At 42.2% G+C, this 288,358-nt stretch overlaps 1 protein-coding gene across 1 annotated transcript; it reads left to right on the top strand.

Moving 5' to 3' along the window:
• The first annotated feature begins 1,847 nt into the window (after positions 1 to 1,847).
• Positions 1,848 to 223,816, top strand: elmo1 (engulfment and cell motility 1 (ced-12 homolog, C. elegans)). The gene is made up of 23 exons (XM_059945420.1): positions 1,848 to 1,911; positions 16,326 to 16,561; positions 51,513 to 51,664; positions 55,014 to 55,054; positions 56,539 to 56,611; positions 59,938 to 59,988; positions 63,404 to 63,573; positions 69,881 to 69,916; positions 79,088 to 79,187; positions 81,962 to 82,113; positions 85,106 to 85,184; positions 96,674 to 96,724; positions 105,213 to 105,335; positions 106,790 to 106,918; positions 114,519 to 114,623; positions 126,759 to 126,867; positions 145,312 to 145,448; positions 189,520 to 189,683; positions 193,356 to 193,468; positions 195,652 to 195,759; positions 200,081 to 200,163; positions 206,325 to 206,402; positions 222,195 to 223,816. Exons 3-23 carry the CDS (start codon positions 51,587 to 51,589, stop codon positions 222,393 to 222,395), a joined length of 2,181 nt encoding a protein of 726 aa, XP_059801403.1. The 5' UTR covers positions 1,848 to 1,911; positions 16,326 to 16,561; positions 51,513 to 51,586; the 3' UTR covers positions 222,396 to 223,816.
• The last annotated feature ends 64,542 nt before the right edge of the window (positions 223,817 to 288,358 follow it).

Genomic DNA, 288,358 nt, shown 5'->3' on the forward strand with positions numbered 1-288,358 from the left:
TTTGCCAAAGCCATTCTCTAATCACCCACAGCTGGGTCTGTGGAAACAGCCAGGGTTTGAATTCTGATTTTCATTTCCTCTGGCATCCTCTTTGGAAGCATCTGGGATTCGGTACAGTGATGTGGCTAAGGCAGGAAGCTCAGTTAGTGGGAGGATTTTCTTGGACAAGCTTCCTCCCATTTATTTTCCTTGCACCATGTTTCTCTGCAAAAGACTTGATTTTTCTTCTGTGCCAATAGTTCAATTATGGATGAGTTCAATGTCAATCAAAACAAACCTTGCTACAAATAGTCCATGTGACCTTTTAGTCCAGAGAAATACATAACCAAGTCAAGGCAGGTGAGCCAAATAGATATATTTGAGTTATTATCATCAATGAAACTGCAGCATTTTTGAGTGAAACAGTGGAGTCAATTGAATCTACGCAGGTATTCAGAAGGATATTTCACATTTATAGAGCATCTTTTATACCTTTGAATACTCTGACTTGCCGTTCAAATTCATATGAAGTGCATTTACTGCTGAGCTTTAGGAAATGTGACAGCCAATTTGCACAGAAAAAGATCCCATAAACAATTATGATAAAGACCAGACAATCTGCTTTTGGGCAGTTGAGTGATAATTGTTCAGAACTCTCCTCCATTCTTCAAATTCTCATCACCTACTGATAAGAATGATATTGATGAGCTTGAAAGAGTGCAGAGAAAATTTAGGTGGATGTTGTAAATGAAGGATGTGAGTTACAGGGATAGGCTGAATTGGTTAGGATTTTATCCCCTGGAGCACAGGAGAATGAGGGGTGATCTCATAGATCTTATGTGGGGTATAGATAGGGAGAACGTGTGCAGGCTTCTCCCCACTCCCCAGGTTCAGTGAGTCAAGAACTAGAAGTCATAGGTTTACATCAAAAGGTAAAATATCTCAGACAGCGTTGCCCAACCTGTGGTCTATGGACCCCTCGGTTAATAGTAACACTCCATGGCATGGGAAAGGCTGGGAACTCCAGATTTAGGGGAACTACTTCACTCAGAGGATGGTGCGATGTGGAATGAGCTGCCAGCGGAAGTGGTAGATGGAGGTTCAGTGTAACGTTTAAAAGAAGTTTAAATAGGTAACTGGGTAACAGAGGTATGGAGGGCTATGGTCTGAGTGCAGGTAGATGAGACTAGGCAGAAAACCGGGTCAGCAGGAACTAGATGGGCCGAAAGATCCACTTCTGTGTTTATGACTGTATAAAATAGTGCAACAGTACACAAAAGCAGAATACTACAGATATTATGGATATTAGATGAAATGGTCAACAGATTAGAGAGTTTCTGTACAGAGAGATGAAGAGTTGATATTTCAGTTTGTGACTTTCATTGGTGTTACAGGATCTTTTACATCAGTCTCAAGGAACAGGCAGAGCTTTACTTAAACACCTCCTCACATGGAATGCTGGAGGACCTCAGCAGGCCAGGCAGCATCTATGGAAAAGAGTGCAGTCGACGTTTTGGGCCGAAACCCTTCACCAGGACTGATTAAGATTGAGACTTTCAAATGAGCAGCATCCCTTCAGTGGTACTGTGGGACATTGCTCACACACCTGCTGCAGGATTTCTGGGCCAAATCTGAATCTGAACCCTTCTGACTCAGATAAGACAGTCTGAAGGAGAAGAGTCAGCAGTCAGTGATAAGAAACCCTTTCCATCACATAAAACTATTGCCACATTAATCGATACAAATGTGTGGTTCAGACTCATTTTGTTGTTTATTTTCAGCTTTGAACGTTGTAGTGGAAGTCAATGACTAGTGAGGTTTTGATTCCTAGTTGGAGGGAGTGACCAGCAGGAGGCGTATACAGATGACAGCGGTAGCGAGCGCACGGCCACACTGGGGTTGAGATGGTGGAGAAGGCAGCTGCAATAGGCGGTAGGTCATTGCTTCTTTTAGACCTCTTCAGAGTAAAGCTTTTTAAATTAAAGTCAGCGCCCTCGCTGTGTTTGCGCGGTGAGACAGAACGTCGTTTTTAGTGATGATGGCAAACCAAGAGCGGCGGTGACTAATTTGTAAGCATGTGTGTGTGTTTTTAAATATCTGTTTGAATGGTGCTTTGTGCATTGTCCCCTCGGTGCCCCGGCGGATTCTATCACTAGTTACAGTTGGCAACTGGGCCTCGCGCTTTCTGCCCGCAGCATTTTCCTTTCCTATTCACCAGTTGCGGACAGCCCAAGAGCGACCTTGCAGTCCCTTTCCCGACTCTGATTGTGGTCTCTTGCGGGTGTGCACGGCGGTCACAGGAATCTGAAGGACGGTACATGTAGTGGGAGTGATTGGGCTTTCAGCAGCCAGGCTCTCACAATTGGACTGACTGGAATTGCTACATCTCCACCAAAAGGAATTGGCACAGAGTATCCCTTTATCTGAAACTAAAGTGTACCAGTAAAATGGTGCTGGTGCGGAGGCCCCCTGGCTCGAACCGAGGGGTTCCCCCGAAGTGCGGGTGGGGGTGACTCGGCCTGACCGCATGCCGGTCTGCCGGCGTCGCCGTCCCACCCCAACTTCGGACAGGAGTCCTAGATCGCATCGTTGGAGCGAGCGCCCAGTGGGTGGAGTGGAAAGCATGAGCAGTGTTTGGCCTCGGTTCTGACTTTTAATTTGAGCGGAACTGGCAAAACAGTTCAGAAAGTCCTTTCTTATTTCGGTGTAGCCGGGTCCTTTTGGCTGCCACGCAAATTGCCTTCCAGCTGGGTTACAGGGGATGGAAAGTATGACAGGCCCAGTACTGAAGAATCGGCTTTGTGCTGGAAGGATGTTTTTTTTTTCCCCCTCTTAACTTCAAAGTAATTAATTTGAAGCACATTTCTTTAAGAACTAGAAAGCCAAGCATCTTGCAACCAGACAAAACGTAGACACGAGAGTGTTACCGGTGCATGCATCACCAAGTTACCGCTTACCGATTTGTTTTGATGTCCTAAGCACAGAAAGACTGGTCAGTTTTAAGTGGGCTCGTCATTTATCTCATTCCTTGGGCCGTGATGAAATCTGTTTTATTTTAAGTGAGCCTTTGAAGTGCATTTAGTTTGAAGGGCATTCTACTGATTGGAACAGGGAGGAGTTGAAGTGCAGCCCGTCAGTTTTTGCGGTTGTGCACTCTGGCCTCTTGTGATGTAGTGTAGGCCAAAACAGTTTTGGAAGGGGCTACTACTGTTTGGAAGGGGTTCCCAACCATTTTTATGCCACAGACCGCTACCATTAACTGAGGGTCCTGTGGACCCCAGCATGGCAACTCCCTAGTATGTGACTCTCCATTGAGGGTGGGATTATTTTGAGCGATATTATCACAGTAGTGAGGAAACTGTAAAGCAGAACACCTGTTTCAACATTGATGCACCATCAATAACTCACACTGAGACGTAAGGCGAGATATCGGCTTTTATTGACTGGAAGAAGGAACCAGGAGTGAGTGTCTATCATACAATGTCCTGGAGACTGTCAGGCCTCAGATCTCCTTTATACAGGGGCCTGTGGGAGGAGCCACAGGAGCAGTCAGCAGGGGGCGTGTCCAGACAGGCACAGAGTTCACCACAAACATCACTAGATTAACTTGGACATACTGATGGGGAAAATTAATTAAACATTGCTTCAGTGTTCATTTATTCATACCCACCGCTCATGAAGTTAGAAAAGTTTCCCAAGGGATTTCCCACAGTAATGTGCTCTCTGTTGGCCTTGGAGAGTTGGGACAGCATGTTATCATTCTTCAGCTGGTACTCCTTCAACATCAAGTCTAGACAGTATTCCAGTTGACAATGAAATCAAAATGGCATTCGCCCTGAAAGATGGGCTGATTGCCTGGCACTGTTGGAATGCTGATAATCTGGTCCATGTTTAAAAGCATGGAAGCAGAAGGCTTGTTATTTCATTGGGTATATACACATCGGCGGCACTGGCTTCTGCAAAGGACTGTGGGATGGTATTCCCAGGAAGATTAGAGGTGATTAACTAATCTGGACAGGTCACTTTGTTTGCATGTTTGTCTCAAGGCTCCCAAAGCAGACACCTTATCCTGAGCTGTGTTGTAGCTGAGGTCTCTAGGTGGACAGAGGGAAAGATCCGTGGACGCTCTCTAAAAGACTCCTTTGAGAAATACAACATTCCCACTTAGTCCTGGAAGCGTCTGGCCCGTGACCACCCAAAGCAGAGGAGGACTACTTGGGACTGGCCATGCACTCTGAGTACCGTACACACAAGCCCTGCATCGGTCCTGATAAAGTGGCAGATACGTTGCCCCAGTAGGCATCCATGCGAGAGTCAGCGGTTAATGCATTGGTCTCATTAGCCATCTGAGAACCCACCAAACTGGTGTGGAAGCAAATTATTCATACTACTGCATAAAAAGAGTGCTCATAAAAAGATTGACCAAAGTCACACAAGAAGATAATTGCTCATTTAGGAGGTAATATAGACTGGAATGACTGAGATTAAGGAAGGAAATATGATGGATGGTTGTAGTTGGGAGTTGAATGTCCAAGGTTACACATTGTATCAGAGAGATAGGAAGTTAGGAAGAGGGGGTGGCGTGGTTTTGCTGGTAAAGAAAGATGTGACATAGGATTGGAAGATGTTGAATCCTTGTGGGTTGAGTTAAGATCCTGCGAAGGTAAAAGGACCCTGATGACAGTTATATACAGGCATCCCAACAGTAGCTGAGATGTGGACCACAGATTACAACAGGAAATAGAAAAAGTGTGTCAAAAAGGCAATGTTATGATAGTCATGGGAGATTTCAACATTCAGGTTGATTGGGAAAATCAGGTTGGTAATGGATCTCAAGAGAGTGAGTTTGTTGAATGCCTACGAGATGGCTTTTTAAAGTAGTTTGTTACTGAGCCTACTAGGGGATCAGCAATACTGGATTGGGTGTTATGTAATGAACCAGAGGTGATTGGGGAGCTCAAGGTAAAAAGCCAGTAGGAGGTAATGATCACAATATGATTAAGTTCAGCTTGAAATTTGACAGGGAGAAAGTAAAGTCTGACTTTCAGTGGAGTAAAGGAAATGACAATAGCATGAGAGAGGAGTCGGCCAAAGTAAATTGGAAGGAGATGGTGGCAGGGATGACAGCAGAGTGGCAATGGTGTGAGTTTCTGGGGAAAAATGAGGAAGGTGCAGGATAGATGAATTCCAAAAATGGAGAAGGTACTCAAAAAGCTGAAAGACCTAAGGGTACATAAGTCACCTGGCCCAGATGAACTATACCCGAGGGTTCTGAAAGAGGTAGCAGTAGAGATTGTGGAGGTGTTAGTAATGATCTTTCAAAAATCATTGTCAAGTCAAGTTTATTGTCATTTCAACTATAAACTGCTGGTATAGTTACACAATAAAAACGAATCAACTTTGGACTCTGGCATAGTGCAAATTGCAAATGTCACTCCACTATTTAAGAAAAGAGGAAGGCAGCAGAAAGGAAATTATAGACCAGCTAGCCTGACCTCAGTGATTGGAAAGATGTTGGAGTCAATTGTTAAGGATGAGGTTATGGAGTACTTGGTGACACAGGACAAAATAGGATAAAGTCAGTATCGTTTTCTTAAGTGAAAATCTCACCTGAAAAACCTGTTGGAATTCTTTGAGGAGATTATAAGTAGGATAGGTAAAGGGGATGCAGTGGATGTTGTATATTTGGAGTTCAGGAGGCCTTTGACAAGGTGCCACTCGTGGCTGCTTACCACGTTAAGAGCAATTGGTATCACAGGAAAGTTACTGGCATGGTTAGAGCATTAGCTGATTGGTAGGGGGCAGCAACTGGGAATAAAAGGATCCTTTTCTGGTAGGCTACCAGTGACTTGTGGTGTTCTGCAAGGGTTGGTATTGTGACCACTTTTTATGCTGTAGATCACGGATTTAGATGATGGAATAGATGGCATTGCTGCCAAGTTTGCAGACGATAGGATAATTGGTGGAGTGGCAGGTAGTGTTGAGGAAATGGGTAGGATGCAGAAGGACTTAGATGAGGAGAATTGTCAAGAAAGTGGCAAATGAAATAGTGTTGGAAGTTGCATAGTCATGCAATTTGGGAGTAGAAATAAATGTGCAGACTATTCGGGGAGAAAATCTAAAAATCTGAGGTGCAAAGGGACTTGGGGTCCTTGTGCAGAGCACCTAAAGGTTAACTTGCAGGTCGATTCAGTGGTAAGGAAGGCAAATGCAATGTTAACATTCACTTCAAGAAGTCTTGAATACAAGAGCAGGGATGTGCTACTGAAGCTTTATAAGGCACTGGTGAGGCCTCACCTTGAATATTGTGAACAGTTTTGGCCTCTGGATCTAAGAAAAGATGTGCTGGCATTGGAGAGGGTTCAGAAGAGTTTCACAAGGATGATTCAGAGAATGAAAGGGTTATCCCATGAGGAACATTTGATAGCTCTGGGTCTGTACTCGCTGGAATTCAGAAGGATGAGGGAAGATCTCATTGAAACCTTTTGAAAGCCGTAAACCGAATAGATGTGGAAAGGATGTTTCCCATGGTGGGGGAGTCCAGAACGAGGGGGCACAGCCTCAGGATAGAGGGACGTCAATTTAAAACTGAAATGTAGAGAAATTTCTTTAGCCAGAAGGTGGTGAATTTGTGGAATTTATTACCACAGGCAGCTGTGAAGACCAAGTTGTTGGATGTACTTAAGGTGAAGATTGAATGGTTTTTGATTGGGTATGGCATCAAAAGCTTACAGGGAGGAGCCCGTGGAGTGGGGCTGAGGAAGGAAAAAAAATCAGACATGATTGAATGGTGGAGCATGATCGATGGGCCAGATATCCTAATTCTGCTCCTGTGTCTTGTGGTCTTATAAATATGGACTTTAAGGGTTTAACAGTGCATGAGTGAAATAAATCAGGACTATCCAAGGCCACCTTAGGAGGGGCACAGAGACAAGTGCACTGAGAGGTTTGAGTTTATTAACAAGAATTTTGAAATTGAGAAATCTCTTCACATCTGCTAATCCTTTTTTTTTCAGGTCACTTCAGTTAATTTGTAATTTTAAGAAATGTGTTTTTCTTTCACTTAGCTTTTCTCCCTGAAGCCATTCCTGAGGTCTGTGAGCCAAGATGTGTACTTCGGTGGTGCTTAGTATCGTGGGCCAAATTTGCTTGTAGATGTCAGCATGTTTGCTTGAATACAGAAGTCTGTGTTGGCTAGCTCTCATCAAGGATTTCCTGGCTGCCCTCCGATGTTACGTTCTCCCTCGAAGTCTGGTGCAAAGCACAAGCTTGCTGTATTCAGCAATATGTAGGGTGGGAAATCTGCACGGTGGGCTTCAACCAGGCTATATTTCTGTTGATTTAAATAGAGGAGACTTGTTCTAAGGATTAAGTTTCAGGTAACTTTTTAACTGCGACAGCTTAATTATCTAACTTAATTTTCAGATTCTTTTGACTTTAATCTAGTTTTTAATAGATTTTGGTTGTTCCTGATGGTCAAAGAGATTTAAAGTTCAAGACTCTTGACAGCTGGCAAAACTGTGGATGATTGTGTAAGCTTTTACAACTTCTTTATGAGCTGGTCTGGTTCTGTGATGCTCTTGTCAAGTGGAGTGTCGCTGTTTTGAATCCTAATTTTGTCAGTTACACGTTACTGGATCTGCTGAAGTTAAAGCTGAATTTTTGTGTGGGTGCTGGCGGTGAGCAGTTATGGGCCAGTAGTTAGTTACTTCTCAGTGCCTTCATATCGTGAAATTGAGAAGTTTAATTAAGTCCCTGTGTACTCTTGCAAGATTCCAGTCACTATTTCAAAGATCAGGAGGTTCAATACCTCACCAGAGCATTATAATAGTTTCTGGTGGTGATGGTAATGGAACCTTGCTCTGTTCACATTGATTTTCACTGTTGCCACAGTTCTAGGATGTCTTAGAGGCAAAAGCACTTGGGTTAGCTAAGGTCCTTAAAAGCAGTCCACTAATGAAAATAAAGCACAATCCTAAATAGTAAGAGATTAGAATTTTCTTTGTTTTGTGCAAGGGCCTTCTGACCAATCATGAGGAGCAGATCTGTAGCTAACAGTTGTGGCAGCCCCACCTTCTTTGTTTATGCCATTACTCATTTGAATATGACCTGTGATGCGGAGACCTTGCCCCAGCAGTACTCCGTGACAACGCATCAGAATCAGGTTTAATCTCACCAGCATACGTCGTGAAACTTTATGGTAGCAGTACAATGAAATACATAATAAATATAGAGGAGAAAAACTGAATTACAGTAAGTATATTTGTCTATTAAATAGTTAAGTTAAAATAAGTACTGCAAAAAATAGATATAAAAATGTAGTGAGGTAGTCCTGATGTCCTGGTTAAGGGTCTCGGCCCGAAACATCAACTCTTTTCCATAGATGCTGCCTGGCCTGCTGAGTTCCTCCAGCATTTTGTGTGTGTTGCTTGGTTTCCAGCACCTGCAGATTTTCTCCCATTAGTGAGGCAGTGTTCAGGGGTTCAATGTCCATTTAGAAATTGGATGGCAGAGGGGAAGAAGCTGTTCCTAAATCAGTGAGTGGGTGCATTCAGGCAGTGAGAAGAGGGCACATCCAGGATGACTGGAGTCCTTAATGATGGATGCCTCCTTCCTAAGACACTCCTCCTTGAAGACGTCTTGGATACTACAGACGCTGGCACCCATGATGGAGTTGACTAATCTTACAAGTTTCTGCAACTTCGATCTTGCACAGTAGCGCCGTCATAGTGATGCAGCCAGTCAGAATGCTCTCCGAGGTCAAATTTGAAGAAGTTTTTGATATTTTACTAACATCGCCATGATGGGGCTTTCATTCCTATGTCAAAATTTTAATTACATTTTAAAGCAATTTAAAATAAATACCATCTCTATGGTGTGAAAAGAAGCTGGTACCAGTAAATTGACCTCTTCTAAAGGTCAGCTGGCTTCCCCTAGGGATAGAAATGTGTCCGTATTGCATAATCCACGTTAAATTTGTTTCGGGTCCTATTCTAACATACTGAGTCTCACTTCCTGTCTGCATTGCACATGCCAGCTATTCAGTAGTATCAAGCTACAAGTCTACTCTCCCGAGCTCAAAGGATGGTCATTAAATATAATCCTCTGTTCTGTGAATAAATAAAAGTAATTAGATGTTACTGAGCGGTGGAAGGTTCCTCTGAGTCTGTTCTGAATGTGCACAGGAGGTTTACAGTAACAGGTGCAGGAGTATGTGTCAGTACTTGTCCCCATATAGAGCCACTTGCCTAAGTTAAAACCTGCAGTTTTATTCAAGTGCATGCACCTGCAATAGGCAAGCAGCCATAAACTTGATTTTGCATGAAGGTTTCTCGGTATTGTAAAAGAAGAGATTGGTATGTTTGTTTCACTGAGTTTTCGCACTCAGTTCTGAGTTACTCAACAATAGAATTAGGGCTAAGGAAATGAACAGCAATTTTTTTGGGGGTGGGGTCTTTTTTGTGAATTTCTTTCACTAGCCTCTCAGGTTAGAACCACTTCTGGTCTACAGTATGCCTGCTGCACTGTTCACACTTCTGATTGGTGTAGGAAATAGTGTGGGAGGGTGTGTTGCTCTATTTTGGAAGCAAAGCCAGGAGTTACTGGCTTTAACTATTTGTGTACTGAATTGAATTTGCACTGAATGCTTTCTGAGGAATAAATGGCAGTGCCGTTTGGTGATGGGAACAATTAGAGAGAGAACCTATTGTTTGCTTCTGTGAACAGAGATCTGGTATGAGTAGGCCTCTTTAGATTCTGGCATTGCTTGCTGTCATTCCATTCAGTTTGTGGATGGAGAACGGTGATAGCCAAGCTGAACTACAAAGGCATCATTAGAAAGGCCATGCTGACTGCAGGACAGGTTAGTGTTATTGAAGTACCCCAATAGTCTTTCCCATCAGGTAGACCAATAGTCTACCCAGGTGTTGCTCCTTCAACCTGAGTGTGACCTCATCACAGGAGTAGAGGAGGCCATGGACTGACATATCGGAATGGGAAGTAGAATTAAAATGGGTGGCCACTGGGCAATCCCGTGTTTTCTGGTGACGGAGCAGGTGCTCGGCGAAGTGGTCGCCCAATCTGCACCGGGTCTCACGGGCATACAAGTGGTTACACCGGGAGTACCAGATACAGTAGATGACCCCCAATAGACTTACAGGTGACGTGTTGCCTCACCTGGAAGGACTGTTTGGGGCCCTGAATGGTAGTGAAGGGGGAGGTGTAGGGGCAAGTGTAGCACTTGTTCTGCTTGCAAGGATAAGTGTCAGGAGGGATGAATGGACAAGGGAGTCACGTAGGGAGCGATCCCTGCGGAAAACAGAAAGTGGGGTGGGGTTGTTGGAAGAATGTGCTTGATAGTGGGACCCTGTTGGGGATGGCGGAAGTCACAGAGAATTATGTACTGGATGCGGAGGTTGGTTTGGTGGTCGGTGAGGACAAGAGGAACCCTATCCCTGGTAGGGTGGCAGGAGGATGAGGTGAGAGCAGATGTGTGTGAAATGGAAAAGATGCGACTGAGGACATAGTTGATGGTGGAGGCAGGGAAGCCCCCTTCTTTGAAAAAGGAGGACATCTCCTTCATTCTGGGATGAAAAGTCTCATCCTGAGAGCAGATATGGCGGAGATGGAGGAATTGCGAGGAGGGGATAGCATTTTTACAAGTAACATGGTGAGAATAGGTATAATTGAGGTAGCAGTGAGAGACCATTGGTTTATAATAAGAGATCAGTAGATATGCTATCTTTAGCGATAGACAGGGAGATCGCAAAAAGGGAGGGAGGTGTCCTTCTTTCATTGTGGTGACATTTATGTAGCACTTTCTTACCTTTTTTGACTCTAAGCAATGTTCCAACTGAGGTGGATCAAAACAAATTTGTTAGCAAAGTACATATATGTTACCATATACAACCCTGAGATTGATTTTCTTGCAGGCAATCGCAATAAATACAAGAAACACAATAGATTAATTGAAAGAACAATATGGACAAACAACCAATGTGCTAAATACATCAAACTATGCAAATACAAAAAGGAAGAAAATACAGTAAATAATAAATATCAGGAGCACAAGGTGAAGTAGTCTTGAAAGCGAGTCCTCAAGTTGTGGGATCAGTTTAGTGATGGAGTGGGTGAAGTTATTCCCTTTGGTTCAAGAGCTTGATGGTTGAGGGGTAGTAACTGTCCTTGAACCTGGTGGTGAGACTGGTTACTGACTCCTCCACACTTGATCCACCAATGAGATCTGGCTCATGGACCTCCAGTTTCCTCTTCCTGAAGACAATAATCTGCACCTTGAGCTTACTGACGTTGAGTGGGAGGTTGTTGTTGTGGCACCACTCAACAAGATTTCCCTCCTGCATACCGATTATTTATGTATTTATTGAGATACGGTGTGGAGTAGGCCCTTCTGGCCCTTTGAACCGCACTGCCGAGCAAAAACAAGTTAACCCTACCCTAATCATGGGACAATTTACCATGACCAATTAACCTACCAACTGCTACTCTTTGGACTGTGGGAGCACTTGGAGGAAACCCACGCAGTCATGCGGAGAGCATGCGAACTCCTTGCACGCGGCGGCGGCAAATGGGTTTCTGGTACCGTAAAGCATTGTGCTAACCACTACTGTTCCAACTCCCCCCCTGTGATTCACCTTTGATTTGGTGGACAGCTAAGTAACTAATGGACTCGGGCTAAAGCAGTGATGGTGCTGAATTTGAAAAGGCATATTCCTCAATTTTTATTTCATCCATTTGAAAAATTGTTGGCCTTGTGTTGGCTATCTACGGCTGGATTTTTATTTTAATCAACAAACTTTTAAAGAGGATAAACTTTCCTAAAAATTGAGGAGTGGGAGTGGTGGTCAGTGAATGAAAAATTGTTAGTGAAATCAAGTTACTATGGTGTAGTATCAAATATTGTATCAACACTGTCTCATTCCTAATACAGATAGCATGAATTGGTATTGGTTTATAATTGTCGCGTGTATCCAGATACAATGAAAAGTTTGTCTTGTATATTGTTTATACAGAACAAACCATTGCTCAATGCATTGAGCTAAGACAATAACAATGAGGAGGAAAAGAGTGTAAAAGCTACTCCGTGCAAGATCACCGTGATGATGATGCTCAAGAGTGTGATAACAGTGGGATAGAAGCTGTCCTTGAGCCTGGTGGTGGGTGCTTTCAGACTGCTGTATCTTCTGCCTGATGAGAGAGGGGAGAAGAGAGAATGTGTGGGGAGGGTGAGGTCTTTGATTATGCTGGCTACTGTACTAAGCACTGTGAAGTATAGACAGAGTCCACAGAGGGGAGGCTGGTTCCTGTGACGTGCTGAGCTGTGCCCACAACCCTCTGCAGTTTCTTGCGGACACGTGCAGACAGGTGTCATACCAAACCGTCATGCATCCAGACAGGCAGCTTGTTAGGGTGCATCGATAAAGATTGGTAAGAGTCAATAAGGACATGCCAAATTTCTTTAGCCCCCTGAGGAAGTAGGTGCGTTGGTGAGCTTTTGTGACCATGATATCAATGTGGTTGGACCTGGGCAGGCTATTGGTGATGTTCACTCCTCGGAACTTGAAGCTCTCATCCTCAACAGCATTGATGTGGACGAGAGCAGGTGCACTGTCCTCCTTTCTGACATCAGTGACTAGCTCTTTTGTTGATGTTGAGGGGAATGTTGTCATGACACCATGTCACTAAACTCTCCAGACTGCACACTGTATTCTGACTCATCACTATCTGAGATTAATCCATCTGCAGACTTGTTGGTGGAGTTGGGGCAGAGTCTGGCCACGCAGTGTGAGTGTACACAGAGTAGAACAAGGAGCTGAGAAACCAACCATGTGGAGTGCCAGTGTTGAGAATAATCATAGCAGAGGTGTTGCTGACTGTGGTCTGTTGGTCAGAAAGTCAAGGATTTGACTGCAGAGGGAGGCATGTTCTCACAGTGCTTTACAGGCAGTCCCTGAGTTACGAAGTCTGACTTACGGACAGCTCGTTCTTACGAACCGAGGAAGGAGAACACCGTTTGCCATTTTAAGTCAGATTGCGACGCCTTCTACCATTTTAAGTTGGATCGCGACGCTGTCCGCCATTTTAAGTCGTTGCCGTTGACACTGTGTTGAGTGTTTATCTTTGTATTTGGCTTAAATTTTTCTTAATAAGATTCACCCTGACCCCGCCCCCCTCCATTCCAGTCGGCTGGTGGCGCAGTGAGATCAGCGCTGAGCTGAAGAACGGAGGTTCGTGAGTTCGATCCAGTGTCAGACCGCTCCCGTGCCTGGTTGATTTTGAGCTCGCAACCGACCTCAGCCACCTCCAGTTTAAATTCCCATGTGGAATATTGTGGAGGATCAAATACCCAAACCCAGCACAGCCCCCACTTGTCCCATTTAGCCTGCCTCAGTGCGGTGGTCCTTCGGACCCAGAGGACCTCGGGAGCCAGCGGAGCTTGGGATCCGCCGCCCGCAGTGTTTCTGTTCCACTGATGGGAAGCGATCACGATTGAAATTAAAGTGGAAGTAATAAGGCGTTTGGAAAGAGGTGAAATGCCATCGGTCATTGGAAAAGCGTTAGGCTACAGTCGGTCAACGATCAGAACAGTTATAAAGGATAAAGTGAGAATTATGGAGCATTGGAAAGGCCCTGCCCCGATGAAAGCTACCATTATTACTAAGCAACGCAGTGGTTTAATTATTGGAATACATATGTTTCTTAAGTGTTTCATATGCATAGAAAGGTAAAATATATACTATATACTAAGACAAACGTTTGACTGACACTAAATAATACCGGATGTACTTGTTCCGACTTCTGTACAAATCCGACTTAGACAGTTTCAGGAACGGAACTCGTACGTAACCCGGGGACTACCTGTACTTCATTACTGCGAATTTTCACTAGTCCAAACAGTTGAGGTCGATATTTAGCCCTCACCTTTTATGAAGTCGTAATTATCTTGCACTGCTCGTCATTCCTTGATCTTCCATAACTAGGTAAGTGGAACTGAAAGTGTTTTTTTTAAACCATGTAACTATATAATCCCATTCAAAATAAACATTCTCCTTTTTGTATCACTGCAAATCACTTCCAAATTAAAGGGCAGAGTGGCCACTTGTCTCACCCTATGGACCATTCACACCCATGGCATTCTGGTAAATCCTTGCTGATAAAATAAACTACAATTATTCTCTTTCATTTCATCTCATTTAAATTTCTTATTAAATTTTTAATGACAAATGTTCTGAATTTATTGCCATTTCATTCCCATGCCAGCTGCTAATCTTCAGTAGGGGGAGGCATGAGAGTGTAGTGGTTAGTGTAATGTTATTAATGGTGTCAGCGACCTGGGTTGAAAAGGCTGAAAAGACCTGAACAGATTAGATATGTCAAAGTTATTTCCCATAGTAGGGGAGTCTAGGACAAGTGGGCATGACTTCAGGATTGAAGGACGTCCATTTAGAACAGGGATGTGGAGAAATTACTTCAGTCAGTGGGTGGTAAATCTGTGGAATTTATTGCCATGAGCAGCTGTGGAGGCCAAGTCTTTGGGTGTATTTAAGGCAGAGATAGATAGGGTCTTGACTGGCCAGGGCATCAAAGGGTATGGAGAGAAGGCAGGGGAGTGGGGATGACTGGAAGAATTGGATCAGCCCATGACTGAATGGCGGAGCAGACTTGATGGGCCCAATAGCCTACTTCTGCTCCTTTATCTTGTAGTCGTATGGGTTCATTTCCGCCACTGTCTGTAAGGTAATTTGTATGTTTTCCCCGAGACCACATAGGTTTAGTCCAGTTAACCTCCCACACTCCAAAGATGGATGGGTTGATTAGTTACAAGGGTGCAATTGGGCCATGTGGCCTGGAAAGGCTGTATCTATAAATAAATAAAGAAATATTTTTCTCTATTCCTCCACTCTTCAGTATTGGAAACTGAATTAGTTCAGCAATGACCTCAATAGGAAGAATTTTGAGATCCTTATTAGCTGCGATATGCCTTTTTCCTGTTTGTCGACAACTACGGTATTGGTGGTTCCAGAAAGTGGTCAACTGATATCATAGGACAATCTAGCTAGACTGTGCACAGAGATCATAGCACTTTGGACATATTCTAAAAGAACTTAAATCAAGCCAGACATAAAGCACCTGTTTTGAAGATCTTGTCTGTTGTCTTAAACCATGAATAAGCTGATCTGATGGCTAATGGGTACTTAAGGTCGCTGGCTTGAGAAATCAAGTTCATGTACATCATCAGTATGATTTTTCAGATCATAAATTAGTGAAGAGGAAAACTTGTACATTGTGCTTGTCTAGTTAACTTACAGGTAGCATTGATACCATTTAAGTTGTTCAAAGTGCATCTTGCCCAGCAACATTTAAATTCAGTGTTCCTTTCCTGCAGCTCTTGGGGCTTGGGAAAGGGAGTTGAAGCAAACAGAATTCCATCCTATTCTGAAATGAGCAAAAAAAATGTATTATTCGCAGTGGCTTCTGCCTCTTCCTTCTAGTCCTGATGATGCTCTCGGCCCAAAACATTGACCGTTTATTTCCCTCCATAGATGCTGCCTGACCTGCTGAGTTCCTCCAGCATTTTGTGTGTGTTGCTCAAAATTTTTAGCAACTGCAAAATCTCCCACTTTCTTCTCCCCATGCTGAACTTCCAGATCATGAAGTGGTTGGGTGTTAAATGCATGGGTGGCTTCTTCCTGTTTTGCAGAAGCAAGCTGTCCAACACTGAGGTGATGGCACCATCATTAAGCTTGTCTTAGTTTTCCTCTGCAATTTACAATTTAGCTGGGGGGGTGGGGGAGAGACACGGAAAATCACTAGATGATATCAAAAATCAAAAATTGGGAATGCATTTTTCACATCCCTTCTCTATGAGTGTCAGGGTTAATGGTAATTGTAATCCACAAGCCTAAGCTTTGCATTACCCATTGAACCTTCCTATTGAAAATTGTTTGGGGTGAATTAGATACTTTTTCTCTGAACAGTAACTTGTTCTGTAAGCCTGCAGTGTTATCTCCTTCCTGACAAGTATTTGACCGAAGAGTGCCATCTCTACAAAAGTACATCCAGTTATTTTATAGGGTAGTTGTCAATATCTGATGAACTCTGTGAGTTTATAGCTGTAAAATGAATGGTCTCATTAATTTTGTACAAAGTCAGATTAAGATAAAACATTTGCCTCCAAGACTCAAAGATGACAAGGAGTTGCTTTCAGAATTATGCCAAACCAACAAGGTGTGTAGAATTATTACCAAATTTGCTGAACTGCAAACATTTGATTAATCAGCATTGTAAATTTGTATGGAGCTCTGAAATATTTTGTTTTTTGATTTCAGAAATTCTTGGTTCACCTGCTTGAAACTGGGATTTGTGGTTTTTGCCCCATTGCTGCGGATGCATCACGCCTGTACTCTGTTGAATTGTACAGCTTCCTTTGAAGAGTGCAGTGATGTAAATCCTACTTCCTTTTCAAATTGCTGCAGTCGTTAGCTTCGTGCCGCGGCAGCTTCTTGAATTTCTGTGGTGGAACGAGAAGTTAAGCGGTCTTTTGTTTTTAACTGGACATGAAATCGTAAGTTATTTAAAGGATGATCTGCGCTGTGCAAACTGATGGCCAGTGTGCCTGGGTTGTTGGGATCTGCCTTAAGTTTTCTGCACTTTATTTGGAGTTGTGGAGAATGGGTTTGCTACAGGATTTCCTGGTGTAGTTACTTCATAGACACACTTCATTTCCACCATTAAGACGATGCTGCTCTTGAATGTAAAAGGGTGGGGTTATTCCTTCCACAGAAGCATGTTGTAATTATAACTTAAAATGGTCTCCAAAGATCTACCGAGTGCATTTTGGGAGTATCCAGTGCACAATTAAGTTTGTAATGACTGGGAGAAATGAAAGTATTGAGAAGAACATAAGAATAGTAATTTATTAATTCCCCAAAGCAGCAGTCAGTTTAATCAAGAAAACCAGCTCTGGTTGGCTATTTTCATAAGTGGAATTAATAATTTTATTACTTTTAAATGCTTGGAAAGTTGCATTAAGGTATCGGGCAACAAATATTGCAGTCTTATCAAATCCTGAATTATTAGGCCTCAAATGGTAAGTGTCACATCAAAATGAGATTAAAATGTTACTGCTACACTATGTATAACTAGATAAAATGACTTTTGTTTGAATTTGCTGAATATGTGCCTTGTGTGCATGTAACATGAAGGATCACTGCAATGATGGTTCTTTATTTCAAATTTTGGGGAGTTTCCTCTGTTATCTCCCTCATAAACTGGGCCAATGGCAACCTTCTATGTTGATCTTGTAAATAATGTCAGAATCAGTCATGTGTTGTCACTACATTAATGCATAAATGTTTAGTCAGCTTTCTTTGCTAACAGATTTAGAGGTTCTGTCCTCAAGAGTTTTGGTTCCCTTCAGCATAAATTAAGTAGGAACTAGAAGTTACATCAGTAAAGTTAAAATTATCGCAAGCCGACCTCTAAGTCAGACTTAACTAAACATTCCAAATAGTTTCCTGTCTTCAGATGAGAAGAATTTTTTTAAATTGAGTGATCTATCTGTGACTTTCTTCGGTAACGCTAGGTATTATTGATAGCTTCCTGTCCAAACATTCAGCTTGCAGCACCACAGAGACATGCAACCATAAAACACCAAAACGCGGCAAAACTAGGCTAACGCAGAAAATGCTTAGCAGTTGGTGCGGACAGTTTCTAGTCCTTATCAAGATCAGTAACAGAATCAAAATGTAATTCTTCAAGTTATTTTATAACATAAATGGAGAAGATTGAAAAGGAAATAAAAGGCATTTGTTGAAGCATTACACTGTGCACCCCTCACTGTTGAAAATTTAAAAAATGTACTCATTCACAGGATGTTGACTTCACTTCTGAAGGTTAACTGTTACTGCCCTTCCCATTTAACCTTGAGCATGTGCTGGTGAGCTGCCAACATGGACTCTAAATGACTGTTGCCCTTCCACATCACTACTAAATCGGCTGTTCCAAAATGTTGACCCAGCTACAAGGAATGGTGTGTGTTGTATCTACTCGTGATGGGGGAGTGGGGTAAGATCTTGCATGTTGTGTTATGCCCACGTGCGTGCTGGGTGTTAAAGGCCCAAAAAAAAAGGCTTTGTTAGTTTGCTGCAGTGCAAGTTGAAGATGGTGTGGCCTGCAGGCATTGTTTACCACCCGTGAGGAAGTAACAGTTTAGGCTTGGCAGCTGGACTGCCGATCGAGTCACTACTGATCTGAGGCAGAGCTTCACGACTGCTGTTGGAGCTGCACTTACCTGGGCAAGAGGAGAGTATTCCATCGCGTTTGAGACTTGTGTGGGAGTAGGCTGCGAAAGGCAAGTCGTCCACCGGGGAACTCGCGGCCTGAGACTTGCTTTGGAGAACGTTGTGAAAACATTACCCTGTGAATCAGACAGGAAAAGGGAATCCAGCTCCTCAAACACACCTTCGTTAGAAAAAAATCCTGTAATGGCGCAAAACATGATTTCCTTTTCAGAAATCCATTTTGCTAGTTCCTGATTGCTTTGACTCTTTGTGTCCTATTCCGACATATTAAATAATAGTTTCTAATCCTTTCCTTGTGACAGGTTAAGTAACTGTCTGGTGATGTGCTGGTTTCTGCTTTCCTCAAGTTTTCAATAAAAGATTTGTGCTTGCTATTTTTCAACCTAGTGGAATCTATGCAGACCTGTGGAAGTTCAGGGAATTAAAATAATCATTTGAAAATTGGGAAAATTAAAACAATTATCATCTATCCTGCTAGCCTCCTCTTCAAGATCCTGGGATGAAATCCATCTGGGTTCAGAGATTGGCCCACAGCTCCAACAGTTTGCTCACTACCACTTCCCTGATTATGAATTTCTCACCTTCTCTTTCATCTGAAAAGCTTTACATCTCCTCTTGGATGTATCTTCTGTAGTGAAAGTTGGGTGGCATGCGTGTGCGGCAGGTAGTGCCACTGCCTCCAAGCTCCAGCATTGTCTTTGTGGAGCTTCTATAACATGGGTTTCCCTTGAATTGTATGTGTTCCTCCTTTGGTACTCTTGTTTCCTGTCATATCTCTGAAATATATTGATTAAATGATCTTTTAGTGTAGATGGTTGACAGGAGATTCAGAACGTGCGAGGTGGAATGTGTCAAATGCATTTTCCCAAATATCTCCTGCAGCTATAAACTGGAGCTAAAATGATTAATCTGCAGCTAACCAGTCATGTTTGTGTTGGTTAGGAATGACTGGCCAGCGTACAATTTCCCCCTGATATTCTGGGGAACAGGTTAATGGACCATGGGCTGGAACAGAAGAAAAACATACTTATTAGAAAAGAATAATGGTACTAAGCATCGATACACCTGCGGGGCCTGATATTTTCCACTGCAGGGTTTGAGAGAGCTAGCTGAGGCATTTGCTGCTGTTTTAGTAACAAACTTTCAAGTTATGAAAATCTAAAAAGAACTGTTGATGCTGGAAATCTGAAACAAGAACAAAAGTTGCTGGAAATACTCAACAGATGAACTAAACATTGTTCTTCAAAGATGCTGCCTGACTGCCTAGTGTTTATAGGCTTTTTTTCCCCAGCCATAATGGAATGGCAGAGCAGACTCGATGGGCTGAATGGCCTAATTCTGTGGGGGTGGGTTTGGGGATTGTAGCTCTTACAGATTGGAAAATATCAATTTGATAGCATTGTTTAGTTAAAACAAAGATAAAGCAGGAGATAGAACATCTCTTATGGTTTAGTAACAATTATGAACATTTTATTGGAATTATAATTAAGGATAGGGTAGCAGAGCATATGAGAGGTCTGAATTGATCTGAAATTGATTTTGTAAAGGCTTTGTCTGGTCTGAAATTCTTATTGATATAGGCCTATCTGGAGAAGTATCTTTTTCCCAGGGTTAAAATATCTAATACCAGAGGGCATGCATTGACGGTGAGAGGGGATAGATTCAATGGGGATCTGAGGGGTAATTTTTTTTTTTTAACTCGGAGAGTGGTGGATGCCAGGAATATGATGCCTGACATGGTGGCAGAGGCAAATACATGAGAGACTTTTAAGAGATGTTTAGATAGGCACAGGGATGTGAGGAAAATGGAGGGATGCGGACATGGTGTAGGTAGGAGGGTATAGTGTTTGAATGTTTTTGATTTGCTGGTTCAGCACAACATTGTGGGCCGAATGGCCTGACACTGGGCGGTTCTCCTCTTTGTTCTATGCAGGGTGCACATGGACTGCAAGTGACAATCGGTAAGGTGCTGTGTATGAGACTTCACTAAAGTTAAAGCTCGTAAGACATGGTTGACCTGATGGGAATTGGAAAGGACTGATTAGTGATGTCTTGGTTTGAGTCTCAGCCTCTTTGTTTTGTTAACTGAGTGGCAGAATGGTATTAAGAAAAAAATCTTGCTAAAGATGTATTTTGTCATAGAAAAGTACAGCACAAAAACAACCTACTCCCATCAATCTGCACCAGGTCCGTAGCCCTCCATACCCGTACCATCTGTAACCCTCCATACCCTTACCATCCATGTACCTATCCAAACCTCTAAAATGTTGAAGTCAAGCTCACATGCACCACTTGCGCTGGCAGCTCATACCGCACTCTTACGAACCTCTGAGTGAAGAAGTTTCCCCTCCTGTTCCTCTTACGCTTTTCCCCTTTCATCCTAAACCTCTAGTCGCAGTCCCACCCAATCTCAAACTTTGGTTAAACTGCATCTGGAATAAAAAGCCATAAAACCCCATTAATCCTGCAGAGTCAGGGTTTTGGTGGTTTGACCAGCCAGGTTTTCTGGACCATATAACCATATAACAATTACAGCATGGAAAGAGGCCATCTTGGCCCTTCTAGTCCATGCCGAACGCTTACTCTCACCTAGTCCCACTGACCCGCACTCAGCCCATAACCTTTCATTCCTTTCCTGTTCCATGTACCTATCCAATTTTACTTTAAATGGCGATACCGAACCTGCCTCTACCACTTCTACTGGAAGCTCGTTCTATACAGCTCCCACTCGCTGAGTAAAGAAATTCCCCCTTGTGTTACCCTTAAACTTTTGACCCCTAACTCTCAACTCATGTTCTCTTGTTTGAATCTCCACAGTTGGAGTTTACTCCAGCATACTTTTAATTTTTTTTTTAAAAGATGCTACACGCAGCAGCCCGTGAATTTTCCAGTGATTTTAACAAGAGCATCGGTAAATTTCAAGTGAGCATTGGGATGAGGCACTGCAAGCTTAGTAGTTCAGTGCATGGTACTTTTAGTAAGGAGCAGTGCAAAATTGGAGAAGCTGCAAATTTCATAGATGAGCTGCAATCATTTATCTGCAAAAATGCCACCAATTTCAGGACCTCTGCCATGACTAAATGAGGAAGATGCAGACTTCCTAACGAGTTTGTAATGATGAATGTTTCACTATTCTCTGCTGTTGGACGGTGTATGGAATCTAGTAGAAGAGCATGAATTTACTGGCATTTCTCAGCATTTAAGCTGGGAGATCTGACAGATCGTGTGCTATTGGACTCGTGGTTTCATCACTGGCAGGGAAGAAGATAGGAATGTGGTAACTTAGTGGTAAGTTTGCAGTTATCTTTTTAAATTTGTAGTTTTATTTTCTATTTTAATTGTGAGTTTAAAGTATTAACTTGTTAATACTAATATCAGAGATACTGAGATGGGTAAGATGGGGTTAACGTTCTGCTATCTGTCAAAAACTTTCCTCCATGGGCCTTGTTCTGATCCAGAGGGTTTGTGTGAGGCTTTAGCATCGCACAGAACCTCATTGGTTAGGTTGAGGAGACTTTTTCCCCCACTAAGTTCGTTCGGAGTATGTGTCAAGTAAATGAGGTGCCTTGGCATTAAGTGTGGATGGTGGGCTACTCTTGTCTAAACCTGTGTTATTTAATCTTGTTCTGTGCTCTGTGGTGTAGGTTAAGAAGATTTTTAGGTCTTAATTGTAAAGGTATGCAGGTGGAAACATTTCTGACCAGTGGGGAAGCATGGTGTGGGCAGAAATTAGAGACAGAAATAAAATGTTGGAAATTTTCAGATTGCAGTGCCTTTTGATGTAGGTGTCATGTTTAATGTGAATGACTTTTATAAATTAGGAGATGAGCAAACTCTCTCCAACAAAATACAGTGGCTGCTAACTCGATTAATCTAACTTTGATAGATTTTTTGCTAGTTAGTAATAGCGGGAGAATTGCAACTGGGGTAATCAAGTTGTTGAGCTTTAATATGTTACAACAGGATTAATAGATTGAACAGTATCTCTGCACTCTGTCCTTTTTTAGAATTGGGTACAATATGAATATAAGTATAAAAGGGTGAATGTAGAGCTTGCATTCCTGGCTTCAATATGGTTTGAACTTTTAATGAGGGGTGACTGCGGATAAAGGAAGTAATACCAGCCAGAAGTCAGTGGAGCTTAGTGAAGGGCAGCAGACCCTGATGGCAATAAGAGAAAATGGCGTGGCTCTGAATGCGATGTGGAAGATTGCATCAGCAGAGTGGATGGTGACCAATGCAAATTTTCATTCTACAATGGAACACAAGGTAGACTGTTTACTCCGGCATGAGTAGTGAATAACCTTCTAAATCCTTTGACGCTGGATTAAAAATTCATAATCATTAATGAATGCAATGTACCCCACTTAATCTAATTAGCAGCAGGGTAGACGAGTTCACCCTGTTTCAGCCTATCATTGGAAGTTAAAGATTATAGAGAATTGCAAATGAGCTGATTAAATAGATGAGCTTTGATATGATACAATAGGGTTAATAAACTGAATTGCCTGTTCTCATACCTATATTTTTATTCCTTGTGTGGATCCTAGCTGATATATAGGCATTAAATGCTGGTCCTCCCATTTTAGGGGTAGCGTGGCAGTGTAGTGGTCGACATAATGGTATACAGTGCAGGCGACCCGGATTCAATTTCCACCGCTGTCTGCAAGGAGTTTGTGCGTTCAACCCGTACAAACTCCTCAGACGTACTGGTTGGTAGGCTAATTGGTCATTATAAACTGTCCCGTGGTTAGACTTTGGTTAAATTGGGGGATTGCTGGGTGGCATGGCTGAAAGATCTGGAAGGGCCTATTCTGTGCTGTATCTCAATAAATATGTAACTAAATTTTGTAGCTGGTTCAGTTGTGTGCAGAGGGCAGGAAGGACACATTACATGGGGCAATGATTCATGTCTTGGGGCAGTTTGTAGGCAGTAAACATTTCGCCTCATCTTTGGTGTTTCTGACAATAACTGTCTACTGTGGGAGAGTAACAAGTGGATCACAAGTTTTTTTTCTTATTGGATTAGAGGAAAGATCTAGTGAAGTTCTTTGCCGAACACAGCTGAAAAATGGCATTGCTAGAGGCTTGCGTGGAATGGTCAACCAACAACAATGGTGTGTGTTTACCAGCTTGAAATCAAGGTTTCCACTTGATAATACGAGTTGTACTTCTCAATTTTGTCTCATTATGGTCCCCACTCAGCAAACTGGTAGGGGAGGGGAATAAAATAGGCAATTAATGGGTTACAACATCTTAAAGAGGGAATATGTTGTACAAGATATTACCATTTCTGTATATGGACAATTCAAAGGATCACAAAGGTATACAACTCTTGATTAATATCAAGGGTTAGTGTCTTACTGTTATCTACATTATTAAGATTTCTTGCAAATCTTTGTGATATTTTAAATACTTCACACTGCACAGGATAATGAATTACTAGACTTCAGGAATGCAAGGTCAATAATTAAGTAATATTATTTCTGTTAAACTTAATTTCATTTAAAATGAATACTGGATCAGTCGAACAATCTCAAGAAATACTTAATGTTTTCATTGGCTTATTCTTTGTTATGTATTGATACTGGCCCTCTCGAGATGACCAGAACTGATCAATACCTTCTAAAGTGCCAGTTTTTGGGCACTTCTGATACGGCAGCACCTTCTCCCTTTTCCTGCAGTGTATCCCATCAGTATGTGGACGTGACACTTGCAGGATAATCTGCATTTAAGCAGTGCCCAACTCCAAGCTGCATCCAGTGCCAGAACAATGCTAATATAACAAATTGAAATTAATTTGCTTTATATCACTGGAGAAGATCAATTGATCAGATGTGGGAAATTTTTCATTTACAGAGAATAAACCAACAATATAAAATAATCAAATCAAATGTTATTTTCTGTTACGTTCAGTTACAGTTTCTAATTTTCTTACGGCTTTTTAATCACTTGCGTTTAATATTACTGTATGATCACATTTAACAGAATAGAAGAGAGACTCAACGATGTGAAGAGGCTGAGAAAAATCGTGTTTTGATATTACACACAGTTTGCAGGAGGAGCTCAGCAGGTCGGGCAGCACCTATGGACGGGAGTAAACAGTCGCCATTTTGGATGCTGATGAAGGGTCTGGGCCTGAAATGTTTGTTTATTCCCATCTGCAGATGCTGCCTGACTTGCTGATCTCCACCAGCATCTGCAGCACCTCTTGTATCTAGGTTTTGGTATTTAAACAGGGAGAGGATCTTTCCACGTTTAATATCAGGACATTTAAAGAAGCATGCAACAAAAGAGGACACCTGTGTCGAGGATACGCAGGATCTTTACAGACAGGTGATGGACTGAAAAAGTTTCGTCAAAAAGGCAAGTCTTTAGGACAGTTAGAAAGGACATAAGAGGAAAAAATGACTGAGGTGAAATTTCCAGAGGTTGGGGCCAGGCAGTTGAATGTATAGCCATCAAGGACAGAACAATATTGGGATGAGAGAACACTGCAGGCTCACACCTCCACCTTCCTGAGTAAACTTACTGACACCTGGTGCAGTCTGTGTGAATTTGCATATTCTCGGTGAGATTCTCACGGGCTCCAGTTTCAAAGTTCAAAGCAGATTTATTGTCAAAGTGCATATATGTCATTGTATATATTTTCTTGCAGGCATACTCAATAAATGCATAATAGAATAATCAATATAATAGAATCAATGAAAAATGCACCAACTTGGGCATTCAAGCAGTGTGGAAAAGTTGTTTTGTGTCATATTTACTAGAATAGAGGAGGGGCTCGGCCTTGTGAAGAGGCTGAAAATACTGTATTTGATATTAAACTGAGGATCTTTCTGTGTTTAATATCAAGGCACTTAAAGGAGCATTTCCTCCCAGATTCCAAAAATATGAGAGCTGTTTGATTAATTGGACACTGTAGGTGGTCCCTGGTGTGTAGGTGAGTGGTAGAGTCTTGAAGGGGCAGGGTAATGTGGGGAGTATAAAATAGAATTAGGAAAGGGTTAAAAGAGTTTGCTGTGTGGGGACGAGAATGATGTCACTCGTATATGAAGTGGTTCAACAGGGTGATGCATCAATTAGAGAGTATTAGCTCTAAAGAGGGGTTGGACAAGTCTGGATTGTTTCCTCTGAAGAGGTGGGGGTGTGGGAAGAACCTGTTCGGCGTACCTACATTTCTAAGAGACATAGTTAGGATGGTCATCTTTTTTTCTTCCCCCGCCCAGGGAAAAAAAGGGAAATATTAAAAACCAGAGGCATGGATTTAAGGTGAGAGGGAAGAAGTGTAATGGAGATAATGTGAGATAAGTTTCTTTTCACATGGAGGATTGTAGGTACCTAGAGCATGCTCGGGGAAGGTGGTGAAGTGGATGCAATAGCCGTGTTTTGGGACATTTGGGCAATGAAGGGATATAAATCATGTGCAAGCAGATGGGATTAGTTTAATTTGGTATCATAGTCGGAACACACGTCGTGGGCCAGAGGAACTGTTCCTGTGGTGTCCTGCTCTAATGCTTAATTGTGAACATATTTGGGGAGCTCCCCTTCAAACAGATTACTCGCGATAGGCTGGGCCTCTAACACCCCATCGCTTTCGACGACAGTCAAAGTGGATATTCTCAAAGCATATTTAGCATTGAATAGGATGCCATGCCATTTACTATATACATTAATTTTGCGTTGTTTAACTTCTCTGTATCAGCCCTTTATCTTTCCCACCCAGCCAGGTTCCCATTCTAGTTCTCGTCCTTCCACCCCTCCCCCACCAGCATTTTATTTTGCACCTTCCCCCTTTTCAGTCCTGACGAAGGGTCTCAGCCCAAAACATTGACTATTTTTTTATTTCCGTGGATGCTGCCTGACCCGCTGAGTTCCTCCAGCATTGTGTGTGTGTGTTGGTCAAGATGAACCTTTGCTCTAAGACATTCTCCTCAGATTGATATTTTATCATTTGAACAACTTTTAAGAAGAGTTGACAGAAACTTTGATTTTTAATTCATAGAGAAGCATACATATGTGTTCTAATTGATCTTGATTTAATTATCTTATTCGCTCAATTGCTACACACAGACCAAGACTACAGTACATCTCACCTCACGGTTGTGAAGCTGTGGCGAAGGTACTGGTATTTTGTGTAGAAATTTAGTATCAGAACATCAGAATCAAGTTTAATATCACAGGTATCTGTTACCTTTGTGGCAGCAGTACAGTGCAATTCATAATATAGAAAAAATACTGCGAATTACAGTAAGTGTATATATTTAAATTAGCTACATAGTGCAAAGCTAGAAATAAAAAAAGTAGTGAGGTGGTGTTCCTGGGTTCAATGTCCATTCAGAAATCAGATGGTTTCTTGAAAGTGTCCTGGATATTGCAGAGGCTGGTGCCCAAGCTGACTAAGTTTATAACTCTCTGCAGCTCATTTTGATCCTGTGGAGTATCCCCTCCCCTCATGCCAGATGGTGATGCAGCCAGTCAGAATGCCTTAAATAGTACATCTGTAGAAATGTGCGTGTTTTTGATGCCATACCAAATCTCCCCAAACTCCTAATGAAATATAGCCGTTGTCTTGCCTTCTTTGTAGCTGCATCAACGTGTCAGGCCCAGGGTAGATGCTTGGAGATGTTGACATCCAGCAACTGGAAATTGCTCACTCTTTCCACTTCTGATCCCTCTGAGGACTGGTGTAAGTTCCCATATCTTACCCTTTCTGAAGTGTGCAAGCAATTCTTTGGTCATATTGACGTTGAGTGCAAGGTTGTTGCTGCGACACCGCTCACCCAGCTGTTACGTCTCACATCTGTACGCCCTCTCGTCACCATCTGAAATTCTGCGAAAAACAGTTGTATCGTCAGCAAATTTATAGAAGGCATTTGAGCTGTGCCTAGCCACACAGACATGGGTCTGGAGTGGGCTAAACATACATCCGTGAGGTGTGCCAATGTTAATTGTCAGTGAGGTGGAGATGAAATGAAGATTGGAAATAAAGATAAAGATTGCAGGAGTAATGGAATTAAAAATCCTATTGGGACAGAAGTGAGATTGGAATTTATCACTTAGTCAATAAGAGTTAACTTTACATAGGTTCTAAAATTAATGTTGGATTTATTATGGAGTATGTGTTTAACAAATGATAGAACTTGCTCCATCTTTGTTGTGCAGGAGGAGGAGCAGCTTCCTCTTCACAAAGCCTACACCCACAGAGGTTGCAATTTTATAATGTGGCATCTGTGATCTCCACTGTAACAATATACCAATCTGTTCCTACATTTCAATTGTTGTTAAATGCTTTGTGTATTCAGGATTTAGCTTAAAAAGCACTTCCTTGAGCAGCCTGGTGAGTCTTTGTCAAACTGTGGAAAAAGAAGTAACTGCAGCAGATTAATGTGATCAGAGCCGTCATTCATGGAGACAAAATTATATACTGGAACATATTGCTCCATGAAATTCAGGAACAGTGAAATTATGCAAAGTTCAAAGAGAGGGAGATTTATATGAGCATCAATAAGACAAATGGGGGGGGGGTAAGAATTTTTGAGAAATTGGAAATGGGCAATGAGATTGGGTATTGTGAGGTTTAGTACAGCTCCAATGCCATATTTAAGTTTGCTGATGATAGCACAATTGCTCACTGAATCAAAGGTCATAATGAATTGGCATATAAAAAGGAGACTGAAAATCTGGTTGAGTAGTGCAAGAGCAACAACTTCTCACTCAATGTCAGCAAAACCAAACAGCTGATTATTGCCTACAGGAGAAAGAATTTGGAGGTCCATGCGTCAGCCCTCATTAAATTCCTGGGCGTTATCATATGCAAGGATCTGTCCAAGGAGCAGTATGTAAGTGCTATTACTAAGAAGGCATGGCAGCACCTCTACTTTCTTAGAAGTTTGTACAAATTTGATGTGTCGTCTTAAACTTTGACGAACTTCTGCAGATGTGGAAAGTATCCTGACTGGTTACATCACGACTTGCTATGGAAGCACCAATGCCCAAAAACGGGAAAGCCAACGAAAAGTGCTGAATGTATCCAGCCCATCCTCCTTCATTCTCACCCTGAGTACCGGCATGCCTCAAGGCTGTGTGCTGAGCCCTCTTCTGTACCCCCTTTTCACCTATGACTGCGTTCCTGTACACTGTTCTAACTCCATTATCAAGTTTGCAGATGACACCACGGTGGTTGGCCTGATCAGAGGGGATGACGAGACAGCCTACAGGGATGAGGTCCAGCACCTGGTCACGTGGTGTGCCGATAACAACCTGTCCCTTAACACCCAGAAGGCCAGGGAGATTATCGTGGACTTCAGGCATGCTAGGAGCCACACTCATGTCCCCATCTACATCAATGGAGCTGTAGCAGAGCGTGTATCAAGCTTCAAGTTCCTTGGTGTCTACATTTCCGATGATCTCACCTGGTCCCTGAACTCCTCCATCCTGTTTATTTCATGCGGAGCATCAAGAAAGCTCATCTCTGTCCCAGGATACTGACGGACTTTTACCACTGTACCATTGAGAGCAAATTCACCAACTGCATCTCAGTGTGGTACAGCAATTGTCCTGTATCAGACTGCAAAGCACTCCAGTGGGTGGTGAAAACTGCCCAGTAGATTATCAGCACCCAATTGCCCACCATTGAGAACATCTACCATAAATGCTGCCTGGTCGGGGTGAAATGCATTATCATGGATGCATCTCACCCTAACCATGGACTCTTTACTCTCCTCCCATCCGGTAGGCGCTACAGGAGCCTCCGCTCCCGCACCAGCAGGCACAGGAAGAGCTTCTTCCCTGAGGCTGTGACCCTGTTGAACCTCACATCACAGCGCTAAGCAGTATTGCACCCATATTGTACTGTCTCAGTACTTTTATATTTGTGTGCTGTAGCATTTACTTTTTATTCACAGTTATTTTGTAAATAACACTATTCTTTTGCATTTCTGGTTAGGTGCTAACTGCATTTCATTTGGCTTTGTATCTGTACTTGGCACAATGCCAATGAAGTTGAATGTAATCCAATCTAATCTAAATTTGTCTTTTGCACATCAGTAATTTGTCAGTTACAGAACATACAGCACAGAAAAAGGCAGTTCAGCCTATCTAGTCCACTCTGAACCGTTAATCTGCCTAGTCCCATCGACCTGCATCTAGACCATAGCCCTCTGTACCCTTCCCATCCATATATCTCTGCAAATTTCCATTAAATGTTGAAATCAATCCCACTACTTCCACTGGCTGCTTGTTCCACATGCTCACCACCTCCGAGTGAACCGTGTGTGTGTGTGTATGGGGGGGGGGGGGTTCATTGATTCTATTGTATTCTTTAACAGGTGCAAGAAAATGAACCTCAAGATAGTGTGTAGTGACATATACTTGTTTTGATAATAAATTTATACGTTGAACTTTAAAGGTATTGAGAAGTGATGGAGTGAACAAGTTTAGATAACGGGGAACAAAAGGTGAATTCCCCGCTGACAAAGGCTCCCCTGGACTCAGCCTAGCAGGTCCAGTTGGCTAGGATGACGGATCAGGGAGTAAGTCTGCTTTGTAATGGTGAAGCTACACTTCAAAAAAAAATTTGCCTGTGATAGCCGTCTTGGACGGAAACCTAAGTTGAGAATTGGTGCAATGGGTATGCCTGGCCTTCTATCTGAAACCTGAATTTGAATGCAACCCTGATTGATGGGGTAAAACTGTTGTCTATACATGGAGTAAAGTTATTTTTTTAAAGTTAAAATAGCAGGATGTAACAATAACAAACGGACACTGTATTGTCCATTAATGCAACAGAGTGGAGGTAATGTTTAATTTAGTGGTACCAGTACCTCATGTGACAGAGTTTGGTGCTCCTGTTGATACTGCAATGGAAAAATATTTCATTGCTGAGCAGGAGTAACTGTATGCTGTGAGAACAAAATGCTGAAGAGAAGGTAAAATAGATTTAAGAAAAAAATAAAACCGTGGGTGCGTTGGGTAATTTATCCATCAAACTAAATGAACCTGTCACATCACTGTGTGCTTGCTGCTTGGTAGAATGAGTAGCAGAGAAAGCAATTTCATCCCACAATAAGCCCGTGCTTTATTGCTGATTTCTGTGGAGGTGGTCTCCTCAATTCCATAACTGGTTGTGTTCTGGATGTTCTGTGTTCCAGATCTGCATGATCTGTACCACAGTGGTTTTCCCCATTCCTGCAAACTGAAGTTAACTGTAAATGTGGAAGCAGTTCAGAGTAAAATGTATTATCAGAGTACATACATGTCACCACATACAGCCCAGCGATTCTTATTCTGGTGGGCACACTCAGCAAGTCTATAGAATAGGAACTATAAACAGGATCAATAAAAGATGAAGTAGGGCACAGAACGCAACAAACTGTGTGCAAATATAAATAAAGAACGAGAGCAAGAAATAACACGGCAAAGGGTCCTGGAAGTGAGATCGTTACTTGTGGGAACATCTCAGTAGATGAACGCCATTATCTTTTGTACAAGAGCCTGAAGTTAGCTTTTTGTTCAAGGTCGAGGGGTAGTAACTGTTCTTAAACCTGGTACTGTGCCGTCTGCAGCTCTTATACCTTCCATCTGATCCCAGAGTGAGAAAAGAGCAGAGCCTGGGAGGTGAGGATCTTTGATGAATTGACTTTACTACTTGCATCCTTCATATACACGAGGAGTAAAAATCCTTGTTACGTCTCTGTCTAAAAATGCAATTATAGTAATTTATAATAAAAAGTATGTGCAACAGGACTGTCAATATAACATAGAAATACAGTTGTGTCAGCATGAATTAATCAGCCTGATGGCCTGGTGGAAGAAGCTGTCCCCGGAGCCTGTTGGTCCTGTCTTTTATGCTGCGGTACCATTTCCTGGATGGTAGCAGCTGGAACAGTTTGTGGTTGGGGTGACTCGGGTACCCAATGACTCTTCGGGCCCTTTTTACGCCCCTGTCTTTGTAAACGTCCTGAATAGCAGGAAGTTCACATCCATAGATGCTCTAGGCTGTCCGCACCACTCTCTGCAGAGTCATGTAATTGAGGGGAGTACAGCTCCCATACCAGGCAGTGATGCAGTCAGGATGGTCTCAATTGTGCCCCTGTAGAAAGTTCATAGGATTTTGGGGCCCATACCAAACTTCATCAACCATCTGAGGTGAAGGAGGTGCTGGTGGACCTGGGAGGTGAAGATCTCTGACAATGGACCTGGGTGGTAAGGATCTCTGATGGACAGGTTTCAAGCTTGACCATCTTGTATCACTTAGATGCTCCAAAGAGAGGACATGCAAGTGGCTTACCATAAAGAATTGCTCCATGAGATGTGAATCAAGCCCATTGTGGATGTGTTTTGTATGTTTGTTCCTTGCTGTGCAAGCTACATCTCTTTGCCAAATAAACTAATGTGAAAATCAGCTCCAAACAACTGAACAAAATGGGTTTTGCGAAGTAAAAGAGGTGATACGTTCGTTTCTGGAGGATAATGCTCCTTTGGGAATATTACTTCTACTTTATTTTAGAAGTACATTAAAAAGTTTAGATGTACATTACCTTAGGCAGAACCAGTGAAGGGAGAAACAGAGTTAACCTCTCGGGTCATTCACCTTTCATTAGAACTTGGAGAATAAGCGTGTGTTAGGTTGCCAGAAAGAAGATTGGGTGGAGAGGTCCAAGGGAATCTCTGTTACCAAAGTTGCTGACAAGGAACTTGTCAGGAAAAAGTTTTGGGAAAACTGGCCTCTACTTCACAGAAGTTAAGTACCTGCTGGCACAGTGTCCTCCTCTGAACCATAACACCACTGCTAAACACTGTTCTTCAGGCGATCACTGACCTAATTTCTTCAGGAGAATTTCTCTGTATACTGTCCAGCCTTGTATTCCCCCAAACTTGTATGCTTGTTTCTGCATCCTCCCTTATGAATCACTGCCTTTGTAGATTCTGTGTTTAAGCCTGTTCTTGCCCCACAGAATTCAGTTCTTCTTACCTTGATATTTCCTATTTGCCCTTGTCCATACTCTTCTTGTTTATATCTGTGACAGTGTGGTCACTTCCAAAGCTCACCATGTCTGTTAGATGTTTCACATCTCTGCCCTTACCAAACTGGCCTGAAGAATGATTACTTCTTCCTTGAATAGAGATCTGATTGAACTCTCTCCACCATCCCATTCCTTCACCTGGACAGACCTGGTTCTTGCATTGAATATCTTCTTGTTTAACATGCTCACTTCCATTTGCGTGGGTCAACCCTATGCCTGACTCTTTGTGCAATTGCTAGAACCCTATTTCAGACCTCCTCGAGCCCCCTCTGTCCCTATTTCTCTGCTGCACTGACAGCTCCTTTGATTCCACTTCCTGCGCTCCCGGAGAAACCGGACCTTTGCTGGCAGTCTTACTGTATTTTCACTTCCACGTGATCATCAGACAGAGGTCGACCATGGATGTTACATATGAGCTTTCTGTGTTGTGCGCCAGCTTGGGTAGTAAGGTCTGGTGAGCAAGCTGTTGCCCATGCAGTAGGCTTACCCTGTCCATACAGCTGATGAATCCAAAAGAACGGCAGAGATTGATACAGTTCAGCATCGGCAGTTGCCTATCAGCGTTGAATTGTATGTAAGACTGCATTAGGGTCCCCAGCTCTGGATTTTTCCTTCTGAGTGAGTTTCCAGCCACTGCTGATGGGTCGGTGACGGGTTACTGGCACCTTAAAACCGATCTTTGCCCCTTCTGTCAGTTGAAACAGTTCTACTGGGCCTAGTAGCTAAGCCACACGCGAAGGCCAGGAGCTGGACTTGGTTGTCAGAGGCTATTTGAGATGCATGTCATTGGGAGCACTTAATAGGTGGTGGTATCTCCACTATTCCCCTCCCCATCCCACCCGCAGGCTATAATAACCTTAAGGAATGGTGATCTGTGTGTCTGACTTTACTCGCTGCGGCTAAAGCAATGGATGAGCAATCAAAAGCCATTATAGTCCCACAGATAGCTTAGCCTCACCTTCTCACGTCCTGCTTCCCATAAGTACTCCATTCCTAAAGCATCTACTTTCTTTGTCTCTGTTGTACCCATTCTGATGAAAGTTTTCGCATGAAGCTTCTCGAATATCTTCCTTTTTCCTTGCTGTTAAGTTCCCTTTAATCACTACTGATAGGATCCTCAGTCACGTCTGCTGAAGTTTCCATGCTCCCATCTTGAACTCCCCTTGAAGATAAACAAGGTTTTTCCTTGTCTTCCAGCCTCCACATTCAGTTGGTCATTATCTAAGTTTTAGCAACTTGAATAATGCACAGGCACATGGCACACAGCTCCCACAGTCTTCCCCCCCCCCCCACTACTTAGTGGGGACTGTCCACTTTACAGCTTCCTGGTTCAGTTTGCATTTCCCAGCCAGCTCCTGCGATAACCAGTCCCTTTCTCACGACAACCTCTTGTCAAACTGCAGGAGATGCAATCCCTGCTCTAGCTCTTCCCTTTGTTCATTCACCCATGGGCATCTTCTCGGTCGAGAGTTCCCAACCTGTGTCCACAGTCCCCTTGGTCAATGGAAAAGCGCCGTGGCGTGCAAAGGGTTGGGAGCCCCTGTTCCAGGTGAGGTGGTGATTTACTTGTGCCTCCAATTGTGTGAACGTCGAATGAGTAGACGATGAGGTCACTTGTACGTGGGAGAAGTCAGTATTTCTTTGCAGAATTGTACATTATACACAGGTGACTGAGAGTTCCAGTTATCTGTCTCGTTAATTCTTCTTCCCACACCCAGTCTGCTCTCTGTGTCTTTGGAGTCTTGTACTGTTCCAACGAAGCTTGAGAAATAGGAACTCATCTTCTTTCCAGGCAGCCTTCACATCTCGGTGTTGAATTCAGTGACTGCTGCTACCAGCCATTCCAGTTAATGTCAGAGCTAGCCATTTCTGAGCCATCGTTCTGTCATGCCAACTCCATTTTCTCTCTTCACAGGCACTGCCTGACCAGTAAGGTTCTTCTGGGATTTTCTGTTTTATTCCATGCTTCTAGAATCTACCTTTTTAATTTCTTGTGAATATGGATTCTTCTATGTGTGAAGTAATCAATGTGTAAGAGAAAATATGTTAACCTTTTTCTCCAGTCCTACATCTCTTCAATTTTATGTTGAGCTTTGAGGGTTAGGTTTCAAAGGTGCATTTAATGTCAGAGAAATGTATACAATATACATACTGAAATGCTTTATCTTTGCAAACATCCACGAAAACAGAGGAGTGCCTCAAAGTATGAACAACGGTCAAATGTTAGAATCCCAAAGTCCACCCCTCCAGCTCCCCCCTCCCGCATGTAAGTGGCAGCAAGCAACAATCCCCCCCTCCCCCAACTGGCAAAAAAAAGCATCGGCACCCGCCACCGAGCACTCAAGTGTGCAGCAAGGACACAGACTTGTAGTTCTCCAAAGACCACTCGTTCACCCGGTATTCAACATACCACAGGCTCTCTCTCTCTCTCTCCCCCTAATAAGGGAGAAAGAGGTGTTTCAGGGAGACATAGCAAACAACTCGCTGGTTTATGATGTTAAAAGTCCATTATGTCGCTCTTTTTTTTAGCTCTGTACCCATAGATCATGAGTCTCTGGGCACACAGCTGCAGATATTCTGACTCCCCCGACGATATATGGGTTTCCTGTTGTGACACTGACCTTCGATCCGCCCGTCTCCAGAGCCCCGAGATCTTAGGCTTCCAAATCCGAGCTGAATACTTAGGCTGAGCCCTTGGCGTGTCGAACAACGGCCGGTCATGAAACCCCGAGAGCAGGTCCCATTCCCACAAAGAACCATAGTCAGCGTGTAACTCCAGGTCAGGGTCTTCAAAAGAACCCTGAAAGGGAAAAATAAAGATACTAAAGATGGAAATGGAGCTGTTTCTGAAGACGCAAGCAAAGGAGTCGCCATTTAGCGCCAGTATCACTCCACTCCACCTCCTTCAACTCAATAGGTAGTTACATTATTACAGTTGGTATTGGGTTGAATACAGATTGCAACAGGAGACTACAGCATAGTTAAAATGGGGTCTTAAGGATATCGCAAAAATTGAAATGGCATAGATTTGGAGGAGCTATATTCTGGAAGAAATAGAGAACAAGTAGGTGTAATCTTGAAGTTAGAAAATGGCGATTTGGAAATGAGCACAGGGAGGATGTGTCCCATATACATTAATTATTTGGAGGTACAACATGGGAATGTGCCCAATGAGCCCACAGCACCCAGGTACACCCCTGTGACCAACCAACCTACTAACCAGAACATTTTCAGATTGTGGGGGAAAAGCAGAGCACTCGGAGGGAGCCCGCTCGGTCACAGGTGAGAATGTTGAACTCTTTGCATCATGAGGTTTTACACGAGGATACGTGGAATTTTCAAAATTGAGTTGATAAAGTTTAGTTGATCAGGATTGTCTTCCCTATCTCAGATAAAGCAGGTAGATAAATGGAATTATAGTATTTTTATCAACTTGAGAGGCCAGGGTTAAAGGACAGCATGGCCAAATACTGGCAAATAAACTCTGGAATGAATTTCAATATAACTGTAGCCCATAAATATCTACCTGTATTTGTTTTGTGTAGTGGAAACATTTTCAAGTTTAAGATGGATGAGCAGCCTCAGTCTACCAGCATTATCAGTATAAATAGGAGTTGGCAGTAGGTTTGACAAAAAGGTCTCTGATGTGGATTTCATTTCAATGAATTTAGCAGAAACCCGTTAGGGTGACTGTTAGCTATGGATTTATGTTGCCTGATTACATTATGCCAGTATCCTTCTGAAAATCAACTCTATTAGCTAACTAACAAAACTGATAACATTACAATTATGTTAATATGCAGAAGCTAATTAGACAAGTGCACACCTCCGATTCTGGCTTCTTGCATAATTCTCATTTAATGGATCGTTTTGAAGCTCTTTTGAATTTTATGATGTGATTATCCTCGCACTTCCCAATTTGTCTTGAAGTTGGCGGAATAATTCGTCTTTAAATATCCGAACATTCAAATTTTGCTGCTCGAGGGAGACAAGCTGGGATCTTGCCACACTTGTTTAACTGTTGCTGTTCTGCTGCTTGAATGGTGTGCACTGCTCCAAATTGTCTTCAGTCATTCCCTCGCCGTGAGTTATGAGGAATTTGAATCCCATCAGCATACTTGGAGAAAGAACCCATGGACTTTAATCCCTGAATTAAGAATAGATGGAAATGTGGGATTTTTTTTTTGATATGATACAAAGAAAGACAGCCCAGTCTTTGCTGCTTTCTGGCATTCACTCAAAGAGGAGGTAGTGCCTGTCACAAGAATGTTGACTTTGTCCACTGACTACAGTCATGGGATGCTGGTTGGATTCTGATGAGCCGACCGGCTCTGAAGCTTCTCTACCAGCTGCTAAACCCCATTTTTAGTTTTTAACAATGATCCTTTTCATGATTTGTAAAATATAAGCAAAGTAGTGTAACACAAAAAGAAATCCACCCTTCTGGTGCAGATCTTGAATTTGGCATCTTGCACACAGCTGCTTAAGGAGGGACATCTTGTTTTCATCAACGAGAGCAGAATTGCATTCCAATTAAATTAGCCGCACAACACGGATGTTTTCAGAGAGAAGGAACCAAACCCTTTTTTTGCCCATGATCACGTATAGCATGAGGGAGGGGTTGGGAATTAACGATATATGTATTCCTGCCTAAAATAGTTTATTAATCTGTATGTACTTCACAGCAACATTTTTTACTCCATATACACTTTCTGTAAGTTTTAAGTTTTTCTAAAGCTCCATTGGTTGCGTTCAAGCTCACAAAGTTCCAATTATCCACCAAACCCCCCTTTTTCCTCCAGAATGAACCCTCTTCATTCTCGCCAGTTTCCACTTCTGTCCATTTGTTTACTTCCATTCCATGCACTTGTTGTCCATGTTTTCCATTAGTTTGGCTGTGATCTCTGGAATTCCTGCCCAGAAACAGACGGATATTTAGGCCATCCCTGGTTCTATTTTTACACAACACACACAAAGTGCTGGTGGAACGCAGCAGGCCAGGCAACATCTATAGGAAAAAGTACAGTCAACATTTCGAGTCAAGACCCTTCGTCAGGACTAACTGAAAGAAGAGATAGTAAGAGATTTGGAAGTGGAGGGAGAGGGGAGACCCGAAATGATAGGAGAAGACAGGAGGGGGAGGGATGAAGCTAAGAGCTGGAAAATTGATTGGTAAAAGGGATACAAGGCTGGAGAAGGGGGGAGTATCATAGAACGAAGGCCTTGGAAGAAAGAAAGGGGAAGGGGAGCACCAGAGGAAGATGGAGAGCAGGCAAGGAGTTACTGAGAGAGGGAAAGAGGAAAAAGAGAGAGAATAAAAAGGGGGGATAATAAATAAATAAATAGGGATGGGGTAAGAAGGGGAGGAGGGGCATTAACGGAAGTTAGAGAATTAAATGTTCATGCCATCAGGTTGGAGGCTACGCAGATGGGATATAAGGTGTCGTTCCTCCAACCTGAGTGTGGCTTCACCTTGACAGTAGAGAAGGCCATGGATTAACATATCGGAATGGGATTGGAACGTGGAATTAAAATGTGTGGCCACTGGGAGATCTTGCTTCCTCTGGCATCCTATGATAACTCCCCCTTCTCTAGCCTTGAATTCCTTTTACCGATTAACTCCCCAGCTCTTAGCTTCATCCCTCCTCCTCCTGTCTTCTCCTACCATTTTGGGTTTCCCCCTCCCCCTCCCACTTTCAAATCTCTTACTATCTCTCTTTTTCATTAGTCCTGACGAAGGGTCTCGACCCGAAACGTCGACAGTGCTTCTTCCTATAGATGCTGCCTGGCCTGCTGTGTTCCACCAGCATTTCGTGTGTGTTGCTTGAATTTCCAGCATCTGCAGATTTCCTCGTGTTTCTATTTTTACATATGTCGATAAATAGATTATGTCCACAAGTCAGAAAATTTACAAAATCACTGTAACTGTACTCCAGAGTATTGTAAAGAATGGCATCAAAAGTGCGTAAAGCTGATATCATTAAAAGTGGACAAAGAGATGAAATTAGTTCTGCCATTCATACATATGTAGACAGGACTTCTGAGTTTAATAATCTTAAAGGAGTTTGTTCATATGTACGTGAGACATTTGTAAGCAGAGGGCAGGGCAGCCTCTACCATGAAACCATGAGACTTAGGGATTTTCCATACTGGTGTATCTAAGAACAGGCTGGTGAGATCCCAGGTTATACTTCTGTACCCCTTCCTATGTATTACATAAAACTTGAATCATGTGCGCACGCTTATTTTATAGGTCATTAGTTATTGTGTTGCATAGTAATCAGCTACTTTATTAGTTATTGGTCATCAGTTACTTCATTACTTATTGTGTTGCACAGTAAGCAGTTACTTCTCTTCCTGTATGGTTTTGCATTGACCTGTTCTGATGCACCTCTCTTGGTTGTGTCCTTGGAACTATTTGACCAGAGATCTTTCCATCCAGTCAGATTTATAACCATATAACAATTACAGCATGGAAACAGGCTATCTTGGCCCTTCTAGTCCGTGCCGAACGCTTACTCTCACCTAGTCCCACCGACCTGCACTCAGCTCATAACCCTCCATTCCTTTCCTGTCCATAAACCTATCCAGTTTTTTTAAAATGACAATATCGAACCTGACTCTACCACTTCTACTGGAAGCTCGTTCACACAGCTACCACTCTCTGAGTAAATAAGTTCCCCCTTGTGTTACCCCAAAATTTTTGCCCCTTAACTCTCAACTCATGTCCTCTTGTTTGAATCTCCCCTACTCTCAATGGAAAAAGCCCATCCACGTCAACTCTATCTATCCCCCTCATAATTTTAAATACCTCTATCAAGTCCCCCCTCAACTTTCTTCGCTCCAAAGAATAAAGACCTAACTTGTTCAACCTTTCTCTGTAACTTAGGTGCTGAAACCCAGGTAACATTCTAGTAAATCTCCTCTGTACTCTCTCTATTTTGTTGACATCTTTCCTATAATTTGGTGACCAGAACTGTACACCAGATCTGGCCTCACCAATGCCTTGTACAATTTTAACATTACATCCCAACTCCTATACTCAATGCTCTGATTTATAAAGGCCAACAAACCAAAAGCTTTCTTCACCACCCTATCCACATAAGATTCCACCTTCAGGGAACTATGCATCATTATTTCTAGATCACTCTGTTCTACTGCATTCTTCAATGCCCTACCATTTACCATGTATGTCCTATTTGGATTATTCCTACCAAAATGTAGTACCTCACACTTATCAGCATTAAACTCCATCTGCCATCTTTCAGCCCACTCTTCTAACTGGTCTAAATCTCTCTGCAAGCTTTGAAAATCTACTTCATTATCCGCAACGCCACCTGTCTTAGTATCATCTGCATACTTACTAATCCAATTTATCACCCCATCATCCAGATCATTAATGTATATGACAAACAACACTGGACCCAGTACAGATCCCTGAGACACACCACTAGTCACCGGCCTCCAACCTGACAAACAGTTATCCACCACTACTCTCTGGCATCTCCCATCCAGCCACTGTTGAATCCATTTTACTACTTCAATATTAGTACCTAACAAATGAACCTTCCTAACTAACCTTCCATGTGGAACATAATATCTTAAATTAAGATGGGTTAGAACATTTAGATTGGCTGTATTTTCTAAATTACATGAGAGAATTGTCCAGCAGAGTCTGGTTGACAGCAAAGGATAATTTATTCACCGCTGAGTTCATTATTCTATTTATACACCAAAGGGTATATCCTGAGGTAGCTAAGAGATGGTCTGACTGAGGAAGCATTTAGACTTCGTTGGCGAGTCTGCCATTAAGCAGACGCCATGCATTTAATGTAACTGGCAAAAACTTCAGAGGAGAGAGGAGATTTATTTTACCAAAGCAAGTTGTGGTCTGGAATGAGCTAGCAGGATTCTGCGGTGTACTTAAAAAGGATCATGGATCTATAGTTCAATGAAAAAAATGTGCAGTCTGTGGGTCAAGTGCGCTTGATTGAAATCAGAAGATTGCTCTTTCATAGAGGCAGCTCAGGCTTATTGGGCTCAACACTGGTCTCTGTGTGATGCTTTCATCATTCCAGACATGTGTACTGATAGAGATTGGAGACCTTTCCTCAGAAAGGAAAAAAAAATCACAGACAGAAATAGCTCAACTAACCAAACTTGATTTTAAGAAATGAGTGTAATCCTGAAGTGTGGTCTGTTATCCCAAACTGTCTGTAGTTGAGTAAACTGAGGAAGTGTCTCTGCCTACCATTTACTCTTTTCCATAGATGCTGCCTGACCTGCTGAGTTCCTCCAGCATTTTGTCTGTCTTGCTTTGGATTACGAGCATCTGCAGATTTTCTCATGTTTGTTGTCTCTGTAATTGTTGCTTCCAATTCCTGTTTAAGTCAGTAGGGATTCCATTAATCTTGGATTTCCTGTAGTGACAGATTACTGTCTTCGATATCAACTAAACACATCATCTCTTCCTGTTGTCTTGTATCCACACTGATAACTGTGGGGCTATAATTTCTTATTCTGAGTGAAGGTGCCTCAGCACCAACAATTGGTAGTTCTTACTGCAGGAGACCAGATTTTCAGAAGTTTGTTTCCATTTTAAAGTGGATGAAGGGATTTAATTTAGAATGTAAAAAAAGGAAGACTTTTTATAATTTTAAAATGTGGATTGAATGGTGTTGCAGGGTTCAGTTGATTCTGAGTGGAACTCTGCTTCTCCCCTTTCATCGGACAGATTAAAATGATCTCCCAACTGTTGCAAACTCATTGGGTTTAGTATTGTCAAATGTACCAGGGGGCAGTGAAAAACCTTGTTTTGGACACCATCTGGAGAGATCATTTCATTATACAGTGCATTGAGGAAAATAGTGACATATGTGTGTGTTTCACGGCTGTGTAGCAGTTACAGTGACGCAGTTACAGCGTGGGCCATCAAGGTCAATCCCAGCATTCTCTGTAAGGAGTTTGTACATCCTCCCTGTGGAATGTGCGAGTTTTCTATGAGTGCTGTAGGTTCATGCCATAGTTCAAACACATACCAGTTAGTAGGTTAATTGGTCATTGTGAATTGTCCTGTGATTGGGCTGGGGTTAAATAGGCAATGCAGGCTGAAGGGCCGGAAGGGCCTATTCCATGCTGGGTCTCTGAATTAAAGTAAAAATAATGTTGAATCAAGCATTCCAGTTACACAGAGAGAGTGCAGGTAACCAATTAGGTGCAAAGCCATAACAAGATAGTTCATGATAAATGGTAAATGTGAGATCATCCACTTTGGAAGGAATAATAGAAGAGCAGATTATTATTTAAATGGTGAAAGATTGCAGCATGCGGTGGTTAAGAGGGACTTGGGAGTGCTTGTTCATGGCATTACAAAAAGTTAGCTTACAGGTATGACAGGTTATTAAGAAGGCAAACAGAATGTTGGCCTTCATTGCTAGAGGGATTGAATTCAAGAGCAGGGAGGTTATGCTGCAACTGTACAGGGTACTGGTGAGGCTGCACCTGAAATACTGTGTGCAGTTCTGGTCTCCGTACTTGAGGAAGGATATACTGGCTTTGGAGGCAGTGCAGAGGAGGCTCACCAGGTTGACTCCAGAGATGAAGGGGTTAACCTGTGAGGAGAGATTGAGTCACCTGGGGCTATACCCTCTGGAATTCAGAAGAGTGAGAGGGGATCTTATAGAAATATACAAAATTTTGAATGGGATAGATAAGATAGAAGTAGGAAAGTTGTTTCCATTGGTAGGTGAGACTAGAGTTAGGGGACATTGCCTCAAGATGCAGGGGAGAAGATTTAGGATGGAGATGAAGAGGAACTGTTTTTCCCAGAGAGTGGTGAATCTGTGGAATTCTCTGCCCAGGGAAGCAGTTGAGGCTTCTTCACTAAATATATTTAAGATACAGTTACATGGATTTTTACATAGTAGGGGAATTAAGGGTTGTGGAGAAAAGGCAGGTTAGTGGAGCTGAGTTGTATGGACAGGTCAGCCATGATCTTATTAAATGGCAGGGCAGGCTCCTGCTCCTATTTCTTGTGTTCTTATGAGGTCAAGAGTCTATACTAGGCACCATTCAATAGTCATATAATGACAGAGCCGAAGACATAGTCCATGGAGGGCCCGGCTGGTTTCCATGATATACCGAGCTGGTCCATAATTTTCTGCAGTTTCGGGGAAATCATTTGCTGTATCAAAAACATCCGAGATCCTACAGATGCTAGAAATCCAGAGCAATGTGCACAAAATGCCAGAGGAACTTGGCAGGTCAGACTAGGCCCAAAACGTGGGCTCTTTATTCTTTTCCATAGATTGCTGAGTTCCTCCAGCATTTTGTGTGTGTTATTTTCCATAGACCAAGCTGTTTTCAATCCGGACAGGACATTCTGCAGAGTTCTGACTATTTCTACTTGTGTATTACTACAACTATCACTCTATCATCTATCATGTGTCACTTTATCAACTTCTTAGTTGAAGATATTTACCTAATAAGTGATACAGTGATAATTTCTTTCTGTTTTATTCCACTAGTTACTATCTAATTATTTTTATTTTATTTGTTAACTCTTGGGCATTTCAACCTTTATGCCCTTCTGGGTATAGTGCAATGGCGATATCTGATAATTATTGTTTTAGATTGTGACTTGTTAACTGCTTATGTTAGTGGTTTCAGCCATTTTGGATGAAAGTTGACCACATTTGATTACACTCCTGCACGTCCTGCCGTTCCGCAATGCACTTTACCCACCCTGCGTGTACCTGCTGGTGGGTAAGACCATAAGATATAGGAGCAGAAGGAGGCCATTTGGCCCATCGAGTCTGCTCTGCCATTCAACCATGGGCTGATCCAATTCTTCCAGTCATCCCCACTCCCCTGCCTTCTCTCCATACCCTTTGTTTTTACATTTAAAGAGTCAAGAATTCCCGGGGCTGCTAGCAGCTTTCCCTTTGGGACAACTGACATGATGAGTAAATATTTTAGTTTGCTGAATTTTCTAGCTAAATTACTTCAGTGTTCTCACAGCTCTCGGATTCCAATGGGTTTTGTGCACAGGAGGTTGGAAACCACTGTTATAGGTATTAATGGAATGAGGTTGGACGTTCACTGTACTCCCTCTTCGTGACTGAGACAAAACAGAGTTAAAAGAGGAAAGATTCAAAAAGGAAACAAAGCAATGAAGGTTGAATAACACACAAACTGGTGGAGGATCTCAGCATGTCAGGCAGCATCTAGGAAAAAAGTACAGTTGACGTTTCGGGTCAAAACCATTCAGCACGACTGGTTGAATTGTTGGTTGAAATGAAGTTTGAATTGTTGGCTTCGACAGTTCAATTGATGCCTTTGGTTGAAAATGATGCCTTTTTGAGGCATTGCTTCAAAAACGATGCTGCCATTTTGAGGTGGTGCCTCAGAAAGGCGCCATCTATCACTGAGGTGGCCCCCACCACCCAGGCCATGCCCTCTTCTCATTGCTACCATCAGGAAGGAGGTACAGAAGCTTGAAGGCACACACTCAATGATTCAGGAACAGCTTCTTCCCCTTTGCCATCTGATTTCTAAATGGGTTTTGAACCTGTGAACACTACCTCACTACTTTTTTATATTTTTATTTTTGTGCTACTTATTTAAGTATTTAATATAGACATTAAAGGCAGCCCTCTTGATTGGTACCTTTCCACAAGCATCTAATCCCTCCACCATCGCCAAACAGGTGCAGCAGTGTGTACTGTCTACAAGATGCACTGCAACAACACACCAGAGTTCCTAAGGCAGCACCTTCCAGACACACGTCCACCACCATCGGGAAGGACGAGAACAGCAGATACCTGGGAACACCACCACTTGGAAATCCCCCTCCAGGTCACTCAGCATCCTGACTTGGAAACATATCGCCATTCCGTCATTGGCACTGGGTCAAATCATGGATTTCCCTCCCTAACAGCACTGTGGGCGTACCTACACCGCAGGGACTGCAGCATCTCAAGAACACAGCTCATCACCACCTCCACTGAGGATGGACAATCAACGCGGAATTACCTGGCTATGTCCACGTCCAGTAAATGAATAAATTTAAAAATATATGCACTCTGTAAATCAGTTTTTACTCTATTATTATGTATTGGAACGTACTGCTAAAACAACGGATTTCATGACATATTCCGGTGAGATTAAACCTGATGTGCTTTATGTTTCCTCATTGTGTCTTCTGTTTTTAGCGATGTGCGAGTATGTAGGACCTATTAGGCACAGTTTGGGCGGAACTTTAGTTCTTGGATGCTGTTGTGTTCCTGGTTATCCTTTGCCATTCTTTAATAAAGGGTTTGTTATTGCCACCAACGTCACATTGCACCCTTACTGACCTCTGTGGCTGAGTTGGAAAAGAACAACAAACCCAAGTTTTGCAGCAATCGCAGCCAGAATGCGCTGAGCTCACACTAATAGTCCAGAAACTGATTTGCTGTGTCCCCTGGTACCTTGAGATCAGAGATCTTTCTTTTACAATGGTCCCATTGTTTCCTGATGGGAATGATTAAGAGCAAATGCCTAAATGCAGTAAAGCATGCAATATGTAGTGCTGTTTGATTATATCAGCATAAGAATTTGGACTGATGAGGTCTGAATAACTTCTTCCTCCCAGTCTCCAGCTGATTATTGATGCTGCTTAAACTGCCCTCTGCCCACCACCCTCCTCTCAACCTGTCCAGTATGATTTTTTTTGAGGAGTGACCGAGTCAGGAATGGAAGCTTTTATCTTGTCTATATCAAGAATTTTCTGATTCTGGAATGAAATTCAAACTGCTGGAGCCCTGCACAGATGGATGAGATGCCCAACCCACTGCGATATTTCAACAGTTTGTTTCTTTTGCTGCATATTCCAGCATCTGCCCCTTCTCATCTCTCCATGTTCTGATCCTGAGTTGGTTGGCTGTGACATTGAGAGGCGGATGTTACCCATCCTGTTTTCTGTGTGTTAAGTATCCAAGTGCCTACTCTCTATTGGGGAAAGCATTGCTCAGTGCTGAGGGATGCCAGTGTTCTATTTCAGCTTCCCGACCCCTTCCCAAAACAACAGTTGCAATGGGACAATTTACAACACCATTATCTCCATCAGGAGAGCTAGATGTTTGTGTTGTAAATGGTGGGTTACTGCGTCCATTGTGAAAATAGTAATCAGTGCTCTCCTGCACTGGATTTGGGGATATCACATGAAACTGGGAAGCAAGAGTAGAGGCAGTATGCACAATGTGCTGGAGGAGCTCAGCAGGTCAGGCAGCATCTACGGATGGGAACAAATGGTCAACGTTTCAGGCCAAGACCCTTCAGCCAGTCCTGGTGAAGGGTTTTGGCCCGAAATGTCGACCGATCTAGATTTCCAGAATCTGCAGTAAATACCTCGTGTCTAAGATGGTGACTGGCATTCTGTTTCTATACAAAAAGTGAAATAGGAAGAACGAGAAAAACTGAAAGAAGACTGACTGAATGAAAGTACTGCTGCAGGACTGAGAATCTGCAGTTGAACTATTTTCCTGGCATACCTAGGTTGTGGTTTTTCAGCATCTTGAATCACGTCACCATTGTGTGAACCCTAATACAGTACAGTGGTATCCCTATCTTCATATATGTAGTGCAAATTCCAGTGATTTATTGGAGCCAGAGGGCTTCCGTTTTCCCTCATAGCAGAGATTGTTAGGTAATTTCTGGCATTTCAACAGATTGCTTGTTTTGCTGTGTTGGTTGTTACCACTAATGCACAGATATGCTTCCAATATTCTGTGGGGGAAGATTTATTGTTTTATTTACCATGCTCTCTCCCCCCCCCCCCCCAACCGTGTGTTCTTGCAGTGCATGAGGGTTCAGTGACTTTCATCCAGTTTGTGACAGGCAAGGAGGAGCACAGAAGGAGGGAGCAGAGTCCAAGGCAGGCACTGAACACGTGGCAACCGAATCAGCACGAGACCTTGAATTATGACTATTTACCTTTTTGTTCTGAGGATGGGGGCAGTTAAAGTTCCCTTCAGAAGCTGGCCGCTGTCAGTAAATGATGTTTGTTCATCTCCGGCTTGCCTGAATACTTCTTGATTTGATGAAGGTACTTCAGAGGTACTCCAGGCTGGAATGCATTGAGATGATTGGTTGCCATGTCTCAGGGACATTGATGAATAGTTTTGTAGTGCAGAGCTATTTCAGTTATTTACCATTGATGTGCTTAGAACTGTGGGCTTGTGATTCGCTGTTTGAGCTGTGTGGTCATACAGTAACCATGTACCAGCCACCTTTCTATTAGATGGTGAATTTTCAAATCACATTAAGGCCTTTAGATAGTCACTTGAAGAAAATATTTCTGTTGTTCTAACCTCCTCCTGTGAGCAAATAGTTTTGTCCTAATTTTGTTTGAAATGACTTACTTTCTTTCATAATTGCATTTGGATTTCCCAGACACCCAAAAAGCTTAAAGAATGCTCAGATTTTGTTTAACTGCTTTTGACTTTTTTTCTATGCCAGACGAGAGACGACAGAACCTTGCCAGGAACAATTGGGATTAGGTGCAGGAAAAAAAGCAAAAGAAAGTTATTAGAACGGTCTCAAACAAGAGAGAATTTGCAGATGTCTCAGAACGGCCCGAAACATTGCCTGTACTTTTTTCCACGGATGCTGCCTGGCCTGCTGGTTTCCTCCAGCATTTTGAGTGTGTTGTTCAGATTTCCAGCATCTGCAGATTTTCTCTCGTTTGTGATTTGTTCAGCTCCTTTCACATTCCCAACGCATCCCTCTTCGAAATTGCTCAGTAATCAGCCGTGGCAGGTTGGTAAACACAAAGCAACCTGGTTAGATATATGCCACTAGGGAAATGTCCTTCAATATTTACCATCTCATTTCTTACAAATATTGAAGTTTTGTGTTATGATTAACTTTATCTTTTCTGCTCCTGCCAATTGTTTCATAACTAGAGTGTTTCACAGTGAATCCAGTGACTGGAATAGAATGCTCAGAAGCAGTGAGGTGCAGGAAGGCCTCATGTAGATTTAGTTACCTTGCACTTAAAGCTCCTTCTTGCAAATTCGACTTCCTGTGTGCAGCACCACTAATTCTTGGAAATAAATGGCCTGAATTAAATGATTGAAATTGACACCATCTCATTTCAGTTTGTATGGTTCAGTTTTTTATATATGCATATAATATCTATCATACTTTTGGATTCTGAGCTCAGCAAAAAAGCTAGAACTGAAATTATTGCCCGCACAAGCATGATGAAGAGCACCTCGTTTCAGTCTGGGCATGTTGTAGGCTTGTAGACCTGGAATTCAGCAACCTCAGATAACACGTTTTGGCTGGCTGAATTAGAAGGGTTCTGTTCTAAGGTTACCCATATAATAGGAACTCAGTTATTCCTCTATCGATACATTGCCTGATATACTGACCGTATCCAACATGCTGTTTTGAATTCATTTCTCTCAACCAATCTTTCTTACTGTCGCCAATTTCTCTTTCCCTCCCTCCCTTGATGGCCCTGTCCCTTGTGGCCCTGCCCCTCTCTCTCCCTCCCTCCCACCCTGCGTCCCTGTCCCTCTCGCTCCCTCCCTGCCTGCCACTGTCTGCCTCTCTCTCAATAAGAAGTTTAGCTTCTTTCCTGTATGTTACAGAGTTGATGGTACAAGGTAAAAGGATAATGGAAAAACTAGAGAAATTAAAGATGGCTGCAAAGGAAAATCGGTGTGGTCATGGCAGAACATGAAGGAGCTGGTAAAATAGGATTTTTTTTGGCCCTAGTGTGTGATGTGAAAGGTGTGTGATGTGATGGGTCGGCCTGCACCAGCTCACAGCCCCTGTTCTCCATCAGAAATGCCTGCTGTTTGAAAATATGACAACCTTCAATGTTCCTTGAGTGTTTTTTTTTCTTTTACTGATGCCGTTTTTGGTGATGTCGTTCTATTTCCACATGAAGAAGGGATGTTGTTTGTGGTTATGAGTAGGCTCAGGATCTAAATATACAGCTTGTGTGCAGTCCTTCCTGCACATTACTGCCTTGGTGTGGTATGAACTTCGAGGTGCAGAGTTGTTTTAATGCTGATCTGGGCTGTTTGCTAAAAAATGCAGGGATAGTGTTGCAATGATGAGTTCTAAAACAGCAGAAGTTTAGAATGAGCGGATACGTGAAGAAATGTCTGGTCTTGTAAATAGATTTTTTGACTGGTTAAACCACGAAACATCAGTTTAAAAAAATACATCATAGCTTTGTCAGTGAGAATGAATTGAAGCTTTTTTTAGCATTTATATTATGGAAGTTCAAAGTAAAATTTATTATCCAAGTACAAGTATTTCACCAGCTACAACCCTGAGATTCATTTTCGTGTGAGCACTTACAGTAAATAATAGATACCAATAGAATCCCTGAAAGACCACATCCAACGGGATGGACAAACAATCAATGTGTAAAAGATGACTAACTGTGCAAATAGAAAAAGAAACATGATAATAAATAAATAAGCAGTAAATATCCGTGAACTTGTTTTTAATATGCAGGTACACCTAGTATAAATGAATGCTGTAGATTTTTGATGTTTGCATCTGATGGCAATTTAAAAATTGTTAGAATAATGTTCATCAGTCACTTCAGAGAGATATATATATAGAAACTTATGATGGAAGTGCCCAGTTCATGTTACCCAAGACTGCAAGTCCAGAAACTGAATATCTGAATTTGTCACGAATCACCTCTGTTCCCTCACACCCATATTCCTCCACCTCTGCTTGCCTCACACCTCTGTTCCCTCACACCCATATTCCTCCACCTCTGCTTGCCTCACACCTTTGTTCCCTCACACCCATATTCCTCCACCTCTGCTTGCCTCACACCTCTGTTCCCTCACACCCATATTCCTCCACCTCTGCTTGCCTCACACCTCTGTTCCCTCACACCCATATTCCTCCACCTCTGCTTGCCTCACACCTCTGTTCCCTCACACCCATATTCCTCCACCTCTGCTTGCCTCACACCTCTGTTCCCTCACACCCATATTCCTCCACCTCTGCTTGCCTCACACCTCTGTTCCCTCACACCCATATTCCTCCACCTCTGCTTGCCTCACACCTTTGTTCCCTCACACCCATATTCCTCCACCTCTGCTTGCTTCACACCTCTGTTCCCTCACACCCATATTCCTCCACCTCTGCTTGCCTCACACCTCTGTTCCCTCACACCCATATTCCTCCACCTCTGCTTGCCTCACACCTTTGTTCCCTCACACCCATATTCCTCCACCTCTGCTTGCCTCACACCTCTGTTCCCTCACACCCATATTCCTCCACCTCTGCTTGCCTCACACCTCTGTTCCCTCACACCCATATTCCTCCACCTCTGCTTGCCTCACACCTCTGTTCCCTCACACCCATATTCCTCCACCTCTGCTTGCCTCACACCTTTGTTCCCTCACACCCATATTCCTCCACCTCTGCTTACCTCACACCTCTGTTCCCTCACACCCATATTCCTCCACCTCTGCTTGCCTCACACCTCTGTTCCCTCACACCCATATTCCTCCACCTCTGCTTGCCTCACACCCATATTCCTCCACCTCTGCTTGCCTCACACCTTTGTTCCCTCACACCCATATTCCTCCACCTCTGCTTGCCTCACACCTTTGTTCCCTCACACCCATATTCCTCCACCTCTGAATGCCTCACACCTCTGTTCCCTCAGACCCATATTCCTCCACCTCTGCTTGCCTCACACCTTTGTTCCCTCACACCCATATTCCTCCACCTCTGAATGCCTCACACCTCTGTTCCCTCAGACCCATATTCCTCCACCTCTGCTTGCTCATGGTGAGTTACTTCAGTGCATTTCTTCTTCACATTTTTCCTTCCGATTTAGTTGGAGACCTTTTGGACCTTCAGGTCTGTACTGGCTGTTAAAACAATCCTACTGATCTCCTGCTTATTTCTGTGTAAGCGGTTCTCCTTCACGTACACAGTCGGCTCTGCCTGCGTTTTCACAGTTTTGAATCTCTCCCCAGTACCAACACGAGAAAATCTGTCGATGCTGGAAGTCCAAAGCAGCGTGCGCACACGCTATGCTGGAGGAACTCAGCAGACCAGGAAACTCCCATGGATGCGGGCCAGGCAGAGACGCTGAGTTCCTCCAACATTTCCTCTGTGTTGCTCTGTTACTAGTTTCCAGTTTTTAGTTCCGCTTTCTGAAATGCTTGTTCACCAGTTTGTTAGTCTGGCTCGCACATGCCATTTAGCTGTCTCAGTGCGACTTGGCACCAGTGTGGTTATTCGAATTGGACTGGTGCAGAACCAATTCTTCAAGCATAAAATCTTGTTAATTTGCCACTGTTACAAAGTAGAAGTTTCAAGATGCTTCACAAAATGTAATCGGACTAAACTGTTAGTTAAAGAGATGGTCGTTATAGAGACTTGAAGGAGAGGGAAGTCTCAGAGGTTTAAACTTGACACATGCTGTGTTACAAAGAATGGGCATTAAAGATAATGAATTTTCATTATTGGCAAACAATCTATTAAAATGCAAATCATGGCCCTTTGCAAAGTGTGCCAGCAGCCAGCAGAATTTAGTACTCCCTTAAGGACTTGAATGTACCCACAGTTAGAAACATGGGAGACCAACCTCACTGTTCTGTGCTGGGCAGTTCTAAATAGATTTGGGAAATTGTTGTTTGACTGGCAGTAAGTGCTGGATTTAATACCACATGTGGAGCACAGTCTGAGTGCCTGTGATCTCGCTCATTCCAGCAGAGTTTGTAGAACTGAGGCAGTGTAGAAAGTAAGTTGAATAGTAATTACCTAAGCTAAACCTTTCTTTAAAAATATGCATTGTTTTAAATATTTATGTCAGTTCCAATAGTTTTTAAGTCTCATTGTCAGTGATATTTTAAAACTATTAAAACCCATGCACAAATGTTACAGTTGATAAATTTTGGTAAGGATGTTTTGGCAGCTGTTAGCTTTCGAAGGGTTTGGAAATGGGGCTCCGTTATTCTCTGGGTTTCCTGCTGCTGCCTAGTCAATGGTCCGAACAGGATAATTTCACCTGTGTGCAATAACTCTCCATATTATCACCTGGTTGCTATGGTTATGGGGCCCTGTGAATGCCACTGGGGCTCAGTGAATTAATCTAGGCTACACTTTCATCCCTTTCAAACACTGTTTTCTTCTGTATCCGTTCTAGGATTGGGTGAGACGAGGGCCAGTTGTACTCCAGGGGAACTTCTGTTTTCTTCAGTGAGCGTTTAAGCCATCAACATGCCACCGCCGTCGGACATCGTGAAGGTGGCCATTGAATGGCCGGGTGCTTTCCCCAAATTGATGGAAATTGATCAGGTGAGTGTTCTATGCAACACAAGTGGATGGCTCTCCATGTCCTTCATAACTTCTGCATATCCCAACACATTTCATGACCAATAAACTGCTGATGAAGTGAAATCGTGTGCTAATTAAGCAACGGTGAAGTTGTGACAATTAATTGTTACGGAATAAATATTGGTTAGAACTCCATGTGAATTGGTTTCGCTCCTCAAAATAATCTCGAGGGGCATTTGACATCTCCCTGGAAGGCAATATGGAACTGGGTTTAAACTCTCATCGGAAAGGTAGGACTTCCCACAATGCAGTACTCCCTCTTTGTTCTGCTGGGACCCCAGTCTAAGAGTTGTACTCAAGATGAAGTGTAACTGGAGCTTGGAGTTAAGCAAACTAAAATTTAATATTGAAGAAATGGTGGAACTTTGCAGGCTACCAAAGAACTCTTGATGCTCACAACTCTCTGGTTTTAAACTGTTGCATCAACCGTAACTTTAAATGGAAACCATTAATATTTATGTTTTTGTTGGAAAATAACAAGGGTAGAGCAGTGATGTTAAATGATTTTGGATTGAAAAGAACATTTTTTAGGGAGTAAAGGAATTGGTCCCCCTTTCTCTGATCTGATGCAGGTTGGCTCCTTTGTATGTCCTGTGATGTAGAATTGCAAGTTGCAACTCCTTGTTAATGAACCTGGAATTCATCTTTACATATCGCTGAGGTGTATTCAGAACATTGCTGTATTAGGGCATGTTAGACAACTGCTTTTCAAAGTGGTTCTGTGGTACCTGTATAAATTGGGAGCCAGCATACTGGATGCAGTGATTCACAGTAAAGCTCTGCTTTACAGATGTCATTTGACTAAGAAGCATTTCAGTATTTTAATTAAACTCCATTCTGAAAAAAACAGCCAGAAATTGGAATAGATTTAACTAGTATTATGAGTTATATATTCAAAACTAGTTTTCCAACTCTAAAGAGTTGTGGTACAAGGTCCTTGAAAGATATGAAGTTGTAAGGTCCTTCATTTTATGTTCATTAAAAAAAATCATGGGTGAGTATATCTAGATGGAACTCATCATTCTCTGAAGATTTCCACTTGATCTCGTCAGTATTTTATAGAAGAGGAAAGGAAAAACGACATGTCTTGTTGATTTTACCCTTGTGTAGGATGACTGGAATTATTGTTCCCACTGGTTTTGAGATTTGAGCAACCAGAGTATTCATGACTTTGACCAGGTTAGCTTGACAATCTAAAGAAAGACATTTCATAAGCTGCCTGTCAGTAAAGGGCATCAGAGACATTTGTATTTGATCTGGAAAATGGTGTAGATGCATCTGTACCACGTGGCTGTTTGACATGTGTGAGTATTTATATTATCTCGTGACAGAGAAAGTAGTCATTTAACCCACAGAGTCTATGCTGCCTCTCAGAGCAATCCAATTTCCTACCTGCTCTCTTTAAGATTTCCATGGATTCTCCAAGGATTCTCCTGACAACCACATTCATTTGGGAGGAATTTATCTCAATGTGTCTGCCAGCTTATCTTTAGGATGGTGGAGAAAACTGAATACATTAGGGAGACCCTTCCTTTACAGGGAGAACCTGGAAACTACACACAAACACATACCCATACCCATTTGGGGTTGAATGTGGTGGTTGGAGCTATGAGGTAGTAGTCTTATTGTCAACACAAAGCACACTGCAGATGCTGTGGTCAAAGCAACACGTACAACAAGCTGGAGGAACTCAGCAGGTCGGGCAGCGTCCATGGAAATGAACAGTCAACATTTCAGAATGAGACCCTTTGTCGGGACTTATTGTCACTTCTGGAATTATCCTGCTAAACTTAACATTTGACCACAGTGGAGCTTTGGATTGTTCGACTTCCTAGACCCTACATAATTCATTAATTTGATAATTTTGATTGGTATATCTGTGTTGAGCCAGCAAGAGCAGAGAATATTGTGCCTTTTTTTAAAATTGCTGCCAACCTTGAGTTAAGTCTCATTCAGTACAAGCATTTGACATTGAAAAGCAGTTGAATTATATCTAGACCAATTGTATAACTTCCTGTCTCACCCCACAATCACATACCTCCTCGATTTTTAAAAAAAAACAAGTTCTGAAGCATTGAAGGGGGAAAACTGATTTCCTTGGACATCTCCTTCTGATCCCTTCAGGCAATTGGAACCTGTTCAGGTGGTCAGTTGGACTCTCACACTTGCTGTTGGCTTTGAGGAGGAATCATAAAAAGCTACTGACTTTAGGCTCTAATAGAAACAACTTGGTTATCAAGGTGATGCGGGGGTGGTGCAGATTAAGCTAGCTGAATTTATTATGTGGCTGGCAGTGATTTAAAGCATCAAGTGTCTTTTGTGTATCTTGTATTCATTAAATAATTTGCACAGATATTGCAGGGAATAAAAGCAACACTAGCTTCAACATGACTGTGTGGCATTTCCAAGTTACTGGAGCTAAGTTCCTCTCCTCTGTCGGACTAGGCCCATGGGAGAAGCTTACGGATATGCCTGGAAGCTCCACTGGGATTCCAGCATCACGCTGGGAGATTGCCACCTCAATTCCGCTATTTTGTTTGTATTCTGGGTGTGAGGATTGTTTGCTGGCATTTGTTAATGTTTGAGTATGTAGATTCAGCTGTGGCCTGAAATTAAGAATTGTCAACAGTTTACCCCAATGAATCCTATATGAGGTGGCTTACGTAAATAGACTTAAATGGAACCAGATTTGGTGTCTGTATTAATGTAGAGCAGGAAGCGAATTTTGCACTAAAAATAACCTGTTGTGGAGAGTCTTGATGTAGAGTCCTGAGCACTTTTTCCCTTCACGGATGCTGCTTGACCCATTGAGCTTTCACTCCAGATTCCAGCATCTTCAATCCCTTGTGTCTTTAATTTCACCCTATCCAGAACTTTGCAACGGTCAAATTGTAAGCCCTCGATCTTGGACAGATAGATGGAATTTATTATGTGCCTGTGACTAGAGTGCCGGGGAGCTTTCCAAGTACTTGTCTGTGACTTTGTCGGTGGAATAGTGCAAGCAAGCAATTGACGGCATCCTCAGTGGATCAGTGTCACTACCTGATGTGTTTGATGGTTCTCTTTGTTCTCCCTTATCCCTCAGTACCAGGCTGTCTGACTGAAATGGGAATAGTTTGTGCTGTATGCCCCCAACTAATCTCTACTCCATTTGGTTAAGTAGCCTCGAGTTTTTGCCAATGCTTGTCAAGATGCCAAAAATAATTTGTCGAAACAAGGCTAGAACGCACAGTAATTGGTGGATCTGGTGTTGGGGGAGCATGCCTTTAAATTAAACATCTGACTTTTTCCACCCCATTTGTTTTTGCAGAAAAAGCCCCTGGCGTCAATCATACGGGAAGTTTGTGATGGGTAAGTGTTTCCACTGTTCAAGTATCAGTATCTATAGATCCTAGTGCAATCCTTGCAGAAAGAAAATATCTTGGTTGTGACAAGTGGGATGGTGTGCTGCTCCTTAAGAGGTCAATTGTTAAGCTTTTAAATAGAGGGATGTGACAAGTTAAAAATTTGGGTTCTATTGAGATGGAAAAATGTAATAGTCACCAATTTTCTTTTAGTAAGATTCACTAATTGAGAAATCAAAGAGTTCAAGACTATTTATTTGTTGATGTAAAAAGAGCTCCTCGTACCTTATTGGCCAAGATCCAGGTAGAGTTAGATAGATAAGTGTGCACTCTGTGTGAAAATGCGTTTGAACTATGATGATGGATTTATGAGAGGCAGGTGCAAGTGTTGAAGTAATTTACTCCCAAGGATTACCTGCATCAAGCCAGCATTGTGCTCAATTCTTGGGCTGCTGTTCTTTAATGTTTCCGTGTTGAAGTTAAAATGTTAAGTATGTTTTCTGGGCTAATATCTGTCTGTGGAGAGTGCATAATGAGATTGAAGATTAAAACTTTTCAGCAAGGTCAGTGAAAGAAATCTTTGAGTTTCTGTGATGCCTTTCTCAACCCTGAAGACGTTTCAATGCTTTTGAGGTGTTGTCATTTTGTAATGTGTCAATTTGCAAATACAAATCCCTCTCCAAAGCCGATGGGAGAATGACCAGGGAAGTTGTACTGAACTCCATAGTCTCAGGAGGCCTGGGATTCACTTGCCAATCTCTACCGAGGTCAATGTTTTTCTCCAGAAGGTCGATTGGGTGGCTGCAGCAAGCCTTGGTGTTTCTGCTTCAGGGAAGAGATGGCAGGGTGGGGTGATGGGAAATGTTAGGAAGTGAGCAATTTAGCTCCAGTTCTTGATTGCAATCTTGATGATTATGGGACTGTATATAGCAAACAGCTGATGCAGCGATAAGGCTTTTGCCTTTGTATAGAAGGCTTCAAATCAACTGCTGTTAAATAGGATTATTTATTACGATACATAGCCCAATCGTGGGACAGTTTACAATGACCAATTGGCCTTCCATCCCGTACATCTTTGGACTGTGGGAGGTAATCAGAGCAGCCGGAGGAAACCCACATGGTAATGGGGAGAATGTGCAAACTCCTTACAGGCAGCGGTGGGAATCGAACCTGGGTCGCCTGTACTGTAAAGCGTCGTGCCGCCCTTAGGTAGCTACTTGATGGCTTTGAAATGGTGGGCTGAGGAACCAGTCTCTGTGCTGTATGTCTCTCTGATGCCCTCATAACTACCTGCTGCCATATTGAAGGATCTGTTGTCCTTTGTACATGTGGAGCACATGATGTTGGGTGTGAATGTTCAGGTTAATGGATGGTGAAAGGAGTGAGGAGACGGGTGTCAATAAATGTCAGAGTGAGAGTGATTGTAACATTCATTTGGTTTTCTGCTGCTGTAGCAGTGCAGGAAATTAACTCTTCTTTTTTTTTGTTCAGCTGGTCTCTGCCATCGCCTGAAAACTATGCTTTGCAGTATGCGGACGGCACAAACTTCTACATCACTGAAAAGGTAAGATTGCACGCTTAAAATGTCCCTTTTGTGTCTGCGTGGATTGGTATAAAAGGATTTTCAGTAGCCATCAGAACTGAACACACAGATGGATGGAGTGAAAGGAAGTTTCTTGTCATTTCTAGTCCGGTTTATTTCATGTCACATTGCAACATGTGCAGAGTGTGTGGAGCCTGAACAAGCAGCACACATAAGAGAGAGAGGGATGGGGGGGAGGAATGAGGACAGACAAAAGTTCTAGTAAGGTTTAACGGAGGAGGAGTTTGAGGGCTGCTCCAGCATTAGTAATGTGCTTTCTATGTAAGGTCAGATTCTGACTCCACTTAGCAACAGCACTGGCAGAATATGACTGTACAATTGATCTGGATATGTCTTCACATTTGTTTCTGGGAACAATGAAGGATTAAGCAGGAATATGAAATGCGCTATTCAGTATTGACAGACACAGTAACGTTGACAGATTGCTCTCCATAAGAACACAATGTTCTCTCAGTACCTTATGATTTGCAGCAGATAATGCATGTTTTGCTCCTCTATTTCATTAAGGTACCCTCGCAGCCTCTAAAGATACTTCGGTATTACTGCTGGACAGGGTCTTGTTCTGACACTTTTATTTCTATTAACATTGCACCTTGTCTCAGGAGCTTCACAGGAATGTTTTCAGGCAGAATTTGGCACCAAGCCAGAAAGGAGATAATGGGAGATTTGTCATGTCATGTCATATCACTTGCAGCTTGCCTCAAAAGAGTGAAGGTGAGAGTGGGTTGAGATAAAATCCCAGAAAGGGAGTGCCAAAGACAAGGTGGCCCAAGTGAAGTGGGAAGGGCAAAGGCATCGAGTTATAGGTCTTGCTGCTACCGAAGTCCATTATGGGATCTGAAAGCATGTAAATTCTAACATCGATGTTATTCGATGGATCAGGAGACAATGTAGATGGGCATGCACTGAGCTGATAGGTGATCTAACTGACCCTTCTTCATGAGTCAGTGAATGAAGCAATATTAATCTTTTTACCTCGGGTCCAAATTTTACATTTCTCACTTTGCAGTCTGCAAAGGAAAAAGATCAAGGTCTGCTTGAGTTCGTGCCAAGTCCAAGCATCATCTGGTTTGGGGGCATTTGGATGATCCATTTTTGAATGCATTCAATATTCACTAGCCTACCGAGTAATAACGTTTCTGGGTCTCTCATCTCGGCTGTGAATTGCCAATCCCTCATACTCCAAACACGCCCTCCATGTGACACAGCATTTCAAATCACAGGTGTGAGGAGCAGGTCAGTTCACATTTCCGAGCGTTCCCAAAATTCTGCTGGTCAGACCAAGTTCTAGCTGCACTCACTATCTCCTTTGGTCTTCTTCCCGTCTGTACCACCCTCATTCTCTACCATTACCCTTGATACCTCTGCTCTGTTGGAGTCCATGTTTGTGTTACTCTGCCCTGCACCCATCGGGGATGTTTCATTCCATCGGGGGTGTCTGATAATGCACTCCGAATCTGATTAGAGTTGACTGACTGTTGTGCTGAACCTCTAACTTAATTGGAACACTCTTGAGGTATCTCCTTGTGACCTTTTGAAAAGCCTCTATGTGCGTTTTTTTATATAGTGAGGTTTAGGCTGATAGAAGGCTGCCCTCATGTGGTAAAGTGGATATTTCAAGAGATGAATGTGCATATTTCGGCTAGTGAAGAAGACTGGTGAAATAACTGGATAAAAATATTATTGTAGAATAATGAAAAATATAAAATTCAAGAGAAAATTCATGTTTCTTCTTTTGATGATTCATTCTTTAGCCTTCATTTACGCTGAGAACATTGTAAATTAGAACATTAGAAATAGGAGCAGGACACTGTTGATATAGAGGACTAGCAGGAGGCCATTCTGTCCTTCGAGCTTGCCTTGCCGTTTAATGTGATTTTGCCCATTTCTCATCTCTTCTGTACCAGTTCGCAAATGCCTTCAATTGCCTGATCTTCATTTACTTCCTTTAAACCTTCAAAACCCTTCCAAAGAGTGTTCACCTTCTTTGAGAATTTCCTACGAATCTCATTTTTAGAAGACTACCTCCTAACCTTGCAGAATGATCAATGCTAGTGTTTGTATTTCAAGCATACAGTTTTCTTTTCTGTTTGTAAATTGTTTAATAGTTCTAAGCCACTTCATCTCAACCAGTCTTGTGTGTAACAATTAAATTTTCAGCCCACTTGTGGATGAACCATTTTCTTTTCTGTCTTCCTAATGGATTTATTTACAATTGCCTTTGAACTGTCAGCTATTTTCTGTTTTTATTCCAGATAAATAATTACTCCTCTGACCTTGCTCATGAAGTTCATAGTGAACTTGTCTGCAATCTCACTTCTCCAATGACAGCAACTTTCATTTTGTAGTTTTAAAATATATTTTCTTATGACAGCGGGAGTGGTTTGGCTCTTTGAACCTATGTTAGGCCTCAAAGCAATTTTTTCATTCCCTTTTTCTCACTTTTTTAATATCAAAGTCCTGTCAGGCCGGTGCTTATGCTGGTTTCTGAGTGACTGAGTGTACGAGACTTCCCCCCGCCCCCCCCCCCCCCCCCCCCCGGATAGGACGCCAGTCTATCGCAAGGTTGACCCTCAGCATTTTTTTTGCCAGTACCCATTTTTCAGCTGGGTAGACTGGAGCATTATGTGGTTAAGTGCCTTGCTCAAGGATACACACACTGCCTCGACTGGGCTCGAACTCACGACTTTCAGGTCGCTAGTCGAACTCCCTAACCACTTGGCCACACGCCACACACTTTTTTAATATATAGGAGCAGAATTGGGCCATTTGGCCCTTCGAGTCTGCTCCACCATTTCATCTCAGATGGTCCAATTTCACTCCCAGCCCCAATCTCCTGCCTTCTCCCCGTATCCCTTCGTGCCCTGACCAATCAAGAATTTATCAACCTCTGCCTTAAATATACATGTGACTTGGCCTCCACAGCTGCCTGTGGCAAAGAATTCCACAGATTCACCATTCTCTGACAAAATAAATTCCTCCTTGTCTCTATGGAAATCATAGTTGAGGGTGGGGGAGGGCGTGGAGCCAGCATTCAAAGTACTGGTCTAGAAGGTGTAATGGTCAGAACAGCTGGGAGAATGAAATGGAGTTTATGTAGAAAGCATGGTGTGAGGAAGTATAGTTAACACAGCAGGAACCTGTGGGTTGCAGTGCACATTGGTTGTTAGCACAATCCTGAAGTGGAATAAATAGGATAGGAAGGGAGGATTGGAGATTGAGGAACTTTCGTGATAATGGCCATGTAGTGTCACTATCTAACCAGTTTGATTTTTATTCTTTTCCAGAACCGCAACGAAATCAAAAATGGTGCAATCCTTCGATTAGCGTCATCACCAGTAAGTAGCTTGTGTGCTGTTCATGTTTCTTTCAGACTAGTTATTTGTTTAAATGCAATTTTTACATTATTTTCTACGCACTTTTTCTGTATTACAATGACTGGACTGACAACCTTCAACAAACCCAGTTGAGCTGGTGCTGAAAGCTGTTTATTCCTTTTGGTTGCGGGACATGGGTGATTCACATTGCAGTCTTTCGAAGGAGTCGAAATGCACTTGTTATCCCACAACATCCTGTTTAATATTTATATTTTGACCATTATTCCTAAAATAGAATGAATTTGGTCATTATCACATTCTAATCTTGCAGAGCATAAAGTGGCTGCTAGGTTACACAAGCAGCAATGAGATAATGACGATTACAAGAGTTGACCGTGGTGCAAGAGCAGTTCTTTGGTTCATAGCTCCCTGGCCAAATAAAGGCTAAAAAAAAAATTCTGTCATTTCAAATTGTGCTATATCTTCTTATAGACAAAGCAGATGGGCTGAAGTTTAAAACAGCGTAACACAGACTTCAAAAAAAATGTTTGAATCCCTAGCCTCTTGAGTGGAAAGAGAAAATGGTTCAGAGTGGGAAGGTCAGTCATTTTCAGCATTGCCCCCTTGAGAATGAATCAGGATCGTGAGAATCCACAGAAGGAGTTGCTTTCAATTGACCCTCAAGGGACAAGCATTTGGGACTTGCAGTATTAAGAAATAAGACTGAACTTTGCAGCACAGTAATGTGATGCCCTATAAACATCAACAATGACTAAGAGAAGGGACTTAAATGATGTTTCAATTCCATACCAGTCTGAAGCTCACTGAAAAGGGCTGATACTGTTCTGGTGGTACACGCCCAAGCCAGAAGCCGTGAATGAATCAGGAGATTGGTAGTGTGCTGAGGGCTGGATCTGTGGCATTCAAGACCAGTGATGCAGAACTATACAAGATGTACAGATATTACGATGGAAGGCTATATTAAGAGTGAGAAAACAAATCTGATTGAGGTTGGAGATGGAATTGGATGCGTGTCAGCTCTGGCAGGATTTGCAGGCCATTACTTCCTATAAGGTGAAACCTAACATCATGAGTAGCTGTGACGCTTCATTCCTAGATGAGCTCCGTGCTTTTTGTGCGCACTTTGAAAGGGAGAGTGTGAATCCCTGCAGCATCTGGTGACCCTGTGATCTCCTTCCTGGAGGCTGATGTCAGAACATGTTTCAAGATAGTGAATCATCACCAGGTGTTAGGCCCTGATGGCTTACCTGGTAAGGCATTGAAAACCTGCCACCAACCAACTGGCACGAGTCTTCAAGGGCATCTTCAATCTGAAGTTAGCGATTCCAGCCTGCTTCAAATGGATCACAGCCATACCAGTGCCCAAGAAGAGCAGGGTGAGCTGCCTCAATGGCTGTCGCCCAGTTCCACTGTGATGAAGTGCTTTGAGAGGTTGGCCACAGCCAGAATCAACTCCTGCCTAAGCACGGACCAGTACCCACTGCAGTTCGCCTGTTGCCACAATATGACAACAGTGGATGGAATCCCACTGGTCCTCCACTCAGCCTTGGGTATAATAGCAATGTGGAGAAGACTCATTGGACCAAATGGCCTAATTCTGCTCCTATATCGTATGGTCTAATACCTACATAATGCTGCTGTTTATTAATTACAGTTCAGCATTCAATACCGTCATCTCAGTACTAATCAATAAGCTTCAAAGCCTGGGTCTCTGTACCTCCCTCTGCAAGTGGACGCTTGTCTTCATCTGGAGACCACAGACGGTGTGAATTGGAAATAATATCTCCTCCTTACTGGCAATCAACACTGTTGCACTTCAAGAATGCATGCACTACTCTCTCTACACCCACGACTGTGTGGCTAGGCACAGCTCTATACATTTGCCGATGACACCACTATTATGCAGATTTCAGATGGTACCAAGGAGGCGTACAGGAGTGAGATACATCAGCTGGGGAGTGATATCACAACAGCAGCCTTACACTCATGTCAGTAAGACCAAGGAATTGATTCTGGACTTCAGGAAGGGGAAGTTGAGACAACACACGCCAGTCCTCATTGAGAGATCAGCAGTGGAAAGAGTTACCAGTTTCAAGTTCCTGGGTGTCAACATCTCTGAAGATCTATCCTGGGCCCAGCATATTGATGCAATTACAATGAAGGCATGACAGTGACTATATTTAATTAGGAGTTTGAGGAGACCTGATATGACACCAAAGACACTCACATATTTCTATAGGTGTACCTTAGAGAACATTCTAACTGGCTGCATCACTGTCAGGTATAGAGCAGCGACTGTACACAATTGGAAAAAGTTGCGAACTGAACTCTATCATGGGCACCAACCTCCCCAGCATTGAGAACGTCTTCAAAAGGCAATGCCTCATAAAGATGGCATCCAAATTTAAAGACCCTCATCACCCAGGACGTATCCTCTTTTCATTGCTACCAATGAAGGTCCAGGAGCCTGAAGGCACACACTCAACTCTGTAGAACCAGCTTCTTTTGCTCCGCCATCAGATGTCTGAATGGATGATGAACCCATGTATACTACCTCAATATTTTTTTGCTCCCTTTTAACATTAGTTATTTAATTTTTAAAAATATATTTCTTATTGTAATTTGATTTTTTTATTACTATGTATTGCAATGTACTACTGCCATAAAACAACAAATTTCATGACGTATGCCAGTGATGTTAAATCTGATTCTGTTGTGGGTAACATCACGTCCAATTTGTACACAATTGGAGAGCTCCCCACCTGTAAGACATAATGCCATGGGGTCCTTTATGTTGACCTGAGAGGCAAGTGAAATGTTTTACTGCACAAAGGAAAGGCAGTACTTGATGGTACAGCATTTCTTCAGTACTGTGCTGGGATATATCATCCTGTAGCAGGAGTCCCCAATCTTTTTTTATGCGATGGACCAATACCATTTAGTAAGGGTCCCGTGGATCCCGCATTGGGAACCTCTGGCCCAGAATTTCTGTTCCGGTCGTAGGTGGGCTTGGAGGACACAATTTAATTGCCCAGTTTGAACTGTCCCCATGTAAATCCTTTTTAAAGGTTGTTTAATCCGCAACACTGCACCATTAGTGACCCTCCCAGCTTCTGACAAGAATATTAGAGTTCCTAATGAGTTCACTTCTTGGTGACAGCTGTATAGAACATGACTGTCTTGTTGAATTCATCTGTATACTCCCTTGAGTGTGAATTAACCCTTTCTATCTAACACTGATTGGGTTGGTTTACGTACTTGGGGGATCCTGTTATCCATGGAACTGTGCTCTATTTTGGATTAAGTTCATTAGAGAGAGAGAGAGAGAGCAAGGGCTAAAAATGTTTTTTTTTTCACCTTCAGTACATTTTCTGCCATGTTTCTTCTTGTTCTTGTCTCCGTGTCACTCGTCTAGACGCAAACTGCGCAGGCTCTCCATGAGAGAATCCAGTCTTCCAGCATGGATGCCAAGTTGGAAGCCCTGAAAGACTTGGCTAGTCACTCTCGTGACATCACCTTTGCCCAGGAGTTTATTAACCTTGATGGCATCTCCCTGCTAACTCAGATGGTGGAAAGCGGATCTGAGTAAGTGTCTGTATATCGCGATGTAGCTCTGAGTTCCAGTTAAAGTGAACCGGTGGATGGGAAGAGAGGGGCCCGGTGGTACAAAGTGTTAAATGTTTTACGAAGCTGACACTAGGGTGGGGGTGGAGGGGAGAGTCAGTTTCAGATGTATTGCAATGTAAAATGTGTAATTAAATCATACACCTGGATTTTAGTTTTAAAAAAACAGTTTTTCACTTACTTCTTGGGATGTGGCTGTCAATGGCAAAGCAAGCGTTTATGACTTGATTCTAATTCCACAGTGCATCTGTTCAGGCATTTCGGAGGGCTGTTTAGAGTCAGGTATAGTGGTGAATCGTCATAAGCCAGACCAGGCTAGAACAGCATGTTTCTTTTCTGTCACAGAACTATTTGAGGTACTAATAACCATCTCAGTATTTGGAACAAATTCAAATTCTCAAACTGCCAGCACTGTAACTGAAATATGCACTCTCTTAATTCTTGCTCCTGAAGCATAACCCGTCTCCTCTGTTGGTTCGGTCTGATGATTTTCCAAGTGTCGACAGACGCTGGACTTGCCACTGAGTTATATCCAGTTCTCCTCAAGTCTCCTAGAGCAGCCTGCCACTAACAGCAGCTCTGTTCCCCTCTGAAAAATCCGCAGTCCAGTGCCTCCTCTGCTTTAAATAATCTCAAGTCAGACTCAAATCGTCTGTAATAAAAAATCAGTGAGCCTGCGGCTAAAGGGAACTGACACCATTCGACCATTCTTTCTGAATTCTGGACCTTTTGAACTTTAGACCACCTGAATCCAGGAATTAATAGGTGACAGGTAATTTGCCACTGTGTTGCCCAACAGGGCTTGGCAAGGAGGTCAGCAGGGTAGTCTGGTGTCCCAAATTAAAGAGGCAGTCAAGAGGGAATAATTGCAGAGAAGGGGGCCGGGACTGGTGGGACTGCTCAGCAAAGAGTCAGAATGGAGGCTTAGGCTGAAAAGCAGCCTCAGCTGCCTCATAAAATAATAGAGTTTACGACCCTGTGATCTTCCAACCCACTTTGCGTAAGTTAGTGCAGACGAGTATATGAATTAACGTGGATTCTGTGTCCAACGTACCCAGCAGTTCTCTGAACTTGAAGTGGGGGGGGGGGGTCACCACGCCCTAACCGTGTCACCGGTACGAGGGTGGCACCTTCCTCCATGTTCTTCCTTCATGCTGCTCCTTGTTATAGAAGGCATTAGAGTAGAACTGCTGGCAAGTTCCTGGTTGATGAGCCCACGGGTTATGGGCATCGCCCACAAACTCTACTGAAGAGAGCCGCACTGTACAACAGCAAAAATCCTCTGTGAGTTGTGTAAATTTTTTTTTTTGCAGAGAGCATAACATTAGTCACTTTGCCTGGAAGTGTCCTCATCTGTGCTGCCAGCTGGCCCCACTCTTCTGCTCGCCTGTTGTTTGTGGAACACTGCAGGCATTTCAGTAACAGGGGTATGCCTTTTGACAGTGATTAAGTGCAGTGGGTCAATCTTTTGTGGAAGGGCGGCCCGCTGCTAGAGTAAGTCAAGGAGTGAATGGTACCAGTTTGTGGGGGGGGGGGGGGAGGGAGGGAGGGAGAGGAGAATTTTCAGGTGCCCCTTTTGCACAGATTTGGACAATTGAATCCTCAAATACTGTCAACATTGGGAGAGAGAATCTTGAATGCTGGGTATGATGTGTACCCGGGGCTGCAAGAGTCCACGTGCCCTAGTCAGCCGAGGAAGTGTGGATCCTTCCTTCCTTGGCATTTCATTTCAAGCTCCTGAATGTTTTGTGTAAGAACTTTTGACATTTGGAGCTAGTTCACTGAAGTAATCAAGCCTCATCTCTGCACCACCTGGAGGCAGTTCTGTTGCCTATGTATTTGAAGTGGTGCGTTGAGGTGAGGAAGTAGAAGTTTGTACGTGCCCACTCTGCATTTGCTTCTCTTTAATTTTACTTAGTTAAACGCATGATGGCTTAGTACCTCTTTTAAAAAATATGATCAGCTATTAATATGTTCTCTAAGCGACATTCCTTTAACTTCTCGGCTTATACACAGTCAATTTCAGGACAGAGTCAGAGTAGTATTGAGGACAAGATCAGTAATTACAAAAAGGGAGGGAGGCAGCATAATCGAGAATCATTTCAACACGTTAACTTTTGGGAATATTTCTAACTGGAGGAGCGAAGTACAACTATTTGACTTACAATTAGATTTGCGTGGCAGGGATAAATTTTCTTTGAACTTGCTGAAACAAAGCTGCTATAGTTTATTTTAAGCTTCATGGGATGTGGGTGAAAAGGAACTACAATTTAGAGAGGCCACAAAGTAACACTCCATCACTGTGGGCTTTGCTGTCACAGAGGATATTAATTTATTGCCTGCCCTTTGTTCAGCTGTACTTCTGTCTCACTCCAATCGCGGTGCTTTCATTTCTAGCCCTGAATGCAGCAGTTGTTTCAAGTTAAAGGATTTTATTCAAGCACAGAGAAAATAAGGCTGCATGATTTGATACGATAACTTCATGATTACACCTGTTAAGAAAGAGAATTAACAGTTCCAATATAGGGTAGTGTAATTTCCTTTTTTTTGCCCGATGAAGTCTGTTTGGCGTGAGTAATAGTTCCTGTAGATGCTTTAATGTGCAAGGGGGAATAAGTATAGACTATTAGCTAATAACTTCTATAGCTGTACAAAGGTTACAGGAATTTAGAGAACTGAAGAGTGCAGAAGTAGGTAAAGTGAGTGAATTAAATTGTTGAGGTCCTGCAGCCGAAGGTCTCACTCTGTTTACATTTCATGGAACACATTTCTGGCTCCATTTTAATACTTGTGTTCTTTTCCAGAGTGCTCTTGGTTCCACATGTGTCAAGTCTTGTGTGATTTGATTGGTTATACCAGCTGGAATGGCATAGAATGTAGCTAGCTCACTTGTAAAGTTGCTAGAGCTCTGAAGTTTGAGGAATGGAAGTAGGGCAGCTACTTTCAGGCAAAGAACTGGTGTGCTAGTCATGTATCGCCTTTATATGCTTCATTATTACAGAACAGAAACTGCCAGGTTAACACGAGTTGTTAAACTTTCAGCCTAAGCTTTGGCATAGAGGTTCCTCACAAAGTTTTCAGAACTCAAGAATGTTCTTATCTAAGATGGAAATTGGGCTTTAAGCTGTACCATTCCTGAGCCTGTCTGGCCCTATAGTGGACACTTGCATGCTATTCAGCGGCTGCAGCCAGACAGTAAACAGGAACAGAAAGCAAGATAGCTTCCTGTTCAACTGGTACGCTGGGCTGAAATCATACCAGATAGAGTTTGGAGTGTACTTCAATTTGAAAAGCATCTATTTTCTGATTAGATGGAAACTATTTGATTGTATATTGCATTGACAACGTAACTTGATTTAAAGCAAGAATAAATCCGTATGTTCTCGACACCCAATCCGATTACTCAGGAAGATGATCAGATGGATAGAGGGGTAATAATGTTTTTTCTAATATTCCTGCCTGTATTTTTTTTGTCTGGTTGTGCTGGCATGGGTGGAACAGTGTACGCTAAAGAGGTTTCACACTGGATATTTGCCAAGTTGTCCCATCTTTTTGAGTCAGTAGAGTCCAACCATGCAAGACCATTAAGGGATTGGTAATTAATAAAATCACAGTGCATCTCTGGTTAATGATAAAGGTGTCATGATTCTCCTTAGTCTACATCTTTGAACTGTTCACTTTTTGAGTAGAGGACATTGTTCCCTTGTGCATGGTGTGCTATTTTATGAAATTATTTTCTCTCTTATCCGATAGAAGTATTGTTTCCTGATACCTATTGCTTACTGATGCTTACCCCATGTGTCCTTCCTCCACGACATTCTGTAGTCAATGAGGATTTATAATTTGGTCAGCCATAAGAGCCACACACATTTTTGCATTTCCAACGTTCTATCCACTGACACTTTTAATCAAGAGGGAAAAAAGGATGCTTGGGTTATTGGGGTCCCTGTGTCCTACAAGATTTATTACACTGTCATCATTCGTAGGGAGTAGCACTCTTTCCTTTGAGTTGGAAGTTTCAAAGCCCAGTTCAGGCCTGTCCCCGCTGACTTAAACACAGCCATCCCGTTCGGTTCACGGCCCAAGATCATGTTGCCACTTTCCAAACGGATGCCTTGCCGAGGCACCCTGCCACTCCAGGGTGGCAAACCTGAGTGGCCGTGCCAACGTTTACGAGCCTCTGTTTCTCTGAAGCTGATTGCCCGGGCCATTCTCACATTTGTGGGGGCTTGCTATGCACAGATTGGCTTCTGCATTCGTTACACTGCAAGTATGGTGATCTGAAAAGGGATGTGAAAGGCACTGAATGAGTGCAAGCCTCGATAAATCTATTATTGATCATGAAATGAATCTAGGGCAAAGTAGTGATGTACTGGAGGGACGACATGGGGACATTTATTCATGGACTCAAGGGAGGAGGACTACACAGATTTTTTTCAGGACTTAATTTGCACAGGAATAATGCATACCTGGACATTCTGGACAAAATATTGATATTAATATATTTTAAATTCTAATTGTGATGTAACTCAGTATTGCTGATAGTACTGCAGCTATGTCGAGATTTTGAGAATGTGGAACTCACTAGCTTGTAGATTGGTTACTGCAAACCACATTAGAGGCAATTAAAAAGGGAGCTGGATAAAATAGCAGGAGAGGAGATTAAGAGGGCATGCTGGCAGGATTAGGTAAAGAAGGTGAGGAGATCTATGTGGAGTGTAAAACACCAAGTAGATAGTAATGGGACCAAATGGTCCATTTCTGTGTGATGAATTTCAGTGTCATTCCATGTGAAGTTAATAGACATTGAGAAGGTCCCACAGTGGGTAGAATCTTCCCCTGATTCCATACAGTGGCAATTTCTCTCATGGGCATTCAGCCATCTCTTGTAAATCAGGAGGCCAGGGGTGTTCAAGATGGAGATGCAATAAATGGAGGAATAGATAGGTTCAGCAGAGCAAAATTAATGTTAAACTTGAGAACGTCTGTAGATGCTGACAGTTCAAAGCAACTCTCACAAAATGCTGGAGGAAGTTGGCAGATCAGGCAGCATCTATGGAACTGAATAAACATCAATGGAAATGACTGAGTCCCCTGACGAAGCGTCTCGGCCTGAAATGTCGACTGTTTATTCATTTCCATAGATGCTGCCTGACCTGTTAATGTTAATTTGAGAACCATAACATACAAATGTAAAAGGCAAAAGCTATCAGTGCACCTTTTTAAAGAGGTGATGAAGTGAATCTTGCTACCTGTAAGAATTAATGCAGGTAAAAATTGCTTTGCCATGAGGGCAAACAGAGGATTGGGGTTTACCCAAAGGGAGCAAGCATAGATTCAACAAATAGCAATTCCTTAACAATTTCTCTGCGTTCCCATGCCACCCACTGGGTGTTGGGGGTGCTGTGAATCGCTCTGCAATGCTGCCAAGCTGAATTCAAGCCTCTGCTGTCACCACAGCTCTTCTGGAAAACTTTCTGCCTGCCACTTTACTTGTGCTTGCAGCAAAAATGGAGTCAAAGGTCAGTTGCTTTTACCTGCTTGGAAAAATCTCCCCAAGGATGGGGGACACAATAGTGCATTGTGTTAGTGGAGTTTAAGAATTTATAGATTATGTAGGGAGAAACACTTTTTCAATTGGGGCCATCAGTCATTCATTTATGCAGCAGAACCCAGAAGGGAAATTAGAATTATATTTTTGCAGTATATTGCAAAGAACCTGAATCTGCAGCCTATAAGACTGGTGGCAGTAGCTTTAGAAACAATAAATATCTCAATAGGTGTAGAATTTAGGGGAAGTAGGACTGACTGGGTAGTTAATAGGAAGAGCCACCACGGGCCATGCAGTTTTCTGTGCTGTATGTTTTGCCTTTACAATTTGGTTCTATTTGGAGAGTATACTGGAAGTTTGTACATAATAATCATAAATATCTTTTATTTTTCCTTATTCAGTCTCTCAACTCCTCCAAGCTGGGGATGGAATGGGGCTTAACAAATGATATTTGCATTTCTTCTGATACATGAACCTGTCATTCACTCAAAGTGTTTTACAGCGAGGTTTGGAAACTCTCAATTCTTCATCAGTGTTTGAATGGGGATACTACCTCTGACTAGGTGTTGAAAGCTATTTTGGGGGTGTATTTTAAAAGTCTCTTCAACGTAATGAACTTTTCTGACAGAGTAGAGGAAAGAAATTCAGGGTGCAAAACTATGTAAGTTATATTTTTGGAGAACTGTGTAATATGTGAAAGTTTTTAAATTTTTGCAGACGGTATCAGAAACTACAGAAGATTATGAAGCCCTGGTAAGAATCCAATTGGACAGTCAATTTGTGTACTCTCACTGCATGGTTGGAAATCAAGCCCTTACACTTTCAAATAATGCTTCCCTCTCTGATCTATCGCCTCTCGCTCTGTGCAGTGCTTTGTGTGTGCATGCAATGGGCACTTCAGCAATTTCTCCTCTCTCCACTAAAAAGCAGTTGTTTGTTTGCACTCCTTTGTTCTGCAGTTTGCTTTCCTAACGCGGAATCCGGAATCAGATTGTATGGGATTCAGAATTACACTGACTAAAAATGTTCAAGGCACTTGCTGGTGCTAAGTGCCAAATCCTTGAGTTGTAAATCCTTACCAGAAGAAACAATTTTTTTCCCTTATACATTTGTGTCCTAGATTACTTAATTGTGGCAAAGAACATCTCCACTTTTAGAGAGATTTAGCTATGCGATTATGGGTAGAAGATTCAAAGCTGAAGAACTTTGTTCCCCTCTCCTCCTCCCAGGCAGACTTCAGTCCTGCCTTTGGGCCTTTTGATGACACTATCTGGTCTAATGAGACAGACCTATAAGCTGCTCTGTTATGTCCCTTGAGTGACTGTTTAACCTGCTGTTACTGAGCCAGTTGATCAATTTGTCTTTCACAAATGCAGCGTAAATGTTTTGTTGTAAAGGTTGTGTAGATTGTTTATTTATACAGTTCTAGCATTAACACCATAGTGTAAAAGTACTATGAATGAAGCATCCCCGTGGTGAAGCTGAGTTACAACGAATATTTAAATTTACTTGGAGGTTCTATAAAAAGGACGAGGAGCTATGAATCCTATGCTTTAGTGAGAGGACACCTGGGGCATGGTTTCTTGGGAGGAAAGAAGTCAATGGCTTCATTCTGCCTCAGAGTCTAAATCATGAACTGATTGAATTGGAGACCACAGAAAAGAGTTACCAGATGAAATAAAAAAAGACAATGTCCATGTAATGTGTTCAAAAGTTTTCTGTCCATTTTGTATTTATTTACATGAAATACTGTAACTGCCAGGATTACTCCCACCCTAAATGTCACCATAACTTTGTGCGACTATCTAAAAAATATTTAAAATCCTCTGGCTATAGAGTCGTAGAGCCATACAGCATGGCCAAAGGCCTTTTGGCCCAACCAATCCATGCTGAACCCAGCACCCATCCTCTTTGGCCTATGTTCCTTTTAAGCCCTGCCTTTCCCGTCCACCTTACCTGTGCTTGTCATAATTTTAAACACTCAAGATCGAAGGAATGAAGTCCAAGCCTAGCCAACCCCTCCTTATAGTTCAGGCCCTCTGGTTCTGACAACATCCTTGTGAATCTTGTTAGTACTGTTCTGAATTTAACCACCTCCTTCCTATAGCAGGGTGACCAAAACTGTACACAATACTCCAAGTGTAGCTTCATCAGCGACTTTCACTGTGTAATATAATGTCCCAGTTCCTCGGTCAGGGATTAAATAGGTCAGTGACTCTCTGTTGCACTACACATTCTGAGGTTAGTGAGAAAGAGCAGAATGTCTTTTGCAAAGAGAAATTCTACTTGTTTAAAATTATTATACTGTCTGAGGGACAGTGTTCAGGGACTGTCTCTTCATTGTCTCCATTTTTCGAAACTGTTTATTGGGGAGCTTGGTTTGAAATGGGTTCCAGAAGCCCACGTTCACTTAAATCCCTTATCCCTCTGTGTGATGAAAATCACTTCATTTGGCTGACTGTAATTAATGATATTGATCATTTTTTTCAATAAATATCTAGGATAGAAACTAGGATGCAGAATATACATCTACTCATCAGAATCTTAACATCTTGCATCTTATCAGATGTAAATCTTACCAGTTCATCGGTGAACCTTGTACTCATTTTGGTTGTATTGAATTCTCAGTTTCTTTTTCTCTCACCGCAGAATTCTGACAAAAAAAATCGTTCTGTATGGCGTGGATTGGTTTGCCTCAGGGTTTGGGGTGGCGGAGGTGGTTTTCTCCTCCATCACCTGCTTCAGTTGCCAAGTGGATTTGAAGCCAGGCATATATGGAGAGTGTTATAAACAGTTGATAAAAAAAATCATGGCATTGGCCAGTAGAGCATATAACTTGACAGGAGAAGCTCCAGTGGACTGTATAATAATACCAGGGAATAAATCCTAGTTCAATGAGAAATGCAATTGGTAGTAGCACTGGGAATGTCTAAAAATTATTTCGAGACTCATTGAGGCTGCAATGCAGGATAAAAATATAAATAGCAAAAGAGAGCATGCAGTTGATAATTTTAAATAATTCCACATCCATTGGGTCAGATCAGAGTTCTGCAGGCCTGCTACATCTAGCGGTGAATGGTGGTGTCTACTGAAAGGTGGAGGAGTGAGTTGGTTCCAAGAATAACCCCATGCTCAGCGGCAGGGCCTAGCGAACAGTTGCTTAAAATAGCCGAGGCACTCGCAGCCAGGTTCAGCAGGAAATATAGCATGGGTGATTGACCTTGACTTCCTTCTGATATCCCCACCTTCACACAAAGAAACAGTTTGGTGTTGCAGTGTTCATCGAGCTCGGCAATTGGCTTGCAGACGTTCCGTCACCAGTTGAGGAGACATGCTCGGTGCAGTTGTTGGTGTTTTTCTATGGGAGAGCTCGTGCTTATAGAGCACCTCCCCCTCCCCCCCCCAATTCGCTTGCCTTGGTCCTGATTGGCTACCCCTCCAGTTGTCCTTTGAATTCTATTGGCTCATGTTTTTTTGGCTCCTAAACAAAAAAAACTGTCTTCAGCCAACTTGATGTACTCGATGTGAATCAGAGATTAAGAGATCAGAGAGAATCCAAGATCAATTGCGACACTGTCGAGCTAGCTGCACTTTTAGGCAGGCTGTTCCAGTATCGTGCCAACACAAGGCACTTATGTACACAATGTACATACATTGTGTTTTACAAAAAGCAGGTTAAATCTAATCCAGTTAGCTACTGCCCAATTAATCTAGTCTCAGTTATCAGCAAAGCTGTCAGGTGCCGCTCATCGATGTTTAGTTTGATCTCAGCATGGCCTTTGCTCTCAAGGTCGTGATGAGGTCTAGAGCCAAAATGATAAATTCCGGAGGTCGGCAGGAGTGGCTGCCCTGGACAGCCAGGCAACATTTGACCGAGCGTGGCATCAAGAAATCTGGTAAAACTGAAATCAGTTGGCTTCAAGAGGTAAACAACAATGTTTGAAGTTGTATCTCATACGAAGATGGTTGTGATTATTGGCAGTCAGCATTGTAAAAGTTCCACTAGGCAATATTTAGGCCCAACCATTTTGAGCTACTTCATAAGTGACCTTCCTTTTGTAATAAGTTTAATAGTGAGATGTTTGTACGCTGTTAATTTCATTCTTAACTCCTCAGGAAATTAAGGATTCCACACATTCATATAGCTGGACATAGACAAAATTGGATCATGGGCCTGGTAAATGGCAAATCACATTAATGTCACATAAATTAAACAAAGACTGTCACTAGCATGAACACCCCTGACATTCAATGGCATTACTGTTATTCCCACTCCATGTTTTTATTATCAGTGACCTAGAAACTTGTGCAAGTTGGCTGGAATTCCACTTGGTGTATAATTAATTGGGGTGTTTGAACTTGTACAAAAAAATTGAGTATGAGTGAAGGAACTGGATAAAATATGGGAATGGTCAAATGTAAAACCTGCACGTAAGGCAAGTGCACAAAATTTGTTTAGAAATTCAAAGAAATTCAGATTTTGAAAGATTTTGGGGCTGGGCTGGGGGAATGGGGTGATTAATTGGTTTTAGTCCTGGTACTCATTATGACCTGCCATCAGAGTAACTAAAACTTTATGTAGTTAATCCTGTTGATCATCAGATGATCACAATGTTGGCTAAACCACAGAGCAAATTTTAAAGAGAGTCCAAGCCAATCCCTGGTGTCAATAATTTAACTTGTGCTGGAACTGGACAGGCATTGGAATTTGAAGCAAAAATTGATGGTTTTGGAAAAAGATATATTTTTTTCCCATATGATTCCAGCATTTTAAGGGGCAAGAGTTTGGGACTGATCAGGCATTGCTTCACAGAGAGCAAGAGAGATGATTGTTTCATGCTTGTGCATTGTAAGCAAGCACCAGGGAGTATTGTGAAGAGTAGTCAACAGGATGTTACTGGATGGATAATGACTTTTCTCATCCATGTTATAGTTTCTTGTATCTTTATAAATTACTGCCCCAACTGAGATCATTTAACTTGGAGTTGGGTGGGGAGGAGTGAAATTGATCTTTTCGTCATGCCTCTCCTCTTTTATAGATGTTTTTAATAGCTCTCTTCCCCTCATTACGATGCCTGTCCAGAAATATTCGGATTGATTTTCTTGATCGATTGACTCTGAAGGGCAGAGAAAGGGGCAGAAGTTTGCCTGGTGTGCCTTGACACCTTTATGCATTGATCTTGAATTGTTAGTACGTCTCTGAAGGAGATGTGACAAAATCAGTACCTGCAGTAAGTGCAAGACCCATTTACAAACAAGATGACATGAGCTGGAATATGAGCTTTGTGCATTTTGGGTCTTTTGCTGCTTTTTCCAGTCAACAAGCACAGTAATTGCCAGTTTAACTTCAAAGTCTGGTGTGTTTGTTTATAAGCATTCTATTTATTGCTGCATCAGTTCTGATGTCAAGTCTTTGATCTGAAATGTTAACCCTCTTTCTCCTGTTACAGATGCTGCCTGATCTGAATATTTCCAGTACATTTTCATGTTTCCAGAATATGTACTTCAATGTTTTTCCATAAACTCCATGCACCCTTTATTTAGTTATATTTTAGATTTTAAAAGCTGAGTGAACGTCCAGCGTGTGAAAGTAAAATGCTGTTCAGACGGCTATTATAAGTCGGACCATTAGCCAGAAACATACATTGTAATTATGTCTACATTAACGTCAGCTTTCCCAGGTATAAAGGGACTGCATCATTGTACCCTCAGAACGATTGCTTCCAGCTCCATGGTTCCCTTGTGCCTTGTGCCTTTGGTTCATATGTTTTCTGTCTTATTAACTGACTTTCTTTGGCACCGTGCTTTTTTTATAGCCCACTTTGGTTTCTGCTTGACCTGGTGCTGCAGGTCAAGTGCAGGAAGATGGGATTAGCTTTGAGAGATCTTTCTTGAGTGGAACTGACATAGTGGGAGGAGTAACAACATCTTTTTCTTTTTCAATGATTCTTATTGTAGGCATTAGCGTTAGAACACCAACATGCCTTGGGGACATATACTGAAGGGTTCATTCCAGTTTTTACTGTTTGTGCAGTCCTCTTCCATGCGTTTATATCTCTCCATGGCTTGGCCTCCAAACTTTTAGAACCTCCTTCAGTTCAACAGCTCTGAGTTATCCATCTAATTCTGGCCTCTCACACTTCCCCATTCATTAGAGTAGGATTTCACCTGCCTAAAAATGTCATCTTCTTCTTTCTCCCTCCAAATCTTTTGCCACCTGTTACCATTTTCCTCCGTTAAGACATTTCTGTAAACCTACATCACGTGGAGGAAGATGAGATTCCTACCACTGCTTGTTAGAAGTTTATGTGCTCTCCCTGTAACTGCTTGGGTTTCCTCTGTGTGCGTTGGTTTCCTCCCACTGTCCACAGACGTATTGGTTGATAGGCTAGTTGGTCATTGTAACTTCCCCCGTGATTAGGCTTGGATTAAATTGGGGGATTGCTAGGCGGTTTGGCTTGAAGGGCCACAAGGTCAAAGCCACACTGCATAATCAATAAATCAATAAGTAGATTAGATTAGGTCAAACACGAGGAAATCTGCAGATGCTGGAAATTCAAACAAGAACATTCACAAAATGCTTGTGGAACACAGCAGGCCCGGCAGCATCTATAGGGAGAAGCGCTGTCGACATTTCGGACCGAGACCCTTCGTCAGGACAGTCAATCTTTTTCGATTGGAACAGACACTATAGGCAGAGCAACCGCAGCATTGATTGGGTTTCGAGTCGCCTGCCCTTATTTCTTTAACATTTGGCTTAGTGTCAGGTTTCTTAAATACTCCTCTGAACTTTGTGTTACAGGTGCAATAGAAAGGCAAAATGCATTTTCCACACTGTCTGGCACCAGTTCTAAGTCACTTGACTCTTCATGCCTGCATTGGAACTAACTTTTGCCACATGAGGCTCAGTTTAGTGGATTATGAACAGTAAGGACTCAAAGCCACCCCTGTTGCTGCAAAGAAAGGCTCTTCATTGAAGTGACAGTTGTAGTTTGATTTGCCAGACAAGATATCCTCTTAAAGAAACTGTGCTGACCTCAGCCTATTTTATCATGTTCCTTCAAGTAAATTGAAACATCTTCCCAATTGCTGAAGTCAGGCTAACTAACCTAAAATTTCCTGTCTTCTGTCTCCTTCCCTTCTTAAAGAGTAAAGTCACATTTTCAATTTTCCAGTCCTCTGGAGATATTCCAGAATCCAGTAATTCTTGAAGTTCACTACTGATGGAGTCATAGAGCACGACAGCACAGAAACAGGCTCTTTGCCGATCTAGTCTGCCTGGATCCATTGACCTTCGCCCAGACTATAGTCCTCCATACCTTTTACGTCCATGCACCCATCCAAATTTTTCTTCAATGTTGAAAGAGAAACTGCATGTACCACTCCCACTGGCAGCTTGTTCCACATTCTCACCACCCTCTTGAGTCAAGAAGCTCCCCCTCATATTCTCCCTTAAACATTTCACCTTTCACACTTAACCTGTGACCTCTCATTCCAGTCTCACCCACCTGAGTGGAAAATGCCTGCTTGCTTTTGCTGTATGTTTACCCCTCATAATTTTGTATACCTCTATCAAATCTTTTATGCTCTAGGGAATAAAGTCTTAACCTATTCAACCTTTCCCTATCCTGGCAACATCCTTGATATTTTTTTTCAATTTTTAGAAATCTTATCGATATTTTTCTTGTAGGTAGGTGACTAGAAGTGCACGCAATGCTCTGAATTAGGCCTCACTAGTGTCTTTTACACTTTCAAGTTAACATCCTAACTTCTCTCTCAGTACTTTGATTTATGAAGGTTATTGTGCCAAAATGCCTCTGCAATCTCTTCAGCTACCTCTTGCAGAACCCTGGGGTCTACATGATTTATTTACCTTCTTGCAAAGCACCTGCTCCTTAGTAATAGCAACGACACTCACCTCTGCCCCCTGACACTCTCAGATTTATGGCGTACTGCTGGTGTCTTCCTCATTGAAGACCAATGCAAATTTCTTATTGATTTTGACAGCCATTTCTTTGTCCCTCATTACTACCTCTGCAGTGTCATTTTCCAGCGGTCTGATATCCACTCTTGGCTCTTTTACTCCTTATATATCTAAGAAACACTCTCGGTATCTGCTTTTATATTATTAGTTAGCTCAACCTCGTATTTTCCCCTTTTACTGCCTTCTGTTTACTTTTAAAAGCTTCTCATTCCTCCAGCTTCCCATTAATTTTTTTTGCTTTCTTTTGCTTTTGACTTCATAAGCTGTGACTGTGTTCAGCCAGCTTGAAACTATACTTGGAAGAATAACTGTTCTGTTTGGGTAGAATTAATAGAATTTCAAACGTGTCTCATTCACGATAATGCAGAATTTTTCAGATATGGTCATTGGAGGGGCCAATGTGTACGGTTAGCTTCCTTGCAGTGCCATCTTAGGAGTCCTATATAATACCACGTTAGACAGCATTTGATTTATTGTGGCTGTGACAGCTTTTTGAAAAAAAATCCATAACAATCTCACTCTTCCCCCATTACTCCACAGCATTTTCCCGTGCCACTCTGCAAATGTTTGAGGAATTGGATAATTGTGGAAGCAGCCATGCTGCAGTCTCCTAATTGAAATTAACCAACCAACTTCCTGGAGTGGTTTGTTTTGGAGGTGCAGCGTATCTGCAAACCCATTTCACAACAAGGGCTGTTTTTTTTTCCTCTTTTGAGCTAAGATGTTCAAATTTGGTAATCAGTGTAACATATTGTCCTTGTGAACTTGTAGAATTGAATCCCATGCCGCTGTTTTGGGTTTGGGTGTTGGTGAATTGTTGCTGATGAAGTTGAATGGTAGGATATTACCACCTGCACATTTCAGCTGGATGCTGAGGATCCCATGGAGCTATTTGAATCTTGACCAAGTTTCCCACCTTGACTCTTCCCTCACTGGCATTTTTATATGAACCAGTTTAACAAGACATTCAAATTTATGCTGTTTATGGAATGCTTGTTGCATTGAAGTTTCCCACTCTGGAATAAAAGTGCAGGCAGTGTTTAGTTGTTGTTTCATCTTTTTATGTCATTATCAGAGTGTGAGAGCACTATTTGGCGATTTATGTGGAGTCAGGAATGCCTTTTTATTCAAGCTCCCTTTACTGGCTAATGCATATAGCCACAAGAAGATCAAAGATATCATCAGTGAATCTCCATCTGACCAGACTCAAGCAAGCTTCATTTTTTTGTTACCTTTTCAACAGCACCAACTATCCTATGAGAAGTTGGGCTGTTTGTGGCCAGGGTTATGCTCATTCTAATCAAATCTGTGTGAAGTGAGAGGATGTGTGATTAATTACAGAAGTGAAGACATAACCAGCCTGGTGCATGCATTCCATTGTCCCAGGAAAGGTAACACAGACCAATGCAAAGCTCTACAAATTGTGACGTGATTTAGCACTTGTTGATGGTGCAGCTCAAAAAAAAGGCTGCATACTGCTCCGTGAGCTAAGTATTAAAAATTTTCAATCTGTACCCTAGCATGCTACTAATAAGGAGGCGAGGCTGCTGTCATTCTTGGCTGTAACTGTCTTTCTGGAAAAAGCTGTGGATGCAATTGATCACTGGCCTAATCTGGGAGCCCCTTTGAAATCCAGCGCATGGGAATTGCATGTTCTTCTGCCTGCTTTATTATTATTATTATTATTACTACTAATAAAACTTCCTTTCAGATTGTGGTGTTGCTGTTTATAACGAATGCATAATTCAGTTTTTTTCTTCCAGCTGCTCTCCGTGCTTTCTGGTGATTGTGCTACCCATAGGGATTGTTGTCATACCAGTTGGCCGCCTTCTGTTTTAATCTCTTACCTTGTTTCCTGCTTCAAAAGTTGTTCTTGGCTTGTTTTTTATTGTCAAAATTGAGAGACCTGGAATTGACTTGGGGATTGTTTGTCTTTTCAGCTTCGGGGACATGCTGTCCTTCACCCTGACTGCATTTGTTGAACTCATGGACCATGGGATTGTCTCCTGGGACACTTTCTCAGTTGCTTTCATCAAAAAGGTAACAAGATGGCTGGGTTGTTGTAGCAAAGTAGGGTGCGATGCTGTGGGAGGGGAGAATTGAACTAACACTGTCTCTGTGCACTGATGCTTCAGTTATCTGCCTTTTCCATAGAGAGATAACAATCTAGTCAACAGGTACAAAACAAAGAAAAGGCTGGACTCAAGGAATGATCTGAAAGTTCTGATTTCTAGTGAATCCAATTTGGGGCACTGTACTGTGTACATTGATCTTGGAAAAGGATTTGTCTAAGATTTGCCATAATGATCCTGGGGTTAAAACGATTGTGCGATGAAGACAGATTGTATTGATGACCTTGTATTCTCCTCAGCATGGGAAATTAAAGGGTGAATGCTTTTTAGATGATCAAAGGAGTTGGTAGTTTCTATTTACCCCGATTCCCTTGGAGTGAAAACGTAGAAACAAAAAACAAAGGCATGACCTTAAAAAATTTGAGCAAGGTTATTACAGGATTATTCAGTAAAGGACCTGTTCTGAGCAAGGTCATTACAGGATTATTCAGTAAAGGACCTGTTCTGAGCAAGGTCATTACAGGATTATTCAGTAAAGGACCTGTTCTGAGCAAGGTCATTACAGGATTAAGGACCTGTTTTGGATGAGGCACTGAACAAGGGTGTTGGAGACCTAGAACCTTTTCTCAAGTTGTTGAGGCTGGCTCAACTGAAGATTTCCAAAGTTTAATAGAATTCGTTGCAGAGCCTCTGTGGGCAAGTGGTGTTAAGATATGGAACTGCCGTGATTTTAATCGAATGGTGGCAGAGGTGTGAGAGCCTGGATTATTGTGCCTTTTCTCTCTTATACACTGCAGGTTAAGTGCTAGTATACCACAGCCTCATTACTCCTGCAACCTGAACTCCCTGGGTTCTGTGCCGATGCGTGAAGTTTGCAGGTTCTTCCTGTGACTGTGTGGCTTTCCCCTTGGCACTTCAGTTGCCTCCCTCGATCTAAACCCACGTGGGTTGGTCACTTCATCACCTGTCTGTAGGCGAATTTTGGAATCGGGAGGGAGTTTGTTGGGAATTGTGGAGGACAAAAAACAGTGGGATTAATGCAGGGTTGAAGGGCGCGGGTGCCTGATGGATAGCAAGGGCTCAGTGGACTAAAGAGCTTGTTTCTGTGGTGTTGGTTATTAGATCACTTGTTTCTGTAGTCCACAACTCTGGTTATTACTACGTTCAAACAGGCAAAAGTAGGAGGTAAATGGTTCTGCCAGTGAGTCGTATCATTTTGAGGGGAGTTTATTGAGGCTCAGCACAGAATCAGGTGGCTGGTGTGTGCAGAGACCGAGTAACCCTGTGAGTGTCCAGGGTTGTGTGTAATCCTGCAGATCGCTTCACCACTTGCACCAGCCTCACCTTCTTAACAGTTTAAAAGTCTCCATTCTCCTCTCCTCTTATTATTTGTACATACCAAATCAGCATGAAGATTGCAAAGTGAACGGGGCAGCGTGTGTGAAATTGAAAGGGCTCGTTTTTCTAAGCATGTCAATCCTGTATTAAATAGATTGCTTTGCCTACAACCTTCGGGCACTATTTCCAGGTACAACAGTGGTCAGTAATTCATATCTGATTTACAATTCCTGGCTGAGTGTTACACAGGGGTACCTTGGCCCTATGACTACCTTCCTGCGGAAAAATATTTTGAATGCTGAACCACAATGTTTCAATAATGCCCACCCCTAAAAGGAATCGGAGGCTATTTAGGAATCTTGGCACAGCAGGATTTGTGGTTTGTGATCTGGGCTGAGCAGGAGCTGTGCGGTGTCAGTACCGCAGGCAGATGGTGCTGATGTGTAGCAAATAAACGTGGAACCAGTTATCCTCTGAAAACCCGGTTGTCCCTTGGGTAATGGATGATGGTCAATCCCGGATGATGTGAGCTTACTTTCATGGCAAAGCACCAAGAGGAACGTTGTTACTTGGATGCAGAAGAAATGCTGAAATCACAGGCAATATTTGTGTAAAGAAACCCTTGTCTGAATTTGTGTAAAAGAAACCCTTGTCTGAATTTGTGGTAATGAAGACAAACGTTGGATGGCCGTTATGACATTTCCCTTTGTCTCACGTTTGTTTCATCATCATGAGATTGAAATTACAGTGCGGCAAACATTTCAACTTTGGGCTTCAGTGTTTAACTGGTTTCATTGACTTCATCATTAAAATTTTTTTTATTATTCTTGAGTGTGGGAATTTCTTTAGAATAAACCTGTCAAATTTGTGGATGGATTAAGAGGGCCAGTTTTAGTACTTCCCCATCTGTCTGTTCTCAATCCCATCCTTTCCCCAGCCAATTAACTCAATATGGTTCACGAAAGTCTGGAGTAAGCTAAAAGGTTGGCCAGCACTGTGGCCGAAGGGACCGCGCTATGCCAGACTGTTCTACGTTCTATGCCCGGTGTTCTAAAATATCAGTTTTGCAGAATGTATTATTGTTACTGAGATACAGCCCTTCAAGCTGTGCCACCCAGCAATCCCCCAGTTTAACCCTTGGCTAATCGTGGGACAATTTACAATGACCAGTTAACCTTGGTCTTTGGATAGTGGGAGGAAACCGGACCACCCAGAGGAATCCCACGTGGTCACGGGGAGAACATACAAACCCCTTGCAGAGCAGCGGTTGGAATTAAGTTGTCTGCACTGTAAGACGTTGGGCTGGCAACTGCGCTGCCGCACTCTAATGGGGACGAATGTTTATTTGTTGAAAATTCAAAGCAAGACTTTAAACATTTTACTTTTATTTTGTGCATTTGCCAGATAGCAAGCTATGTGAACAAGACTGCAACGGATGTGGCGGTGTTACAACGGTCGCTGGCAATCCTGGAGTCCATGGTGTTGAATAGCTATGACCTCTACCAGAAGGTGGCGCAAGAGATCACTATTGGGCAACTGATGCCGCATCTACAAGGGTGAGAGATCTCATCCAGCAGTTCTTGCCTTGAAATACTGTAAAATACTGAATTAGATTAATATATGTTGGATCTGACTTATTACAAAAACAAGTACCATATTTCTGAGCAGAAAGGATCATTGGAAATTGAAAACTGAAATACAAAAATGACATCACAACTGTGAGGACTGTGTAACTAATCTGACACTGCCCTCTCTAGGGGAAAAAAAATAAAAAATAGGGATATCACTGCTGGGATTTGTGAATATAATAAGTTCGTATAAAAATCCTTTAAGAATTCATAGAAATTCACAGAAAACGTTTAGAGTATGAAATCCTCTGACTTAATTGTAATAGTTGAGTCAAAAGATTTGGATGTCTCCGAGGATAAATTAGATGGACGATGGAAGTAAATAATGAAAAGTATGAGCTGGCATTGAATGATCTGGGAGTGAAAGGGTTAACGTATGAGGAGCATCTGATGGCTCTGGGCCTGCACCCATTGAAGTTTGGAAGAATGAGGTGATCTCATTGAAACTTATCGAATATTGAAAGGCGCAGATAGAGTGGATGCGGAGTGGATGTCTACAACCAGGGGACACAGCCTCAGAATAGAGGAACATCCATTTAGAACAGAGTCAAGGGGGAATTCCTTTAACTAGGGGGTAGTGAATCTGAGGAATTCGTTACCACAGGCAACTGTGGAGGCCAAGTGATTGGGTATATTTAAAATAGAGGTTGATAGGGTCTTTACTAGTTAGGGCATCAAAGGTTACAGGGAGAAGCAAGGAAAATGGGCTTGAGAGGGATAATACATCAGCCATCGTGAAATAGCAGAGTCAACTTGATAGGCCAAATGGCCTGTTTCTGCTCCCATGCCTTATGGTCTTATTAGATGAGGGGATGATGGAATGGGCTTGAATCGTAGGATGTGGAAGGGGTAAGTAAAGGGGGGTTCATGTGGAGCTTGGCATCAAAGTAGACCAAAGGAACTCATTGACTAGTGTAGCTAAGTGACCAGTTTTTGTGCTGTAACCCGTTTGTAAGTTGATTCTACATTTGCCAAGAAGTCTCCTGGAATATCTGGGTTTAATTGTGCTTCGTTTTGTAGACACTATAATATAAATCCAGTCAGGACAAGAATGTTTTTGATTTCTCCAAGTCACTTATTTGTTGGGTGAAAGGAAATAGTAGTGTTTCCAGAAGATTCACAATCAATTTGAGCTTAAGGAGAGGTTTCTTGGAGCTGTTCCAAGTCAGAAGGAATTCTGATACAGTAGGTGGGGAGAAACTTTCTGTTGATGACCAGAGGACATGGATGTAAGAAAATTGTCGGCAAGTGAGGGAGGAGACAATGATACTGACTTAGCAGGTTGTGACTCAATGCACAATTATTAACACTGATATCAATGAGTAGATGTACAGGACGTAATTTCAGGAAATGGTGAGGCAGACTGCAGACTTTGGGAAGATATAGACAGGTAAAATGGGCAAATACTAAGCAATTGAATGTTATCGAAGTGGACTCTGAAGTGATGTAGTTTGCAAGTTAATAAAATTCAGGAGGCCTGGGTTGTACACACTTGGTTCTTTGCAAGGGGAAGAGGAAATTGCAAGGAATTTTAAAGCTTACAATATCTTGACTTGCTAAGTGCTAAGATTTTTTATAAATCTATGCTTGGGCGTCAGCTGATGAATTCTGTTAAATTCTGGACATTGCACTGGAGAAAAAGCAGTCAGTCCTTGGAGGTGGTATAGAGAAGATTTGTTAGCATGCTACTAAAAGAGATGTCTTCAGTTACTTGGAGGTGGTTGAGTGAGTGGAACTGCTGTCCATTAGAGCAGTTTAAGAGAAGATTCTTGCTTCGCTATAGAAATGACGTGATTGTGCTGGAGAGGGTGCAGAGCAGATTCACCATGATTAATAATGAAGGGAGACTGGATTGGCCTGGTTTGTTTTTCCTGGTGGAAGAGGCTGAGGGGTAACCTGTGCCGACTGCAAAAAAAATTGAGGGAAATAGAAATGGAAGATAGGCTATTTTCCTGTTGATGGGATGTCTAAGACAAGAGTGCGTAGATTTAAGGTGAGAGGTGAAAGGTTTAGAGGGGGATCTGGGTTGGATTTTTTAAATCCAGAGGTCAGTTGCAATCTGGAACACAGTGCTCGAGAAGAGGAGGCAGGTACTCTTTCAGTATTTAAGATAGACACTTGAATTGCCAGAATATGGAATTGAATTGACTTATTACTTACACCCTTCACAAACATGAGGAGGAGATGTTGTTGCCGATCCGAACTGACTGGGGTCTGCAAGTGAGGAAAACGAGGATCCAATTGCACAAGAAGGGTTTGAGCCCTAGGTTTTTGAAGCTTTTGAGTGGTTGATGGTATTGAATACTGAGCTGCAGTTGACAAAGAACATCCAGATGTATGCATCTTTGCTGTCCAGATGTTCCAGGGCTGAATGAAGAGCCAGTGAAATGGTACCAGCTGCGGACCTGTTCTGCTGACAGGCAGATTGGAACGGATCCAAGTGGCTTCTCAGGCAGGAGTTGATGTGTTGCATCACGAACCCCTCAGGACACTTCATCACAACGGATGTAAGTGCTACTGGGTGATAGTCATTGAGGCAGGTCACCACACTCTCCTTGGGCACCAGTATAACTGAAGCAGCTGGGCACCTCAGACTGCTGAAGTGAAAGGTTAAGAGGGGTGAACATTCCAGCCCGTTGATCAGCACAGGTCTTCTCACATTTAAGTTAAGCAGTGTTTGCCTTGATCAAGTGCGGTGAGAAAATACAGGTTGCCATCAATAGATTTGTGTATGAGAAGTAGATCTTCATCAGAAATAGGCTCTCAACTAGCAATTTGATTTTTGGCACTTGGTGAATGTAAATGATTGCTACAGTATGGTTTTATGGCAGAATTGCTGATGTTGGCCTTGTATAAAATGTAGAAAACAAATGTGTGTTTCCAGGCTAATGTGTTTTTGGTATTATTTTGGTCACAAAAGGGTGGATGCTGACATTCAGACTTACACGATTGCAGTGATAAACGCTCTCTTCCTTAAAGCCCCTGATGACAGAAGACAGGTATGTATATAACTTTCAATTATGCTGCTTTCAATCCGATACCTAATTCATCAGTTGTCAAACTCAATATGGTGGCGATGTTAAACTTGAGTGATGTTATGCTCTTACCACCTCAAAATTAGACATTTCCTTTTCTGGTTACCAACTGCTCTGGATTAAAATGAAAACGGACACCTCGTGAGTTACTTGCTGCATGTTTTAAAAGTGAGGTCGCACCATACATATTGTTACTGGGCTGGAGGTTTTGAGAGAATTCCTCACACTCCACCTTTGTTTTGCAACTCCAGAACCGCTTTGAAATCTTGCAGATATTTTACTTTGATGCCCTTGTTCTACTCGCGGTAAAAACTGACAGAATTGACATTGGCTGCTGCATGTCATGAAGATATTGGGAAGCAAAATACCTAGATGGACTTGGTTGTAATTGGGAATGAGTTCAAGTTTATTGTCATAGGTACACATCCCCAGGGTATAAATAATGAAAATTAGCTTTCTTTGTGTATTACAAGTCTAGATTAACATAATTAAGCATAGCTTCCATGACAAAATGGGTGAAGTAAACATAAATATTGGTGCAAGGAGAGAAAGAAAAGAAATATAGTCTGAAATAGTGTCGGGATTTTTAAGGTTGGTTCAAGATCCTGATGGCGTAGGAGAGAAGATGTGGTTGAACCATAAGGTGTGGGTCTTCAGATTCCTTCCATTTTCTATCAAGAAGAGGTGAGGCCTGGATGCAGATGAGTTGCAGTGGGTCAGGCTGAAGGTCAAGTCTGTACTTTATACTTGCATCGTGCTTGGTTCAGTCCGCTAGGTGATTTAGCATGCTTTCAGTGGTTTAAGTGACGTGCATCCATTTTTATTTCGGGCAGTCTGTCACACAGGAATGGGTTTTTCCGAAAGAATGATTCTGAAGGGAATTCTGAGCTCTAATTGATTCAAGAACATCTCAATTAGGGCTCAGAATTGGCTTAGCTTTGAACTGTGCCAAATATTTATTCATTATCGATGACGTGTGTAACTAGGGATGGTTGAATAAGTTATCTGCTTTATTTTAAACATTACTGTGTTGAGCATTATCATCCCTTACGTTGGACTAACAATCGAGCATACTCAAAATTTGAATCCTGCAAAAGTGTTTTTGAAAACTAAAGCAACACACATGAAATGCTGGAGGAACTCAGCAGGCCAGGCAGCTCCTACGGAAAAGAGTTGAGTCGACATTTCGGGCTGAGACCCTCCAGCAGGACTCAGCCTGAAGCATCGACTGTACCCTTTTTCATGTTTGCTGGCTGGCCTGCTGAGTTCCTCCAGCATTTTGTGCGTGTTGCTTGGATTTTCAGCATCTGCAGATTTTCTCTTGTTTGAAGATTAAAGTTAGTTTACAACCTGGCATATTAAAAAAAATATTTATTAGTAGGAAAGAGTTGGAATGCTTTTTTTTATTAATAAGTTTAGTCCGATCTTCTGAGGAAGGAAACATGCTACCTTATCTTAGTTTGCATTGTCTGTATCTCTAGCCACAAACTATTGCCTCTGAAGTAGGTTTAAAAACCACCCAGTTGAGTCAAACTATTTCTTGTAGTTCATTGAGACTGGTCACCACTGTGTCATTTGCGTAATTGGGGGTGGGCTATAAATTCTGGGCTTCCTAGCAATGCGAATATCTGAATAAAAGAAGTGTTAGGAGATGGAGGTCACCAGGCCTATCTGCTTCTGTCAATCAGCGTTTGCAAACCTGCTTCACTAAAGCTGCCTTTGGGCCACTTTCCAGTGCCAGGTTTGCGAGTCTTTCTCTAAACAGCTTCAGGAAGTTGTGTATTGTAATTGCTATATTTTTCTTACCACTGTCATCCAATGTCTCTTTTTCCATTCACTGCCTGGTGCACGTTGTTAGTTTGGGTGTTTAAAGCTTGGGGAGGTCAGTGTTTACCTTTTAAGCTTTTTGTGAATAAGGGTTGCCAAGGCTATTAAAAAAATCAAGAACAAGTAACTAGAAGAGCAACTTCAGAAACAACTTGAACTCTGTTGAATTTTGTACCCTAAGCAAATTTTTTTTTTTGTATGGACTGTCCCTCACTTAGTTTGATGCACCTGTACACACACATTCTGGGCTTGCTTTCTACCATCATCATGAGCAGATTTCATGTGGTAGCAAGAAGACAAAGGCTCATGGTATAAAAGCATCTGAAAAGGAATCATTAAAACCGAATGAAAATGAAGACGAGGATAAAAGGCGAATACGTGATCTTAGAGGAACAAAGAACCAGATGGTCTTAGTGCTTCTGAGGAGTAGCAAGAACCTAGGGGTTCTGGGGCATGGATGGGAAGGCAGTAACCGGAGCAGACATTTGAAATGAAAGTGGAAAGAGCTACTGGTGTTAAAGCAGGTCTGAACCCTCCAGCAAATGTGTGTGGATTATGAGCTTCCCTTTGTGCAAATACTGTCAAAGTGAGAACTGTACACTAGTTGAAGTCACTTTGCATTTGCAGTGGCCCTTGTACAACGTACATCACAAGAAGTTTCCTGGATGGAGTACACAGATCTATGGCAAAAGCATCCAATTTCATTTCATCATAGATATAGGCTCAGTGAATCCATACTAACAATCAAGCACCCATTTTTATGCTGAGCTGAACCTAGCACAATTTATTCTTTCTACCTCCCCCCCCCCACCCTTTCAAAGTTCAGAAGTCAAAGTAAATTTTATCATCAAAGTGTCACCATATGCAACCCTGAGATTTCATTTTCCTGTAGGTTTACTCAATAAATCCATAGAATTGTAACTATAATAGGATCAATGAAAGATCAACCAGAGTGCAGAAGACGATAAACTGAGCAAATGCAAACATATATATAAATAGCAATAAATAATGAGAACCTGAGATAATGAGGTAAAGGGTCCTTAAAGTGAGCTAATTGGTTGTGGGAACATTTCAATGATGGGGCAAGTGAGTGTAGTTAGCCCCTTTTTACCCCTTTTATTCAAGAGCCTGATGGTTAATGGGTAGCAACTGTTCTTGAACAACTCCTCTCTTCTCCACATTATGGCTGAGTTGCATGGGCCAGTTAAACTACCAACCTGCACGTCTTGGGTTTGCAGGAGGAAACTGGAGAACCCAGGGGAGAGGCATCCTTCCATAGTGAGAACAGGGAAACTCCACACAGACTGCACTGAACCCAGATCACAGGAGCTGTGAGACAGCAGTTCTGCTACTGGTGAAAGTGCTCGTGTTTTACATAGAATCCACTTGTCTGGCACGATGTGAGAGAACCTTATGCCTTAGATATTTTTACTTTCAGGTTTTAAAGTGACACTTGAGTAAGTAAGATCTCTGGTGCTTTAATCCAAATAAGTTTGGAAAATGAAACTTGAGCAGTTGAGATTAGAATGTTTATGTTGGTTTCACTGTCTGTCAGCAGCTGCTGAAATCTATGAAAAGTTTCCTTATGGAAAGGCCGTTTTCCTGACCCAGTTTGTGGTTCACTTAAATGGGAAAGCATCTCAGCTGATTTGATAAGCATTGTTTTTCTTGTTAAAGTTCAGTTCATTTTAAACCTGATAACAAAAGGCTAGTCTTGTTGCTAGCCTTGATCTTTAATTATCTTTTTTTTTTAAACATGTTGACCTGTACAGAATTTCAGGTGCTCTGTTCTGGGACCAGCCATTGCAAAGAAGTTACGGCAACACTTCTGCTTTCTTAGAAGTTTGTGCTAATTTGGCGTTCATTTAAACTTTTGACAAAAGACCTGGTATGGAAGCACCAATGCCCAGGAATGGAAAAACCCACAAAAAAGTAGTGGGTACGGCCCAGTCCACTATCGGAAAAACACTCCTCACCACTGAGCACATCTGCAAGAAACACTGCCATAAGAAAGCAGCCTCCATCATTAAGGATCCCCACCATTCAGGCCAGGCTCTCTTCTCTTTGCTGCCATCGGGAAGGAAGTATAGGAACGTTGGGTCCCATGCTGCCAGGTTCAGGAACAGTTAGTACCCTTCAATCATCAGGCTCCTGAATGAGCATGGCTGGCTTCTCTCAGCTCAACACTGAACTGATTCTACAACTTATGGACTCACTTTCAAGTACTCTACATCTCTTGTTTTCAGTATTATTTGTTTATTTTTATGTTTGCAGTTTGCCTTTTGCCCATTGGCTGTTTGACAGTCTTTGTAGTTTTTCATTGGTTCTATTGTATTAGTTCCACTGCAAGAAAATGAATGTCGGGGTAGTATACGGTGACATATGCATAATTTGATAATAAATTTGCTTTGAACCTTGAATTATGCATGAGAGCTTTATTGGTGGGGCCATGTTGAAAGAGGAGATGCTGCCGCTCAGATTATTTATTCCTGGTGACTCAAGCCTATGCACATCTTCATAAAAAGCAAATGGAATTGAATTTTGCAAATGGGACCAGATGAGCTGCTGTGATACAAGGTAAATAAACTTGGTTCTACAGCTGACTGCTGATGTTCTTCAGGAAGATAAAACATGAAATATGTTTCCATGCAAGGACTCATTAGCAATGCCATTGACACATAAAAATGCGATTCTGCTATGGATTTTTAAAAGTACAAGAGGGATGCTTGATATTAACTCATTAATGTCCAAGCTGGTGCCTGCAGTTACTTATCATTTAATTTATCTTTAATGATGGAATACTGGCATTAAGAACTGTTGGGACCATACTAAACACAGTAAACATTATACCACCTCAAACTTCACCTTTTCATGCTTTTTGATGTTCAGATTTAATCTTCCATTGTACTTAAAATTCAAACTCTGGAAATCTAACCAGTGCAATCTTCTATCAAAATTTTAGCATTGACCTACTTTCTCTAAATCCACGCATCATTGCATTTAATGTGACACCACACATGATGAATATTGTTTAAATTGCCTCAGAACATCTTTCCACTCTTGTTCATTTTTTAATTAATTGTTCACTTTTGAGGCCTGCCTTCGGGCTTCAGAGAAGAAATGGCCCTTTCACTGGCGACTAAGTTCAGACAACCCAAATCCAGCTCAAAAATCATCACGCTTCTCAAAGTGCGACAACTGCAATATTTAACAGGAATTGCTGTTAAGTTGTTAATCCTTCTTGAATAATTGAACAGTTAGTTTCATGGGAAGGAAGCTTTCAGATTGCACTTCGACTGGATCCAGATAGCAATAGACGTATGTGCAATACCGTATCTCAAAGGCACCATTTTAAACTAGTGACCTCCGTGTAACAGCTCTAGAGACGTAGTCCAATGTGTCAAGAGTCAACTTAGCTACATGAATGTACCTTTACCTAAAAGGTGGCCATTTGGCCCATTAATTCTAGGCAAGAGCTTTGAGTAACCTTTCCCTTCTCATGTGGTTGTCAGCTCCTCCCTAATCACCGGTATGAGCTAAGAAGTCTTTAGTTACGGCAAGATGATGTGATGGCTGGACTTACAGTCCCATTCTCACTCGGAACCTGCAAGAATGTAAGCACCAAGAAAAAACTTTCATCTATTGATGCTTCAGAGGGAATAATTGTTAATGTCATCAACATCTTTATGTGCCGCGTTCAATGACGTGGATGATCACGGTCCAGGACCATGATTGTTCTTGGCAAATTTTTCTATAGAAGTGGCTTGTCATTGCCTTCTTCTGGGCAGTGTCTTTGCAAGGCAGGTGACCCCCCAGCCATTATCAATACTCTTCAAAGCTTGTCTGCCTGGCATCAGTGGTGGCATCACCAGGGCTTGTGATGTGTACCAGCTGCTCATACGACCATCCACCACCTGCTTCCATGACTTCATGTGACCCTGATCAAGAGGCAAAGCAGGTGCTACACCTTGCCCAAAGGTGACCTGCTGGCTAACGGAGGGAAGGAGCACCTTACACCTCCTTTGGTCGAGGCGCATCTCCACCCCACCACCCTAACAATGTATAGCTTCTCTAAAGAAAAATTAAAGATGAAATCTGTCAGATGTGCATCAAACATCATTGAAGCATCCAGTGCATACATCGTTTTATGTCAATGACCAACACAACAAGAGACCTTAATGCTTACAGTCTTCTTTAAACTCTGCATTATTCAAAGCTGACAATTTTACAGATTCATTTTAGAAACATTTGAGGATTAGTTATTATAATTGTCTTAAAGCTTATTAAATGCAATATTAATTCACTCTGTGAGACATCTTGCCATCTCAGCAAGCTTCTAATGAATTAATCAAAGATGAAAATGTATTACCCTTTCTATATTCAATATCCTCCCTTAATCTGTTGCCTAGAAGTACAAAGTGAAAAGTATAACCATTATTTTCCAGTAAAAAACAAACTTTTTTTTTAAAAAAAGCTTCTTTTCCAGTTTGGCAAAAAATGGTTCTTAATTATTCTTGGGTGACAGGGACGTGAACCCTCACCCACGTGCAAGACTAAAGTTGGAAGGACCAATGTTAGTGACATTCAGATAGGCTTTAACTCCTCTTTGATAGAACCCAATATTTACTAAAACACAGAGGAGGCCATTTTGGCCAAATGAGTCCATGCAGGCTCCCAGAGGAACAAGGCCATTCATGCCAATGGAAAAGGTCTTGGGCTTTACAAGTATGTCATCAAACAAAATTTTATCTTGGCCAAAGAAGAATAAAATGTACTAGATGGTAATTACTTTGTCAAAATTATTTTAAGGAATTTACTAGAATATGGGAAGTTGCAAAAAGTGTGTGGGGAGTTGTAGAAATCTGGCTGCCAAATATGGAGCAAAGTATGTGGAAGACCAGAAATGGAGTTGTGAAGAGATCTAGTGGGGTTAGAAGAGATGGAATGGAGTGAAGACATTGAGGGCATGAATCTTGGAAGTCTAGTGCTATTGGAGCTTCCTGAAAGGCAGTTGATACAAGTGTGCTAGGTGAAAAGTTTTTTTAAAAATGGAGACAGAGATTTGAATTATCACAGATTTGTGAGAAATGCAAGATGGTTGTCTAGACAGTAGCCATTTAGAATTTATCACTTTGTTTTCCTGACAGAGTTTAGGCTGTCATTATTACTCACATTTGCCTCCCATTGAACTTCTGATTGTGACTATCCTTGAGATTTGCTTCCTGATATTTTAACTCTGAGCTGCATAACAAGAAGGGAGGAAGGGAATGATGTCTTCATAACCAAGAGGAAAATGTGAGAGGAAGAACTATAGCTCTGTTCACAACCTTGGGATCTTGAAGCATCTGACAACAACTAGAGTGCTTTTGAACTGCAGCCAATGTTAAAATGTTAAGTTATTCTGGCTTATTAAAATGGACTTTCTAAAAATAACTGCAGGTGCAACCAGCAGCTAGCAGGAGAGCAAAACTAAATTCTGAAATAAAAACAATAAAATTATTGGAAATGCGCAGCCTCTCTGGAGAGAGAAAACATTCCTATTTCAACTTAATGAGCTTTGATCTGCACTGAGAAAAGATAAAAGGAAGTAGATTAACGCAGAGGAAGTGAAAAGGAAATAAAAACAACTATCGGTGATGTGGAGGACAAAGAATTAAATGACAAAAGGTATGATAGTGAAAGAGATTGATTATAGAGCAGGCAAACAAACAAGTTGTTGGACTATAGTAATTATAATTCAGAGGAACAGAACTGTCATTTGAAAATACCAAATGGTAATACTGTGGATCCTGAAAATCTGAATTTTAAAGATGCTGGATATGTGCATTATCCATAATTGCTGAACTGGTATGTCTGGGAATTTCCCGAGGTTAGTGACTGCCTGTGCTCACTGTTCTCCAGCCACTGCATCCACGCTTGCCATCAATGGATATTCCAGTAGCAGCTGCTCAAGCAAAGCCGGACCGGCCAGATTCTGCATCGTGCAAGCCAACAGCACTTTGCCAGATATTTTCTTCGGACAGGTCAGGAGTGGAATGGAGGGCTTGCCACTTGTCTAGTTAGGGTCAACTCCAGCAGCATTGAAGACGCTTGGTGTCATTCAGGACAAACTTTACCAGCTTCATTCGCACATCCATACCCACACCTGTTCCTTCCAGCATTGTGAGTGTATCTAGAAAATGCACAGTTGCAACTTGCCAAGAGCATTCCAGAATCGCTTTCTGTGCTAGTAAAAAGTACAGTCGGCCCTCCTTATCCTTGGGGATTGGTTCTGGGACCCCCCCCCCCCCCCCGCAGATACCAAAACTCGTGGATGCTCAACTTTAAGACCCACCGGAACCCCGGACTTTATTAAACATCTCTGTGTGGTGGACATTAGGACCTGGTGGCACAGCTCTGAATCCGCAGTGTTTCTGTTCACGAAAATAATCACGATCACAATTGAAGATTAGGTGGAAGTAATAAAGCGATTGGAAAGAGGTGAAACGCCATCGGTCATTGGAAAAGCGTTAGGCTACAGTCAGTCAACGATCGGAACAATTTTAATGGAGCATGTGAAAGGCCCTGCCCCGATGAAAGCTACAATTATTACTAAACAACGTAGTGGTTAAATTATTGAAATACGTATGTTTCTTAAGTGTTTTTTTATGCATAGAAAGGTAAAATATGTACTATATACTAAGAAAAACGTTTGACTAACTGACGCTAAATAATGCCGGATGCTGTAACGACCTCAACTTCGTCTACGTGGAGCCTGCAGGTTGGGCATGCTCCTGTTTCTGTTACTCCAGGTCACTGTGGTTAAGTTAAAAACCACTTAATGGCATCCCAAGCTCAGGAACATTGAATAATCATTCCACTGTAGCAGCCAGGGAGTTTTAAATTCAAGTAATTAAGTGGATCAGTGACTGGTACCTGTAACAATATAACTGCTGGACTAGCATCAAGGTGAAAAAAATACTTAGTTCACTGGTATTCTCCTGGGGAGGAGATTTAGCTTCCTTACCCCAGCTGACCTGTAGATGACTGCAGACCAACCAAGTGATTGACTCTTAACTGCCTCCTCTATTAAGGATGGATAATCTAATCCAGTCTTAACGCTGATGTTCCAACCTGGGACCGGAGAAATATTTCTCCTTGTACTGAGTGGCAGCCCCTCGGCTTGAAGCTTAAGATGCTGAACGTACTGAGTTACTTTCCCAGTGTGAACTGGGAGTTGTGTGTATGCTAAACCAGGTTTGCTCCCTTTCCTTGAGAATTTAGTGAAGTAGTTGGATCTTTTGAAGAAGATTACTCTGGTACCATTCCGTAAGTGACCAGAATTGAAACCATGCTGGGATTTGGAACTGTGATAACAAGGCTGTTAAAGTACAAGGCACTTAAAGGATTATCTCCACTAGCATCATATAGTGGTAGTGCTGTTGTATAGCCTAAGAAGATTATTGCCATGCTTGCCCTCTGCTCAACCCATCCAAACTGACAGTGACGCCCACGTGAACAGGACGAGTATATTTTAAATGTCGTTTCCATTTGCTCTTCATTGGTAATGTTAAAGCTATACAAGACCTTGGTCAGACCCCACTTGGAGTACTGTGTTCAGTTCTGGTCACTACAGAAAGGATGTGGATACTATAGAGAGAGTACAGAGATTTATGAGGATGTTGCCTGGATTGGAGGGCGTACCTTACGAAAATAGGTTGAGTGAACTCGGCCTTTTATCTTTGGAGCAACGGAGGATGAGAGGTGACCTGATAGAGGTGTATAAGATGATGAGAGGCATTGATCTTTTTCCCAGGGCTGAAATGGCTAACATGAGGGGGGCATAGTTTTAAGGTGTTTGGAAATAGGTACTGAGGGAATGTCAGGGGTAAGTTTTTCACACAGAGAGTGCTGGGTGAGTGGAATGTACTGTCGGTGGTGGTGGTAGAAGCGGATACAATAGGGTCTTTTAAGAGCCTTTTAGATAGGTACATGGAGCTTAGAAAAACAGAAGGCTATGTGTTAGAGAAATTCTAGGCAGTTTCTAGAGTAGGTTACATGGTCAGCACAACATTGTGGGCCAAAGGGCCTGTAATGTGGTGTAGATTTCTATGTTCTATGTTCATTCTGTCTCCCCAAAAATATAAAAACTGAAAATACAGGCCTGGTTACTGCCTACGTGTAAAATAGGAGGCATGGTTTCAATGGAGGAACGTTCCAGATCCTGATACCATTCTGACTGTTTTACCAACAGTTGACTGTTTTTCCTTTCATCCCTTCTCATGAAGAAGGGAGTTTCTAAACCTGCAAACAAGGATGTGCTTAAAAGAAGCCAATGCAATGAAACTCTAGTAGAGAACTGGAGCCTCACTGCTGAAAGGCAAGCTCAGTGAGCAGATGGGAGAAGGAGCAGCAAACAAATTTTTTTAAATGGCAGGTAAATGTGAACTGCAGCTTAAGCATTGCAAATGATAAAGTGTGAATATTTTTTTGATTAGATCTCTTTGCAGAGGGCAAGTATGGCATTAATCTTCTGATGCTCTGGCATTGCTCATAACTATGCATGAGTAGGATCTTCTGTGACAGCCATTGCTTATGCGTGGACGTTCATATTGCTAAATGATTGACTGGTGTCAGAGACATTATCCTTTTACATAAAGTGAATGCATCATGTTTATGAGAAGCTCTTGTGTTTAGTTTCCTGTTCCTTGCTGAAGAGTTGTTCTGGCTTTCTTTAGTAAGGAATAGAACTCTTATTGACATTAAAAGTGCTACTGGACATTTGAAGTGAAAACTTGAATTGCTGTAAACTCTTAGCAAGTCAGCAGTACCAGTGATGAGAAACAGAGTTGATGTTATGTTTAAGACTATCAAACACACAAGGCCGGAAGTATTAGCTTTTCTCTCTCTCTCTCTCTCTCTCTCTCTCTCTCTCTCTCTCTCTATGGTATTGATTTCCTGAGTATCTCCAGAATTTCCTTTCTTTTTAATAAGTATCGATTTTAGTTTTGTGAGGTGGCTTTTAAGGTGATTATCACGTGGTCTAGCTCCATATAAAACCAAAAGAGACTGCAGACGCTGGAGTCTGGAGCAGGAAGCTTCTGCAGGAGGAATTCAGTGGGCCAAGTAGCATCTGTGGAGATGAAGGGTTATAACCTGAAACATTGACAGTTCCTTTTCCCCTTGCAGATACAGGCTTGACCAACTGAGTTCCTCCAGCAGGTTGTTGCTAAGCTTATGGTAATGGTGTCTTGTTGAGTCCCCCATAGATGCCCAAAACACTTTGCCAAATGTTGGTGGGGCATCCCCTCTAGGCTGGGTAAAATTCCTTTCTCTTGTCATGATTTGGAAATGTCACTCTGATGCAAGATAATCAATGTCAAAGTTTGTGACCAAAGCAGTTGTTGATGTTTAACATTGAGCTAATGAGAGAATATTTGTTCCACAATACTGGAATAGGATATTTGCTTTACATTTGATGCTTAAATCCAAATCAATGAAATGTAATTAAAGTTGTATAATTTCTTGTGTGGTAACATGCTGATCCCATGATGTTGGCCTTCCAAGTGCATTGAGAACTTTTCTATACAGAATATTAATTTCTTGTTGGATTGTACTTAAATATTTTTTCTTTTTTTCCTACACAGGAAATAGCGAACATCTTGGCCCAGAAACAATTGCGTGCCATTATTTTGTCTGTAAGTTTGGGGGAAAAATATTAGTTAGAAATTACTGTTTGTTCTTTAATTTTAATTGCATAATTTATTGGAAATGTATTTTATTTAAATAGCATTTTTGACAGTGTAAGATGTCTTAAGGTACTTAACAGGAACAAAATTGGGTTTAAAATTGGCATTGAGCCAGAGCAGGTGAAAGGATGGTCAAGAGTTGAATTTAAAATGGTGAGTGAGGTAGAAGTAGAACTTTGGTGTTACTGTCAGTGCTGGAGGTAGCAGTCGGGGTGGGGAATATTGGGATGGAAATTTTATCCTTTGAGAAATAGATTCCAGATTCAAGTACATTTATGATCTAAGAATGTATAAATTATACATCTTGAGATTTGTCTGCTTACAGGCAGCCACAAAGCAAAAAACCCAATTAAAAAAAAGACTAACACCCAATGTGCAGAGAAAGAGGGGAAAAAAACACAAATCGTGCAAGTGGTGGAAGTGAGCACAGCTCTCCAACCAATTTGAGTCCAAACAGATCAAATTGAACAATTCTGCTGGCTCTTGAAAAATTATGAGAAAGAAACATAAAAGGCTTGTTTCTTTTTTAAATGGCCCACACGTTCCCCTGAAGCAGCAGAGTAGGCCAGGAAGGGAACACCAGAGAGAAGAGGCTGACAGCTGAATGGATGATGGTGGTGGAGCTGTGAAGATGGGGATGAGCAATAGGTATAACTGTTGAAGGAAGAACTTTAATAGACTACATTCTCTGTATTCAGGCCGTTGTTCATGTGGTTAACAATGGGCGGTGTGTTGAATGTTCCTCATAATGTTGCCTCAATCTTGTGTATGAGCAAATTAAAGGTGAGAGAAGGCCAGGAGGTTTGTACATTTGTACCATATTCATAATAGTCAGAGAGTTCCAAACCACACAACCAAATAATCTCCCAGGAAAGGCAAGAATTCCAGCATTTTAATGAGCAAAAGATATCTGGAAAATCTGTGACAAGTCAAAACTTGACCAAGGAACAGCATTGTATATGCGTTTCCTTGATTTAAATCTCTTGCCTCTACAATGTAAATGCTAGCATCTTACAAATAAGCACTCGGTGGAGGTTCCTGCCAACGTGTCAGATATGTGATGCTGACCAATAGATTTAAAATTGACAAGAAGAATTTCTAAACTGACTGCTATTTGAATTATGTTTACATTAAACGACTGTATATAAAAAACCTACTGGTTGAAGCCAGTTTGCATTCAAAGTGAATTCAGAGCTATTGTTTTGAATTATGTTCATCATTACTAACCCTCTTTGGATTAAGCTAGCAGAAACACATATTCAGCAAGATCTGGTAGGTTCTTGGGAGAATTCAAATAGAATGAAATGTTAAAATCACATTGAATGGATACAGATCTACTGGGAGCAGTACTAAAAACCAACTGTAGTTACTGCACGAAGAAAGCTGACAGACAAAGGGCATTACATTTACACAGAATGATTCTTAAATCATAGTGATCATTTGGAGAAGCTGTAATTTTCTTGTAATTCATTTTGATATAACCTCCCAGTACCATTCCACAGTGGCTAGTACATTGTGAAAGGAGAAAGCAATGGAGCAGTTTAGGAGGTGACCGGCAAAGCCGAGGGGTTTAATAGTGAAGCTGAGCCGGGGGGGGGGGGGGTGTGGGGGAATAAAAACTTAATAATGCACAAGAGGCTGGAATGATAACATGACTGATGATTAAATTTTCTCAGTACACCTATGTCTCCTGTATATGGCTGAATGTAAAAGCTATTTTTTATAGTGCTTCTATAAAGTGTGCTGGGGTATGACAGCACAATTATATGGAGTGTTTGTGTAGATATACAGTAATGTAACACATTCACATTCATGTTTTACACAATAAATTTTGTGAAACTTGCACCTCTGTCCTTGGCCACTCAGATGTAGAAGGATTCTTCATTGCAGTTTCTATACCAGTTTTCTTTGACCAGTCAGGGCTGTTAACCATGCACTGATCCCCTGAATCTGGAGAATCATTGGACAGTTCTTAAGTCTGGCCTCTAACCTTTGACCTGTTTGGCATGGGTGACCCTACCAAGCATCAAGACCTGACTCCAGCCAGCATAGCTCCCAGGGTCATTGAGGCGCACAAGCCTCTAACCCATGACAAGGTTGTGGTCTTCTTGGAGGATTCTTGTGGAAGTCCAGGACTAAGTCTGTAGAGTTCTACCATTTTTCACAGATAAAGTGTAACTGTTGGACTGGAATAATGAAAACAATTATAGAAGGACTTTTTAGAAATTCATATTATTGGAATAAAGTTCATATTGGAAACTCTTGAGAATAGAGGAATTTGAGGGGATTAAAAATTAAACAAAGGGAATATACTGTATAATGTGTTTCACAGTCTGCCTGCAGTACCTATTGTCACTGGAAACATTTTTCAGCCAATTTGATTCATGCTCATGTCATAACAAAATTGCTAAGAGTCGTGAATGTAGTAAAAGCTGTAAGACCGTGCAACTCTGTAGCAAGCAGTTTTGCTCAATATTCTCTGTGTCTCTAGTCAAACTGATGCAATACAGTTATTGCACCACAATTTACCTGACAATGTGGAAAATTTCAGGGCAAATCCAATGAGATAAATTACTGCATGATAAGGCCAAAAGACATTGGAGCAGAATTGGGCCATTAAGTACATCGAGTCTGCTCCGTCATTCTGTCATGGCTGATTCCGGGTCCCACTCAACCCCATACACCTGCCTTCTCGCCGCATCCTTTGATCCTCTGACTGATCAGAAAACGATCTATTTCTGCATTAAATATACCCACAGACTTGCCTCCACCACAGTCTGTGGCAAAACATTCACAGATTTACTACTCTCTAGCTAAAAAAAATCCTCCTTACCTTTCTTCTAAAGGGTTGCCCCTCAAACATCCTCTCCACACCCACCCGATCTAGTCCTTTCAACATTCGGTAGGTTTCAATGAGATCCCCACTCACTCTTCCTCAGCACGACCCACACCTCCACCTATCTTCGTATCATCTACAAACTTTGCCACAAAGCCATCGATTCCACTATCTAAAGAATTGAAAATACACGTGGACTAAGATGTTAACTGTCCTGTGCTATCATCAGTGGGTTCATCAGTTGATCTGCCACCTGTCTTCAGGAGTTTCGGCCCGCTTATGATCAAGTCTCCCTCGAGGTGGTGGGCCAGCAGTGCTAAAGCACCACTTCCCACTGGTGAGCTTAGCAACTTGGCATCGGCCTTTATCAGAGTTGTTGGTCGCTTCCACCTAACAGATAGTCTACTCTTCAGGTGTCTATGCAGCTGCTGAAGAGTTTACAACAGATGGATACACTGTCCGACTATCTGCCCCTCTGGACGTACTGGGTCCACACCCATGATGATCCTGCCTCTGCTGCCTCAGCTACAGCCCTGCTGGTTGACTTGATCTCTCTTCTAGTGAAGCCAAGGTCACGCAGCCACTTCTGGAAAGTGAGCGCAATAAAGCCACGGCAATCTACTTTGAATGGATAGCGTGAAACCTTCCACCCTCTGTCTCTGCCATCTGATCTTAATTCTGCATACTTGGTTAACTTGTGCTCATGGGCTTCATCAATGTTGTCTTCCCAGGGGACTGAGTTCACCAATAACCACTTCATTACTGGTGTCAGACCAGACGATTATATCTGGACGCAATTTGGTGAGAACTATTTGTTCTGGGACATTACCTTTCCCATCCAGGTCGGCCTTGACACACCAATCATTGGCTGAAGAAAGTATGCTTGATCGTGGGCCTGCGCTGTACACCCTTGACTTGGAGCCTTCTTTCACAAATGATATGCGATGTTCTGTGCAGCATGGGGCATGAGATAAGTTGTGCTGCAGTACTCTCTGCTCAACTGCTTCTGTTACAACTTTGAGAACATTGTTATGTCTCCGAGTGTACATGCCGCTGGAAAGATTGACCCTGCACGCACTCAAAATATGCTGAAGTGTTCCCTTCTCACCATAAGCAGCACACCTGTCTGTCTTATCTTCATACCAGGTGCTGAGGTTGGCAGGTGTTGGGAGCAGGTCATACACTGCTCTGTATAGAAAAGAAATGCGGAGCGGTTCCATCTGCCACAGGACATTCCAAGATAGATGTCATTGTTCAACACTTTCCCACCAGGTCCAATCCCTTTGTTTGGCCAGGCCAGCTGTTTTAGCTAATGTCATCTCCTCTTCCACCTCTCGTATTTCTTGCGTTACAAGCTCACGACGCTCCTTACCTGTAGAAGATGACCACCACTTGTGGGGTTGTCCATCCAAGTCCCTGGCGGCCTAGCTGGGTAGCCCCAACCGTCTCCTTGTGCTTCAATCTAGACTCTGCCTCATCGACTGCTGCCCGGGCTGACCACTTCCTGCCTGATCTCACATCCGGCTGGGTGTTCTTGATGACAGGGTCTTTTGAGTCTCGAAGCATCAAAAATGATCCTACCTTGGCTACCTTGACCTCTTCAACAAGGGATTGCACTGGGATGGTAAGCTTTGTCCAGCTACTGTGGATTGCAATATTAGTGAGGCTGCTCGGTACTCCAAGCCACTTCTTCACATACTTGTTGATCTTCCGTTCTATTGCCTCAACATGGGACATTGCCAGTTCATAGACAGTTAGTGGCCACATTATCCGTGGCATCAGTCCATACTGCAAGCACCACAACTTCAACTTGCCAGGCAAGCCACACTTGTCGACAGACATCAGACCTCTGCTGATCTGTTCTCCTGTCTCTTGAACCCTCTTGGTGTCTCTCAGCTCCTCTGTGTACCATCACCCGAGGCTCTTAACTGGTTGGTCCTGAATGGATGTAATCTCCTCTCCACAAAGGGTGAAATGAAAGTCAACTAGCTTTCCTCTCCTAAGAACAAGGCTCTTTGACTTCTTGGTCTTGAACTTCATTCTTCCCCAATCCATTAGCTCCTCGAGTCTAGATAGTACACTATCCACTGCCTCCGTGCTAGGACCCAAAAGGGTGAGATCGTCCGTGAACGCACGTATTGGTGGCAACTCCCCTCCGCCATCAAGTGCGACACCTGGTCCCACTGATTCTGCAGCCCTCACAATGACCTCCATGGCTAACACAAAAAGGATGGATGAAATCGCACATCCCCTTGGGATACCAATGTCCAAGCTCTGCCACCTAGTTGTAAACTGCTGAGTGGAAAACCTCATCCAGAAATCATTGTAGTACTGCATAACGAAGTTCCTCACCTTAGCAGGATTCCATAGGAATTCCATCGCAAACTCAATCAGGGCATGGGGAATGAAACTATACGCAGTTGCAAGATCAAGCCAAACTACAGCCAGATTTCTTCTTAACCTTTTCAACTCCTGGATGGTATACCATATCATACTAGTATGTTCAAGGCATTCCAAGGAGCCTGGTATTCCTGCCTTCTGCACGGATGTATTTACCAATCCATTCTTATCACAAATGAAGATATTCTTTCTGCGAGAATGCCAAACCAAACATAATCTTCCCCTCTACATTCAGGAGTGAAATTGGTCAGAACTGATTCAATGTAATAGAAATCTCTTCCTTCGGGATGTATACTCCTTCAGCCTCACTCCGTGACAAAGGAACAACACCTTGTCTCTACGCCACCTTTAACAATCTCCACAAGTATTTCCTCAGTTCTTCACACTTCTTGAACACCTTATACAGCACTCCATTAGGTCCTGGCATTGAACCTGACCTTGTCTTTTTGATGAACCGCTCGACTTCTGCCAATTTGGGTTCTGACAGATCGAACTCCACTCCTGGCTCGGTAGGCTTCACAAGCCCAGAAATGTCAGGCAAAGGAGCCTCTCGCTGTTCGTTAGAGTAAGTGCTTACCAGGTGATCCTCAGGTTCTTGTTGAGAAATGTTAAGCTGCCTGCTCTTACTTTGTTCAAACAATCTCTTTGTGAACTGGTAAGGGTTCTCAAAGAATGCCTTTCTTGCCTTCTCTCTCTTCTTTTTCTTTTTACGCTGTGACTCTGCATGACGGAGTGATGCTAACTTTATTCGAAACTGCTCTCGGAGATCAGCAAGCCCTGGCTTGTCACCCTCACTTGCTACCTTCCACCTCTGTCTCGACGATCTAAGCTCTCTCCTCAATCTACTAATCTCCTTCTGGTGCCTGAATGGTTGCTGTGTAGGCTTTGCTTTCTTCAACTCAACTAAACCAAACCAAACCTGTACTTCCCAACATTATAAATCATATTGCCCATCACTTCCAACTTTCTCTTTGATGTTCCCCTGGGAGTGTTCTCCAACATCATACTGATATCCTCATCAAACACATGCCAAGTCTTCTCATCTGCCATTACTGGCCACTTGACTTTTCTCTTCTTCTCTACCACCTCACCACCGCCATCATGCGAAGGATCTACCTGGGTAGTGTGGTCTGCAACCTGACCTGGGTTATCTCTTGTCTGACCTGGAGTATGATAACCCTCTCCAGAACGAATCGCTGTGGCTTGTGTATCAGTGGCTGAAAAGACCACATCTTGTGTGCTTGGTGAAGTAATTTCATCTTCGTCCACTGGGATGGAATCGCACTTCAACTTTGCTTAGTGGACTCGTAACCCTTTAATGCTGGAAAACCCTCTCCCACACCAACACATTGGACACTCAGAGCCTCTTATCCTAGCTCTTGGTCGTAGTCGTTCCTTGTAATTAACTGTATCCGTCCAGTTGGGTCCATCATTCTCCCTCCCTCTCGGAGGATCCCGAGGGTATGTTTCTCCATGTAAACTAGAAGCTTCAAGAAATGGGTGCTCTTCTGAACTGGTGCCCGGACTGCCAATCCCGACACCCCCGGTGCCAGTCTTTCCTGACTGACCGCTGTCTCTCCACGCTGCCACTGGACTACTCCCAGTTGTCTACCAGACTATTCCTGGTAGTCACTGGTGTCCAGAACAAAAGAATTGAAAAGTTGGCCCTTACCCATTGGTGTAGTGAAGGAAGATGTCAACAGTGTCATCAAGCAGTACTTCTGTCACCAGTAGCTTGCTCACTGACGCTATGTTAGGAATCCATTACACACCCTTAACTCTAACCGCCCTCACCGCCAAGGTGACAGAGGAGAGAATTCTAAAGGTGAGAGTGGCTTTCTTCGAGATTGAGTGCGTGATCGAAGAGTCAACAAGTAAAACTGAACTGATGGATATCATGCAAAACAGCCTAACTGGCCAGCTACATTGAGCATACAGAAGAAGATTGTTATGTTTACTGAGAGTCAACTATCTCATCTACATGATATTGTGCAGAATGCTCAAGGCAGTCTGTTGGGTACTGCCATCTTTAGGTTCTTCACCAATGTTGTTGTGATAGCACATTTCACCCTTTCATAAACATTCATCCCAAGTCTACCCACAAGCCTTTTTATTTATAATTCTACTGAGGTAGAGGATAGAATATTGAATATGCAAAGAAGCCTACTCCAGAAAATTAAAATTAACCAAATTCTAATCTTGCTTTCATGGAAGGTTTGAGCCTGAATTGTCTAATTTTATAGGCCATTTATTCAGTAACCGCTAGAGCTGAAAATCGCAAAATACTCATTGCTGCTCTCTTCTTTGGAAATATGAAAAACCTATTCATCTAATTAATATTCTTAGGGAATTAGCCTGTAAAATCATGAAACTTCAAGAGAATATAATTTTAATTTTCTAGTGCAGGTTTCTTCTTTAGTGTTTAACATTCTGTCCTTTTATTTGAAGAGATATTTAAAATGACTTAACATTTAAAAGGAGCTGGTCATTTGGGTAAGCATTCTTGTCATTTGTCTCTTAGGTCCCAATGATTGACAACTTTAGGAGAAATTCAAAAATAGAAATTTCTTTCTGGTGACTTAGTCTGGAGTTATTCCATGGGGCACATGAAAGAGTGAATTTCTGATGAAAGTAAATCAAAATATTCATTAATTATCATTAATTAATTTTATGGCTTCCAGTCACTTTAAAGCAACCTAAAGTTTACTGTGTTCTCTAATAGAGAAAGAGTGGGGTTTTATTCAGTGCCTGACAGAGTAACTCTTGGCTTCAGTGCATATATAGGGAAAGGTCTCTCAGGCTCCCTATTCCAGAGCGCTGCTTAGTGGTCTTTACCAGAAAGCTAGAGAGTTGCTTCTGGGTTCGATTTTGTTGCTCTCTGCATTTCAACAGTTTACCAGTACCCACCATCCGGTTCAAAACGGAAATGTCCACTTGGCTGAAGTACCAAAAGGCAAGTGGAGTGCACTGACCCATTACCACCCCACCCCCGTTCCCTCAGGTAAATGGGAAGGAAATGACTTTACAATGGAGAATATTAAAAACTTGATGGGACAACAAATATTGTTATCTACAAATCGTGCTTCACAAGGGTTTACATGCACTTTCCTACCTAAGCAGTCAGTAAGTGTGTAAATGAGAATGCACTGTGAACAGACTATTAACATTGTCCTGAAAAGTGTTTTTTTTTCTCTGCAACAGCATGTTATTCGTGGAAACCGAAGCATTCAGACTGAAATGGCTCACCAGCTGTATGTCCTCCAAGTGCTGACTTTTAATCTTTTGGAAGACCGAATGATGACAAAGATGGATCCGCAGGACCAAGTGAGTATTTTACTTTGGTTGGACTCTGCTTGGAGCACTATTGGCAATTCTGGTCACCACCGAAGAGGTTCACCAGGAAGTTGCCTGAATTGGAGAGTTTTAACTACAAGAAAAGTTTGGACAAACTTGGATTGATTTTTCAGGGGTGTTAGAAGCTGAATAGCAACCTGACACAAGTTTATAAAATTGTGAGAGGCATAGACAGTCAGTCTTTTTCCTGGGGTGTAAGTGTCAAATACTAGAGGGCAAGGGTTTAAAGTGAGAGGAAAAGTTTAAAAGAGATGCATTTTTTTAATAGTAAGTAGTAGGTTTCCCAGGGGAGAAAATAGAAGCAAATACAATAGCAGCACTTCAGAGGCTTTTAGTAGGTTTCAATAGGTACATTTGATGTTAGAAAAATGTATACAATATACATACTGAAATTCTTTTAGATATGTGATGAACAGAAAGGAGATAGAGCAGGAGTTCCAGCATTTTTTATGCCACAGACCAATACTAATAAGCAAAGGGTCCATGGACCTGGAACAGAGAGCTATGGATCTTGGTAGAGTGGGTTCGATAGATCGGCATTGTAGGTAGATTTGGCACCAACATGATGGGTCTTAAGGCCTGTTCCTGTTCTGTCTTTTAGTACAGTGATCTGAAACACGAGTTTATCCAGCTCTCTTTTTCATTCATTGTCAACCAATGCTTTATTTGGAGCTTTCTTCATCGCACCAGCTGCCAAGACCCCTGTTCTCCAGGCTGCTGCTCCGGGTTTGGAAGTCGTTTCGTTGCTGCAGTTTATGAATGCATTTAATTTTTTCTTGCTCATTTTCAGAACAGGTGCATTGTTGGCATGGGTGATGTTTATCGTTCATTTCCAGCTAGCAGAATGGCTGGGATTTGTCCGTTATCGATTACTAACAGGCTCTCTTTCTCTGGCTGAGAAATCTCAGCCAAAGAGAGCTTCAGCTTTCTCAAGTGGGCATCGTGCTATGACAATAGATTTTCTGAAGAACTTAAAACCAGGAATGGATCATTTGATTCCCTGAACCTTCGCTGTGCTTTGGGGAGATCGTGAAGGATCCCCTGTTCCACCGTAGCTCAGGCTGTCTAAGGGCAGCTAACCTGCGTAACTTTAGGCAGTGCTTAAAGCTGATGTCCAAATGAGAACACCGTCACTTCTAACATAAAACACAATTTAGTTTGCTGAGCAAATCATTTTAAGTGGCTAATAGACAATAATTTGAATGCATCAGGGGTAGTGAAATCAGCTTTTGCTATACTGTTTTGGCCTTGGTCTTCTGATACATTAAAAGAACTAATTTGCAGCATTTGGACAGGACAGTGAAGATAATCTCATAGGAGTTAGATTGTGAAGAAATGCCTTTTGATGAATTGCACAGCTGATCTCACACCCATTACCTTCATCCTGCTCTATTTAATTGTTTCCTTCCTGCTTTGCTTTTCAGGCCCAAAGAGACATCATTTTTGAGCTACGTAGGATTGCATTCGATGCAGAACTGGAACCAAGCAACAGTGGCAGCATTGAGAAACGAAAATCTATGTACACCAGAGATTATAAAAAACTGGGTTTCATTGTAAGTTCACTCAATCACCAAGGAAGCACTGTAAGAGGGAAGTACAGAAGGTTGTTTTAAGAGTTCTTTCCTTCTCAGAATCCTCACTTTTCTAACTCTCACTGTATTGATCAGGATCCTCTCTGAATTGAAACAAGAATAGGGAGCAATTCCTTATGTTCAAAGGCGGGATGATTATGCTGCAAAGCCAGATAATTAATTATATTTATTTATATTCCAAATTCATTTCCCAGTTGTGTTTAGCACAAAATCATTTCCTGTCTTTGTGTCAAGTTGATACTTGTATCATCCATCATGTTAGAACCAGGAAGGTGTTTGTCTTCAAATTAGGGTTGAAGACCAAGCTTTTTGCCCAAGATTGACGTAGTTGGATCACATCTACAAATAGGCAATCATTATTTATGCAGAGCAGAAAGGACCGCATCTTCTGAAATGATTCATTACATCTGTGGTGCTGGATGAAATCGTTGGCTTTTGGCATGGCAGGAATTCACAACAAAGCAAATTAAATTTAAAATAGTTTTACTCAAGTAATAACAATATTCCTGCTTTGTGTCTCCTTGAACTTTTGAATTCTAGGCAATTATCTTTGAATCACAAATTAATTCAGAATCATTTCCATGAATAAATTAGTCTTACTTATCTATAATTATAAGTTGCTTTTTTTCCCTACAGTGTAAAATATTTCTGTTCTGTTGTGGTTTTAAGAACCTATTTTCTGTATTGACAGCTAAATCTTTCTTAATTGTGTTTCATTATTTCCATCAGTTTGCTGATTATTTTAACTACTTTGCATATGTTTTAAATAATCTATAATAAATTACCAGCAACTTCAATTTCAGTATTAAACAATGTTGTTAGTTTTTCATGGTCTGTGACTATATTAACAGATCAAAGCATGTTGGTAATTAATGGATGCAACAGCTATTCTGAGTGAGTTTGTATTAGTAGGAAATTAATTTCTGTGTTAGGTAACTCGAACTCCTGAATTCTGAACAGTCACCACAATTTACATAATGACCATAGCCTCTGGGCTTTATTTCTCAGTAACCACCTTGAGGCAGAAACAAGCAGTGCTTATAGTCACACTGCTCATAACTGCCTGTTTCTTTTTGCACAAAGCTCGTTTGATGGATGGTGTTGCTTCTGTTTCTTCAATCATTCCTGGATTTATTTTGTTTTAAATCCACCTGTTCAAATGTGTGATTGACGAAATACACCTGCAAAGTTGCTATTGTCACTACTCCTGGTGGTAGGAATGGGAAACCAGTTTGTCTTTTTTCTTTTCCCGCCTTTTATTTTCTTGGCAGTGAGGGCTCTTGGCAGGACGCAGTTTCAGAGAGCACCTCTAATGTTTCTCTCAGCAATGATTGCCTTGACTTTGTGACGGTCTCAAGCATCTTTGGATTCATGTATTGAGGCTAAGAAAGGATATTACAAAAAAGGAGATATTCTAAACAGGTTTTTCTCATGTAAAACAGCAAAAATGCAACTTCCTTCTTTCTGTAACTACTTTTTGAGTCATTAACCTACAGAGAGGCTATGAGGTGTGTGGAATAAAGTAATCAATCATTACAGTAAGAAATAAGTCGGCAACAACTATGAGGATTGACTTGAGTTTGCGAGGTCATATGTATTGCTCTCGGAGATAAAAAAAAAGCACTAGCTAATATACATCGTATTGTGTGTTTTTGGATTCTAAACATGGACTTACATTAACCCTGATTAATTTGGTGCAGTTTCATTCTTGTGACTAACTTCTTGCATCCATCATAAGCCTGAGTTTAGTTCAATACTGAATGTCACGCATTTATTTCCCCTAGCCTATAGTGCCTGTCAGATCTAATCCTCCTCTGTGTAATCTTCATGCACTATATTATTAATCTTGAATTCCTCAGCAGTTTCCAGGGGGGAGAAAAAGTTAAAATAAATCATCTCTGTCTGAAGTTGCAGCTTAGTTTAGAATGTAAGCTCTGAGCTCCAATTAGACACTTCCAATGTTAGGAGTGTTACCATTAAATCATATTTGAAGCATATGCTCAGATTCTTGGCTGGCTTTTGATATGAGCTAATGAAGGGGAAGTGTTGGCTGTAAAATGATTTCAAGAGTGACTTACATATCTTTAAATTCTGTGACTTGATCTTTAAAAATTGTGAACAAAGAACCTTGACCCCTCTGTGCAGCTCTGTAAAAGCTTTTGGAGTTAATATTTGAAATTGCATGCTTGACCTTTTCCCTTGGAATGAACAAGAAATTGAAGTATGTATTTGACATTTCAAATTTTTGTTGTTGACATTTTACTGTTTTCAGTAAGAGCGGATGAAAATTGAATCGTTAAAGCTTTCAGAATTAAGCTGGTAATATGACAGGAGCGAGGAAAGAGCCTCAAAACAAACAGATTTGTAAAATAATTTCCAACTTTTAATAGTTGTTACAACTTTTGATTTACTACTTGTTTTTGTCACTTCTATTTCTGCTAATGCATGCTTTTTTTGTGATGGTTTTTAAATAATTCAGAGACTTAGGGCACTTCTGTATGATTAAGAGTCTCATTGGGCTCGGATTTGCTGCCAAAATAACTGTGAACCTAATGGTTCTCTCCATTATTGATAAGTAAATGGCACCACATCGTCAGATAAGAGACAAGCATGCAGTTAAGCCAAACTCTGAAATTCTGGTTAATTTATGGCTGCCTGTAATTAGCTTGGCAAAATGACATCTTGTGATTGAAGTGCATTGAATCATGTGTGGTGAAATAGCATTTGCATTGTTAAACCCAAACTAAACTTGGGACAGCAAGTTAGAGTAATATAGTTAAACTAAAATTACAGTTTGAATGCCCTTTTAATTACTGCCTCTTTGGATCAGGATAGGGTAAGGGTGAAAATCATTTTTGTACTCTAGGTATCAGGTTTAAATAGCTAGTTATTGTAAAGAAAAATTGTATAAAGTACCCCATGCCAGGCTTATTGAGAAAGTAAGGAGGCATGGGATCCAAGGGGACATTGCTTTGTGGATCCAGAACTGGCTTGCCCACAGAAGGCAAGGAGTGGTTGTAGACGGGTCATATTCTGCATGGAGGTCGGTGACCAGTGGAGTGCCTCAGGGATCTGTTCTGGGACCCTTCCTGATTTTTATAAATGATCTGGATAAGGAAGTGGAAGGATGGGTTAGTAAGTTTGCTGATGACACAAAGGTTGGAGGTGGTGTGGATTGTGTGGAGGGCTGTCAGAGGTTACAGCAAGACATTGATAAGATGCAAAACTGGGCTGAGAAATGGCAGATGGAGTTCAACCCAGATGAGTGTGAAGTGGTTCATTTTGGTAGGTCAAATATGATGGCAGAATATAGTATTAATGGTAAGACTCTTGGCAGTATGGAGGATCAGAGGGATCTTGGGGTCCGAGTCCATTGGACGCTCAAAGCAGCTACGCAGATTGACTCTGTGGTTAAGAAGGCATACAGTGTACTGGCCTTCATCAATCGTGAAATTCAACTTAGGAGCTGAGAGGTAATGCTGCAGCTATATAGGACCCTGGTCAGACCCCACTTGGAGTACTATGCTCAGTTCTAGTCATCTTACTACAGGAAGGATGTGGAAACCATAGAAAGGGTGCAGAGGAGATTTAGACAATAGACAATAGGTGCAGAAGTAGACCATTCGGCCCCTCGAGTCTGCACCGCCATTCTGAGATCATGGCTGATCATTCACTATCAATACCCAGTCCCTGCCTTGTCCCCATATCCCTTGATTCCCCCATCCATCAGATATCTATCCAGCTCCTTCTTGAAAGCATCCAGAGAATTGGCCTCCACCATCTTCCGAGGCAGTGCGTTCCACACCTCCACAACTCTCTGGGAGAAGAAGTTCTTCCTCAACTCTGTTTTAAATAACTGACCTCTTATTCTCAATCCATGCCCTCTGGTACTGGACTCTCCCAACATCTGGAACATATTTCCTGCCTCAATCCTATCAAATCTTTTAATTATCTTAAACGTTTCAATCAGATCCCCTCTCAATCTCCTCAATTCCAGTGTGTACAAGCCCAATCTCTCCAATCTCTCTGCGTAAGACAGCCCTGCCATCCCAGGAATCAACCTAGTGAATCTATGCTGCACTTCCTCAATTGCCAGAATGTCCTTCCTCAAATCTGGAGACCAAAACTGTACACAATATTCCAGGTGTGGTCTCACCAGGGCCCTGTACAAATGCAAAAGGACATCCTTGCTCTTGTACTCAATTCCCCTTGTAATAAAGGCCAACATTCCATTTACCCTCTTCACTGCCTGTTGCACTTGCTCATTCACCTTCATTGACTGATGAACTAGGACTCCTAGGTCTCTTTGCATTTCTCCCTTACCTAACTCTACACCGTTTAGCCAATACTCTGCCCTCTTGTTCCTGCTTCCAAAGTGGATAACTTCACATTTATTCACATTGAATGACATCTGCCAAGGATGTTACAAGGATGTTTACAAGGATGTTGCCTGGATTGGGCAGCATGCCTTATGAGATTAGGTTGAGTGAACTTGGCCTTTTCTCCTTGGAGCGAAGGAGGATGAGAGGTGACCTGATAGAGGTGTATAAGATGATGAGAGGCATTGATCGTGTGGATAGTCAGAGGTTTTTTTCCCCAGAGCTGAAATGGCTAGCACGAGAGGTCGCAGTTTTAAGGTGCTTGGAAGTAGGTACAGAGGAGATGTCAGGGGTAAGTTTTTTACTCAGAGAGTGGTGAGTGTGTGGAATGGGCTGTCAGCGACAGAGGCAGATATAGTAGGGTCTTTTAAGAGACTCCTGGATAGGTACATGGAGCTTAGAAAAATAGAGGGCTATGGGTAAACCTAGTAATTTCTGAAGTAGGGACATGTTCAGCACAACTTTGTTCCTGAGGGCCAGAGGGCCTGTATTGTGCTGTAGGTTTTCTATATTTGTGTTTTCTTTTGTATTTCACTTTTCTGTCATTTTTTTCTGCTCCCATTTATGTTTTATTTTTCTCCCTTTCCTCTTACCATACCTGGATTCAAAGGTCTTCTCAAAATGTTAATTTTTCTTTCCTCATCAAGGTCAAAAATGATAAATTTGCCAAACTGTGTCTAGCCTTTTCCTCATAATCTGGTTTCTTTGCTCACCTACGGCACTGAATAATAATCTCTTGAGTGAGGTGGCCGTTGGTTTGGAGTCCAGTCCACCTTCAACAGTGCTATCTTTAGAATAAGTGCAGGGGAGTTCTCCATAGTTTTTGGTCAGTACTTATCCCCCTCACTCTCTCTTTCATTTTTCTCCTTCTCTCCTTTCTTATCCCCAGGGTTAGGGGAGTCCAATGCTATAGGGCATAGACAGGTGGTGGGAAACATCTAAAAGGGACTTGGAGAGCCAATATTTTCACGCAGGGATTGGTGAGTATGTGGAATGAGCTGCTGGAAGAAGTGGTTGAACCAAGTAGAATATATTTTTAAGAAGCATTTGGATAGTTACGTGGAAGGGTTGGGCCAAACGCAGGAAATGGGGGCTAGCTGCATGGGCACTGTGGCTGGCACAGAGAGGAGCCAGATGGTTTGTATACAAGCTCTATTGCCCTGAGACCCCGAGTCAACCCTCATGATCAAAATAGACCACGTGGACATTTCTACCTAGTTTTTGGGGCATTTGCTGCATACAAATTGGCGGTCTCATTTTCCATCTGACTAACTGCATATCAAAAGTACTTCAACTCCTGCCTCAGAGGGGACCAGGATCCACTCCAATTTGCCACACCAGGGCAACAGCAGATGTGATTTCTCCAGCTCTTTACTCCGCTCTGGGGCTCTCTGGGCATCAGGAACTTGGTCATCAGTGTGCTGTTCATTATCGACAAGCTTCAAGACCTGGGCTTCTGTACCTCCATCTGCAGCTGGATGCTTGAATTTCTCATTAACAATCAGTGAGAATTAATAACAACATCTCCTTGCTGACCATCATCACAGGAGCACCACAAGGCTGCATCCTTAGCCCTTTATGTGTGTGTATACAGACACACACACCCCTGTGTGGCCAAGCACAGCATGCAATGCCAGCTTCAAACTCACTGATGGATGAAGCAGGGATTGTGCTGAGTCAGCTTGTCAGTGTGGGGTAAGTCGTGGTTGAGTGACTCCTTTTGCCCAATGTCGACAAATCTAAGGAGCTGATTGTTGACTTTAAGAAGGTAAATGTGGGCCAGTTACAAATTAGTTTCTATCTAGAATCATGTGAATCCTACCATGGGTTTTCCATTGACCCCACCAGGAATTCTGGCCCTTGACAGCATGCTCTGCTTTGCCAAGCATCACCAGGATGTGTGGAGTCAGCAGATCTAGGTTCCTCGGCATTGACTTGTTGGATGACCTGTCCTGGACCCACCACAAAGACGCGTACCAGCATCTTTTCTTTCTTAGGAGATGGAGACTTGTCATCGAGCACTCTTAAGTTTTATAGATGTACCGTTGACTGGTTGCGTGATGGTCTGGTTTGGCAATTTGAAGGCGCAGGCACGTAAGAAGCCGCAAAGAGCTGTGCACTCTGCCAAATACATCACAGACATACCCCTCCCCACGTCCGCAGGAGGCGCTGACTCGTCGAGTAAGAGAGAACAGAAGCCTGAAGTCTCCAGCATGTTACAGAACATTCATTTGATCACTCAGTTCTTGAATCAACCTACAATCACTACATTTGAGAACACTATGACCACTTCACACTAAAACTGATTTTGCTTTTTTTTTGTTCTAGGCATGTTTTCTTGTAAAAAAAAAATTGAGTATGATTTATGTTAATTGTTTTTCCTGTGAATGTTTCTTATTTAATGCTATGTGCCTATGATGCTGTAAGCTTATTCATTACACCTGTGGCATACATGTATTTGTGCATAAAACAATAAACTTGACATTTGATATTTACTTCTCTGTGTAAGAGTCATTTTGGGATGTTTTTAAAATCATGGCCTTTCAGTTTTCTGACTTCTTCCTGACAGATATCCAGAAGGAGTCCAAGTTACGGTTTCCTCAATGGAGATTGGGCTTTTGCAATGCAGAGTACCATGTTAAAAAGAGTAATTATTATGAGCTTCTAGCTGCTGTCATTTCAGCTCTTCATCGCTCTAAACCTACAGTCTGTGGCTTCTTGTGCTATTACAGTGAGGCCCAATGCAACCTTATCTTCCACTTGAACAGCCCTCTGGTCCAAAAATGCTGATGCCACCAAATGTGGGTAGCTCTTGGTGACCAGAAGGAGATCAAAGGTCCAGAAGCCATTTTTAGATAAGAAGACCACTTCAATTTTGAATGATAATAATTCCCGGCCAGTCTCCGGGCTCACTTGAAGGAGATTCAATGCCAATCATCAAAGTGAATTCAATGTTTAGAACTGGCGAGAGATTATTGAACAGCTGTGGGGAAAAGACAAATGAGTAGGATTGGTTACTCTTCCAGAGTCAGTGGAGCAAGGAATCTCCTTCTGTACTTCCGTGATTTCAGAGTAAATACAATCTGCCTGACCAATGTGATTGCTGTTAATTAAAACAGTGAAAATCTGCTTGTTTCTGAAGTTGCTGCTTGCTGTGTAAACTTCCCTTTTCCTTTCTCTAGAATCATGTGAATCCCGCCATGGATTTTACAGAGACCCCGCCAGGAATGCTGGCCCTTGACAACATGCTGTACTTTGCCAAGCATCATCAGGATGCCTACATTAGGGTAAGGCCTGTCATTTAATCTCTTTCGTTGTCAATGCCAGAGTTGTGGATGGTTTTACAACCGAGTGATAATGTCTGAACACTCTTGCAATGCAACGCGGGGAGTCGGAGAGTCGCAGCTTCATTATTCAGAGCTGTCTTTAAAATCCAATTGTACAGAAAATCCTGGGAAATCTCAGCAGGTCAGTCAGCATCCACAGAAAGAAAAAACAGAATGAAGATAAAACACCAGTGTCAGCAATTTCTGTAGACCAAGGTTTTCCGACCCAAAATATCAAGTCTGTTTCTCTTTTTGTTGGTGGTGCCTGGCCTGACCTGCATTTTTCAGCATTTTCTGTCTTCATTTCTGATTCCCAGAGTCAACAGTTCTTGGGTTTCTGTTCCCATTTCCAATTTGGGGCACTCACCTCAGGAATAATTTATTGACCGTGAAGTGATTTCCAGAATAATGGCTTGTATTCCTGTCCATAAAAGCTGTTTTATGATCAGTTTGAAGCATTTCCATGAAAAAAAAAGGATTAAATTGAGTTGATGGAGATAAACTATCCCGACTGCAAGAGAAATCCACGTCGAGGGTCTCTAATCTTAAAATTAGGGCCAGGCCACCAAATGCTGGAAATTGGGAAGCATTTTTCCCCACAGGATCATCTCTGAAGGCCGAGGTTGATATTTGTTGTGTAAAGTTATTAAGCTTGGTGGGTGAATTAAATTCTGATGTAGATAAGTCATGATCTAATTAAGCTGGCTGCAGGGCCTGTATGACCTATTCCTGTTTCTGTTCACACCACAGGCTACATGCTCAGAAGTATGGTATTTGCATAATTTATTCAGTTATCAAAGCTAGTCATTGCTACATCAAGTCACTTAAGTCAGGGTCGTGATTGTAGTTGATGGAGTGACATAGAATTTTATAGCATGGTGACTGGGTATTCAATGCCACAGATTTACACCAGTGTTACTTTCTGTCAGGCAAATACCTAACCCTTTGTTTTCATTCTGCCCCTTTCTCCCTTCTGGAATCTTCATAGATGAGTGTGTGGAGAGGAGCTCCATCTCCTCTCAGCTTGCTGGGTGAAGCTTCTGTCAGGCTTTTTTGTAGCCATTGTATATTTATGACCGTTACCTTTTAGCTTCGCCCACAAGTAGACGAGTCTCTATCAAGCAGCTTCATAATTTGACAAGAATCTTTTGGGCCACCTCCTCCGTGCATTAATTTATGAGTGTTTCTGTGCAAGTGACTCACAGCATTAGCATAAAATGTATTTTGTGTCCATTAGTCTGCCCTTGGCAGCAGTAACAGCTGGGGCCATGTGCCAAATCTGAAAGATCAATCCAATTTTAGGCTTTATAATAACTTCCAAATAAAAGCCAGGAGTTTGATGGCTAAGCTAATTCTGTGACATTTGATGCATAGATAGATGAAGTAGTCTAATTTTTTATAAATTTTATTTCCTGCAAGAGAATACGGGGGAGGGGGAGGGGGAAAACTCCAGTCACATCCTAACTGACCATTTGGAAATCCCAGTAGTTCACCGAGAGATGTTTGCAACTTCCACTCAACCAGTCCCCAGTTCCTCCGCTCTTCTACTCACCGTGTCCTCGGTTTCCTCTTTTCCTTCCCTCTCACCAGGTCCGTCATGCCTGTGTTCCCTGAGCACTTGTAGTGGGGTCAATTCCTGCAGTTTCTGAGCGCTCATCAGGCAGCCTGTGATTATTTTTATTTATCGAGATATTGTGCGGAATAGGCTCTTCCACCCCTTTGAGCTGTGCGAGCCAACAATTTAATCCTAGTTTAATCCCAGGACAATTTACAATGACCAATTAACCTACCAACCAGTACACATTTGGACTGGGGGAAGAAACCCACAGGGTGAACATACAAACTCCATACAGGCAGCGGCGGGAATTGAACCCGGGTCACGGGTACTGTAAAGCGTTGTGCTAACCACGACACTGCCCCGCTTGAGGTCAGACAACTTTACTGCTGCCCATAACAAGTTTACTTGATTAGGCCTGAAATTTTCTGGCCATGGAGATTACGTGAGAGTTCCCTCGGTATCTTCCCTCTTGCAGTGGGAGCACCATCCCAAAGTAAGACTTCCAGCCTTCACAGAGTAGACCCTAGCAGCCTCACAGGCAAGCATGACTGCACTAAGATTATAATCCTCAAGTTTATCCAGGGAAACCCACATTTTTGTAAGTGCCGCACATGTATCTTAAGGAAAATATTTGCATATTAAATACTCCGCTGATTCTGCCTGTGGGTATCAGATGGCATTGGCAAGACAGAACTTTATTACTTTCGACTTGAATTTTTATTCCTGTTATGCTATTGCAATTCTACTGCTTGGCCCCTGGAGTTTCAAGAGTTTAATATTGGAAGGAAATAAAAAATGGAAAACGGACTGCTGTTCAGTTTTTGTTAATATAAAGATGTCTCTGTTCAGTTTGCTCTTGTGGATATGTGAGAACATATAGCTCGCAACACAACTTAGAAGGGTTATTGATTATCCAAGCAAGAAGATAGATTCAAAGTGAGACCTAATATAAATCGGTGAAAAGAGGACATTCTGTAGGATTTATCATGCTTGTAGTTTTCCTGAGGAATATGTTTTATTACATGTTTGTTCCTTATGTAGTTTTTGCCACAGCATCTTATGTTTCTTGCAAATGAGTAAGATTGAGCCATTGGCAGATAATTCCATTTATCAAAATAGAGTGAAGCCAGTCCCGAAAGAGATTCCTGTCTCCACTTCAAATTGGGAGGTGGTGAATATGAAAGTAAGCCGTTGCCAGCAGCAAAAGAACTCACCCTAGTGATTATTCTGGATGAGCGGAGCATTCTTCCAGCTCCGTAAATATTAGATGTAACTTAGGCAAAAGGAAAAGGGCAATGTTTATTCTGTTTACTCAGGCAAATGCAAGTAAAGCAGGGATCACAGTATGTTCCTGCCTCTGGGCTGTGAATAATGCAAGAACAAATATTTGGGTTCTGAAATTTTTCATTGATTTTCTCTCTAATGTCAGCAAACACAAGGACTCCAGATGCATGGTCTGTCTACAGCAACACTGATGGACTGTCCTAGTGTTCCCTTTTTCCAGGATGCTGCTGCAAACAAAGAGTGATTGTACTTTTTTTTGGGGGGATGGAACACTTTTATTTTTCACTTACCAGATCGTAGAATAATCCTGGACAGTCAGTTCGCTGAAACCGTGTCCACATTTTCGTTAATTAGTGCAGGAAAGGGGTTCCTGTGAATTTAAAGTTAATGTGGTGAACATCTCCCATTGACATTTATGAAGAAGGGGACAATGGGTTGTTGAAGTTTTATTGTAACATGCTTAGTTTGGACAGTATGCTGATGCAAGAGTCACTGGCACACCTCAGCTCCAAGGCAGCACACACAACTCAGGCAGCATCTATAGAGGGGAATACTACTGCTATATAGTATTCCATTGCTGTGAAAGTTGGTTTCGTCATGGCAGTAGTGATTTCAGTCTCTCTGCAGCAGAAGGCAGGATCTCCCAGTGGCTTCCCATTCACACACTGATTTGCCTGGTCATGGCTTCCTCTACAGCCAATTTGAGGAGCAACACATCATTTTCTGTCTGGATAGTTTCCAACTGGACAACATAAACATCAATTTATTTAACTTCTGGTAATTACTCTTTATGGCCCCCCCCCCCCCAATCACCCTACTTCCCTTTCTTTCACATCCCATTGTGGTTACCTTCTCACCCCTTCTATTTTCCTCATCTGCCTGTCACCTTCCTCTGCTTTCCTCCTCCTTCTCTGGTCCACTGTCTTTTCCTATTAGAGTCCTCCTTCACCCCTTTACCTTTTCCAGTTATTGACCCCCCCCACCCTAGCTTCTTGTTACATCTCCTCTCCGCCACCCACACACCTTCCCCCTCACCTGTCCTCACCTATCACCTGCCATCTCCCCCCCCTTTACTCTGGCTTTTGCCCTTTCCTTTCCACTCCTGATGAAAGGTTGCATCCCAAAATGTCAACTGTTTATTCCCCTCCATAGATGCTTTCAGACTTGGAGAGCTCCCCCAGCATTTTATGTGTGTTGTTCAAGATTTCGGGTATCTGAAGAATCTCTTGTGTCTACTGTAACTCGGGGATCACACACAAAATGTTGAGGGAACTCAGCAGGCTTTGGAAAAGAGTGCAGTTGGCGTTTTGGGCCAAGACTCAACAGCTCGGGGGCTTTGGTTTGATCCTGAGTTTTGGTGCTGCCTGTGTGGAGTGAAAGTGTTCACTCTGTGACTGCATTGTTCCCTCTGGCTGAGGCAGGTGTCTCCTACATGGCAGAGGTTAACTAGCTGCTGTAAAAAGTTCCTTTGTGTAAAGTAATGGCAGTGCCAATGCTGGCTGCGGGAGAGAGAATGGGTTGCAGGAAAATACGGAGAGGGTGGATTGGACTGAAGCTATTTGCTCCCCGTTATAATTTTAGAACATCAAAGCTCCAATGCAAACAGCCATTTCATTATGGAGGTGCCCGCAACATAAAAGCAGGCCCTTCAATCCACTTTTCAGGATATCAGGGTACGTCCACACTATGCCGGATAAATCCGTAACCGAAGCTTTTTCTCTTCGTTTTTACCCTCCGTCCACACTAAAACAGCATTTTTGTCCCCCGAAACCAGAGCTTTTCAGAAACGCTCTCCAGGGTGTGTAATTTTGAAAACGTCACTTGGGCTGATCAATGTGGACTGAGTAACCGGAGAAATCTGAAAACGCTGTCAGATGACAGCACGCCATTTCATTGTTTTCTTGAAAGCAACCTAACAATTTCAGAACAGAAGGCGACAAGACTGAAGCCAGAAGAGTTAGAAATATACTCACCAAATACTTTGACCCATAACTTACTGAATAAATAAGTATACTCACTTTGTCCTGCTTTCTGTCCTTGCTCGTATGAAGGTGGTTTACCTATTTATGCAAGTACTTCTCCGACAATAGATGTGTAACAGCCTAATGTAACATTGTATGGAAATACAAGATAACACTGATGCAGACATGTTTTATACATTTAACAAGGTGCTTTATTAATGCAACAGAGTTAGTCAGTTTTTCAATGTTTGTCGTCAGCCGGGTCAATCTGTCCATGAACTCCCTGTCGGTTGCCTCCATACGCTCCAGTATTTTTTTTTACTTTTAAGTCCTGTTGCACAAGAGCCAACAACTGCCCGTCGTTTAAGTTTTTCTAGTCCGTAACTGAACAAACAAGCACCATCTTTCACAGCGAGATTTGACGCCAAACATGCTGCTTGTTTTTGGTAGATGTGTCCTGCGCATGCACAGTAGGAGGAGATTCGCTGAAATCTCTGTTTCAATGTGGACAGAGATATTTTTTTCAAATGCCTAGTGTGGACGCCTATCGATTTTACGTGAAACCGGCGTTTTCAAAATTATCTGGTCTAGTGTGGACATAGCCTCAATCATCCATGTTGGTGGAGGATGAGAGAAGTTTGTTATACAGCGACCACATCTTAAGCAATCTTGCACCCATTGTTTAAGAGCCTGATTGTTTGATTCGTATGACTTGGGTTAGGAGGCAGAGGTACAATAAATTACTTTTGAAATAGTCATTTGTAGGCAATACTGCAGCCAATTTATGCACAGCAATTTATCCATAAATTGCAGGAAATTCATTATCGAATATTTCTGTGATGTCAGCTGTATGATAACCAGAGACCTGCCCAGTAATCTGTCTAGGTTTGGGTGGTGGGGTGGAGGAGTTGGGGGCTGTAGTGGGGAGGAGGGAAGGGAAATCTATGAAGTGCACCTGAAAGAACAGGCAAGGCACTGCTTTAACATTCCATTCTGTGAGACCTCCTCCATTGTAGACCCTTGGTACTGCATTGAAGCACTGGCCAGGGTATGAACTTGTGTCTGTGCACGGGGTATAGGCCAAAGTCAGTCAGAACTCGGCAGTTTCTCTTTAATAATTGCTTGCAGATATTTTCTATTTGTATCACTGGTTCAAATTATAAAAGAAAAATTGAAAGATGAACTATTGGTATGTAAAGGCATATGGGCCGGTTGCTTCCATAGTGTTGTTAAATGCATCCTAAAGTCTGAAAGTCAGGATTGCCACAATGCTGAAATAAAAGCACAGATTGCTGAAAATACTAGCTGTTCAAGTAGCATTTATGAAAAAGGAAGGAGAGTTACACACACAGATTGCTGGTGGAACTCAGCAGGTCAGGCAGCATTTATGGAAATGAATAAACAGTTGACATTTCAGACCAAGCCCCTTCTTCATCAGGACTGGACAAGAAGGGGTAGAACGCAAGAATACAAAGTTTGGGGGGAAGGGAAGGAGGATAGCTAGAAGATGATAGATGAAGTCAGGTGGCCGGGGAAAGGTAAAGGACTGGAGAGGAAGGAATCTCACAGGAGAAAGGGAAGAAGGGCCACAGGCGGAGATGATAGGCAGGTGAGGAGAAGAGGCTAGAGGCCAGAGCGGGGATTTGAAGAGGGAAGGGAGAAGGAAATTAAATTTCACTGGAAGAAAATATCAATGTTTATTTTATCAATTTGGAGATTACCTAGACCAGGGGTCAGCAACCTTTACCACTGAAAGAGCCACTTGGACCCGTTTCCCACAGAAAAGAAAACACTGGGAGCCGCAAAACCCGTTTGACATTTAAAATGAAATAACACTGCATACAACGTTTTGTTTTGCCTTTATGCTATGTATAAACAAACTATAATGTGTTGCATTTATGAAATTGATGAACTCCTGCAGAGAAAACGAAATTACATTTCTGCATGCAACAAAAACATTTTGAACTCTGAAAAAAAAGACATTGGGTTGAAGGTTACTTTTAAGTAAAATACTCAACGTCTATTTGAGTCCTTCTTGTATTTATGAAAAACGCCAAACTTAAATTTGCCGCCAGCAGCAAACCAAAAATAACGTCAGCCAGCTGTCAACCTGAAAAATAAAAGGACTATTTCACTGAACAATGAAAACATATGAATATACGTAAAATAATAGGCAATTAAAATATTTATCATACTTGGTCAGGTAGACTCACACCTGACAATGCAGTCGTATTCAGTAGGGATGGATCGATGCTTAGGGGAGTGACCGGGAAGGGTAATGTGTTTTTTTCCTCTCTGAACTCACAGAAGCGTTTCCCAAACGATGTTTGCATTGCGATGATTGCAGAATGTAAATACTCCGAATTTATCATGTCGTGACCTTGTTTGAACTCTCTCAAATTGGGGAAGTGAGACAAAGTGCCTTTCTGTAAATCTCTGGCAAGCACTGTCAACTTGCGCTCAAATGCCAAAACATCCTCCAACATGTGCAGGGCTGTGCGTCCTTTCCCCTGAAGAGCTGTGTTCAGCGTGTTCAGGTGCGCTGTCATGTCTACCATGAAGTGTAGCTTTTCCAGCCACTGTGGCTGTTCCAGCTCAGGAAAGGTGAGCACTTTGCTGCCCAGGAACGTTTTCACTTCTTCCAGACACGCGACAAAGCGTTTCAGCACCTCCCCTCTGGACAGCCAGCGATAAAAACACGTTGTAGCGGTGTGCTACACGCAGTCAGTAAACTGCAGTCAAAGATAGCTTTATTCGAACTAAACAGCCTTGTTTTTAAGCCTCCCTCAACCCGCCCCCCCATGGGCGCGGATGCTCCAAAAGACACGTACTCACAAACCCCCGTAGGCTATCACCCTTAGCCTGAACGCTGGCTAATTGTGAGCCGGTTCGGATGTGTCAGGAAATGGGTCGCCACAACGTCTTATTTAGATTGTACAAGATCACCATAATCTTCAAATTTAGAATTACATTTCAAAAACTAACAAACTAACATAAAATACATTTTAATTAAATACTGACCAATTATTTCCCAAAGCATCAGGGAGCCGCAGCACAGACGTAAAAGAGCCACATGTGGCTCCGGAGCCGCGGGTTGCCGACCCCCGACCTAGACAGAATATGAGGCATTGTTCCTCGACCTTGAGTGTGGCCTCATCATGACAAAAGAAAAGGCCGTAGATCGACATGTCAGAACGGGAGTGGGGGTAGGAATTTAAATGTTTGGCCGCTGGGACATTCTGTTTTTGGCGGATGGCAGCAAAAGTGCTTAACGAATTATGTCAGGTCTCACCAGTGTCGAGGAGGCTTAATCGGGAGCATCAGATACAGTTGGAAAATCCCAAAAAATTTGCAGATGAAGTGTTGCCTCACCTGGGAGGATTGTTTGGAGGTGAGGGAGGAGGTAAATGGGCAGGTGTGTGTCTCAGGTTAGTGGCTTTTTGTCAGAATGCATTGAGTTTTGTTGAAAAAGTTATGGTGAGCTCATCATGATCTCCTGAGGATTTCTAACATTTTCAGTTTTAATTTGCTAGTTTGCATTCTAACAGCCTGAGCAAAGAAACACGGTTGATATAGTGCCTTGAGAAGTGAATGTGTTAACAGGAGTTCACTTCAAATTATTTGTTCCTGCAGTTTTGTAAAGATTCAAACAGATCATTTGGTTGCTAGGCTTCTCTGACCTGTAATGTTTTTTCATTGGGGGTTTGAATATCTAGTGGATATTTCTAAGGGCTTTCACAAACATGATGTGGCTGATTAGATCGTAAATTGCAGTGCCCGAAATGATTATACATTATGCACAATTCACATGCAATGTAGGGAGTGGATGGGAGAAAAGTGTGGCTTTGAGACCTTGGTCAGTTCCAGGCCTTGTCACATGCTGTGGCCTTGTGAAGCCAGGTGAGCTGCAGTGTCTTTCCTTCCCTTGGGAGTGGCCGATGATGAAGGTGGTGGCAGGGTGTGGTCCCTTTGTTCCTTTAAGTGAATGCAAGCTGATATTTCCAGCTGAGTTTAAAGCAAGTCTAAAAGGCAGTCTCTTTATGGTATCCGGTTACATCTCCATCTCATTTGCAACTTGGATAAAATGATTTGATGACGGCCTGTCAAAATATGCACAGATTTATTGCCAGGAACGTGTGTAATTGAGGCAGTTTAATCTTTGTTCAGTTGAAGGGAAGATTGCAATGACATACTACCAAGAGAGAACAATTACACACATTTTGAAATCTTGATTTATCAGTGCGATTCTGGAAAGATATTAAGGACTTATTCGATGTTTTCAATATGGCAGACTGTCTGTGTGTGTCTTTCCCCTTTTTTGTGCCACATGCACAGAGCTTTCTGCTATTGTCTGCAGAACTGTGGGATAAAGGCTTGGTGAGAGTTGTACAGTTCAGGTAACACTAGTTGCTGTGATAATCTGTTCTTTATCTGCACCATTCCGTTGTTAAAGACATCACACCAACACACAGGGGTCTTGATGCACTGCAAAGCTGGCAGTTCTATAGTCACCTGAACTTGCCCTTGCATTGCTCAGAGTATCTGCTTAGATCCCCTGAATCAGGTGCTTGGCCCTGCCGCAGTGCTGAAGCGCCTCAAACCAAAGTATGCAATCACAAGCAAGAGAAAATCTGCAGATGTTGGAAAGCCAAGTAACACACAAAATGCTGGAGGAACTCAGCAAGCCAGGCAGCATCTATGGGAAAGAGTACACAGTCCTGCTGAAGGGTCTCGGCCCAAAACATCGACAGTACGATTTTCTATAGATGCTGCCTGGCCTGCTGAGTTCCTTCGGTATTTTGTGCATGTCACTTATTGATTCCATATTTGATTGTGATCTGTCCATCTCCATCACCTGTTTGCCCACCATCATTCTCCAGAGACCGTACCTGCCCACCTCAGTCCTCGGGTACATTATCTCTCTTTCCTCTGGAGACTCCAGAGGACTTGCACTTGTTCTGTTGAACACCCCTGCCTCTCCCTGCCGTTGCCCAATTACAGATTGATCTTCTGAAAATTAAAAGTCAGTTTTCACATCTGTGCTGACTGCACCCAGCTCACATTTTGGCTTTATCCCTAAATTGCTGGACTGTTTGTCCAAATCTAATTCTGGAGAAACTCACATTTTCTTCAGTGAAATTGGCCATGGTCTTCAATCCTTACTGCAAACTCTTTTTCTCCCATCCTTTTTCCTGGCTCCAAACTGCAAATGAATCAGATGCTTCACAACCTTGGGTGTTGTATTTGGCCTCAGCTGAGCTACAAACTGTGTATCTTTGTGTCACCACTGACTGGCCATTTCCACTTCAGTAACATCACCCAACTGCACTCCATCTCAGCTCATGTACTGTACTTCTGAAGTCCTCATCCAAGCCTTGTTACATTTAGATTTAACAGTTCTAATCTTGTACTATTCAGCATCCCCTATTCTGCTGTCTGTAAATTTGCATCCAAATGAAACTCAGACTAATTCACGTCAGTGATCAGCCCTGTTCATTTTCAGTAAAAACCCTCCCTTGAATTTGAAATTCCCCCTCCTCTTTCTTAATTTGCCTCCTTCCTGATTTCTCCTTTGGCTACCCTTCAAATCCAATCTCTGTGGATTGATGCCAAGTCTAGCCTTGCCGCTGTGAAACTCCTTGGGACATTTCTGTAATTGTCAATGCAGAATCCATCCTACTTAATCATTTTTCAGATGTGGACATCACTGGGAAGGTCAACAATTATTGTCCATTCTAAATTGACCTTGAACTTTAACTGTTCTAAAGCATTTCGGAGTGCAGTTAAGAGTTAACCGTGTTACTGTTGTCTTAGAGTTGTTTCTAGGCCTGACTCTGCAATGGCAACAGAATTCCTCCAAGAACATTGAACCTGATTCCACCACTATGAACTTTCATCTTCATGTTCACTGATACTAATATTTTCATTCCAAGTTTATTTAATACATACCTTAAATTGGGGCACTACCATGACATAGTGGATAGTACAACACCGTTACAGCTCATGATTAGAGTTGGGAGTTCAGTTCCATCCAGCACTCTCTGTCTGTATGTTTCCTCATGACTGTGTGGGTTTCCTCTGGGTGTTCCAGTTTCCTCCCACAGTCCAACGATGTACTGGTTAGTAGGTGAATTGGTCATTGTAAATTGTCCTGTGATTAGGCTAGTGTTTAATTGGTGGGTTGCTGGGTGATACAGCCCTTAGGCCGGGAGGGCCTGTTCCGCACTGTAAGTCTTAAGTACATAAATTTCCAAATTGTTGTGACGGGATTCAAAATTGTTGGGTGAATGAAGCCACCAGAAAGAAGTACTGGTAGATACAAGCAACACCCACACAATGGTGGAGGAACTCAGCAGGCCAGGCAGCATCTATGGGAAAGAATACAGTCAACATTTTGGGTCCAGTTCCTTCAGCAAGACTGAAGAAAAAAAGGTGAATATTTCAGACAGAGATCTTTTGGCAGGATCACTCTCCTCATCTTTTTTTCTTCTGATCCTACAGAAGGGTTTCGGCCCAAAGCATCGACTGTACTTTCCTCACCCTGGTCTGCTGGGTTCCTCCAGCATTTTGACCTGTTGCTTGGATTTCCAGCATCTGCAGATTTTCTCTTGTTTGTGACTGGTAGATACAAGCAGCGTCTTTATTTGACAAAACAAGGTACTGTGGGCGTCATACGGAGGCACTTTTGGTTGAAAGGTCTTACTGGTCCAATGTGAAGCTCCGTATTTTATGTGCTAAACATCAAACAACAATTCCATATTTACCAAGTATGGGCAATGTTTTCTCTGAAAGTACACACCTCCATATTCGCACATACATCACAGACATCCAAGTGAATTTTAATCAGCATTGTCTGGTCTCAGATTCACGGCTTTCAGGAACCCATTGTTCAGAGCTGCACTCCGTTAAATCCTCAATACATATTCAGATGTGAAGACTGGTAGCCAAAGTTGTTTGCAAAATATTAATGTGCTAAACCCAAAGTTTGTTCTAACAAAAGTCATCTTCAAATTAACAATATAGGGCAGTAACCAGATTCTTCTACTGCAGAAATCTGATATGCATCTGCTCAGTTGATGTAATCCAATAGATCTAGAAACTTGAGCTTTAAAATCAAGGGATTATGTATGTAGTACAGACAAGGTTTACCTGCACTTCAGGTGATGTGGCTGCATTGCCAGAGATTCATTGAGTCATCCCAGACCCCTTCCTTTCCTCTCTGTGGTTTGGCATTTTGGAATACAGAAGTTTAATTTTTAGTAATCTGTTTACTATTCATCTGGTTACTGACAGATTGTGCTGGAGAACAGCAGTCGGGAAGATAAACATGAGTGTCCATTTGGTCGGAGCAGTATTGAGCTTACCAGGATGCTGTGTGAAATCCTCAAAGTGGGAGAACTTCGTAAGTTTTCATGCTACCATTCTAAATAAAGCCCTGATGTTTGTTAACCTGCCATGCAAAGAGGGAACCTGTTGATATCAATTCCATATAAGATGGTTTATGTAAAATATGAATGTTATTGCTATTATTACTTTCTGTTAATTTACTGCCTGGACAAGGGTAGGGATTGGAATATGAGACGTTCCTATCTGCATCTTAGATTTCAGAGAAAGGGGCAGCAATAGATTTCACATGGAAGCGGAATGGCAAAGAATCTGTCTTCTAGCTGGTCATTGTTAGAGAGGCAACTGAAAATAAATAGCATTTTCACAGCACTTTTCACATGGCAAGGACTTAGCAAACCACTGTACTTAAAAAGAAAGAAACTTACTTAAGTGTTTGTAGTCACAATAGAAATATAGGCAACTATACCTAGAATCTGCCTGACATCTTTGAAAGTGACATTGCCAAGAATTCTGCCCTGGAAGCTCTGAGGTTGATCATACAGCTCCAGCCTACACTTAAAGGCTTGCCAGCTTATTTCTCTGTTACACGCTATCGGTGGCTTATGGAGTTCCTCGTAATACATTGTAAGATGAAACACAACACTGAGGGAGGTGAAACATCAGGCATGAAACCCCTTTTTAACCAGGCATCTCTAGAGATGTGGCTTGGTAGCCCCTCACTACAGCCATTGAACTCAGCAGTGAGAAAAACACCTTTCTCGAACTCCATATGTCTAGGGTTGGTATGAATCTGGTCCCATCAAAACCCGGAGGTCAGGTTGTCTCAACCACACGGACCCCGACCTGTGTGAATACTTCGTAAAGACTGCCCTGTGCAATTAGCCATCGATAAGAAACAACAGATCATCCACGGCATACAATTGTAAAGTATATTCGCAAATTTCAGCTTTATCAGTTAGTAGGAATAGGAAAAAAGAAAAAAAAAAAGGCCCATTATATTTAACCCTGTCCAAATGTACACATAAATTGGCACTCAGCTTGAAGATGTCTTTAACTCGCGCACTGGAGCCATGGTCTGCTTGAAAATGCACAGCACCTTCCAAATGTTGCTCAAAATCCATCTCAAATGGGAATCTGTGTCCTTCCTCCTTGAAGCCATTCATCTGCACAAAGTACCTTGTGCAACAGGGACGGTATCCTCAGTCATCTTCCCTCCTGTCTTCTCCCGGCTCCCGCCAAAAAAGACCTTGACCCACAACAATGTCCATCACAAAAGCCTCTCTGCCCAGTGTTCTTTAGAAACTTCTCCCAATTCCACCATCCTGAGTGGCTGACACAACATTCCTGAGTTGAACAACGTAGCCCCTTATCTTCAGCTCAAACCCAAATGGGCTTAAAAGAGAACAGACTGCTCTTACAGAACTGCTAAGACAAAATACTGCATAGCAATAAAAATCATAACCAGGGTGTTATAGAAGCATCACAGCTTTTTAAGTACAAAATAAAAGATTATTGCCGTCTCTAATTCCCTACCAATATGCTTTAATCTCACAGTCCACTGAATCTGACTTGGATAATTTATGCTAAATCTTTTATTTTAAAAAAATGAGTAAGTGTGAAATATGGTTCAATCCTATGAGGACTATAAAGGAGTCTAACTCATAATTAGATTTCAGCTTTACCATACTTGCATTTTCAATATATTAAAGTTTCACAGTTGGTGGAGGAACTAAAGTGTCAGACACAACCATCTCCCTCCACCAAAAGAAAGTGTAACCACCTACTATTAACATTCAGAGACATTGTTGTTGTTGTGTCCTTCACTCCCGGCATTCTGAGTAGGTCATCATTCAACTGGCCCTGTGGCTACAACGTAAGAGGCTGGGCACTCTGTGGTAAATGACTCTCCTGTCACCCCAAAGCCTTTCCATCATCCTTGCACAACCCCCTCATGGTTCCAAAACACATCCTCCACACTCAAGAAGGCTCACCAACTTTCCGAGAAGGCTGAAGAGAGATGGACTCTGCACAACCATACTCACAGCATTCTGTTGCGGCTCGGTTGAGGGCATCCCAACATGTTAGGTCACTGTGTGGTTAAGAAGCTGCACTGCAACAGACTGAGTTCCTACGACAAGTACTTAAAACTGTCCAAAGCATCACTGAAACCCGCTATGTAGAGACAGGCGCTGGAAAATGGCCAGCAATGTCGTGAAGGATCCCACCCACCTTGCTCATGGACCGTTTATCCCTCTCCCATCGGGGAAAAGGCTACACAGCATCCACACCAGGACTACCAGACTCAAAACAGTTACTTCCCCAAAGTCAACAGACTGATCAACACCTTCACCCATTAACCCGCCCCACCATGTTCCTTACCACCCCCTGCTTTATCACTTCCTATCAGATGTGTAGATATCCCTGTACCTGCCATCACTTTATATGCATACAATCAGACTATGTATATAACCTAATTTTATCTATTTCTATTTATTGTGTTTTAAAAAATGTTATGTTCTTTATGCTTGTTGTTTTACACTGCATCTGATCTGGAGGAACAATACTTTGGTTCTCCTTTGCACAATAAACAATCTCGAATCTACAAGGCACAGGACTGGGGTATGATAAAATTCACTGCACTTGCCATGGTTCCTACAACTTGTTGCGGTCCAAACAATGCAGCTCTTTTATTTGGCACCTCCATCAATCACCACTGAAGATTTTTTAAAAAACACTCTTTAGTATAGTTTAGTGGCAAGGAGAATTGAAGGGCAGCTGACAGATAGTGAGTTACAGGAGTGAAGGAAAGTAAGGAACAAGTGATGAGAATCAGAGACTGTTCCCCACGAACAGGCACGGGCACACCTTCCGTGTCATTCTAAGTACAAAAAATGTAAACGCGAGTAAAATGATAATCACTAACTTTATGATTTAGGACAGCGCTGCCCGTAGCCCAGTCTGTTACTGAGAGCACTGAAACAAAAGCGCATGATTTCTGAAAGTTGGAGTGGTGCTGTGTTGTACATCGGTATTTCAGTCACGGTGAGTAGGGTGTTATATTGAAGTGATTCAAGGCTGTGGAGAAAGACCAGGGCAGTTGGAATAGCTTTAGACTTTTTACAGGACTGTAGGGAGCAAATGGAAAAATACAGTGGAACTTGTCTAGAATTACACACAGCAACAGAGATTGGATTTTGGGATTAATTTTAGATTCATACAAATTAGGGAGAAAGAAGGAATAGAGGCATTGTTAGGAGTTGGTCAAGGGCTAAAGGAAGGGAGTGAGGTGTTGGGATTATTTTCACCTTGCCTTTCTTTATTGTAAAGTAGTTTTATGTTTCTTTTAATCTCAGAAGGAGCACTAAACTCTTCTAGATTATCCTTTTGAGGCATCAGAATAAGAGATATTTTCAACCTTGGTGCAAATATAGCTTCCTTGTGATCCAGGGAGTTAATTGTTAAGTTGTCATCTTCTATTGTGACTCTTAAACACTTGATAGACGGTGCTTGTATCGTCAAGAATGTTTTCCAAAAAATACTCTATTTAGACTCAATGTGATTGAAACAGTAGAAGAGTAGTTGGTTAGTTCAAGGGCTAAAGGACTAATTTGGAATTTATGTTAAATTGGTATTATGCTTTAGTTAAGTATGTCCATTTATACAGTAAGTTGTACACGTAGCCTGGTGAATTTTGCATATCACTGGATGCAGTGGTTCCGATGTAAAGTGAATAAAATACTTGAGCTATGTTAGGATTTTAATGTCTTAAAAACATTAATGACAATTGCACTGACTTTCAACAGAGAAATTGAACCAAGGTCCTACTGACCTCTTGAAGGGACATAAAGGATCTCATGGCACTTCCTAGAAGAAGAGCACAGTTGATCTCCCTGGTTCCTAGCCAACATTGCCTCCATCAACCAATATCCTAAAGTAGATCATCTTGTCATCTTTTTTTTTCATGTCACCTTGCTATATGCAAGCAGATTCCAGCGTTGTGACTGTTAATATACTTGGGTCCAAGCTAACTGGATTTGCCAAAGGCAGGTTCTTTCATTGCATCTACCTAATGTATCCTCTTTTCAATGACTTTTGTGTTGCTTCCAGAGATTGAACCAAATAGATTGAGACTACACCTGGAGCAGTGCAAGCAGTTTTAATTTCTAGATATACAGCCAAGAAACAGGCCCTCCCAGCCAAACGAGCCCGCACCATCCAATTAGGTGCATGACCAATTGCCTACTAACCATATGTCTTTGGAACGTGGGCGGAAACCAAAGCACCTGGAGGAAACCCACGTGTTCATGGAGAGAAAGAATAAAGTCCTTACAGACAGTGGCGAAATAGTGTTGCACTAAGCACTACACTAGTGATCCTCCATACTTCTAGTTTCCTTAGTTAAGCAAGGTATGAATGCCTCAGAGTACAGTTGACCAGTTTGGAAAATTTAGATGTTATGAGGTAACGCAATAGCTAACATTTAATGAATAATGTAAGTAGTTTGGAAAACCCCCTTTATTGTTTGAATTAATGAAAGCTCCCTGAGGGAATAGACTTCTCAGTGAAATCGATGTGTGCCTTGGGGATCACAGCAGTCAGTCTGAAGACATCAGACACTGTCAAGCAGAGGAAAGAGGCAGTGCTGCATGTTCTCCTCATTACATGAACAAGTCAGTGCAATTGTTAATGTGCATAAAAGCACTGGTTGGCAGATTTGCTATGGGTTCATGGTTTATTTATTTTCCTTTTCAGTCAAAGTCTCTTCAGGTCTTTAAAAAGAGCTTTTACCCTTGTGCTGAAGTTTGAAATAAGTATTTTGAGAAGGTGCTCTCAAGTCCCCATGCATATACAAATGCTGTCTAGGTGCAGAGGCATTGAACAGGAAGCACCATCAGTAATGGACCATAAGGCAACTCTTAAGAAATTGAATTAGGATAAATGTGGTCTCTTGGCATCACCTGCTGCCATAACCAGGGTCTCAGCAAGATTCTGTTGACTATTGCATATGCTGTTTCAAGGGGAATAGAATATAACACCAAGGACATAATGTTGGCACTAATTAGGCCACACTTGGAGTATTGTCAACAGTTTTGGGCCTGTATCTTAGAAAGGATATGTTGTCAATGGGGAGAGTCCAGAGGAGGTTCACGAGGATGATTCTGGGAATGAAGGAGTTGACATATGAGTAGTGTTTGGCAGCTTTGGGCCTGTACTCACTGGAATTTAGAAGAATGCAGGGGGATCTCATTGAAATCCACCAAATGTTGAAAGGACTAGATAAGGTGGATATGGAGAGGATGTTTCCTGTGTTGGGGGTATCCAGAACTAGAGGGTACAGCCTCAAAATTGAGGGGTGACCTTTTAGAACAGAGGTAAAGAGGATTTTTTTTCTCACCAGAGAATAGTAAATCTGTGGAATGCTCTCCCACAGACTGCAGTGGACGTCAAGTCCGTGGGTATATTTAAGGTGGAAGCTGATAGTTTCCTGATCAGGCAGGGCATCAAAGGATATGGTGTATGGAGTTAAGTGGGATCTGGGATTGGCCATGATGGAATGGTGAGGCAGACTCGATGGGCTGAATGGCCTATTTCTGTTCCTATATCCTATGGTCTTATTCTGCCTAGGAAGAGAGCCTGAGGATGTCAGTTTAATTTCCACCCATCCTAGCTGGTGGGATGTGGGAAGAATTTTAAAGTATAATTGTTTTAGATATAGGAGAAAACTTGAGTCACAGGGAGAACGTGCGGACTGCACACAGACAGCACCAGAGGTCAGGATTGAACTCTGGCCACCAGAGCTGTAAGCCAGTGGCTCTATTAGTTGTGTCACTCTGTAGTAGTTGGCCTTTTGGTTCAGAGACTGACCTTTGAACAGAGGGAGCTCTGCGGTGTGGGAGGTGTCATCACAGGGGTTGTAGAAGCTGAATCGTGATCCGCCTACAGTAGACACCTGAAAGCCCTGAAGCAATACCACCTAAGAAACTTTTAGAAAAGATTTTGAGAAGCTCCCAGATAGTCAGGTGCACTAACACCAGCGTACTGGCGGAGGTCAATGGTGAATAGCAAATCCACCATGTTAAAGCAACACCAACTCCAGTGGATGGTCATGTCGTTTGGATGCCGAACTTGTCACTCCACAATCAGATCCTTTACTCCCTGTTGAAGCTGCTGGTGTTCAAAGGAAACACTACAAAGATAACATCAAAATCAGCCGTAAGAAATTCAGCCTTGCATGTTAAAAACTGGGAAAGCTTTGCACTCAATAGATGTTCCTTGAGGGAAATCTGCTCAGGAGGGAGCCATGCTACACGAGAGCAACTTCCGCTGTGCCGCAGAGACCAAGTGGCAGCTGCAAAAGGAGAGACTGAACAACCAAAAGACCCGACCATAGATCCCACTTACTCGTGTCCACACTGCACCAGAATATGTGGATCCTGGATTGGCCTCCAGAGTCACCAGAGGACCCACCCATCGAAGACCTCTTAGAAGAACATATTGCTCGACTTGCGTGATCGCACTAGTGTAAAAGATCTCATGAGAAAAAGATGGAAAATTCTGTCCAATGCCCTGGTCGGTATTTATCCTTAACTAATTTTGCAGTAAAAACAAATGACCTAAATGTTACCGCTTTGATCTTTGTAGGACCTTGCTGTTAGGAAGCTCATTTCCATGCTATAATGGAATATTATCAGTCCATTTATCAGTGCTTCAGATTGTTCAGAGGCCACAAAAGGCCTCGGATTGTTTCAAGGCCTTGTTTTGAAGTCACAATTGCTGCTCCATGGACAAAGATTTTTTTATACCGAGTTTGTTGGGCAGTTAAGACTAAAAACTTTTTTTAGCGTGATTGTGAGCCTAAATAATCTCAGTGACCTCAGCCTTTGATTGTTTTGTGTGTGAGTGTGGTGCAAATGGCTTCCTGACCCAGCACTATCCCTCCATTAATAGTGGCTGGCCTTCTGTCTCAGGTCCACTTCCCTGGATTCCAGAAATCCATCAGACTCAGCTTTGGATGTATTATAGGCCCTTGGGAGTATCAAAGTTGAAAGATCTTCAAATGTCTTCTATTCTAATGCAAAGTGTAAATCAGAGGTCAAGGTCAGACTGAGGCTGAAGTGGCCTCTGGAGTATTAGGCAGGCTGTGGACTCGAGAATCAGGCTCCCTTCCCACTGTAAGTTTGCTATTAGATTGCAAAGCAAGGCTATTGTGTGTTATTGCTGCAGTTACTATGTGTGCAACCTCGAGCAGTGCCAAATGTTTATTCCCATGTACTGAGCCTAGCAGCCCAGGGCCACACCACCTCATTTAAACATTATCTATGAATCACATGTTCTTTAAATATTTGTACAATTTGAGAAACTTACCGTAATTTCCTGGTACAAATATAATGCAACTAGCATCTTCCTTTATAGAGGTTCCTTTATTGTTTCTTCACAAAGTTGAAGGCACAGTTGGCTGCCTTCTGCACTCTGTTCGAAAGCCCTAGTTGGGCAATCTTTCATTGATTCTGTTATGGTTAATCTATTGATTTATTGAGTATGCCCACAAGAAAATGGATCTCAAGATTGTATATGATGACATATATGTACTCAGATAATAAAATTTATTTTGAATATTGAGTACGTTTTTTGAGCCTAAATTACAGAGAATAGGATTATAACGTCTTATTAGCATCAAATGACCTTCGTATGCTGCTTTTCAGCTTAACAGCCAGGGTTTCAGCAAATCCTTTTGACCTGATCAATCTGATTGCAGCTCTAATCTACTACTATTGTTACTGGTTTGAGCGCTGTTAACATGAGAAATAGTCTGTTTCATTTGCTTATCTCAGACATGGCCTGAGCATCCCTTTGCTTGGTGTAGTTTATCTTGTTGAACATTAATGTTTTAATCACTGAAACGTTAGCTGCCTAATGCCTGAAGGTATTGCTGTCAATGTATGGTGTGTACTTAATTCCCACTTCCTACTATTCAAGCTGGCAGACAATACAGTTATTCCTCACCGGCTTGCTATGGCTGTTATTTTCCCTTCTTTTGAGCATTGTGCTTGTGTGTGTGTAGCATTTTTTACAATGTATCTATGACAATATTTTTCTTTATCTCTTTCTGTATTCTTGATCCTTAGCCTGAATCCATTTAATCTACTATTCATAGCTTGCCTTAAAACTGTTTTTAACCAACTACTGTTATTTTGCCAAATTGGGTCAGTACAGGAATGGTAGGTGCAGTGTCAAAAAGATTTTTCCAAAATAGAATTTCTCCCAAAATAGAAATGTTCCCTTGAACTCAAAGGCCATTTTTTATTGTACTACAATCAGATGAGCTTGCATTGAATCCACTTTACAAAGAGCAGCATTGTTGGCTTGGATGCTGATTCACATACACCGATGACAGACTTTGGACCCACGAGGAGGGAGCTGGGGGGGCTGGCGGCATTTTGAAGCCAAGTTGTAAGGACCGGGTGAAGCTCTTGCCAATCAGAAACTTCAGTCCAGGACCCCCTGATCTGGTTTCATAAAAGGAGACATTCTTTGCTAACAGCAATATAATCATGGAGATTACAGCACGAGTGCAGACCCTTTGGCCCAAACAGTCGATGCTGACTGTGGCCCTACTTGAAGGATATTTCTGGAGAAATGCGAAGGGAGCAGAGATTTTCTGAAAACCAGGATCTGAAGACCCACGGGTAAGGACAATTAGAAATCCTTACTGTTTTTGAGTGTATTTGTTGACATGCCAAATCTCTTCAAACTCCTAATAAAGTATAGCCACTATCTTGCCTTCTTTATAACTACATCGATATGTTGGGACCAGGTTAGATCCTCAGAGATCTTCACACAAAGGAACTTGAAGCTGCTCACTCTCTCCACTTCTGATCCCTCTATGAGGATTGGTATGTGTTCCTTCGTCTTACCCTTCCTGAAGTCCACAATCAGCTCTTTTGGCTCACTGACTTTGAGTACCAGATTGTTGCTGCGACACCACTCCACTAGTTGGCATATCACTCCTGTACACCCTCTTGTCACCACCTGAGATTCTACCAACAATGGTTGTATTGTCATCAAATTTATAGATGGTGTTTGAATTATGCCTAGATACACAGTCGTGTATATAGAGAGTGGAGCAGTGGGCTAAGCACACACCCTTGAGGTGCACCCGAGTTGATCGTCAGCAACAGCCACTCACTGGATGTTTCTTTTGTGTCTGTTGTGCATGAAAATCCCAGGAGATCATCAGTCTGGGATACTTAAAACACTCTGGCACCAATAATCTATCCATTGTCAAAATCATTTAGATCATATTTCTTCCCCAGTCTGATGTTCGGTCTGAGCAAAAACTGAATCTCTTGACCATGTCTGCATGCTTTTCTGGATTGAGATGCTGGCACATAATTGGCTGATTAGATATTTGCATTAACGAGCATGTACTTAATAAAGTTGCCATTGAGTGTATGTCAGTGATAGTAAACAATCTGATTCAGATTTTGCTACGTGAAAAGCTGTTGCTTTGTGTGCAATCCAGGGAGATTATGCATCCAGAATTATATCAAGGTAGTAAAAAGAAAACAGAACGTAGTGTTATAGTTATAGAATGCAAACCGTAGTGTTGGTAACAGACAGACATACTTTATTGATCCCGAAGGAAATTGGGTTTCATTACAGCCGCACCAACCAAGAATAGTGAAGAAATATAGCAATATAAAACCATAAATAATTAAATAATTAGTTAATCATGCCAAGTGGAAACCAGTCCAGTACCAGCCTACCGGCTCAGGGTGTCTGACACTCTGAGGGAGGAGTTGTAAAGTTTTACGGCCACAGGTAGGAATGACTTCCTATGACGCTCAGTGTTACATCTCGGTGGAATGAGTCTCTGGCTGAATGTACTCCTGTGCCTAACCAGTACATTATGGAGTGGATGGGAGTCATTGTCCAAGATGGCATGCAACTTGGACAGCATCCTCTTTTCAGACACCACCGTCAGAGAGTCCAGTTCCACCTCCACAACATCACTGACCTTACAAATGAGTTTGTTGATTCTGTTGGTGTCTGCTACCCTCAGCCTGCTGCCCCAGCACACAACAGTAAACATGATAGCACTGGCCACCACAGCCTCGTAGAACATCCTCTGCATCGTCCAGCAGATGTTAAAGGACCTCGGTCTCCTCAGGAAATAGAGATGGCTCTGACCCTTCTTGTAGACAGCCTCAGTGTTCTTTGACCAGTCCAGTTTATTGTCCATTTGTATCCCCAGGTATTTGTAATCCTCCACCATGTCCACACTGACCCCTTGGATGGAAACAGGGGTCACTGGTGCCTTAGCCCTCCTCAGGTCCACCACCAGCTCCTTAGTCTTTTTCACATTAAGCTGTAGATGATTCTGCGCACATCATGTGTCAAAGTTTCCCACCATCGCCCTGTACTCAGCCTCATCTCCCTTGCTGATGCATCCAACTATGGCAGAGTTATCAGAAAACTTCTGAAGATGGCAAGACTCTGTGTTGTAGCTGAAGTCCGAGGTGTAGATGGTGAAGAGAAAGGGAGACAGGACAGTCCTCTATGGAGCCCCAGTGCTGCTGACCATTCTGTCTGACACACAGTGTTGCAAGCGCACGTACTGTGGTCTGCCAGTCAGGTAATCAATAATCCATGACACTGGGGAAGCATCCACCTGCATCACTGTCAGCTTCTCACCCAGCAGAGCAGGGGGGATGGTGTTGAACACACTGGAGGAGTCAAAAAACAGGCTGTTTTGGCCTGGGCCAGAATCAATGATGCAGTCACCCAGCACTGAGATGTGGGGGTCAGGGCTGCACCTTGGCCTGCTGTGGTGAGTGAGAAACATTGCCAAGGATGTGCAATAAAGACATCTCAGGGTTAGGGGAGAGCTGTGCAGCCAAACCGAGCAGTGGGTGGAGATGGCATCTTCCATCACCAGCAAGAGGAGGTAATGAGAGACACGCTGGGATCCATGGAATACCTGCCGCCAGTCACCAGCAGTGGCCCGTGCTGGCTGGATCAGCCCGAGTGACTCCATCTCCACATCATGTGCCAAGTGAGCCAACTCTCGTCCTCAGGCAGACACTGCGCACTGAGCTGTGGGCATTCCATCACCGTGCCACTGCTAGCTGAGGGCAGAGATTCGTGCCAGGTACCCCTGACATCCAGGATGCGCAACACACAGCAGAGCACAACAGGGGAGAGGGTAGAGGCTGGTGCCAGGTCTCTCTCACAGCAGCGCTGAAGGTAACTCATCACAACATACACAGTGCTAACGTGACGTTCTCCAGCACCAGCCTTGTTCCTGCGAACACAGCCTGAGCTCTCAACGTACATCCCTGGTTCATTATGCTATCTGCTGCTTAATGTTCATTTTGGCTCAATAGGCATCTGAACAGCCACACATACTTGGGCTTTATAACATAAGCATGGAGCTCGAGATGTCTGGGAGAATCTTCACAAAACACAGGATAGTTTCAGCAGAAGTACTGTGTCCAGTTCTGGGCAGCGTACACACCATATGCACACAATTCCATGGTTGAGGAACTTCAGTAACATAGACAGACTGGAGAAGTTGGGGTTACTCATGTGATTGAGGTCATAAAAGGTATGGGAGAAACTGTTCCCATTAGTTGGGGATTAAGAACCAGTGGGCATAGAATGATGACAAAAGAACTGAAAGTGAGACACACGAGACTGCAGGTGCTGGAAATTGGAGCTCCTCACCAGTGGCTCAGGCAATAAGTGGACGGTTGACATTTCAGGTTGAGACCTTTCAACTGAACTAAAAGTGAGATGAAGGAAGACTTGTTTTGACAAGTTGTCATTAGTGTCTGGGATTGCCTGCTGGAGGAGCAGGGGAGGCAGATTCAATTGTAGCATTTTTAAGGGATCTCAGTATGTGTCCAAATAAGCAGAATTTGCTGGTGAGAAAATAGGATTCGCTGGATTACTCTTCCATAGCACTGGTATGGGCTTGGTGTACCAAGTGGCTTCCTTGCACGCTGTAACTATTCTATGAAACACAACCCTCTAAGAAATCCTTGATGAATCCTTGATAAATGTGAATTCTAGTCTCCCTCAGTAATTTTATGTAATATTGCCCCCCACCACTACTGGCTGATCTGCTCACTCCAACTACTTTGCCATTTTTCACCATGATGCCACCCCTGCAATCCGCTGGCATCACGCATATACCCAAATTGATGCAAAATAATGACTTGGGAGTTGGCTATAATATCCAGTTGGTAACTTGTATACTTTTTCAAGGTGCTGAATACAAATGTTCACAATGAGAAAATTACATTAGGCAATTTCCAATATTTGTACTGTGTTGACCTCTATCCCAAAAAAACAATTCCAAGTGAAGCGAGAGATGGAATCGGACGAATGTTAGCTCTGGCAGGATTTGCAGGCCGTTATTCCTACAAGGTAAAACTTCACATCATGAATGGCTGTGACGCTTCACTCCCAGATGAACTCAATGCCTTTTATGCACACTTTGAAAGCGAGAATAAAATTAAATCTGTGCATATCCCTGCAGCATCCGGTGATCCTGTTATCTCTGTCTCAGATGCTGATGTCAGAACTTCTTTCAAGCGGCTAAACCCTTGCAAGGCGTCAGACCCTGATGGTGCACCTGGTAGGGCATTGAAAACCTGTGCCAGCTAACTGGCAAGAGTCTTACTGCTACAGTTGGAGGTTTCCAAAGGACAATAATCATTCCAGTGCCCAAGAAGAGCAGGGTGAGCTGCCTCAATGACAATCGTTCAGTGCACTCACATCTGCTGTGATGAAGTGCTTTGACAGGTTGGTCATGGCCAGAATCTGCTCCTGTCTTAAGCAAGGACCTGTACCCACTGCAATTCGCCTCTCTCCACTAAAGGTCTGGAGCGGATGCAACCTCACTGGCTCTTCACTCCGCGTTGGATCACCTGGATAACAGCAATGCCTCCATCAGGGAGCTGTTTGTTTGTTCGTTTGTTTATTTTTCAGTCAGCTGTTTATTGATTACAGCTCAGTGTTCCACACAAGTTCAAATCCACAAGTTACAAATCCTGTAGCTCTGTACCTCCCTCTGCAGCTGGGTCCCTGACTTCCTCAGCAGGTGCCCACATTCTGAGCCAGCACTGGTGCACCAGAAGGATGCATGCTTAGCCTGATGCTTGGCAGTATTTCAGATGGTGACAAGGCGGCGCACAGGAGTGAGACGATCAGCTGGTTGAGTGTTGTCGCAACAACAGCCTTGTGCACTTGACATCTGTAAGATCAAGGAATTGATTGTAGGCTTGAGGAAGGGGGAGTCGAGGGAACACGCAGTCCTCTTCGAGGAATCAGCAGTGGAAAGGATGAGCAGTTTCAAGAACTTGGATGCCAAAATCTCTGAGGATCTATCCTGGCCCCAAGAGATCGATGCAGTTACAAAGAAAACACGACCTTGGCTATATTTCACTAGGAGTTGATGAGACGGTTTGTCACCAAAGAATCTTGGCGATTTCTACAGATAAACCATGGAGAGCATCCTAACTAGTCGCATCACCGTCTGGTGTAGAGGGGCCATTGCACAGGATCGTAAAAAGCTGCAGAAAGTTGTAAACTCGGCCAGCGTGATAATGGGAACCAGCCTCCCAGCATGGAGGACCACTTTCAAACGGCGATGCCTTAAAAAGGTAGCATCCATCATTAAGAACCACCATCATCCATCACTCCCTCTTCTCATTGCTACCATTAAGGAGGAGGTACAAGAACCTGTGGGCACATACTCAACTTTTCAAGGTCAGCTTCTTTGTCCCTGCCATCAGATTTCTGAATGGACAATGAACTCATGAACACTACCTCACCATTTCTTTTTTTTCCTTTGCTCTCTTTTTTCACTAATTTAAATTTTTAAATATATATTTCTTATTGTAATTTATAGTTTTTTTATTACTATGCATTACAATGTACTGCTGCCGCAAAGCAAAAAAAAATTTGCGACATGTACCAGTGATATTAAACTTGATTCTGATTTTGATCCTTTAAATTTGCAAAATCGTTTCCTTTAGTTTTTGGTAGAATTCCTTTCAGTTTGAAAAGAAGGAAGCGAAAGAGTATGTCTTGGTTTTAATTTGGATAATAGTGATTCAGAAACACAAGGGGGTCAGGTACGGCTATTTTCAAAGGCACAGGCCTACCCAGGGCGGTGAAAGACCTGCTCCATTCTTATTCCCAGTGTTGCAAGACATTTTCAAGTTGAGTTAAAAATAGGAATGAAGAAATAAACACCTTGACTGGTATGTTCTTCAATTGGGTAATTTATTGCACAGTGCTAGGGAAATCTGATAATCCTGTAATGAAAGATTTACTGCTTCCACTTATGTTCAAATGGAACAGTAGCCTTATCTCTTGAGGTTTCCAGCAATACTTTGCACATCAGACTTCACTTAATATTCTATTCCATCAGCACCAGAAATTTTTTGATTAGGAGAAATATGATAAGCTCTAGTCTTGGGCCCTTGAGAGATATGGGGCGGGTTAACGGGTCAGTTGAGGACAACATTTGTGAGTGAAGTTGTCTTGTGAGATTTATATTTTGTGTTAAGATTACCATTAAAATTTCAGCTGTGGTAACCCACAGAGTATCAAAATAAAGCCAGCAAAAGCTGGAACGCTTAGGAGGTCAGACAACGTCCATGGAATGAGAAGCACCTTTAAAGTTTAGATTGAAAATCAGAACTGTGGTCCAAAGCTTGCTGTGGCAATGCTGAGTATTTCCAGCAGTTTCTATTTGTATTTCACGCTTACAGCAGCTGCAGTTCTAGATTTCATTCGTCGTAGAATAATCTTTAGTACGTTAGGGAAATGGGGTAAATCCTGTTTTATATCTTTATGGTCAGCAGTGATGTGTTTGATTCATGTGAAAAGAGGTAGCTTGGACCAGTATCAGATGTCCATGATGAGCTAATGATGCTGGAGGTGTGGGCACAGCAATCTCAGTGCTCACGAAGAAGTGTCAGCCTGACTACGTGGCACTATTTCCAGCCCTGACTTAGAAGGTCATGGGTTCAGCCTGTGCTGGAGCACAGCGTCTTGCCTGATGGAGGGGCTGAAATTAGGCTGCACCAGAGGAGGTTTTTAAAATCTTATTTACTTACTTATTGAGAAACAGCCTGGAACAGGCCCTTTGAGCCATGCCTCCCGGCAGTCCCTCGATTTAATCTTAGCCTAATCACAGGGCAATTTGCAATCACCAATGACCCTACCAACCAGTACGTCTTTGGACTGTGGGGGGTGGGTATAGAACCAGAGGAAACGCCGGCAGTCACGGGGAGAATGTACAAACTTCCTACAGACAGCAGCGGGAATTGAACCCTGCTACTGCAAAGTGTTGTGCTGACCACTGCATTACTGTGCCGCTCCATTTGGAAGAGCCGCATTAACAAATTTTGAATAGACATGAGGAATCCTGGATGATCTGACCAGTAAAGACTGATGATTGGAGTGGCTGTTCTGATTGAGGTAGATTGACTGTCTTGGCAATACTGGCAAATTTTGCCATGAATGGCATGTTGGAAATCCTTTTGGATTTGTAGCAGTAGCGACTCCTGGGCCAAGTAGGGAGTAACCAGTTGGTGAATAAAACTTAACCATTTTATCCCCGTCTTTAAGAGGGTTGTTCTAGTTTCCTAAGGGTGTCATAGCTGGGAGAGGTGGTAGGGGCAAGCTCCCACTACCTGTTAAATGCTTCCAGTGGTGTACATCTCAAAGAGCCTCTTACAACCAAGTCCAGCGTGGCCTTCACATGTGGCTTAGCTACTAAGCTCAGTGGAACAGTTTCCACTGACAGGAGAAGGGGTTACTAGCACCTTAAAACTTTGGGCAAACGGGGGTCATCAACCTCTGCTGCCTTGTGGCTACACCCACTCATGGGGAAGGTTTCACGAGTAAACCCCCAGGAAGAATGCAGAGCACGAGTCGCTAAGGGAGTCCAATGTTGAGTTCAACGCTGACTGGCAACTCCTGTGACACCTCTGGTGCCAAACAGTGTTGGGCTGTGCCATTCCTTTGAATTCATCAGCTATATGGAGAAGGAAAGCCTGTTGCCTGGCCAATTGCTTGCTCTCCGTATCCAGCTAAATCTCCTTGGTTGATTACCGCCAACTGAGGGCCTGTACAAGAAGGTTCCATGAAGCAGGGAACTTCCAGCTTAACTATTCAGTACCTTGGTGGCTCTGTGACTGTGGAAGTCTCCTCTGGATGCTCCGGTTTCCTCACACATCCCAAAATACTCGTGGATTGGGAGGTGAGATGGTACTGTCAATGTGTAGCCTAGCAGTCAAATGAGTGAGGAGCTGAGAAAGTGAGGGGAACAAAAATGGGATTTGTGTAGCATTAGTGTAAATGGAGGGGGGGGGAGAGACTGGATGGGCTGAAGGGCCTGGTTTCATGCTGTACCTCTCCTTCACTCTGACTTCTCTGAGGCAATTGAGAGAAAAATAACTTCCACATTTCCTCCTCATCTCCTTCAGATGACCTAAAGTGCTAAACTGTCAGTGGGTCCACTCTGAAGTGTAGTCACAACAAAATTCCACTGGGCAAACTCGAGAGAAAACAGAGGAGACTGGAAGTATGCTGGGATTCTGTGTTCAGAAAGTTCTGGAACACAGTTTTAACCTGGGTCAATGTTTTTATCTCTCCACCAATATCATGATGTCATGACACTGCTCTCTATCTTTGTGATTTTAAAGGTGATTGAGCTCAAAGTGCGTTATTCACTGTTAAAGACTGAGTGATATCTTTTTGATTATGAAAGGAAGAATATGATAAAACATTATTTATTTTATCTACTGAACTAATTAATGCCAGAATTGAAAAGTTTAGGGAGTGTTCCATTGCTGTTTGCTGCTGCATGTGGAATTGCCAATGTGCTGTAATGTGAAAATTGAAGTACTTTTGGCTTTGCTGAGGAGATAGTATGGTTTATACTAACCACTGTGCACAGAGGATTGGAATTAGTTGTTTCTGCTGGCTGTAGGATATTTACTGAATGCTCTTTGGCGGATTCATGGAATGCCAGAGTTATCCCTCGCCTGGATGTCTTCCAAAATCCAAACCACATGTCCGTGGAGATGCTTTCCAAAGCTTTGATTTGTGGTTTACAGGGAAAAATAAATGATTTCCTGAAAAGACACTAAAGGAATCACAGCATTCCACCTGGTAAAATTGGAACATGGCTCACCTAGTCACGGCAGATTACCAGACCAAGATAAAACCATGGGCTAATTTTTAAGTCGTTATTACAACTAATATGAGGAATTAATTTTTTCAAAGAGGCACAGAGTGATGTAACCATCTGATAAATGACCCACACTACCACATCTATTTGTGTTTTGAGGGTGTGGACTTTTGTTGCAACTCTGTGTTTTCACTCAAAATGAGTATGTTGACAATCATTGCCTAATCTTTCAAATTTGTCAATTGTGGGTGTAATATGTTTTATCCTTGCCCTTCAGAGCCTTTCTTGTCTTCATTTCTTCCTGCTCTCCACCTTTCAGTCCTATGCAATATTGGTCTTGTTTCTATCCACAAACTTTAAAATTCCTTTCCACTCTTCCCTACTACCCTTCTAACACATCTCCTTTGTGCCATCTGATGTTTGATGTCTTATTTCAAATCTCTTCCCTCCACTCTTCCATTCTATCTCCCCACATTTATCTTCAGTTCTCTCTCCTTCCTTTCCTTTCCTCCTTTCATCAAGCCCTTTACCCTCAACCCATCACCTTCAATTTTCTTCACTATCCTCCCCATCAATCATGGGTTTGAGTTTAAGAGCCGTGAGGCAATGTTACAGCGATACAAGACCTTAGTTGGACCCCACTTGGAGTACTATGTTCAGTTCTGGTCACTTCCCTATAGGAAGGATGTAGACACTGTTGAGAGAGTGCAGAGGAGATTTACAAGGAGGTTGTCAGGATTGGGGAGCATGCTTTATGAGAATAGGTTGAGTGAACTTGGCCTTTTCTCCTTGGAGTGACAGAGGATGAGAGATAACCTGATAGAGGTATATAAGATGATGAGAGGCATTGATCATGTGGATAGTCAGAGGCTTTTTCCTAGTACTGAAATGGCTATGCAAGGGGGCATAGTTTTAAGGTGCTTGGAAGTAGGTACAGAGGGATGTCAGAAGTAAGTTTTTCACACAGAAAGTGGTGGGTATATGGAATGCACTGCCGGTGACGGTGGTGGAGGCAGATATAATAGGGTCTTTTAAGAGACACTTAAATAGGTACATGGAGCTATGTGGTAGGGAAATTCTAGGCAGTTTCTAGAGTAGGTTACATGGTCGGCACAACGTTGTTGGCTGAAGGGCCTGTAGATTTCTATGTTCTATGTTCCTCTCATACTTGATCAAAATCGTCTCTTTAACTCTCATTGATCTCCTCCCCTCCTCTATTCAGTTCTCTTCAGCTACTTCAGCATCTCCTATTCACTAACCTCCCATTCCTGTCCAACCCCGCAGCTAGTGACACCTGCAATGAATTCCATCCCATGTTTTTCACACATGATCGCTCATTTGAGGAGTTCTTCTGCATCTGCATCCAACTGCTGAATAAGACTTGGAAAGAAATGAGAGCGACATCTGAAGACTTCAATAAGGTCAGTGCTGGAACACATTTAGACTAATCCATATCTTACAGCAAAGTGTGATCTTTATGTTGTGCAACGTCATCAAATTGAAGTCCTTACGTTGTTAAAATATTGTGACTTTTTTTTTGCTTTAAGGAACACAAAAGATCACAGCCTCCTAAATTTGATGAGTGTCTTAAAATATCTGCTATTTGATATGTTGGTGGGGTACTGCTGTGAAGAGTGACTGGTTTGTGGTTGGACAATGGATAAATATCCCATCTTCTTTGCAGAATGTTGTAAGCTTTAAGCTCAACTTATGGTACAATTTTGCAACAATTCACAGAACCCTCAAATTCTTTGTCGCAGTCCGCCCAGCCTTTGTGTCTGTGGAAAGTAGGTCAGGTGTGGACAAGGACGTAAGGACCAGCCAGGATGGTTGTCAGAACAAGTTGAGTGAACTTGGCCTTTTCTCCTTGGAGCAACAGAGGATGAGAGGTGACCTGTTAGAGGTGTATAAGATAATGAGAGGCATTGATCGTGTGGACAGTCAGAGGCTTCTTCCCAGGGTTAAAATGGCTAATACAATGGGGCATAGTTCTAAGTGTTACTGTAATGAAGGGCTAACTAATAGTATACCCAAAAATGGCTTCCTGTACTTGCATGCTACCTTTAAAAGATCCCAGAAGCGTGTTAGGACAGTTGACCAAAATCTTACAGAGAAAGAAATAGATTTCAACCAGTGTGTTTTAAAGAGGAAGGAGAGTCTGAGGGATTTGACCAGAGAAATGCAGACTGAAGTCATGGTCAATATTGCCCAGGCAATGAAAATGGGGACCATTTGTCAAAGTTCCTCCCTGTTTCCCCAGTTGAAACTTCTGTTCTCTGAATCTCAGAGTGAATGGGCTGTCAGTGGAAAGGCGTTAACTTCTCTGCACCTTTCCACAATGGCAGATTTCAAGCAGTGGAATACGAGGCTGAGGCTGACTTTAGAATAAATTATTTTACACTGCCATTGTTGTTTCTGAAAGTCACACAAAGGCTATCTTGAGGAACCTAAAACAAATAAAATATTGTACAACAATGACCGACATCCTCAGTTAAACAAATTAAAGTTCCTTTCTAACTGATAAAGTCTCCAGTGAGGGAAAAGCCAATCGCCCAAAAAATATCAGGAATCTGATCCACAGTAATGTTTTTAATTGCATTTTGAATTAAAATGAACAATACCAGTCATTTCAATTTAGACTGGGTGAAACAAAAGCAATTTCTTCCTGTAACCAAGCGAAAGGGAGAATGCTGAAGTCCTATTAATGAAACAATATGCTATGTGACTTGGACAGGGAGGAACTGATGCACTATGGGCTGTTGTTCAGTTGCAAGCCATGAGCTGAGGGCTACATGCCTGTAACTCCCAGTGGATGAAGTATTGGCATCTTGTCTGAAGAGGAGGATAGACAAGGTTGCACCAAGGGCCTTCTTGGTCTTGGGAAGGAATAGGCTCTAATAAAGGAAATTTGAGGCAATGCCACCTCTAACTGAAACCACACGAGCATGGCATCTAGCCTTTATACGGGGCTAAATGCCTCCAGTGTGATTGGCTGATTTCAAATATCTTTTACTGTACATCTCATGTGTCGATATCCAATCAGGCAACCATTGGCCAGTTCACATCAAATTTACATCAAACCATAATCATCTAACCATGCTCCCGCTCTACCACATGCCCACTCAATGGAAAGGTCACACCATATGTTGTGGAACTAAATAATCATTCACTTAAGTCTGTACTTGGCTGAAGCAGTGAAGTATTTATTGATTGACCCATTACCTACTATATGGGATGGGAATATATATCTATATACTGGATGGGAAACAATAATCTCGCCAAGAGATTTGTTAGTACTGTTTGGGAGGGTGGTGAATGGTACTAGAGTGATGGGGGTGTGAAAGACAGCAGAGTTGATAGAGTGGTAGAGTTGAGAGCATGAAAGAGTTTGAAAGGAAGGACAGCAAAGTGAAAGCTAAGAAATATGGTGGGACTGACGGGCTGAAATGTCTATTTCAATGCTAGGTAAGACTGATGAACTTGGAGCCTGGATCAGTTTGTGGAATTATGATGTTCTTGCCATTACAGAGACTGGGTTGGGTGAGCAATAGGACTGGTAGCTCAACATTCCTGCGCTCCATTATTTTAGTCCTGATAGAGAGGGGAAGAGAGGAGGAGTGGTTTCACTGCTGATAAGGGAGAATATTACAGTAGTGTTTGTGACGCACTGGAGAATTTATCCACAAAAGCAATTTGGGTGGAGCTCCAAAATAAAAGGGGTGTAATTATGATCTTGGTGTTGTACTATAGGCCACTGAGAGGTAAAGAAAGAGACATTTACTCGGATTATGGAAAGATGCAGGAACAGCAGGGTTGGCATAGTGGAAGACTTATCCCTACTATAAATTGGAAATTCCTGAATATGAGAGGTGGGATTTCTTCAGTGTGTTCTTCAGTATGTGGAGAGTCCCACCTAGAGGAGAAAAGTACTGGAGCTGGTTTTGGGAAATGAGCCGGGGCGGGTGACAGACCTGAGAGTGGGTGAACATTTTGTGAATACTGACTACAGATCATTAGATTTTAAGATGGTTACGAATAAAGCTAAAATCCGATCCACTAAAGTGGGAGATGGCAAATTACAACAGGGTAAGGCAGGAGTGACAGGACTTTGATTGTGAGTAGCTGTTGTAGGTCAAGTCCACATCTGACAGGTGGGAATTGTTTAAGGTTCACTGAAGTTGACTATGCAAGTGGGTAAGGTGTTAAAGAAGGCATATGGCATGCTTGCCTTCATGGGCAGGAGTGTTGAGTGAGGAAGTCGTGCTGCAGCTATATAAGACTTCAGTCAGACCACACTTGGAGAATTGTGCGAACTCTGTTCGCTCAAGAGTATCGGAGGCTGAGGAAAGATCTGAGTGAGGTTTTTAAAATTATGAGAGACATGGATCGAGTAGATGGTCAGAATTGCTTCCCCAGGGTAGAAATGTCAAGTGCCAGAGGACATGCTTTTAATATAGAAGGGGTATATTTAACAGCAGCATGGGGAGGAAAATCTTTTACACTGATAGTGGGTAGGTGCCTGGAATAGAATCCCAAGGGTGGTCGTGGAATCCAGCTGTCTGGTGGAGTTTAAGAAGCTTTTAGATGAAAATGTAAATGAACAAAATTTAGGGATGTGGATAACACACCGGAGGAGGGCATTCTCTGTAAAATGGCCTCAAGACTGGTGCAAGAATCCTTCTTGGTACATGCTGATACAAACTTGCTCTGACTTGGCACCACTGTTCTGTCCAGTACTATTCTGTGTGTATTTAAATAAGGTTATTGTCACTGACATGAGTCATAAAATTAGTTTTTGTACTGGTACAAATTACTGTAGGATGGAATAAAAATAAATCAATAGTGCAACGGAGGAATAGCAAGATGGTGTTCATGGGGCCATTCAAAATCCTGATGGTGTTGTGGTTTCTTGAAATAACCAGGAGACGCAGAAGATTCTTCGAGAAATTTAAGCCTTTATTTGCAAACAAAAGCTGAGACAATTAATGAACATGTCACTAATTGCCCGCCAAGCCTAGTTCACAGTATTCTTTATAGTAATTTCTTATCTTAGTTTCATTAACATGTACTTGTTCTAGTGCCTTGACTAGTTCTCATACCATCACACCATCGCACAATCCTGTCTAGTCTACTCCTTGGAACACGTGTCCCCCTTCCCAGCCTTGACTGGTTCCCATACCATCATACCACTCCACGATCCCGTCTACCACTGTTGTCTCCACATGCTTAGTTTCACTGTTAGATACATTCTCAAGGCACTGATGTGTTCAATAGTACAGAGACAATACAGAGATTACATTCTGGCCAATAAATTGGAAACATAGCAAATAGCAAACACAAGGCTGGCCACATAGTTCTGGCCACACAGCAAATGTTGCAACTTTATTCAACTTTATTCTCCAATAATGGCGGGGGGGGGGGGGGGCGAAGAAGCTGTTGCTGGAACTTGAGAGTGGGTCTTCAGGCTCCTGTATCTCTTCCCTGTTGCCCCAGATGGTATTGGTCATTAATGGTGGATGCCACCTTTGGGAAAAAGTTTTCAATGGTGGGGAAACTTATGCCCGTGATGGAGCTACAACCGTCTGAAGCCTCTTACAGTCCTGTGCATTGGCGTCTCCATACCAGGCAGTTATGCAGCCAATCAGAATGCTGTCCACGCTGCATCTGTAAAATTCTGTAGGAGTCTTTGGTGACATGCCAACTCTTCTCAAACCCCTAATGAAGTGTAGCCTTCATCGATATGGTGGGCCCAGGATAGATCCTCCGAGTTGTTGACGCCCAAGAACTTGAATCTGCTTGCTTACTCTTTCCACCACTGACGTCTCAGAAGTGTGTGTACTCCCAATTTCCCCTTCCAGAAATCCACAATTAATTCCTTGATCTTCCTGAGGCTGAGTGCAAGGTCATACAGACATTCAATTATCATTTCTTGACCAACCCAAAACAAGAAGATGCGTGGTCACTTCTCTCTGATGTCACCTTGCATGCACAATCAACACGTGCCTTACAAACCTGGCCTTCATGCTAAGGCCTTGCTTACCATTGTGAAGGCATCCATTGCCTCTGGTCTATGAGTTCTGGTAGGTCATTGGCCTAATCTGGGACTGTGGTTACTATGGAAGCTGCCTTGTGGATGCTCTGGAGTTATCCTCACTGTCATGAAGACCTTCTTGAAGCTGGTTCCTTTACCTTTAAATACTTTACTAGACTGTAGCATTCTCCTGTGTTAGCTTCCTGTGATGATATCTCTGAGTAGTTCTGTACTGCAGGACTTGCTAGCTTAGCTACACAAAACAGGCTTACTTGCTGGAGTAGAAACAAAATGCTATCTTACCATAAGCTTTATATTGTAATAAACAAGTGAAAACTACAGTACATGCCACTTCCCTTTGTATGTTATATCCCACTTCAAAGAGACGTTTTAAACCATTTCATATAAAAGGACTAATGCTTTCTCTCAGATAATAGTCTGAGGAATACCACAACCTATTGCAGTCAGTCATTTTCAGAATCAAAGGCACAATGTGATAAAACAGAAAGCAGAAGTTAAAATAAATTGCAAGCTTTCTTTCCTTCTATTTTTACCGGGATTCTTTTAGCTAATTAACCTCACATTATTCAAAAGTTAACTCATCTGCCTAGCCTTTCTGACACACACCAGTGTCATGGTGTCTGCCACCTTTGCTTACTCCCCAAAATAACTCATTAGTCAGGTTTTAGTATTCTTTGTGTTTTAAAAAAACCTTGGATCTGATTGGTTGAAATAATCAAAATGTTGTAACCCAGTTGCAAATTGCATGGAACCAAATAGCAGGTTAAGAATTTTGTCCAGTTTTATGCTTAAGGGTGAACATTTCTGAACGGCATTAAGCGTGGTTTCAGTTTAGCATGTTTGTTCACTGTGCTTCACTATGGGGAGTATTTGAGTAGATACAGTGTATGATGATAAATCCCTTCAGGCTTGTTAGAAAATGTACATTTACAAGGGTAAGTATCTAAAATAAGAACATAAAATGCTGGAGATACTCAGCAATTCAGGCCTCGTGTGTTGGAAGAGGAAGTAAACCATAACACTCAGGAGCAGAATTAGGCCATTTAGCACATTGAGTCTGCTCTGTCATTCCATCGAGACTGATCCATTTCCCTCTCAACCCCATTCTCTTGCCTTCTCCCTGTAATCTGTCACGCCCTGACTTAACCAGAATCTATCAATCTCTGCCTTATACTCCCAATGACCTGGCCTCCACAGCTGCCTTTGGCAATGAATTCCATAAATTCAGCACCCTGTGGCTAAAGAAGTTCCTTGTCTTCTCCATTCTCAATGGATGTCTCTCTATTCTGAGATTGTGTCCTCTAGTCCTAGACTCCCCCACTACCGGAAGCATCTCTTCCACATTCAGCACATCCTGATAAGAGGCCCAAAACTGCTCACAATACTCTAAGCCGGGCCTCAGCAATGCTTTTAAAGCCTTAGCATTACATCCTTGCTTTTATATTGTAGTTCTCTCAAAATGAATGTCAATGTTCCATTTGCTTTCTTCACTACTGATTCAACCTGCAATTTAACCCTTAGGGAGTCCTGCACATGGACTCCCAGGTCCCACTGCACTTTGGATTTTTGAATTTTCATGACTGTTAATTCCCCCTGTTGGCTGTAGTTTAGGGGTGTTGGTGAAGCAATATAAAAACGAGTCCACACTCAGTGTTATTTGTGGCAGGCACATACTTGCAGTATATTTACAGTATTTACAGAATTGATGCAGTGCAACCAAATCTAAAATCCACAATACAAAAACACTGGTCAGAACACAAAGACTGCATTTGTTAATACAAAAACTAGTGCGATTCTTTACCAGTCAATTCTCCCCACCATCTATCTCTCTCCCTCTTCCAGATGCTGGCTTTTTTTAAATTGTATTCTCCAAATCCGGATTGGAGCAGTCCCGACAAGGGGGCAGGTACAGCAGCGCTCTAAATGGAGATTGGCAGTGGTGTGGTTGCTGAGGCCTGTTCGTCTGGCTTACCAGACTCAGAGACTCGCCTTGGAAATATGGAAGTGTTGAGCTAGGAGCTACATCAGCTGAAGCCCTAGGAAGCCCTAGGAACATGGACAGTTCTAATCAGACCCACACCTTGAGACTGGTCTGACTGCTGCCACTGCTGTTTACGCCCCAGGCTCATGCAGTCAGCGACTAAATGACCTGACCTGTGACAATAAAAATACTTGCACTGTTCCTTAGAACGAGGTGAAGTAGGCGGGAGCTGTTTCTCATCGTGAGCCTTGGTGACACTGACTACCTTTTCACTGCTCTGAGTACACTGTTGTGCGAAAAGCAAAATTCATCAGCTAGTGGCTTGAGACAAGGAATGCATTCCTGTCATTCAGGTACAGACAGTACGTTCAGGTAAACAGTTTTTAAAGTCCTCCAAAATTATCAGCTCCCAAAGAGAAGCAAAATCTGTCACACTATTTTTTCAAAGAGATGGTCCTTCTCCCTTGCAAACTCAATGCAGGTTTGAGTTGTGATTAAATTGAATTGACTTTATTACTTACATCCTTCATATACATGAGGAGTAAAAATCTTTACATTATGTCTACATCTAAATGTGCAATTTATAGAAATTTTTAATAAGTAGCATGTACAACAGGATAGTCAATATAACATAGAAATACAGTTGTATCGGCATGAATTAATCAGTCTGATGGCCTGGTGGAAGAAACTGTCCTGGAGCCTGTTGGTTCTGGCTTTTATTCTGTGGTACAGTTTCCCGGATGGTAGCGGCTGGAACAGTTTGTGGTTGGGGTGACTTGTGTCTCCAGTGATCCTTCAGGCCTTTTTACACACCTGTCTTTCTAAATGTCCTGAATAATGGGAAGTTCACATCTACAGCTGTGCTGGGCTGTCCACACCACACTCTGCAGAGTCTTGTGTTTGAGGGAGGTACAGTTCCCACGCCAGTCAGGATGCCCTCAATTGTGCCCTTGTGGGAAGTTGTTAGGATTAGGGGCCCATACCAAAGTTCTTCAAATGTCTGAGGTGAAAGAGGCGCTGTTGTACCTTTCTCAGTACATAGCCGGTATGTACAGACTACGTGAGATCCTTGGTGGTGTTTATGCCGAGGAACTTAAAGCTGTCGCCCCCTCAACCTCCGATCCATTGATGTCAGTAGGGGTTAGCCAGTCTCCATTCCTCTAGTAATCCATAACCAGCTCCTGATCTTTCTACAGGCCCTAAAGCTTAGGCACCAGCCTATGTGCATGCTGATCAGCAGCTTTAACAGAATTGTAATTGAGGCTGCTGAATGGCAACGGAGCAGAGCTTACCTCCTGCGCTTTTCCTGCAAACTAAGAGAGGCCAGACATCCTCAGGCCATTACGATGACGCTGCTGTGCTCTCAAAAGCACTGAAGTACGAATCCACCTCACTCTCGCGAAAACCTGGCACTAGTTTGAAGTGCTTACCCATATCAAACCCGGTCTCTGGGTTCACTGGGTCAGAGCTCACAGCGGGTGAGGAGGCAGGAGCCGGCCGTGCAGCTGGAGTTCGGCAGGCTTCATTGTCTCAAACTCCAGCTGCCGCAGTTTGATCTCCAGCCTGCGAACCTCCAGTCGCCAGTTTAGCTCTGAGGCAAGCAGCAGTGGTGCCAGGCACACCCTCAAACAAGGATAGCAGATACTGGCAAGCGAGCCTTCACCTTCCGGCACAGTGGGCACATCGGGTGGCAAAGTGACTTTGGCCCCAGTCTCAGCCTCCACCTGCTCTACCTTGTGGCCCTCAGACTTCTCAGCTGTGGGTACCTCTCCCCCATCGTACCTGTGCAAAAAGGACATGCTCCATCAGACTTTTAAACACATTATGCTTAATGACCTCTTTCAGGGCTTGTTTTGCCACTGGAATACTGAAGTGTTTTACCAGGGTCAGCAGGTCATCCTTACAGCACTTGTCTAATTGCTGTAAAACATATGCACACTAAACTGGTCCATATCCACACCGAGAGCCTTTCATCCAGACAGCAGTGAGTTTAAACACAATGATTGACACCAACCAAGCCAGCCAGCGAGGTTGAAGAGCACTCTTCGGTCCCTGTCTACCTAACCAACGAACCCCAACTAAATCCTAGCTGCTCTTCAAGGGTTTGCCAGGCTTGGGGCGCCTTTAAACACTCAACTCAGAGACAAAATGCCTGATAGCGTACCCCCACTGGGGATTAAATCCCCACACAGGATTACCCTCCAAAACAAAAAATAGAAAATACTCAGAGCAAAATAACAAACTAGTGTTCCGAAGGGAGGAGTGAGCACAGTCCAGTTGGAACACACTAACTTAACTGGAGAGCCCTCAATAACACAGTGATCACTCATGAAAGAAAAAAAACACTTCTACTCACCCTTTACAAAGGAAACTGACTCCAACATGAAGTATCCCGGGCGAGTCCCCAGTTTATGTTACAGCTCTAGTCTAGAGGTGTCGGTGAAACAACATTAAAAACAAGTCCATCCCCCAGTGTTGTGAGTTGTTTGTGGTGGGAAAAGGCCAAGGCAGACACAGGCGGTCCCACCTGCAGCACACTTCAGTATCCATGCATACTAACAGAAGTGACTCCAGGGCAACCAGATCCAAGGGAGTAATCCGAAAGCTGAAATCAGCAATAGGAAAGCACAGGTCAGAGCATGAAGTCTACAAGTTTGTTAATACAAAGACTAGTGAGATTCTTTAACGGTTGATTCTCCCCAGTGGCTCTCTCTCTCTCTCCCTCCTTCCGGATGCTCTACAGTACAGAATTCCCCAAATCCTGATTGGAGCTGTGCTGAGAGGCAGGTCCAGCCGTGCTCTGTCTGGAGATCAGCCAGCAGCTTGGCACACCTGAAACAGGGAAGTGAGAGAGAGTGGAAAACAACAACATGGGCATACGGTGCACATGCACAAAACAACGTCCATAAACCTCCCGACACTGTATCCCATCACCATTGCTTTATCCATCCCCTTAATTAGTCTTAAGTCCTTCTGCAGCCTTCCTGCTTCCTCACATTACCTGCCCCTCCACCTATCTTCATATCGTCTGCAAACTTAGCTGCAAACCTATAAAATCAGTCATTCAAATCATTGAAATGCAATGTAAAGTAGTTCCAACACCTACCCCGCCAGAACACCACTAGTCACCGACAGCCAATCAGAGAAGGCTCCCTTTATTCCCACACTTTGCCTCCTGCCAATCAGCCAGCGTCCTGTCCATGCTAGTATTTTTCCTGTAATACCATGGGCTCTTCACCTAGCTCAGTGCGGTACCTTGTAAAATCTGAAAATCCAAGCATATAACATCTACAGGCTCTCCTTGGTCTGTCCTGCTTGTTCTTTCCTAAAAGAATTCCCTGAAGGAAGCCACACAGACTTTAGCCTATTTTATCATGCGCCTCCAAGTACCCCGAAACCTCACCCTTGACATTTAAGTTCAAAGACCCTTTGTCAGATCTTTTGACAAATTGTGCATTAAAAGGTCGTATCCATTGTACAAACCAAAATGCACTTGTATTATGTGGATGACATTTATTATGTCCATGTTACTCAGATATCATTTTCATGTTTATGCAGTAAATGCTTTGGTAATTTCCATATGTAACCACTGAGCAGCCCTATGTTGCATAACAGGTTGAGATTATGCCTTTTATGTGATTTTTTTTATATGAGAGTTAGTATTTTTGCATTTGTACTACATATGTACACATTGTCACTGAATAATTATCAACGTAAGTCCATAAATAGAAGCAAGTGTAGGCAACTTGAATGATTTAGGGTAGGATCAGTGTACCATAAAAGTTAATGAACCCATTTAGCCAAAGGACTTATTTTCATGATGTTACTCTTTCTGACTATGATTTAGCCCCTCTGGCTTTCACCACAAATATTTAGCAGCAACATTTTTTGCACAATCTTCCATATCCCTTTTTTTTGCTTTAATATCTAAGTATCTTTGTCATTCTCTGTTTTGAAAGCACTTAGTCTCCTTGACGCCCTGTGGTAGAGAACTTCAAGGATTGACAACCCTCTGAGAGAAGAGCTGCCTCCTCATTTCTGTCTTAAATGGTCTACCCTTACTTTGCGAGTTTGGCTCTTAGTTTTGGACCTTGTGGCCTTTAGGAACATCCACCCTGTATTTATCTTGTCAAGCCTTCTAAGAAATTTGTATGTTTTAATGCTGGGGAATAGAGATCTAATCTACTTGATCTGACCTTTCAAAGTCCTGCCATCCTAGGAATCCATCCGGTGAATTTTTGCTGCATTCTCTCAATACTAAATATATTCATTAATAGGTAAGAAGCCCAAAATTATACATAATACAGATCTTTCGTTCTTCCACCATCAGCGCTGCCTTCACTTGCATTTCTTCCATTTTGCGCACATCTGCCCTCACCCCATCCACCCGCCACATCACGAGGGATAGGGCATATAATCCATCATAACTTTCCGCTATCTCCAATGGGATCCCACTTTCTGCTTTCCATAGGGATTGCTCCCTACACGACTCCCTTGTTCATTTGTCCCTCCCCACTGATCTCACTCCTGGCAAGTGGAACAAATGCCACACCCACCCCTATAACTCCTCCCTCACTACCATTCAGGGTCCCAAACCATCCATCCAGATGAGTGGACATTTCACCTTTTGAGTCTGTTGGAGTCCATCTACTGTATCTGGTGCTCCCGGTGTGGCCTCCATTGTATCATTGAGACCCAATATAGACTGAGAGACCGCTTAGCCAAGCACCTACGCTCTGTCCAGCAGAAAAAGCGGCATCTCCTAGTGGTCACTCATGTTAATTCTACTTCCCGTTCCCATTCTGACATATCAGCTCACGGTCTCCTCTACTGATGTGATGAGGTCATACTCAGGTTGAAGGAGCAACACCTTGCATTCCATCTGGGTAGCGTCTAACTTGATGACATGAGCATTGATTTCTCAAACTTCTGGTAATACTCTCACCCTCTCCTTCACTACCCCCATTCCCATTTCCCTCTCTCACATCTCCTTACCTGTCCTTCATCTCCTTCTGGTCCTCCTCCTTTTCTTCCATGGCCTTCTGTCCTCTCCTATCAGATTCCCCTTTCTCCAGCCCTGTAGCTCTTTCACCAATTGACTTCCCAGTTCATTACTTCACCTCTTCCCCCTCTCCCAGTTTCACCTATCACCTTGTACTTCTTCCTTTCCCCCACAGTCTCACCCTGACTTCTTATCTCTTTTTTTCCCGTCCCAATGAAGGCTCTCTGCCAGAAAAGTCAACTGTTTACTCATTTCCATAGATGCTAAACACAAAGTACACTGCAGATGCTGTGGTCAAATCAACACGTACAAAAGCTGGATGAACTCAGCAGGTCGGGCAGCATCCGTTGAAATGAGCAGTCCTGACGAAGGGTCTCTGCTTGGAAATGTTGACTGCTCATTTCATCGGATGCTGCCTGACCTGCTGAGTTCATCCAGCTTTTGTACATGTTGATTTTTCCATAGATGCTGCCTAGCCTGTTGTGTTCCTGCAGCATATTATGTGTGGAATACTTTGATTTCCAGCATCTGCAGATTTTCTCTTGACTGTCAGTTCTCTGCTTTGTTCCAGATCTGATCTCTAATCTCCTGAGTTCTGCTCACCCTTACCTTCAGCTCGATTGCCCCAAGCTCTGGAATTTCCACTCTCTCCACTAACTTCTTAACTAAATTCCAAATAAAATTTAATCATCTGTCCTGCTATCTGTTTTTTAAACCCAAAAACATGCAGATACTGAAATTCTGAAGTAAAAACAGAAAATGCTTAAAATGCTCAGCAAGCAGAATCTGTAGGAAGAGAAAGCATGTTAACATTTCGCGTCTGAGTCTCTTACTTGGAAGCAGCAACTCTGTTTCTCAATCCGTGCATACTGCCTAATCTGCTGAATGGGTTCAGCATTTCTTTAAATTTCTACTATCTGCTTGTACTGTAGAATCAATTTCTGCCTTGTATTGCTATTGTAAAGCAAGTTAGGGTATTTTTAAATAGATAATTATACGATGCAATTTTTCTGCAGCAGTTGCAGCAAGCTGTTTGGTGACTATTCTGTGGTTGATCACTAATAATTTAACTGTACATGTTTGGAATGTGGGAGGAAACTGGACCACCAGAAGGAAGCCCACACAGTCATGAGGAGAATGTACAAATATGCAGGCTCTATCACTTGGTGATTAATTTACTTTGTGCTCAGAGTGCTGTGCCTGTCAGTCAGTTTGCTCTAAGTTAGTAGCCTCTGCCTCCAGCCCTTTCCCTCTCAGTCTGAAGCCTGTGCAAGTCATAATGTTTTTATTTAAAAAATGGACTCTCTCTCCTCCCGGTTGATGGTATCACTGTAACCTTCACAAACACATGGAAATTTGCAGATGCTGGGAATCAAAGCAGCACAGACAAAATGCTGGAACGTCTCAGCAGGCTAGGCAACACTGTAACCTTCTCTGGCTGAAATGTTTACTCAGTAATGTTTAACTTTTCCACTGTTCAAACTGTGAGAATTAAGGATTAGCATCGCTTTACCCAAAAGTCGTAGCATAAAGATTTTTACTCCTCACGTATGTGAAGGATGTAAGAAATAAAGTCAATTCAATTCAATTCCTTTTGTGAAACTGCTACTTTGGAGCGAGTGAGCTCCCTCTACGAAGATACTACTTGGCTGAAAGTTATGGCTCTTCCTGTTGATATTTGAAAAATATGCTAATAGTTCTAAAAACAGATTCACCCTTGAGAGGTAGCAGCTCAGAACATGACCCAGTGGGCTGTGTTTGCTGTTGTTCTTTTCGGGACTGATGTTGTAGATATTTATTGCCCATTCTTAATTGCCCTTGAACTGAATGGTTTGCTCTACCTTTACACAAGGCATTAAAGAGTCATTCCCAGTAGCTTGTCTGGAGTCCCATATAGACTCAACTGGGTAAGGATGGTAAATCTTTTCCCCTGAAGGGAAAATTAACAAACCAGGTGAAATTTACTGACAGTCTTCTCATGTTAGTGGTCCTCATTGCTGATTTTGTTTTTAATTACAGATAGTTCATCCGAATTTAAATCCCACAGCTATCATGGTTGGATTTTAATTTGGGTCTCTAGATAGCTAGTGTAAGATCTTACTCATTGTGCCATCCCTGTGTATTGATTTACCAGACTGAATCAAGCTATTTGATCCAGTTCCTTAAGCTTATTGCTAGCAGAAATAACCCTTTAAATTGAATGCCTTAAGTTTATCACTCATGGGAGTAACTAACTTAAACATTTAGAAAGTTGGTTGCATAAAATTCTTGCAAGGTTCCTGGTCAGTTTCCAGAAGCCTCGAACTCTGCTGAAAATTACATTGAGTTTTCTGACAAATATGATTTTGTGAACACTTATCTCTTTCAGCACAGTTGAGCAATATATTTGCTGGCCCTCCAACATTATTTTTGTAAACTAATCAACTAATCGATAATTCAAAAAAATGACTTTGTTTGTGAGCTGAAAGATATGTGAGTTTGTTTCTGCTGAATTTTCTTTTACCTGCTTCTTAGTAATGGCCCACAGCAATGAATATGTGGCCTGAGATATCCTAACAAATCACAATGGAGAAGGACTCCATCATTCAAGAGAAAAGGTGTAACAGTGGGAAAATGAGTGACTGAGAGTGCCCTTATGGTTGCATTGCATTAATCCTAAGTAAGTGCATATTAATCACCTGAACAAAGCTGAAGTCTGATCCTACTTTCTGTTCATAAATTATTTACAACTTTAGTTGATTTCCTGCAACTTAAAATAAACATGAATCCTGATTGTTGGGGCCTTTCAATGGTTTGATTTATAATTGAAAAGTGCGTTTAAATTTAAAGCATCAATCCAATTAAATGTTGATTTGATTTTTGTTGCATCATGTTGACATTAAAGATGGTTTTACTTATTTCTTGTTTCAATCGTGCTGATTATTTGTAGCTATGTAATTCAGCACCCAAAGCACAAGGAATTTTATTTTGCCTCTTCTGCTGTTAAATGGAATTTAAAATTCCTGTTTCTTCCTGCGACATCATAGATTAATGTTTAGTATAAACCAGTGAATTCCTCACAGTAATGCCGGTCAGTAAGCTAGATCCTGTGGAGAGAGATTTCTGATGTTTACCAGGGTCTCGCTACAATCTGCATGTGACATTGCTTCACTCTGATAATGCACAAGGCTTACAAAAGTATAATGGCTGACATGATAGATATTTACAAACCTTCCAAGTAACATAGGAGCAAGACAGCCATCAGTCACTAGGGTGTGTTCCACCGTTCAATCAAATCACAGGTGATCTGCCTTCAATTCCATTTTCCCTGCTTTGCTTCATATTCCCTAATATAATTGCTGTACAAAAACATATTTATTTCTCCTTTGCAGGCACCAATTATATAAGCCTTCTGCTTTTTTTTGGTAACAGGTTCCATATTTCTACCATCAAGAGCGTTTGCTGATTTCACTTCTGAATGCCCTCATTTACAGTAAAATGATATACTTTGTTTTTGTTTCTCATCTGTACTAATTTCTACAGGCCCGCCATGTTTAATTGATCAACTTTGAAACAATCTCTGATATTCAGATATTATATGGTGAATTTATACAACCTCTCCTCATAATTCTGTAGACACCAAGTCCTTTTGAATACTGGAAAATACTGTTCACATATATGCTTTGTACATCTTTTCAGTGACTTCATGTTAGGTGTAGATAATACCCATTGGAACAGGTATAGTGTGTGTAATCCTCCGAGCCTGTTTGCTTTTCAGTAAAATCACAAGTAATCTATGACCCAACTCCATGTACTGGCGTCTTTGGCTACATCACCCATCATTGGCAAACTTGGAAAGGTGATTCACCATTTCATCATCCAAGGTATTTTTACTGACTGTGAAGTAGTTACAGTTCTAATAGGAGCCATATGGGGCATAAGTAATCTGAAACCTCTAAATAGCCCATCTACAATGTCTTCTATTGCTTGGATGATTTCTTATTAAAGTTAATAAATAACATTAACTATATTAGCTTCAACTCTGACTATAAAAATTCTGAGAAATTGTTTAAACTTTAAATAATACTCATTGATTTTCCTCTGAAAGTATCTATTCAGTTATTTAGATTATAACATATGTCCATTGATATTGTTTGTTTAAGTCCAGAATTATGTCATTTAGTGTCTTGCTGTAATCTGCCTCAGTGGGCTTGTGATCTTGACTGAAGCTGGTTTTTATCTTGCTCCTCGAGGAGATTTTTCTCACCAAAATCTTCAGTCAGAACCGATAGCCATTTATCAACCCTTGGATTGGATTGGCCCCAGTGGAACTGGAGTTCAAATTCAGCTTCAGTTCACCTAATCTTTTCTTACTTTTTAAATCTTTTTATTAATTTTAAACAAACATAAATGAAACATGAATATGGAGAGTTTGAAAGTACATAATTAATAGGTTAAATATACATTCATATAGATGATAATCCGTATATAATAACCTCCCAGACTCATAGTAATTATGAAAAAAGGGAGTAAATAAGGAAAAAAAAAACCAAAAAAGAAAAGAAAAAAAAAACCTAACCAACGTGGGCCATTGCATTATGTCAAATATACACAGCAGCGTCAATAACTCCTCACCTCCATCCAAATAATTAAGGATAATAGAAGCAGGGTTTAGGAAAAGTCAGTTTAACTGATATGAAAATGTTGGATAAATGGTCTCCAAGTTTCTTCAAATTGAACTGAAGAATCAAAGACAACATTTCTAATTTTTTCTGAGCTCAAACAAGAGATAGTTTGAGAAAACCACTGAAATACAGTTGGAGGATTAATTTCTTTCCGGTTCAATAGGATAGATCTTCTAGCCATTACTGTAACAAATGCAATCATCCATTGAGCTGAGGGGGATAAACAAATATTATCCACCATTGGTAAACTGAAAATTGCAGTAATAGGATGCGGTTGCAATTTGATATTCAGAACTGTTGAAATAATACCGAAAATATCTTTCCAATAATTTTGCAAACAAGGGCAAGACCAAAACATGTGGGTCAATGAAGCTACTTCAGAATGACATCTGTCACAGGTTGGATTAGCGTGAGAGTAAAATCAAGCAAGTTTGTCCTTGGACGTGTGAACCCTATGTACAACCTTAAATTGTATTAGGCATGTTTAGCGCAAATAGAAGAGGAATTGACTAATTGTAAAATTTTCTTCCACTGCTCAGTGGGTATAAGACAATGAAGTTCTTTTTCCCATTCCTTCTTAATTTTTTCTGATACTTCTGGCTGTATTTTCATGATCATATTATAAATGGTGGCTACTAAACCCTTCTGGCAAGGATTCAGAGCTAAAAAATTTTCCGTAATGTCCATTGGACATAATTTCGGAAAAGACTGTTACATATTATTCAAGCAGTTCACCTAATCATCACCATCCCACTTAGCACCAAGCATCCTCTCCTTTCCAATGCACATCTTTTTGGTTTTTGTACTTCGTATGTAAGATGGGATTGCAAAAGTAAACTCCTTCTACTACGTGTCACTGATCTTCCAGCCTGGTTGTTATGTAGCAGGGGTTCCAGCAGTGTTGTTTCATTTCAGCTGGCAGAAAACAACACCTTTACGCACCCCAGCTTGTCGTGCCAATTGAAGATTCAAAGATCTAATTCCTATTCCAAACTTCAAAGAAAGGGGAAGACCCAAAATCATTTTATGACCATGTTTAATTGATATATAAAAATGATCATAGGAATTTGAAAAAAAAACAATTTATGAGATTTATTTGTTAATTTAATATTCGCTGGTTTGATAACAATTGCATTGGTGCTATAATAATAAACATCGATTGTTCTCAATGCTCAATTCATTGGCCTTTTGAGTGAATGGAACAGTTTTTGCTTTGTTCAGATATAAGTGTGTATTGATTGTGTGGATTTTATTAATGGCACATTAATTAGCTTGTTCTTGGTCAATGAAATATTGATTGGCTTGCAGTTAATCAGTGTAGTTGATAACAGTTAAGTCATTAAATAGTCATAAACTAGATGGATGTCTTTAAGTTCTATAATTTTATTAAAAGCCCACTACAGCAATGCTCGATGTACATTGGTATTTCTGACTTACCTTCAATTCCTGCAGCTGTTAAAAAATGCACCTTTCAGGGAATCTAAATAGTTAATATTTTATAAATGTAAAATTTAGTATATTGTATTATGGACTATAATATCTATTATAGAGATGCATCACTTAATCATTACGTCAATTCCAAATATAAATTGAATATGATCGAGGAGTAAAGATTTATTCTTCTCGGATATAAAGAAACAATCTTCTTAAAGTTCACACACATAGACGATAGATTCACACAGAGCGGGAGGAAACCATTTTAGCAGAACTATAGCAACACTTTGAGAGAGCTCTTTAATTGGTTCTATTTCTCTACCTTTTCCCTGTAGCTCCATCTTGTACCTCACTTTTCCCACCTCTTTACCTCATACTTTAAGTCCATGATCCTATAAGAAGTCATTTATCCCTGTTCGCACTCAAACTTTGATTTTCAGCATTATCTACCTAGATGTTCCCAAATAAAATAATGTATTTTTTTTGTATTTTAAGTGTGCAAGTGACACCAACCCAACTTAAAAATACTGTGAAGTATTGAAATTACTTCAAGAAAGTTAACAACTAGTTCTTTGATCACCATGTTTGATAGTTTCAATGTCCAGGGTATATGTCCATGGTAAACAGTGTGCATTCACCCAAAGAAAATAATCCATTGGAAAACATGGAAGGTTTTGTTTCAGATAGAAGAAATATTCCTGTTTTCAAGTGGCCTGTAGCAAGGCAAGGTTCTGCTGTAAGGCAGCATATACTGCTGGTTGGGCAGGCCCTATTTGAGAGATGAGAAAAGGTAACAAATAATTGCTCTTGATTTCTGCTCTTCGCAGCCTTTTCAATTGTGGAATCATCATACTTGATGCACTGCCATTTGGCAAGTGAGTTAATAGGCCATGAGTCAGAAAAATCTGCATTGCTGAGCAAAGAATAAGCTCTACTCATTGTAGAATGCTAAAAGCAGTCGCTGGTGATTGACTGAATAGTAATTCACAGTGTGAAACGAAACAAAAGAGAATTTGGAGAGATATGATGCTTTTCATAAGTCCAGGATGTCTTGAGCAATAAAGAGCCAACCAAGTGTTCCTGAAGTGCACTATTGTTTCATGCAAAAGGATGGAAGCCAATCAACACAGCCATTACAGGGGAAAAAACCTGAAAAAAATAAGACATCTGATTCTGTTTTGGTAATCTTTGCTTGGAGATAAATTTTGTGTGCAATGTTATAATTACTATGATAAGTGTAATTCTGTTCTTTGTGGGAAAACAAGGCGTGGGTTCCCTTGAGTCGATCTCCAAAGAAATACAGACTACTGCTTAATGTAATTATACCGCAAGATATGATGAGTAGCAGGTCAGACAGCATCTGTGGAGAGAGAAACTGGGTTGATGTTTGAGGTGGATGATCTTTCATAAGCACGGAAATAAGTTTAAAGGGTTTTTTTTAGAAGCAGGGGAGATTAAAAGGAAGCGAACAGCAAAAAAAGGTCATTGGACGGATGTCAAGTGAAGTTATGTGACAAAAGGTGAAGGTGTAAGAAGAAAGAAGGGAAAGCATGTATGGGACCTTGGATGATAGAAAGAAAGGAGATAAAGGGGCAGAAGGTGACGTGGAAGGGGAGTGAGTTTGTGATCATATTGGGTTTGATGACCGTAAAGTTCTAAACTCAAACGAAGATCATAAGTCCTACTGGATATAAATAGCAAGGGTACTCTCGCTGAAGGAATACTGTAACTTTCCTCAAATTTTTCTCAAGACAGCAAAAAATCCCTGCTCTGTAATCTGTATGCGGTCAATAACCTCACTACTTTGATCTTCCCCATTTCTTTCGGCTCCAGGCATAGATGATCTCTCTGATCTTCCAGAGGACCAATTTTGTCCCTTGCAATCCTTTTACTCTTAATATATCTGTAGTTGCCCTTGGTATTCTCCATCATCTTGTTTGCTAGAGTAACCTCATGCCTCCCTTCAACCCTCCTGATTTCCTCCTTGTGTTCTCTCGCATTTCTGTAAAATTGTTGCAACACTGGTGTGTCGTATAAACACTTATTGGCATTCTCAGGCACTTTACTACATGATATTTATTCCAACACATGAAAGAAACCTACTTCCAGCCTTCATCAGTCCTTCAGCATTAATTGACTGAACATTAGCAGCCCCCAAACAATGCTTAATGTTTATGAAAAAGAACAATTGGTGTAGAATAAACTGTGGATAAGTCCAGGGGAACTATGAGGAATTTCCTGAATGCCTTTCTTTTGTTTATGTGAAAAGCTGATGCAGGCATAAAGGGCTGGATGGAGGCCATTTCATGGTGCTTCATGTGAGACAAATTAATACATGGAGGAAGGTTTGGCATTTATACTGTGAAATCCAGGTATTGTGCTTCCTTGATGCAAGGTGGTAGACTTACTGAAAGATATAAAATTGCAGATAATTAGGTTTCAAATCTGCTGCTTGTTTGCTCACTTCCCCGAGGATTTAATTATTGTTTAAAGAGCCGACAGGATTTCTTCTCACTGATTTTTGACAGCTGCTCATACTTAACTATATTGTTCAAGTTTTGCAAACAGTGCCTTGTTTTGTTGAATTGTAAAGGCAGGTGGACCTCGATACAGATTTTTTTGTGTGTGAGACAAGACAAAATTAATTATAACCAAGCAGCTGATCCCTGCTTTATCATCATTTGGGTTGTTAAGCCATAAATTTTAATTTGTTTGTATCAAAAATCCAAAACAGTTGTAGCAGTTATTATTATCCTCAATATCTCTTTCACTGCATCTAACACTAATGGTCTGTTCCCACCATCTTAATTTACCTTATCTTTCATTTATCAGAAAGGAATCATTCAGCTAATCAATAAGCAATATAACGCTTATGAATTAGTTAATAGGCAAGCACTATATTTAACTGTGGAAAAATGGCAAATCATGAGTTGAATTGGCCAAAGAATCCAAATTCAAAGTTATCATTATTGTTGCTGTCTTATACAAAAGAAGACTTTTACATTTCTCTCACTCAGTCACTGAGCTTCTGAGAGGGTCTAGAGGTGGAACTTTAGATTCTAGAAAGCGATAATGGTATGAATTTATAGAGCATCTTGTCTAACTTCAAGAAGTCCCAAAGCACTTTAGCACTATGAAAGTATCTCATTAAGTGTAGTGCTGTCATGATAAATGCAGTAGCCCATTTTCCCACAGCAGTAATCCACAAACAGCGATGAGATGTACGAATAGGAAATCTGTTTTAGGCAGTGAAGAAGAAATAATTATTTATCAGGGCATAGGGCAATTCTCAAATGCCCCTTTACAAACACTACCCTGGAATTATTAGTGTCCACCATCTGTTTACCTTTGGATTGGAAAGATGGCAGTTCTCCACTGTGAAGGTATCAACCAAGAGTTTGGGCCAAAGCCTTTATAATCCTTTTGATGTGTAAAAGATACAGAGAAGTCTAAAGGAGTATTTCTCTGTTAATTTAGTTAATTAAATGATACAACAAATGACGTAGAATTTAATTATTTATGCGTTTAAACATCACCCTCCATGCTGGTTCCCTGTTCTTACCATCATTGGTGGGAAATGATTCCATGGTCCTAGTGTTGGTCAACAGAAAGCAACTGAAACTGCGGCCTCAAATTTACCTGAGCACGGCTTGAGTAATTCCGCCAGTCAGACTGAAGACCACAGAAATCTTTGCTGATTCGCAACAGTTAATTTGGATAAAATTTTAAAGCTTTCAACATTGTGATGCCAGCAGCTGGTCATTGTTATAAAAGCTTCAAAAACCAAAGAAACTTAGTAGATAAGTTGGGAATAAGAATGTTTTCACCCATGAAGTGAAATGATATTATTAGTCTTGAGTATGAGCAATGCAAGTAGCTTCAAGGAACTATTAATTGCCCTTTAAATGGACTAATAAGTATTTTGTGAGGCTTATTTTTAATTTCTGGCTAACAACATATCTTAAATATCTTGAAGTTGAGTGATGCCTGTTTTTGCAACAGTTCAGATGTTCATAAGTAAAATTCAAGTTACGTAGATCTTGAGAGGGGATACGGAATACACTTTTGTTTCCATAATCAAGTCACTGTCTTACATATTGTTTCAATTCCTTGAAGGACAAACAAAGACTGTTAAAATCCTCTTATTTTCACAAGGGGTTGCATAAGATTATGATTTTTGAGAAAAATAAATTGCCTTATTTGAAATTGCAGGCTTTGTGAAATAATCCCTTTTCTATTAAAACTTAAGCAAAGGAGGGGTTTAATAATGCAACAATTTTTTTGAGCTCATAGTGACCCAGCATATTTTATGAACAGTTGAAGAACATTTGCTGTTATTTCAGAGTTTATTGTCACGTGCACAAGTGCATGTGTTCTCGGGTGCAATGAAAAACTTACTTGCAGCAGCACCACAGGCAAATCATATAAGCAGCATTCTCAAGAAAAATATAAATTAATTATTTACATTATACAAGAAAGAATGCAATTAGAACAGAAGAGGGGAAAAAACAAATACATGTTGGAAAAGCAGTTACCAAAAACCACATAAAACACTCATAAACATCCAAAAGATGATAATTATATGATCTGTTGCTTGAGTTATAAATAGCATCTAGATAAAAACTCTGCTGCTCTTCTCTCAGTTGATATTCTGAAATTTGTGCATTCATCTTTAGAGTCCGACCAAGCCTAAATTTAACATCTCATTGGACAGATTGTCACTTCTGCTATACTCTGAGAGAGGAGTTGGTCTTTATTTTGGTGTAAGGATTCATCTGGCTTTCTGAATCCACCACTCAGGAAATTCATCTGTGCTTTCCATAGATAGGGTGACCTGTGGCTGATTCTTGACTACTTCCTAACAGAGTACACCTCTAGCCTATTGTTCAGATACTGGCAGTCAAAGCATTGCTCATGTGTCATCTTAATCACTCTGGGAATAAATTGTAGACACTTGAATAGATTACAGATGACAGATCTTTGCCCATTGCAACTTTCATAGAATAGTTAATAAGTGAACTGTAAATCTCCAAACCACTGTAATTTAAAAGTCAGTTGTTAAATTTATTACCCTGGTGTGGCATTGGATGCTTGAAAAATTCGATACAGAAAAAATGCCATATTTTGTAATGGAGAAAAATCTCAGTTTACTTTATTAAATACGACAATTTTTGAGAACTGAATTAAAGAAACTATTTGTAATATTTGACAAAATTTACGGTTCTTTAGTCTTTTTCTGCTGTGGGGAATGTGAACGGAGGGTAAAAATTATACAGTGTAACAGTCTAGCCAGCAGTTGAAAAGAATTCTGTCAGGCTGTAGGTTAAAATTAAGAGTAAGTATATAAAGATGGGCCGGTACCCCTAACGAAGCTGACAGCAGCTGTTCACAACAGATCTCGACTTGCTGCCGGAGTCTGTTTCCATGGTAATGAGAAATGGTAATTACTGAACCTAGGCTGTCTTTCTCGCTGCACTTCATGAAATATTGGCGATTTTAATAAATTTGATCTCTCTCTCTCTCATTGTCCTGCCCCTATATCTCTTGCCTAACAGTCAGAGATACATGGGATCGGGATGTTCGTACACACATGATGCTTGTAATGCCGAGAGAAGCTGGAGCAGTGGGCAGGACGTCTTCTTGACATCTTTAGCCATCTCTTGCGATTGGACGTTTACACAGAGGCATCGGCCAATCCGCATACTGGCAGGTAGAGGTTACTCTATAAACACAGGCAAAGCTGCACACTCCTCTTCAGATTTGGAGCTTTGCCGCTTCAAATTGATTCCAGCTCATCTCCCTTGGACAGATTAAAGGTGTTTTGTTTAAAAACATTTTGCATCGCAAGAACTCTGTTGAGAGACCATCTGTTAGTAGGGTGTGCTGATAATCCTGAGAAAAGAGTTTCTACTCCTTCAGCCACCCACTTCTCCAAACCCTGCCCCACACCCTCTCTCTTTTGAGCTCCGTAAATAAAGATTTGCAACCTGCCACTATGGACCAGCAGCATCTGTGTGAGTAGCTGTTACCTTCTCTGCACAGAACTGGAGCTGTTTATTGCATGCAGGTTTTTTTTAATTTGCATGTTATGCCTCTGTTTAGTATAACCTGGCAGAAGTAGGACTGTTGCTTTGGGATTTTCATGTTTCTTAGCTTTTCTTTTCTTCTCTCTCTTGGAGTTTCTAATTGTCCCCTTGGATTTATCCCCTTGTTCTTACTAGCTTACAGAAAAACCAAGAGATTTTTTTTGAACTGCATTGGTCGCAATCATCACTTTGTGGTTTTGCTGCTTATGATGCTCAGTTGGGTAGAGCCAGTTGTTAGTTATAATTTATTAAGCTTGCAGTTATATTTTATTAATAATGAGTAATTTTGCCAAATCTGTGATAAGAGACACTTGGATATCAACAGAAATTTAAAGTAATTTTTTTTAACTAGAGATACCACATATAAGATTAAATATTGAGTGTCATTTGCACCAAAAATATTCATTTATGCACTTAGGAATTGGGTCTGAGGTGACTTGAATTGTGAACTCACTGTGGCTAATGAAATAGTATTTTTTTGGACAGCTTTCATTGAATTCTCTGAAATAACTTTGAACTGTTTTTCAGATTCCTGTGGGCTGTCACTGTAGGTATTTTTGAAGAACTCTTGTAACATTGGATGCAAGCTGTGCTTAATATTGATTAGTTCAAGTTGTTCCAATAGTTGCAGCTCAGATGGTATCTGATGTGTTGAAGTAGATGGTGAGGAGGAATAATTAGGCAAAAGGAAGGGGTCTGTTGAACCCGATATTGTGGTCAACATCTAAACCAGGGGTTCCCAGCCTTTTTTATGCCATGGATCAATACCATTAAGCAAGTAGTCCGTGACCCCCAGGTTGGGAATGCCTGATCTAAACTGGCCAGAGCGGGAAAGCGTGGAATAACAAAGGATGGAACGTGGACACCTTGGAAAAGTACTGAGAAGCAGTGAAGTCAGGGGCACCTGTTCCAAGTTGGGTGCTGACCGTTTAAATGATACTGATTAGAACTGACCCCTCCTGCACAGAATAATGTAAAGTTGTGGGAATGGGGGGGGGGAACAAATCAGTTATAGAGGCCTTCACCCCAATTCTTAGGTTATTCATTGGAGAAGCTCTTCAATGCTGTCTTGTTTGTGAAAGGCTGAAAAGCATCTTGTTAGAAGGGAGGAGAGAACTGAATGAGTATTACTTGTGTTTCTCAATTCATTGTTATATCTGTACCAAGTATTGAAAACCATAAATAGCTCCTTTGTGAAGAATATCAGCTCGTTTTTTTTTTTAATCGAAATGACTTCTCCACCGAGCTCCCTTTTCTCATGGGAATTTAATGAGATCAAAAACTTGCCAGCTGGCTGGGTGCACTGTCATACTGTCTTATGCTTAAAAAAACTATTACTTGGTGCTTAGTGTGCCCTCTGTCTTCTGTATATATTATGTAAAGCTAGTTTTAAAGATTTTGTTGAGATTTTTTTGTTTAGGCTGAACCTTCAGAGATCTTTAGGCTTGGGATATTAAATACAGTGCCTCTCTGGTCATAAACTGGGATGAGATCTCATAGCCTCATTCTAGATGCCATTTGTCAGTAAAAGTACACTGAATCTTTGATTGTCGTCAGCTCCCGTTGGTGTAATTGAGCTGTGCATGCTGCATCAAAGAAGGTTGTGAGATGAGAATGTATTTAATATACAAGAGCATTCAAGAAATCGTTTCTGAAATATTGTCCATTTGTATCCATAATTGGGAATGGGCGAAGTTTGAACTGTTTTGAAAATCTCAATTATTTCTGAGATTTATCCAGGTGTTGAGTACTTTGTAATTGAACTGTTTATAAGGAAATCAATCTGTCACAGGAGGGCAGCTCCAACATATGGTATATACCATTTTGAACGTCTTGCTGTTTTCCTTATCAGTAGCTGAGACCACAGTGTTAGTGTTTGTGCATCCTAAAAAGCATCTTTTAAGTTTCTTAGTTCATGCATGTACCTTATGTGAGGGGTCCTTGACCAATGAAATCTGAAATAGAGCTGTATTCCTCCACCGCAAGAAATGTGACCCTAATACAGAATATGTCAATGATTTCTGCTCTGGGCTGGTACAATACTTTGAAGTAAGACTGAAGTATGGCCACTGTCTCTTTCTCTCTCCTCATGAGTTTATTCATCCTGTTGTAACCTTTCTCATTACTTCTCTTCACATCCTGCTTGTAAATTGTAAGAGGGTGCATTCGCTTTTCCTTGCTTTAGAGGCAAGTCTATTCCAGCAAAAAAAATCACATACACACACACACACTTCAGACCCTCAATCAGGAAGGTGGGAACATACAAGACAGAACAACACAGAAACAGCTCCTTTCACACACCATGTCTGAACCAACAATGATGCCGGTCTAAATTAGCCTCACATGCCTGTACAAAGTCCATAACCCTCTATCCACTGCCTGCTTATCTACCTGTTTTTTAAAAATTGCTACTGTATTAGCTCCTACCACTTCTGCTGGCAGTGTGCTCCAGACGCTACTGTTGGTGTGTTTTTTTAAAAAAAACCCTTGCTTCATAAATCTTTAGATTCTTTTCCCTTCCATTTTAAAGCTATGCCTTCTAGTATGTGATATTTCCATCCTGGCAGAGGGACTCTGACCATCTACCCTATATTTGCCTTTCATAGCTTGAAATTCTACAATTAGGTTTCCCTTCAATTTCCAACACTCCAGCATAACCAATTCAAGTTTATCCAAACTCTCCTTGGATCTCGTACTATTCAGTCTATGTAACATCTAAGTGAACCTATTTTATACCCTCCCCAAAAACTTCACATGCTTCCTGCATGCAACAACCAGAAATGCACACAATACAGAGTATTGGCTGAATCAGAGTTCTCTACAACTGCAACATGACTTGCCAACTTTTCTACTTAATGTCTCAGTTGAGGAGGGCACGCTTGCCGTATGCTTTCCTTCCCGCCAAATCTACTTGTCCTTGGCATTTTCAGGAACCAGAAACCTCATTTCTACTACTTCTCAGGGCAGGTTGGGGAGGTTTGTTTGCCCATGCCACACTGCATGATGTTTGGACTATTGAACCTTCTGATTTGGAGACTTGGTGTTGCATATCTTTATCTTGCTCAGTCCTAAAGTGAGAACAGTCTGCATCGAAGTGATAGTAGGGCCATCAGTAAGATCTGCTTCTTTATCCATGGTCAGATCAGCCATGATCTTATTGAATGGCGGAGCAGGCTCGACAGACCAGATGGCCTACTCCGACTCCTATTTCTTGTGTTCTTATGTCTTTCTCCTGCAAAGATTGGCTGCACACTTCAAAGGACGTTACCATTTGATTTTCACAGCGTGACCATTCATGAATTCAATAATATCATTTAAGAAGCACTTGGACGGTCACCTGTCTGAAACCTCAAAGCAGGTGGTCGTGCTAGAACTGGCAGTTCCTTGGGAAGACCAGATTGAGGAGGCATTTGAACGTAAGAAAGCCAAATACCAGGAGCAGGTAGAGGAATACCAGAGACCGGGGGTGGAGTGCACGATGCAAGCCTATTGAAGTGGGGTGTGGAGGTCTTGCTGGCTGCTCACTGTGTGGAACCCACTCTCTCCTGGGCATTGCAGGGGCTGCAAAGAAAAGAGGTTTCAGCACCAACATAGAGGCTGCTGAGTGAGCCTCCAGGTGGTTCTGGATCAAGGGGTGTGACTCATTGATCAATGCTGCTGGGTCACAAGTCAGGACCTGATCAACTCTGGCTGCATTGCCTGGGCGAGAGTGTCTGATACTGAAAGACCTGATGACCCCAGGTTACATGATGTGTCCCAGCGCATCCTAGGATGTGTCTTGACATTGGATAGTACATGAAGGGGTTAGACTTAGAGGTGTATGTGGTCCAAATGCAGAAAATTTGAATTAGCAGGCTGGGCACAATGACTGACACCGTCTTGTTGGACAAAATGGCCGTTTTGTTCTATGACTCTATTTGATGATGACTGTTGTCTGTTTAACCAAATAGTGCTTCATAAATGAGCCAGTCTTCAGCTCCATTTCCAGGTGTCGAGGAATAGCCATAAGTTGAAGTTAATTAAGAATTCTTGTACTGCACAACATTACTGAAAGGGATAGGTTGCACTGTTTTCTTGTGTATTGGACATTTTAATGACATACAGATTCTTGAGATATACTGTATTCTCCTTGTAAAGAAGGAAGAGCATAAGCATTTTGCAATTCTAAAGTGATGCTGAATGACCTTCTGATAGTAGTGAGTCCAGGGTAATCACTGCTGAAGCTTGTGAAGTAGGATCTGGCTAGGATTGGTCACATGGTAACTGGACAAGTGTAAAATAGAGCCACATAACCCGTGAAGTCCACAGGCTCCATTTAGAGTACTTGTGCTAAATTACTGCCAATTGAGAAGAATATGGCATGGTATTGTGGGCTCCTCCGTTCCTTTATGACACCCTGCCTGAGTATGTTTCTATGCGACTGCTAGAAGACTCCAGTGAGCTCATTCCCTGTCCCTTCCATATTTGCCGGATTTGTTGAAGATCCTTGTTTAAGATTAGATCTAAAGTACCTGCAGTGAGAGGTTGCGAGATTTGGAACTACACAGTAGTGCAGCCAGCGGCTCTGCTACTTGCAGCACCAGCAAATCAGTGCATTCGACAATCTGTGTGGAGTTTGCATAATTTCCCTGAAGGCTGATTTATACTTCTATGTCATAGGTACGGCGTAGCTGCGTAACCTACGCTGTACCCCGCACCCTACCCTACGCCATAGCCTGATGCACACCTCTCCAAAAATGTAACTGTGTGTCGCGGTGACGCAGACATCAACAACTGTGATTGGTCCACTTGGTAGCATTGAATTTCATCCTGTCTGTAGGCGTACTGTACGTACACTGATGTGAAATAAACGATCGGAGACAATGAACTAAATTGTCAAATCTACCTGCCGACATTCAAAAATATTTGAAATACATTTCCTCGTCCGTGTCTCTCAGTGGCCGGACAAGCACAGAAAATTTACCGTCTTTCTGCCTCAGTCCGTTCAATGGCCGTACACACCATCTCCTCCAACGTCTTCTCTCTTTTCTGCGTTGCAGTAATTTCAATAAAAATAACCCTTGTTTAACATTTATTAGCTCCAACTCCAACATGATGTGCTCAGTTGCCATTGTTTGAAGTACACAAAGAAACTGCACGGTGGCATTGAAACCACACTGCCAGCTAGCGTTTTGGCAGTGAATTGCAGAGTGACGCGGATGCACCAACGCACATGTATAAATGCTCACAATGGCGCAGGCCACTTACGAAGATGTATAAATCAGCCTTGAGACCATACGGGTGCTTATGATGATGATGATGATGACGACGTCGACTCAGGCCTGTGAGGCCAGTGTCGGGCATTTTCATGCCTTACAAGGCACGGAACGAAAGACTGTGTGGCACGCCACTCCTCACACAGACATTATTTGACGTTGCTTAGTTTTCCCCTAAATACATGTGGATTGGTGGGTTAGTAGTCCACTGTGAATTCTCCCAAAGTATAAGGAAGCAGGATGGGAGGTTGAATCTGGTGCAAGTTGGTGAGAGTGTGAGAAAAGTAAAACTGGATGAGTGGAAATCAATGCATGGTGGTAGACGCAGTCTAGTGGACCGAAGAACCTGTAACACTATGAATTTAGTTCCTCTGATTGTCGCATTAGTTAGCTAATGGGGAGGGAAGAGATCAGAGGAAAAAAAGAAAGTCATAATATATTTACAGAGATAGCAAAATGATTATTTTTGAATGTTTAGTCTTGATCAAGGAATGCCCCACGAGAAGTGACTCTTGAGGTAGTCATTTGCGTATTAACAAAACACATGCTATTCATCAGATAACAAGATGGACTTCGCACTAGCGCCTTCAGTTACAAAGATGTCTGCACTGTTGTATCCAGTAGTTCAAAGTAATCCCACTCTAATGCGACCAGAGCAGTGTAAATATAGATTCATCCACCTTCCAAATTTCAGTGGCTTTGCATTGAATTGATCTGACTGATTATTCTAATGGATTTTGTCATCATCAATTGCAATAAAGAGGAATTTGATGTACATTCCTTAGGTTAAGGTAAGTGCCTCAAAACATGAAGACAATATCTGTACTGAAGAGAGATGGGAAGCATTTGTGCTTTTGCCTTTATTTAATTTGGAAAGCAGATCAGTGAGAGCTCAGGACTGGGCTCCCATAGTTTGGATGAGTTAATAGGCTACCTGCTGCCGATGTCAGGAGTGAACCAAGTTGCATGCCATTGCCGGCGGTCCTAGACGCTGAGTTGCTTTAGAGTCCAGTGACGTGCTGAGCAGATTACAGCTGTAGAATGTAGAAGAGCATTTCTGAGAGAGTGTCCTTACAGTTAGTTACTCTCCTTTCCCTCATCTGGACAGGGTTTCAAGAACAATTGTGTTGCAGATGCAGAATGTAGAAATACCAACAGAGCGTTCCTAGAATTTTGCACAAATAAAGCATTACTAGTTTATTTGTAGTGTAGACAGCTTCTTGCTTAACTATTTTTAGTGATACTACACTTCAAAATGCTTCAATGGCTGCAAAAAATCTGAATTTTTTTTGATCAGCCTTTTAGAACCTCAGTATGTTCCAGTGCATTTTAGAGCAATTAAAGCTTTTAACACTGCACCCAATTTTTGCATAGTAATAACTCTAAAAACAGTAATATTAACCCCAGGGACATATGATCAAGTAATCATTCATTATTTGTGTGCTATCTTAAGCAGTGTCATGCACCTTCTGGATCCATTGAGTGGATTTTAAATGAATACCCCCTCTGAATAATGTCACTGCACACAAATGCACCTCTTTCTCAAACTTTCACTCTTTATCCCCTCGTACTCTGGAGCAGAACCTTGCCATCAGAAAGTGCTATCAGCCTGTTCAAAATGATCCATCTGGTCGATCTATGATTATAGAGTTATTCGTTTAAAAGTAGGTTCTGATAAGGTCCATTTGTTAACTAATGTTAATTTTACAAGACCCTCCAAGTTGATGTTGCTTAAATAAAGCAGATCAGGTAGTTTTTTGTTGAAGGTAAACACCCCCAAAGTGTGAACAATCTGAAATGTTGAGCAGTTCTCTCACTTCTTTTGAGCTGCCTGTCCTGCTGAGTCTTTCCAGCATGTTCTGTTTTCATTCAAGTGTCCAGTAACTGAGTTGATTTTTGTTTTTTGATTGCAGTTTATTTAGTGTTGACCTTTAACCATCGAGCTCATAACTCACCCCTTTCAACAGAAAATCAGAAGTATCAGCACCTTTAGGGGCTTTGACATAACTCAGAAACCCTCCATGTTCGAACTTCCTTTGTACCTGTGGTAGTAAGGATAGTTTGCATGGAGACACCATACAACACTAGTCAGCATTGCTAGCAGACGTGTTTTCAATCAACCTCTGCATGGGCACTTTCCAGGGGTCATCCAAGCTCATTGATCAGAAACAGAAAGGCAGGTTGACATCTTCACCCAACTCCATCTCACCCTTGCTGATCATTTCCCTAAATCTTGCCCTCATTCCCCAGTCCACTTGCCACTACCACTGACTAACAGTGCATGGACCGCATCACCAAGCACACTGCTGCAAGTTGTGTCCACCTTGCTCTATAATGCAGAAGGGTAGTGTCGCCAGGAGTTAGTGATATCCTGGGTTTTGGAGAGATGTGGAAGTCCTGGTGTGTAAGAAGCACCAGGTTTACATAAGACCATCATCACCCAGACTCCTGCCCTTGAGTCCTGTTAATGCTTTGTCATGGCACCTGATTAAGGGGGTCTTGAGGCTGAGGTGCTTTGAGCAGCAGAAGCTTTAAAAGAGCTGTAAAAGAAGTTTTAAATGAGTGTTTAGATGCCAATGTTATAGGGCAAACTGGAAGCAAACTATTTTCCACAGGGAATATTGAGCAACTATCAGTAAATGCAGGCAGGATGGTAGGAAGTGTTCCAGTATCTTCTGCTCACTCATTAAGTTCAGCAAAGTGGAAATTGATGACTTTGAGACCCATGCCCAATGGAGTTATAATGTTGCCAAATGGGAACTTCCAGGCCCAAAATCCAATGCACTCTCCCTCAGAAAATGTCAGCTGCCATTTCAACAATTAACAAAGCTCAACATTCTTCATCCAGCTGATAACTTGTCTTCAAACCTCATGTCCCCCTTGGATCTTCTGAAAGGCAAAATCTGGTGTGCATTCTCTGGTCATCTGTTTTGGAGTATTAGCTGGGGTTTTGTGCTGAGAACTTTGCAACAATTATAGCTGGAACGGATTCCGCATCCAATATTGGCCAGCCGCAGTCCACAGGAGCTAGGATTTATTGTTCACCAGCTGGAGTTTTGTTAGTTAAGGGTATTAAATGATAATGGAATTTACGCAAGCCTTCTGTGTTGTGGAGTTCCAGTCCACTACTGCATGATAAAACAGATCTGTGAAGCTGAATTGCCTGCTCTTATTAATAGGTTTCTCTTGTTAATTCTTTCTTTGCAGTTGCTCTCTTTTCAAAAACATTATTCCTCCTTCCCTTTGCACTGTGCAAAGGTTATGCAGATAGTGAGCATTATTGAAGTTGCAGTAGGTGCATTGAAATCTTATGACTTCAGTTGGTTTGCACTAAACGTAGATGTTGGATTTCCACTTCAGGCCTGTTTACTGTACATGTCACTTCTACCATAATGTCCTCTTTTAAGTGATGGATAATTATGAGCATTGCTCAGTTATTTGGTTGTTTTGTTCCATTTTGTCAGATTTTTGTCCGCACAGCTTGCTGAGGATATTGAAACTGATTTTGTGTGGCACATATATCATTCCGCATCAGAGTTTCTGTGCACGTAGCTTTAAGGCATTTGGTGTTCAAATAATGGTTTCAAATACATGTAGAATTGCACATGACAACTTGTTATTTTTTATTAAGAGGAACTTAACAGAGAATTCTCTCCCTGGCATTATGTTATTTCCTGCTACTTAATTATTGTATGTTCATGTTCTGATTACATTTTTCTGATTCATTAAACTATCTGCAGTTCTGTTGTTCCTTCTCTATCAAAAAGGGTGGTTTAAAAAAAACTGTACTTGCATTTGAGGGAGGGGGGAAGCCCCATAATATCTGTCTGTCCCCAGTTTTGCATACTTCATGGACCAAGTTCTGAATAGTTTCTGCATTTGCTATTAAATCATTTCTCCATAGCGCACAACCACCAAGTATCACACTTACGTGGAAGCCTAAACTTGCTTTCTTTTAACGGACTCGGAGAGGGCATTCATGCATAACTTTAATGACGGTGAAAATAGCTGTCGGGGTCTGTGGAAGAATTAGAAAGTACAGAGAGGGGAAGGAGTGAGAGAGATGGAGAGTGGGAGGACCATGGACACTCCACAAGAACCAGTTCTTCTGCCCAGCATGTCTGCTGAACAGAATGTCAAGTTAACTAAATATTTTACGCCCGCATATGAGTCATATCACTGCATTCCTGCAAATTCCTATGTCTATCTAAAAGCCTCTTAAATGCCCCAATTGGGTTTGCTTCCATTACTGCCCCTAACAGCCCGTTCCAGACACTGACCAATCTATTAAAAAAATCTGGCCCCAGATATCTCCTTTAAATCCCCCCTTACCTAAAATGCATCTCCTCTACTAATTGACATAGTCAGGATGATTTGTTCGCTGATCTTCGCAATTTACTAGCAAATGCTTTGTCACCATGTGAGGAGACATTGGCAGGCACTGTTAGTTGTGGTGTGCCCTTCAAGTTCTTGGCCTTGAGAGCACACCACAATCGACAGCACACTGACGATGTCTCCTTGCATGGCGCCGAGACGTTTGCAAGTACATTGCCAAGATCGAAGGACAATGCAACCCAACCGTCAACCAGCAGAGCTAGACATCTTCCGAATTATTTAATTGACATTTCTACTATTGAAAGTCTCCACAAACGACTCTCATAATCTTATAAATTTCTATCCAGACTCCCTTCAGCCTCCAACACTCTAGAGAAAATGATCAAAGTTTGTCCAATTGCTCAACCAGAATAAAAAACTTGAGAAGGAATCATCATGTTAATAAAATGGATAAAGGAGTTAGAAATGCAAATAAAAGAGAGGTTACAGAGATATCATTATTTCAACAATCCTTAGGGGAACACGTATTGCTTTCATTCTGAGAATTCATGGCTCTGTGATGTTTGAATAAAGGACAAAAAGAAACTTGTATTTTACAGGCATTCCTAGGGCTGTTATTATATTTCCTCTTCGATGTTCATCTGCCAAAGGCCAGGAAGCAATTAACACATCGATGGCCAGGTTTAACATGAAGCACACTGTTGAGAATGTTAGCCTTATTCCAAATCTTTGTTCAGCAGCACGCTAAAATCATCAGCTGCCAACAGCTCGTGGCTGGGGCTGGAGAGATTGAGTGATCAAGTGCTGCTTGCACGGAGCAATTTGTGTATTTCATTGTGCGAACTAATGCTAAGTTTTCAGGAACTTTAGTGCTGTGATTTCTAAGGTTTAGGATCTAGGCAGATGAAAGCATTGTTGCCAGTGATGGAAGATTGGGATCAAGGCTACTCAAGAGGCTGGAATTGAAATTCATTCATCTTGCAGGGGTATAGAGCTGGAGAAGATTTCAGAGATGTAGATGAATGAGTTCATGGGAATACTTGTAAGTGAAAATAGGGATTTCTAAACTGAGACATTACTAATTGGGAATCAGCTGAGGTCAGCATACACAGGATGACGACAGGAGATCAGAACTTGGTGTTATTGTTTGAACCGACCAGATTCTTTTTTAAAAGTGGAACTAAGAAAGCCAACCAGGGGTCCATCGCCGTAGTAAGTCGAGAGGTAGCGAAGGATTTAGAGGATTTCAGTAGCAGATAAGCTTGAAACGGGGTCAGAGTGAGCAGTGTTGTACAACTAGTCGAAATAGGTAAAACGATGAAGTGAACGCAAGTCCTGTTCTCCAGTTGAGCAGTCAGATTCACTTTCTGACCGTTGCCACGGGAGAGATGGAGTTGGTGGCTGTGGAGAGTAGTTTATAATGGAGACTGACAATTGGAGGTTCAACCTTCCCCGACTTTAGTTGAAAACAGTTTCTGCCTATCCAGTGTGAGATCTCAGACAATGTAGAGGGTTAAGAAAGGTGTGGCTAACATAGAGTGGTACTGAGTGGGGTATAGTTTTATACTGATCACCTGGGTTGGGTAATGCTAGTCAGGTTAGAACAGGTGTTGGTCAAACAGCATAGGGTCATTTGTGGGTGTCATATATTAATCTGTCTGGTGCTTGGTAATCTTTGTTAATTATTTCTGTCAAATCAGATTGTAAAGGTTTGCACATGGTATGTTTCATACCCATTGAGAAATGCTTGATATTTTGTTTTGATGATCGTTATTATAGAAGTGCCATCAGTAGTTAAAGGTAACACTAATGCTGGGTGCTAACAATCTGCAACCCATTATTAACAATAAATAGTGTGAAACTAATTAGATTTGTGCTGTTTGTTTATGTTTGGTGTACTTCAAAAAGTGATGGGTCAATTATTAATTCCACTTTATTTTTGATGAGAACAAGAAATATTTTAGTTTGATTTTGCATTCATCGCAAGATTTAAGCATTTAGTAACAGGCTCCTAGGAACCTGTTACATCTACAGCACGTTGCTCCCATTCCCTAGTGTCTAAGCTGGTGGAAACAAGGGACAGCTGGCTAATATGGACTCAGGCTCCTGCTTGAAGGAATATTCCAATTAGCTTTTGCATTGAGGAGTGACAGTAGTTCATCATTGTTGGAAGGGGGAGGGAGCCAAGTTACCATTTCCGAACGAATCCCTCTACAATACTCCCTTACAAAATCAATCTCTCCCCCCTCGCTCTCCACCCCCCCCTCTCCCCTTCCCTTTCACCCTTGTTCTCAGTGAAAAAGAGTGAGAGATTCTCTCATTCTAAATCTCTCTCTCACTAAATCTCTCCCTCTCTCTCACTTTCTCACTAAATCTCTCTCACATGAAATCCCCCTCTCACACAAACCCCCCTCACTCGAAACCCCCCTCTCTCACGCTGAATCTTGCTCCCTCTCTCAATCTCTCACTAAATCTCTCTCAATCCCCCCTCACTAAATCCCCACTCTCTCTCAAAATCCCTCTCTCTCACTAAATCCCCCCTCTCACTAAATCCCCCTCTCACGCTGAATCTTGCTCCCTCTCTCAATCTCTCTCACTAAATCTCTCTCAATCCCCCCTCACTAAATCCCCACTCTCTCTCAAAATCCCTCTCACGCTGAATCTTGCTCCCTCTCTCAATCTCTCACTAAACCTCTTTGAAACTCTCTCACTAAATCTTTCTCTCAATCCCCCCCCTCTCTCTCTCTCTCTCTCTCTCTCTCTCTCAATAAATCTCTATCTCAATCTCTTGCTCTCTCTCTCTCTCTCGCTCTCTCTCTCTCTCTCTCTCTCTCTCTCTCTCTCTCTCTCTCTCTCTCTCTCTCTCTCTCTCTCTCACACTCTAAATCTCTCGCTCTTGCTCTCTCTCACTAAATCTCTCCCGAGCCACCTATGTGCCTCTGACATCCTTCCTTTGGCAATCTGATGCAGACAAAAGGCTGTCTGTAATGTTTCATTTTGCTTAACAATCTTGCCAATCCTATTACTGATGTTCACACATGAAAAGAAAGCTTTTCAATGCCTTAGTAGTGCTTGTATGTAGAAAGCCATCAACAGAACTAAATTAGTTATGCAGGATGTGTTAACATTTGAAAATATAAGCAATGTAAAATTTAAATTATACATTAACAAACATAATGTAGCCCAGATTTTCCCTAACACTCCCTGCCTACAGCACCCATTGTAAATGTGATTTTTCTGTCTCTCTTTACAATAAAAATTCTAATTTTGCTTTCACATTGGATCAAACTCCATTTCTGCAATGTTATTATGTCAATGTTGTCAAGGGACTTGACAGCTTTCACCAACCTGCGCAAATGGCAGAATAGGAAAATGTCAATTGAATCTAAATTCCCTCCCCCACCCCAGTTTGAGGTAGGGGTCAAAGCAGCTGGTGCACTCCAGCTCCAGTGGTAGTGATTGAAGACAGACTCATTTGCATCAGAGCCTTTCACATCACAGCATACTTCAGAGAATTACCTCTGAAATGTAGCCCTGGTTGTCATGTAGGGAGAGCAGCAGAAAATTTGTGCACAGCAAGGGTCCCACAAGCAGCGGGGTTAGTCATGACCAGATAATCTGTATTGATGGGCGAGTAGGTAAAATTAGCTTAGACACCGGCAGTAGCTTCTCTTTCCTTTAAAACTGTGGCATGTGATCTTTAGTTTAACAGCTCATCTGGAAGCTGACATTTCAGATGGTATGGCATTCCCTCCATCCTGCACTGGAGTGTAAATTTTGTGCTCAAGATTCTTGAGCAGAAATTGAAACTGATGTTTTCTGGGCCAGAGGGTGCACTCGGCTGTCAGTTACTTTGGTCGTTGGCATCCTGAATCTATTGAGTTTTCCCCCAAGTACTATTTTTTTTCTTCCAGTGGCCCTCTGCATGGAAACCATCTCAGGATGATAGACAGCATGTGATCAAGCAGGCTAGGCAGCTGCTTAGAATTGCAGAACGATACAGCGCCAGCCAGTGCTCTTCGTGTTGCATCAATTCCATACAGATGACAACTTGGTCAAAGGGGCTTTCTGGTCTCGTGCTCTGGTGTGCAGTTAAAACACAAGAGATTCTTCAGTCACTAGAAATCCAGAGCAGCTCACCCACACACATATCACACGAACACACACACACACCCACACCCACACAAACACATCTCCACACACACACACACACACACGCACACACAATCTATACACACACACACACACGCACACACAATCTATAAACACACACACACACACACACACACACACACACAATGCTGGAGGAACTCGGCAGGTCAGGCAACATCTATGGAAGTGAATAAACAGTGGATGTTTCAGGCAAGACCAATTAATGCTTTTCATTTAGACACTGACATATGCCAAGCAAGTTAGCTGAAACGCCCAGTGTGAATGTCATCTCCTTGAAGTGTAGAGGAACAGGGTTAGTCGGTCACTTGCTGCAATAACCCGCTGCATATGCACCCGTCGCCATTTTTATGGTGGTATTTAATAGAATAGATAATTCTTTTAGTATTGAGATATGGCAAAAAAAAACTTTCTTTTCCATTCTATCCATACAGATCATTTCAACACACAAGTACATCAGAAATATGAAAGCCAGACATTTCATTGACAGGTAGCCCTTTTGTTCTGTCCTTCCTCTTTCCTGTCCAGTCCTGAAGAAGGGTCTCAGCCCAAAACGTTGAATGTTTATTCATTTCCATAGATGCTGCCTGGCTGCTGAGTCCCTCTGGCATTTTGTGTGTGTTGCTCTGGCTTTCCAGCATCTTCAGAATTTCTCATGCTTATAAACTGTTGAAGCCCACGTTTCCTTGGAGTTAAAAAAAAGGATTCAGCAGTGCAAGGGATGCTTCATATGGTGGTACTTTTATAGGTTGGCATGGATGTTGCTACAGACACTTGACAAATGGGAGATACTGACATTGTCATCCAGTATCAGCTCTCATCTTTCAAATATTATTGACGTAAACTCATTCCGAAACCTACTGACTGCATCCCAACCAAAAAGCACCGCTCTCTGATCTTGCCAGTGCTCAGTAATCAGTCTAGCATCGCCTCAATTAAAAAAAAACCTCCCTCGCTCTCTAACAGCCCTACAATCCCCCACGTTCCTGTCCTGCTCCAAGTGTGGGCACCCGTACATTCTGGAGTTTAACTCCATAGTGTTGATGGCCATTCCATTACCTTGCTACCTAGGCCCAAGTCTCTAGAAACCTCTTCCAACAATCCTTTCTCACTTTTAAAAGATACTCCTTGATTTCAGTCATTTAACCAGGCACTTAGTGTCCTCAATCCATCCAGTATTTTTGGCGTTCTGCATGACCCATCCTTCCCCGAGTAAATTTGCCTTTGCATTGCACATTCTTCTACTGCATAGAATGAAGCCTGCTGACTTTCATTTTCCCAGCCAAATAAACTTACTTCAGCTTGGCGTGGCATAATAGTGTAGTGGTTAGCGTAGCACTTTATAGCACCAGCAGTGTGGGTTGAGTTCCATCCTCTGCCTGTAAGAAGTTTGCACGTTCTCCCCGTAACTGTGTGGGTTTCCCAAGGGTGCTCCAGTTTTCTCCCTCATTCTAATGTCATACGGGTTAGTAGGTTAATTGGTCACGTGGGTTCAACTAGTGTAGCATAGGCCTTTGCAAAATCAGGCCAAATGATACCGTATTCATAAGAAGCAGAGAACAAGTTTTGTATACCCAAACCCATAGTTTTTTCATTTAAGGATGCAGAGACCTAAAATCTCAACAACGGTAATAATTTGCAATTATACAAAACCTTAACCACTGACATTGAGCGTTATAGAAGGTGTGAGACTGGGACACACCTGGTGACATTAGAACAGGTAACAAAAATCCTCATCAATGTAGATTTCAAGGGATATCTTTAAAGAAGGGGAAAAGTTTACAAAATAAAAAAACACAGGCTTAAGATGTTAATATCCCTCTTGCCAATGGGTTATGAGCACTGCCTTGATGTTGGGAGTGGCACTGGGTTGACATGCCAGGGTTTTTCAAGTGGGCACCCTCCTTCTTTGATGTTTCATCGATTTGCCCCACTATATCTTCGGAGGGCTCAACGATGACTTCCGGAGTCCCATTGTGTCTTCCCACTCTCTTGATGCTATCTTGGAGCCCAGAAGAGGCACTTACGCTTGATCCAAAGCCAGTGACTGCTTCTTTCTGCCGCCTCTGATGGTTTGCCGTAGAGTCTGACTGTGGATCCCGAGCTCCTGCAGTAATTTGATGGTGGATGTGGCTGTAGATCCCCTACAACCCATTCCCACTGGACAAACTGGTTTTCCAGCCCCATCACTGAGCTTCAGTGATGAGTGGCCTTTTGCACTCATATGCTTCAGCCACTGAATCCTCCCACGGGACTGTGAGTTCCACGATGTAGATGATCTATAATGAATTGGACCAGAGAAACAAGTCTGGCCTAAGGTTGGGGGTAGCAATTTCTGGTGGAAAGGTGAGTTACTTATCGATGTCCACCAGCATGTTCCAGTCACGAGCCATGTTCATCTGTCTTCTTCCTGGCTTAGGAGGAAGATTAGTGGTTCCTTTCTCTCCCTCCTGGATGAATGCTGCTGGTGTCAGAACATCCTAGGGGGCAGGGAGTCCGTTCCTATCCTCTTGGTCTCAACCACCGCTGCCAGACTCTTCAAGACCTGGTTGTGACGCCACGTGTATCTGCCTTGTGCGAGGCTGGTTTTGCAGCTTTCCAGGATATGAGAGTTACATTAGAACTAATAGCACAGGCTGCTGAATATTTTCCTTATTATGAGATTCAATATGGGCCATTGATTGTCTAATGTATAAAATCTATAGATTCATCTTCTGATTTTTGTACCCTCTATCTTCTGTAACCATCTGTAGGTTTGAACAAGAAACATCCTTAATACAATTAGCAAGATGTCAGTTCAACAAAGAAGCTCACAGGTTCTGGGGCACTTAGCCCTCACTGTCTCTCAGTCTCCCTCTAATGCTCTTATAATGAAGATCCACTAGAATCATAGATGTTTCTTGGAACTAATTTGCAGGTTTCTGACTCAAAGGTATAATTTAACAGTGATTCTAAATAAGAAGGGATTGTTTTGATTTTACATGTTTGATCTACATCCTGAAACATTTCGTGTTGTAGTTTGTGGTGATATCGTATTTCTTCATCTGACCACAACTACAGAGGAGATTGAAAGTGATCATAAGGAGACGTGTTTGCAGTATTTACGACTCTGTGCTATCTATGCTATTTTAAATGGATGCTAAGAAGGATTGGAACAAAGAAAATTGCTTATCATGTGCAAAGAGCAATGAGGCCTTTGTTTGCTAATGATTTATGTGTACTGTTACTGCTGGATTGGACAGGAGACTGATGGTTGACCCAGAGAACTCAAATACACATCACATCGCCTCAGGATAGAGATAAGGAAGAAGGCTGTACAGAGGTGCTTTGACTCATGTAGTGATCAGAATCAAATCCCTTGATAACCCAGTGTTATCAATAAGACAGGCATTTCAACTTGATAATGAAACCTGACTGCTTTTTTTCCACTTGAGAAATAATTTTAAATTAAATAACAGTAAATTCCACTTCCTGTGCAGGGATGTGTTCACTAACATGTCTGGTTGCAAAAGATCCTCTCACAGAAGTATTTTCCTGCATAAGTGCTGTTCTCTTTTCTCACTGCTTCTTAAGGTATTTCTGAAATTCTTAATTCTTAAAATTGCATTTTCTGGGCATCTTTTCTCCAGGATTATGGAAAACCTGCTTCTACTACGTATCTGAGATAGCTTTTCAAATCTGTGTAGGATCCACAGACTGATCCAAGGAGATGGCATTCCACTATTTTGTGCTTCAAGCAAACATATTAGAGTTTCTTGGTGGAGACAATGTGAAGTATGAGCTGAGCGAATTCTCATGCATCAACGAGTACATTTGATCTCCATGGTCTGAGAGTGTCAACTTCCTGATTCATTTTCCTTCAAAAACATGTCCTGAGCATTGTATCTTTTAGTTGCTAAGCACCAAAACCTGGAACGTCCCTAGTCAGCCGCAAAATCTCCATAAAGCACACAGCACAGACAGGCAAAAGCAAATGCTGGGAACCAAAGCAGTTAAAAAGAATGTTGTTTTAGCATGCGAGTGTCCCTGTTAGGAGCAGCACACAAGATGCAGAAGGAAGTCAGTGGATCAGACTTCATCTGTGGAGGGAAATGAACTGTTCTGTGTCCATGTTAGCTGCTCCTTCGCCACTTTATGTAATCGTGGGCCAGGGATTCCAGTCAAAGATGCTGTTATATTTTTTCTTGGATGCTTCGAGAAGGTTTTTGGTGCATTTTCTTTTCTTTTGGTAATCTCATATTCTAACAGATTAGAGAAGAATTGTATATTAATCTTGCTTCAGCAAACTTCATAGTGATACACGAGCTGGGTAGAATATCTCATTTCAGCTGAGGACATTTTTGTGGGCTTCTTATGGAAAACTTGAACAAGAGCTGCCTTCTGTACCCCACTTTAATCTGTGATCAATTTCATAAATTAGATTGCAATAGCTGGTCTCCCAACCCAGGAGACAAGAGACTGTGGATGCTGAAATCTAGAGCAACACGCAAGTCAGGCAGCACCTATAGAGAGAAACGATCTGTCCATTTCCCTTCAGCTCCCCCCTCCCCTGCCAGGCAGTATATAGTTTGTAATATTTGTCATGGCGTGTGCTTTATGGAATACATGAGATGCTGCTTAACAACTAAAGATGCTACAATCCTCAGGACTTGTTTTCAAATTAAGATGTTTGAGGAAGTTGATGCTTTCAGACCATGGAGGTCAGAAGTACACCTTCTGCTGCACAAGAGCACCCTCAACTCGGGCTGCACTTTTTTCACTGCACATTGCATTTGCAAAGCCAGCTATCATTTGCAAAGTCTCTTGATGAGTCTGGAGATTTGGAACATGAAGCTTTCAGGGGGCAAGGGTTAAGACTCAAATTGCAAAGTAAGAGGAAATGAATGTGTTCCTTGTTTAGATAATTTGAGGCATTACTTGGGATTGGATAATCCATCACTTTATTTTTAACTGTTCCATAAGGAAGTGTCCTTTCTAGAATTACGGGAGCCTTTGTAACAGACCTGGTTTGCAAAGAGTCTCAATAGCATGGCGCGCTCCCTATAAACACCATGCACTGTGGACTTCCATCGTAAATAGATACATTTCTAAAGCGTTGCCGTCCAAAGTTGTGCAAACAGCAAAAAGACTTGGGTTTAAGTGTTTAGTGTTGGTGTTTGCTGTTGCCTGTTTGATGAGGAGTCAACCATTTGGTAATTTTCTTGCTTGAATATAATCCAATAATCCCTTCTCAGAAGAGATTTGGCTCTGCATGCCATCGCTGGCACTTGTATAGCACCTTGAACCAAGGAAATTGTTCAAGAGGGAGAAGGGTGAACTGGAGCTGAGTTGGTGGCACTCTCAGAGGATTGTGTATTATATTCCTCTCCATAACTTCAAAGCAGAAATGCAAGTTGCCCATACCACAGTAATCCTGTTGTCCCTTGTGCCTTTTGCTTGTAAAAGATCCCATAGTATGAGTCAAAGGAGAGCAGGAAGATCTCCCTGAAGTCCTAACCTGCTGATTACTGATACCTGGTGATGAGAGTATTGGAGAAGGTTAGTCAATGTAATTGTGTAAAATGCATCATCAAAGTACATTGACATCAATGTATTGATCAGGCATAGTAGCAAGCATTCTAATTTTTGCATCTTAAATAATGGATATAAAAGTACAACCTATTAGAGCTATTGAGACCTTGTTTGGAAATAGCTGAAAGTAATTAGGAAAAGGCACCATTTTAAGACCATGAGACATAGGGGCAGAATTAGGCGACTAATTGAGTTTGCCCTACCGTTCCATCATGGCTGATTTGTTATCCCGCTCAACCCCATTCTTCTGCCTTCACCCTGCAACCTTTGATGTGCTTATTTATCAAATGCCTCCTTAAATATATCCAATCACAAACAAGACAAAAACCTGCAGATGCTGGAAATCCAAGCAACACACACAAAATGCTGGAGGAACTCAACAGGCCAGGCAGCTTCTATGGAAAAGAGTACAGTCGGATGTTTCAGGCCGAGACCTCCAGCATCCTGTGTGCGTTCCCTAAATATACCCAGTGACTTGGCTTCCATGGCCATCTATGGCAATGAATTCCACAGATTCACCGCCCTCTGGCTAAGAAATTCCATCTCTGTTCTAAAGGGACAGTTTCCTATTCTGAAGCTGTGTCCTTTGGTTCTAGGCTCTTCTTCTTCTCTACATCCACTCAATTTTGGCCTTTCAGTAGTTTGGCATGTGGACCCATGGCAAGAGCAAGACCAATGTGAAAGTGATCTCCAAATGCGCAGGTGCTAACAATGTTCAGTGCATGCCCTTGTACTACACCTCTGAGTCCAGAATCTATTTTGTAGACTGAAGTCACCTAAACTATAAATAGAGCAGCTCGAGTTCCTGCAACTTTGGAATAATGGAATCTTCAAGCCAGAAAATTGTTCAACAGGGACTGGTACTGAGTGGAAGGGTATTCAATTGTAGCTCAGCTTGTTACACCGCAGAAGGTTTTTAATTCTTTTTCTCTCTTACTTCAGGTAATGCAGGTTGTAAAGGAGCAGATAATGAGAGCACTGACCAGCAAGCCTAACTCTCTCGACCAGTTCAAGAGCAAGTTGCAGAACCTGAGTTACACAGAGATCTTGAAAATCCGACAGTCGGAGAGGATGAACCAGGAGGATTTCCAGTCCCGCCCAATCCTGTAAGCACCCAACAGCTTTCTCACATCCAAGTGGGAGATTTTGTGTAGATTTGATTTTTATTCTCTTCATTTGAGAAGTGTGATCTAATTGGGGTTTCTGACATGATAAAGGAAGGCAGGAACATTATATCCATTGGCAATGAGATATTAAAAGCCAGAGAGTACTATCTGAAAATTAGAGCTGGTCTATTTGAAGTAAACTTTAAAAAAAAACTCAAAAGACTTGTGGAAATTTGGAATTCTGCCTCCTGCACGACATCATCTTTTCGAAGATAATTTAATATTTTCATGGCTATAATCAATAGATTTTTAAAAAGATTATCAAGGGTTTTGAAGTCAATAGGATTCAGATACAGACTGGATATGGATTAAAAAAAATAATTGGTTTGAAAAACTCTGTGATGTATTCTCATTGCTGTCACTTAGAAAAAACATGACAAAATGTGTTTAATTCAAATGACCATCATAAAGAGCAGATTGTATTAATAATAATTCTCTTTGTGCCTAATTTTCTCCTCCTCCCTGAAGGTGACACTGCAGTTCGATGCGCAGGGATGTATCATCCTCATTCTAAAAATAGGTTTAATAGCTTACAAAGTTGCTAACTTTGTGATATCATATCTGGAAGTCTGGGTTATTGATGTGGAGAGGCATGTGTGATTCTCACTGTGACATCTGGGCAGTTTAAAGGAAGCTGACCACTTTTTCTAAAGGAAAATCAGTGTCAGTAATAATGACAAGAAAATCACTGGAGTGTTGTAAAGGCCCATACGGTACACTAATGTCCCTTTGGGAAGGGACATCTGGCATTTACAAGACTCTAGACCTAAGGCAATGTTGGTGACTGTGTCTCCTCAGTTTAAGCACTTAGGGCAGACAATAAATTCTGGTCTTTACCAGGAATGAGGTCAAACACAAAGTCCAACTGCCCGAAGTTCACCCAAGCATATGTTGAGGGTTGTTTGAACATGCATGGCCTCTCACCTCTTCCCCGTTTATTAATGTGAAAACTCACTGGATATGATAAGGAATAATAGATATGGTTAATAATTTCCCTCTCCCATCCCTTATCTTCCTCCTTCCCCCTTCCAACTGCCAATTGCATATCAGCTAGTATGAGGCCAATTATGATTCAATTATTATCACCATTTATAGGATATGGATGAAAGACGGGAAGAAATAGAAATTAGATTAGAGTAAGATTAGAGACACGTGAGACTCCAGATGCAGAAAATCTGGACCATCAGACAAAATGGAAGGATTCAGTGGGTCAGGCAGCATCTGTGGAGGAAAATGAAGTGTTGATATTGTGGGCTGAGAAGACCCTTCAGAGTTCTGCTGAAGGGTCTTGCCCTGAAATATCGACTGTTCATTTTCCTCCATTGATGCTGCCTGACCTGCTGAGTTCCTCCAGCATTGTGTTTGTTTGTGTTAATGTAGGATCAGTGTGCTTGATAGTCAGCGGGGTATCAGTGGGCCGAAGAACTTCTTTCTGTATGACTCTGACCAATGCGCAGTAGTCTGCCCCACGTTCTAGTAAGTACTGTCTCCGAATGCTAATACTTCAGAGCCATCACTTCCTAGTTTCAGACTCTCATATTTCAGGTAAATTTGGCGGTGGTTAATTAAATTCATGTGCCTGTGTTTGCCCTAAATGTTGAGATCTTCATGACATATTTGTTGGGAAATTGCATTACTAGTGTGTCACGTGCAAATTCTAAACTTCCACTGCACTGGCTTGTCATGGAGAGCATAGTGACTGCCCAACAGGGAAAAGTTTTAAAAGAGAGATGAAAGTCACTGTAAACATAATTAAAAATAGATTTACCAGCTCAGTGAAACCTCTTTCTGTACAAACTTTTGTTTCCAGGTACTTTAGTATGTAATCAATTTCCTAATTTATTGCATAAAATTGTTATGATTTATATTCCATCGCTGTAAATCTATACTCATGGTCTCAGATTACTTTGTCAGCATGAAAAGGGGAAATGTGTTTAGTAAGGGTCTCATTGAACAAGGTCTCAAAAGAAATAACAAGATCTCTTAGATTAGCAGTTTGAATGGTTTGGTGCTGTGGGACTCGGTGCTCATTCAGAATTGTAACCGTCTCCCAAGGTCTCCACATTCTTCCATTTTATTTTTAGCTTTTATTAGAAAGAGTAGGAGAGAAACTTGTGTTCCCTGTATTTAAGTGAATTCAGTGTAAAATAATTAAGCTACTTCTTTAATTTAAGACTGTGGTTCTATTATTGTTAATCCTAAATCAGTGACATTGTGTGCAGTAGAGACAGACTTGATTCTTAAATTAACATATAGAGCTTTTATACCTGAAGCAGATATGAAGCTGTCATTTGGACTTATAAAGGAAATTTCCAAATTTCATTGATATATTAAGTAGAATGGACTGAAAATTTGTGGAAATTCTTTAACAAGTTATAGTTTTATTTCTGGTTTTAATCCTTCATCATCCCAAGAAAAACTAACCAGGACAAATATATTGCATCCATCAAACATATCATCAACCAAACATCCTCCTGTTTGATGTACAGACTCCCTAATTTGTTTTATTTCTCCCCGAGCCTTTTCATTGTGACATTTTCCCTGGTTAGCTGGGAGATACTGGATCGTGGCCAAATGGCTAAGGCGTCGTTCTAGAGATCTGAAGGTCACTAGTTCGAGCCTCAGCTGAGGCAATGCACTTAACCACACATTGCTCTGCGACAACACCAGTGTACTGGCCCTTGCCCTTCCCTTGGACGACATCGGTGGCATGGAGAAGGGAGACTTGCAACTGCCGGTCTTCATTGCCCAGGCCTCAGTTCACATCGAAATCGATGGACAGCCGAAGAAGAAGAATCCAGTACTTACCCAATCCACTATGGCAGAGTGGCACAGCTAGAAAAGCCCCTGCCTCACTGTGCCAGAGACCCGGGTTCAATCCTGACTTTAGGTGCTGTTTGTGTGGTGCTTGCTCATTCTCCCTGTAATCTTGTAGGTTTCCTTTGGGTGCTTCAGTTTCATCTAAACTGCTGTAACACATCTAAAACGGTGTATTACTAGGTTAATTGCCACTGAAGGACCAGTGGACCACTCTTGGTCATGGGTGACCCTACCAAGAGCCAAAGCATAAAGCCCTGGCTCCAGCGAACGTAGCACTCCAGATCATTGAGGACCTCAAGCCTCCAAACCTAACAAGAAGGGCTGTGGTCCTCTTGAAGGTGTAGAACATCATGTTGTGATAAACATTCTGTCAACCACTCAGAAGCACTTCGCTTACTGCATCAGCTTCCCCATCCCTGTGCTTCCTAATAGGTCCACGCCCATACCTGACTGTCAGACCCTTTTTGTGCACAGTGCACTTCCTGTCTTATCTCACTGCCTCCGTGCTCACTAATACACTGACACATTCTTCTCACCCTCACCCTACACCACACACCCGTGCATTTGGCTGACCCCTGCACCCTCCTGCTCATCCTTCTCCCACTCATCTCAAGCACATTACTCTTCCCCAGCTGCCTTTCGTGTCCGCACCCCCCCGTTGGTCGTCCCTCCCTGCTCCCTGTCCTTGTGTACACTCCCACCACTTCACCCACTACCTCTGCCTCCTTTGCAAGACGCTTCTTGAGCAGGGCGTAGGTCTCGGCTGATGACAGTTTGTCTTCCTGTCTGCAGGGAACTTAGGGAGAAGATTCAGCCTGAGATCCTTGAGTTGGTAAAGCAGCAGCGGCTGAACCGACTGTGTGAAGGCACCTGCTTCAGGAAGATCAGTAGTCGCCGACGACAAGGTACGTCAACTCTCCAGGCACCTTGGTGAACATTTCAGTGCTGTGAATGGACAGTCAGATCAATTTTGCCATAAAACAGATTTTGAGTATATCTATTTGCAATAAGTTTAAATCCTTATTAATCTATAATGTTTATAACTTCCTCTCGTACTATACAGTGAGTTTTGTGTGTGTGTTGTCTACCTCAGTGACATTAACAGCGTTGACATCGCCCGTTCCTTCGGGCTCCGAGCATCTGATAATCTTCAATTAGGTGCTCCTGCCACCATGAAACTTAAGTTGTATATGGCAGGATTTTCACCCGACAGCTGTTAAGGTTGGCAGCTAATGTTGCTTTCCAAGTCTTTTCATTGGTGTTTCAGGATGACCTGCTTCCAACCCAGTTCTGTGGTTCTGAGTTGGCAGATGAGGCTAATGTTGAGTCGACACATTCTGCCACTGATGGGGTTGTGGGAACAGAGGAAGGGACAGAGATACAGGGTGTAGACTGTGGCTGGAGTTGATTGTGGGCATGAAAATGGAGGCTTAGCAGGGCCAGCAGCCAGCAAAGATCTGGGGGTTAAATTGGTGAAGGTGGCTTAAAGTACAGTATTAGGCTTTTGGCTGAGCTAAAGTTTATGGCAAATGCAAGGTAGGAGGTGAGACTGGAATGCCTCAGAGGTAATTTAGTGAGAGCTACATTGAGCAGTCAAGTTGAAGCACAGTAGGAGATGGGTGAGTTTTTTTTTGCTTGAAAGGGCAAGTAGGCAAACTTAGTGCTAAAGATACGGTGAAGTTAGCCTCGAGCTGTGAACGGGCATGAGGCACTGGCCGGGAAATGGAATAGAATAACTAGGAAACAGAGTTTAAGCAGGAGCCAAAATAATGGCTTTTGTCTTCCTAATCTGTAGTTGGATGAAATTTTTGCTTTTCCAAACCGAGACAATGAGTGGGTGGTCTGTCAAGAGAGAGGGATGGAGAAAAGTTGCAGTGTAGTAGAGCAGGTTGTTATTGATATCAATTCTATGAGTGGTGTTGCTGAGGGGCAGCACGTGAATGAGAAGTAGGAGGGAAGCAAGCTGAGGGCGTCATTGACTTTCAGTGGAAGGAAAATGATTATCTGAACAACGTATTATACAATAGGGTAAGAGGATGCTCATTCAACTGACAATTGGGTTTAGTAGTTGGACCATTATGTAGATGAATGAGAAATATGAGGGATCACAGAAAAGGAATGGAATTTTTTGATCTTGGTTAGGCACACTTCCTTGCAGTGGAGGGTTAAAGTCCAGATTTGGGGATAAGATCCCACCATATGATAGAAACATTGCTTCATATTAGATAGCTGACAGTGTCTTTGAATGGAATTGAGCTTGATATGCAAAACTGTTTCCAACTGACGTTACATCACCCAGGCTCTGAGATCAGTCAATGATATGATTAATGAAAAATCATGCAATTTCGCAGTGTGCTGTAGGCCCTGGAAAGTTGATTGTTGTGTGGCAGGGAAGACATAGTCTACATGCACAATACAAATCTTGCTGATGTTAATTTGGGTTACCAGTGCTTGAAAGCACTTTTCAGAAATTTATCTGTTCCAACTAAATCAGGAGCAGTAAGTTCCTTTCTATGCAATCGCTAGACCTTTAGCATTCTTCTGATCCTAAAAACAGAGGACAGTAAATCGTGGTTCAACATCAACAATTAAATTATCCAATTCTCTGGCAATGTTCTAAAAAGTGGAGCAGTCTAGTGAGCTTAAAAGGACAATATGTAAATTTGTGAAGTAAAGGTAGAAGTCTTAAGTTCTTAACAGCAGGAAAGCATCCTTACATGATGACCCATAGATGGGATAAGGTCAGAGTGGGTGGTATTAGTCTATGAGTGCTTTGCATTAACTAACTCCTGCTGATCGTACATTAATCGCAGTGTAGCAGGGTGACAGGAACCTCCTCATTTGACCGTCTTTGCAGAAGCAGCAGGAATAGCCATTCAGCTTTGGAAGTGGTTCTCTTGTTCTGACTGGGATCAGTTCTGATGGAAGAACCTCAACCTGAAATGTTGACTGTTTCTCTTCCCACAGATGTTGCCTGACCTGCAAAGTATTTCTAATATTTTCTGTTCTTGTATTGAATGAAAATGTTGAGTGTTTCCTCAAAATTGTAATGTCAGTGATATAAGTGAACTTTTCTTAAATTTTGCAGATAAATTCTGGTATTGTCGTCTTTCACCAAATCACAAGGTTCTGCACTATGGAGACCTGGAGGAAAGCCCACAGGGGGAGGTGCCATACGAATCTTTGCAGGACAAGCGTAGGTGACATCATTAACCGAACGGCACAGAGTGCTTTGCAACTTATGTGCTTTTCAATGCTCATGATGACTATAGATGATCATTCTCAGGCAATGAAAGACCAAATGTACATTTATTATACCTGAGATGCATTATGTTGCTGTGTAACTTTAGTCTGACAATCCAAAAATGGAGTGCACTGTTCTACTTTGAGCTTTTGATCAGCAGAGGCTAGAAATGTGCTTACGTGGAGATTAGAAAGTGCATTACTTTGAAATATTCTAAAGACATCATTTTATACTCCATAAATACCTCAACGTGTAATTATTTTTACATAGAAACATAGAAAACCTGCAGCACAATACAGGCCCTTCAGCCCACAAAGTTGTGCTGAACATGTCCCTACCTTGGAAATTACTAGGCTTACCTACAGCCCTCTATTTTACTAAGCTCCATGTACCTATCTAAAAGTCTCTTAAAAGACCCAATCATATCCGCCTCCACCACTGTTGCCGGCAGCCCATTCCACGCACTTACCACTCTCTGAGTAAAAACTTTACCCCTGACATCTCCTCCGTACCTACTCCCCAGCACATTAAACCTGTGACCTCTTGTGGCAACCATTTCAGCCCTGGGAAAAAGCCTCTGACTATCCACACGATCAATGCCTCTCATCATCTTATACACCTCTATCAGGTCACCTCTCATCCTCCATCGCTCCAAGGAGAGAACACCAAATTCACTCAACCTATTCTCATAAGGCATGTTCCCCAATCAAGGCAACGTCCTTGTAAATCTCCTCTGCACTCTTTCTATGGCTTCCACATCCTTCCTGTAGTGAGGTGACCAGAACTGAGCATAGTACTCCAAGTGGGGTCTGACCAGGGTCCTGTATAGCTGTAACATTACCTCTCGGCTCCTAAACTCAATCCCATGATTAAGTCAAGTCAAGTCACTTCTATTGTTATTTCGACCGTAACTGCTGGTACAGTTCATAGTAAAAATAAGACAACGTTTTTCGAGACCATAGTGTTACATGATACAGTACAAAAACTAGACTGAACTACATAATAAAAAAAAACAGAGAAAGCTACTCTAGACTACAGACCTACACTGGACTGCATAAAGTGCACAAAAACATGCAGGCATTACAATAAATAATAAACAGGACAGTAGGGCAAGGTGTCAGTCCAGGCTTCAGGTATTGAGGAGGCCAATACACTGTATGCCTTCTTAACCACAGAGTCAACTGCGCAGCTGCTTTTGAGCATCCTATGGACTCGGACCCGAAGATCCCTCTGATCCTCCACACTGCCAAGAGTCTTACCATTAATACTATATTCTGCCATCATATTTGTCCTACCAAGATGAACCACTTCACACTTATCTGGGATGAACTCCAACTGCCACTTCTCAGCCCAGTTTCGCATCCTATCAATGTCCTGCTGTAACCTCTGATAGCCCTCCACACTATCCACAACACCTCCAACCTTTGTGTCATCAGCAAACTTACTAACGCCTCCCTCCACTTCCTTATCCAGATCACTTATAAAAATCACGAAGAGTAAGGGTCCCAGAACAGATCCCTGAGACACCCCACTGGTCACCAACCTCCATGCAGAATATGACCTGTTTACAACCACTCTTTGCCTTCTGTGGTCAAGCCAGTTCTGGATTCACAAAGCAATGTCACCTTGGATCCCATGCCTTCTTACTTTCTCAATAAACCTTGCATGGGGTACCTTATCAAATGCCTTGCTGAAATCCATATACACTACATCTACTGCTCTTCCTTCATCAATGTGTTTAGACACATCCTCAAAAAATTCAATCAGGCTCGTAAGGCACGACCTACCCTTGCCAAAGCCATGCTGACTACTCCTAATCATATTATGCCTCTCTAAATGTTCATAAATCCTGCCTCTCCAGATCTTCTCCATCAACTTACCAACCACTGAGGTAAGACTCACTGGTCTATAATTTCCTGGGTTATCTCTACTCCCTTTCTTGAATAAGAGAACAACATCCATAACCCTCCAATCCTCTGGAACCTCTCCTGTCCCCATTGATGATGCAAAGATCGTCGCCAGAGGCTCAGCAATCTCCTCCCTCGCCTCCCACAGTAGCCTGGGGTGCATCTCATCTGGTCCCAGCGACTTATCCAATTTAATGCTTTCCAAAAGCTCCAGCACGTCCTCTTTCTTAATATCTACACACTCAAGCTTTTCATTCTGCTGCAAGTCATCACTACAATCACCAAGATCTTTTTCCATAGTGAATACTGAAGTAAAGTATACATTAAGTACCTCTGCTATTCCCTCCGGTTCCATACACACTTTCCCACTGTCACACTTGATAGATTCTATTGTTTCATTTCTTATACTCTTGCTCTTCACATACTTGTAGAATGCCTTGGGGTTTTCCTTAATCCTGCCACCAAGGCCTTCTCATGGCCCCTTCTGGCTCTCCTAATTTCCTCCTTAAGCTCCTTCCTACTAGACTTATAATCTTCTAGATCTCTAACATTACCTAGCTCTCTGAACCTTTTGTAAGCTTTTCTTTTCTTCTTGACTAGATTTATTACAGCCTTTGTACACCAGGGTTCCTGTACCCTACCATAACTTCCCTGTCTCATTGGAACGTACCTACACAGAGCTCCACACAAGTACCCCCTGAACATTTGCCACATTTCTTCCGTAGTTTTACCTGAGAACATCTGTTTCCAATTTCCTGCTTGATAGCCTCATAATTCCCCTTACTCCAATTAAACGCTTTTCTAACTTGTCTGTCCTATCTCTCTCCGATGTTATTGTAAAGGAGACAGAATTTTTTGTTGTCTGCATTTGCAAATTAAAATCTCAGATCAAGTTTTTACTGACTGCTGTATCAGTTTCCCTTGAACTCTTGATAGAATCAACTCCCGAACTTCCCAACAGGTATACCTTTATGTAACAGACCACCCCCCGCTTCAATTTTTCTCATTATCATCCTGCTGTCCTCCAAGGCTGTGTTCTGATCCTGCTGTGGGTTAACCAAAGTGTTCTGTGGTTGTGATGTAAACCCACCAGTATTTGATTTGCTTTCGTACCCTCTGTCCATTACAATTTTATCATCAATTCCAAGGACTTTTTGAAATCCTTTCTCTATTTAAATTGTACTGTTTATTGGATGATCTTGTGTTTGTCTGCATTGAAACCTATTTACCACCATTTTGTCCATTGCTTAACTTAATTCCTTTCATTTTATAAAATGTTTAAAATAGCTTTTAATTATTGTGTTGTTAGCAACTTAGAGAAATGGAAGTTATTAATAAGAATGATATATATATATATATAGTTGCCGCCTCATCACAGAACCTAGCAAGATACAGTTAGTCACAAACTGCCAATTCCAATTTGCATCCATTTTTCTTGCTTCCTCTGTCTGCTACCACTCAGTTAATTTCCTAACTAGATCAATTTCTCCTCAGTTCTAAAAGCTTTTTCAGCTAAGAATTTCTTACTAGGGACTTAATTAACTACTTTTTGGAAGCCCATTACTTAAGTCGCCTGTTCAAAAAATTCATATCTAGTTTGCTAGGTGGCTTCCACCCTTTGCAAATCCATGCAAATTCTTTCTGATCAGACCTGACAGCAGGTTAACTTGTCAATAATTCCCAGTTTTCCATTTCTCTCTTAGCTTTCATAGAGAAGCAAAGGTCGCAATTCTTAAGTTTGTGACGAAGCAAACTTTAAGAAATTATAATATGCACATCAGCAATATTCTCTACAGTTTCCTATGAAACAGCAAATCAAGTATCTAAACCTAGAGATTTGTCCAGATGTTTCCTTCATTGATGCTTGTCATCACTGTGGTTCCTTGCTGCTTCTGATTCAGTTTTAATTTGCTTGGAATATTTGGGATACCTTTCTCACTTGATGCAAAGTAATTCAATGCAACCTCCATTTCCATTGCACCACCACCATCATCTATGTTAGGGGCTGCTGACCATACACTTTTTCCCCTGATGTAATCGCACCTTGTGTAAGTTTTGATTTTGATATTCCTTGCAGATTTCATTATTCTTTATGATCTGTTTTATCTCCCCCCTCTTTGTATCTCTCTCCCTCTCACCAGGATCTGTGCTGGGTTTTGCCTTTTTGTACGATTTTGTTTAAACAAACTAGATAATCAGTTAATCTCAGTACAGTGTCATTGACACTGATAGAATGAATCAATTTAAAAGTGTGTCCTGTGGAACACTGATGAGTTGATTGGAAAGACCTCTACCATGAATATTATAGACAGTTCTTTGTATCAAATACAGGAATTATTTCTCAGCAGTTTCTTGTTTCTCCACAGTTCCCGTGGCTGATATTAAAGCTATTGTGACAGGAAAGGATTGTCCACATATGAAGGAGAAAGGTGCTCTTAAACAAAATAAGGTAATAGTTCACTGTGCACACCTAAAATATTTTGTATGTGTAAGGATAATTTTATAAATCCAGATGGTGTCAATTAACCTAGAAGCATGTATAACAGTATTGCGAACAGGAATGTGTCTAAGTAAGTTTTAAACACCCCACAGTGTAAAATAGATTGAACAGGGAATGCTGATGATCACTGTATTTTGCAACTTGGTTTCTAATCTTCAAATGCCTAAATGTTCTTATTCAGGAGCCGAAATGCTTTTAGCTTTTAAACCTTCTGGGAGTTCAAGGTTATTGAGAAAAGAAGCTGGAACTTACTGTTTGGCTCAGTGTGCATTATTCAGGTTCCTACTCTTATGAGTATTATGTAGAGAATGGAGCAGACTTAAATGCAAATATCTTCAGTATTACAGTCCTGGTAGTCAGTTTCTGCATTGCAAAGCTCCACAAACAAAAGTGATAAAAGTTTTCTGTCCAGTAAACATTACCAAGGTCATTGAAGCTATTTCAGTTGAGAATCTTAAAACTGAAGATCTTCTGTGTTCACCCAACAAAGTCCAGGTTTAACTTTTGACAGTGATTCTTCAGTACTCCACTGAGAGTCTAAACCTAGGTTACGTGTTCATTTCTGAACCCACAATCCATGAGAGTAAAGCACATTTTCTATTATTTAAAAGGTATCCAGTGGTTCACATCTCACCACCTAAAGGCCGTGCATGAATGGAGAATGAAGAATTGAATCTCAATGGACACGGTTAACATTTGCTGGTTAATGTTATCTGTTGATTGTGAGCAGATTTGCACCAGTGTTGACCAACTATGCTTCCCAACAGGTGATCTGAGAGCAGTTTTCAACAGATTGGTGTGGAGGAAATTCATAAATTACCAATGGGGAACCCACAGGGTTGGGTGCAAACTAATCCCGCACCCTATCCAACAAAAGTCCATACCTTTTTTAATAACCAGCCATATATTCAAATCTGCCCTACATTATGCTAATGAACTCCTAACTGAACAGCACAAACTTTCTCAGACCTCTTGGCAGTTAGGCTGAAATACCAGCTTAGGCCTGGAAGCCTATTGAAATCCATGAGAAGTAAGGACCATAAGGAGAATTATATGTAGAATTTAGGTTCCTTTTTATCTGATTTAATTCTGTTAATTTCAATGTACCTATTCATTTAATTGTATTTCTAAAAATGTTAATTTAAAAAAATAGTGTTTTCATTTTTATATGTGTTTTTGGATGTTTCTGAGATTTTCATACCTGGGGTTCTCTGCTCTTCAGAGCCTTTCTCGAGCACAGCCTGCCTCTTGCTTAGAATGGACTTGCGTTGCACCTGGATTGGGCCTCTGCAGATAGAAAGTCCAGCACTGGAACTGACCTTGAGCCCACAAAATCTGCACGAAACCCTGTGGCAGATTAAACTAAATCTCATTTGCCCGTACGTGGTCCCTTCATTTCTTGCAATTTCATGTGTGTATCTGATGGCCTCTCCCATACCACTATGGGGCCTCACTGAGGGTATGGTCTCTCAGCTAAAGAATGTGCCCTTTGCTAAAACGGAGGTATTCCAAGGATGGGAGACAAATGACTCAGCCAGCTTGTTGGTCAATGGAGGATTCCTATCCCTCTATACTGATTTCAGTGGTGTACGAAACCGTCAATGCCTTTGGTCTCAACTCCATCATGATGGGTTACTTGGGTTAATGTTACGTATTGAGGCTGCACATCTCTCGTTTCAAACAAGGGAAAATGGCATATTTGGCACTAGTGACAGAAGAACGTTATTAAATCCGCCCTCTGCGTTCACTCCCTTGGCCTTTTCCCATCATTTTAATTAATCCTTTAGTTGGCAGCAGGTGTTGCAAGATATAGTGATCCAATAATGCAGATCGCGTCCTGTGTGGGGGGTCTTAGCTGCTGTCATTTTCTCTCACATGGGCCCTTTCATTACAGCTCCCAAGTTGTTAATTCTGCTCAGAAATTGGCTTGATCCAGTGTGAAAGCTACTATGATTTTTTTTACACCAGAGGTGATGAATCCTAGAGCGAATTGTGCTGTCACGCTGAGTTCAGACAAACGATTGGAATGAAAACACTGAATGTGAGGAGAATGCACATGAAGAGGCATAGCTTAGGAAATAATGTCTCCGAATACTGAAAGCACAAAGGGACTTTAAAGCATTTGGAAACCAATATATATTCTGCATATAGTGAGAATAGAGCTGGGTAGCATAACACTGTGGCAGTCAGTAATCCAGTCACTTGAGCACTAAAGATGGAGAGAGTGAGTTGAAATCCCACCGTAGCAGTTTGAAATTTAGAGAAAAAAAAAATTCTAGGAACAGTAAAAGAACCAAATCACAAGGTGACATAAGAAATACCTTATTTATGCCGCAATCAGTTGCTGTCTGGAAAGGACATTGTGATAGAAATGATTTAGCACAGAGAAAGCAGTTATGGGGTGAGAACTGCAATCTAGCTGCATTGTCCTGGTGAAATGCTGATTTCTGATGGACGTTGAATCCATGAACTTCTTTTTCTTTTTGCTCTACTTCTTTAGCTTTTTAATAAATATATGTTTAATGTAATTTACATTTTTATTATTGTGTTGCAAAGTACTGCTGCCACAAAATAACAAATCTCACAAACTATGCCAGTGATACTAAACCTCATTCTGATTCTGAATGGCTGGCTTGTGTAATTCTGTGAAGATGTCAGCTAGTTGTATAAACCTAACTGGTTTGCTAATGTTCTCTCGGGAACAAAATGGGCATCCTTGCTTATTCAGTTTCTTAACATATCAGACATAAAATGCTGGAGGAGCTCAGCAGGCCAGGCAGCATCCATGGAAGAGAGTACAGTTGACGTTTCGGGCCGAGACTCTTCAACAGGCTGTGTGTTGCTTGGATTTCCAGCGTCTGCAAATTTTTTCTTGTTTGTTCTTAACGTATCAGTATAGGACTGGATCACCTTGGGCAATAAAGGCAGGCCTGATCAAGGATGGGTAAGGAGAGGTATTTAAATGGAGTTGTAACTAGGGAAATCGGTGCCCTGAAGTTAAAATGATGGGTAGCAAAATTCTTGAAACAAAACACTAATGTATATGGGAGGTGATATAGAACAGCATTCGAACTGAAGTAAATAGCATCTGGGATAAGCCATGCAGCCACCCAAGCTCATCCTTTAATATGATCGTGGTCAATCTGCCCCAGGCCTCAACTCTTGTGTGCCAGTTGCACATCGCCCTCAATTCCCTGATCTCGTAAAAACGTTTTTAATGTCATTTAATATCAGAGAATGTGTACAGTATACAACCTGAAAATTGTACTCTTCACAGACATCCATGAAACAAGGGACCCCATAGAATGAGTGAAGCCCTGAAACCTCCCACTCTCCCCACCCTCAACAGAAACTGCAGCAAAAGCATCAACCCACTCACCCCAGGAGAAGCACCGACCCGACTCCCCCACCACCACCATGTAAGCAGGAGCAATAGCCCCATCAAGACCTCGATTACCTCCTGAAATGCCAGAATGATCCTGCCTTCACAACCGTCTGGTGTAGAGAATTCCAGAGATTCACCACTTCATGTGGGAAGAAGTGGAAATGATTGCAAGGATGGGTTGAGGCATTTTGTCAGTGTGAAACCCTGACTGATTTAGTCACTGGTTTTGCAGAATTCATTTTCTCAGTCACTTGTCATGGGTTTTGAGTGGTGGAGTTTGTGTTGTCACAATACTCCAAGGTGAAATGTTTTATTCCCCCTCCCCACCCCAAGTTGGTCATTTTCCTCTGTCCACGTAAAACAAAACGCCGGGCAGAATCAGAAGCAGTGAGAGGACAGGAATCATTGTCTATTACTGAGGCCAGAGTTGGGGAGGTGATGGGTAAACAGGACCCATTGTGCAGCCTGTTGAGTTCTGCCGAGCTGCAAGATGCAGTGCTGAAAGCGTTAGCTCTAGAGGCAGGAGGGCCATAGTAGACTATTCAGTGTAATGCTGATGTGCTAACTGTATCCCAGCGGAGAGCCAGGGGGCCATAGAGCGGATCCTCCTCTGTGAAAATGAAAAGTTCCTCTCCAACCACAAGTGATGGAAAGCACAGGTAAAAAGCTTCTCAAAGCTTTACTTCAGATCAACTCCCTTGGTTACCAGTTACTTGAGTTAAGTCACTTCTAAGCAGAAACTTGAAGCCAGTCACTTTGAAGATTCCTTTTATGAAGAAATTTGATTAGGGGATTTGCTACCTATATCGAAAAAGGGGCATGGAGAAGGAAGGATTGTCTGGGGGCACAAGGGGAAGCCCACGTCAAAGTCATATTTTTAGTCAAATGCACAAGTTTATGTATTCACAATTGTAATGGAAAGTTAACTTGCAATGGGGTCACAAGAACACGTCATCATATAACCAGCATTCATAAGTAAAGCAAAAACACAATTTTTACAAGAAAGAACACAACAACAATCCATTTTAGTGCAAAGTGATCAGAGTGCTCTTAGTGTTGCTAAGCTCCGGTAATTAGGTTTTTTTCCAAGAACCAAATGATTGAAGGGAAATAGCTGTTCTCGAACCATGGAACACCCAGAAACTGAAAGCATTGGACTGGGTGGGTAAGCATTCATCACTTGAACTCGAGACAGAATCAGTAATTTGACATGAACTTCAGCAGTTAACACATGTAAACTGATAAAAGTATTAAAGCGTGTTGATTGACACCTAATGGAGACTTTTACAGCATACTAAAGTTAAGTCCTAATTACTGCTGACTGATCACCCCAGTTATAAAAGTCTAATTTTGGAACTGTGGATTGACATTACTTGTATCTCTCCTGTCCTCTTCTCCACCACCCCCCACATCCCCCCCCCCAAGGCACATATTTTTATAATTAAAAAATGGATATTCATTATTAAAAACTTTGCATTGCTAAATTCAAAGATGTTTCAGACTCTAAACATTGGTCCCTGTCTTGTTTTTTTGTTTTTGGCAAAATTGTTTGAGAAGCTGACTACGTTGGGGGGAAAAAAAAACTGACAGAACTATAAGGTGCAAATTTTAAACGAAGTTTTTTTTATAACGAATTATCAGAGGGTGAATTACAGATTGGGGCACGCATATCCAGGGACTGTGTGTGCATGTACCTTCCAATGCAAATTCTGGATTGTAGAAGGTTTCAGTTGCCTTGAGTATCATTTCCAAAAAACGAAAATAAAAAGCATTTTGTTTATTCTTCGTTTTAGATGCATTTAGCCTCAGAAATTAATCTTGACCAGGGCTGATATTAAATTTTCTTCCCGATAACCCACTAAATCTGCTCATTCCCCTCTCCATGCTACTTCAAGTTTTCATTCACTGAAACTCTCATCCTTGTTTTGGTCACCTCTAAACATAACAGCAGACAGCCACATCGGCCTCTCACTTGTCTTCATCAAGTTGACTCAGTCATCATAAGAAGCCTGTTTTGCCAAGACCTCTGTACTGGCTGATCTATATTTCCCTCGATCCTTTTGACCTCCTGTCTTGATAATTGTACTATCACTGCACCCTTCCAAAATCATTTCTTCTCTTGTTGAAGCTGATAATTAATCCCCCCCTCCCCCCAAATTTAGTCATTTCCTCTCTAAGTTGGGGGTTTGGGGTTTGATGTTCTTGTTGCCGTTTGGTGTGATCTGTTAGTTTTTTTGTGTGTGAGAGAGGGAGTTCTTGCCATTTGGTGCAATTTGCTAGATTTTTCTGAGTGGAATGGGAGGATGGTGTTGATGATCATGTTGCCATTCATGAGATTTTTTTTTGTGCAGGGGGTGGGGATGAGTTTTGAATGGGTCCCGTGGTTTTCTTTGTTTCGTGACTATCTGGAGAAGATGAATATCAGAGTTGTATGCTTTGATAAAAAAATGAACCTTTGACCCTGTTGCTCTCTCTTCAGACACTCCTAAAAGAAGTTCCTTTCTTCCCTTATCTGCTTCATGGGAATTATTAGGTAAAGCTGTCATGAAGCATAATGGGGCACTTTATTACTTTAAAATTTCTTCTAAAATGGAGCTACTGTGGTTGAATTTGATCCTCAGAATAAAGTTTGTGAAATGCACGTGGTTTGGGTGCAACCTGTCATTAGTGGGGATGTCCTCCTCTCTGTTTGACTGCCTGCTCACGTTGTTCTGGTTCCCCCCAGGAGGTGTTGGAGCTTGCCTTCTCGATCCTGTATGACCCTGATGACTCATTGAATTTCATCGCCCCTGACAAGCATGAGGTAAATGTGATTTCTCCCCTCCCTTCATGCTATTTTTAAACTGCCTTCTGAGCAATTTTGTACTTGATATGCAAACTGACAAGCTTTGAAAATGTATCTGTTAGTAATTTGCTTCATGATTTAAATAAAAAGTATCGCAAGTATTTTGGAATGAGGAACTGCCTCGTTTACATCAGTTTAAATGAAGTCTTAATTGCTCTGTTTGGTATTTTCCCTTTGTGTTGTTTAAAAATCTACAGAAATGAGACCAGCTCCATTTAGTTGCTTAATACTTGTAGAACTGTGTCAGGTACTTGTGCTGGTACTCTGCTGCAGACTGAAAGAACAATGAAATATTGAACAGATTAAGTGAAAGTAAATACAGAAACTGCATGAGCTCTTGTATGTATGACATCTAACGTAAATATAATTCAGCGCAACAAATAGTAAAATAGAACCCTAGCTTTTGCAGGCTCTTCTTTGTTAAAATGACAGTGTTGGTGTTGATAAATCATAATATCAGCATTTCTCTGACTGTCCTCATTGGTCACGTTTGCCATCCTTTTAGGATTGAGAGATCACCCCTGGAAAGGTTCATTTATTATCAAAGGATACAACTCTAAAATTCTCCTTCTCCAGATAGCCACAAAAACAGGAAAGTAAAGAGCGGCAGCTCGATCATCAACCCCCAAATCCCAACTCCCTGCACAAAAACAAAACAAACAAAAGCAGAACAGGCACATTGGACCCCCCCCCCACATAAATCCCCCTCCCCTGCTCACAAAACAATGAGAAAGATCGCATGAAAAACACAGAATTAAAAAATGATAAGACTCAAACAAAAAGTCCATAGTCCAAGTCCTGCGGGGTGAACTTCTAAATGGGGAAATTTAAATAAAGTCTCTTATTGCTCTGTTACTTGTCTATCTTAGTCAGCCTTAGTGTGTGCTTTGATGTCATTTCTTGATGAGCCTAACTTTCTAAACTTTGCCTTTATGGTAAATCACAAGTTGAATTATGTTGTGACTGTCTGTCACACTTCTCAGAGGCCATTTCGCTGTGATTCAAACTGTGGATTAAGCATCACAGGAGGCGACATACCTTATTAACGCATCAGTCTTCACTTAGCAAAGTTCACCCGACAACCAAGGCAATCCTTGTTGAGCTGCGGTCATTTGTGGTGTGTTTCATGCTGCCCGAGCTACTAAGTTGTAAGTAGTAGACACAGCGTAAAGTCTCCTCCTAAAAGAAGAATTAGAATGCAGCAACTGCAGACTCCCACGGCAAAAGAGCAGAATGAGTATCTGCTTTTGTTTTCTTGCTTTTTATGCTTAATCAGAATGTATCAAAGGGGGAGAATTTGTACTGCAGAGCAACTTTGTTCAGAAATATCATAGAACATAAAACTGTACAGCACAGTACAGGCCCTTCGGCCCTCAATGTTGTGTCGACCTTTTAACAGATTTCATGATCAATCTAACCGTCCCCTCCTATTTAGCCCATAATCCTCCATTTTTCTTTCATCAGCATCTATCCTGTTAGCCTCTACAACCATCCCTGGCAGTGCATTCCAGGCACTTAGCACTCTCTGTCCAAAACAAAGCATACCTCTGACATCTCCCCTGAACTTTCGTCCATCCACCTTAAACTTCTGTATTATGTACAAAATTAAGGGAGGGAAGTTTAGGGGAGGCATCAGGGTAAGTTTTTTTACACAGAGGGTTGTGAGTGCCTGGAATGACTTGCCAGGGATGGTGGTGGAGGCAAAAACATAAGGGGTATTTAAGAGCCTCTTGGACAGGCACATGGATGAAAGAAAAATGGAGGGTTATGGGGTAGTGTGGGTTTAGTACTTTGTTTTAGGGATTATATGGGTCAGCACAACATGGAGGGCTGAAGAACCTGTACTGTGCTGTAGTGTTCTATTGTTCTATTAATGCCTTAGGAAAATAGGTGCTGGCTGTAAACTCTGTCTGTGCCTCTCATAATCTTATACACTCTAGTCTTCCTTCGCTCCAAAGACAACCTTGAGGGATCTCTGGACTTGGACCCCAAGATCCTCCTGGTCCTCCACATAGCTAAGCATTCTGCTATTAACCTTGTACTCTGCCTTCAAATTCAATATTCCAAAGTGTGCCACTTCACACCTTTCCAGAATGGGCTCCAGCTGCTGCTTCTAAATCCAGCTCTGTGTCCTGCCTGTGTCACATTGCAGCCTATGACAAACTCCTACACTATCAGAACCACTACCAACAGGAACAATGCAATCTTCATTTCTGATTATTCCTTGAATGGCATGGTGTTGCCGATGCCAAATAGGGGTCGGCATATCAAATATCAAGGCAGCAAGTCTTAATTCAGCAGCAGGGCTGGAACAATGGGTTGCAGAATGAACTAGGCGCAACCAATGTGATTGATCCTTGACCACCTCCTCAGTTCAGTAGCATTGAGGGATGGGTGATACCAGACACATCCACAACCCAGGGACTAATATTCAAAACAAGCTCTATGAATGCAGGTAAATCAAGGTGAATATTAAGCCTCCCTATCCTTGAAATGCATATAAAGAACAATTTATGTCATAAAGCTCTTTGGTATTTAAAATAACATCTAAAATGAGTTTTGCTTAGTTCAGATGCCCTTTTCAATGTCTCCCAGTTTTTATATCCGTGAAAGTCTACGTTCCTGGCAAGCAGAGATTATGGCGTAAACTAGATGCTGAGCACAGCATTGCGAGATATGCAAGCTGCCTCTGGATTGTGCTACAAGCCCAGAATATGTCACTAACCTATCGAGTCACTTGCCAAGTGCTAATTTATCTCCATTGCATTGTCAGCATCCTAGTGCCCATAAAAATGCCATAGACACTCATTCGTTAAAGGAAAGCATTTTTAATTACACAAATGGGAAACATACTGTAGGATGTTGAACAGCAAATGATGTTTAGTTTTGAAAACTGCACTGACATTTAAACTGATAGTTTTAACTTCCAGAACATAAATAGAAAGAAGCAGATTCTAGTAGAAATTACGCAACACCTCCCTAATTTTTGTTTTTCCTTTTTCACACCTTGTGGAGTATCGGGTGGCGTTTTGCCGTTTCTGTAGCATTTGACTTTTTTTGCGAGGCCGAGTTGCTAGCTTGATGCCTAACCCAGTATGATGGAAAGCGTGCAAGGGGCTGGCTAGATTTGAACCCAGGACCATTTGCCTCAAAAGTCCAGTGCCGACACCACCACACCACTGGCTGGATACATTCCTTACTTATGTTGGAGAAATTCATTTGTCAAGTTTGTTTTTAAACCTAGATCGATAGGACAACGTAATTCAGTATGGTTATTATCAAGACATTTCCAGTCCCTATAAAGTGTCTTGACTTGAAACATCGACTGTCTATTTCCCTTCAGTTTGACCTGCTGATTTGACCAGCTCTTTCTACGTTGCTCCAGATTCCTCCGTCTGCCTTCTCTCGTGTTTTCCTCATTCTATACTTTCTTATGACATGATGAGCAAGATCACAAACACAAGAGATTCTGCAGATGCTGGAAATCCAAAGCAACACACACAAAATGCTGGAGGAACTCTGCAGGTCAGGCAGCATCTATGGAGAGGAACAAACAGTCTATGTCTCGGGCCCAGACCCTTCTTCAGGATTGAAGAGGAAGGGGAAAGACACCTGAATAGAAAGATGGGAGTAGGGGGAAGAGGATAGCTAGAAGTTGATAGGTGAAGCCTGGTGGGTGGGAAAGGCTAAGGGCTGGAGAAGAAGGAATCTGATAGGAGAAGAGAGTGGACCATGGGAGAAAGGGAAAGTTGGGGTGGGCCGGGGTGGAAGTAATAGGCAGATGAGAAGAATTGAAAGGTCAGAGTGGGGAATAGAGGAAGTGTGGGGGGAGGGAAGTGATTTTCTTTACCGAAGGAGAAATTGACATTCATACTGCTTGACCTTCTGAGTTCTTCCAGCATTTTGTGTGTGATAGGCAAGATGACTTATATGAATCTAAGTCAGGTCTCAGAGCAAATATCAATTCTACCCCCCCATCTAAGACCCATCGCCGTGGACTCTAACCCCGACTGGAACCGCAGCCTCCCGGACATGGGCATCAGCCCCCAGCGCACCATGGACTCACCCGCTTCTGATTCGGACCTCAGTTCTGGTGCCCTGCAGGCCACAGACTCTGACACCCATAGCTCTAGATCCAGCTCGAACCGAATTCCTGACCCGATCCAGACTGGGACCACTCTTACTGCCACTGGGTCCTACCGCTCATCTTATTCCTCTACTATCCCCTATCCTCCCCGTGACTCCCAACCCTCCCTCCACCTCTCATCTCCCCTCCATTCCTCTGATCCCTCATCCTCCCTTCAGCCTGCTCTCCCTGAATATCCCAAACCCCCTCTCCCTCCTGAGACCTCCCACTCTTTACCCTCCTCTGGCCCCAGCCCCAACCCTTGCCATGTCTTCACCATCCCCTCTGACCTTCCCCTCGCTGAGGCAGAGCGTTCTGTGCTCAGCAAGGGCCTCACTTTTGCCCCCCTCCGTCCACACCTCCGTGAGTTCCATGCCCGGCATGATGCTCAACTCTTCTTCCGTCGCTTACATCTCCGAGCCTACTACTTTAACAAGGATTCCCCTCCCCCTATTGATGACCCCTTCTCCCGTCTTCAACCCTCCTCTTCTTCCTGGACACCCCCACCGGGCCTTCTACCTGCACTCGATCTTTTCATCTCCAACTGTCGCCGAGACAACAACCGTCTCAATTTCACCACCCCCTCTCCTGTTCCAACCCCACTCCCTCTGAACGCACTGCCCTCCACTCTCTCTGCACTAATCCTAACCTCACCATCAAACCCACAGACAAAGGTGGTACCGTAGTGGTCTGGCGGACGGACCTCTACCTCACTGAGGCCAAACAGCAGCTCTCTGACACCTTCTCTTACTTACCCCTGGAACAGGACCCCACCAAAAAACATCAATCCACCGTCTTCCGTACCATCACTGCCTTTATCAACTCTGGAGACCTTCCATCCTAAGCCAAAAAACTCATAATTCCCATACCCCGCACTGCTCGCTTTTACCTCCTCTCCAAGATCCATAAGCCTGACTGTCCTGGTAGGCCTATAGCTTCGGCCTGCTCCTGTCCCACCGAACTTGTATCTGCCTACCTGGACTCCATTTTGTCACCCATAGTTCAGTCTCTCCCTACCTATATCCGGGATACATCCCATGCCTTCCACCTCTTCAATAACTTCCAGTTCCCCAGTCCCGACCGATTCATTTTCACAATGGTAGTCCAATCCTTATGCACTTCAATTCTCCATCAAGAAGGTCTCAAAGCCCTCCGCTACTTTCTGGACAATAGACCTCACCAGTTCCCCAACACCACCACACTTCTCAGGTTGGCAGAACTGGTACTTACACTTAATAACTTCTCTTTCGGCTCTTCCCACTTTCTCCAGACCAAGTGTGTAGCTATGGGCACTCGCATGGGCCCCAGCTATGCCTGCCTCTTCGTGGGTTATGTGGAACAGACTATGCTCCAAATCTATACTGGTACTGCTTCCCAACTTTTCCTTCGATACATTGCCGACTACATTGGTGCTGCTTCCTGCACCCATGCTGAGCTCGTCAATTTCATTGACTTTGCCTCTAACTTTCACCCAGCCCTCAAATTCACTTGGTCCATCTCGGGCACTTCTCTCCCCTTTCTCCATCTCTCGGATTCCATCTCTGGAGATAGACCGTCCACTGGCATCTTCTACAAACCCACTGACTCCCATAACTACCTTGATTATACCTCTTACCACCCTGCCAAATGCAAAAATTCTACTCCCTATTCCCAGATCCTCCGTCTCTGCTGCATCTGCTCCAAGGATGGGGCTTTCCGTTTCAGGACATCCCAAATGTCTTCTTTCTTTAAGAATCGTGGTTTCCCTTCTGCCATCATCAATGATGTCCTCACCCGCATCTCCTCCATTTCCCGCACTTTGGCCCTCACCCCATCCTCCCGTCACCACAACAGGGACCGTGTTCCCCTTGTCCTCACCTACCACCCCACCAGCCTCCGGATCCAGCATATTATCCTCCGCAACTTCTGCCACCTTCAACAGGACCCCACCACTAAAGACACCTTTCCCTCTCTACCCCTCTCTGCTTTTCACAGGGATCGTTCCTTCTGTGACTGCCTTGGTCCGCACGTCCCTCCCCACAGATCTCCCACCTGGCATTTATCCCTGCAAGCATAAGTGCTACACCTGTCCCTACACCTTATCACTTACCACCATTCAGGGCCCCAAACAGTCCTTCCAGGTGAGGCAACACTTCACTTGTGAGTCTGTCGGGGTCATCTATTGCATCCAGTGCTCTCGGTGCGGCCTCCTCAACATCGGCGAGACACGATGCAGATTAGGGGACCGCTTCGTCGAGCACCTCCGCTCCATCCGCCTCAACAGACAGGATCTCCCGGTTGCCACTCACTTCAACTCTCCTTCATATTCCCATTCGAATATGACCATACATGGCCTCCTCTACTGCCATAATGAGGCCAAACCAGTTAGAGGAACAACATCTCATATACCGTCTGGGTAGTTTCCAGCCCCTTGGTATGAACATCAAATTCTCCAACTTCTGGTAATTCCCTCCCTCTCCCTTCCCCCATCCCACCTTCACTCTGTCTCCTCTTCTAGCTGCCTATCACCTCTCATGACTCTGCTTTCTTCTACTACCCATAGTGCTTTCCCCTTAGATTCCTTCTTCACCTCTCCGGCCTATCCCCTCCCTGCTTCCCCTCCCCTACCCCGACCTTTCCTCTGATTGGTTTTCCACCCTCCCCCCACCTTCTTTATACGGCCCCTGCCCCCTCCTCCTTTAGCCCTGACAAAGGGCCGTTGACTGCTCCTTTCAACGGATGCTGCCTGACCTACTGAGTTCATCCAGCCTTTTTGTACGTCTTGATTTGACCACAGCATCTGCAGTGTACTTTGTGTTTACCCCCATTTATTTCCTGGTAAACCTATCCTTTCTCACATGTCCATTAACATCCCTTGATTCTCTCATGAGCCATTGTGCTAGGGACAACTTACAGTGACTTATTAACCTCCCGACCTAGATTCCCTTGGGAGGTGGAACAAAATGTAGCATTTATATGGACTGGAAACTCTGACGGACAGACTCCACGCAGAGGGCACCTGGGACCAAAGTGATTCTGGGGTTGTAAGAGTTGTGAGGCGATGTGTTATATAAACATTTTAAAGTGTAATATCCAACTCCATCACTTGACCACTTTCGGGTTTACTACAGGCATGCAAGTCTGTTGAACTTTCACGTACCAGATTGCTGAAACCAGGAACAATCAAGTATGGAACCAGGTACTGCACCAGTGGGAACTTAGGATGGCAGCCCCAACCAGAGAGTCAGTGCTAGCTGGGGTGCTTTTTCAGAGCGGACGTACAATTCTCAAGATACCACGTGCTATTCCTTTTTATTTCTAAAAAAATAAAGATTAGCTTTATTTGTCACATGTACATTGAAACATACAGTGAAGTGTATCATTTTGCATCAAATCAGATCAGCGAAGATTATACTGGGCAACCTGCAAGTGTCACCGCAGTAATGATGCCAACGTAGTGTGCCTGCCCACAGCTAACTATCAAATTTCTTTTGAATGTGAGAGGAAACCAGAGCACCCAGAGGAAGCCCAGAAATTAAATCATGAAAGTATACTGTATGAAGAAAATATGCTTGTCAGTACCTGTCTTTAGTGTCATAGTGTCAAGTCAGTACAACCTATGCACAGAGTCCTGACGAAGGGTCTCGGCCCGAAACATCGACAGCGCTTCTCCCTATAGATGCTGCCTGGCCTGCTGTGTTCCACCAGCATTTTGTGTGTGTTGTTTGAATTTCCAGCATCTGCAGATTCCCTTGTGTTTGCACAGAGCACCCATGCTACTTATGGCCTCCGATCAAAGTTCAAAGTAAAATTTATTATCGGAGTACATACATGTCACTGCATACAACCCTGAGATTCTTTTACCTACAGAGATTAGTAACTGTAAACAGAATCAATGCAGGAGCAAGAGCATAGATGACAAACTGTTGAAATGGCATGCAAAAGTTTGGGCTCCCCTGGTCAAAATTTCTGTTACTGTGAATAGCTAAGCGAGTAAAAGATGACCTGATTTCCAAAAGGCATAAAGTTAAAGATCACTCATTTCTTTAATATTTTAAGCAAGGTTACTTTTTTAATTTCCATCTTTTACAGTTTCAAAATAACAAAAAAGGAAAAGGGCCCAAAGCAAAACTTTAGGCACCCTGTATGGTCAGTACTTAGTAACACCCCCTTTGGCAAGTATCACAGCTTGTAAACGCTTTCTTTAACCGGCTACGAGCCTTTCAATTCTTGTTAGGGGGATTTTCACTCATTCTTCTTTGCAAAAGGCTTCTAGTTCTGTGAGATTCTTGGGCCGTCATGCATGCACTGCTCTTTTGAGGTCTATCCACAGATTTTTGATGATGTTTAGGTCGGGGGACTGTGAAGCCCATGGCAAAACCTTCAGCTTGCACCTCTTGAGGTAGTCCATTGTGGATTTTGAGGTGTGTTTAGGATCATTATCTTGTTGTAGAAGCCATCCTCTTTTCATCTTCAGCTTTTTTTTTACAGACGGTGTGATGTTTGCTTCCAGAATTTGCTGGTATTTAATTGAATTAATTCTTCCCTCCACCAGTGAAATGTTCCCCATGCCACTGGCTGCAACACAAGCCCAAAGCATGATCGATCAACCCCCGTGCTTAATAGTTGGAGAGGTGTTCTTTTCATGAAATTCTGCACCCTTTTTTCTCCAAACATACCTTTGCTCATTGCAGCCAAAAAAGTTCTATTTTAACTTCATCAGTCCACAGGACTTGATTCCAAAATGCATCAGGCTTATTTAGACATTCCTTTGCAAACTTCTGATGCTGAATTTTGTGGTGAGGATGCAGGAAAGGTTTTCTTCTGATGACTCTTCCATGAAGTTATATTTGTGCAGATGTCACTGCACAGTAGAACAGTGCACCACCGCTCCAGAGTCTGCTAAATCTTCCTGAAGGTCTTTTGCAGTCAAACAGGGGTTTTGATTTGCCTTTCCAGCAATCCTATGAGCAGTTCTCTCAAAGTTTCCCTGGTCTTCCAGATCTTAACTTGACCTCCACTGTTCCTGTTAACTGCCATTTCTTAATTACATTGCAAACTGAGGAAACGGCTACCTGAAAACATTTTCTTATAGCCTTCTCCTTCTTTGTGGGCATCATTTATTTTAATTTTCGGAGTGCTAGGCAGCTGCTTAGAGGAGCCCAAGGTTGCCGATTGTTGGGACAAGGTTCGAGGAGTCAGGGTATTTATAAGCTTTGAAATTTGCATCACCTGGCCTTTCCTAACGATGACTGTGAACAAGCCATAGCCCTAACAAGCTAATTAAGGTCTGAGACCTTGGTAAAAGTTATCTGAGAGCTCAAATCTCTTGGGGTGCCCAAACTTTTGCATGATGCTCCTTTCCTTTTTTTCACTCTAAAATTGTACAAAACAAAAATAATACACTAATCTTGCTTAAAATGATGAAAAGAATGTTTCATCTTTAACTTTATGACTTTTAGAGATCAGTTCATCTTCTACTCACTTAACTATTCACAGTAACAGAAATTTTGACCAGGGTGCCCAAACTTTTGCATGGCACTGTAAATAGCAATAAATAATGACAGCATGCAATGACAAGATAAAGTGTCCTTAAAGTGAGACCATCAGTTGTGGGACAACTCAATAGATGAGTGCAATTATCCTCTAGTTCAAGAGCCTAATAGTTGAGGGGTAGTAACTGTCCTTGAACCTGGTGGTGTGAGTCTTGAGACACCTGTACCTTCAATTGTTGGCAGCAGTGAGAAAAGAGCATGGCCTGGGTGGTGAGGACCTTTGATGATTGATGCTGCTTTCCTTTGACAGCGTTTCATGTAGATGTGCTCACTGGTTTGGGGGGTGGGGGCTTTACCTGTAATGTACCGACCAGGCCGGCGGAATGTGAAAGGAAATCAGAGCACCCGGAAGAAACCACATTCCCCGCCCACGCACACACATAGCTAAACCATGAAACTATATAGAGAACGTACAATGCCATTAGTACGTGTCTTAAGTTGCATTCGTAGTGTCATCAAAACAATGGTTCCTCGGCACAGAGTGCCAATGCCACTCGTGGCCTCTGAACAATGCACCGGTCAAGTGTTTGAGGGAGTGTTACACTGGGCCCAACCCCTTAGTGGCAGAACTTTAGACTGCATTTCTCTCCCACAAAGCCTTTACATTAATTGCACTGAGCCTCGGTGGATCCCTCAGCACATACTCCTGTAGCCTAGGGTGTACCGGGCAGTATTTTCCCATTATAGATGTCTTTTTGTACCTAGTTGATGATATTCCAGCAGCACTTGATGTCTGTCTCAGTATCCATCCCTGGGAGCAACCTGTAGATCAGAGAGACTCAGTTACACATTTGCTTGGGACAAACATTGCCCAGAACCACTGCATCCTCTCCAAATCAAACAGACAATCCACAAATAGCTGGACAGTTGCCTCAGGAGCCTAAAGGCAAGGCACTTTGGGAGTGAAACTCCAACTCTGCGGAATGGATCTGGCAGATCTTGGTGTTTGATCGTGGGTTCTGGCAGTGAGGTGTTCTGCCCAATAGTTTTGAAAGTCTACTGAGGAGATCATCCCACATTGTGTCTTTCTTCCACAGGGCCAGCAGGAAGTTTGGTGTTGACTACTGCTATTGGATTTGTGGTCCCAAGGTGTTTTACTGCAGAAAACTTTTTACAAAGGACAGGTAGTGCAGCAAGTTCCAGTTCAATGAATCATTGGGCAGCAGCAAAGCCAGGCCCATCCTTTGCAAAACCAGGGACTGCTAGAACCTTGGCGTGTGGTGATACTCGAAGTTAGTGTACTACATTCCGAAGTTCAGCTTGATACAGCCACACACAAAGGTGGATGTCAGGATAAAAGCAGTATTGGGAATTCTTGTCCACCCTCCACATTCTGAGTGAAACGAGAGGAAGAAATAGGTGAAGTGATGAGGTGCCACACGCGTTCTCTTCCTTGTAAACCAAAGCAAGAGAGAAGACTAGAATACTCAGTATCAAAAATAGAACTTATATTATGTAGGATGTAGGAGATCTTTTGATATTTCAAAATAAACCTTATTTACAATTTTAAGAAGAAACAGTGCAAAGTTGTTATGTTCATAATGAATGCATTTAGTAGTGTTAACTTTTTTTTAAACCGTTGAATGATTTTATTGTTTGAGAGGCTTCCCTGCCCAACTTGGGCACTCCATATACAATAGTGGAAGGGACCTGGACTGTGGTCCTGGAGACACTGGAAAAGCAATGCTTACTCCTAACCCACAAGTAGTGCTGGAGGGACACTTATCTCTTCTGTGAAGTTGTCTGCCTCTTCCTTAAGGTCCTTTGATTTCCATAGGCTGGAAAATCCATCAAATCGGGGTCAAAATGTTTGATTTGTCACTCTGCATCTTATTATAGTAGCTGAATATGTCATCTGTTTTTTTCTGACAGATACTATATTCCCCTCATTAGGGGAAAAAAGTTTGTCAATATGAGATTTGGACCTTGCCTTGCCTTGTCTTGGTAATGCTAACTTTTCTGAAGCTCGACCTACAACAATCTTTCACAGTTACACCTCCTTAATTACGAGACTCTCCAGAAATCAGATAATTTTGGGTAAGGCTGGGGGAATGGCCTAGCAGAGGGAAGTCACACCAGTCAGGTCTCTGGTACTGTCTGGCTCTGTGCTCAGAAGGGAAGGGGGAGAAGAGGCGAGCTGTAGTAATAGGGGGTTCATTGGTGAGGTCCTGTGTATGAGAATAACATTCCCAGATGGTTTGTTGTGTCCTGGGTGCCAGGGTCAGAAGGGAAGCGGGAGAAGAGGCCAGCTGTGGTGATAGGGGACTCGTTAGTTAGAGGAACTGAAAGGAGGTTCTGTGGACAAGAACAAGATTCCCGAATGGTATGTTGCCTCACGTGTGCCAGGGTCCAGGATGTCTCGGATCGAGTCCTCAGCATTCTTAAATGTGGGGTGAACAGCTACAGGTTATGGTCCATAAAGGTACCGATGACATACGGGTACAAGGTTCTGCAAAATGAGTTTAGCGAGTTGGGTACTAAGTTAAAGGGCAGGACCTCCAGGGTTGTGATCTCAGGATTGTTACCCATGCCACATGCTAGTGAGGCCAGAAATAAGGAGATCGTACAGTTTAACATATGGTTAAGGAGGAAGGGCTTCAGATTTTTTGATCATTGGGCTCTCTTCCAGGGAAGGTGTGATCTCAACAGAAGGAACTCCTATACTGGAGGGGAACTAATATCCTAGTGGGAAGGTTGCTGGTCCTGCACAGGGCAAGGGGTGGTGGGGTTGTTTAAACTGGATTTGCAAGAGGATGGGAACCAGTGTGCCAGAACAGATACTGTAGTCATTAGTGAAACTTGGTTGCATGAGGGACAGGACTGGCAACTCAATATTCTGTTGGTCCATTATTTTAGATGTGATGGGGCGGGAGGGATTAAAAGGGGAGGGCTGGCATTACTAGTCAGGAAAAATGTCATGCAATGCTCAGTCAGGACAGACTGGAGAACTCATCTAATGATGCTTTAAGGGTGGAACTGAGGATTAAGAAAGGTATGATCACCCAACAGTCCAATTGGTTTGGAGGAACAAGTTTGCAGAATGATTGCAGACGGTACAAAAAAACTAAGATTATGATAGTATGTCATTTTAATTTTCCATATATTGCCTTGAACTCCCATATTGTAAAAAGGACTAGATGGAATAGAGCTTGTCAAATGTGTTCAGAAAAGTTTCCTTAATTAGTACATAGATGTCCCAATGAGAGAGTGTGCAATGCTAGATCTCCTATTAGGAAATGAGACAGGGCAGATTGCAGAAGTTTGTGCTGGGGAACACTTTGCAGCTAGTGATCATAATGCCATTAGTTTTGAGGTAATTATGGAAAAGGATAGGTCTCGTCCTTGTGTTGATTCTAATTTGAAAGAAGTCCAATTTTGATGGTACCAGAAAGGATCTGGCAAGTGTAGATTGGGATGGGCTGTTTTCTGGCATACATTTGCTAAATGGGAGGCTTTAAAAATTGAAATTTTGAGGATACAAAGCTTCTTTGTGCCTGTCAGAAGGCAAGGGCAACAGGTTAGGGAACCTTGGTTTCCAAGAGACCTTGGTTAAGACAAAAGGAGGTACATAGCAGGTATAGGCAGGTAGGAACAAATGAGTAGAAGAAATACTGGAGAACCATTAGGAAAGGTATCAGGAGGGCTAAAAGAAGGTGTGAAGTTGCTCTAGCAGACAAACTGAAGGAGAATTCCAAAGGATTCTACAGATATGTTAGGAGCAAAAGGATTGCAAGGCTCAAAACTGATTCTCTGGAAGATCAGAATGGTCATCTACACATGGATTAGGGGGAGCCTTTAAATGGATTTTTTGCTTCAGGAGATGGGCACCGTGTCTATATAATTGATCAGCAAGGTCAAGTGGTATACTGCAAGTGGTATTTGCCGTCTTGAGACAAATTAGGGCAAACAAATCCCAGACCCTGAGAGGAGGCAAGTGCAGAAATTGGAGGGGCTAGCATAGATACTTAAATCATCCTTACCTACGGGTGAGGTACAGGAGGGTTGGGGGATAGGTAACATCGTCCCACTGTTTAAGGCAGGCTCTAAGGATAATCCAGGGAATTATAGGCAGTGAGCCTGCCATCGGTAGTGGGGAAGTTATTGGAAGGTATTCTAAGGGACTGGATATATGACTATTTGGATAGATGGGGACTGATTTTGGATAGTCAGCATGGGTTTATTCATGGTAGATTGTGTCTAACCAATCTTACAGAGTTTTTCAAGAAAGTTATCAGGAACATTGATGAAGGAAAGCCAGTGGTTGTTGTCCACATGGACTTCAGCGAGGCATTTGACAAGGTCCCGCATGGGAGGTTGGTCAAGAAGGTTCAGTCACTTGGCATTCAAAATGAGGTAGTAAATTGGATTATACATTGGCTTTGCAGGAGAAGCCAGCGATATGGTTGTCCTTCTGACTGGAGACCTGTGACTAGTGGTGTGCTGCAGAGATCGGTGCTGGGTTTGTTGTTGTTTGTCATCTATATCAATGATCTGTATGATAATGTGGCTAACTGGATCAGCAGATTTGCAGATGACACCGATTGGGGGTCTACTGGACAACGAAGAAGACTATCAAAGCTTCTAGTGGGATCTGGATCAGCTGGAAAAATAGGCCAAAAATAGCAGATGGAAGTTAATGTAGACAAGTATGAGGTGTTGTCCTTTGTGAAGACCAACCATGATAAGTCTTGCACAGTGGGTGGTAGGGCACTAAGGAATGCAGTAGGACAAAGGGATTTGGGAATACAGGTCCATATTCATTGAAAGTGACATCACGGGTAGATAGAATTGTGAAGAAAGTTTTTGCAATTGGCCTGCATCGACTACAGGATTGAGTACAGGAGACAGTCAGGGTGTTATGTTGAAGTTGTATAAGACATTGCTGAGGCCTAATTGAGAGTATTGTGTTCACTTTTGGTCACCAACCTACAGGAAAGGTGCCAACAAAATCGAAAAAGTTTAGAGAAATATTACAAGGATGTTGCTGGGACTGCAAGACCTGAGTTCTAAGGAAAGAATAAAAAGTTTAGAACTTTATTGTCTGGAGCAGAGAAGATTGAGAGGAGATTTGGTAGAGGTATACAAAATTATAAGGGGTATAGATAGGGTAAATGCAAGCAGACTTTTTCCACTGAGATTGGGTGAGACATTATTAAAGGTCATGGATTAAAGGTGAAGGATGAAATATTTAAGGGGAATGAGAAGAAATGTCTTCACTCAGAGGGTGGTGAGAGTGTGGAATGAGCTGGCGGCACAAGTGATGGATGTGATTTTGATTTCAACGTTTAAGGGAAGTTTGGATAGGTGCACGGATGGGAGGGGTATGGAGGGCGATGGTCTGGGTGCAGGTTGATGGAGCTAGGGAGTTTTAAGTGGTTTGGCGCAGAGTAGACAGGCTGAAGGGCCTATGTCTGTGGCTGTAATTTTCTGTGTTTCTATAACTGAATCTTTGCTCAAGTGAGTTAATCTCCTATATATTGTCCCATTCAGACATGTCGGTCAAAGGCTCCATGATGAGGCCACTCTCAGTTTGGAGGTAGCCTCCAGCCTGATGGCCTGAATATTGATTTCAACTATCCTGTAATTTATCCCCCTCCCCTTTCCTCCTCCTTCAATTTCCCTTGCTGGCCCTCATTTTGCTACTTCTCTCCTCACTTCAACTGCTTATCACCTCCCCCTAGTGCCTATCCTTCCATTTCTCCCATGGTTCACTCTTCTCCCCTATCATATTCTTTCTTTTCTAGCCCTTTACCTTTTCAACCTATCTCCTCCCAGCTTCTTATTTCATTCCTTCCCCTGCAACCCACTTGGCTTCACTAGCTCTTCTAGCTTGTCCTCCATCGCCCTCGCCCTCTCAGTCTGGCTTCTTCTCCCTCCCTTTCCAGCCACGCGGAAGGATCTCATCCCGAAACATTGACTGCTTCTCTATTTCCATAGATGCTGCCTGGCTTGCTGAGTTCCTCCAGCATTTGATGTGCGTAGTACAACTGCTAGCACATTCTCTGTGGGCCGAACAGCATCTCCCCTGTGCCGTTTATCTTGCGGAAGGTTGACCAGTGTTCTCATTGCCACGCCTTTTCTCTCTTCCAGTACTGTGTGTGGACAGACGGGCTGAATGCTTTACTCGGGAAGGAGATGATGAGCGAGCTGACGAAGAATGACCTTGACACACTCCTCAGCATGGAGATGAAGCTGCGGCTCCTTGACCTAGAAAATATCCAAATTCCGGAAGCCCCGCCGCCTATCCCCAAGGAGCCAAGCAACTATGACTTTGTTTATGACTGTAACTAAACACAGCGACAAAGCTGTGAGAATAAACTGGAATCAGCGTTAGCTGGAACTGCTTCTTTTGTTATCACATCTATTAACTATCTACCTTCCTGCTGCTCTTCAGCCTCTACTAATGTTTAGCTAGACCAAATTGTTACTTAATGAGTGTCCGTATCATGAAGGACAGTGACTTTGCCACAGTGCAACCTCCATTGAGAGGGAAATCAACTCCTGGATCTTTTGATGCGTCACCTTCTTGCCAAAGCCTTGTTTCTGACAGCACTTTGAGACCGTCCTTTGCTCTTTGTTACCAGAGCAACAAGGGGGGTATTGAGGATATGAGGCGGTGAGATGGATTTTTTTTTGATCTGTACATCAAAAACAAATGCTCGGCGTTTTTCCATTCAGGACTTAAGTCTAGGTCTGTTCATATCTCAAGTTGCCCTCTCAGAATCAACCCTGCAGTTGTACACTTCGTTCAGTAGATAAAGCTTATGTCGTGATGAAAGTAACATTGTAGGTCATGAATATGGATCATACTTAAAAGGAAAGACTAATTCCCTATTAAACTAGCATATGGTCATGGCTTTGATCCTCTGTAGTGTAAGGCACCTTTATTGCATGAGTGTTTTTTTTATTTGTGAAACATGCCAAACAGCCAGTATTATGTCAATGTTGTATTATTTCTGTGTAAAAGAATTTACAAGAAAACATTTTTTGTATATGTTATACATATATATATATATAAAAAAATGTTTTACCAGTTTTGCCTTGTTACATATATATTTTATGGGGAATGCATATCTGGGTATTGTAATGTTCCTTCGCCGCTTTGTAATATCGGAATAAATGTCCTTGGAATCTTGCAGTTTGCAATAAAAGAAACAGATTTATTACCGGGGAGTGGATTTACTTTCACTTGTCATAAAGGAGCCGTTGATTTTAACGAGATGCTGTATATGCAACAGGTTGGCAACATCAAGGAGGGATTTTCTGTTTCAGGCGCAGAGTAATGCAAATCAGTCATTTCTCACAATTTTCTGCCATCGATTTTAACGTGTAATATCTCTTCCCTGAAAAGGTTTCTGAAGTGGTTTGGTCTAAACCATCAGCAGAACAGCCACAAGTGGTTTTTTGGGGGAGGGGCCTGGTTTTGAGGAGTGTCGAGCTGAACTGAGGCTGTGGCCTGCAACTGATGGGTTTTTGGACCAGCTGCAGTGATGACTGGCTTTGTGGCTTTGAACTCATTTTCATGAACTTCAGTTCTGAACGTTATTTGTTAACTTTAAATTGTTTGCGCAATTTGGTTTGTTTTGCACATTGGCTGTTTGGCAGTCTTTTTCTGTTGGGTTTCTTTGTTTTGTGGCTGCCTGTAAGGAGACGAATCTCAAGGTTGTGTAATGTGTACAGACTTGGATAATAAATGTGCTTTGAACTTTGAACCTTCATCACTGTGAGAGTTTGGAGACCTGCAAGGAGTTTGGGGAAACTCTATGGCCTGTTTGTCTGTCAAAAGCCAGTGACGTACAAAATTCTGAGGTCCGCATAGGCGACCTGCCCGACATTTGGGGAGCCCTGTCAGAGTTGGCTATCACCTCTCCACCGTCAAGAACATTTGCAAGAGGCTGTGCTTCAAGAAGGTGGCATCCAGCACGAAGGTCCCTCACCATCCAGCACACACCCTCTTCTCATTGCTACTGTCGGAGAGGAGATACAGGAGCCTGAAGGCTTGACACTCAATGAATTAGGAACAGCTTCTTCCCCTCCCTCCACCATCATCTTTCTGCAAGGTGCATCAATTCATGCACAGTACCTTGTCATTCCTTTGATTTGCACTGTTTTGTTTATTTTGTAGCTTATAGTAATTTTGTCTTTGCACTGTACTATCACAGAACAACAAATAGTACCTCATACAGACTGGTGACAATAATCCTGATTCTGATCTGGTTGAAACAAATTTTTTTTGTGATTAATCCCATCTTCACTCCATATTCTTATCAGAAGTGCATCCATCTTAAAGCTATTCCTGTTGTATGCTTCATGATTTCCCTGTTAACTTTTTCCATGCATATATTATTCTTTGAACCCAAGAAATTTTGCTGAACTCCCTCTCTTTACTCCTATCTTTGAACTGCAACTGGTAATACGGTTTCACAAGAGAGTATCAAAATGCAGGCAAGCCTTTGTTGAATATAAAGGTTGAACACTTGACATTAGTCCATTTTTGGAGGAGTACAAATGCCCACCTGCGTGGAGCAGATAGGGAGTATGCTGATTCAGGTCAAGGATAGACTGATACTGATTCTGCAGCCTCCAATTTTGGACCAGAGCAGGATGTCAAACCAGGTCCAGACTCATATCCAAGGTAGTCATCTCAATTCTTCATTTTGAAATTAGCTGCATGCGAACACCTTCCTAATTTCTACATTATCTGAAAGCTAATTATAATTTTGCAAATTGGAACTTCTGGAAAGTCTGGGTCTCTGGCCTTGTTTCATACTCCTTGCAGACTGCTGTGTGCACTGATTACAGGCACCCACTGAAGAGCCAGTGTGATTAATGGATGGGCTGACAGCCAAAAACTGGGAGATGTAAAGCTGTCCTTTAAGATGATGTTTTCGTCAGAAATTAATGACAGGCATGGGTTTTATAGTTTACTAAACTCTCAGGTTTGGTCAAAAAGAGGGTGGTTTCAGTTTGCTGTTTCACTAGCAGAGAAGTCATTTCAAAGGCAATGTACTAGCTATTTGTCACCGTGGAGTGTCACGAATCTTTGGAGAGATGATCACCAGCTGGATAAGAGATGTTCTTGTCTGAATTATTTAATGTTGTCCTCCTGCAAAGGTGTCAGATTGTTAGACAACACATTGTCCAGGTTTATCCATTCTTTCCAGCAGTGACTCAGCCACAATTTTATCAGTTAGCGCCATATCCAGCCAGTGGGAGAAAGCATTATTAATGAAGTGTTGTATCTTGTCTGATAAATTCCAAAAGTATTGTTGAGAATGAGCAATGGCCCAAAAGCATACAGGTTTCTCAAGATTCGCTCATCATCACTGCAAAGGAAACCAATTCATCAGAAACATTTTAGCAGCTAAAGCTCACCACTATTAACGGAGGTCTGCCCATCACCTAGGTGAAAGTGAAAGGAAGTTAGTGCGATTGACACACACAAAATGCTGGAGGAACTCAGCATGCCAGGCGGCAGCTATGGAAAAGACTACAGTCGACATTTCGGGCCGAAACCCTTTGGCGGGGCTGGAGTCTTTTCTGACTCAGCTTTATTTTAGCTGAGTCTGAGTCAGAAGGTGGGGGAAGGGGAGGAAGAAACACAAGGTGGGAGGGGAGAAGTTGAGTGGTGAAAGAGATACAGGGTTGGAGAAGGGGGAATCTGATAGGAGAGGAGGAGGCGCACCAGAGGGAGGCAATCAGCAGGCAAGGAGATAAGGTGAGAGAGGGAAAAGGGGATGGGGAATAGAGGGGGTGCGGGGTCATTTCCGGTTCGAGAAATCGATGTTGATGTCTTCAGGTTGGAGGCTGCCCAAACAGAATACAATGTGTTGCTCTTCCAACTTGAGTGTGTGCTTATTGCGACAGTAGAGGAGGCTATGAATAGACATATGAAAATGGGAAGTGGAATTAAAATAAGTGGCCACTGAGAGATCCCACTTTTTCTGGTAAATGGAGTGCAGGCGCTCAACAAAGCGGTTTCCCAATCTATGTCGGGTTTCTCCGACATACAAGGACTCACACCAGGACCACCGGATACCCCAACAGACTCATAGGTGAAGTGTCACCTCACCCGGAAGGACTGTTTGGGGCCCTGAATGTTAGTGAGGGAGAAGGTGTAGGGGCAGCTGTAGCACTTGTTGCGCTTGCAAGGGAGGTCAGTGGGGTGGGATGAATGGATGAGGGAGTTGTGTAGGGAGCGAACCTTGTGGAACGCAGAACGTTGGGAGGGAAAGGTGTGCTTGGTGGTGGGATCCCGTTGGAGATGGTGGAAGTTACTGCTAGACATGGATGTTGGTGGGGTGGTAAGTGAGGACAAAAGAAACCCTATCCATGGTGGGGTGGTGTGAGGTCAGACATGCACAAAATGGAAGAGATGCAGTTTAGGGCAGCATTGATGGTGGAGGAAGGGAAGCCTCTTTCTCTGAAGAAGGAAGACATCTCTGTTGTTCTGGAATGAAAAGCCTCATCCTGAGAGCAAATGCAGTGGGGATGGAGGAATTAAGAGAAGGTGATGGTGTTTTTACAAGTAACAGGGTGAGACAAAGTATAGTCCAGGTAGCTGTGAGAGTCAGTGGGTTTGTAATAGACATCAGTAGATAAGCTGTCTCCAGAGATGGAGACAGAAAGATCGAGGAAGGGGAAGGAGCTGTTGGAAATGGACCAGGTAAATTTGAGGGCAGGGTGGAAGTTGCAGGCAAAGTTGATGAAGCCAATGAGCTCTGCATGGGTGCAGGAAGCAGCACCAATGCAGTCATTGTAGTGTAGGAAAAGTTTGGGGAGTGACTCCAGTGTAGGCTTGGAACATAGACTGTTCCACCTAGCCGACAAAAAGGCAGACATAGCTGGGACTTATACAAGTACTCCTGGCTACACCTTTTGTTTGAAGAAAGTGGGAGGAGCCAAAGGAGAAATTAATGAGAATGAGGACAAGTTCCGCTAGACTGAGGAGAGTGGTGATGAAAGGGAACTGTTTGGGTCTGGTGTCTAGAAAGAAACAGAGAGCTTTGAGGCCTTCCTGGTGGGGGATGGAGGTGTATAGGGACTGGACATCCAGGGTGAAAATAAGATGCTCAGGGCCAGGGAACCTGAAATCATTGAAAAGATCAGGAGTGTGTGTGAGGTGTGTGTGATGTAGGTAGGAAGGGACTGAACTAAGAGGATAAAACTGAGTTAAGGTATGCAGATATGAGTTCAGTGAAGCAGGAACAAGCTGAAACAATGGGTCCACCTGGATGGGTAGGTTTGTGGATCTTTGGTCAGAGATAGAAATGGGAGGTACAGGGTGAGGAAACTATGAGGTTGGTGGTGGTGGATGGGAGATCCCCAGAGTCAACAAAGCTGGTGATGGTGTGGGTGACAGTTGCCTGGTTCTCCTTAGTAGGGTACTGTTTGAGGGGTAAGTAAGAGGAGGTGTCTGACAGTTGTTGCTGGGCCTCAGCAAGGTAGAGGTCAGTCTGCCAGATTACTACAGCACCACCTTTATCTGCAGGTTTGATGGTGAAGTTAGGATTGGTGCAGAGAGAGTGGAGAGCAGAGTGTTTGGAAGGAGTGAAGTTGGAATTGGAGAGAATGGTGGTGAATTCGAGACGGTTGATGTCTCATCGGCAGTTGACAATGAGAAGACAGTGAAATTAAGACATGTTTTCCTGCACTTAGTGAAACTCTTAATAAACTGATACATCAAAGGCCAATAAGTAGTTTGCTTGCCACATTTGCCAGCCAATAAAATAAAGATTTTTTTCCTAAACAATGCTGCATTTTCCATTTCTCTAGTTGATGAAAGGGAATTGGCTTAATTTTTCTAAGACATTTGGCTAATAAAGCAGACATGGAATAAAATTTTTAAGCAATGAGTTCTCATGATCTAGAAAATACCAGCTTGAAGTCAGTTGGAAGCAGCTTCAATTGTAATGTTCAGACAAAAAGCCTGCAGTGACTTGAGGTAAAAGCAGGGAGAGTGGGACTAATTGAATCGCTGTTCCAAAGAACTGGATGAGTGCCCTGTTTCTACATTACAGCAGTCTGCAGTCTTCTAGATTCGGAAATTTCCTTCTCTGCTCTCCTTTTTGCATTCTTCCAATGATGGCAGGTGAATATAGGTGAAGTGTTGAACATTATGGGATATCTTCGCATCTGTAAGGAGTGTCTGCACTCTCTCTGTCGGATGCATGGGTTTCCTCCCACAGTTCAGAGATTAATTGTTCATTGGAAATTGTCCTGTGATTAGGGTAGGGTGAAATCGAGGGATGCTGGGGGTGGGGGGGGGTGGCTCAAAGGGGCTGTTCCACACTCTATCTGAATAAATAAATACACTCGGAAGCCTGCAAAAATGGCCATTAATCCCTTCTGATGTCATCACAACTATGCGGGGGCATGTTGACGATAGACTGGTGCCCTTAACACTAACTTCCCTTTAACGCTGGCCAGCTGAATTCTATTTGCACATTCCGCAGCTAGGCCAGCCTCGATAATTCATGCTCTCTCAACCTGTACTGGCACAATTTGCATCATTCTGTCTCTCTTGCTGTCCATTCTTCCCACCCCTCCTCCTTCACTGCAAGTTAAAATACGTTTGCTCTCCAACTTCTTCTAGTTCTTATTCATAACTTTCTTTCTTCAACAGCTTCTCTTTCAGAAGGTACGGCCCAGGCCATTTCCAGCAAATTCTGATTTATTTCAATTCTTCTTAATAGCTGACTGGATCTTTTAAATAGAAGGTGCGTTGCATCTGGGCAAATATCCCAACCTGGGAGACACAGTAAAGGGAGAATGTTAATCTTGATAAGCAAAATGATGAGCAAGAGTGTGAATTAAATGGCATTAGTTTAAAGGGAAGGGAAAAAGAGCCATTAACCGTACAAAGCAGGTTGCTTTAAAATAAAGCTACCTGGATCATAGGTTCATTAAAGAGCTCACAAGATATAAAATCACGGCAAACATTTGGAGCACTTCCTCCGGCTTCATCTGCGGTATTGTTTTTACTTCTAGGTGCACACTTTATGACAGATGACAACCTTTTGAGAGGAAAATTGGTTTCACGGACTGAAATTTTGTTTACACGCTACCCATACAGGTCACTTCATCGCATCAGTACATTGAGGTGGTGCAAGGGAAAAGCTATAAGAGAATGCAGAATAACGTGTAAAGTTACAGAAAAAGAGCATTGCCAGCAGACGATGTGGTGCAAACCCATGATAAGGTAGATTGTGAGGTCAAGAGCCCACCTTATTCAAGAGATCCATTTCACTGTCTTGCAGCTGTGGGGTGGAAACTGTCCTTGAGCCTGGTGGTGCTTGCTTTTGTATCTTCTGCCTGATGGCAGCAGGAGAAGAGAGAATGCCCAGTTGGGTGGGGTCGTTGATCATTTTAGCTGCATTACTGGGACACTGAGAAGTGTAGATGGAGGAGGTGCTGGTTTTTGTGATGTGCCGAGGTGTGTGCACAACTTCTCTAATCTCACGCAGAGCAATTGCTATTCCAAGCTGCAAAGTGTACAGGAGGAATGTACAATGAAAGCACTGGGGATCATGTCCATTTATACAGGGAGAAAAAGAGAAGCTGGGGTCCACTCTGGAGTAGAGAAGGTCCAGAGGTGTTCAAAATCCTGAAATGCTTCATTCAGGCAAGAGAGAAATGTTTCCAGTGGTCAGAGGGTTGATAAGGCTTAAAGTGATTGCCAAGAGAGTCTCACACAACCATGTAATAATCTGGAACACACCACTAAAACGATGGGGAAAACAGGTTCAATTGTAGTATTCAAAAGACAGTGTAGAATTTACTATAAAAGGAAAGAAATGAATTGATACTGAGCCAAGGAATCAATCTTTCTTCCTTTACCTTCCTACATCAACCAAAAAACAAAAGGCATCTGTACCACTGTCCCTTTTATTCACAGATGAAAGCAGAATGTGCTGGAAACTTTCATCTGGTCAGTTAGTCTCCAAGTAATGTTCAATGCTTCTAGTTTTTTTAAATTTTCATGTTCTACTCTAAAGTTCTGCCGAAGGAGGAAGCATGGACCAATAGGATTTGGAGGATAGTGAAGGAGAAGAAGCTAAGAAATCTATCCTCCACTTTTTCCTGGACGGATCTCCTGTACGATACAATGGACTCTTGACCTCACAATCTACCTTGTCATGGCCTTAAGAACATAAGAAATAGGAGCAGGAGTCGGCCATCTGGCCCGTCAAGCCTGCTCCGCCATTCAGTAAGGTCATGGCTGATCTGGCTATGGACTCATCTCCACCTACCTGCTTTTTCACTGTAACCCTTAATTCCGAAATTATGCAAAAATCTATCCAACCTTGTCTTAAATATATTTACTGAGGTAGGTTCCACTGCTTCATTGGGCAGAGAATTCCACAGATTCACCACCCTCTGGGAAAAGCAGTTCCTCCTCATCTCCGTCCTAAATTTACTCCCCAGAATCCTGAGCCTATGTCCCCTAGTTCTAGTCTCACCTACCAGTGGAAACAACTTTCCTGCCTCTATCTTATCTATCCCGTTCATAACTTTATACATTTCTCTTTTTATTAATTTTTTTTATTGAATTTTCAAATAGGTTACAGAAAGAAAAAAAAATTATCAATCCTTCCCCCTCCCCTTAACCCCTCCTTCCTAACATATCCCTATAGAAAAAAAGAAGAAAAAAGAAAGAGTGCCTGGATATCAGAAGATCCCCACATGCTCCATGGAGTTCAAAATAGCTTTAATATGTATATTTATTTCTTTCCCCAGATAACCAATAATTTTATCTTTGGAGCACCTATATATTTAATCCTATTTTTTGTAAATAAGGGCACCAAATTTCAGTAATATTTCATACTTATCTCTTAAATTATAAGTAATTTTTTCAGGTGGAATGCAACACTGCAACACTGAAGTGCATTTTAAATTATAGGGTCAGGTGCCAGATTAACCAAAAAAAGTTCTAACCGGTTGCATTTTGAATCATTCCCTGACGTCCTAAAGAAAACATTAAATAAAAGAGCATATTTAAAAAGGAGTTCCAAAATCCCAATAGCTGCTCAGCAGTTAACAGTTTAATCTACAGTGACATAATAAAACCTCTAGCTGCAACATTGCCAGATAAAATTGCTTTGAAGGTGCAGTGAACCTGTTTCAGGAAAATCCATTAACTTTTGCTTTCAAGTGTGTGAAAGTGTAAATGAAATGCATCCCCTGTTTTTCGATTTCCCTGGGGTGATTATGTATAATAAAAAAGCGATGGACCACTCAATTCAACTAATGTGCATTTTTAACAGTCACATTATCCGAGGAACTGAAGATGTGGTGCATGACCTGAAGCTTCAAGCCACCAGTACAAAGCCGCTATCTGTCGTCGATGTAGGGGAAGGTGCAAATGGCAGTTAAGGCAAATTGGCTGCTTATTCATTTCCACAGATACTGCCTGACCCCCTGAGTTCCTTCAGCATTGTGTGTGTGTTGCTTTGGATTTGCAGTATCTGCAGATTTTCTCGTGCCTATAACAAAATTAATGTCTGTTTATCTGAAAGAAGGCTGCATTCTTAAATGGAAACACAGTAAACACTAGTTACCTATTTTACTATTATTTGGAATTCCTGATGGTTTGGCACTTCATTAACCATGGGAAACTCCCTTAGTCCCTGTGGTGAACTACATATACCTGTCTGGACACGCCCCCTGCTGACTGCTCCTGTGGCTCCTCCCACAGACCCCTGTATAAAGGAGATTGAGGCCTGAGCCTGGCCTCTCAGTCTCCAGGATGTAGTATGGTGGTTACTCACTGCTTGTTCCTTCTTCCAGTCAATAAAAGCCGATATCTCGCTTTTACATCTCAGAGTGAGTTATTGATGGTGCATCAGTCCCCTTAATACACCAGGGCCCCAGATCCAACAATCCCTTAAACCTCACAGGGGCCCCCATTTCTGTGTTCCCTTTAAACTTATTCAGAGCTTCAGTTCTCTGCTCCCTTTAAACTTACCAGTTTCACTGGAAAATTATTATACTAATGTAAAAATAGGTGAATTGAAGTGTGTTGGAGTATTAATTTAAATAATATCCACAGTTCATTAAATCATACGGTGCGGCACCGCCGAAGTTCCCAGTAACACAATTTTCCAAGTAGCTGTAGAGGAGAATCTTCTGAAAGATACGGTTGCTTGTCAACCAAGGCTGAGAACTGAGCATTCTGGATACATGGCACCTTGAAAAAGTAGGCTGAAAGGGAAAGAAGATGGGAAAAATGCTGTCAGAGAGAACAAAATCAGCACCTTGGTTGGAAATGATTCTGGCTTGGACGATGAAGATATAGAAATATATTGGGTGGAGGTAATAATGTTGTTTCTAAGAACTGCAGTGGTTGGACAGCATTAATATTCATATACAATGGACCGATCAAAGTGGAAAACATAGAAATGTAGAAAACCTACAGCGCAATACAGGCCCTTCGGCCCTCAAAGCTGTGCCAGACATGTACTTACTTTAGAAATTACCTAGGGTTACCCATAGCCCTATTTTTCTAAGCTCCATGTACCTATCCAGGAGTCTCTTAAAAGACACTATAGTATCAACCTCCACCACTGTTGCTGACAGCCCATTCCACGCACTCACCACACTCTGCATAAAAGATTTACCCCTGACATCTCCTCTGTACCTAATTCCAAGCACCTTAAAACCGTGCCCTCTCATGCTAGCCATTTCAGCCCTGGGAAAAAGCCTCTGAATATCCACACGATCAATGCCTCTCATACAGTATACAGAAGTCAGAGGATAAATGGATTTGGAGCAGCTTCTTTGAGCAATATGAACTAGAACCAATCAGACAGACTATTATAGATTTTGCCATGTTTTAATGAACCAGGATCAGTAATGATCTCATAATAAAAAGAAAAGGAATTAATACAACTAAATTTCAAACTCAGTATGACCATGATTCAAAGATTCATTTATTATCAAAGTATGTATGCAATATACAGCTCTGAGATTAATCTTCCCACAGACGGTCATGAAACAAAAACCCCATGGAACCCGTTCAAAGAAATCATCAAACACCCAACGTGCAACAAAAGGAACAAATCACACACACAGCAAAAAGTGAGTGGAAAACACAAAATATAAATACATCAAACCACAGAGTCATTGAAACAGTCTAGAATATTCAGTTTAGTTCAGTTCAGTTCAGTTCAATTTAGCTCTGTGTCGTTTGTTGACTGCTGGCTGCAGAGCCAACCTTGATATGAGATCTCCCATTGGCCACACATATTAATTCCACATCCCATTCCCATTCTGATATGTCTAGCCTCCTCTACTGTCAAGATGAATCCACACTCAGGTTGGAGGAACAACACCTTATATACCGGCTGGGTAGCCTCCAACCTGATGGCATGAACATTGACTTCTCTAACTTCCATTAATGCCCCTCTTCCCCTTCTTACCCCATCCCTGACATATTTAGTTGTTTGTTTTTTTTCTCTCTCTCTGCCCATCACCCTGCCTGTTCTCCACCTCCCTCTGGTGCTCCCTCCCTCCCCCTTTCTTTCTCCCTAGGCCTCCCGTCCCATGATCCTTTCCCTTCTCCAGCTCTGTATCACTTTTGCCAATCACCTTTCCAGCTCTTAGCTTCATCCCACCCCCTCCAGTCTTCTCCTATCATTTCATATTTCCCCCTCCCCCCACTACTTTCAAATCTTTTAGTATCTCTCCTTTCAGTTAGTCCTGACAAAGGGTCTCGGCCCAAAACATTGACAGTGCTTCTCCTTATAGATGCTGCCTGGCCTGCTGTGTTCCACCAGCATTTTGTGTGTGTTGCTTGATATGAGATCGGTATCTTAAATAAACACCATAAGACATAGGAGCAGAATGAGGGAAATTTGGCCCATCGAGCCTGCTCACCCACTCCATCATGGCTAATTTATAATCTCTTTCAACCCCGTTCTCCCATAGCTTCTGATGCCCTTACTAATCAAGAGCCTGTTAAGAGTGAGTGAGTGAAGCCTCCGTCAGTCAGGGTCAATCGCGTCCTCGCTGTCTGGAAACTCAGGCAGGGCAGTACGATATGGAGAGCAAGCTGTTGCCTATGTATCAAGCTCCCCCTCCCTGCACTTCTGATGAACCCAAAGGAACGGCTGAAACCGATACAATCTGGTACCAGCAGAGTCACAGGAGTTGCCAGTCGGCGTTGAACTCAATGTAGGACTGCCTTAGGGACTCCAGCTCCAGATTCTCCCCTGTGAAAATCTGTGCTTGAAAGGAACGAGGAACTTAAAACAATTATTATCATTAGACAGAAATACAAGAGATAGAACAGAAGACTGACAAGTCCTTCGGATCTGCAGCTTACATCTGTTGCAGAGACAGACAGTGACTGCTTTGGTTGGAAACTTCCAAAGTTCTCTAGATTCTGGAAGGGTGCCAGATGATTCAATATCGTTTCATGAAAGGGAAATTGTGTTCAACAAATCTCTTAGAGTCTTTGAAGATATAATTTTATTTTTAATGTCTCATTTAATGTGTCACATTAAATGTAATTGCACAAGATAAAGACTTGGGGATAGTGTATTAACATGGATGAGGTTTAGCTAATTAACAGAGGATAAAACCCAAGAACAATTGGGTCAATCCCAAGTTGGCAAAATGTAATGATTAGTTTTCCACAGGAATCAATACAATATTGGTATTTCAACTACAAACGTTTGTATTTACAATCTATAGTAATGACTCAGATTAAAGAACCCAGTATCTTGTTGCCAAAGTTGCTAAGAAAGCAATGATAGATCCAAAAACTAGCTGTAATGAGAATGTAAAGAACCTGCAAAGGGATGAATAGTGGTGAATTGAATGGCAGTAATTATGCAGATGGATAATATGGGGCTACCAACTTTGATCAGATGAATAGAAAGGTAGAAGATTGTTTAAATGGAGACAGGCAACAGAATGCAGCTTGTAGAGGAAACTCAGGACGATTGGATGTAGCTAGTATTTAGTTAGGCAGTGGAGTGAAGGTCTTTATTGCAAAGGAGGTGGAGTAAAAAAGCCTAGAATTCTTGCTACAGCTTACAAGGCACTAATCAGACTATATCTGGTGTATTACATATATCTTTGGTCTCCCTAGTTAAGGAGGGATATATTTGCATTGCAAGCCATTCAGAGAATGTTCCTAAGGTTGATTGTTGGGATGAAGGGGTTGACATATGAGGAAAGAATGGATAGATTGGATCGATAATCATCTGAATTTAGAAGAATATGATCTTATTGATTTTATTGATGCATAAAGGGGGATCTTATTGATGCTCAAGGGGGTTGACAAGATATCCCTGAAAGCATGATTTTCCTTGTAGGCACAAGTAGAAGTAAGGGGTATATTTTCAAAATAAATAATTGTTCATTAAAAGCAGGGATGGGGAGGAATTTCTTCTTCTAAAGTTGGTGAAGCTTTGGAACAGTCAGGTCTTGACTGGAAGAGCGCATCTATCAATCCTATTCCTCATTCATTTCTCTACAATCTATGCCACACCCACCCCCATTCAGAATATCCTGATATCTACACTATATGCCCCTCCAAGAGGACCTCAGCCTTGTCGAAGGCTTTGGAGGCTTTTGTGCCTCAATGACTCATAGAGCTATGTTGGCTGGAGTCAGATGGGTTCAGGTGCAAACAGCTGCAATTGGCGGTAGAGTTAATACCATGCCATGGCCTAATCATCGTCATGGGAGATCAGAACGCCAAAGTGGGAAATAACAACTCACACTTCACTAGGGTCATGTGCACACAAGGATGTGGAACGATGAATAACAAAGGGGAAAGACTGGTGGAATTCTGTGCCATGAACAGTCTGGTCAGAGGAGGGAACCTCTTTACACACCCTGAAATCCTCAAGCTGACATGGTGCTCACCCCGTGGGCATGACAAGAACCAGACTGAACATTTTATGATTGATGGTACATGGAGACAATCATTGCAGGACATAAAGGTGAAGAGAGGAGCTGATACAGGAAGTGATCTTCACCTTGTTGTAGTAGTGATGAAACTCAAGCCTGGACCAGAACACATGTACAAAGATGTTTTGATGTTGAAAAGCTCAAGGACACCAGTGTGAGAGCTGCCTTCACTATTCAGCTTCAGAACAGATTCCAGGTCTTGCAAGACCTTGACGAGGATGTGTCAGTAGACAGGATCAACAGTCTTCAAGAAGAGGAGTGATGCTTGTCTAGGTTACAGAGCTGGAAAGAAGAATAACAAATGGATACATCTGGAAACATGGACAGCCTTAGAAGAAAGACAGAAAATTAAGAAGGGAGTGTACGATGCAAAGTCAACACGAATTAAGTTGAAATTTCAGCTAGCATACACTGAAGCTAACTAGAAAGTGAAGAGATTTGTAAGAAAGGATAAGAGAGTCTACATGGAAGACCTTGAAGAGGAGGCGGAAGCAACGTCAGTCAAGGTGATTGGGGAAATATGTACGAGATTTTTAAATTGGTAAGCAGAAGGCTCCTGTGGTCTCCTAAGAGAGAAAAATGGTGTGCTTTTGACAACTGAGAAAGAGCAAGAAGTACCTTGGGCAGAATATCTTGGAGAATTACTAAATAGACCACCATCAAATGAAGAACCTGACATACAAAGACAGCAGAGACCTCAATATCAACACAGATGCACCCAAAAAAGAAGAGATATTTGTGCGATTAAATCATTAAAGAACAACAAAGTTCCAGGACATGACAAGTTGAACACCAAATTGTTTAAAGCTGAACCAAAAGTTGCAGCAGCCATCCTGCAGCCACTGTTTGCTTTAATCTGGGGACGGGAGCAACTACCCAAGAACTGGACAAAGGAAGTTGTACTTAGGATCTGCAAGAAAGGAGGGCTAGTCAGTTGCAGCAATTCAGTGGCAGCACATGCTTGTCAGTGGCAAGCAAGGTTCATGCCAGAGTCATTGTCCAAACCATCACAGATGCTGTTGATATGTTCTTGAGGGAAGAACAAGCTGGCTTCAGGAGAAACAGCGGTTGTTTAGATCAGATCTTTATGCTGCATAACATTTTAGAAAAGTGCACAGAGTAACACAGACAACTGTATGTGAATTTTGTGGACTTAAAAAGACTTTTAATAGCATCGAGAGGGAGATCCTCTTGCGAATTCTTAGATCATATGAGATCCCTTCCAAAACTGTCCAGCTTATCCAAAGTTTCTATGAAAATTTCACCTGTACAATTGAGTACTGCAATTTGAGCTCTGAAGTCAAGACAGGAATCAGGCAAAGCTGTGTGAAGTCAACAATATTGTTTAATCTGGTGATTGACTGGGTTATAAGGCAAACAACTAAAGACTAATAGAGAGGCATTAGGTGGACTCTGTTCTCTACTTTAGAAGACAACGGCTTTGTGGATGGCCTGCCATTACTATCACATAGATACCAGCACATGTAAAAGAAAGCTCAGTGCCTGTGTCACTTTGGTGGACAAGTTGGACTTAGAGTCAGGCAGAGAAGGACTGAGACCATGACCCTCAGTGTAGAGTCTCCTCCTCCCGCCAGGTCATATGGCGTCAGCTTACCCAGCACCGACAGATTCACCGACCTGGGCAGCATCATTCAGCAGGATGATGGGACCAAGGATGACCATCTAGTGCAGACTCTGCAAAGCTAGAAACATCTTCAGGTCAATGAGCAATATATGGAGATCAACCAAGTGCAGCGTCCACACCAAGGTGAAGCTGTATCAGAGCTGTGTTCTGTCCACACTCTTGTACGGGTCAGAATGCTGCGCATGCCATGAGCCTTCAGAAGGTCCTCTGTGTTTTCTGGCCAAGAAAGATCTCCAACCACACCCTCCTCCTTCAGTGTCTTCAAAAGGACATGGCCACATTCATCATAAGGAAACATTGAAGATAGATCGGGCACATGATGAGATGACAGGCCAACTCCATCGTCCAGTCAGGACTTCGTTGGACCCCTGAAGGGCAGAGGAAATGAAGGAGACCAAAGACAACTTGATGCCATACTTTAGAGATGGAAATGAGAAATCTAAACCACGTGCAGCACAATAGAGAAGACAGCCCAGGACAGACAGAGATGGAGGATATTCATTGCTGCCCTAAATGCCAAAGGTTTAACAGGCAGTAACTACGCTGTATGTACTCATCTATCTCTTCTCAGAATATCCTGCTACCTACACTAACTTACTGAGCCAATTAACCTAACGGCATAAATTTGGGATGTGGGAGGAAATGAGAGCACCCAAAGGAAACCCTCATGGTTACAAGGAGAAAGTGGAAACTCTGCACAGATGTCACCAGCTAGTTGAAGCTGTTAGACACCAGCACCAAAAGCTGCAGTAATATACCACATACACAAAGACCAGGGACAGATGAAGGGAACTGTGCTCTGGGAGGAGGTTCTACGGATAGGGAGAAGTGATAGGCTGGAAATATTTAACAGAAGGAAGAGAATTTCATTTCTGTCATACAGGGAAATTATCAAGCAAAGTAAATCCATAGGGGCAAGGACTGTCACTGAATGGGACTTACTGTAGGTATGGCTATTGAACCTCATGTCTGAAGAATTCATAATGAGACACTTCCAGTGGAATAGAAAGGTCATTGAAACTGGAGGTAATGAAAATGATGGGTGGAGATTTCAGCAAAAAATTGATGAAGGGCATGCAGAGCCTGCAGTGTTATGGAGCTGTGAGAAGGTGTTTTTATTCTGGTTAAGTTGGGGGATGGAAGCTCATGTTCAAACAGGATACTAACATTGCAAGCAATCTGTTTAAACCTGAATCAGTACTGGGAAATGCAAGTTACTAATTTAAAAAAAGTTATCTTCACTATTGAATGTTCCTAACAGTTGTTCCTTTGATTGGCACAATTACCTGAAAGTGTACTTGACTTTTCATTTTCAGTATGACTCAAATTAACTTCCCAGACCTATGAATTCTATGACGACCAAATCTACATTTTGCTTGCAGGATAGCTGTAGACTAAGAACACTGGGGGAAAATCATGTTCGATCTTGGTTTTACTAAATGAAGTGATAAAATATAATTTACAACCTGCTAATACTGGAGATGTGCCTAGTGCATTCAATAAAATTTATTAAATGCCTGGAACTCTCTTAATAGGAGAGAAACTAGAAAAAAAAACATTTTTGTGGGTGTAAAATTTTACTCCTGTTTCATGGTTAAGAATGCCAATTTCTATGAACACAGTACAGTCTTATCACTGATACATCTTCTTAAATTAAAATTACATTATAAAGCAGTATGCAATTCCCAAATATATTTTCTCTTGAGCTCTTTACTTAGTTTCCAGGCACACTCACCGTGACAGACAGGAAAGGTTTCCTTTGTCATCCTGCCCACTCGCAAAACTGAAGTGCCCTTTTAGGCACAATTCCTTGACTCATTGAAAGCTGCAGGACGTTCTGGGAGAGACGGAAAAAAAATCAAAAAAAAGCCAAGATCAAACTGAGTAAAATAAGATATACCACCTCATGGCAAAGATCAAGTGAAAAGCATTGATGCATTTTAGAGAAAACTGGATGAAGAAAGGAGAATCGATGATGGCATTAGATGAGGTGTTGCAATAAACACTAGGATAGTCTTGGTGGTTTCAATGGCTTGATAGATTCAATAAGTTCTAGGTAATTTTATATAAAAGTTCCTCCCTTGGTATTAAGAATATTTATTTATCGAGATGCAGAATTGAAAAGACTCTTTCAGTCCTTTGAGCTGTGTGCTCAGCAACCCCGAATTTAACCCTAGCCTTACCAATTGGTACATCTATGGGCTGTGAGAGGAAGCTGGAGCACAGGGAGTCACAGTGAGAACGTACAAACTCTTTGTAGACAGTGGCAGGAATGAAACCCTAGTACCATAAAGCATTGTGCTAACCACTACACAACCATGCCGAGCTGTTATGGCCTGGAATGCCCTGCAACATTTATTATTCACTCCTAATCAAGATGGCGATGTTGCATACATTTGGTGAAGATATGACTTCAATGATGTTGGGTAGGAAATTCTGGGATTTAGATAAAGCACGATGAAGGAATGACAATGTGTCTTCAGTTCAGGACAGTGGAGAAGTGTTCCCATACCAAAGCTGTCCTTGTCTATCTAAGTCATGTTGACTACAGGTCTGGAAGATGCTGTCAAAGCGGCCTAGGTGTGTTTCTGCAATGTTTTGTATTATGTGGTACATACCGCAAGCATGAAGCATTGCTGGTGGAGGATGAGAATGCTTGGAAAGTGGAAGTGGAGGAAGGAGACGAGGTGCCAGACATAGTGGAGAACTTTGTCCTGGATGATATCTAGCTTCTTGGGTTTTGCTGGAGCTGCACAAATCAGGCAAGTGGAGTGTATTCTACATTTCAGTGTCAGGAGAGGAGTCTTTCACTACACAAGACCCAGCCTCTAACTTGTTTTTGTTGTCAACATCAATAAAATATCTGGTCAATGGTGACTCAACCCTTTCCCTCAGAATTCAATAGTGAGGTAACCCGACAACAGCAAAGTCATTGGACATCAAGTATGGGTGCTTACTTCCCTCTTGTTGCCAATCATCATTGCCTGGCAGTTGTGCTGTCCAAGTTTTGCACACTGCTTCGCAGCCCATACTTGAGAGCTGTCAAGATCATCCCGCTTACGAAGTGCACTATTTCACTATTTGAGGGTTTGCAAATAAAATTGAACGGCAGTAAATATCTCTAGTTTTGCCCTTAAAGATGGAAGAAAGTTTATTTATAAAGCTGTTAATGTTGAGTGGACCTAAGTCCTGGTCTGAAGAAGCTTCTGTGACAATATCCCATGTCTTCATGCTCCCTCGTTCAAGGTGCCTCTGGCCTGCAACCTCTCATAAATTGTACCTCAAATTAACTGTTCTTAATTGCTTGTCTATCTGTTGTCTATCTACTTCTTTTCTCTAGGTTCCAAAGGATGGTTTTGTTGGCAGAAATTAGGGGTCCGGTTAGGATTTTAGGAACAGGGATGTGGGGTAATTAGAGGTCGGGCCAGAGCCCAAGTCCCCGATCAGAGATCAGCAGCGTGGATGGAGGATATCTGTGGTTGGACGTCAGATGTTAGATGTTGGACCTGAAGGGAGTGGATGAGGGAACCCCCCCCCCCGCTAGGTCAGCAAGTGGTCATCAAGTTCTGGAGTGGGAGTTCTGGATGGCCAGGAGGAACGAGTTCCAATGACACCCCCCCCCCCCCACAGGCTCACGAATTTGTGAAACTGGAGTTCAAAGCCTAGCGTTTGGGTTCCCATCATTGACGATTCCAGGTTTCGAGGCCTAGTGTTCGGTGACTGGCGTATCCTGGAAAAAATGCCAACGATTGAGACCCGAGGATGAAGTGGAAGTCCGGGAGTCGAGGCCCATTGGCTGGAGCCAAGTCAATGAGTTCACTGGGAAGGTTGAAACCCATTGTTAGTAGGCTCGAGTCTGTGTCCACTGGACGCTGGAGCTGAAGGACTGCCCTGGGGTTAAAGGACAGTGTGTGTGCGGTGGATGGAAGGAAGCAATGGGGCTGTTGTTATTCGTTGATCATTATGTTCTGTGTGGTTCTGTCAAGCTTTGTGGAAGTGCTATGTTGGAATTGCTGGCTGTCCCCAGCATACCCTTGGGAGTGTTGGTTGTTACACAAGCAAGGTATTTCACTCTGTTTCGATGTACACATGACAAATAAAATAATCTTGAATCTTGAGATGACTGGTGCAATAGCCACAACCATCTCTCTTTATGGACTATCATCAGTGGAGAATTTTCTCTTTGATGTCCCTGATTTTAGTTTTAACAGAGCTTTGTGATGCTGCCATGAAGTCTAGGCCTTTCTCATCTTGAATTAGCTTAATCATAGCTAATCAGAATTAGCTTAAAGTCAGTCTCCTCTGGAATTAACTCTGGTTGAAGAAGCCTAGAGAGGTATGGAAGAGCTCGAGGCCTGGCGTCAGGCAAATAATTTCTTCCTTAATGTCGAGACAAGAAATTGTCTTCAGAAATTGTGACTTCAGAAGAACTCACACCACTCACTCCCCTGTTTACATCAGCGGCACAGCAGGAGAAACTGCAAGTGATTTCAAACTCCTGGGAGTACATATCACACACAATCTATTTTCTATGTTTCTAACGGGTGGTCAAAACTGCCCAGTGCGCCGCTGGCACCAGCCTACCTGCATCAAGGACAGATATACAGAAAAGTGCCAGAAAGGGACCAATAACATCAGGAAGGATCCCACCCCACCCTGCTCATGGACTGTTTGTCCCACTCCCATCAGGGAGGACGCTACATAGCATCCACACCAGGACCACCAGACTCAAGAACACTTACTTTCCCCAAGCAGTAAGGCTGATCGACACCTCCACCACTACTTCATTATTTCCTGTCAGTCCCCTTCTGTACAGTCTAGCCTCACTTTATGGACATACAATCAATCTATGTATATGACATATCTTATGTAGTTATATTTATTGTTTTTTTATGATTATTGTGCCCTTTATTTTTCATGCTTTTTTTTGTGCTGCATTGGATCTGGAATAGCAATTATTTCATTCTCCATTACAGTTGTGTAGTGGAAATGACATTAATCAGTCTTAAATCTTGTGGCACTGGCAAAACCTACATTGAACCTCAATATCCATGAATAGAACTGTCCACAACACTTTTGCTGATGTTTCATAGTATATTGATACAATACTCATTGAGTGAAGTCAGTGTCTCTGTACTTCCACTGGGGTGCTCAGGTCTAGGGCAATCCCCAGTCTAATTCCCAAGCCAAAAGAACTATTGCTACTGATAACTCAGTGAACTTTTCACTTGCAGATTCAATTTCTTGCGGCATGTTTATGTGCTCTTCAATGTCATGTAATTGTCCATTTGCTGCCTTATTTGAAGGCTCGCAAACTCAATTAAACATGGAGCTAGAAACAGCACATTATAGCAACAATATTCAAATGATTAATAATGCAGAAAGTTTTCACTTAACAATGATCTGTGGTAGCAATTGTGAGCAAGTGTGCCATTACTTAGTCTGTAATAAATATTTGATTTGATGGTAGACTAACACTGAGAAGAGTTACTGTTGCTGAAAGAAGATGGTCTCTTTATAGATGATAGTTCCAGGGAGTACAGTGGCTTTATCCAAAAATTCATTCATCAGCCTGAGCATGCACAGGTAAAACTGACAGTCTGTCCCCACTCTGAGAGTCATCTGTGGGTCATTTTTAAAGTGTTTTTGCTGTAGGAGTTAGATGGGTATTTTTAGTTCCATGCTCTAAGTTTGAGTGTTCCTGGGAGGACTTGAGGGAGTGCTGCACTGCATGAGATACTAAACCAAAGGAAACTTTGGGCTTCACAAATGGATGTAGGAAATGCCACAGCAATAATTCCTTCCTAAACAGAAGCCATATGGATGTATATGTGCAGACAAATGAGTCCAGAGGTTACTTTTCCTGGAGTTATGAAGTTTATGGGAAATTTAGCGTAAGTACTCAAAATGTTGATGTCATAAATATTTCCTTCTATAACACTGGAGAGCAATTTTATTCAGAAGTGTTGTTTCCTCAAAAACTGTTTATGTTTATTATAGATCACCTGAAGCTGAATTTAAATATAATTTCAGGCTACTTGCATCACATGGGAATTTGGAGAAACAAGAAATTAATTTTTGTTTAATATAATGTGCTTAATTGCATAACAGTGCTGAGGATTTGCATTAGTTCTACTTAGCTAAAAATGTTTTGTTGATGATTTTCACTTGTGCTGTCTGAGGCTTCTTTCTTAAATGTCCAACAATAATCGGTCAACATTTATGGATTCCAGTTGCCTTGATACTGTTTTTCCATGACCAACATGTCCTGGTGAAACCTTTCACCATGGTCCTCACTGATGGTGCCAAGATTTACAGGAAAGAAGACTAAATGGGAATGCAGAAAATGAATCTTTAGTGACAGGTTGCACTTCCAGGTTTGTATGCTTGAAGCATGTCGTCAACCAGCTGCACATAGCTTGGTGCTCTGTAGTTGCCAAGAGAATTTCCAGCTGCATCCTTAAATGCATCCCATGCGATTTTCTCCAGTTCCACTAGCAGTTCTTTGAAATCTCTGTCGTTGATGACCTATTTGATTTGAAGATCAACAAAAATGCCTTCCTTAATATTGGCATCATTATTCTGAGAAACATCTGTCTCAAATATCAAAATCCTTAACGGAAATTTTTATGCCTGGTAACAGCTGATTCCATCCTTGCAGTCTAGATCCCAATGATTCTGCTTTTGCCTTTGACCAGGCAATTAATTCAGATTGAGTTATCACTCAACATAAAAGGTTCAAAATCTGAATCAGTGTCAGTGTTGTTTTCCATTCCTGGCTCATGCATCGTGGCATCTTCATCTGCCTCCTCAAGTGGCTTTAGTATTGGAAGACTATTGTCATGTGGCACAGGTCTCATGGATGAAGGAAAATTGAGGTATTCCATGGGTATCTTGTTTTTAGCAGAGAAACCAGGGACACTGGTCAGACAAAAATAGCAATCTGTCACTTGATCCTTCTGCTCTCAGCATATCATCAAGACAGCAGACAGTATTGACTTTCAGGCACCTCTGAGCCAAGCTCTAAGATCAACAGCGCATGTTGCATAGTAAATGTGAGGACCTCAGGCTTTATCATGGTCACCAATTTTACACCCAAGTAGAGCTCAAAGGCTTTCTTAATAAGAGGAATTGTGCTGCCTTGTGTAGCTGGATCCTGGATTTCCTGTCAGTTCGCTGGCAGGTGGTAAGAGTGGCTCCCTCACCTCTGCCCCTCAACACAGGTGCCCCTCAGGGCTGTGTCCTAAACCCCCTCCTGTACTCTCTGTACACCCATGACTGTGTTGCCACCCACAGCTCCAGTCTGCTAATTGAATTTGCAGATGATACTACACTGATTGGCCTAATCTCAAATAATAATGAGGCAGCCTACAGCGAAGAAGTCATCACCCTGACACAGTGGTGTCAAGAAAACAACCTCCCCCTCAATGTTGCAAAAACAGAGAAGCTAGTTGTGGACTACAAGAGGAATGGAGATGGGCTAACCCCTATTGACATCAATGGATCTGGGGTTGAGAGGGTGAACAGCTTTAAGTTCCTCAGCGTAAACATCACTGAGGATTGGTCTGTACACACCAGCTGTGTGGTGCAAAGGGCACAACAGCACCTCTTTTACCTCAGCCAGTTGAAGTTTGGTATGGCCCCCTAAATCCTGGTATGGGAACTGTACTTCCTTCAATCACAGGACACTACCGAGAGTGGTGTGGTCAGCCCCATGCATATGTAGAAATGAACTTCCCACTATTCAGAACACTTACAAAGGCAGGTGTGTAAAAAGTACCCTAAGGATCATTGGGGACCTGAGTCACCCCAACCACAAACTGTTCCAGCTGCTACCATCCAGGAAATGGTACCGCAGCATAAAAGGCTCAACAGGCTCTGGGGCAGCTTCTTCCACCAGGCCATCAGACTGATTAATTCACACTGACACAACTGTATTTCCATGTTATATTGTCTATCCTGTTGTACATACTATTTATTACAAATTACTATACATTGCACATTTAGACGAAGACTTAACATAAAGATTTCTACTCCTCATGTATATGAAGGATGTAAGAAATGAAGTCAATTCAATTCAATTCTTTGAGATTTAAGTGTATATTCACCACAAACATAACAGAGAGTGTCAAGGCTGTTGCAACGTTAACAAGGCATTTTGCTTCACAAATACTCCAGAAAGTGCAATTAATTTATTATAAAGAGTACACAGAATATGCTATGCACGTATAGCATCCACGTCAATGTGATTGCAAACCAATATATCAGTAAATACAATGCATAGAATGGTGTGTGAGTGTGTGTGTGTGTGTGTGTGTGTGTGTGTGTGTGATGCTTTAACAGCCTCTCTAAAGTCTGTCCTCCCATTCACACTGCCTGAGTGTGACCAGGCATGCCTAGAAAACATAGAAAACATTGTGGGCAACATCTTAAATGATTTGAATTGTGAATTGAAATAACAAATATAGGCAATTTTGAAAAATAGTGCATGATGGGGAAATTTCATGGTGATTTTCATAATCAACAGCCCAAGATCCATAAGATACCCAAAAGTATTCAGAAAGCAAGATCTTTGTTGTCCAGTGCAACCTCAGGCCAGATAGTGTACAATTGACAAATGAGCAGAGTTGGGGTAGTGGATGGTGAAGGAAATTTTTCTTTACACAGCCAGATACTATCAACTGGAATGCTTTGTCCGATAGGATGATGAAGAGGGATTCAAAAGGAAATTTGAAAACTGGATTGTTTGTAGTCTTGTTAAGAAAATCTGTAGGCTATAGGGAAGGAGAGGTGGAGTGGGGTCAACTGAATGTTTGTTTCATCGAGCTTGCATGAACATATTGACTTCCTTCTGTTCTGGTGTGCCTCTAGGATCCCAATCTCAAGCACACTATCAATGTAAGCTATTACTCTGTACCATAAAGTAACAAGTGCTTTCAGTAATGCTTTCTTAAAAACAGTGTTAAGTCCTAATGAAGGGTCTTAGCTCAAAACACCAACTGCTTATTCCCCTCCATCAGTGTAGCCAAAGCAGCTAAATTCCTCCAGTATTTTGTGTGTTTTGCTCAGGATTTCCATCATCTGCAGAATCTCTCGTGTTTATAATCCTTTATGTTACAGTATAAAGACATATGAGTGAAGTTGTGATTTCTTCCTTTAGGGATGGGTGGGGAGGAGGTAACTCCCAGAATGCAAAAAATCCAGGGTAAATGGATCATTTCTGAATTGGCAGCTCATAACTGCAGGGTGCAACAGGGATCAATCAGCACCACAACCTCAGTTATGTATAATCCATATTGATAATTTGGATGAAAAGTTTGCATGTTCTTTGTTCAAATTTATTAATGATATAAAAGATAGGTGGGTTAGCAAAGAATGTGCAAAGGAATATACGGAGGTTAATGAATGGGCAAGAGGTTGATGGAGATGGAGTTGGAGTTTAATGCGAGATTACCCACTCTGGAAGAAGAATGAGAAAACAAGATATAATATACTTGTGGTGTTGTAAAGCAAAGGGATCTGGGTCCTATTACTTGAGCTGTAATAGCATTCAGATGTAGAGAGGAATTAGGAAGATGAATGAAATGTCGTCTTTTACTACACTGTTATGCAATACAGTGCATAACAGGGATATATGCAATACAGGGATGTTTTGCTGCAACTTTGGGCACTAGTGAGACTTCATCTGGAATACTGTATACAGATTTGGTCCTCATATTTAAGGGTATGTCTACACTGAAAGCAATGTAGAGAATGTTCACTGTGTTTATTCTGTGGATAAAGATGATGAATCATTAAAAAAAAGTTTGAGCAGGTTGGGCTTCTGCTTAAGATCTTCTACAAAGATGATTTTACTGAAGTTTAGGTGGGGGATAGATAGGATGGATGGTGAGAGATGACCAGTGTGAATTAGAAAAAGATCCATATTTTTGGCCTCAGAAAGTCACATTAAACCGCGGGCAAAAGTGGCCACACAGAATCAGTACTCTTCAGGGAAGAGTGGGCTACTGAGACATATATTTTCTGTGTTAGCTGGCCGAGCTATTTTTGACCCTTAGGCCATCCGTTTTCCACAAATTTTGGATACTAGTTTTATCACGGTTTGTTTGATGTCTAATCTCTGCCTCATAAGAAGGGTAATGTAATTTAATTGATGGAACAGTAGGATTTATTTGGCAAACAACAATGGCACCGTGTATCATAGTACTCCCTCTGCCAGGTTCATCCCTCCCTCCCCAAGCCAGCAGACTCACCCTTCCCTCCAGTCCAAAGGCACTGGTGGTGGGATCAGACAGCTTTCACTTCCTCCCACGTGGCACATGGGTGCCCATTTAGCACTGCCAGCTCAATCAGCAGCATTTAACTGATGTTCTCAGTTTGAAGTTGTTACTGTGGTGTTCCTCAGCGTTGCCACCTGTCAAAGGTTGGCATTTACCTCTTCCACTTCTGCCTCTCATACTTTCTGCCCATGCGAACTGGTGTCCTTGCATGGAGGTGTCGCTGGAGAAACCTGCGGGCTGCCAAGCACCTCATCAGCATTCTGCAAAACACGAGGAACAGTAGAAAACATGGCCCGATGCCCTCATGACACTTTGCATGGCTGGAGTCCCTCTTGACAATGATTTTACAACAGTTGAGTGCTGAGATCAATTAAATAATCAAGGCACATTTGGTGAAGCATCTAGGACTGCATAATGAAGAGGAAGTTCATCTGCAGTGAATGCTAAAAGGGTAACAAGAATAAATTAGGCTGAGCACTTAATTGGGCAAGTCAGATAATTTACTTTTTTGACTAAATGTGGGGAATACTAATTTAGGAAGTAAAAAATATGAAACATTCAAAACAACAGTGGGAGTCCTACATTGTTGTTATTCTTAAAGTCTATCAAGAACCCTGACAGCTAAACTTTGCCCACTTCAATAGACAAAAATTATGGAATCGTAGAACAGTACAGCACAGTACAGGCCCTTTGGCCCACAATGTTGCGCTGATCTTTTAACTTCAATCTAAACCTTCCCTCCCACGTAGCCCCCCACTTTTCTTTCATCCATGTGTCTAGCTAGGAGTCTCTTAAATGCCCCTAATGTGTCTGTTTCTACCACCACCCCTGGCAGCACATTCCACACACCTTCCACTCTGTGTGCAAAAAACTTACATCTGAGATCCTTGCTATACTTCCCTCTATTCACCTTAAAATTGTGTTCCCCTATATTAGCTACTTCCATCCTGGGAAAATGTCCCCAGTTGTCCACTCCTTCTATACTTGTATCTTCTTGTACACCTCTATCAAGTCACCTCTCATTCTCCTTGACTCCAAACCAAGAAGTCCTAGCTTTCGCAACCTCTCCTCGTGAGACATGCTCTCTAATCCAGGAAGTTTCCTGGTAATTCTTTATGCAATGTTTGCTCACCCAGTAAATACAGCAGTAATGATAACTGGGCCTTATAATAAGCCCATTCTGTCTGGAAGGGACTCCCTGGCTAATAACATTTCTTTGCTTCTGTTCACCTTTTCTTTATTTTCTTTATGTGCTCTGGATTATACCAATGTGCCTCTAAAATAGCTCACAAAATCAGCATGTATTGTTGCCAGCTGATAAACCAGTGCAAGTTTAAAGTAAAATCACCAGGAGACATGGTTTCGCAGTGGCTCTGGTTCAGACATATTGCTTAGAAATTAAAATGACTAATTTAGGTGCATTAATCAGCCATACATGACAAGCCAACAAGCAGTTAGTTCTAAGATCTGCTACTGAGCCCTAAACAGGTTTTGTATACTCAAAGGATTTTCCAATGCATACATTGCCACTGCGAAGGAACCAAGTAGAGTTAGACTGGGGTTCACAGTCACAGGAGAAGGCCTGAGGATTGCTGAGTAACCAGAGAGCTTGGGACCAGGTTCAACAGGGGGTCAAGTTGGGAAGTCAGCTTTGGGCCTGGGGCTTGTTTTGGCTATCAGAGATCACTGGCGGGGATTATTTCAAAGGAGGATCGGTGGAGGATGCTTCATGTTTGGAAACATCAATAGATGAAGGGAGGCAGTGACCAGTAGGAAGTGATCAGTGATTGAGGGATTATGTAGTGAGAGGATATGATTGACAGGTTGATGAACAGACAGGGATGAGCAGACTTGTCTGACTGAGGAACAGAAGAGCTTGGTTGGGGGATGTTCATGTCAGGTCTGTGTTTTCGATCTTCCCAAGTCTTTTCCTTAGAATGGTCAAAAGCTACGCTTCAGCCTCTAGACCGAGGTTGAATACAACTCTGGTGTGGACGTTCCCTGTGGCAGGCAGCACAGAAACTTCTCTGAAGTTACCACTGTTGGATATGTTTCATTTCGTACAATTGGCCAGGATTACAGCACCTCTTATCTCTTCTACTATATCCTTGTCTTCCTAGCTGTAGATGATAAGGTTGTGGATTCATGACTCGTCACTGCAGGGGTTCAGCAGGAGCACCACCTGCTTCTCACTCCTTTTTTTTTGTTGGGAAATTAGCTTTTTGATCTCTTCTTGATCAGGAGTGTCATCAAAGCTGAATAAGTTGCAATTATATCAAGTCCTGGAGAACTTCATTCTCATTCATGGTTCTTAGTGAAATGGGGCCCTGGCCAGAGATAGCTTTTATATCAGAGAGGATCCTGCGAATGACATGGTTGCCAGTGAATTGTTGAGTTTCCTGTACTTTCTCCTTCTGCCATCTGTTCTTTCATCTTGGACTTTCCACTGGACCTTGTCTTCAGGTGCCTATGGACCTCCTCCTTTTTCTTCAAGGATCAGCGGATCTTCTGATTTTATGTTTGTGGTTCACCAACCCAGTCTTGGTTCTTCTTGATAGAGAAGACAAGAGTCACTTCACTTATGCTGGACATCAGGACTACCCCTCAGTGGTGGACACTCTATGCCATCTAAGATCTGGTGGTTAACACATAGAATGTGAGGTGGTGCCAGAGAAGACCTGATAGGATCCTTGAGAGCTTTTATAGTGCTGTCCTACCACTTCTGTTGAAACTGGTGTTTTGGGACCAATATGATGGAGATAAGAGAGAAGAATAAATGGTGGCCTGTCCAGCAGTCATCAATAACTGTCATACAATGGGTGATGTGGTCATCTTGAAATCATTTGCTCAGATGGTGATGTAATCTAACAGGTGCCTCTGCTTCGACTAGGTTTGTTGCCATAATGGATTATGATTTTCCCACTAATAAAACAGGAAGTGGTGTCACAGCAACAACCTTGCGCTCAATGTCAGTAAGACAAAAGAGCAGATTGTGGACTTCAGGAAGGGTAAGACGAAGGAACACATACCAATCCTCATAGAGGAGTCAGAAATGGAAAGAATGAGCAGCTTCAAGTTCCTGGGTGTCAAGATCTCTGAGGATCTAACCTGGTCCCAATGTACTGATGCAGTTATAAAAAAGGCAAGACAGCATCTATTAGGAGTTTGAAGAAATTTGTAATGTCAACAAATACACTCAAAAACTTCTATAGATGTACCATGGAGAGCATTCTGACAGGCTGTATCACTGTCTGGTATGGACAGGCTACAACACAGGACCTGAAGAAGCTGCAGAGGGTTGTAAATTTAGTCAGCTCTATCCTGGGTACTAGCCTACAAAGTACCCAGGACATCATCAAGGAGTGGTGCCTCAGAAAGGCAGTGTCCATTATTAATGACCTGCAGCACCCAGGGCATGGCCTTTACTCACTGTTACCATCAGGCAGAAGGTACAGAAGCCTGAAGGCACACACTCAGCAATTCAGGAACAGCTACTCCCCCTCTGCCATCCGATTCCTAAATGGCCATTGAACATGTGAACACTACCTCACTTTTTAAATGCATGTTATTTCTGATTTTTGCACAATTTAAAATCTATTCAATATACGTATATTGTAATTGATTTACTTATTTATTAATTATTATTTTCTTCTTCTATATTATGTATTGCATTGAACTGCTGCTGCTAAGTTAACAGATTTCACAGGTGATAATACACCTGATTCTGATTCTGAGTTTGTTATGATCAGACTGTGTTACAAGCACTGGAGTAAGACTTGTGTCCTTCCTTGCTGATCATACAGTAAGGTAGCTCCAGTTGGTTACGTTCACAAACCAATCATCCTGACATGATATAGAATCCATAGACTCTAGAGTGATATAGACTATAAAGTGACACAAAGTTCAAATGCAGACAGAAAAATTAAACTAAATTAGATGGTGACATAAAATCTGTGATGAAATTCTAGTTTTGTAAATGCTGATCATGAAGCCAGCCGCTAATCGTAAAAATCCTGTCCTGAGGAGTAGGAAATCCAACATCTGTCTGTAAACAATGTGGTTAACTAGCCTGTTACTGGTAAGCTATTCAGTTTGGAAGCAATATCGTCCCCATCAGTGGTAAACACATCTTCTGCCTGAGTAAATAAAACAAAAAGAAGACTGTTTGGCCTAGTGTTTCTAGACCAGTCTGTAATCTGTAGCAGCTCCATTCTCTGCTAGTTTGTTTATATACCATTTTAAAGAATTTATGAACACTGTTTCAAGTGTTATTTACCACAGAATTCCTTCTCTCTCTCTCTGTAGCTTTTCACCCTGTTTTAAATAAACTGTTTCAGAAACTCCTGTCGGTCTGGATTTACTGATTTAGTTGCTTTTCAGATTTGCAGACTGGAGTAAATCTTCACCGGCATCAGTTTATTACAGTGAACTGGGCTTCTGACTTATTCTCACATAGAATGCCCACCTCAATCTCCATAATGACTCCATCTTCAAGTACTTCCATTTGGGTTGCTGACTTCTGGGTGGGGCATTAAACTGTGATGGTATCTGTCCTCTGAGGTTAATGTTAAAGAAACATAGAAAACCTACAACACAATACAGGCACTTGTGCCCACAAAGCTGTGCCGAAAATGTCCTTACCTGAGAAATTTCCTAGTGTTACCCACAGCCCTCTATTTTTCTGAGCTCCGTGTATCCATCCAGGAGTCTCTTAAAAGATCCTATCGTATCCACCTCCACCACCGCTGCCGGCAGCCCGTTCCACACACTCACCACTCTCTGTGTAAAAAAACTTACTCCTGACATCTCCTCTGTACCTACTTCCAAGCACCTTAAAACTGTGCTCTCTCGTGCTAGCCATTTCACCCATGGGGAAAAGGCTCTGATTATACACACGATCAATGCCTCGCATCATCTTATCCAGGTGTCCCCCGTTTTTCGAATGTTTGCTTTACGACACCTTGCTGTTACGAAAGACCTACATTAGTTACCTGTTTTCGCTAACAGATGGTGTTTTCACTGTTACGAAAAAGGGTAGCACACAAAAAAGGCAGCTCGCGCCCGGAGCAGCCAAGCTCCTCCCCCAGAACTGCATTCTAGCTGGCACTGCTTAAACACATGCCTGTGAGCATCTGTGCTTTATCTTGATTTATTTTGTGCATCCGTTAGCAAGATGAGTTCTAAGGTATTGGAAAAGCCAAAAAGAGCACATAAGGGTGTTACACTTAACGTAAAACTAGACATAATTAAGTGTTTTGATCGTGGTGAACGAAGTAAGGACAAAGAAAGTTTGGTTTGTGGAAGTTACGAAGATGGTTTTGCAGATATTTTGGCATCCCATGACCAAGAACTGATAGATGAAGAGCTGATGCAATTGCAAGAGGAAAAGATAACAATCAAAACCAAGCACTGTAGCGAATGGACCAAAAGTGAAGTCGTCCAGGAACTGAACGTGAAGCAACTGCGTGAGATTTTTGCTGCGATTGACAAAGCTACAATGATTGCAGGAAAGTATGACTTTAATTTTGAAAGGGTTTGTAGGTTTAGGGCATATCTGCAGGATGGTTTGAGTGCTTACAAGGAACTGTATGATAGAGAAATGCACAAGGCTAAGCAGTCAAGCATACTGTCGTTTTTCAAGCCTTCCACATCAGCCACAGCAGACGATGAACCTCGACCTTCGACATCGAGGCAGGCAGACATAGAAGGTGGTGACCTGCCTGCCCTGATGGAAACAGAAAACGATGAGATGAGACCCCAGTCTCCTCTACCTCCCACCACCCCCACCTCTGACTCAGCCTAACAGTGCCTTCCCAATTCCAGTAAGTGAAACTACACTATACATACATTATTTCTACTTTATATAGGCTGTGTATTTTTTGTGTTATTTGGTATGATTTGTTATTTGGCATGATTTGGCAGCTTCATAGCTTAAAAGTTACTGGAGAGAGTGTTTCTGCCAAGAGCACTTGCGTGAGATTTTTGCTACGGTGGACAGTGTTGCAATCATTGCAGAAAAGTATTTCTACTTTATATAAGCTGTGTCTTTATCAGATCATTCCTGCTTTTACTATATGTTACTGTTATTTTAGGTTTTATGTGTTATTTGGCATGATTTGGTAGGTTATTTTTTGGGTCTGGGAATGCTCACAAATTTTTCCATATAAATTAATGGTAATTGCTTCTTCACTTTACAACATTCCGTCTTACGAACCATTTCATAGGAACGCTCTACCTTCAGTTGGCGGGGGAAACATGTACACTTCTATCAGGTCACCTCTCATCCTCTGTCACTCCAAGGGAGAAGAGGCTGAGTTCACTCAACCTATTCTCATAAGACATGCTCTCCATTCCAGGCAACATCCTTGTAAATCTCCTCTGAACACTTTCTATGGTTTCCACATCCTTCCTGAAGTGAGGTGACCAGAACTGAGCACAGTACTCCAAGTGGGGTCTGACCAGGGCTCCTATATAGCTCCAACATTACCTCTCGGCTCTTAAACTCAATCCCACAATTGATGAAGGCCAATGCACAGTATGCCCTCTTAACCACAGAGTCAACATGCACAGCAGCTTTGAGTGTCCTATGGACTTGGGCCCCAAGATCTCTCTGATCCTCCACACTGCCAAGATTCTTACCATTAATACTATATTCTGCCATCATATTTGACCTACTAAAATGAACCACCTCACGCCTATATGGGTTGAACTCCATCTGTCACTTCTCAGCCCAGTTTTGCATCCTATCAATGTCCCGTTGTAACCTCTGATAGACCTCTACACTATCCACAACATCCCTAAATTTACTAACCCATCCCTCCACTTCCTCATCCAGGTCACCCGCTACAAAGAGTAGAGGTCCCAGAACAGATCTGTGAGGCACACCACTGGTCACCGACCTCCATGCAGAATATGACCCGTCTACAACCACTCTTTGCTTTCTGTGGGCAAGCCAGTTCTGGATCCACAAAGCAATGTTCCCTTGGACCTCATGCTTCCTTACTTTTTCAATAAGCCTTGCATGAGGTACCTTGTCAAATGCCTTGCTGAAATCCATATTCACTACATCTACTGCCCTACCTCCATCAAAGTGTTTAGTCATATCCTCAAAAAATTCAATCAGGCTCGTAAGGCACAACCTGCCTTTGACAAAGCCATGCTGACTATTCCTAATAATATTACGCCTCTCCAAATACTCATAAATCCTGCTTCTCAGGATCCTTTCCATCAACTCACCAACCACTGAAGTAAGACTCACTGGTCTATAATTTACTGGGCTATCTCTACTCCCTTTCTTGAATAAGGGAACAACATCCACAACTCTCCAATCCTCTGGAACCTCTCCCATCCCTATTGATGATGCAAAGATCATTGCCAGAGGCTCATCAATCTCCTTCCTCGCATCCCACAGTAGCCTGGGTATGTCTCGTCTGGTCCCGGTGACTCATCCAACTTGATGCTTCAGCACATCCTCCTTCTTAATATCTACATGCTCAAGCTTTTCAGTCCACTGTAAGTCATCCCTACAATCGCCAAGATCCTTTTCCGTAGTGAATACTGAAGCAAAGTATTTATTAAATACCTCTGCTAGCTCCTCCAGTTCCATACAGACTTCCCCACTGTCACACTTGATTGGTCCTATTCTCTCACATCTTATCCTCTTACTCTTCACATACTTGTAGAATACCTTGGGGTTTTCCTTAGTCCTGTCTGCCAAGGCTTTCTCATGGCCCCTTCTGGCTCTCCTAATTTTTTTCTCAAGCTCCTTCCTGCTAGCCTTGTAATTTTTCAGATCTCTATTATTATCTAGTTTTTTGAACCTTTTGTAAGCTCTTATTTTGTTCTTGACTAGATTTTCAACAGCGTTTGTACATCATGGTTCCTGCACCCTACCATCCTTTCCCTATCTCATTGGAAAGAACCTATGCAGAACTCCATGCAAATATCCCCTGAATATTTGCCACATTTCTTCTGTACATTTCCCTGAGAACATCTGTTCCCAATGTTCCAAGTTCCTGCTTGATAGCCTCATTCTGTTCCTATCCCTCTCCAATGCTATGGTAAAGGAAATAGAATTGTGATCACTATCTCCAAAATGCTCTCCCACTGAGAGATCTAACACCTGATTTCCCAAATCAAGATCATTTCCCAATACTAGATCATTAGAGCCTCTCCTCTTGTAGGCTTATCTACAGATTGTGTTTAGAAACCTTCCTGAACACACCTAACAAACTCCACTTCATCTAAACCCCTCGCTCTAGGGACATGCCAATCAATATTTGGAAATTAAAATCTCCCACCACGACAATCCTGTTATTATTACACCTTTCTAGAATCTGTCTCCCTACCTGTTCCTCAATGTCTTTGTTACTTTTGGGTGGTCTACAAAAAACACCCAGTAGAGTTATTGACCCCTTCCACCCACAGAGACTCCATATTCAACCCCTCCATGACTTCCTCCTTTTCTGCAGCCATGACACTATTTTGTGACATGCCCCCGCATCTGTCCTCCCTCCCTGTCCTTTTTGAAACATCTAAAGCCTGGCACTTGAAGTAAACAGTCCTGCCCCTGAGCCATCTCAGTCAACTGTAATGGCCGCAACATCATAGCTCCAAGTCTGAGCTACACTCTAAGCTCATCCGCTTTGTTCATAATGCACCTTGCATTAAAATAGACACATCTCAAACCATCGGTCTGAGCACATCCCTTCTCTATCACCTGGCCTTTCCTTCTGTTTGCACTGTCTCCAAACTTACTCTATTTGTGAGCCAACCACCTCTTCCTCCGTCTCTTCAGTTTGGTTCCCACCCCCCGGAAGTCCTAGTTTAAACTCTCCGCAGTAGCCTTAGCAAACCTCCCCCCCAGGATATTGGTCACCCTGGGATTCAAGTGTAACCCGTCCTTTTTGTACAGTTCACTCCTGCTGCAAAAGAGGTCCCAATGATCCAGAAATCTGAATCCCTGCCCCCTGCTCCACTCCCTCAACCACACATTTATCCTCCACCTCATCCTATTCCTATACTCACTGTCACATGGCACAGACAGTAATCCCAAGATTACTACCTTTGTGGTCCTGCTTCTCAACTGCCTTCCTAACTCCCTGTAGTCTGCTTTCAGGACCTTTTCCTGCCTATGTCGTTGGTACCAATATGTACCACGACCTCTGTCTGTTCACCTTCCCACTTCAGGATATCGTGGACATGATCAGAAACATCCCGGACCCTGGCACCTGGGAGGCAAACTACCATCCATGCTTCTTTCCTGTGTCCACAGAATCGCCTGTCTGACCCCCTAACTATAGAGTCCGCTATCACTGCTACCATCCTCTTCCTTTCCCTACCCTTCTGAGCCACAGGGCCAAACTCTGTGCCAGAGGCACAGCTACTGTTGGTTCCCCCAGATAGGCTGTTCTCCCCAACAATACTCAAGCAGGAATACTTATTGTCAAGGAGTACAGCCACAAGGGTGCTCTCTAGCCTCTGACTCCTGCCCTTCCCTCTCCTGACTGATACCCACTTACCTGTCTCCCCATTCCCTGTTGTGACTACTTGCCTATTGCTCCTCTCTATCACCTCCTCACTTTCCCTGACCAGTCAAAGGTCATCGAGCTGTAGCTCCAGTTCCCTGACACGGTCCCCGAAGAGATGCAGCTTGATGCACCTGGCACAGATGTGGTCACCCAGGAGGCTGGGAGTCTCCAGGACTTCCCACATCTGACACCGAGCACAGAACACCATGGTAATATTTCAAGAAAGTTGTTGGAGTTTTTGCCAGAATCTTATGCTGCATTTATTCTTTAATGAAAATCACCAAAAATGTTACCTGAATAAAGTTTTTTATGCCTTGGGCATGTGATAGAATGAACTAGCCAAAGGTGACTCATCACTACAGTATATTCTACCCAGTATAAAATTGATCACTGCTTCACAGAACTGGAATAAAAACTGTTATGTTTTTTATGTTTAAAGCATTAAACTAATTCATAGGCTGGGAATCCTGCTTTCCTTTAATTCGAACAATCCTCACTGCGCTCTCCCTGTGGGGGAGCCTCAAACAAACTTGAGGGTTTGTTTTAAAAATACCTTGTTGCCAATGTTATGTTTTGTATCTTCAAAACATTAAACTAATTCAAAGCAAGATACGGGAGTCCGGGAGTGCAGGTTTAACTTCAAGTTTATTTTAAGCGAGATGTGCGTGTATCGCATGGTAGCATGATGTGTATACAATTAACATATTTTACATATAACCGTGCAATTAATTGTTTAAACAAACAAGAATGCTTAATCAAGCAATGTACATGTATAAATAAGACTACACAAATATTGAAATATTAAATACACAACAAAAACAGACTCATGAAGGTTGTTCATATTGTTGTAATTACTTAATGATTATGATATAGATTTCATTCAGATAAAATTATTTCATGAGATCATTGAATGATACTGGATAACATAGAGTTGTGCCAACTCTTTGAGTGAGTCTTTAGTTGCATGTCCTGCTTTACCCCATAATTCTGCAAACCTTTCCACAAACATTTCCATATCAAGTTGGTTACCATCATTTCTATGACATTACTGTATGAACATTCATAAGATATTTACTGGAAAGAAATAGAACTATGCTGAATATACTTTTCATAAATATTTATTAAATTGACTGTTATACTTTGGCAGCTTTTCTGTATGTAATGAGTAATTATGAATATTTGTTTTAAAGATGTTCCCATTTTGTAATTTTAATTCAAGTATAATACTCATACTGCTATAACTGCTTTGCTCTGTTTATTACAATAAGCCCATAAAACATAGGACAGAATAAGGCCTTTTGGCCCATCGAGTCTGGTCCCTCATTCCATCAAGGCTGAGTTATTATCCCTCTGAACTCCATTCCCCTACCTTCTCCTCGTAATCTTTGATGCTCTGACTAATCAAGAACCTATCAACCTCCGCTTTAAATATACTAAATGACTTGGCCTCCAACAACATTCTCTGTAATTTTCTTTACAGCTGTACTGGACCAATCATTGCTCTGAGCAGGAACCTTTTTACATGGCCTGTGTGGCACTTCAAATATTTTTTTTGGAACATACATACTATCAACTCTTTGAATGAAAATTGAAAAATCACTTATTTTGATATTATTTATTAATTGAAGGGTATAATGAATTGCAGTAGAACAAAGAAACTTGCATGTTTGATAAACTTTTTCTAGCTGCGTCTAATTCCAGTTTCCGTGCGGCTGCGTGCCTGCACAGCTTAGAGGGAACAATGGCTTCCACAGCATTTGTGGCAATGAAATCTGCAATTCACCACCCTCTGGCTAACACCTTGCCTCCTCATCTCTGTTCCAGATTGACAACCCTCTATTCTGAGGCTGTGCCCACTGGTCTTAGAATCCTCCACATTCACCTTATCTAGGCCTTTCGATATTCAATATTTTCAATGAGATCCCCCACCCCCCCATCATTCTTCTAAACTCCTGTGTGTACAGGGCAAAGCCTTCAAATGTCACTTATATGTTAACTCTTTCATTCCCAAAATCATTCTCGTGAATCTCCTTTGGACCCTCTCCATACAGTACATATTTTCTGCGATAAGGGGCCCTAAACTACTCACAATACTCCAAGTGCAGTCTGACCAATGCCTTACAGAGGCTCAGCATCACATCTTTGCTTTTGTTTTCTAGCTCTCTCAAAATAAATAATAACTTCACATTTGCCTTCCTTACCACTGACTCAACCTGTGTGGAACACTGCACAAGGACTCGCAAGTCCATTTGCACAGCTAATCCTTGAATTTTTCTCCCTGATTAGAAAATAGTTCAAGAGTTCCATTTAATATCAGAGAACATAAACAATGTACATCCTGAAATTCTTGTTCCTCACAGACATCCACGGAAACAGAAGAGTGTCCCAAAGAATGAGTGACAGTAAAAGTGTTAGAACACAAAGGCATTCTACAAGTATGTGAAGAGCAAGAGGATAAGATGTGAAAGAATAAGACCTATCAAGTGTGACAGTGGGAAAGTGTATATGGAACTGGAGGAAATAGCAGAGGTACTTAATGAATGCTTTACTTCAGTATTCACTATGGAGAAGAAACAAATTGGTCAAGACTATGTCTTGATAGTATGACAAATACAATAAATGTCCAGTTAAGATTAGTGCAATATAATTTTTTGCATCAATTATATATTACACCACAAAAAATAAATAAATAAAATCCAAATTTATCTAATCAGTGTTTCCGATGTAACCAAGAAATCGGTACTTTTTTACATTCTACTTGGTCTTGTTCTAAAATTCAACCATTTTGGACAAATTTAAGAGTTTTATTGGAACACAACTTCCACATAATCCAATATTATTTTTATTAGGCAATATTGAAGGGATAAAATCAAAACCCAAATTGAATAAATATCAGAAAGAATTCATAAAAATTGCACTGGCAGTAGCCAAAAAGGCTATTGCAGCTACTTGGAAATCGGATTCATACTTAAGTATAGATCGTTGGAAGAACAAAATTTCCAGCTGTATTCCACTTGAAAATATTACTTATAATTTAAGAGATAAATATGAAACATTTTTGAAAATTTGGCGCCCTTATTTACAAAAACCAGGATTAGATATATAGGTGCTCCGAAGATAAAATAATTGATTATTTGGGGAAAGAAATAAATATATATACTAAAGTTATTACGAACTCCGTGGAGCATGTGGGGATCTTCCAATATCCAGGCACTCTTTCTTTCTTTTTTTTTTCTTTTTCTTTTTCTTTTTTTCTATAGGGATGTTAGGGGGAGGGGCTAAGGGGAGGGGGAAGGGTATATTTTTTTTCTTTCTGTAATCATTTGAAAACTCAATAAAAAAAGTTTTTTAAAAAAAGTATTCACTACGGAAAAGGATCTTGGCGATTGTAGGGATGACTTACAGCGGACTGAAAAGCTTGAGCATGTAGATATTAAGAAAAAGGATGTGCTAGAGCTTTTGGAAAACATCAAGTTGGATAAGTCACTGGGACCGGATGAGATGTATCCCAGGCTACTGTGGGAGGCGAGGGAGGAGATTGCTGAGCCTCTGGCGATGAACTTTCCATCTACATGGGGATGGGAGAGGTTCCAGAGGATGGAGGGTTGCAAATGTTTTACTTTTATTCAAGAAAGGGAGTAGAGTTAGCCCAGGAAATTATAGACTAGTGAGTCTGACCTCAGTGGTTGGTAAGTTGATGGAGAAGATCCTGAAAGGCAGGATTTATGAACATTTGGAGAGGTATAATATGATCAGCATGACTTTGTCAAAGGCAGGTGGTGCCTTATTGAAGCCTGATTGAATTTTTTGAGGGTGTGACTAAACACATTGATGAAGCAAGAGCAGTAGATGTAGTGTATATGGATTTCAGCAAAGCATTTGATAAGGTACCCCATGCAAGGCTTATTGAGAAAGTGAGGTATGGGATCCAAGGGGTCATTGCTTTGTGGATCCAGAACTGCCTTGCCCAAAGAAGGCAAAGAGCGGTTGTAGACGGGTCATATTCTCATTGAGTTCGGTCACCAGTGAGGTTCCCAGGGATCTGTTCTGCGACCCCTTCTCTTTGTAGGGGAGTGACCTGGTTGAGGAAGTGGAGGGATGAGTTAGTAAGTTTGCTGTTGACACAAAGGTTGGAGGTGTTGTGGATAGTGTGGAGGGCTGTCAGAGGTTACAGCAGGACATTGATAGAATGCAAAACTGGGCTGAGAAGTGGCAGATGGAGTTCAACCCAGATAAGTGTGAAGTGGTTCATCTTGGTGGTCAAATATGATGGCAGAATATAGTATTAATGGTAAGACACTTGGCAGTGTAGAGGATCAGAGGGATCTTGGGGTCTGAGTCCATAGGACACTCAAAGCAGCTGTGCAGGTTGGCTCTGTGGTTAAGAAGGCGTATGGTGTATTGGCCTTCATCAATCATGGAATTAAACTTAGGAGCCGAGAGGTAATGTTGCAGCTATATAGGACCCTGGTCAGACCCCCGCTTTGAGTACTGTGCTCAGTTCTAGTCACCTCACTACAGGAAGGATGTGGAAGCCATAGAAAGGGTGCAAAGGAGATTTACAAGGATGTTGCCCGGATTGGGGAGCATGTCATATAAGATTAGGTTGAGTGAACTCGGCCTTTTCTTCTTGGAGCAAAGGAGGATGAGAGGTGACCTGACAGAGGTGTATAAGATGATGAGAGGCATTGATCATGTGGATAGTCAGAGGCTTTTTCCCAGGGCTGAGTTAGTTGCCTCAAGAGGACACAGGTTTAAGGAGCTGGGGAGTTGATATGTTGAATCATTGCTCACTCGCAATGATTCAACATATGGCAGTCTCCCTTTCTCTCCCTAACAAAGGGAAAGAGAGGTGTCTCCCATTTCACAGTGCAAGGGGAGACATAACAAAACAACTACCTGATTTGCAATGCTAACCTCTGTTGCGTTTCCTCTTTCTGCGTTCTCCAACTCAAGAATCAGCAACAAACTCTGCCCCACCAACAAGAGAGAGTGCGATCCACTGAGTACAAAGCCCCCGAAAGCTATTCTGATGTTCTGATTTTTACTGCAACGCTTCAGTGGGCAGCATCGGCATAGAATCAGCTTGTTCACAGGGCCGTGAAGCATCGGAATCCCGAAGGCGTGCTCATCTTCTAGTCTACGTGCTTGGGACTTTGAAAAGCAGCTAGACATGAGTCCCCTGGAGCGGGTCCCTCCACCACAAAGAACTGAAGTCTGAGTGTAAATCCAGGTCAAGGTCTCCAGCAGAACCCTACCCACCCTGAAAAGGCACAAAAGGTGACATTAAAGGTAGAAATTAAGCTGTTTATAGTCTATGCCTTTATTTCCTCTTGCAAAGTGCATGACCATACACTTCTCTACATTATATTCCATCTGTCACTTCTTTGCCCATTCTCCCAATCTGGCTAAGTTCTTCTGCAGTCTTCCTACCTCTACATCACTAGCTGCCCCTCCACTATCTTCATATCATCCACAAAATTGGCCACAAAGCCATCAATTCCATCATCTAAATCATTGACAAACCATCTCAGTACCAACCCCGGTGGAACACCAGTAATCACTGGCAGTCAACCAGAATAGGTCCCCTTTATTCCCACTCTTTGCTTTATGCCAGTCAGCCAATCTTCTATCCATGCTAGAATCTTTCCTTTAATGCCATGGGCTCTTATCTTGTTAAGCAGCCTCATGTGCAGTAGCTTGTCAAAGGCCTTCTGAAAATCCAAGTAAACAGCATCAACTGACTTTCCTTTGTCTATCTTTCCTGTTACTTGCTCAAAGAATTCCAACAGATTTTCTAGGTAAGTTCTCCCATGCTGACTTTGGCCTATTTTATCATGTGCTTCCAAGTACTCCAAAACCTAATTAATAATTGACTCTAATGTCTTTCCTAACCCTGAAGTCATGCTAACTGGCCTATAATTTCCTTCTTTCTTCCTCTGTCCATCTAGATGAGTGGAATGACGTTTTCAATTTTCCAGACCTCCAGAACAATTCCAGAATCTAGTGATTCTTGTAAAAAATCATTGCTAATGCTGTCACGATCTCTTCAGTTTCCTCTTCCAGAACCCTGGGTTGTTCAGTGTTAGTGGTGAGGAAGACAAATGCAATGTTAACATTCATTTCAAGGGGCCTAGAATATGAGAGCAAGGATGCGATGCTGAAGCTTTATAAAGCACTGGTGATGCCTCACTTTGTGAACAGTTTTTGGCCCCTCATCTTAGAACAGATGTGCTGGCTTTGGTGAGGGTCCAGAGGAGGTTCACAAGGATGATTCCAGGAATGTAAAGGTTATCATATGTAGAACTTTTAATGGCTCTGGGTCTGTATTCACTGGAATTCAGAAGAATGAGGGGGGAATCTCATTGAAACCTTCATTGATGCCTAGACAGAGTAGATGTGGAAAGAATGTTTCCCATGGTGGGAGAGTCTAGGACAAGAGGGCACAGTCTCAGGATAGAGAGGCAACCTTTTAAAAACAGAGATGTGGAGAAATTTCTTGAGCCAAAGGGTGGTGAATTTGTGGAATTTGTTGCTACATGCAGCTGTGGAGGCCAAGTTGTTGGTTGTATTTAAGGTAGACATTGATAGGTTCTTGATTGTACATGTTTACGGGGAGAAAGCCTGGCACTGGGTTTGAGGAGGAGCAAAAAAGGATCAGCCATGATTGAATGGCGGAGCAGACTTGATGAGCCAGATGGCCTAATTCTGCTCCTGTGTCTTATAGCTTTATGGTCTTATGGTTACAGCGGCACATTGATAGGATGCAGAACTGGGCTGAGAAGAGGCAGATAGAGTTCAATCCAGATAAGTGTGAAGTGAAGTGGTTCATTTCAGTGGGTCAAATTTGAAGACAGAATATAATATTAATGGTAAGACTCTTGGCAGCGTGGAGGTTCAGCGAAATCTTGGGGTCCATGTCCACAGGACACTCAAATCTTCTGCGCAGTTGATAGTGGTGTTAAGAAGGCATATGGTGTGTTGGCCTTCACCAATCGTGGGATTGAGTTCAAGAGCCCTGAGGGAACGTTACAGCTACTTAAGACCCAGGTCAGACCCCACTTGGAATCCTCTGTTCAGTTCTGATCACCTCATTACAGGAAGGATGTGGATGCTATAGGGAGAGTGCAGAGGAGAATTAACATGGATGTGCCTGGATTGGAGAGCGTGCCTTATGAGAATAGGTTGAGTGAACTTGGTCTTTTCTCCTTGGAGTGACAGAGGATGAGAGGTGACCTGACAGAGATGTATAAGATGATGAGAGACATTGATAGTGTGGATAGCCAGAGGCTTTTTCCCAGGGCTGAAATGGCTACAACAAGGGTTCATAGTTTTAAGGTGCTTGGAAGTAGGTTCACGGGGGATGTCAGAGGTAATTTTTGCACACTGAGAGTGGTGGTTGTGTGGAATACACAGCCAGTGAAGGTGGTGGAGGTGAATACAACAGGATCTTTTAAAAGACTCTTAGGTACATGGAGCTTAGAAAAATCGAGGGCTATATGGTAGGGAAATTCTAGGCAGCTTCTAGAGTAGGTTACATGGTTGGCACAACATTGTGGGCTGAAGGGGCTGTAAAATGGTGTAGATTTTCTATGTTCTATGTTCCATCTAGTATCTGAAGCCTGCACCCTGGTGTGACCACCTCAGTAACATTTTTATCTATGAGGTTTTCAGCCACTTCCATAGTCCTGAGTACATCCAGCTCCAGCTCCAGTTCCTTGACCCAATCAGTCAGGCACTGAAGTTGTGTGCACTTCCTGCAGACATAGTCATTAAGGAGACCATTAGAGACCCTACAATCCCACATATCATACCTCTAACTTCTCAAGCCTAAGTTCAATCCTCCACCTGTTCTCGACCAAGCCTGTTGAGCCAAAGCCTGGACACTCCGATGCTGCCCACTCCAACATTGGCCACTCCGCTCTGCTTACACATTGCTGCTATTTTCTGGCCCTTTTCTGAGTGCCTAAGAAATCATTATGATTGCAGCTGCTGATAAGCTTCATAAGGCCTTGAGCTGTTTTTAATCCTCATATTGCCTCAGCAACAAATAGCTTGTCACGATTACTGCTGCCCGTGAAAAGTTCCATAAGGCCCCAAGTTCTATTACATTCCACACTGAGCAGTTAATCTAGACTGTCACTTCACTGCAGTACTTAGGGAGTGCTACAGTGTTGGAGTTCTTTTAAATACCTTGTAAACATGTCCATTGCTTATTCCATTCATTGGAACAATTATAAAAGGTATGAGGAACGGCAATTTATCATTCCTTCTAGTTAATGTAGTTCCCTCAACTAAAAACAAGTGAACACGTTCATCTTTATTGCAGGATTTTTATGTATAAATTGGCTGTTGTGTTGCCCATATAAAAATGGTTATAATGTTAACTTCGTTCCAATCATTTGGGTAAATTCTGACAACATGATAAATGTAAAGTTCTTTCTCTTTTCCACTTTCTACACTTTCTCCATATCCCAATGGTGAAAAAATGATGAAAAAGTTGTGCGTGATTAAAGGCAGCACATAATTAGGCCTTAAATTCAGTAACTAGAATTGAACAAACCGCTGGAATATGTCATAGGTCACTTCGGCAATAAGCCTGGAGCTGCTAAGGGAAGTGAGCAATAGTCTTTAGAACTTCTGACTAGAGTTTCCTATCATATAGCTTGATGGAGAATTGTGTTAACGAACTGGATTTAATTATATAGTATTCTCTAGAGGTCATTTGTGCCAATCAACTGAATGTGCATTAGTTTGAAATAGTTATTAATATAATTTTAAACCAACATTTAAATTACCCATTTTGCATCTCCTTACCCTAAAGGCAAGTAATTTGTCCAGAAATATTTTTCATGCAACTGTTAGATTATGGCTTAATTAATCAACTGTTAAAATGTCTAGCCCTTCAGCAGATTTATGTTTCGCATAACCTTGCATATTAGCATAATTGTGTGAACAGATTCCTGGGGATAAAGACAAATCCCGTCAGTGTTTAGGAACAGTACAGTGGGAATTGATGCTCTTTTTTTCTTGAACATTATGGAGTTGGTGTTTGGCCGCTCCTCCATGTTCCTGCAGGAATACGAGGGGTGATTGATAACTTCGAGGCCTAAGGTAGAAGGAGTCAATTTTAGAAAACCTAGCACATTTATTTTTCAACATAGTCCCCTCCTACATGTACACACTTAGTCCAGTGGTCGTGGAGCATACGTATCCCTTCTTTGTAGAAGTGGTCCACAGCAGGGGTGATTGATAAGTTCATGGCCTAAGGTAGAAGGAGATGAGTTATACAGCTCTCATTACATACACGTGCAGTTCATTCTTTGAGTGAAAATGCATTAAGTTTGAAGTTAATAACTCATCTCCTACAATCTTAGGCCACAAACTGATCAATCGCCCCTGCTGTGGACCACTTCTGGAGGTCCAAGATACCAACTTCTACAAAGAAGGGATCCATATGCTCTATGACTGCTGGACTAAGTGTGTAAATGTAGGAAAAATAAATGTGCTAGGTTTTCTAAAATTGACTTTTCCTACCTTAGGCCATGAACTTATCAATCACTCCTCATACCTCATGTCCAGTTTCTTAAATTATCCTGTTGTCAAAATATTCCTGATGCCAACATACAAACCACGACCCGTTCAGTTGTACTGGTTTGGTTTTCTCAGCTATGCATCATTTCCCATAGTTTGTTCTTTATGTGCAGGTGTTGGTTAGAAAGCAATTTAGCAATTTATTCTCAGTTTCCTGGTTGCACTTCAGAGGGCATGGGAGGGGTTGAACTGCTAAAGTCATAGTAGTGATACCGTTGCCCAAGAAGAGGATACAGTAGGCTTGGAAGGATTCAAAGGAGATCCACCAGGCTGTGCCTGGAATGAAAGGATTATTGTGTCATTCGAGGCTAGATGGTTTGGGTTGTATTCATTGGAATTTAGAAGAATGAGCAGTGACTTTATTTAAACACTTATGTTCATCTGGGGGGCTGATAAGGTACGTGTTCACACACACACACACACACACACACACACACACAATGCTGGAGGAACTCAGTAGGCCAGGCAGCGTCTATGGAAAAGAGAACAGTCAACATTTTGGGCCGAGACCCTTCATGTGCCCTGCTGAAGGGTCTCAGCCCAAAGCGGCGACTATACTGTTTTCCATAGATGCTGCCTGGCCTGGTGTGTGTGTGTGTGTGTGTGTGTGTGTGTGTGTGTGTGTGTGTGTGTGTGTGTGTGTGTGTGTGTGTGTGAGTGTGTGTGTGTGTGTGTGTGTGTGTGTGTGTGTGTGTGTGTGTGTGAGTGTGTGTGTGTGTGTGTGTGTGTGTGTGTGTGTGTGTGTGTGTGAGTGTGTGTGTGTGAGTGTGTGTGTGTGTGAGTGTGTGTGTGTGTGTGTGAGAGTGTGTGTGTGTGAGTGTGTGTGTGTGTGTGTGTGAGTGTGTGTGTGTGTGTGTGTGTGTGTGTGAGTGTGTGTGTGTGAGTGTGTGTGTGTGTGAGTGTGTGTGTGTGTGTGTGAGTGTGTGTGTGTGTGTGTGTGTGTGTGTGAGTGTGTGTGTGTGTGTGTGTGTGTGTGTGTGTGTGTGTGTGTGTGTGTGTGTGTGTGTGTGTGACCATAAGACCATTAGGTCATTCAGTTTTCACTGAAGGGACAGTCACACAGGCAAGAGGAAAGAGCAACATAATAAGGGGCCAGTTATTTAAACAAGGGTGCATAGAAATTTCTTCTCTCAGAACTGGATTTGATATACTTACAGTAGAAATAGATAAAACATTGAAAGCTTAAGGCATTGAAGATTATGGAGAGCTGACACAGAAGATGAGTTGAGGCCAGCACACGTAGATCAGCTCTGACCATATTGAATGACAAGGCAGGCGGCTGACTCCTGCTCCTATTTTCTCATGTTCTTGCTTGCCTCCTTTTACCACATTAAAAGGGCAACTGCGCTTTTGTGATTTGCGACAGTGATTAGTTGGCATTGAAATGCCGCTAAGTTGTTAGGTTATGACAGCTACTCTTATTTCCAGAGGGCACGGCCTCAGAATACAAGGCTGTCCATTTAGAGCAGAGATAAGGAGAAATTCCTTTACATGGGAGGTGGTGAATCTGTGGAATTTTTTGCCACAGACGGCTGTAGAAGCCAGGTCGTTAGTGTTATGTATTTAATGTTTCAGTTATATTTGCATAATCTTGTATATATATACATATATATATATATATGTGTGTATGTCATTTGATTAAGCATTATTGTTCCTTTAAATAATAAATTACAGTTATATGTATAAATATGTCAATTGCATTTGTCATCACGCTTGCACATGATATGTGTGCACCTTGCTTAAAGTAAACTTGAAGTTACCCAAAACGCCGACAATTCTTTTCCCTCACAGATATTGCTCAACCCATTGAGTTCCTCCAGCAGACCGATTGTTTCTTTAGATTCCAGCATTTGCAGTCTCTCGTGCCTTCAGTAAGGCATGTGATTGGCCAAAGAATGATAACACTGGTACACAAGTCATGTGATGAAATTTCCAGGCGTATGTGAAATTAGACCTGGCAATCACCCATAAATCTGCACCCATCTGTCAGTTAGGTAATTGTTGGAAACTGGTTTCAATTGAAAAGTGTGTCCTTATGTATTTCCTCTTTCTCCGCTGCCACTTCAACCTACGAATGAGTAAGGTCAGAGCAAAATCCGTCAACAAATTCTTGAACATCCAGCTTGGAATTACAAATGGGAGTTTTTCCTTGCCATTTCCTTTTTCATTAGTTATGGAAAGCTGGATTTGTGGCTAACACATGTCAGATCCTGCTCCACATTCTGGAACAAAATAAAGGAAAAGGTAACTCATCATATCCTGACAGGGATTTCTGATAGCTTTTACCTGGGAAAGGGTCAGGAATGTTGCATAGTTTAATATCATTAACTTACAATTTGAATAATAATTAACCTTTATAATTTATGGCAAATCCATTTAAATTCTCGCTCCAAATCTTCTAATGCTAAATTAAATCTGTTGTAACATTTAGAGCATACTTTAAATATGAAGGTGATGAATTATTTATCACAGTTTATGCTTGAAAATTAACTGTTATAAAAATAACATGGGAAATATTTAATGTGATAAATAATACATACCAAAACCCAAATACTTTGCAATTTTTCTGTTTTAAAATCTGTAGCTCATTCATATAATTGCTCCATAAATATGGAAATATGTGCTTGTGTAAGTAATATATTTGTTTAATGTGAGGAACCAACTTATTCTCTTTAAAAATTTGACATTAACAATTCAGTTTAACAATCTAAAAGAACGGTCAACTTAAGTTTTAAAAATAAATGAAGAATAAAAATTGGTTATTTGGAGCACTGATCATGAAAATGAACAAATAATTCACTTCCGGCTTTTTTCTTAACTCCCGTGCCTCTTCCTGTTTATTATGACCTTTCCTATTACCCTTCTTAACTTCCTTATTCACTCTTGTTCTTTCCTGTCATCTGAAGAAGCTGTAGTTTCTTTCCTACCCAGTTAGTCTCATCTCCTTCTCTATTATAATCATGGAAAGTAGGAAGGTTGAACAGGAAGTGAAAATACAGATTTATACTTGATAGATCACTCCCAGCTTAAGACTCAGGAGGTGAATATATCTGTATTGCCATAAAATAAAAAGAACTGTCCCATACGGATATATTTAAATGTGATGTTACTGATAAAAAGTTTTTTTTGGTGTTTGAGTACTGTATGGAGCTTCTCTGGCTAACATCTAGGGAAATGTCACGGAGCTGAAGATAAGTAAACAGAGTATTTCCAGTAGATCAGTTCCGTTTCCTGGAAAGTCGTACAAGAGCACTCAGACCTTTTACACTCCATTTGGCACCATCAATGCAATAGCAGGTTAATAAATTTGGGGAGTTGGATCCGAATCCCATCTGATATGCTGGAAAATCCAATAAGCAGGCTACTGATCATCTAGATACAGTTTGGCACCACAACTAAAAATTAAACTTTTCCCCAAGGACATTGCCAAATTGAACTTAATCAGGAAAAACTGGGTCTCCAAACAATTGGGTCTCCAAACATTTCTTCAGTAGTTTTTGTGCAATCGACTCATTCACACACTAAACCTTAACTTACTTCATCTCCAAAGAATAAACAGAAGACAATTTCCTCTGGTTGAAAGCCAATCAAGGGAAATTTATTCCACAAAGAAAAATACTTAAAATATTGAAGTAATTTTCAAATTCCACAGCTATTAGACAATGTTATTTGTAATGTAGGAATATTGGAAGCTTGTTTATGTACTGCAAGTTTACCAAACATAAATGTAAGAACAACTAGAAGTTTTAATATTACTGAAAACATTGAGTAGAATACCAATGCCATAGGAACTTGCTTTATATCACCTTGAACCTAATGGACCTGAAAGGATGATGTTCTAGTGGACCATGTAGGGTTAAATAAGAGCAGAGATGGGAAGTCCAAAGGGACAACTAAGCATATGTCAGAGAATATGATGAGGTGCAGGGTGACAAGCCTGTGCATAAGTTAAGGGGAAGCAGTGGGAAACGAGAGCAAACCACTTAGGGCAGAGAGGTAGCAGGTGGCAGGGAGAAGCACAGAGAGGGTAGGGTGACCCCAGAGTGCATCTGGAAACAAGGTGCAGACCTGGCGGGGTGGAACTCAAGCAGATCTGAAAGGATGATGGCCTAGCAGAGTTCAAGCAGACCTGACAACTGGTAGCAGACAGCATTTCATAGCAAGGTGATAATATTTTCACAGAAAGAATGGGCACCATCAATATAGACTTAGTGGCTTCCTTCTAAGGTTCATGGACACTTTAGCTAATGTGGCAGGGCATATTAAGAGTGATTAGTGCAACATGTGTAATCTTAGGCTTCATAAGTTGCCTTTTTTAAAGGTAGAGTGGAAAAGTCAGCTGAATCAAAAACTATTAAATAATCTACATTTTTCTGGGATCTGAACTGAAAACAGAAAATGCAGCATTAAGTTCAGCAACAACTATGTTCAAAGAAATTATGTTACCATTTAGGGTAATTGACCCTTAAGGTCCCTTTGTTCCTTTCTCTCTGACTAGACTGAGGAAGCACAGCAGCCACTGACAAAAGTGGAAATTGAGTGCAATAAAGTTGGACTTCACCTAAACACTAAAAAGACAGAGTACATGGCGTTCAACTGCGATGAAGGTACTCTCAAGACTGTAAGGAATGATACCATCAAGAAAGTCTTAGACTTCAAGTACCTCGGGTCAAGAATGATGAGTTCGGAGAAGGACATAAAGATACAGAAGGCACTGGCGTGGAGGGCTATGAACGACATGAAGGAAATCTGGAGGTGGACCCTGACCAGAGGGCTCAAAAAGAGGATCTTCATATCAGTCATAGAGTCCACTCTCACATACGGATGCAAGACATGGACACTCACCAAGACCATGAGAAAGTCACTAGATGGTTGCTATACATGAATGCTCCGGATGACTCTTGACGTGAGTTGGCAACAGCACGTGACCAATGTCGAGCTCTATGACGACCTAATGATACTCACTACTAAAATCGTGGTGAGAAGACTGCAACTAGCGGGGCACTGTCTACGCCACCCTGAGCTACCTGCCAGCCTAGTCATCACATGGGAGCCCAAGCATGGGAGGATGAACAGTGGGCGCCCTCCCAAGACTATGGTCAACATGCTCCTAGAAGATAGCGGCGTGGCTAATGTAGATGAACCGAACACACTGATGAGGGAGAGGGAGGAGTGGAGAGTCCGTCATCGTGCCCGACGCCGGCCCCCTAGGCCTGAGTCGACATAGTAGTAGTAGTAGTAGTAGTTCCTTTGTAATGCTCTAGTTGGGCCACCAGTAGAGTATTTGGTCAGCTTGTGCCAGTTTACAGAACAGTGTGTACTCACCTATACCACCTGAACTCTGCCGACTAAGACTTCTGTATTTTAAAAAAGTGGATAGTAAAGGTTAAAGAGGTACCTTGGTTAGTATGGACAAGATGGGTTGAAGAGCCGTAGTCATGTTGTATGACTATGACAGAGAAGATTGATGTTCAGTTAAGTGTTACATCTGAGACACTCTCCTTCAGCACTGATCTGCCTAGTTTTCTTTTGGGTTCACTTTGCTGAATTTGAACTTAAACATGCAACTATTTGGCTGACAAGCTAATATGATACCAGGAGGATATCTGACCATTAGCAGTGGATGTTTAACCTGCTGACAGGTGTGATGAGAATTTTTGGATTGAAGTAAAAGGAAGAATCCAAAACAGAACTTGAGAAATTGAATGAGATGACTCAGACATTGCACTGCAGATTCCGAGAGCAACCCTTCGAAACATTTGACATGACGCTAGATTTGAACAGAAGCCTTTCATTTCAAGTACTGCTCCACACTGTCCATTCAGTTCTATCCAAGTTAACTTCTTGAGAAAGGATCACAGGGTTGACAAAGTCTTTATAGCTCACAGCGTGCAATCTGTCGCTTCTGGAAATCATGACTGGCAGCAATATAAAAGAGAGTAATGAAGAAATATTTCAATAATGACAGTTATTAGAATAATAGAATTCCATTAATAGAATTCCCCTGGACGGGGTAACAGTATTGTCCATCCATTAGTCTGAAGAGTTGGTGGCGACAGAATGGCACCGCTAGTAGAACTTCTGTCTTGTAGGACCTGATTTCATCTTTCATTTCTGGATTTCATCTTGATCTTTGGACCTGTCTGTGTGGAATGTGCACATTTTCCCCATGAGCTTGAGGGTTTCCCCCAGATATCCAGCTTCCTCCCACATCCCAAAGATGTGTGGTTTGGTAGGTTAATTGGTCACTGTCAGATATCCTTAGAGTATGAATGAGGTAGAAGGTGACATCAATGGGAGAATCAATGTAGGAATAGTTGTAACTGGCTAGTGGACAGTTGGCATGTTCTAGATGGGCTGAGAACCTCCTTCCATGTTAGTTCTTTCTATTACTCAGACTTTCTTTGAATTTATGGCATATGGTGACTCGCAGGTAAGATTGAGAAAAGATGGAGCAGAATAGGGAAAAGAAAGGAGCATTGTCACTGTTATGGGTAACAGTTCCAGAGCTGAGACACCCATTGAATTTTCTTCATGCTTTCTAATTTTGTAATTTTAGTCAAAAAAGAGCATGATCTTTTCTGAAAGGTAAGGTTTCTACCTAAAGCAAGAAATAGTTTTTGCTGTTTTAAGCGAGGCAGAGAATAGAAAGCTGGGAGTGAAATTGAAAAGGGCAGTGGGGGCAAAAGAGATGAAATTGCAAAGATTGCTATGATAAAAAAAAATTGCTATGATGCATCCAGCTCACTGTTCAGGCAAATTGGCTTCAATAGGACTGGATACTGGACAAACACAAAGGGCAGAAAATACAATGAGCCTTTTTTGATTCCTGTCACAGTTTAATTTTATTCCCACAACAGTAGGAGAAGAGACAGATAGAAGTAACAATAAAAGAAAGAAATGGTTTAAGTTGGACCTACCAACAGCAGGTCTATCTCTTTAGTTATTTTCTTGAAAGAATGCCTTCAGCATGTTCTGCACCACAGTCACATCCCATCATTCAATACTTGGCAACAGATCAAATTTGCATCCAAAATTAAACAATAAAGTGGGACCAAGTAAAGAAAGGCTCTTCTTTCCTCGAAAGGTCAACTGACAAGCGATTTTATTTTGGTTGTCTTCCGTAAAGCTGTGAATTCAAATGTTATTTGTAATTAAAAAGCTGATTGAAGGGACAAAAAGTGAGATATCATTCACTGACGCAATACTGCAGCAGCCGACAATTGAGTGTATATTTATAACATATAAAAACCTCAATACTGGATCGTGTTGCACCCGATTTTAAGTGCTGTGAGATCCAATCTGGACATTTCCCAGAGGACTCGGTTCAGGGTGAAGTTATGCCAGAACTAAAATTGGACTGAGCACAGGGACCTATTCATATTGGCACAGACCAATATCGGGCAGAGTCTAAGTAACATTAGTATTCATATATTACACATTTTCAAATGTGTTCAATATAAATTGAATCCAGAAACTCAATTATATGATTATCATGGAACAGAGTCTTTAGAATTAGGAACTTTATTTTGCTGATGTGTTGCCATTTTATTTTGCTTTTTAAAGGGACTATCAGTTGTTATTAGGTCTGGCAAAATGCCTTCAGAAACTGACTGCAAGCTGCCCCAACACCAACCAAACTGCAGACACCATTCTACTATTAACACTGAGTGATTCTTTTCCCAAAATTTAGCTATTGCGACAATTTTGCTATTCCATAGTATCTCAGTAGTACTGGAAACATTGCTGTGACCATGGCTGAGAGCCTCAGGGCCAGAGGTAAGAAACTTCCAGGTTTTACCTGGACCTCTTTGGTGAACAAGATATCTGTAGGCTCATGTTTTCCATCATGGAGAAGATGGTCCTCTGTGGGAAGATCTTTGGCCACACTCTTGTGCCAGGCTGCTCGCTCTGTGGAAGTTCCCTCAGAGTCAATCTAAGTAGCTGCAGCAGGCCTCAACCATGCCTCCCAATATTCCTTTCCAGACATCACACTTGCAAATAAATGATTACTTACTTTGACTTCAATGTTGACTAAGTGTCAGCTCAGGTATTGGGACTGTTGGTATTGTTGGTGTCCTAAGAGAGCAGAAATACATAAGCACTGCTCTCAATTACCCAGAGCCTATCATAGATAGGAAGGACTTCCACACCGGCAACTTACAGCACATTGTGGATACAAGAAGAATTTCCTCATGGTAGCATATCACATAACATGCTCCTGTAGTCATTCTGTGACAACAGTTCATTTGAAAAACCTTCCATATGTTCCCTGTTTGATTCACTGTTTCAGTTAAAACTGTTCTGTAGCTTTTTTCTGATTTTAATCTTTTCTTGGCACTATTGAAGGTGAACGAAAGTTGCAACTCTGGAGCTGATAATGAAAATAGTAAATGGGGGATGGTTTCCTACTTAACACCAATACAGCATGAAAATAATTAATACAGATACATAGTTTCCTGAAGTTGTGATATAGGTCATCATATGGCGAGGAAAGCATATGCCATACTTGCCTTCATTGGCTGAGGGATTGGGTACAAAGTTTAGAATGTCATGTTACAACTCGTATAAGACATTAGGGGAAACATGTCTGGAATATTTGAATACCATTTCTGATTGCCTTAATATGGGAATGATGTAATTAATCTGCAGGAGATGCAGAAAAGATTCACAAGTATGTTGCTGGGATTGGAGGGCTTGAGATATAAGGAGAGATTGGATAGGCTGGGGCTTTTTTCCCTGGAGTGAGGGTGTCTGGGGAATGACCTAGCAAAGGTTTAGAATATAATGAGAGGCATAGATAAAGTGGATGGTCAAAATCTTTTTCCCAGGTTAAGAAAGACAAAACCTGCTGGTTTAAGGTGAGAGGGAAAATACTTGAAGGGTAGTTTAGGAGCAGGTTTTTAACACAGATATCCAGTGGAAGTAGTTAAAAGACATTTTGACAGGTTCATGATAAGATGTGTTTTGAGGGATATAGGCCAAATTCATGCAAAACGAAGTAGGAAGACACCTTTGTCAGCATCAATGAGTTGGGCTGAAGGGCCTCTTTCTGAGCTGTACAACTCTAAATGCCACTTTCCCAATAAACACATGTAACTGCTTCATCAGGAGGGAGTCTGCACTTCTGGACTTTTTCAATGGATAGTCCTCCAGAGGGTTGGATTTTGGAGGATAAGATCATGGCTGTTGACATCTCCAACCACAGAAACTCAGTTTCTGCAGATACACCACGGAGAGCTTTCTAACCAGTCGCATCACTGTCTGGTGTGGAGGGGCCACTGCACAGGATCGAAAAAAGCTGCAGAAAGGTGCAATCTCAGCCAGCTCCATCATGGGCACTAACCTCGTCAGCATCGACAACATCTTCGAAAGGCGATGCCTCAAAAATGCAACATCCATCATTAAGGACACCAGTCACCCAGGACATTCCCTCATTGCTACAATAAGGAGAAGATACAGGAGCCTGAAGACACACACTCAACATTTTAGGAACAGCTTCTTCCCATCAGTCATGGTCAATGAACCCATGTATACTCCCTCACTTTTCTTTAATCTCTTTTTGCACTACTTTATTGTTAATATTTATTTCTTACTGTAATTTATAATTTTTGTTATATACTGATACCACAAAACAACAAATTTCACAACATATGCCAGAGATATTAAATCTGATTCTTATCCTGTGGATACAGTGAGAGCTAGACAATTGATAGGACAATACTTGGAAATGCCTCTGGTTTCAGCACCTGCACACCAAGATTTTGTCATCACAGGCTCCATGTGGATGGACCACGAATGGGGCCCTGTAGAGGACCATGAATCGGGCCCCGTGGAGGACCATGAATCGGGCCCTGTGGAGGACCATGAATCGGGCCCTGTGGAGGACCATGAATCGGGCCCCGTGGAGGACCATGAATCGGGCCCCGTGGAGGACCATGAATGGGGCCCTGTGGAGGGCCATGAATGGGGCCCCGTGGAGGGCCATGAATGGGGCCCTGTGGAGAAGCAGGAAGGAGGCAACTATGGAGCTCCTTCTCTGCTCAGCCTCAATTCCTTGCTGAGCAAATTTGTCAGGCAGTATTGTCAAGAGGAGATCCTCTTAAGGACAATGCAAAATTATCCTTACTATAATCCTTAGGTCACAAACAAACCAAGAAAACCCAGAAAAGACACAACATCACCTAACGTCCTGTTGTGCAGATCCATTTTCACTGAATATAACACATGAACGAACCTTTGCCTCAACCACTATAATGTCATGAAATAATCTTCCTCTGGTTCCCTTCCTCCCATGGTCCACTCTCCTCTCCTATCTTATTCCTTCTTCTTCAGCTCTTTACCTCTTCCAGCTATGACCTCCCAGCTTCTCACTCCATTCTCCCTCCCTCACTCATCTATTTCCTCCCTCACCTGCTGTTACCTATCACATCAACACACACAAAATGCTGGAGGAACTCAGCAGGCCAAGTAGCATCTGTGGAAAAAAGTACAGTCAACGTTTCGGGCTGAGACCCTTTGGCAGGACTTGCCGACTTGTACTCCTTCCCACCTCCCATGTTTGTATTCTGGCATCTTCCCCCTTCCTTTCCAGCCTTGATGAAGGGTCTCAGTCCAACACGTTAACTATTTATTCTTGACCTGCTGAGTTCCTCCAGAATTTTGTATTTGTTCCTCTGGCTTTTCAGCATCTGCAGAATCTCCTGAGTTTATGATTTAACATCTTTTATTTGGGATGTGAACTCAGACCTCTGTGTGGAATATTTTTCTTAGGACATCTCCCCTTTGCAGGGGAACACAACAATAAAGAGATTGCCAGACTGTATCTTGTGAAGAAATGAAATTTTCCTTCTGCATCCTGTGTGGGGTATCTCAGTGCAAGAATAATCACTTCAGGTTTATCTGACCACAAGTAGCAAGCTCTTACCTTCCCCTCCCAAACGTCCACCACTGTGCCCTCCATCGCAATCACCCCTCCCCCACCGCCCTCCCATGACGTCAATCCTATTGGCCAGGATTTGCACCTTGCTTTGAGTGAGAATGAGAGCTGTCTCCCCCACTCTGCAGCCCCTGCCTCCTGCATAGCAACTAAATGTATATTGCTGGTCGTTAGGATCTCTTCCGTTATAGTCACCTAGCAAAGTATGGGAGCTGTATGTAACTAAGCGAGATCCCATCAAGAATCCTGCAGGCCCTGCTGTGGAGTTTATGTGGGAGTCTGAACCACCTTACAGCCATTTCAAGCTGGATATTCACCAGTCTCATGTTGTTTTGGGCAATAAAAAAAGCATTGCAATCTCGTCACTAGGCATTCATATTTAAAGCAATTGCTTACTAAGTGAATGTTGGCATATATCTTGACATCTAAGAATTTCAATACATTATTACTAGAGCCACAGTCTCTGCAGGCCACAATGAGGTTAGTAAGCACGGGATGGTAGGAAATTATTACAGCTCAAAACCTCTATTTCAAATTGAACCCCTGGGTACTTGGTTTTCTTACAGTTACAAAGAAAATGAGAAGTGACTTTGTCTGTTTCAATGTCATATAGCAGTGGTGATGGGAACATAATATGATCCATTAGGTTTCCAGTGTTGGGTTCATTCAGATACATTTATTCAAACTCAATCACTATGTTATAAATTGAGTCTTTCGTCCTTTCCTGTTGTCTACATTACCCTCACAGGACTTGAATTTGTGTGCTAAACAGACAGGTCTTGGAGTGGGATGGTCCAAATATCTTTCAATGCTCTGGATACATTTGAATGTTTTATACAGGATAAGGTTGTTAGCCAAGTATAATGTGGGCAAGAAAATGATCCCACTACAATAACAACAAGATTAATTTATATAATGCCTTTAACAATGCCAAGTACCCCAAGGCACTTCATAGAGCATTGTCAGGCAGAAATTCATAGCAAATTGCAAAAGGATATACCGGGATGGAAGAGCACTTTTTTTCTTGGAGAGGTAGTTTTAAGAAACAACAAAGTGGAGCGAAAGGAGAAGAAGAGACTAGGAAAGGAATTTCAGAGATTTCAAAGCTTAGGACTTTGTATCTGAAGACACACCAAGACATATTTCTCCTACAATATGTCATGCATTTTAATAATACACATCATTTATTTAACACAAGCAGGCAGAAGATCAAGAGGAAAACAATGACACACCGTTGACTCCAAGGGGAGAAGAGAAGGAGAAAGGGTAAATCTGAGACATGGAAGAGAGTGAAAACGAGGAAGAGAGCATTGCCTAACCAGGAACAAGTGTAGGATGGTACTGCAAGGCGAACAGGTGAGTGGGACTTGGAGCATGAATAACAAAGAGGCAGTTAAGCTTTCAGTTTGCACAGCCAAATGCATTCACAGCCACAAAAGTGGTCTGTATCTGCAGATTTTGAGCTGTTGGCCGTTGGGGAAGGTGATAGGATACATGTATGAATGGGAATTGAAATCAGTAGATTTTCAGTATTAGTCAGTTGATGTCTATGAAATTGGCACCATGTTACATATTTCTCTTATAATGCGCCTTCTGGCCTCACCTGCAAGTAAACTAGTTATTACGTAAATTGGTTAGAAATAAATTGGCTGGCTGCTTTAGCCCTGATGCAGCTTTGATTCAGCATTTTGATGAGCCTCAACAGTCTGACATGTTTTTTTCTTATAGAATCATATCTAACAGGCAATATTCCCAACTCCATCCTTCACCTATAAAGTGTTTGCTCAATTGCAAAAAAAGCACTTAAGCATAATGCTTTTCCTATTTACTAAATACTGTACTTGGGATCAACAAGCAACTAATTCCCTTCTCACTTGCCTTCTTCGAGCCGGGGTAATTCAGTGAAAAGCAGAGTTATAATCAGAAATGAAGCTTCACTTGGAGCTGGACGACTCTCTCTCGGAGCAGCGAGGAAGATTGAAGCATCAAGGTGAATGCGGATGGGGTCAGTGATGGCTCCCAACAGAGACGGTCAGCAGCCAGATTAGCATGTTAGTACCGGGTTGGCGGTCACTCTTTACAGAAGGACTGAATTCATGCGGCTGATCTCCTAGTATGCAGACGAAAAGATATTTCCCATATTTGAAGACTTGTGTGAATGTTGGACTGTACCTTACATGGGTTTCCTTCAGTTTTTCAATATTTTCTTTCTTGTGAACAATTGGCAGGTGGGTGATATGTTAATTTTTGTGTGTTGGGAGTTTGGTGCTACTGTCACTGTTCTTTGCGAGCGAGGGGGTCGGGTATTATTATTGTGGCTGTTTGTTGCTGTGGGGGGTGAGGGTGAATTTTTGGGTCTGTGAGTTTTGTTTATTTTTTGTTCCGGGGTGAGGGGAGTTAATGTCTTTTCTTTCATCAACACTCATGGTTTTTCTATATATAACATCCATCTGAGTTGTGTTGTACTTGCTTACTTTGACAATAAAGGGAACCTAAATGAACCTAAAGCTGTTTAAACATTAGTGAAGAGCAGAGTGGTAGGAGAAGATAAAACAGACCAGGATTTCATAAAGTACTGGAAGTCTTGGAAATTCCTCTCGGTGAAAATCCAGGCCGTCCCTCAGAAACTTGGCTGCAGAAGGTTATTTGAAATAGAATTATGAAAGCAGACCGCCTAAGTGTCATCTTTGAACAACTCTGAAAGGAACAGTGTCAGGCTTCTGTGTCATCTCAGTGCTGAACTGGCTCTGTGGCTATAGTCTCCTTTTCAGAGACTCAGTACTTTATGTTAACATAGAAACATAGAAACCCTACAGCACAATACAGGCCCTTCGGCCCACAAAGTTGTGCCGAACATGTCCCTACTTTAGAAATTACTAGGCTTATCTATAGCCCTCTATTTTACTAAGCTCCATGTACCTATCTAAAGTCTCTTAAAAGACCCTATAGTTTCCACCTCCACCACCATTGCCAGCAGCCCATTCCACGCACTCACCACTCTCTGACCAAAAAAACTTACCCCTGACATCTTCTCTGTACCTACTCCCCAACACCTTAAACTTGTGTCCTCTTGTGGCAACCATTTTAACCCTGGGAAAAAACCTCTGACTATCCACACAATCAATGCCTCTCATCATCTTATACACCTCTATCAGGTCACCTCTCATCCTCCTTCGCTCCAAAGAGAAAAGGCCGAGTTCTCTCAGCCTATTCTTATATGACATGCTCCCCAATCTGGGCAACATCCTTGTAAATCTCCTTTGCACCTTTTCTATGGCTTCCACATCCTCCCTGTAGTGGGGTGACTAGAACTGAGCACAGTACTCCAAGTGGGGTCTGACCAGGGTCCTATATAGCTACAACATTACCTCTCAGCTCCTAAATTCAATTCCACGATTGATGAAGGCCAGTACACCGTATGCCTTCTTAAACACAGAGTTAACCTGCGCAGCTGCTTTGAACGTCCTATGGACTCAGACCCCAAGATCCCTCTGATCCTCCACACTGCCAAGAGTCTTACCATTAATACTATATTCTGCCATCGTATTTGACCTATTAAAATGAACCATTTCACACTTATCTGCGTTGAACTCTCAGCCCAGTTTTGCATCCTATCAATGTCCCTCTGTAACCTCTGACAGCCCTCCACACTATCCACAACACCTTCAACCTTTGTGTCATCAGCAAACTTACTAACCCATCCCTCCACTTCCTCATCCAGGTCATTTATAAAAATCACGAAGAGTAAGGGTCCCAGAACAGATCCCTGAGGCACACCACTGGTGACCGACCTCCATGCAGAATATGACCTGTCTACAACCACTCTTTGCCTTCTGTGGGCAAGCCAGTTCTGGATCCACAAAGGAAGGTCCCCTTAGATCCCATACCTCCTTACTTCCTCAATATATGCTTATTTACTTTTTTATTGTTTGTACAATTTGTTATTTTTCACATATTAGATGTTTGATAGTCTTTATTGTGTAGCATTTTTAATGGATTCTATTGTGTTTCTTTGTTTTATGGCTGCCTGTAAGAAGCTAAATCTGAAGGATGTATATGGTATGGTATGGACATGTCCTGGATGTCAATAACACTGAGGACCTAACCCACCCACAACATATTGAGGCAACTATAAAAAAGGCAAGACAGCGGCTATATTTCATCTGGAGTTTGAGGAGATTTGGTTTGTCAACTAAAACACTCAAAGTTCTACAAATGTACCGTGGGGAACATTCTGACTGGCTGCATCACCGTTTGATATGGGTGGGGTGTGGTGGAGAGTCTACTGTAAAAGATCGATATAAGTTGCAAAAATTTGTAAAATTAGTCAGCTCCATCATGGATATTAGCCTCCGTAGTATCCAAGACATCTTCAAGGAGCGCTGTCTTATGAAGGAGGTGTCCGTCATTAAGGACCCCCATCACCCAGGTCATGTCTTGTTCCCATTGGTACTATTAGGAAGGAGGTACAGAAACCTGAAGGCACACACTCAGCAATTCAGGAATAGCTTTTTTCCCTCTGCCATCCGATTTCTAAATGGACATATAACCCATGAACACTATCTCACTACTTTTTTTATTTCTGTTTTTTTTTGCACTACTTCTGTAAACTTAACTATTTAATAGACACATACATAATCACTATAATTCAGTTTATTCTATAGTTACTTATTACATATTTCATTGTACTGCTGCTGTAATGTTAATGAATTTCATGACATAGGCCGGTGATGTTAAATTTGATTCTGATTCTGACGTACTTTGATGATAAATGTACTTTGACTTTGAACTTAAGTAGTACAAGTTATAACAGAACACCTGTGACCCACGTTCAATCCTGACTTGCCGTGCAGTCTGTGGAGCTTACAAGTTGTCCCTGTGGCCATGTGGGTTTCACAAACAGAAGAGAATCTGCAGATGCTGGAAATCTGAACAACACACACAAAATACTGGAGGAACTCAGCAGGCCAGGCAGCATCGATGGAAAAAAGTACAGTCGACATTTCGGTTCAAAACACTTTTGCAGGTCTGGAGAAAAAATGCTGATTTTAAAGATGGGGAGGGGAGAGAGAGAAACACCAGGTGGTAGGTGAAACTTGGAGTGGGAGAGATGAAGCAAAGAGCTAGGAAGTTGATTGCTGAAAGAGACAGAAGACCATGGAAGAAAAAAATGGGGAGGAGCACCAGAGGGAGGTGATGGGCAGGCAAGGAGATAAGATGAGAGTAGGAAAGGGGATGGGAAATGATGAAGGAGGAAGGGGTGGGGGACATTACCGTAAGTTTGAGAAATTGATGTTCATGCCATCAGTTTGGAGGCTACCCAAACAAAATATAGGGTGTTCCTCCAATCTAAGTGTGGAGGAGGTCATGGATGGACATGTCAGAATGGGAATGGGTAGTGGAATTGAAATGGGTGGGTACTGGGAGATCCCGCTTGTTCTGAATTGAAATAAATTGATTTTATTACTTACAACCTTCATGTATATGTAACCCCCTGGGTCACCTCAGGCTCGCTCAGCTCGTTCTTGTCTAGGGGGAGCAGCCGTCGGCCCCGCCAAACTGGGTAATCAGCTGGTGTGGATGCTGTGTGATGACCCCGCCTCGCCCAAAAACAGACAGTACACCATAAGCGATTAAATGAGTGCAATTTATAAAGGTTACTATAACTAAGTGATTAATAACGATACAGTATATATGAAGAGAAATAATAAAGAAAAGGCGCCAAACTTATCAAAGTCCAAACCACTTCGTGTACAACCATTGGAGCTCAATTACTGAAGTCTTCTGGCCACCATTCGATCCCCTCCGAACTCCTCGACTCGCAGCTCAGGATGCTCCGAGTGGTCAACCAAGCACATCTAGCTTCATCCCCCCTCCTCGGAGAACCTCCTGGCCTCAGACCCCCCACTTGGGGTCCGTTCCTCACCCAGCTTACAGCATTGCGTCCTCTCTCTCAACCCCCTCGCGCCGATCTGCCCAAAAGCCCGTCAACAAAAGCTTACAGACTCAGAAGAAAGAACATTAATAAACATTTGGTTTACAAAGGAATACGATTCTTGTTATCAGTAAATTTTAACCCAAACAAGCTTCCAGCACTCTCTCGCAACAAAGAAGCAATCCTGCTAGTTAGCAAAACAAAGAAGCCCTTTTGATTACATACACAGTAACAAAGAAAAAAGAAGAAACCCCCTTTACACTCTCCACCCACCAAATAAAGTCATGTCCTCATGACTGTTAAATAACTCGCCACCTTTCCTGCCAACACACCGTAACCCAAGCACAAACAGTGACATCTCCTCCCCACACAGTAAACCTCACGCCCTGTTCCTCAGGCGCTACTTAGGCCAACTATCTGGGGGTTCCCTAACCCTTCTGAGACCTCTGTACCCCCTCACCTAAACCCTTCAGGCTCGGACACAACTGGGGATACCTTGGGCCCACTACCAACTCCTCTGTCAACCTCTCACTCATGCCCCACACTGCACACAGCTAACCCTCCCCGCTACACCTGACTCAATGGGAGAAGGGCCAAAGGTCTCTTCCTCAATCGAGGGAAAGTCAGCAAAAGGCAGCATGTACCACACATCCAGCACATCATCCATCGAATCTGTATTCTTCCTCATTTCTGCGATCAGTAGCTGCTGTTTGATCTTCTCCAAACGGAAACATGTGGCCTGCACTGCTCCCGCAGTCTCTTCAGCCTCCTGTTCAGGATTCACTGCACTTCTCTCCAGCTTTTTCTTCCTCATGACTTCTTCCAGATCAACTTTCAGGTTTTGCACTTCATTTGAACTGTCGATGGTCATCTTCAGGTTCCCTTCAAGCTTCCGCTTCTCTCTTCTGAGATTTGTCTGTAATTTCTTCACCTCCGCAAACTCCCCTCTCCAGGTTCTCAGTTTGCTATTGCCCCCAGTCAGACAACTTTTTTCATTCTCTCCAACTTGTAAGTCTTCCGAATGGTTCCAGATCACTTTCTCCAGTCTCTCCGTCTTCATTTCAAACTTGATTCTGTAGAGACAGTCACTCACGAGCTGCAACCTTCGCCAGCCCTGGCACGTGTCCAGAAAACACTTTAACTCTGTAATTCTCAGCCGCTCCTGCAACGACCTCACTTCATATTCCCCTGAGGCAAGTCCAAATACCAAGAGATCATCCACATACACCAAAACTCCAAACGTCTCCACATCCCCTATGGTCTTCCACCTGCTGCGCAGGAAGGTTGCAAGGGCTCCAGATATGCCCTGTGGCATCTTTTCGGACCCGAAGACTCCTAGGGAATTTATAACGGCTGTCTTCTCTTTGTCGGCCTCACTCATCAGGATCTGGCAACATCCACTCCTCAGATCCAGCACCTTAAACCACGTCGCACCACTCAGACAGGCCATCGCCTCTTCGGCCCTCAGGGCCATTTTCTGGTCACTGACAGTGCGCCTCTTCAATGCACTATAATCCACACACACGCTGCCTACGTCTTCCACAGCTGTAGGGGCCAGTCGCCGCAACCTCTCTCTCCCCGAGGTGTCTTCAGCAGTCAACTCTCTTCCCTCATGGTATTTCGCAGCGTCCACTAAGAGGGTCTCACCCTCAGATACTTCCCCCAGGCCATTCCACCACTGGCTCTTGTTTGAATTCGGTATCGGCCCAATGCTGCTACACACATCTGCACAAGCAGCTCGAAACTCTGGGTGCATCGACAATGCCTCCAAACAGCGCTCACCTGCCTCCTCCGGGCAGGCCCCCAAGCGCACCAGTAGGATATTGGTTCTCTCTAGAACAGAAATGCTGCCCATCTCAACAGGGTCCGGACACATCAGCATTAACGATTCCTGAACCTCAGTCTCCTCCACATTTGCCTCCAAGAACTCCATTTTCACTGACCAACAACCGTCATCTGGATAATCAATGGCACAGGTACCCCAAATCTCCAGTGCCCTCAATGTCGTCAAGGGTAAATGCTTCCAATAACAGTTATAAAACAAACTGTACAGCAATTTAACTGACGCCCCAGTGCCGAGGGTGGCTTTAACTTGACTTCCATCCATCCGTAACAACACCTGTGCGTGTGGCCCCTCTAAGCCTTCAGGAATAGAGTCTGCTCCTTTTGGGAGTTCCTTGGTACATTGCTGGGAATGTGCTCCCCCAGAGACCCCAAGCCGTTCCCCCACTGGGCCTCCTCTAAGTTTCCCGACACCTCTCGAATCAACGGAACAACTGATCCCCTTGACAGATCCCCTTGGCACCACAAGCAATTTATCTGCCCCCCTAGGCAAAAGGGATACCCTAAAAACTTTCCACCAATCTCCTGCCACGGATATGATAAGCCCCCCCAGCTGCGGCATTTGACTTCCAGTCGAACCACACGCATTTTCCCACACTTTCCCAGAACTGGCAGCTGTCACTTCGAGGTAATTGAGCCCGACAGTTCTAACAAAGTCAGCAGCCCGCCTACTCAAACTTTCAACCCGTCCCTGTCGCTTTTCCTCAGCCAAGCACTGCCACTCACCCAACAACTGAGGGGTCCGCTCCGCCCCTTTAGGGTTGGACATTATTCCAACAACCGGGCGGAGCCCACCACTGCTAAAACATCCCAACCTGTCACTCCTCACTCTCCAAACAGTACGGACAACCCAGGATCCCACCACCATTTCGTCAGCACCAGTTGGAACTCGAACAACGACCTCCAGGCTACCAACAGCAGCCACCCCACCCAACACACACGCAGTGATAACCAGCAATTGCACACCCACAAAGGCAAACCAGCTCTTCTCCGCAGACACAATTTAAAGAGGGTGATCACACAGCTTCCACAGAAATCAATCCCAGACAAGCCCCCACAATGTAACCCCCTGGGTCGCCTCAGGCTCGCTCAGCTCGTTCTCGTCTAGGGGGAGCAGCCTTCGGCCCCACCAAACTGGGTAATCAGCTGGTGTGGATGCTGTGTGATGTCCCCGCCTCGCCCAAAAACAGACAGTACACCATAAGCGATTAAACGAGTACAATTTATAAAGGTTACTATAACTAAGTGATTAATAACAATACAGTATATATGAAGAGAAAAAATAAAGAAAAGGCGCCAAACTTATCAAAGTCCAAACCACTTCATGCACAACCATTGGAGCTCAATTACTGAAGTCTTCTGGCCACCATTCGATCCCCTCCGAACTTCTCGACTCGCAGCTCAGGACCCTCCGAGTGGTCAACCAAGCACATCTAGCTTCATCCCCCCTCCTCGGAGTACCTCCTGGCCTCGGACCCCCCGCTTGGGATCCGTTCCTCGCCCAGCTTACAGCATTGTGTCCTCTCTCTCAACCCCCTCGCGCTGATCTGCCCAAAAGCCCGTCAACAAAAGCATACAGGCTCAGAAGAAAGAACATTCATCCCCATTTGGTTTACAAAGGAATACAATTCTTGTTATCAGTAAATTTTAACCCAAACAAGCTTCCAGCACTCTCTCGCAACAAAGAAGCATTCCTGCAAGTTAGCAAAACAAAGAAGCCATTTTGATTATGTACACAGTAACAAAGAAAAAAGAAGAAACCCCCTTTACATATATGAGGAGTAAAAATCTTTATGTTACATTTCCATCTAAGTGTGCAATTTATAGTAATTTATAATAAATAGTATGTACAACAGTATAACAGAAATACAATTATGTCAGCATGAGTTAAGCAGTCTGATGGCCTGGTGGAAGAAGCCGTCCCAGAGCCTGTTGGTCCTGGCTTTTATGCTGCCGTACCATTTCCCGGATGGTAGCAGCTGGAATGGACTGTGGTTGGGATGACTCAGGTCCCCAATGATCCTTCGGGCCCTTATTAAACACCTGTCTTTGTAAATATCCTGAATGAAGGGAAGTTTGCAACTACAGATGTGCTGGACTGTCTGCACCATTCTCTGCAGAATCCTGCATTTAAGGGAGGTACAGTTCTCATACCAGGCAGTGATGCAGCCAGTCAGGATGCTCTCAATTGTGCCCCTGTAGAAAGTTCTTAGGAATTGGGGGGGGGGGGGGCCTTACCAAACTTCTTCAGCCATCTGAGGTGAAAGAGGTGCTGTTGTGCCTCTTTTACCACACAGCTGGTGTGCACAGACCACGTGAGAGCCTCGGTAATGTGTATGCTGAGGAACTTAAAACTGGTCACCCTCTCAACCCCAGATCCATTGATGTCTATAGGGGTGATCCTGTCTCCCTTCCTCCTGTAATCCACAACCAGCTGCTTTGTTTTTGCGACATTGAGGAAGAGGTTGTTTTTTTGACTCCACTGTGTCAGAGTGATGACATCTTCTGTGTAGGCTGCCTCATTATTATTTGAGATTCGGCTAATGAATGTAGTGTCATCTGCAAA

The sequence above is a fragment of the Hypanus sabinus genome, chromosome 20 (assembly GCF_030144855.1).
Source record: "Hypanus sabinus isolate sHypSab1 chromosome 20, sHypSab1.hap1, whole genome shotgun sequence".
In the NCBI taxonomy this organism is placed as follows: Eukaryota; Metazoa; Chordata; class Chondrichthyes; order Myliobatiformes; family Dasyatidae; genus Hypanus; species Hypanus sabinus.

Excerpts from the sequence above, each read along its gene's own strand:
- elmo1 (XM_059945420.1), top strand. The coding sequence starts at position 51,587 with ATGCCACCGCCGTCGGACATCGTGAAGGTGGCCATTGAATGGCCGGGT. Across the intron at positions 82,114-85,105 it reads CTGATGCCGCATCTACAAGG|GGTGGATGCTGACATTCAGA; the intron begins GTGAGAGATCTC and ends TGGTCACAAAAG. Across the intron at positions 114,624-126,758 it reads ATCAGGATGCCTACATTAGG|ATTGTGCTGGAGAACAGCAG; the intron begins GTAAGGCCTGTC and ends GGTTACTGACAG.